Source organism: Cupressus sempervirens, chromosome 4 (genome assembly GCF_028749045.1).
Source record: "Cupressus sempervirens isolate cs-2001-9-10 chromosome 4, ASM2874904v1, whole genome shotgun sequence".
Taxonomy (NCBI): Eukaryota; Viridiplantae; Streptophyta; class Pinopsida; order Cupressales; family Cupressaceae; genus Cupressus; species Cupressus sempervirens.
The window spans coordinates 18,406,261-18,690,577 of NC_143121.1; the positions used below are offsets into that span (position 1 = coordinate 18,406,261).

The following is a 284,317-nucleotide window of genomic DNA, read 5'->3' on the forward strand; positions in this document are numbered from 1 at the left end:
CTTTACAGCTTTCAAATGTAATAATGGAACCTATAAGGTCTCATCAAGAATCAAGCATCGAAATCCTTCAAACATTTGAACACATAAACATTAATCACTTGTTTGATGAACCACCACTAGTAAAGAGAAAAATGACTCTTCCTAAATATCCCAAGAGGATGTTAAGACTTGATCATAGTCACATGTGGCAACAACAAGATGCACCTAAAGGGAATTGCACTCTATGGATGTCAAACATACCTCCTTTGGAGGAAAACCAACAAAGCACACCTTTGCTCCTAACTCTTCCAAATATTATGACATCAAATATTATGGAGTCTCTCATGAGCACACCTTGTGAAACATCAACTACACCAATCCCTATGGATTTCCAAAGGAAAAGTCTCATTGACATTACACCCATTCTTAAAAGGAATACATCTCATTGTCAAATCAATATGATGTCCCAAGGGTAAATCTCTAACACACAACGGTGCCAAAGCAACAATACCAACATGGTGATCAATTCTCAAGGATATAATCAACCCTCATGAAAATATCAACCCATAATGGTACAAGGACTTAATTTTTGTAATGCCCAACCAATTTTAAATCTAGTTAACACACATGTTATGCATCAACAACAATATCAACCAAAAAAACAACAACCTCAAGTGGTGCAAGAATCCAACATCCCTAATGTGCACTCCAACAAAAACCCACTTGACTTACATGCAATATATCAACAAAAAATCCAACAACAATAGGTCTTATTTTCTAAAAAGCAAGAGCAACTCAAACAATAGTTGGAATATCAATGATGCTTTGAGCAACAAATTACATACCAACAACATTTATTACAACAACATGTGCTACAACAACCAATATCAATGATGCTTTGAGCAACAAATTACATACCAACAACATTTATTACAACAACATGTGCTACAACAACCCCAGTAGATACCTCTACAACAACAATAATATACATGGTCTCATATACAACCCATGGAGGTATCCCAACAACAACCACAACAAATGGCACAGCAAAAACATATGGTACATCAATCATAGTCAATACTGGAACAAGTACCATATCAAATACCACGACAAGTACCCAACATGTGTCACAATAAGGACCCTTTTGTCTTTGAGGTACTAACATACCTCCACCACCTAGTGACACATCACCATACTCATCAGACATATAAATATTAGAAATGAGTAGACATAGCTCTCGCTATAGCAAACAATCTACTCATAGGCACAAAAGACTTGAAGGGAAACCTATTGTGCAAAACCCTAATGAATAGCTATTGCAACAATTCAAAAAACCTTCCAAACAAGTTGAGGCATTGGGAGTCCAAAAGAAATTGGCTCTATACATAGAAAGGGACCTACATCCTAATCTATTTGATAAAATTTTGTATATGCCTCCATTCCCAAAACATTTTGAGGCTCCAAGATTTGAAAAATACTAAGGAAATGGCAACCCCATAGATCACATCTGAGAATTTTGTGTCTCTCGTACTAAACTTAGTAATGAGCCCACTTACCTCATGAGATTTTTCCCTCATTCTCTAGGTGGGTCCGCACTTGAATGGTACTCCACACTTCCTAGTACAATCAAATCTTGGTCAGAACTCGTAGACAAGTTCATATCCCACATTTCCTTTAACATAACAAATGAGGTGACACTCTCCAATTTGTGCTCAACTAAACAAAAAGTAGGAGAACCATTTATAGCATTCTTACTATGATGGAGAACCTTAGTCAGCCAATGCTCATTGGACATTCTTAAAGAATAATAAGTTAACTTGTGCATCAAAAATTTAGTCCCAGACTCATTAAAATCAAAAGTTGAAGTACTATTTCTAAACTGATGCAAAAAGGGGCTATTATTGAAGATGCTCTTATCTGTAAGGGAATCCTCAAGATGAACAAGGAAAACACAAACAACAATTCATCTAATGAAAAGGAAAAAAATTTCTCCAAAAACAAGAATGTGACCAATGATGGCATTGTGTATCCACATACAATTAGCATGACACAACCTCAACTAACCTTGAAAGGCATAAACCCTACGAGTTCAAAAACTCCCAACCAAACATCACCTCCACAATAGAAAACTAAGACTTCCATGTAGGATGGACCCCAGAGACATCCTAGAACAAAACATAGGAAATTCACACCATTGGGGATACCTCTTGAAATTTCACTACAACATTTACTTAGTAATAACTTCCTACAGTTACCCCCAATCGAAGATGAGCCATTAACCAAAGCTTCTTGGTGGGATGACAAAAAATTATGTGGTTACCACCACACCAAAGGACATAAGACCTCATCATATTCCCAACTAAAGCATGAAATATAGGACCTCATTGATCATGGTATAATCACATTCAATCCATCACTACTAGCACCCAACTTTGATCACACTATCTTCAAAGATCCTTTGGGAAATCATGACAAAGAGAAACCTTCTAGTTTAAACTCAAACTTACAAGGTAATGTGAATTACACATGCACTAGATATGACACACTATCAACTATTTCAATGAGTTAGATACCCACATATCTACATTCACCTTAAAGGTTGAAGACCCTCGATGCATTGTCACTACACATTGTACCAAGATCACTCTACTTGGAGCCCCATCTAGAACTACTACTTCTACTAGAACTACACCCCCTAGTAGACTTGCTGCTCCTACTTCATCCTATTATAGCCTTGTTGAACAGCTTGGCAAGACCCCTACACAAATATCCATCTTGGACCTACTACCTGCATCTCCCCAACATCAAAAGATCTTTGACCAAGCCCTTAAAGAGTCAGTAGTCCAAGATAACATTGATGTTGCCCAATTCCAATCAATGGTGGGGAACCTATCTACATCACAACATATCACCTTTTCCCCTCAGGATATTCCTAAGACAAATCCAACCACAATGATCCCCTTTATCTTGAAGTCTTTATACATAAAGCCAAGGTCAAATGTGTCTTGATAGATGGAGGAGCAACACTAAATATCTATACACTTAAATTTGTTAAGGGTCTTGGATACTCTGAAGAAGATATAGATCCCTCTTGTATAATCACAATAAATGCCTATGATGATGGTGAATGCTTCTCCAAGGGTGTCATCATCTTACCCATCAGAATTGGTTTAGCTACTGAGAATACACTATTCCATGTCCTAGATATAGAAATGAATTGCAACATGATACTAAGATGCCCTTGGCTTCATGGTGTGAGAGTAGTACCCTCTACATATCATCAATGTCTAAAATTTTCCTACAATGATGTAGAGGTTACCATCCCTGGCAATCCAAACCCTTTCCAATTTTGTGCTAATCTAAGAGATGTTATGACATACCAAGTCCTAGCAAACAATGAAGCACAACCAACAAATTCCTCTAAATATGTGGACTTGGATATACTTCTTAGTAAGGCAAAAGAAAAGTTGAAGATTGAAGAAAATGGGTGTGGAGAGAACTTTATGTATCAAGTATTCCACATTAGGGAGTCGTCACCTTCTCCCCAATCTTATGGATCATCACATCTCTTCTAAGCACAACATTTTGAGATTAGTACACAAAATTCCACTTCTATCAACTTCATTAGTGTAGGTGGCCTAGCTAAAGAACATGTCAATGAGAATACATATGTATGTACTAAGAAAGAAAAAGAAGAACAAGAACCCACTTTGATATCTCCTAGCAAGTATGGACCTTGGTTTACTATCATGGAGAAACAAGGTTTTGATGGCCACAATGTCTTGGATCTCAAAAAAAAGGAATCATTGAACCTATCACTAGAAAAGGATGACTCCCAAGTGTGGGGCTTGGATTCAAACCATTGTGAATAGGTCCTCCTAGTACTATGGTACCTACATGTAAGATTGTGGATGTTTTGAATCCAGCTTCTGAGCATGACCCCAATCATACCACTAAATCAGATACCCATATATCTACCTTCAAAAAAAGTATATTCAACACTAATGATGACATCCCCTTAAGTTGTCCTAAACTATTTGATTGGAACCAATGTGGATCACCAATTTTTAATCAATTCAACAACAATGATGCTCTTGAAATAGACTTCAAAATATATGAAGGCATTAAAATTGATGATCACAATAAAGAAATTTCTCCTAAAGTGAAAAAATTGGCATATTTTGGGGATCCAACTCCACCTTCTAGTTACAAAACAAAAGGAGGGAAAAAAAAAACAAAAATAGGTCTCTTGGTGAAAATAGAAAGGTGCCATTAGACCATGAAAAATCAAAAGCCAAGAAGCTACAAAGGTTATGAGATGAAAAATATAATGCCATAAATATCAATGTTCTAGTATTCCACATGACACAAAGTCTTTTTGAGCACTCCCAATCAACATTTCTGTGGGAATTCATTGGTTTCAATCCTCCCAATCCTTCCTTATATATAGTAGTTTATCCCCCAATCCTACTATCTAATCTATCCAACACCCAAAATCAACCTTCTACCTAACAAACCTTTAAGGAAGTCATCATCAATGATGTCCCACATAATAGATCCTTTGACCTATTTATCCTCAAATACCTTGATTCACAAGATGCAAACATTGTCTTACAATAGTGCATGATGGTATATCTCAAGGCCTTTCCATTGGTTTGATCTTAGCTACAGACTCAAAATGAATCCTACATAGTTATGGTCAATTGTGGGTTTAGATATTGTTAGACAATAGCACCAACAATATATTTCTTCTTAGCATTCATTAGTGACATTTATGATTCCATATAAAATTCCTAAAAAATTATCAAAAAATAGCAAAAAGTGATGAAAAAAAGAAAAGAAAAAGCGAAAAAAGTCATGAAAAAATGGGTGTCTTGCTGAAAACCTAGCAAAAAAGCATCTTGGCATGAAATTTTGAGTCAAGAGAAAAATTTCATCCAAAAGTGAAAACGTAGAAAATAGATGCTTTGGGCAAGTACCATGGTGAAAATCTGGCAAATAGGTTCCATGTGTAATCAGTGGGTTCTCCTCCATCTGTCAGGATTCCATTTGGTTTTTCCCTCTGTTGTCATTCCCTGATCATATCCTTCATATTGTAAGACATCCCTAGTCCCTTATCATGGCTCACAAACTAGTTCATGTCCATTGTTATCTTACCTAAAGTATCACCAATCTATACGTACTCTGTCATTGGCCATTGTACATAGTTTGTGTCTTGTCTAGAGGCATATTACCTACGTAGTGCATGTGTTTGAGCTTGAACTGGGGGCATGTCCCTAAGCACATATTATCCATTAGACTTATTACATATCAAATTGGAGTTAACAATTCTAAATTCCAATACGATCCTGAAAAAATTTTAAAAATTCAAATATGATCCTAAAAAATTCTAAAAATCATAAAAGTCCTAAAAAATTGCTAAAAATTATATGATCATGAAATAATCACTAAAAATCATAAAATGTCCTGAAAAAAATTGCTAAAAAGCATAAATTGTTTTGAAATAAACCCTAAAAAGCATAAAATGTTCTAAAAAAACCAGTCACACAAAAACATTAAATATCCCCAAAAAACCATAAAAAATCACAAAACCCGCCAAAATTTTGTAATAAATTTTGTAAATAGTCATTGTGAATTATAACCTCTTTTTACATGAGCACTTGCATTTTGCATGCTATAACTCAAAGCACAACAATTTGATGACACCTATCTGAGCAACGTGAACCAACAAAAAATCTAACTTGTCACCAAACCTATCAACTGAATCCACAAATTGAACTATCACATCATAAACCTACCAAACACTATCTAAAGACATAAAACACTAAAATGCAAGTAATAATGGACAAGAATAGTTGTTCGCTCATGCTATTTGGTGAGTGATTTATTTTTTCTTTGTTTTTCTTTGATCATGTTCCTATGCCACTTGATGATATAAATTGATCTATGAGAGTGGCCAAGATGGTTCATGATCATCTTTTATTTTCTATCTATTCAAATGTACCTTTGAGATTCTAGGGCATGTATGTATGTCTCAAGAAGGACAATGTCATTTTCTATCTAGATCATGCTTGTTTATGCAAAAGGTTTGCATTAGCTCTCTGACCCTTTATGCCATGATGCATTGCATTCCATTTGCCATATCAGAATAAAGCTTCATTGTAATGCACTTTTTGAAAGAAAAACTCTTCAACTCATTCTAATTGGTCCTCATCTCATCTCCTCGATCTTCTATCATTCATCTCTTCATCCACCACCATGATAATGTATTTAGATACACCAAATCATCTTCATTTTTCATTCCTACATTCTTACATCATCCTACACTATATGTCAACCTTGTGTGGCTTTCCACCTAGTCCAACCTTATTCTGACATTTTTCTAACCATGTTTGAAAAAATTTGACCATATTTGATGATTTCAATCATGTTATGACATCTTCCCATCATTTTGGGCATGCATGTAAAGTTTTAGGTCATTCCAAGTCCAATCAAGCTATTTTTGGCCCCTAGAGCGTTCTAGGCTATAGTATGCACTTTCAAAGTGAAATTGGGCTTCCCAAGTGGACCATGATTGCACTTGGTACTATCATAGTGTACTTGGGCTTACCAAGCATGCACTGGGCACACTTGGGCACATTTTGGGTGCACCTAGGGTAATAGGATGCTTAGAACTACTCCTGAAGCCCCTATGTTGCACTCCAAAGCCCATAACTTTTGTATTTCAACTCCAATTTTCAATCCATCAGTTGCATTGGATTCATATATGCATTGTGAAAAAGATGAGAACATTCTAATTCTAAAATAACTATACATGAAAGAGATGTTAAGATACCTAACAAACATGTACACAGTGACTCTAAAGCTAAAAGACAAAATGTAGAAATAAGAGCTAAGCCAAGATTGTCTAAATATGACAAAATACATCACCCTATTGATAAAATAATTAGAAAAAAAGATGTTAGGCCAATGAAAAGAAATAGATTGAGAATTCAATCATGTTTTTAAGTATGATGGAACCAAAAATAGTGAGATGCATCGAAAGATGATGACTAGTACAAGGCCATGGAACAAGAGATTCAATAAATAGAGAAGAACAAAACATGGAGTCTAGTTCCTAGACCAAAAGACAAGAATGTGATGTTGATATATGATTGAAAAGATCATTTAAATAAGAAAATTTTTGAAGAAGACTTTGTGTTTCAGGTATTACTTTGTCACTAATGTCAAATCTGCTACATGCTAGTAAGATAATTTCTTATATGTTTCAAGCACTATCAGTTAGTTGATTGATGAGGAGGATTTGATCAACAATATGGAACAAAACTACCTAGAGGAAATATTGAGCTTGTAGACGCTCAAAAATGGTTTTTATCTATGGTTTAATCACTTCTTCATAATAATTTTTCCCTATTTCCTCATTCCACAAACTTTGATTTTCTGGCCAACTTGATCATATATCAACCATATCCATCATCATTCGCATCCTCTTTCACATCAATTTCATATCAACTCAATATAATTTCATATCAACTCAAAAACATTTCAAATCAACTTAGAATCACCCTAAATCAGTCCTAATCAACCCAAAACATGTCAAAAATCTAAAATCAATCATCATCTATCCAATCCTAGGCGTTGTTGTGGCCTTTAGCACCTTGGAAACCTATCAATCCATCAAATCTTATCAATATGACCTTATTACTATCATGGCTCTCAGTGCTAGGTCAAACTATCATTCATGTCATCTAATCTTGACATTGTCTAGTCTCTCAGTGTTAGACCATGGCATCATTGAACTATTTTAATATTAGTGACTACATTTGTCAATATTATTATGATCAATCAAATTAATCGATATTGATCCAGTAGCATTTACGATATGGATTAAATGTTACATATCTTTAATTCATGTCATGTGTCCTAGGCATGTTATCAATTTCCATTAATCAATCAATTTTACTATGGCTTTGGCCTATCCATCATCATCTTAGTCAATCTCGATTATCATCACATTTCATCAAAGGATACTATCACAATTATTCAATCAAATTGGCCAATCATTTTACTAAATTTCTCTATAGGATTAAATAACCCATAATTTAATCCTATGTCATTTCACTAATTATTCTTATTAACTAACCTTCTCAATTAATTGATATTTTATTAATTAATCGGTTCATCATCCACAAACCATGGAAATTCTTAATTTCCCAAGTCATATTTTCCTCCATTAGTTCCATTTTCACTAATTTCTATTTTTGTAATAAGAAATTTTAATTCAAATATTCCACAAAATATTGACATCATCATGACACATGGGTGTAACACCTCATGGATTCTACTTTCACACTTGGCTAAGATATTTCATCATCCAATATTCTTATTCTCTTATGCATATCCATATTTGGCTTCCATTGTCATAGATTCATGGGTTTAAGTGAGCTTGAGGTGTCATATGACGCATCATAGATTCTCTTCCACATTTATCCAAGTTTGATTTCCAAGAATCATAGATTCCTACACTTGGCATCTTGTGTCATGTGCATCATGGATTCTCCAAGGAATCTCTTGCCATGTTGCATATCCAAGGTGAAAATTCCAATGCTCTCATACTCGATGCTGATTATAACGTGAGCATTCTTTCTCTCATTGTTGGTCCCTAGTTTTCTCATTTTTTCAACTCTTTCTTTCACATTTAAATCACAACTTCAAGTATTCTCATAGCATCATCATTATCCAAGGCTTTTGCTTCATGATTGTGTACACTATAGGAAATTTGGAGCTACATCATATGGAGAAGAAAGAAGGACATGTGAGCTACAAATGAAAAAGGGAGATTTAACATTGCTTTGCTTTCTTGATTCATTTGGATTTCATGGTAGACTAGAGGGTGTTAACATATTTTTATTGGGTTTGTGATTTACTCATATTATGTTAAACATTAGCCCATTTTCTGGTCCTATAGAGTTATGATTATGTATTGAAGTTCAAGAATGAGTTAAGACAGTGATAACATAATGTATTGATGATCTACTTGAGGTTATAAAATGATTGGCTACACTTAGAAAGTTCAAAAGAATAAGGTTGGACAAAGTTCATTTTTTGAGCTTAATGAAGTTGAAAAAATGTGCTAAGAAAGGTTAGTGCAAGCCAAGCAAAAAGTAAGTTGGTGTCGATTGAAAGTAAATTCTAGTGGATGTTGAGTAAAATAGTAGGTGCCAAGCATGTTAGTAGATGCTGAATGATTTTCAGTTGATGTCGAGCACTAGTAAAATCTAGTTGATTAACAATAGATGTCAAGTAACATAGTATGTGCCAAGCATAAGTAAATTATTAATGCTAAGCTATTGCATTATGAGAAAGACCAAATATTCACCAATTAAAAGCCAACAATTTTATTTCCTTGGAACTTGTAAATTAGGAGGAAGATGAGATTGATGAGCTAGAGGCATAGAATCTTATGTAAATCAATTTGGAGGCAAAGTCAAATGGATTCTAGAAGAAGTTTCTAGAGAAGACAAGATATGTAGTCGATACATTGTATCCTACCTAATCCATGAAAAACCCTAATTTTTTAGATGGAAAATGAGAAAAAAAAAGAGGTCTAGTTTACTATATGTAGGGATATCTTGTCATGAAGCAAAGAGGTTTGAGAGTTTTGAATGCAAAAAAATGAAAAGTAGAAGGAAGAGGGTTTGCTTCATCAAGTGACCTAGGAGAAGAAGTATATAATGGTGAGCTAAGAAAGAAGGCTAAAAGAGAATGAATGCTTGAAGGGTGAACAAGCTGTCAAAGCTACAAAGATTGGAAGTCAAATAGAGTTGAGGACTAAATAGCGATCTATAATCTGCAAGTAATGTTATAAGTTGTATTAGATCAAAGCTCTACTATTACTTTCTAACAATTGTATCAAATTATGATAAATCCTTTAAAGAAAGGTTGACTTAACAGTCATTAAAAAATCATAAACAAGATGGCATTCCAAGTGAATGGCCTAAAGTCCTCTAACAAGGCTTACTTTTAATAGGGTGATTGAAATCCCTTAACCAAGTCACACTTAATAGTGTGTGTTGTAACCTTTAGCAAGGTTGGCCTTTAATAGGGCATAACTTCAAAAGAGTGAAAAAGGAGTAGCATGTTACTGGTCATTTTTCCCAAAATAGTTTTCCACTTTAAATCATTGTTTCAAGTATGTTGATGGATATGCTATGTTTTATGCTCATTATTTCTACATGTTAATTTTATAATAACATATCAGTCTTGGTTAACACATAGTGAATGCATGTATGGTTAAGGATGTTATATGGGTTCACTAAATTTTGAAATTTTTAATTTTTACATCTAGACCTTGAATAAAAAATTCATCCCTCCCACCCCATCCCCCTCCCCTGCCCCCCCCCCCCCCCCCCCAAAATTATTCTAAAAGAATTCCAATAATTGGTATTAGAGCCACAGCTGCTTAAGAGGGTTAGTTTCAAGGTACTAAAAGCATAAAGATCATGATGTCTATAAGAGAGGTACCCAAGCTAAATAGAGATAACTTTAATGCATGGAAAATTTTGATGACCTTACACCTTGGACCACTGAAGATATAAAGAAAAAAGAAAGAGCACAATCAGGTTATTATGTAGATTGCCTTTGCCCTAAGCTATGTTGAGTTTGATGATATCAAAGATCTTAAAAGGTTAAATCATATGTGGGATGCCCTAGACACCATCTATGGAGGAGATAAAAATGTTCCAAGAGCCAAGTTAGAGAGCCTCAGAGGTAAGCTTGATGACATGAAAATTGAAGAAGGTAAAACATTGCTCAAAATGTTGGTAGAATAAAAGAAAATTTAGTGCAATAAAAGGAGCTACTAGTAAAATAGATGATGTTGTGCTATGTAAAGTCTTCAGAAAATTGTTGCCTATGTATCCATTAGAGTGTCTACAATACAAGAGTTAAAATGTATGCTAGGAAATAATCTAACCCTTGATGTTCTCGTAGGAAGACTCACTACTTTTGAGTTATCTAATTTTGACAACTACAAACCAGAGAGTGTTGAATCAGCTTTCAAAGAAAAATTGTTACTGAAGGATTCTAAGGAGGTAAAGCCAAATAGGAAGAAAAGAAAGACAAAGTATGCATCCAATGACAGTAGTATAGAAGAGGAAGACATTAAACAATTGGAAGCATTACTGGCTAAAATATTTCATAGAGGAAAAGGTAAATTAAAAGGCAAGATACCTATCATTTTTTTTAATTGCAATGAAGTTGGCCATATTGTAGCAAGATGTACATAGAAGAAGATCTTTAGAGAAGGCAACAAGCACAAAAATAGAAGAGAAGATGATGAAAGAGAATATAGAGATAAAAGAAATAAGTCATGCTACATTGCTAATGAAAATAACTCTAATGAAAATGATGATGAAGTGGTATATGTTGCAATGACAGATGAATTAGATTAGGATGAGGCTATTGTACTCATGACTAGTATGAACAAGAATGATAAATTGATCATTGATAGTGGATGCTCACATCACATGACTGGAGAAAAAGGTAAGTTCATTACCTTAATCAATTATGTTGAAAATAATGTAAGATTTTGTAATGATGCACCATGTTTAAGAAAAATAAAAAGGGTCTATCAAGCTCATGTACAAGATCTCATGTGACAATGTTTATTATGTTGAAGGACTGAATTATAACTTGTTAAGTGTCTCACAATTGAATGATTTGGGGTGCAAAGTTGATTTTGAAAATAAATCAGCCAAGATACATGATACAAATAGAAACTTGATTGGAAACGGTGATCAAGTTATCTATTCTATTTAGATATAGAAGATGCTACTTGTCTTATTGTAAAATTTGATGATGTATGGCTTTGGAAAAAATGACTATGTCATGTTAACTTTGATAATATGATTAGTATCAGTAACATGAAAAGAGTTGGAGGTTTGAATAAGTTGAAGAAACCAAAAAATATAATGTACAAACAATGTTAGCTAGGCAATATGGAAAAGTCAATATTTAAAAGTAAAGCTTATACCTCTAAGGAAATACTTGAAATTGTTCATACTAACTTGCATGGACCCATTGAAGTGCAAAGCTACAAAGGAGATAGGTATATAATGTTTCTTGTTGATGATTACTCTAGAATGATGATAGTCATGTTTCTAAAACAAAAATTAGATGCTTTCCAAATGTTTAAATGGTACTTGGCAACAATTGAGAAAGAAATAGGTAAGAGCTTGAAATGCTTGGGATCAAACAGAGGAGGTGAATTCACTTCACATGAGTTTGAGATATTCTACAATGATAGAGGAATCAAGAGACAAATATCAACACCTAGGACACCTCCACAAAATGGAATTGCTGAAAGAAGAAATAGATTTGTAATTGACTATGCTAGAACACTCATGATGAAGAAAAATGTTGCTCTAAAATACTAGAGAGAAGCTATAAGTACTATTGTGTACACCCTAAACCATGTGCAAGTAAAGAAAGGTACTCATTCAACACCTTTTGAGCTATGGTATGCTCATCCACATAATGTGAAATATTTTAAGATATTTGGAAGAAAATACTATATTCTTAAAGATGTTAGGAGTGGAAAGTTTGATGCAAAGAGTGAAGAAGGTATATTCCTTGGTTACTTGAAAAGAAGTAAAGCTTACAAGTGTTTAATTACTAACACTAACAAAATTGTGGAAAGTGCTAATGTAAGTTTTGATGAGTTTACAAAAGCACATGAGGCCGAAATTACAAAAGAACTAAAAGATTACAAGATATATGTATACTGTTATTAAAGAATGCCTACTAAAGAAGATGCTACAAATTGTGCAACAAGCCAATGGCAAGTGTCAACAACTACTGAGTCACATCTTATGAATATTGAGTTGCATTCAAATTCTGAGTTGTAGAAAGAAGAAAATGCACAATATGACTCTAAGATTGGAACACATGAAAGAGATGTTGAAACACTTGACAAAGATGCACATAGTGATACTAAAGCTAAGAGATAGAATGCATCACAAGAACTGAACCTAGACTATCCAAATATATCAAAAGACACCATCCTATAGATCAAATCATTGTAGATAAAGATGCAAGGCCAATGACAAGAAATAGGTTGAGAAGTGAATCATGTTTGTTAAGAATGAGGGAACCTAAGACATTGAGAGATGCATTGGAAGAAGATGATTGGTACAAGGCTATGGAAGAGTAAATTCAATAGATGGAAAAGAAAAAGAGGAGCTACTAGTCATATAGATGATGATACTATGTTAAGGAAAGTCTTGAGAATATTAGTGCATGTCTGTGCTATTTGAGTTTCTACAATCCAAGAGTTGAGATGTATTCCAAGAGATGATCTAACCCTTGAAGATCTGGTAGGTAGACTCGCTACTTTTAAGCTATCTAACTTTGACAACCACAAGCTAGATAGTCTTGAATTTTCTTTCAAAGCTAAGTTGTTATTGAAGGATTCTAAGGAGGTAAAGTGATGTAACACCCCAACCTTGCTTCCAAACCCCAAGCTCTCTCTCAGGGCTACCTTAGGTCATTCACTAGACCCACTAGGGCTTCTTCACACCCTATAATTACTAGGACCTTGCTCAAGAGATCATAATCCTTCAGTTGGGGGTACACCAACAAAGTAACATCAAATTTCTTACTAGCCAGCTCCAGTCCGCTATTAACCCTCAAGTCCATCTATAGCTCCAAGGGTACCAGTTCTTCATCTAGGGTTTTTTTAGACTCCTTCTAACATCCATGACCCTAAACAATGCTGATTTCATAGGCGCATTCAATCTACTAGGGAAGATACGCCAAATTGCTCCAAAAAGGCTACTAGGAATTAGCCCTCCTAAATAGCTGGAAACAAGATTTCTTGAAAAACTTCTTAACAACCCTACAAAAAAATTATATTTTTGGATACCCTTTTTAGAGTACTTCAAGATTCTGTAATTTTCTAGCCTCCAAAATTTCCGTACAATGAAAGTACAGTTTTAGGCCAAAAATGAGGATTTCAAGTGCTTTATCGTTGTTGTGATGGAAAACCACCTTAGACACCTTTCCAATACCTATCCTTTGGACTGGAGCAAGGTTAGACCTTCTCATTACTCGTTGTGCAGCCAGATTAAGGTATTTGTACACTCAATCCTCTCCATAACTCATTTTCCAACTGTGATTCCTAGCCAAGAGCTTGGGGTTTGGAAGCAAGGTTGGGGTGTTACATCAGAGTGGTATCAGAGCTAGCGAATGGTCTAGTGACATTGCAGTGGGAAGAAGCATAAATGGTTGCATTAATCCATCAAGCTGCAGGAAGAACGAAGAGAGTTCTTGGGAAGGTCTCAGGCGGAGATCTCGGTATTGTCTCCATGAGGATGAAGCTGGGTAGAAGGTGCAAGAAGCAACCACTGAGCGAGAGTGGGAAGCATCTTCCAAAATCTTCGATGGCTACGATGACCGTATAGTAGTAGTATGAAGAATGGTGGACAGCAATGACAATGCAAGGACGTCATCAGAGTGACGCAACGAAAGCTAAAGAGTGAAAGACCACGAAGAAGAAGCAATCACATTTCCTTGGGACAAGGAAATTTGTTAGTTTGGGAGTTTGATGGGAGACCCCTCCAACATGGCCAATCATGGCAAGAGTTTGCAATAGTGGAAAAAATTCAAATCTGGGAACCATGGGGTACAAATTGTTTATGAAGTAGCAATATTATGTTTTAATGGTTATGTATAGCATTAAGATGTATTTTAAAAGCATTTCCATTAGAATAGGAAAGTGATCTCCATGAGGAGAGAATGTGGGAAACATAGGGCTTAAAAAGTGGAAATATGGTTTTAATAACCAACCTTGTATAACCACCGGCAACTCTTTAAAAAGAAAGAGTGGGAACCGAATGGGACAGTTGGAGTTAAGAGAGGGTAATTACAAAAGAATCGATTCTTGGTGTGCAAGGAAGACTAAAAAGATCGTCTCTCTGGCTTGTAGCCAGGGAGCCATGCATGTAAATTTTTTGAGTTGAATGTTATGTTCTTTTTGAAAACAGTGTTGGATTTTTGTGTCTATTCTCTATCTCCATGTGAGTGTTTTGATATGATAATGACTATTCCTTCATATTTTCCCATAGCCATCAGTTCTAGATGCTGATTGCAGAGGAGAAAGAGACGATTTACTCATGGAGAGGATTCAGTTACAAAAACTGAAATAAAATGCTTGTTTTAATTCAATTGCTAATTTCTTTGTTGTTTTTGATGAATATGGATTTGATTATGGAGAAAGGTGGTGAAGTATATAAATCCATGCGTGTGCAAGCTATGTTAACTTTAAAACTGAGAACCCAATTATTATGAAGACAAAGCAATCAGCTTCTAAGTTGGAGTGCAGCCGAGTGGAAGGAAATTGATTTTCGTTAGTTATGAATGCATTATGTTTGGAAGGTGGTAGCATGCTTATTTCTTTGGAAGTTTTTGGTCTCAGCACGAAATAATATCAGGTATGACTTCATTGTTGCAGTTGATATTAGTGCTCCTACAGTAAGCCGCTCATTATCGCCATTTGATAATGACAAAAGAAAAGGTGGTGGCTTCTTTAAACCAGTAAGTGAAGGAGAGAAGTCGGTTTCTAAAAAAAAATGGGTGTGGTGGAGGAATAAGAAGGTGGAGCATATTATGGGGAGTTTATATAAACATATAGCGGTGAGTTTTGTTATACAATAATGATCTTTGAAGACCCGATTATGGGTGTAATGGATGGATGTGAATATTTTAAGCCCATCATGTTGATGTGGGGTATCTCCGGTTACATTTTGTAGCCATGACCATGGAAATAGAGAGCATCAGTAGGCCTGTTACATCATAAAGCAAAAAAAGAAGAAAAGAAAGATAAAATATGCATCTAGTGATAGTAATACAGATAAGGAAGACATTGAACAATTGGAAGCACTACCAGCAAGGAGACTTCATAGAGGTAAAGGCAAGTTACCAATCATCTCTTTCAATTTCAATAAATTTGGTCATATTAATATAAGATGTACACAAAACAAGAACTACAGAAAAGGAAACAAGTGCAAAAAAAAAAGAGAAGATGATGGAAGAGATTACAAAGACAAAGGCTAGAAACCATGCTACATTACTGATGAAGATGAATTTGATGAAAATGATGATGAAGTGGTATATGTTACAATGAAGGATGAATATGATGAAGATGAGGCAACTGCACTTGTAACTTGTGTGAACAAGAATGATAGATGGATATTTGATAGTAGATGCTCACATTACATAACTAGAGACAAAAGTAAGTTCATTACCTTAACTTGTTATGATGGAAATAGTGTAAGATTTGGTAATGATGCACCATGTTTAATAAAATGAAAAAGGTTCTATCAAACTCACATACAATATTTCATGTGACAATGCCTACTATTTTGAAGGATAAAATTATAACTTGTTATGTGTGTCATAATTGAATAATCTCGGATGTAAGGTTGAATTTGAAAACAAAATTTTCAAGATATGTGACACAAATGGGAAGCTGATTGGAAAAGGTGATCAAACTAGAAGTAATCTATTTTATCTGGGTATAAAGGATGTTACTTGTCTTATTGAAAAACTCGATGATGTATGGCTTTTCTACAAGAGATTGTGTCATGTTAATTTTGATAATTTGGTTAGTATTAGTAACATGAAAAGAGTTAGAGGTTTTCCTAACTTGAAGAAATCTGATAATATAGTATGCAAACAATGTTAGCTACACAAAATATCAAAGTCAAGCTTTAAGAGTAAAGCTTGTCCCTCTAAGGAAACACTTGAAAATGTTCATACTAACTTTTGTGGACCTATTGAAGTGCAAAGCTACAAAGGAGATATGTACATAATGTTGTTTGTTGATGATTACTCTAGGATGATGATAGTCATGTTTTTAAAATAGAAATTTGATGCTTTTCAAATGTTTAAGTGTCACTTCGTAAGAGTTGAAAAATAAATAGGTAAAAGTCTTAAATTCTTGAGATCAAATAGAGGAGGAGAATTCACTTCAAATGAGTTTGAGATGTTCTGTAATGAAAGAGGAATCAAAAGTTAGACATCTAGACCTAGGACTACCCCAAAAAATTGAATTTTTGAAAGAAGAAATAGATCTATAATGGACTATGCAAGAACACTTATGATGGAGAAGAATTTTGCTCTAGAATACTAGAGAGAAGCTATAAGTACTACTATATATACCTTGTACTGTGTGCAAGTAAAAAAGAGCACTCATTCAATACCTTTCAAACTATGGTATGGATATCCACTAATGTGAAATACTTTAAGGTATTTGAAAGTAAGTGTTATATTCTTTAAGATGTTAGGAATAGAAAATTGGATGCAAAACTTGGAGAAGGTATATTCCTTGTATGCTCCACAAGCAAAAAAGCCTATAAGTGTTTAAATACTAACACTAACAAATTTGTGGAAAATGCAAATGTGAACTTTGATGAATTTACAAAAGTACATGAGTCTAAACCTATGAAAGAACAAGAAGAATAAAAATCATTTGTATACTTCTATGAAGGAATTCCTACTAAAGAAAAATCTACAATCAAGTTACAAACCAACAACAAGTCTCAATAACTACTGAGTCACATCCTAAAAATGTTGAGTTGCCTTCCAAAACCAACTTGCATATGGATACTAAGTTGGAGATTAAACAAAATTCACATTTTGATTCTAAAATCAGTATACATTAAAGAGACATTGAGATACCTAAAAGAGATGCACACAGTGACTTTGAAGCTGAAAGACAAAATATAGAAACAAGAGTCGAGCCTAGATTGTTTAAATATTTTAAAAGACATCACCCTACTAATAAAATCATTAGAAACAAATATGTTAGGCAAATGACAAGAAATAAATTGAGAAGTGAATCATGTTTGTTAAGTATGAAGGAGCCAAAAATAGTAAGATGCATTGGAAGATGATGACTGGTACAAAGTCATGGAAGAAAAGATTCAATAGAGAGAGAAGAAAAAAACACGGAGTCTAGTTCCTAGACCAGAAGACAAGAATGTGATGTTGATATATGATTGAAAAGATCATTTGAGTAAGAAAATTGTTGAAGAAGACTATGTGTTTCAATCATTGTTTTGTCACTGATGTAAAACCTGCTACATGTTGGTTAGAAAATTGCTTATATTTTTAAAGCACTATCACTTAGTTGATTGATAAGAATGGTTTGATCAACAAGATGTAACAATTTTACCTAAAGGAAAGGTTGAGTTATGATTATGTATTGAAGTGCAAGAATCGGTCAAGACAATGATAACATAAAGTATTGATGATCTACTTGAGATTACAAAATGATTGGCTACACTTCAAAAGTTTAGAACAATAACGTTGGACAAAGTTCATTTAGCAAGCTTAACTAAGTTGATAGAAGGTGCTAAGAAAAGTTAGTACAAGCCAAGAAAAAAGGTAGTTGTACCCAAGTGAAAGTAAATTCTAGTCGATGTTGAGTAAACTAGTAGGTACCAAGCAAGTTAGTAGCTGGTGAGTGATTTTCAATTGATGTTGAGCACAATTAAAATCTAGTTGATGTCAAGTGATTTCACAATAAATTCTGAATAAGACAATGTGTGCCAAGCATTAGTAAATTGTTAATGCCAAATTGTTGCATTACGAAAAAGATCAAAGATTCACCAATTAAAAGTCAACAAGTTTGTTTTATTGGAACTTGTAAATCAGGGGGAAGATAAGATTGATGAGTTGGAGGCATAGAGTCTTATGTAAATTATTTTGGAGGATAATTCAAATGGATTCTATGAGAAGTTTCTAGAGAAGACATGATATACATTAGATACATTGTATCCTATCCAATCCTTCAAAAACCCTAATTTTTGAGATGGATAATGAGTAGAAAAAGAGTTCTAATTTCCTATATGTAGGGATATTTGGTCATGAAGCAAAGAGGTTAGAGAGTTTTGAATGAAAAAATATGACAAGGTGAAGTAAGAGGGTTTTCTTCATCAAGTGACCTAGGAGAAGAAGTTTGCAATGGTTAACTAAGAAAGAAGGCTAAAAGAGGATGAAAGCTTGAAGCTTGAATAAGCTAACAGAGCTACAAAGATTGAGAGCCAAGAAGAGTTGAAGACTGAATAGTGATCTATAATCTACAAGTAAGGTTTTAATGTGTATCAGATCAAAGCTCTACTATTACTTTCTAACAATTGTATCAGATTAGGGTAAATCCTTTGGAGAAAGGTTCACTTAATAGTCATTGGAAAATCATTAAATAGGGTGTCATTGCAAGTAAATGGCCTAAAGTCCTCTAACAAGGCTCACTTTTAATAGGTGATTGAAATCCCTTAACCAAGTCACATTTAACAATGTGTGTTGTAACCTTTGAGAGGGTTGGCCTTTAATAGGGCATAACTTCAGAAGAGTGAAGAATGAGTAGCATGTTACTAGAGGTTTTTCCCAAATTGGGTTTCCACATTAAATCATTGATTCAAGTGTTTTGTTAGAAATGTTGTGTTTTATGCTTTATACTTCTACATGTTAATATTATAGTAACATATTAGTCTTGGTTAACACACAATGAATGGATGTGTGGTTGAGGATGTTATATGGGTTCATTGAATCGTGAAAAGTTTTATTTTTTACATCTAGACCTTGAATAATAGATTCACTATGCACACCCCCCCCCCCCCCCCAGTTATTGTAAAAGAATTCTAGAAATTGGTATTAGAGCCACAGTTGCTTAAGAGGATTAGTTTCAAGGTACTAAAACTATAAAGATCAAGATGTCTATAAGAGAGGTACCAAGCTAAAAATTTGATGAAGCTACACCTTGAAGGACTTGGACATTATGCACAATATTGCATTTTAGTAGCACATTTTGATTTGACAAGAACCCTAAGTGCTAAAGATCTAAAGAAAAAGAAAAAGAATAATCAGGATATCTTTGAGATTGCCTCTACCCTAAGCTATGCTAAGTTTGATGATCTCAAAGACCTTAAAAGTTCAAAGAAGATGTGAGATGCCCTAGACACCATCTATAGAGGAGAGAAAAATGTTCAAAGAGCCAAGTCAAAGAGCCTTAGAGGTAAGTTTGATGACATGAGAATGGAGGAAGGTGAAAACATTTCTCAATATGTTGCTAGAAGCAAAGAAGTTGTTAGTGTAATAAAATGAGATACTAGTAAAGTAGATGACAATATTGTGCTAAGTAAAGTCTTGACAACATTTTTGCCTATGTATGCCATTAGAATGTCTAGAATCCAAGAGTTAAGATGTATGCCAAGAAATGATCTAACCCTTGAAGGTTTGGTAGGAAGAATCACTACTTTTGAGTTATCTAATTTTGACAACTATAGACTAGAGAAAATTGAATTAGCTTTCAAAGAAAAATTGTTACTAAAGGATTCTTAGGAGATAAAGCCAAAGAAGAAGAAAAGAAAGAGAAAGGATACATCCAATGACATTGGTACAAAAGAGAAAGACATTAAAAAATTGAACTCATTGCTGGCCAGAAGATTTCACAGAGGAAAAGGTAAATTCAAAGGTAAGTTGCCTATCATTTGTTTCAATTGTAATGTAGTTGTCCATATTACAGCAAGATATAAATAGAAGAAGAACTTCAGAGAAGGGAACAAGCACAAAAATAGAAGAGAAGATGATGGAAGACACTATAGAGATAAAGGTAAGAAGTCATGCTACATTGCTAATGAAAATAACTCTGATGAAAATGATGGAGTGGTACATGTCACAATGAAGGATGAATTGGATGAGGATGGGGCTACTACGCTCATGACTTGTATGAACAAGAATGAAAAATTGATCATTAATAGTGGATGCTCACATCACATGACTTGAGGAAAAATTAAGTCCATTACCTTAATCAATTATGATGAAAATAGTGTAAGATTTGGTAATGATGCACCATGTTTAATAAAATTAAAAGGGTATATCAAGCTCATAGACAAGATTTCATGTGACAATGCTTATTATGTTGAAGGATTGAATTATAACTTGTTAGGTGTGTCACAATTGAATAATTTGGTGTTCAAATTTGATTTTGAAAACAAATTAGCCAAGATACATGATACAAATAGAAACCTAATTGGAAAAGGTGATCAAACTAGGAGTAATCTATTCTATTTAAATATAGAAGATGTTACTTGTCTTCTTGCAAAATTGGATGACGAATGACTTTGGCACAAATGACTATGTCATCTTAACTTTGATTTCTTGATTAGTATCAGTAACATAAAAAGAGTTAGAGGTTTTCCTAAGTTGAAGAAACCAGAAAATATAATGTGCAAACAATGTCAGCTAGGCAAGATGACAAAGTCAAGCTTTAAAAGTAAATCTTATATCTCTAAAGAAATACTTGAAATTTTTCATAATAACTTGTTTGGACCCATTGAAGTGAAAAGCTACAAAGGAGATAGGCATATAATGTTGCTTGTTGATGATTACTCTAGAATAATGAAAGTCATATTTCTAAAAAAAAATAGATGTTTTTCAAATGTTTAAATGGTACTTGGAAATAGTTGAGAAAGAAATAGGTAAGAGATTGAAATGCTTGGGATCAGATAGAGGAGGTGAATTAAATTCAGATGAGTTTGAGATATTCTTCAATGATAGAGGAATCAAGAGATATATATTAGCACCTAGGACCCCTCCACAAAATGAAATTGCTGAAAGAAGAAATAGATTAGTAGTTGACTATGCTAGAACTCATGATGGAGAAAAATGTTGGTCTAAAATACTGGAGAGAAGTTATAAGTAGTATTGTGTATACCTTGAACCATGTACAAGTAAAGAAATGTACTCATTCAACACCTTTTGAAATATGATATGGTCATCCCCCTAGTTTGAAATATTTTAAGATATTTAGAAGCAAATGCTATATTCTTAAAAATGTTAGGAGTGGAAAGTTTGATGAAAAGAGCAAAGAAGGTATATTCCTTGGTTACTTTTATGTGAAATCATGGTATTTATGCAAAGGAAATCTTTCAAATTAAGATGGAGTTATGTTGAGCAATTATATGCAAACTTTTATGAAAGTGATCTATGTGAAGTTTGTAAATCTATTTTGTGATCCAAGATTGAACTGAGAAAGAATCTCTATTCCAAAAGTCTGATTACTTGTTTGGGCAGTGAGCTCTTCTTGTAATTGGAAGTGCATGTTTGGGTAGTGGGCTCATCTTCCATCTATTATACTACAAGTCCTAACAGGGTTGGAATCTCCTAATAGGGATTCAAAGTCTCCTAATAGGGACTCTCTATATTGAATTTTCTCATTGACTCCTAACAAGGTCCATCCTCTAAAAGGAAACTTATATATTAGTATATTATCTAGTGGGTATCATCATCACCGAGGTTTTCCCTAGTTAACAAAGTATGGTGTTATGAGTTATCTTTGTGCATGGCTATTGTTACTGTTTAGCATTACTTTATTACTTTTTTATGTATGATTTAAAGTAACAACTAATATTCACTTGGTGACTAAAGTTTATAAATTACTAATTCACCCCTTGAAACCCGCCCCCACCCCCCCCCCTTCCTATCAGTAATTCCAATTTCAATAGAGGCTTAATAGCTTGAGTAAGATCCCTATGGATACATAACAACTAATGAAAAACCTTGAAGAGGCACTTGGACAAATTGATCTCCTTACTAAAGAAAGAGATAAGCTGAAGGACAGATATGAAGACTCCAAAGTATACATTGGACAATTGAAGGACAAGATTGAACATCTCAAATCCAAGTCTAAACCTACTGATTCTGAAACTAGTGATAATGATTATTCAAAGTTGAAGATAAAGTACAAGACATTCAATCATGAATTGAAAATTACAATCTGAAGTTAACTTTGAGGAGGGATCCTAGCAAAGTTGAATTTGATTTGAAAACTGAAAATATAGATCTTAGAACAAGTCTAGAAAAAAAGACATCTAAGTTTGAAACATTGAAAAAATATCATTAAGAACTTAATAAGTACAATACTATTGTGAAAGGTGAGTTAACTCAGTGCAAGCAGCAACTTGAGAAGATTTATTCTATCAAAGAAAATATTGATGTTTCTATGTCAATACAGAGACCTACTTATGATAAGACTAGTCTTGGTTATCTATTTAACATATCTGCAAAAAAACTTGAGATTAGATCAAATATGAAACAAAAAGATAAATCTAATGATAAGATTGAATCTAGTAAATCTTCTAATAAACCTAAATAATTTGGACAAGACAAGGAAGTTGAGATATTGTATGAGGGTACGTGCAAGATCATGGTGTGCCAAAAAATGGTGATCTGAAAAATCTGTAGTTATCAAATTTCTCAAACCATTTTGAAATCTATTCCAACCTTTTTCCCACCCACCCCGATACTAAATGCAAATAATTAATATCTTTATAAGGTCTACTATACCTTTTGATACCAATCCTATATGGTCAACTTTAAAAACATCCTAAATTGTGTTTTTGGCCTATTTTTATGTGATTTTTAGTTCAAACATGTAGCTGATGAATTTTTTGCCGCCAAAATTTGATGAAACGAAAAGGGTTTCTTAAGAATGTTCTTATCTTTCCACAAATGTAAGGTTTTTCAAATTAAGAGTTTATTAAGTAATTATTACTTATTTTCTAATGGACTTATGTATAAAGTGTTGACTGACACACCACTTAAAAAACAACTATAACTTTCAAATGGTACAACATTTTTTAAATCCAAAAGTTGCATCACATTCTATGTTTCTTCCACTATAAGTGAAAAAAATGAAAAATTAAATTTTGCATAGTTTTTAATTAGTTAAGGTGGTCAAACATGAGAGTTTTTTAATTCCAAAAATACTAAAGTCAAAAATTATTTATTTAGAATAAAAATACCAAAAAATTTGTGTCACATCCTAGCATGATTCTACTACTTATATCTAGAATATTATTTTAAAATATTATCATTTGATTTTGATTAAGGTGGACAGACATTCGTCTACTTCTTATTTTTGTTCTAAACATTTTGTAATATTGCATTAAAATGCAAAATCAATCAGTTTTTATTTTTTTGAGATAAGTCCTAGTAGTTTAGAAACTAGATTCAATTTTCTAGATATTCTTTTCTCTCAACTTTTTGATATAAAGTTAATAACAAGTAAAAAATTGCACGTCAAGTTGACATAACCTTGATTTTCTAATTTTTTTATTGTCGCTTATGAGTATAGTTTGGTTGATCATGATCTTGCACATACCCATGAACCAAATCAAGTGGAATCTCCTAAGGAAACTAGATATGAATTTAGAGAAAACTAGTATATTGTTTTGTATGTAACTTGTTATTGATGTCATCTTATGACTAGAAAAGTTAGATGGAGATTGTATACATGTCAATGATTATGTTTATAACCTTGAAAGTTAGCGCAGACTGTATGTTATCCATATTTTACCAATGAAACAAGACAACAACAATAAGCTAAAGGAATTATTTTGTTTACAAAATAATTAGTTGTCCAATTAGGGCCGACATCCTAGATGTTTACTCTAAGTTGAAAAAGTATATTATTTTCTTAGCCAACCTAGCAGCAATTTCTATAAAGTCATGGTATTTATGCAAAGGACATTTTGCAAATTAAGTTGGAGAAGTTATGTTGAGCAATTGTATGTGAACTTTTGTGTAATCGACATATGAAAAGCTTGTGAAGCTATTTTGTGATATGAGATCAAGCTAAGAAAGAATCTCTACTCCAAAAGTTTGATTGCTTGTTTTGGCAATGAGCTCTTCTTATAAATGGAAGTGAATGTTTGGGTAGTGGGTTCATCTTGCATCTATTGTACTACAACTCCTAATATGGTTGGCACAACTCCTAATAGGGTTGGAATCTCCTAATAGGGATTCAAAGTCTCCTAATTGAGACTCTCTATTCTAAATTTTCTCATTTCCTCCTAATAGGACCCATTCTCTAACAAGGAACTTATATATCAGTATATTATCTAGTGGGTATCATCTCCATTGGAGTTTTCACTTGACCAGGGTTTCTCTAGTTAACAAAATATGGTGTTATGAGTTATCTTTGCACATGGTTATTGTTACTATTCAACATTGCTTTATTACTTTGTTACATATGGTTTAAAGTAACCAATAATATCTAGCTGGTGACTAAAGTTTGTAAATTACTCATTCACCCCCCCATCTCTATAATTCCAATTTCTAACAACTACATGTAAGAGTTTTCTTTTAAGAATATTCTCTTAAGCATCTTTTTGATCCATAACAAGACACTCTTGGATGCACGTGGTGGTATTCTTTTTTTTTCTCTTCTTGATAATATATATTATAGTAAAGATTCTTGAAGTTTTTAATCATTTTTCTACCTACCTTGCCTCATATACCTAATAGAGATAATTTGCACAAATTAGAGTTGGACATTATGTCATTCTTTCCACCTTTTCCTATAAGGAAGACTTCCAAAGACTATAGGAATAATTCAAGTCAACTTTCCCTTCCATAACATCACTTTCATACTTATCTCATTGCCACCCACTGGAGATGCTTGCAAATTACTTACCAATGAGGTCATTATATGCTAGTGGCACTGAGCAATGTATTATTAAAAACATGAAATATGACATTTTGAGCATGATTTCTTCATATTTGTAGAAATCAATAACTCAATGGCCCTTTTTCTTGTTCCTTGGAGGTGAAATATTATATCTTTTTGCAAGAACCACATGTCACATGTTTTCATGCCATTCAAAATGACTTTCCTATATCATTTTGTGTGTTGATTATGTTTCAATTACTATATTAATAACTACTTATTTTTATCCTCTAGCATATTATTCATTTTTGTGCAATCCTTTCTTGAGGAATATATATTTATCTATCATTACTTCGATGGGAGTGATACAACACTTGTATCTTTAGAGCCAATTTTTTAAAGTCCTGAATTTTTAATATTTAGGGTATCATTATTGTTTAGCATGGGAGCATTTGATCTTGCACCTATTCTTCATAACATGATACTATATTAGGATGAGCCTATAACTCTCTATCCTACTGTATATTTGTTGTATTGGATGTTACAAAAATGTCATATCAGTTATTAGTTAGAACTTACCAAGCTCACTTGGTTAGCAAGACAATTTTTCTTGTCTACTGAGCATTCTTGGAGATTACTCTTTGAAGACTGTGTCTACCAAGCTCACTTGGGCATTGAAGGAGATTTTGGCAAGAAAGAGTGTTAACCAAGTTCTCATGGTTAATGAAGGAAAGTTGGTTAGAGTTAGTATTAACTGACTTCACTCAATTGCCAAATGATTTTGCAAGTCCGTAGTGTTAACCAAGCATCTGTTGGTTAACATAGGGAATCATTTTAGGACTAGTGTTTACCAACCTAGGTTGGCTATTGAAGGATTTTTTTTATTTGGGATATGAAGTTTAATTATTTCAAGTATTGATTCCAGCTGACTATGGTGATGATTATTGGTCATTGTAATTTGTATTGAGCCGACTTGATAATCTGAATGATATAAATATAAGGTCAAATTGTGATTTATGGTAGTATGTAAGTGTATTGATTGATTGAGAAGGAAAGTGTGTGAGCAAACGTGAAGGATGGTCAAATATCCTTGTGGAGAAGCAAAGTAACATTCAATTAGAAAGGATCTAGTATGAAGCAGAACAGAGATCATAATTAGCAATTCAGTTGCATCAAAATCAGGTCATTTCATTGTTACTTTCTTACCATTGTAGAAGTGATCCAAAATCTCTTAATAGATTTGGTTTAATAGCCAGTTGTAAATCCTCGAATAGGGTGACAGTTCCAATGAATTTTTTTAAAGACCTCTTATAAGGCCACTCCTTACAAAGTGATTAAATCGTCTAAAAAGGTTAAACCTAATAGTTTATTTTGTAACCTTTAACTAGGTTGGCTCCTAATAGGGCTCACTTTAAAAGAGTGAAAAACAATAACTAGTTACATTGGTGGTTTTTTCCATATTGTGTTTTCACATTAAACCTGTTGCCTCTTGTATTCATTTCTTTTCTCTTATGTTTGAAAATCATTACTAATTAAAGTTAGAATAGCTAAAGTAAAACATACTCTACATCTACCATGTTACAATATTTTTAAGTATGTTTACTGAGTGATAGCATTAATTAGTTTTGTCAGACATCTAAAGATCTATGTAAATATTTTTGTGGTAGATGATTCACTCCCCCTCTTAGTTACTCCAATTATATTTCCAAAAATTGGTATCATATCTTTTGGTTCTTGTAGGAAACATTTCAAGGACCTAAGCTAAAGATCAAGATGTATTACAAGAGAATATTTTCAAAGCTTAACAAAGACAACTTTTCAGCATGGTAGGGACTTATGAGACTTCATTTGGCTTCCATTGGTGATTCAAGATGCAAATATCTTGATGAAGAATACACAACTCCTACGAGTACATTATCTATTGGAGATATTTCTAAGAAAAATAACTATAACACATGATGACAGATATTGCATCTACTCTTAGCTATGAATAATTTGATGAGATCAAGGACTACAAAACCACTTTTGAAATATGGAACAAGCTAAAGGGCATCTATGGTGGTGATGACAATGTGAGAAGAGCCAAAGAAGAAAGACTTAGAGGACAATTTGATCAGATGAAAATGAGAGAAGATGAAAATATTGCCAAATATGTGGAAAGAGTCAAAGCCAATGTCAGTACAATCAAAGCTTCTGGAGGAGAAATCAAGGATGAAACTATTATAAGTTTTTAGAACATTACTTCCTATCTATACAATTAGAGTATCTACTATTCAAGAAAGGAGGAGTGAGACAAATCATAAGATAACTTTGGATGCCTTAGTGGGAAGATTGATAGCTTTTGAGCTAGACAACTATGACAATTATGTTCCAGCTTCCAAGAATATTGAATCTGCATTTGAGGCCAAACTTTCACTTAAGGAGAAAGGCAAGAAAATAAAGGACTTTTAGTTAGAAAGTGAAGAAGAATTATAGAAAAATTTTGATAGTGATATTGAAGTTGTTGAATCTTTGCTTGCAAGGAAATATTCTAGAGGCAGAGGAAAATACAAAGGTAAAGTTCCCCTAATCTATTTTTCATGTGAAGAAATTGGTCATATTGCTGCCCGGTGCCCAAACAAAGAAAGAAAGGATGAGAAGAAAAGTCACAAGTCCAATGGTAAGAAGAATTTCAACAATCACAAATCATTCAAGGACAAAGGTAAGAAAACTTGTTTTATGGATAAGGATTCTGATAATAGTGAAGATGAGATAGTTTACATTGATCTAAAAGATGAATCTGATGATGAAGGAGATAAGATGGCACTTATCTCTCATGTGAGAAAAAATGGTACATGGATCATAGATAGTGGATGTTTACATCATATTACTGGAGATAAGACAAATTTTGAACACTTTGAAGACTATGATGGTGGTAGTGTAAGATTTGAAAACAATGAACCTTGTTGCATAAAAGGGAGAGGCTGAATCTCATTAACCAAAGAACTTGTATGTGACAATGCCTATCGTGTTGAAGGACTAATACATAATCTGTTGAGTGTGGCACAATTAATCAACATTGGATTCAATGTAGAATTTGTGCATGGTAAGGCAAGACTGCTGGATGACAAAGGAAAACTGATTGGATCAAACAAACAAACAAACAAAAGGTAACCTATTTTATCTTGATCTAAGTGATTGCTCATGTTTTATTGCTCAAGTTGAAGAAAGTTTTTTATGGCATAGAAGGTTATGTCATGTAAATTTTGATAACATGGTGAAAATAGAAAATTTAGAAAAGTAAGAGGTATTCCTAGTTTGAAGAAACTAGATGTTAGACTATGCAAGAACTGTCAAATTGGAAAAATGGGAAAGACTAGTTTTAAAAGAAAAAACTATCAATCTAAAGATATCTTGGAAATTGTGCATATTGAATTGTGTGGACCTATTGGAATAGAAAGCTAAAATAGAGAAAAAAATCTTTATTCCTTTTTTTGATGACTACTCTAGAATCATGACTGTTATGTATTTAAGAGAGCAGTTAGAAGTATTTGAGAAATTCAAATGGTATTTGGCAAGAGTAGAGAAAGAAATAGGGAAAAGAATGAAATGCTTAAGATCAAACAAAGATGGTGAATGCTTAACAACTTTTGCATTGAAAGAGGAATCAAAAGATAAGTATCATCCCCTAGAACTCCTAAGAAGAATGGAATAGCTAAAAGGAGAAAGAGATCCATCATGGATTGTGCAAGGACTCTAATGATTGAAAAGAACGTTGCTATCAAATACTGGAAGGAAGCTATCAACACTGTAGTTCATACTTTGAACTAAGTACAATTGAAGAAGGACTCATATAAAACTCCCTATGAATTATGGTATGGCCATAAACCCAATGTAGGCTACCTAAAAGTATTTGGAAGTAAATGTTATATCTTTAAAGAATCTAGAAAAGGCAAGTTTGATGTACAATGTGATGAAGGTATATTCTTAGGATATTCTTGCAGAAGTAAGGTATATAGATGTTTAAATTTTTCTACTCATAAAATCATAGAAAGTGCACATGTGAGAATTGATGAGTTTGTAGAAAGGACTAAAGAAGAAAGAAAAAAAGAACCAGAAGATTACCGGAGATTTTTTTACATCAAATCTAATACATTGCCAGACACATCTATTAATAAGGAGAATTCTACTTTTGAGTCTTCCTCAGTCACCGAGTTGCAAGAAGTTTAAACCGAGTCACAAGGACCCAAGAAACATTCTAAAGATACCGAGCCAATGCCTACTAAGTCTAAACAACTAGAGCCAGAAGTTGAAATTCAAAATGAAGATAGTGGAATTCAGTCAAAAGGCAAGAACCTATATTGGCTAAGTATGTCAGAAGGCATCATGCACCTAATTAGATTATTGGAGATAAATCAGAAGGTACTATGACATGAAGTAAGCTAAAAGGCACATGCTTACTTGCTGATTTTGAACCTATAAGTATTAAAGATGTATTTAAAAATGAAAGTTGGATTGAGGCTATGAATGAAAAATTTGAACAAATAGAGAGGAACAAAAACCTGGACTCTTGTTCCTAGGCCCAAAGATAAAAAATGTGATTAGAATAAAATAGGCATTCAGAAATAAGCTAAATGAAGATGGACAAGTATCAAGAAACAAAGCAAGATTGGTGTGTAAAGGATATTCTCAAGAAGAAGGAATTGATTATGATGAAAGTTTTTCTTCTATTGCAAGATTAGAAGGTGTCAGGACCTTACTTGCATACGCAAGACATAAAAGATTTAAGGTATATTAGATGGATGTTAAATCTACATTTCTCAATGGTATTCTTGATCAAGAAGTCTAAAGTGAACAACCAGAAGGTTTTGTTGATCCAAATAAAAGGGACATGGTTTGCAAGTTGCACAAAGCTTTATATGGTCTAAAACAAGCTCCTAGAGCATGGTACAAGAGGTTGCACAACTACCTTATACAGATTGGTTTCTAGAGAACTAATGATAACATCAGTTTGTACATCAATGAAGGTCTAGATTACAAGATTGTATTGGCAGAGATATTTGTGGATGACACTCTATTTATAGGGAATGATGATCTATGCAAAGAATTTTGAGAGAAAATGAACAAAGAGTTTGAAATTTCTATGTTTGGTGAGATTAACTTCTTTGTTGGATTGCAAATATAGCGAAGCAAGAATGATAACTACAACACTCAATCTAAGTATATAAAAGAGATACTCAAGAAATTTGAAATGGAAGATTCTAAACCAGTTGAAACCCCCATCTGTACTAGACTAAAGCTTACCAAAGATGATGATTCTAAAGAGGTAGATCAGACCTTATATAGATCAATGATTGGAAAATTATAGTATATAGTACATACAATGCTTGATATTGCTTTAGCAGTTGGTATAGTGAAAAAATTCTCGGTAAAACCTAGAGAAAATTATATGATGGCAATCAAAAGAATGTTGAGATATTTGAAAGGCACTAAAGACTATGGTTTATGGTATAAACTTGGAGGAAATATGGACCTAAAAGTGTGTACTAATGCTAATTGCATAGGAAATCTTGATGACAAAAAAAGTACAAGTGATGGAGCATTCTTTCTTGGTAAAAGGTTGGTATCTTGGACAAGAAAAAAGAAAAACTACACATCCCAATCCACAACAGAAGTAGAATATGTTGTAGTAGTAGTGAATTGTTACAATATTGTTTGGTTTAAATAGTTGTTGCAAGGTATGGAGGTTGAAATCAAGGAACTAGTTTTCATGTTTTGTGATAATACAAGCACAATCAACAGATTAAAGAATCCAGTGATGCATTCAAAAACCAAGCATATTGCTATAAAATATCATTTTGTTAGAGAGCCAGTGCAAGACAAAGAAATCAAATTGGAATATGTCCATACAAAAGAATAGATTGCAGACATATTTACCAAGCCATTACCTAAGGATACATTCTTGTATATAAGAGGTAAGTAAGGGTCATTCCTCTATCTAAAACTCATTAAATAAATTTTTAGTGATACATCAACAGGAACCTAGTTGAAGATCTATTAGTTGATGCAACATAATCAAGAGAATATTGCATATGAATCAGTACTCAAGGTACATTGATACTCATTTGGTATGTGTTGTCTTTGGCATGCGTTTTCAAAGAGGGAGAGTTTACTGTCATAGCTTTCTAAAATTTGTTTTTAAGGAAGAAGCTATGCAATTCCTTCACAAAGGGAGATTACTACATAAAAGAGAAGATTGTGGTATAAAATCAAAGAGGAAGAAACATTCTGACAGAGAAAGTTTTGTTCTCAAATTTTATTGTGCTATGACATGTTGTGTTTCCATCAATGACAAAGAGGGAGATTGTTGGATGCAATTGTCTAATTGTGTGTTATCCTTGATGTTACACAAATGTCATATCAGTTGTCAGTCAATGCTTACCAAACTCACTTGGTCAGAAAGACATTTTTTCTTGTCTACTAAACATTCCTAGAGATTACTCTATGAAGACTGTGTCTACCAAGCTCACTCAGGTGTTAACACTAGTTCTCATGGTTAATGAAGGAAAGTTGGCCAGTGTTAGTGTTAATCGAGTTCACTTGGTTGACAAAGGATTTTGTAAGTTTGCAATGTTAACCAAGCATATGTTGGTTAACACAAGGAATCATTTCAAGACCAGTGTTTACTGCCTAGGTCGGCTATCAAAGGATTTTGCTGATTTTGGATATTAAGTTTAATTATTTCAAGTATTGATTCCAGCCAACTACGGTGATGATTATTGGTCATTGTAATTTGTATTGAGTTTAATTGACAATCTGAACAATATAAATATAAGGTGAAGTTGTGATTTTCAGTAGTATGCAAGTGTATTGATTGATTGAGAAGGAAAGTGTGTGAGCAAACTTGAAGGATGGTCAAATATACTTGTGGAGCAGCAAAGTAATATTTAATCAGGAAGGATCTAGTATGAAGTAGAACAGATATCTATAATCAACAATTAAGTTGCATCATAATTAGGTCATTTCATTGTTACTTTCCTACCATTGTAGTAGTGATCCAAAATCTCTTAATAGAGTTGGTTTAACTGCTAGTTGTAAATCCTCTAACAGGGTGATAGTTCCATTGAATTTTCTTAAAGACCTCTTACAAGGCCACACCTTACAGAGTGATTAAATCCTCTAACAATATCACACCTAATAGTTTTTTTTGTAACCTTTAACCAGGTTGGCTCCTAACAGGGCTCACTTCAAAAGAGTGAAAAATAGTAACTAGTTACATTGGTGGTTTTTCCCATATTGGGTTTTCATGCTAAATCTGGCGTCTCTTGTATTCATTTATTTTCTCTTATGTTTGCTAATCATTAATAATTGATGTTAGAATAGCTAAAGTTAAACATACTCCACATTTACTGAGTTACAACACTTTTTAGTATGTTTACCGAGTGAGAGCAATAATTAGTTTTGTCAGACATCTAAGGATCTGCGTAAATATTTGTGTGGTAACTGATTCACCCCCCCCCCCCCACCCTCACTTACTCCATCTATATTTCCAACAATATGAAGTTTCCATGGGTGTTGTTTGTGGCCTTAGTGCATTAGTGTACGCATTGAGAATTGTTGAGAAATATGAAGCTAGAAAATTTGATATTCCTAGTAACATATACCAACTCCTTCATGTACACGTAGTTATAATTTCCTACACACTATAGAGACAAGCTTCTAGATCTTCAATGGATGTATTCAAATGGGTTTTGGATATTTTCTGACACATTGTTATTAAAATTTGTATTATATATCTTAATAACAAACATTGTGTATAGTTTGCATGCATTTCCCATATTAATAAGGCTTTAGACTATTGAATAAAATGTCACATCAACAACAAATCCTCTTAAATAGGGATAATGCTTCCATTGTGGTCTTTGGCTATCAATTGTACATCTTTTGTGTTATGTGCATTTTATATGTTTCTATTCACCAGGAAAAAGCAAAAATTATGCAATGACTTTGATTTGAATTATGTGTCATTATTATTAGGAAGTTGAAACATTTTTTAACTCCCAAGAAATTCGATAAAAAGGAAGATCAATATGTGAGAAAGTGAAAAATAGTAGAGGATGGAATAAGAATGTAAGTCTATTGGTTCCTCTAGATTTGACTATTAGAAGTAGGGTTTACTGAAGGCGGGGGGGGTGTGGGGAGTGTGAATCAATAATCTACAAAATTTAGTTTCCAACTAGATATTATTTCTTACTTTAAACCATCCTTAACAAAGCAATAAAGTAATTCTAAACATTAATGGTAACAATACACAAAGGTAACCCATAACACCATATTTTGTTAACTAGAAAACCCTGGCCAAGGGAAAATCTCAGCGCAAATGATGCCCACTAGATACTATATTGATATATAAGTTCCTTGTTAGATGATGGACCTTGTTAGGAGTCAATGAGAAAATTTAGTATAAGGAGTCACTATTAGGAGACTTTGAATCCTTGTTAGGATATTCCAACCCTGTTAGGAGTTGTAGTACAATAAATGCAAGATGCACCCACTACCCAAACATGCACATCCAATTACAAGTAGAGTTCACTGCCCAAATAAGTAATCAAACTCCTAGAATATAAGTACTATATCTTCTTCCTTTACTAATCACTAATCTTTGGCTCAATTCAAATCATAAAATAGCTCAAATAAATTGTGATATAAATATCAAGATTTAACTGTGTGATTTTTGATTTTAAACTCATTGACCCATGTCTCATGAGTGTTGATTCAACATGAACCCATCTCTCATGAGAATAAATGGAATACTTAGCACTCATTGGATCTAGGTGATGCTCCTAGGGGTGAAGCATCGGGACTTCCTGGGAGGTCACCTATCTTGTAGTACTGGGATGGGTGACCTCCCAAGAAGTCCCAGTGCTTCACCCCTGTGAGCATCACCTAGATCCAATGAGTGCTAAGTGTTCCATTTATTCTCATGAGAAATGGGTTCATGCTAAATCACTACTCATGAAACATGGGTCAATGAGTTTGACTCAAAAATCACACAATTAAATCCTGATATTCATATCACAATTTGACTTGCTATGGAAATTATCTCCTACTTATCATCTTAAATAAAACTTTGCATGTATCACTTTCAGAAAACTTTGCATATAATCACAATTACAAGATAGCACTTGCAATCACAATCGCTCACATTCTCATCACAAGATGTCCTTTGCATAAATACTATGCCTTTACACAAATTTTTTCTAGGTTGGCTAAGACCACAATCCACTTTTCCAACATAGAATAAACATCTAGGATGTCAGCCCTAATTGGACAAGTAATTATCTTAAAAATAAAATAATACTTTGCTTCAATTTCGCTGTCCCATTTTTCTTCAAACATGATTATCTCTATTCTATACAGTTTGTACTGACTTTAGAGGTTATACACATTATCACCAACATGTATACTATCTTCATCTATTACTAGTCACAATATGACATCAGGAACAAGTTATAAACAAAACAATACACTGCTATAAACCAAACTCTATACTTAGACAATGTTATGATTAATTATCTTTATTTCTAATGTTTCTATTGATCATGTACATCATGTGTTACCATAAATGAAAATAATCACATATCACTATTAGTCAATTATCAACAATCTCCCCTCTTGGTATTGATAGCAACAAAATAAGGAAAATTGGCTAAGTGTCAAAAACTTAACACAACAAAAATAAATAACACCTTACATTACATCTATTACAATTGTTTAACTTTACATAAGCTCCCCTTACAATATACTTCACAATTTTCTACAACTACTCCCCCTTTGACATCACTGACAAAGGTCAAAAATGTTAGAAATCTGTCTAGAAACAAAAATGTCCAAAAATGTTGTCCTTCCTTATGTTGATATGATCTTCATGCAATCATCAAAGTTTGCCTTCAGATTATCCATACCATTAGTCCATGTTTCCTTGGTAGATTCAATTGAGGTGAGAATTACACGTAAAACATATGATTCAATCTCAACTACATTAAGATCTTAATACAAAAAGTTAGAATATGTGTCCTTGGCCTTGACACATTTGTCCAACTATTTCTCAACAAAAGATAATTTTAGAGTAGTAGATTCTCTAAAATTAGATATCCTCTTCAAAATTTCTTCATTTTGATGTTCAAGTTTTCTAATATCACTATGGATACTAGCCACTTGTATTTCAAAATCATCAACTTTGCAAGATGGATGTTGGATCTAATTGGATAAAGCCTCTAGCTCACTCATCTTTCCTTAGTCAGCTTGTGTGATAAGGTACAATTGATATATAAAGTTTTCACAATCTTGTTGGCATTTTCAAAGTTTCTTGATACAAGTATCAAGATTAACCAAATCACTATTAATGTTTTGATAGATAGTGCTAAACAAGTTAGCATCATGGGAAATCTATGCTTCTGCTTCAGCAATATTTAACAAATTGGTAAACTCTTCATCAAATGATTTCAACACTACTTATGCCCTTTGTTTAGGATGTGATTCAGTGTGTTGTACTACCAAAGTACTATGTAGTTTATGGGTAACTTCCATTGAAGTTTTCTGTAAGTTTTTCACATAAGCTTGGATAGGGATGAGTTCAAATTTTTTTGATCATCATCATTAGTAGCTAAACTGGCAAGAGATAGTGGAGTAGATGAACTAGATGGTTTAGTATCATCCTCCCTTTGTTTCTTAGCTACCTCCTTCATTCTTCTCTCTTCTTCCTCTTTCTTTTCTCTTTCCTCTCTTTCTATTTCTCTCTTCTCTTCCAATCTCTTCTTCTTCCTCTATTTTATTCCTCATTTTGTCTTCTGCAATTATCCTTTTTTCCTCCTCTTCCTTTCTTTCCTTTACTTCCTCAAGCAATTTTTTCTTGTCCTCCTCTATTTTCCTCTTCTCTTCTTCAAGTAGCCTCTTTTCTTCTTCAATCTACCTCAACTTGTCCTCAATATCCTTAGTGTCAAGTTAATTAGGTTCAAAACCACCAAATGGATTAGTATCATCAATGTTAATGGTAACATTGGTGTGATCAATTTGCAAAGTGTCACCACTCACTGACACTTCCAAGGTTTTAGGTGCTAGAGGAGATGTTGCCTTTGACTCTATCAACATCTTACTGATTGCTTCTACAATGTTACTCCTTAGTTTATCTTTTTCACCAAAAATAAATATAAATGGTCTCACTTTATTCCTTAAATATGGTGCAAGGTTATTCAACAATCATTTAATCTCTTCTTCATCATCAGTCTTGCAAATAGTTCTAAGCATAGACTTCCAAAGTTCTAGATCTTCTTCGCTTGTAGGAGTCTTCTTCTGAATAAGTCTTTCATAGATTTTCTAGTTAATTATGCTCTCAAGATCCTCCGATTTTCTGATTTTAGATTGTTTGCTATGATATATCTCAAAGTACATATGCCAATCTGATCTTTCTCAAAACTATTGTACAAATCATAAAACTTGTTCATCTGAAAAAAGTTACCTTCATTAGCAATAGTTTTGTTGATCTTCTCTCTCTTTGGCTTCCAAGGTTGCCAAGCTTTTCCTGTTGATTGCCTTGATGAAGTCACTTTCTCTTCTTGCTTGATCTCTTGTTCTTCTTCTTCTTCTTCACTAGACTCAACAATTTTCAACAATATTTTCTATCTTATGCTTGGTCCAATCATTTGTTGTTTGACCCTCTTTATTTTAGTAGTTATTGTTTCCCAATCTTTTAGATTTTCTTTTAGGTTCACTAGGCTAAACATCTGACATTGCATCATATAGAATGTTGTATTCTAAAGATGTCTCTACAATAGATAATGAAAAAGGTTGAATATTCAGTATTCCTTTCTTTATTATTTGTATTACAACCTTAGACTCACTCTCTATCATTCTGGCTTCTGATAGTGATTTCTTCATAATATTCTATTTTCTTGTGTGATTCCTTCTCCAAGGTTGCTTGATGAGTTGACTATGTGATCTCATCATAAGTACCAAATCTCTACTCTTCTTTGTCTTTATTCAAATCCAAGAATGAATCAATGTAACCAACTACTATATCATCATTTAATTCATAACCCAAAGGATCAAGAAATGTTTCTTGAGGTTCCACTACTTGAATATAGGTATAATCTGTATCAACCAAAATACAAATGTCTTCCTTAAATCTATCCACAATTGTAGGTGCAATTTTGAATCTCTATTTCATTTCATTCTGATATGTTCTCATTATCAGGTTGCCACTATCCAATATCTTATCTACAAGTTGACTTTTGCATACTTCTATAATCTTCTCCATTGTACATCTGTCACTACTCATTATCTCTATGACTGATAAGTAAGGAAATATTTTAATTATATGAAAGATCATGTTATTGATTAATGAATGGAATTTAACCATTGTTTGTCCTTTTGATCTTTTCTAGGTTTTCTAAGAGTTGCATTCTCAGAATTTCACAAAGATTCATGTGTTCCTTATCTATACGTATCTTATAAGATGCATAGATAAATCCTGCTAAAATTTCATCAATCTTTGAACTTGCACAAACAGAATAGGCAATAATTCTACTCAAAAATATTACATCATCTTGCTTGATGGTGCTAATAACCATAGCCTTTCCATTATACACTGCTTCAGTATAGCTCTCAACTTTCTCCTTGACCAATTTCTTACCTATAGGTACATTGCTTTGTTTACTAAGACGAGTTATGTCATGAATAAGTATGGCATAAATGTCAATTACATTATCTCGCATTCATAATTTTCCATCACATATCCTACTCAATATGATCCATGTCTACTCATTTGTGTCCAATTCATGGTAGAAGTGATATTTGAACAAGTATAGTTCCCTTAAATATTCAAATATGGACTTCATAGTCATGTCAAGATTCAAAACTAATTCCATATCTTTGTTCATGAATTCACTACCAATCAACTCAAACTTATTATTTAGATAACTTCCTACATCTTCAAGATATACTATGTTGTTTGAAGTGATAGACAACATTGAGTTAGGGTTGAACCTTCAGTAGGTTTTATGAAAACAATTTTCATCTTAGGTTTATCTTCATTCTCAACATTGTACACTACTGACATATCCATGATCTTATGAATTATAAACTTTTACCAAAAAAAATTGTGGAAAAATGAAAAAATACCTCTTACCGAAAATAGGGTTTACTTCAAAATCACTCTGACAAGTCACTTCGAAGTGCTCTTCACTTCAGATGAATTTGTAATGAAGTGAAAATCAATTTTGTATTCAATTTATTCCATCAAATTGAACTTGCATTAATTGTGTACTTTGCAAACATGAAAAAGCTATCAATTAGATTTTGTAATCAAATAACTGCTCAAGATCATCTATTCGATCTTCAAATTCCACTCAAGGTTTTCCATAGCTAATTTCCATCATGACCAAACTCTATTGAACTTTGCATCACAAAATTCTCTACAAAAATATACTTTTCATTTTCTGTTACAGAATTAGCTTTTTTTTGTAATACCAATAACTCTGAATTCCTTCATAACTTGCTTAGATGAGCTTCAAATTACAAGTGAGCTCAGGCATTATCTAAACTAGACTCGATACACTTTTTCCCAACTTTGCTACCTTTATTCGATCTCTAGATGAAGTTTTCAAATTTTGATGCTATGAACAAGCTTAATTCAACTTAGTTGAATCAAACTCAAAAACTATCTTCAATCTTCCTGTCTCATCATCATCTATCTTTTCCTTTGAGATATCTACTCCTTTTACAAATGCCTTATTTCTTCTTGAAGTTCACTAATATTTTTCCTGTGTTTCTAATTGTCTCCATTGGTTCTGAAGTTCTTTTCATGGTTCCTTTTGGTCATTTCTCATGTTCTTTCCATCATTTCTTCTATTCTTGAAGTTTCTTCCATTGTTCCTTCTATCATTGTTCTATAGTACTTTTTGTGGTTTGAAGTTATTGAATAACTAACATACGTGTACTCTACTTCTAGAATTCTATTGATCATTAGGTGCATGAAAATTCTAAGGAATGTGTCCTAAGTTGTTACACTTATAACACATGATCTATCTTCTATCTTCATAAGATCTTCCTTCACTCAATGTTCTTTCATTAGATCTTCTTCTATCTACAAGGTTAGTATTTCTAGACATTCTACTATTTCTTCTATCATTATCATACTTAGGTTTCCTACAATCAATTGAATTGTGACCCATACCTTGACAATTATGACAATAAAATTCTTTAATATGATTAAATGATGTATTTGTACAATCTCTTTTCATATGACCTATTTCATTACATTAAAATTACTTACCTTTGAATGCATACATGTTCTCCTTAGGAGATTACACTTGCTTTCATTCATCCAAAACTTAAACTTCTTTGTCTTGTATGTCTTCTTTGGATTTATCAAAAGATTGATTGTATTCAATCTTATGATCATAGTTATCTATTTCTTTTGGATCTAATCTAATCTTAGGTTTCTTCAAATACATGTTAATTAGATAACCAAGACCAATCTTATCATAAGTAGGTCACTATATTGATATTGAACCATCATATTTTTCTCTACTAGAATAAAGCTTCTCAAGTTGTTGCTTGCACTGAGTTAATTCACCATTCACAATAGTATTGTACTTATGAAGCTCTTCATGATCTTTTTTCAATGTTTCAAACTCAAATGTTTTCTTTGCCAGACTTGCTGTCAAATCTACATTTTCAGTCTTCAAATCAGATTCAACTTTGTGAGGATCATTTCTCAATGTCAATTATAGATTTGTAATATTCAATTCATGCTTCAAGTTTTTTTACTCTATTTTCAACTTAGTATAATCATCATCATTAGTTCTAGCTTGGATTTGAGATGTTCAGTCTTTTCTTTCAATTGATCAATGCATGCTTTGGAGTCTTTATATTCGTCCTTCAGTTTATCTCTTTCTTGAATAAGGAGATCAATTTGTTCAAGAGCTTCTTCAAGGTTCTTCATCAACTGTTCCATGTCCATAGGGATCTTACTCAAGCTATGAAGCCTCTTCAAAGTAACTATTCTCTAATACCAATTGTTAGAAATAGGGATTACTAGGGGGGGGATAGTAATCTACAAACTTTAGTTGCCAATTGGATATTATTTCTTATTTTAAACAATGCATAACAAAGCAATAAAGTAATGATGAATTGTAATGATAAAAATGCACAAAGGTAATTCATAACACCATATTTTGTTAACTAAGGAAACCCTGGCCAAGGGAAAACCCCGGTGGGGATGATACCCACTAGATACTATATTGATATTTAAGTTACTTGTTAGAGGATAGACCATGTTAGAAGTCAATGAGAAAATTTGGTATAAAGAGTCCCTTTTAGAAGACTTTGAACCCCTTTTAGGAGATTTCAACCCTGTTAGGAGTGTTAGGAGTTGTAGTACAGTAAATGTAGGATGAGTCCACTGCCCACACATGCACATCCAATTACAAGTAGAGCTCACTACCCAAAAAAATAATCAGACCTCTAGAATATAAGTACTATATCTTCTTCCTTGACTGATCACCGATCTTCAGCTTAATCTTAAATCACAAAATAGCTCATATAAAACTTCACATATATCAATTTCACAAAAGTTCACATGTAATCACAATTACAAGATAGTGCTTGCAATCATAATAGCTTACATTCTCATCACAATATGTCCTTTGCATAAATACCATGCCTTTACACAAATTTTTGCTAGGTTGGTTAAGACATGGAAATAAGTGGAAATGGATTCCAACCATGCATGTCATTATTTAAAGATGAATGTATCGATGTCTTTAATGGTTATGTTCCTTGAGATAGATATGTGCAAATATGATGTAAAGTTTTTTGGCAAAATGTTTGGAGTACTAAAGATTAGTATAGTGCCTCTATTCTGTCAATGTTATGACAGTAAATATAGTTGGAAGATGCAGATTTGGTAAAGTTATTGAATGCTCTGCATCAAGGGCAAAGTATTCTCCACCACTGCAATTTCATTCCAGGTGGTTGCGATAAAAATATTAAGATCAGAACCCTCATTTGTACCACAATGATTACTACCTAGTTTATTAATGAGTGCAACATAATTATGAATGGCTTGACAAACATCAAACATTATCCACCCATAAACATTATGATCACATGCAGAAAGGGCATTTACTTTCTTAAGACTATTAGTCGTTCATGCTATAAAAGAAGTTGGGGAAAAGAATGTGGCACAAGTAGCGAAAAGCTACTAGACAATCAATTAAGGTAGCCTATAGGCATATTTCATTGACCCCTCATTATGTTCAGAGATTATAAAGCATTCAATTCTCTGTATTAGTTTTTGTATATAAATGTGTAACATATATATTGTCAATGTTTAGCTATTGAGATGCGTATTTATCTCATATAGGTTGCAAAGATCTCGGGACTTCTAGAAGGCAAAAATGTTTCAAAGTAAAGTACGTAAATGAAAGGAACAAAAAAAAGTTTTATTGTCATCCTCGTTTGCACAAGGCCACCAATACTGTAACATGAAGATTGAATGCAAAATGGTGCAAACGTGTGGAAGGTTGAGAGGAAGAATTTAATTTACAACTTTCCACTATAATTCTAACATTTCTTTTACAATTTTATATGGGATAAACTGAGAGTGCTAAGAGCCCCAGGCTTAGGTTATAAATGGTTGAAAGTCCTATGAAATTTTACACTCACACGTTCTCACGTGATCTCATGGTTCATTATCCTCCTTTCAACCCACAGTAAGAAGGAAATCTTTTGTAGGCACAAGAAGGGTGTGGATACATATGCACTTAGTGCTGGATAGAAGCATTTTAGAAGCTAATTGGTGAAATTTATTTCCATAAGATCCTTACAAAAAGGGTAAGAACATTCATGAAAACATGACTGAAGGACATTTATAATAAACACTATATATACTTTCAAATGTATAGAAAATGTGGTGGAAGTATAGAGATTTCCATCCCTCTATTCAGAGAAGATTTGGAACCCTATCTCCCCCTGCGCTAAAGTGGATGAACCATTAAAGAGTGATTTCGAATCTAATGCCAAAATATAAAAACATAAAGGAGGTAAAATTGCAGAATTATTGCTTTAACACCACTCCCAAGAAGACCAAAATGATGCTCCGATCCAGTCTGCCAAGAAATGAAGGCATTAAAAGAAAAATTATTTTGTTGCTTGGGATCATTGTTTTAAAGTAAGGAAATGTATTTTTCACAATTATTTTCTTTGTCCGTTAATTTCACAATTAAAATAAATTAATCTTTTTAATTTAAGATAATTAAATAACAACTAAAATATTTAAGATAATATAGTAATTTCATTTTTTTAAATATTGTGTTTCTACCAAAAATTAAAAATTAAAATTGGTGATTTGAAAGTTTTGTTTTGTTGTTAAATACATTATGTTGAAGAAAAAAATATATGAAACTAATGAATTATGTTAAATTTTTTAATCTACAAGAAAATATGTTAAAGATTTCAAGGTAAAGTCAAAGAAACATATTTCTAAAATGAAAGTTATAATATTATCATCAATATCCACAAAGAAAAGATAACATTTGAGTGTGAAGAATAGAAGACAACTTGGCACAAGAGTACCATAATTTTCATTATCACATTTCCCCAATATCAAAATTGTCCCAATCTCCCCAGCTCTGTTTCGCCTTTTTGAAATTTCGAATTCTAATTCATGAGTCTCAAATTATTAGTGGTTAATGAAAGACACCAAAATACGTATTTTCAACCAAATCATTAACCATTAACATATAAAAAGGTTAAAGTTTGAGGTCCAACACACGTGTTTCATTTTAAAATCTTAACCTCTGCATAAAAGAAAAGATTAAGATAAATTTTTGAAACATGTATTCATTAACCTTAACCTCTCATCCAAAAAGGTTGAAATTAGAGGCTCAAAACACGTATTTTAAATATGATTATCAGCCTACCTTTTTGCTCATTTGAAAAAGGTTAATTAAACTCCATAAAAGTTGTTCTGAATGTTTGTGCCAAATGCAAGGAAGCAATGGCCGCAGTTGCAATGGTGGGGAATAGATAAAGAAATGTTGAACAACTGCGAGAAACATGATTGACGGGCCAAGGCCCACAAACCCCATTCTCATATCCCACAATGCAAAAATGGAATTTCTAGCTTGCAAAACAAGGTCCAGACATGTTGGTTTTGAAGACATAAAGTGATATCTTCGACATAATTTTTGAAAGGCATGTCTTCTCGTCGAATGTATTTGCAGTATGATCAATCAAAGCCCTCCATCGCAACACCAAATTGACAGCCACGACGCTCATTACCTTTTATCAAGGATTGCGTCTCACACCATCCAATAAAGGCACGTCCTCAAACTATTATCAGCAAATAGTAAAGTTGAGGCTTATAATAACCTTGTCGTGACCTCAGCAAAAGAAAGATGTTCAGAATGGGATGCGCATGATTTGTTTGACCAAATGTGTAATGGAGTGTTGTTGCTTCAGTAGTGGAGAGCCTTATAAAATATGCATTATAATCTACACATTCTAACCGATCAACCACATATGGCATTGATACTGGTATCAGACTGATAACATGTTTTACACCCATTTTTGGTATTCCACGTGTGTTTGGAAACAGCGAGCCATCTCCAAATTAGTCTGATAACAGTCCAACCCACCAAAAGATGACCATTATGGAGCTCAAAAGGACATTAAATGGTGTTAAGGAATTGGTAGTTTGTGCTTATGATGGTTTTGACATCCTAAATTGTGCTTCATGCAACATTCAAAAAGAGGGATAAAAGTTTAGGATTTCATTATGGCATGTGTTGGGTAGTATAGACAAGGCTCGTGAATTGTTTGTCAAAATGGCACCATGATATTTGTGAGTAAGATTTCCTAAACTTTTATTCAAAAGACAAGCATCGGCGAGCCATGTAAATTATATTGGGGGCTTGCGAATTATCCATCATGTGGGGATGAAGAATGTTGTTTTACACAGAAGATATAGCGCTACACTTTCTCCAATGAGCTCTATATTTCTCCCAAGGAACAACCAATATCTCTGAGAGAAGATGATTAGCATCATGTTCTACGCATTGGATATCACTACCACCTATATTGCTACGCAAGGAGTGGTTTATGTATATGCTGGAAGAACACAGTCATCACATTAGAACTAGAGGACATCACACCCATGTGGAATGAAGAAAGTTCAAAGAGGTGTTGCAGTGAAGGGAGTTGTTTCAATGCCTCAATAGAGAGGTCACCACATGAGATTGATTAAAGTGAAGGGTAAAAGCACAAACTTGTGTCGTTCTTTTGTCAAGGAAAAAGCTAACAAAAGTATAACTATTCATCTTCAATGTCATAAAATTGGTATTGTTATTTTCAATTTCAAAATGAAGTAAACTAATGAAATGTGTAAAAATGGCTGAAGTTTAGATTATAATTTTTAATAATTATTTGGAATAAGAATTGATATATTTTTCTATATTTTATAGTGATTTTTTTAGCTGCTAAAAAACACTGAAAAAATAGCGGTCTAGTTCCCACCACAAAACTATATGGAAATAAACTTATTTCCCTTTAATCTTAGACTATGTTATAGATACTATATATAGCTAGAACAATCAAAAATAAAAACCGAGTTTAGACCTATATTTTCTCTTTTATAGTGGATCAAATTTAAGTCATTTGAAATCGATAGTTTTCCTCTCCCACCACATTTTTCAAAATAATTATATTCTGAGCAAGAGAAAAATTATAAATTCTTGAAGGTGACTCTCTCCTCTAGAACATCATATAATTTTTAAATATTTTCTATATGATTTATTATTATTTTCTTTCTTAAAATCAACATCTTTTTTAGTGTTAAAATACTTGCTTGTAGAATTTTTTAATTAAAATATACGATATCTAATTAAACTACTATAAAATCTACATGAGAATATTCTTGACTCTAAGCTCTATAAAATGGTGTTTATATGTTATTAAAATTATATCATAAAAAATAATAAGAGTTATTGAAATGTCATTTTTATGAAATAATTTTATTTCTTTAGCTCTTGGATACAAACTAGTATAAATCATGCATTTATTAGACATTTTCAATTGGAAATGTGCCATACCATATATAAGTTAGCTAGAATAAATTTATCTAGATCATATGTTTGAAAAAAATTGATTTTTAGATAGAAATACACAAATTTAGTCATTCTGATAAGTCAGTCTGAAAGGTGACACAGCTTTGTACTTTTACCCTAAAGTGATAATTATGTGGATTACAAATGATTGCATAATCTACATAGCAAGTGTCTGACTAAATGCTCTGAAAGCATCACTATAACATCTAAGGACTACCAGAATTTTCCTTCATCTACTCTATTTGTGCATGGGATAAGAACATTCAAAGTTGGAAAATACAAAGCTTGTGAATCGTTTGATGGAATGACCCAGATATGTCATTTCATGGGAATCAATGAGCATAGTCACGAAATGAGGATAGATGCACCAAGTTGTGTGAGAATCTCCTTTTCTCATACAAAATGAGATGCATGTGGAAAATATTCTAGAGACAATTACAACATTCAAAAAGATGTAAGAACATTTTATGTCAAAGTGAAATTCATCAACCTTTTCTGAGCTTACTACTGAGCCTCCATATCAAAGGGATGAGACATCTAGCACAAATAATTTTGTTTTAGTAGACACTATGATTGATTAATCATTTAATATCTTTGATCTAAGGTTTGCGTAGGAGCAGAGTGGAATGAGTAAGAATTGGCGTGAGATGTTTGAGCAAGATGTCGCCTTAATTTCTCTATTACGGCAAACATGTGAGAACCAAGTGTATCTTTGGACTCTCTTCCTTGTAAAGGTGCATGAAAAGAAATCATAGTCAAAGGCCCATACCAAGACGAAGACTTTGAAGAAAAGTTGGATGGAATTCTTGTTATAGTGCACAACAAATTTTGATTATCTCCAATTAATCAGATGAGATAGAATATTAGATTACCATGAAAAACATATGCTAGTGGGCTTCAGAAATTGAAATAGATGTGAATGGTTGAATATGAATGTATTCTCGTTGGAATAGTAGGTTTTAATATAGTGTACAAGCTTAACATAGTTGCAGGGAAAAGTTTGCCTTTCTCATAATGGAACCAATCAAACATCTAAGGGCATTCAAGACTTTCAAATAAATTTGTTGATCATAGTAAGGATAATCAAGACATGTGACTCGTTGATCTTAGAAATCTTCTCTTTGAGATCTAATAAAGTGTTGAAGCACATTTAATGTGCATAAAAAAATTAACTAAGCATTTGGAGTGACATAGATATGGTTGTATAAAATTGAATGTTAAAATCAAGAACAAAAGGACATGCTCAATTCGATTCTTCATTTTTTAAAGTTCAAGAGGAGAAGATCAAGTGGCTACCATCAAAGATCAATTATTCACATTCTTTTCAAAATGTTTTAGTTTGAAGTCACATTAGTTAATTTTGTCAAGGTTAATCAACCTCAAATCACATATTTGGGAAGTAGATATTAACCATGAGAGGGTAGTTCTTAACCTCTATCTCTATAAAAGGGATCATTTTGGCTTTGCAAAGGGAATTTTTGTACTTTTGAATAGGATAAGACACTGGTTATATTTTGATGATAAGGTAATATTTGAAAAGTGTGTACAAATTTTATCTTTGTGATCAAGAATTCCTCTTAGGTTCTTAGTGGAAGAAAATAAAGGAAAATGTTATTTAAGTTCTCTTCAATCAAAATCTGAATTGTTAAAAAAGTTGATTCTCTTTGCAACAAGAATTTTCATGGTATTATGCAAATGTTTATCAATCTTTGGATCAACATTGTGCTAGTGGTAATTCTCAAGCATAGATCTTGATTGTTTTTATTAGTAGTTTAAATTAGTCTAGGAAAGATTTGAATTTGTGTGGTGCATTCATTGTCAATGGCTTTCTATTGATATTTTAAATTTTGATTTCTTTCTATTTGAAAAACTTCACAATTATATCATACAAGGGAGTTGCCCCTCTAAACGTAGAGGAAGGTTGCATATCAAGGGCCTATCCAATTGTTGTGAACAATTTGCCACATACACTTCGTTGGGCCGTTTTCAAGTGACAAATCTATTTACCAACATCACTCTAGTTCAAATATCCATACTTTATAGTATGGGTCCCCTCGTGAAAGTGGTTAAGTGATCTATAATGTCAAGGATTTATATTAATATAAAAGACTAGCCAACGGTAGGATATCGAAAACCTTATTGTAGTACTAATCATACAGTCCAATCTTGATAATATGATTTCCTTTGTGAAAGTGCCAAGGACAAATATAAGACCCCCTGATATGATGGTAAAAAAATCCTAAAGCTATATGTATTTCCCTTAGGAAAACATTATAATTAATTTTTTGTCTATACAATTATATGGTACAAATTTAGTTATATATGATATTCATAAAAACATATAATATATTATAATTGAGAAAAAGAGCCCTTCTCTTGTTCGTTTTCCTCTTGTAATATAAAATATATTAAACTCCAATTACAATTATAACTATATAACCTATAGGTATAAAGGTTATAAATGCCTCAAAAATGATATTAAATAAATAATAATTTGTTCAAAATAATAAAAACCCTATCAATTAATATGCTTTATGCACTTACCATTATCATTTTATCCTATAAGTCATCATTGTATCATATAATTGTCAAAAAGTTGATATGCATGCTCTAAGATCAAGAATGAACTATAATATTTATATCAAGATGTAGCTATTTTTATATTTTTAATACATAAAAAATTATAATTTATAATTCTATTATTTAATTTTAAAATTGGGCCTTAAGGAAGTCTTATGTTCAAAGTATAATTCAAAAAAAATTGAGATTGAGATATGGATTAGATACTAGAAAATGTCATGAAATAGTCTAGGAGTAACATATTTATATAATAATTTTTTAATAGGTTCTGGAGATTATTTTGTGTGAAAAAGTGATTTATTGATTATATATGAATTATTGGTAATGTCTTGAAATTTTTCTATAATTTTATTACTAATAGAACCATTAGTGATAATTTGAGGAAGCATCGTGACTAGTGTCGTAACTCACTAACTCCTAGAACAAAAAGTACAAAGTGTCCAAGGAATTTAAGATGTGAATTAAATATTGATAATAGTTATTGGAAACACACCTAAAACCATTATCGATAGATGGTAACTAGCTGCTTAAAATGGTTTGCATGATGGTTTCGCGGCACAAGTCAATTTCTAGTTTCATCCAATCTCAAAGGGGAAACCTATTGATTAATTAAATGTAATGATTAGACAATAATGATATATTTATAAAGGCGGTTATTACATGATATTAATATGATTAATTTATAAATTGTATGTTGACTATAAAATATTTAATTGATAATTACTCTTTTTTGATATCTTGAGATAGAGTTTTCTTTTGAGTGTGTGGAGGGTGTTTTTTTCTTCACGAGATTATAGATAGATTTTGAGGAGTTTGGGTGTAGATTGAGGTGATTTTGAGTTCACTTCTAGTTGAATATTAGTTGAGAAAATATTTGGGGAAGTCAATTGATAATAATATATGATAAGAAAAAACAACATCGCTGTGTAATAAAAATTAATATGATAAAAAATTCATTGATTTCTCATTTAGTCATTTTTTGGGTGACTATTTATTACTGGCCAATTATTTAGTTAGTTATTTGATCATTTATTCAGTTAGGTATCTTTGTCTAAGCTTATAATTTTACCCAATGATCAAAATAGTCATTTATTTAGTCACTTATGCTTATAAATTGGAAAACATTTCTAGAGTTTGATCACTTTTAATCATGTGACTTAAAAAATTTGTCTTGTAAGTAAAATTTCTAGTCACAAAGTCATTTATTTGCCAAATTTCTACTAGTGGATGGCATACTAGGCATCTCATTAGAAAACACATCTACATACTCACGAAGGAGTGGGTGATCATCAAGTATCACCATATGGCTCTCGACCTCCTCCAAATCACTGACAAAAACTATGAACATTTGACATCCCTTCTGCTAGGATTAACCTAAGAAAGAAATAATAGTTAGATGCAAATATAACCAATATCAAAAAATAATAGATCACATAGAAGAGAACATAAGACACCAAAATTTAACATGGTTCACCAAATCCCTGGGCTACTATTGTCACAAAAGTTTGCACTCCTATCCAAATTTTTTACCTAAGGATAACTTAGTGAAACATGGAAACAACCTCCAAGCTATACAACTTGAACTACAAGGTTGAGTCTTCAAAGAAGGCCAACTTCCTTCACTATCAGGGTTCACTTAGCTACTCTTATCTAAAGAAAAAGGGAGAAGGAATACATAGGAAGTAAATCTACCTATTCTAACCTAAGGGGTGATGCACCAAAATAGATTGTTCAAACCAATCTCCACCCACATATGCACACCTGAACCATCATGAACCAAAATATATAGACATCCAGACCTGTTTTAATCTAACAATCACATGCAAATTAGAAAACATAAATAAATGACACAAGGAAGAAGAGAATTCACTTATATATCATTCATAGGCCAAAAGGAGATATAGTAATGCAAGATTGAAAATATCCACAATACACTAATGAGAGGCAAATAGGTCTTGCACAATACATCTGTAAGGAAACTCAGGTGCAGAAACAACTTCATACACTAATCTCTTAAGAGAAGTATGGTGCAAATCCTATTAAAATCTTTTACACTTACAGACTCAATATCATGTAAACAACAATATTTCAGAAAACCAAGCATAAAAAAAATAGATAGAGAAAGAAATACATAACACAAAGATTTTTCGGTGGGGAAAAACCTTTCGGTAAAATAACCCCACCCCTCCAGAACCTGCACAATGTATTATCTTCAACACAAGGTTACAATACACTTGCAATGCAAGTTCAACCATGACAACAGAAGACTCCAGTAGCAACTCACAGTACCAACAATACACTTTTTCACATCCTCACTCTTCATAACCCTAAAAATGCTTATAACATGCACTTCACTTTTAGGGCTACTCCCAAAGATAACCGTATTAGGGTTTTACCATTCTCCGAGAAAATAGGAACCCTAAAAAAAAATTTCACTATTTGGGTAGAGTGTATAGTACTCAAATTTATCAGTTGCCACATATCTTCACCTATCATTGAATCTTCCTAACATAGCTCTTGCATGTCATAGGAATCCATCATAACCATTTTAGCTATGATCTCCTTATACATAATTCAAGATGCCGAGACATCAATATTATTTGCAAGAAATACATTTCACAAAACAAATAATAAGAATAGGAATTATCCAAGGTTGAGACGCCTTATTCCTAACAACATCAATGGCTGGAGGAGATAAGTAAGAATTTCATATAGATTCATAGGCAAAGAGAATTTATAGTGAACTTGTAGAGCAATATCAGAGAAAATCGAGAATAGTCGACCTTAACAAAATTTACAAAAACTACCTTTATAGCTCAAGCATAATAGAGATATTTTCTATCCTAAACCAAACTTAACTACTACCATTTAATATTACAAAGAGCAATCATATAGATATGGAGAAAATTTGATCTTGGCACATATTCAAATACAATGAAATCCAAATTTTTTCCAACATAGAGCCTTGAGAAGATAGAACGATGCCATTAAATCACTTTGACCAAGTATATGGACAAAACTAGAGATGGTGGAGTGTTTTCCTTCGTGTTTCCCTTTGTTTTCTAGGCATGGAATTTATTAGAAGGTGGTTGGAATTGATCATAAAGATAAGATCATGCAAGGAAACATCTCTTCCCTTTGTTTTTGGCTCATGAGCCAGCAAGGTTACCAAGTCAACTAAGTTCTACAATGAGAAAGCACTATGTGGACCAATATCATTTTATATTTCCACCAGCTCACAAGGTCTTCACTCCTTTGACCATATCATTGAAACTAACTACACCCCTAAAACTTAACTACGGTGGTCAACAAAAATTACCAACCCACTTCTAATGTTAACTGTAGTGTTATCTCCTTGCACTTGTAAAGACATGTATCCTTCAACCACTTCCCCACAATGTCTAAAGTTATCACAGTTCCATGATGTGGAAAAGCATTGATCATCGATCTACAAAAGATTGAGGATTGATGAAAATTTGCATTATTACTACGTCTATCCCTTTTACCTTTCGGGTACATAGACCACTCATTATCCACCTTAGTACAACTTGGAATCCAACTAGCACCACTTTTAACCCCTAGAGGGCCACACAGTAGGATGGACCCACTAGTCCATTTGTCACAATGTCACTTGCCGACATTGTTAGAAAGTTTGACAAAGGACAAAATGTGGGAAAATGACTACCAATAAAACCCTTGTTGTATTCCAACTTATACTAGCATACCATTGTGGTCAAAAAGGTGACTTGCAAGAAATGAGACCCATACACCACATGGTAGTGAGGAGCTTGCCCACTTTATGTAAAGGTCATTCACTTTGAATAAGCAGGAAAGCACCAGCCATAGATCTATACAAGATCTGACAGTGTGAAAAAATGTGGGAGCCCTAAAAGAAAACTTAGGAGAATATGAAAATACATAAGGTTTGAATTCAATATATTTCATATTTCCATTAGCATTTCAATATTTAAATATGGAAAGTGACCGTTAGGTGGGCTTTGGCATCAAAATTTAAATATTTGCTAGGGCGGGGGGAGGGGGATTTTAGCTAACAATTATGGCAAATAAGAGGGGATGCAAGCCTGCTATGCATAAGACGAGCAACCTAAAGCATCCATTAGGCAAAGAGTCATCAACAAGAAATGGCATATTATCCCACTTGTAACTTCACAAAAACTTCTTACCAACAATAAAAAAAACTCTAGGGAACTTTGAAAAGCTTAGAAAAATCTCCAAATGAGAAAACTATACTTGTGCACTTATTGGAAAGCAAGAAACTATTCTAATATGTAAAAAAGACCTCTAACATCCTCTAAAAGTAAGGTTTAAGGTGAATCCCATTGATTGAGATTGGGAGAACTTCACCATTAGGCCTGGATAGCTGAAAAGCATTGGCCTCTTTGCAGTTGGTGATAATAAATGGGCCACTCCACATCACATCAAATTTGGAGTGCCTACCTGGCTTAGCTCTATCATCATCCCATTTGAGGACAAGGTCTCCTTCCTTGAAGATTCTAGTTGTAGCCTTCTTGTCAAAGCTTCTTTTGACCTATTTCTGATGTACCTCAAGTGTACGCATTGCTTGCTATCTATTTTCCTCCAATTTTATTATTTTAGCCTGATTGATTTGTCATAGCATCATCCTCAACCCAAAGGGTAGTCTTCAACTTAGCATGCCAACACCTTTGATTGTCTTCAATTATCCTCTTCATTATTCTGATGAGGTTTTTATTAGAGGATTTTGCCAAGCCATTCCCTTTGGTATAATAATTTGAGGAAGTGCTCAAGTATATTCCATATTCTAGAGCCCATGAGCATATATGATTTCCAATAAAAGATAATTTGGCATGACCTAATATGATGGTTGATGGAATGCCAAAACTGGTCATTATTCCATCAAGTAACTCAACCACTAAAGCTCATGTTGCATCTCTTAGAGCTACTACCTATGTCCATCTTGTGAAATAATATATGGCTGCCAAGATCCATTTGTGACCAACACTAGAGGATGGATTTACTAGACCAATAACATCCAAACTTCATTGAGAAAAGTGTTGGTCTACTTGGATGGAATTGAGAGGAAGGGTGACCAATGTTTTCTTTCCTAAGAATAAATCACATTTCTCACATTTCATCACATGTTTGTGGCAATCATTGAAAAGAGTTTTCCAATAATAACCAACCCTCATTATCTTCATTGTTGTAACCCTAACTAAGAAATGACCACTAACATGCCCATCATGGATCTCTTTTAATAGCCGGCCGATCTAATCTATTTTGATACACCTCAATAGGACCCCATTAGAATTCTTCTTGAATAGAATTTAATCCACCAAGACATAAGAGATAGACTACAATCTAATTTATTTTCTCTTAGCTCTTTTTAGGCCATGTGGATATCTTCCCTTTACAAAGAATGTAGTCATATCATCTAACCAATCATTTTGATTTTCATTCTCTACTAGTTGCTCATCCTATAATAAGAGGATACCTTCCTCGGGTATCTCAAAAGAAGAGACCATTTTCTCACACAATCCCCTCCCTCTCACAATTTTGGTGATCTTGACATCAATGTCATATTCAATGACTTTTGTGATCCATCAAGCTCTTTTTTCATTGATATCTTTGTTCAGCGAGAACTCCTTTACACTTGCATGTGGAACCAAGAGTTGAACCTTGTTATAGATAAAAAGATGTCTAAATTTTTTGAGAGCCCTTACAACAACAAGGAATTGTTTCTCTACATAGTTGTATCTTCCTTCATAATCCTTAAGTTCCTCATTAAAGAAAGCAATGATCTGCTCCAAATTTTCATCATTCAGCTATGTTAGAATAGCTAATATACTTGATTCTCCTCCAAGCGAGTAAAGGACGAAGTCTCTATCAAAATTGGGATTGACAAGAGTAGAGCTGATGTAATTGATTTCTTGATTTCTTCAAAACTAGATTTCCCCTCCTTAGTCAAAGTAAACATCATATTCTTCTTCACCATGGTTGTGAGAGGCTTCATCATGGTGGCAAGATCAAGGATGAACCTTCTTATGAAGTTTATCCTACCAAGAAAGCTCTGTAATCCTTTCTTATGACTAGTAAGTAGGAGAGAGACAATTTCTTCTACTCTCTTTGGATCTATTGTTAGCCCATTTCTTGACACAATATGTCCTAGGATTTTTCCTTGCTTAGTGGAAAATACACACTTCTTGGTATTTAGGGACACATCATACTCTCTACATCTTTCAAATACTTGTCTCAAATGATCAAAATGATCTACTACATCTTTTGAGAAGATAGTTATATCATCAAGATAGACTAGTACAAAAATTTCTAGCACACCCTTGAAGGCTATCTCCATTATCTTTTGAAATGTGGAACCTACATTGGTTAGTCCAAATAGAATCTTACAATAAGCATAGGTAACCCATTTGGTAGTGAATGTTTTCTTATATCTATCTAACTCTTGGACTAGCACTTGATTATAGCCTAAAACACCATCTAAGAAAGAAAACCTTTCCAACCCACTAACTTTGGATAGAATTTGTTCCATAGAAGGAAGAGGATGGTGATCTTTAAGATAAGCCTTATTGAGATCCCTAAAATCTACACACAATCTAATTTCTCCATTCTTCTTTCTAGTAGGAACAAGATTTGCTACCCATGAAGAGTGCTTAATAGGAAATATGATATTGGATTCTATAAGTCTAGATAGTTCCTTTCTCATTAAAGGCTCAATATTTGGGTTGAATTCCCTTTTCTTTTGTGTAATAGGCTTAGCATCATGGTTTAAATCTATGGTATGCTGAAATAAAGTTGGGTCAAAACCCTTTAAGTCTTCATATGTCCAAGAAATAACATCATTGAATTCTTGACATAAATTAATGAAAACTTTGTGTTCAACATTAGTGCATACCTTTCCCAAGTTAGGAGTCTTTCTATTAGTAACAATTTTAGGTGTGTAGTAATCCCTCTTTGTGGTCAGGTTTGAACCTTTGCCTTTTTCTTGAGCATTAGAGCTGAAAATACCCTCTAAGGTGACTAGAGGCTTAGGAAATTTGTTGGAGTTTAGTTTTATAATCTAGTCCCCATACTGACTTTGTAGCTTTGACTAATTTCTAGCAGAGAACTCTACTTCATTTTGCAAGAAATTAACAATATGTAAATAAGAATCAAATACTTGCCAATTTGTGTAATTATCTGTGATGGCAGTGCTTACAAAAAAATTTATTTGTTGTTTCTTTTCATCGGTAACATGCTCTGGTATATCATACTAAACACTAATGGTTTCAAGCCTATTAACATGTTTGTTTTTGTTTCTTGGGACACTCTAAATATTGAAAGCTTGAAAACTTTCAAGTAGATCTCAAACTCTATGTTAGTATGATTTGAGAAGGTTATTCTTTATGAAATTATGATTTCTAATTTGATTAACAACCAACTCATTATCCCCAAATACTTTTAACAGTTTGATGCCTCTCCTTTGTGCTTTTTGGAGGCCTTGGATCAGAGATTCATATTCTACCACATTATTAGTACATCTAAATTGGAGCCTATATGGAAAGTAGTATTTCTCCAAATTCTCTAAAACCAACATAAAACCAACACCTGAACCAGTTTTATTTCTTGAGCCAATCAAGAACATACTCTGCAATCCATTTATACCTTCTTCTATTTTCATGAGATTAAGAATAGGAGCATTCTCCTCAAACATGCAATATGTTCCAAGACCTATCTCCACAACATCCTACATTAGGTCAAATTGATGTGCAATAGCCCACTCATCCAAAAGGTACTTGGGCACCTTTGCTAAGGAAGTATCATGTTCATGAGTTATGCATTCTTCATCTTCCTCTCATATTGTACAATTCATGTTTATGGGGATAGAATTATAAGTTTCTATATGGTTAAGGGCTAAAGGTTCTACTCGTAGGGAGGCTTTTGTCTCATATCTTGTTATGAAGAACATATAAGACCAATCTAAGACAATATAACCACCTATCGATGTAGTGAAGTCCCTAGAAAGGAAAATGGAAAAATATGGATCAACCTCAACTACTAATATGTCTAGTGTGATAGTAGGACTAGGGCATGCATGTAATTCCATTTCTACATGTCTTAGGATTCCTACTATCTTAATAGAGCTACCATCCAACTGAAGTACATACTAACCATTGGCTCATACTTAATATCAAGCAGGTTAGCAATAAATTTAGGCATTAAAGAACTACTAGCTCTAGAATCAATCATGTAATTATGAATTAGTTTCTCCCCTATAATCAAAGAGACATAAAAGGTAGGAGGTTTTTTTTTCTTACATTTATCTCTTTCCTTTGTTTCTTGTACAAAGTTTTTACATTGTCCATGCTAGCTGGTTTTCTTTTTACTCTAATAATCTTTAATTCTTGTTGTAGAAATTCTAATTAACACGGTATTGAAAGAACATCCCACATAGTAACATTGATATTGGTTCTTTTCATTTGGTCTACAATGTTGAGAGGGTTATATGCTAACTTGGCTATAACTCTAGTGACCATAAGGTCTAGTATATGAATGGGAGTAGCACCTAACTCTTTAGTCTTCTTGTTGTTCTAACTTTGTAATGAATCAAAAACATTGTGTTGTACATTAGCACTTATTGCATGTGGGGTAGCCTTTGCATCCTGATTCAATGAAGAGGATGGGGCATCCTCTACAACTCTCATTTTTCATCTGGTATTATGAGCTATGGAATCATAGTTATCATAGTTGGTATGATAATTCTCATCTAGCTTATGGTTCATAAAAGAACAAACACCCTACTACTATAGATGAAAAGCATCAGTAGATTGACTAGCACTATATTTTTGTTCTAGGGTATGTGTAGGATCATGGTGTACCAAACTATGGCCTTAAGTAGCAGTGAAAAATCAACAAATTAGGGTTATGTCAACTTGACACATAATTTTAAAGTGGTTATGGAATTTGTATCGAAAAGTTGTAAGAAAATAATCTATAGGAAATTGAATTTAGTTTCTAAACTACTAGGCCTTATTTGGAGAAAAAAATAATTGATTGGTCAAAATTTTGGATTTTAATGTAGTATTACGAAAATTTCAGGGTAAAAATAAAAAGTAGGTGTATGTCTGACCACCTTAATCAAATTCAAATGATAATATTCTTTTAATATAATTATAGATTGAAAAAGTAGACTCATGCCCAGATGTGATGCATATTTTTGGGTATTTTTATTCCAAATAAATAATCAAATATGAATTTTCTACCAAAACCTTTTCAGGAAAAAAAAACTCCCATGTTTGACCACCTTAACTAATAGAAAATTTTATCAAATTTATTTTTTAATTTATTTTTCTTATACTAGGCAAAGCATAGAATGTGACGCAATTTTAAATTTAAAAAATGTTATATTGTTTGAAAGTTATAGCTATTTTTTAATCATTATGTCAATCAGCACTTTTCAATAATCTTCATTGAAAATTAACTAATAAATACTTATCGAACTCAGAATTTGACAGCAATTATATCGAAGGAATCTCAAGAGTGATATTAAAAAACCTTTTTTGTTTCATTCAATTTTGATCAAAATAACATTTTCAGATGGCTACCCAAAGTCTCAGTGTCAATGAAACCCTTCTCAAACAAATTTTTTGGGTTGACCAAATAGGCTTGGTAAATACTAGGCCTAATAGCATGTCTGATTTCAAATTGGATATCCGATTAGGCTCACCAAGTTTAATCTCATATTTGGAGGGAAATTTCAAAAGGGATTTTTTTTTTTACTATTAAATTTGGAGGCAGACAAATTTAAAAGGAAATAAACTTAAGAGAGAAACTTTAGACAGTTCTAGAGGAAAACTTATTTTGTGAAAGTGTGCACATTAATATTATTACTGTTATTATTATTATTACATTATAATAATATGTATGATAATTATTATTAAATATAATATAATTTTAATATATAATATAGTGATATATATGATATATATTATTATTATTAAATATATATAGTAGTATTATATGAAAAAATTATTCTATATAATAATATATATGGTTATTATTATTATTAAATCTATAATCTAGTAACATATATGATTATTATTGTTATAAACTCTAATAATTTATTATTATTATATAAAAATATACAATATAATATAATTATTAAATATAATATTGTCCCTCCGACCCATATGAAGGATTCTAATATGTCCTTAGGGGTCCTAGGATCCCTAGAGACATATGTCATCATATAATGGGTCGAAGGGGGTCAAAGGTCACCCTATGACCCCCTTCGAATCATATGAAAGATTATAATCTGTCCTTAGGGGTCCTAGGACACCTAAGGACATATGTTGCCATGTAATCGGTCAAAGCACCCTTCAACCCATATGAAGGATTCTAATATGTCCCTAGGGGTCCTAGCATCCATATGGACATATGTTGCCATATAATGGGTTGAAGGAAGTCATATGTCAACATATGACCCCCTTCAACCCATATAAAGGATTCTAATATGTCCCTAGGGGTCCTAGGACCTGTAGGGACATATGTCATCATGTAATGTGTCCAAGGGGGTCATAAGTCACCCTATGACCCCCATGAAGGATTCTAATATGTCTCTATGGGTCTTAAGACCCCTAGGGACATATGTCATCATGTAATGGGTCGAAGGGGTCATAGGTCACCTTATGACCCCCTTTGACCCATATGAAGGATTCTAATATGTCCCTAGGGGTCCTAGAACCACTAGGGACATATCTCATCATGGAATGTGTCTTTCGACCCATATGAAGGATTCTAATATGTCCCTAGGGGTCTCAGGACCCCTATCGACATATGTCACCACGTAATGGGTTAAAGGGGGTCATAGGTCTTCAACCTATATGAAGGATTGTAATATGTCCCTACAGGTCCTAGGACCCCTAGGGACATATGTTATAATGTATTGGGTCAAAGGGGGTCATAGGTCACCCTATGACCCCCTTCAACGTATATGAAAGATTCTAATATGTCTTTAGGGGTCCTAGGATCCCTAAGGACATATGTCACCATGTAATGGGTCAAAGGGGGTCATAGGTCAACCTATGACCCCTTTCGACTCATATGAAGGATTTTAATAATATTTTCCTAGGGGTCCTAGGACCCCTAGGGACATATGTCATCATCGAATGTGTCGATTAGAATCCTTTTGTATGGGTCGAAGGGGGTCATAGGTTAACCTATGACCCCCTTAAAAATATTACATAATGATATATGTCCCTAGAAATCCTAGGACCCCTAGGGACATATTAGAATCATTCATATTGGTAGACCTATGACCCCCTTCGACCCATTACATCTAGGACCACTAGGGACATATTAGAATCCTTCAAATGGGTCAAACCATTCCATGTCAACATAAGTCCCTAGGGATCCTACGACCCCTAGGGACATATTAGAATCCTTCATATGGGTTGAAGGGGGGCATAGGTCAACCTATGAAATGTGTCAAAATAGGTCACCCTATGACCCCTTTCGACCCATATGAAATATTCTAATATTTCCATAGGGGTCCTAGGAACCCTAGGGACATATGTCATATATAATTGGTCGAAAGGGGTCATAGGTCAACCTATGACCCCCTTCGACCCATAAGAAAGATTCTAATATGTCCCAAGGGGACCTAGGACCCCTAGGGACATATGTCATCATCTAAGAAGTCAAATGGGGTCATAGGTCACCCTATGACCCCCTTCGACCCATCTAAATGATTCTAATATGTCTCAAGGGGTCCTAGGACACCTAGGGACATATGTTGCCATGTAATAGGTTGACCTATGACCCCATTCAACCCATATGAATGATTCTAATATGTCCATAGGGGTCCTAGGACCCCTAGAAACATATGTCATCATTTAATGGGTCGAAGGGGGTCATCGATCACCCTATGATCCCCTTCGACCCATATGAAGAATTTTAATATGTCCGTACAGGTGCTAGGACCCCTAGGGACATTTGTCATCATTTAATGGGTCGAAGGGGGTTATAGGTAACCATATGACCCCCTCTAACCCATATGAAAGATTCTAATATGTTCATAGGGGTCCTAAGACCCCTAGGGACATATGTCACCATGTAATGGGTCGAAGGGGGTCATAGGTCTTCAACCCATATGAAGAATTGCAATATGTCCCTATGAGTCTTAGGACTCATAGGGACATATGTCATCATGTAATGGGTCGAAGGGGGTCATAGGTCACCTTATGACCCTCTTTGACCTATATGAAGGATTCTAATATGTTCTTAGGGATCATAGGATCCCTAAGAACATATATTGCCATATAATGGGTCGAAGGGGGTCATAGGTCAACCTATGACTGCCTTCAACCCATATGAAGGATTCCAATATGTCCCTAGGGGTCCTAGGACCCCTAGGGACATATGTCATCATTGAATGTGTCGATTAGAATCCTTTGTATGGATCAAAGGGGGTCATAAGTTAACCTATGACCCCCTTCAAACCATTACATGGTGACATATGTCCATAGGGATCCTAAGACCCCTAGAGACATATTAGAATTCTTCATATTGGTCGAATGGGATCATAAGACACCCTATGACCCCCTTTAACCTATTACATCTAGGACAGCTAAGGACATATTAGAATTCTTCATATGGGTTGAACCATTACATGGCAACATAAGTCCCTAGGGATCCTAAGACCCCTCGGGACATATTAGAATCCTCCATATGGGTCGAAGGGGGTCATAGGTCAACCTATGAAATGTGTCAAAATAGGTCACCCTATGACCCCCTTCGACCCATATGACGGATTCTAATATGTCCTTAGGGGTCCTAAGAACCCTAGGGACATATGTCATATATAATGGGTCGAAGGGTGTCATAGGTCAACCTATGACCAATTTTGACCCAATAGAAGGATTCTAATATGTCCCTAGGGTTCCTAGGACCCCTAGGTACATATGTCATCATGTAATGAGTTTGACCTATGACCCCATTTGACTCATCTAAAGGATTCTAATATGTCCCTAGGGCTCCTAGGACCCCTAAGGACATATGTCACCATGTAATGGGTCGACCTATGACCCCCTTCAACCCATATGAATGATTCTAATATGTCCATAGGGGTTCTAGGACCCCTAGGGACATATTTCATCATTTAATGGGTCGAAGGGGGTCATACGTCACCCTATGACCACCTTCGACCCATTTGAAGGATTCTAATATGTCCCTAGGGGCCCCAGGAACCCTAGGGACATTTGTCACCATGTAATGGGTCAAAGGAGGTCATAGATCACCCTATGACCTCCTTCGACCCATATGAATGATTCTAATATGTCCTTAGGGGTCCTAGGACCCCTAGGGACATATGTCATCATGTAATGGGTCAAACGGGGTCATAGGCTTCGACCCATATGAAAGATTCTAATATGCCTCTAGGGGTCTTAGGAGCCCTAGGGACATATGTCACCATTTAATGAGTCAAAGGGAGTCATAGGTCACCATATGACCCTTTTCGACCCATATGAAGGATTCTAATATGTCGCTAACGGTCCTAGAACCCCTAGAGACATATGTCATTATTTAATGGGTCGAAGGGGGTCATAGGGCCCTTCAACCCATATGAATGATTCTAATATGTCCCTAGGGGTCCTAGGACCCCTAGGGACATATGTCGTCATGTAATGGGTTGATGGGGGTCATAGGTCAACCTATGAGCCCTTTCAACCCATATGAACCATTCTAATATGTCCCTAGGGGTCCTAGGACCCCTAGGGACATATGTCACCATTTAATGGGTCGAAGGGGGTCATACATCACCCTATGGCCCCCTTCGACCCATATGAAGGATTCTAATATGTCCCTAAGGGTCCTAGCATGCCTAGGGACATATATCGCCATGTAATGGGTCAAAAGCAATCATAGGTCACCCTATGACCCCCTTTGACCCATACGAATGATTCTAATATGTCATCATGTAATGGGTTGAAGGGGGTCATAGGTCACCCTATGACCCTGTTCGACCCATATGAAGGATTCTAATATGTCCGTAAGGGTCCTAGGACCCCTAGGGACATATGTCGCCATGTAATGGGTCGAAGGGGGTCATAGGTCACTCTATGACCTCCTTTAACCCATATGAACGATTCTAATATGTCCCTAGGGGTCCTAGGACCCTTAGGGACATATGTCGTCATATAATCGTTCGAAGGGGGTCATAGGTCAGCCTATGACCCCCTTCGACCCATATGAAGGATTCTAATATGCCCCTAGGGGTCCTAGGACCCCTAGGGACATATGTCACCATGTAATCGGTCAAAGGGGGTCATAGGTCACCATATGACCCCCTTCAACTCATATGAAAGATTCTAATATGTCCCTAAGGGTCCTAGAACCCCTAGGGACATATGTCATTATTTAATGGGTTGAAAGTAGTCATAGAGCCCTTCGGCCCATATGAACAATTCTAATATGTCCCTTGGAGTCCTAGGACCCCTAGGGACATATGTCATCATGTAATGGGTTGAAGGGGGTCATAGGTCAACTTGTGAGCCCCTTCGACCCATATGAAGCATTCTAATATGTTCCTAAGGGTCCTAAGATCCCTAGGGACATATGTCATCATTTAATGGGTTGAAGGGGGTGATACGTCACCCTATGACCCCTTTCAACCCATATAAAGGATTCTAATTTGTCCCTAGGGGTCCTAGGATGCCTAGGGACATATGTCACCATGTAATGTGTCGAAGGTAGTTATAGGTCACCCTATGACCCCCTTCGACCCATATGAATGATTCTAATATGTCCCTAGGGGACCTAGGACCCCTAGGACATATGTTGTCATGTAATGGGTTGACCTATGACCCCCTTTGACCCATATGAAGCATTCTAATATGTCCCTGCGGGTCTTAAGACCTATAGGGACATATGTCATCATTTAATGGGTCAAAAAAGAGTCATAGGTCACCCTGTGACCCCCTTTGACCCATATAAAAGATTTTAATATGTCCCTAGGGGTCCTAGAACCCCTAGAGACATATGTCATCATGTAATGGTTCAAAGGGTGCCATAGGTCACCCTATGACCCCCTTTGACCCATATGAAGGATTCTACCCCATTCAACCCATATAAAAGATTCTAATATGTCCCTAGGGGACCCCTGGGGATATATTTTGTCATGTAATGGGTCGAAAGCAGTCATAGGTCAACCTATGAGCCCCTTCGACCCATATAGATGATTCTAATATGTCTGTAGGTGTCCTAGGACCCCTACGGACATATTTCATCATTTAATGGGTCGAAGGGGTCATAGGTCACCCTATGACCCCCTTCGACTCATATCAACTTTTTTAATGTCCCTAGGGGTGCTTGACCCCTAGGGACATATGTCCTCATTTAATGGGTCAATGGAGGTCATAGGTCACCCTATGACCCCTTTCGACCTATATGAAAAATTCTAATATTTCATATGTCACCATGTAATGAGTCGAATGGGGTCATAGGTCACCTTATGACCCCCTTCGACCCATATGAAGGATTCTATTATGTCTGTAGGGCTCCTAGGACCCCTAGGGACATATGTTATCATTTAATGGGTCAAAGAGGGTCATAGGTCACCCTATGACCCCGATCAACCCATATGAAAAATTCTAATATCTCCCTAGGGGTCCTAGGACCCTTAGGGATATATGTCGCCATGTAATGGGTCAAAGGGGATCGTAGGTCACCCTATGACCTCTTGCAACCCATATGAAGGATTTTAATATGTCCCTAAGGGTCTTAGGACCTATAGAGACATATGTCACCATGTAATGGGTCAAAGGGGTTCATAGGTCAACCTATGACCCCTTCAACCCATATGAAAAATTTTAATATGTCCCTAAGGGTCCTAGGACCCCTACGGACATCTGTCATCATGGAATGTTTTGAAGGGGGTCATAGGTCACCCTATGACCCCCGTTGACCCATATGAACGATTCTAATATATATATGTCATCATTTAATCGGTCAAAGGGGGTCACAAGTCACTCTATGACCCCCTTCAACCCATATGAACAATTTTAATATGTCCTTAGGGGTCCTAGGACTGCTAGGGACATATGTCAACATGTAATGGGTCGAAGTGGTTGACCTATGACCCCATTCGACCCATATGAAGGATTCTAACATGTCTTTAGGGGTTCTAGGACCCCTAGGGATGTATGTCATCATGTAATGGGTCGAAAGGGGTCATAGGTCAATTTATGAGCCACATATGTCATCATACTATGTGTCGAAGGGGGTCATAGGTCACACTATGACCCCCTTCGATACATATGAATCATTATAATATGTCCCTAGGGGTCTTATGACCCCTAGGGACATATATATTAATATATATTATATTTATAGATTATAATACTAATAACATAATATATTATTATGTATTAATAACATAGGTCATAATAATAATAATAATAATATATTATAGATTATAATAATAATAATATGTATTAATAACATATATATATATATAATATATTGTGTTATTATATTTAATAAAAATATAGTAAAAATAATAATAATATAATATTATAATATATATTATATTTATATATTATAATAAGAATAACATAATATATTATTATATATTAATAGATTATATGTTATATCTTTACGTTATGTTATTATATACATACATACATACATACATACATACATACATACATACATACATACATATATATATATATATATATATATATATATATATATATATATATATATATATATATATATATATATATATATATATATATATATATATATCTTTCCTTAGTAATATAACTCAAATAATTGATAACTCACAAACTATAACCCACATATTCATTTTTTCCTCCAATTTGTTTTTGGGGGCATATCGGATATCCGATATAACTGGCATCATTTTCTAATATATTTCTTGTCCCTATAGACTCGACAACATCACTTTTTGAGGTTTTTTTTCATAGATTTTACAAAAAGTCGCGTTTTGGGGCCTAACCAATCAAGAAAAGTTTGAAAATATAACCTTAGGTGTTAGATATTTTCATCTAAATGGGGAGCAGTAGTCATCGAAAGGCTAAACGCAAAAGGAAGGTATCTAATGAAGACATTGTGACATATAGGGAAAGAGACAAAATGGAACACTGTAGAAAAAGACAAGGTATGTTAAATGTCAGTCAAGTTGATGATGAATTAGTCAAAGGTGAACTCATAGAGTCATATAATGAATATGTGCAGTTAGGGAATGAAAATGTATCTATTGAAAACGATAATGCCGAAATTAAAAATTTAGAGAATCAAAATTTTGAGGACAAAACACTACCATGTCATAATGTAAATTACATAATTGACCATGTCAAACATGATAATGCATAGAACCTAATGCACAAGAACCTTACATATCTCCTAATTATAATCAACACGAAGGTTCTAGAACACCAAAATGGATAATTAAAATTGATGAAACAGTTATTACTAGTTTGGAACGGAAAAAATCAGAAAGAACCATTCGGTTATGGGCTTCAAGACTTTATAAGATTCTTTTTGGCAACAAGACAGTGGTGGAGCAATGTTAGCTTTTCGTGCACTTATTAAAGATAAAAAAATATGAGACCTATTCTTTCCGAATTGAAGATTTGTGTCAATAAAAATTTGGAAAAAAATGCCATTATTGTGAAGAATCTTTTGAGTGCTCTCAATAGCATTGGAAAAAATAGTAGGGAGAAGGATAACAAAGTTTCTCAAAGGGTTATTACAACCTCTTTGGTAAGTCATCATTTGAGAAAGGGTAGATATATGAGACAAACTTGTATTGATTTGAATCCAAATCATACTACTTTGAGAAGAGCACTTAGTCAACAAAAAAAAATTGATGATCCTCTTCAAAATAAAACATGGGCATTTGGTGGGATACTTCCACGTTTTGATAAGAAGCTATCTAATGATGTGAAGGAATAAATTACACAATTTTGACACTCTAGCTCATGAGTATCACCTAATGCTAAAGACATGTTAAAGTTGAGAATTGGCATCAAAGACTACACGCCACATCCTAAACACTCTTTGGAGGTAAGTCAAAATATGTTGTTCAAAAAATTTAGAGAGAGTCATCCAAGTCTTCATATATCACAAAGGGCTTTTGAATCTTTGAAGCCATTTTATTGTGTGCCACTCAAAATTTTAAATACACATTGTTGCAAATATCATGTCGAGTTTTCTATGCATCATGAACTATTATGTGCCATCCATTCTACTTTGCATAGTAAATAAATGTTGGAGGATTGTGGTGCTAGTGGGGATTCCAAAATCATCAAGAGACTTGCTAGATCAACTTTTATGTTGTAGAGTTGATGATTGCTTCTTTGATAAAAATGCTTGCTTAAATGAGAAGTGTTGAGAATTTGGTGTCTTATCCAAGTTTGACACATGTTTCCATGAGGGGTGTGAACAAGATCTTGGAAAGACAATAGTGAAAAATAAGGTATATGAAATGGTGAAATACACATTGAAGAGTGGGGGTGAGAGCTCTAGATGTGAATTGGTTGAAAAAGATATCAGTGTGCCTAGTTTTATTTCAGATTTCAAGGCAAATTTTTTCTACAAGTATGCAAGACATAGTCATAGGTCTCAATGGTTGGAGCAACAATTTAGAATGTGTAACTAGACTTTTCGGATTGGCACTATTATATTAGTTGTTGATTTTGTTGAGAACTACACATTGCAACTTCAAAATGAGACACAATCTGAGTATTACAACTCCATTCAGATTGCTATTTTCATTCACATAACATATAGACATGCCCCTGATAGTACGAAAGATAATCGAAAGATTATTAAAGAGTATCATTTTTATATGAGTGATGATAAATCTCACTCTCATGAGTATTTGCAACATTGTTTCGAGAATTATTGTGATTTCTTACATGAGCATGCAATTTCTATGGATAGACATATCATTTGGTTAGATAACTATACAAGTCAATTCAAGAATGCTTTCATATTTTATTGGTTGTGTAGGATACACATAGAGAGGGGGGTGCCTCATATTTGGAGTTTTTTTAAGTTCGACCATGGAAAAGGGGAACATGATGGAGCAAGGGCATGTGTGAGGAGAGCTCTAGTTAAGGAGCAACTAAAGATTTCAGCAGCAAAGCTTCTTGATGCTCGTAGCACTGTTGATTGGTGACATTTAGCATTATCACAGGGGGGGCTCTTGATTTAGTGGTACATAGGTTCTTTTGGTTGGTTGAGGAAGGGTCCATAGCTAATAGATCATATCGTACTACCATGACAGACTCATCAAAAATGCATTCATTTTTGAGCTCTGATTCTAGTACATGGACCATTTGGATATGACTGCTAGCTTGCTTTTGTTCTATTTTTTTTAGTGTGATTGGGATCAGTGTGAGCCAAATGAGTGGGTGGACACATGGGCTCTACATTATCTTACTCCATTGTCTATCATACCCTCTATCGGAAATGATGACATGGAAATTTCACTTGAGCACAACCATCTATCAAATCTGCTTTATCCAAGACATGTCTTTGCATTGGTTGCACCATAGGGGAATGATAAAAAATCTGATTATTGGTTAGCTTGTTGTATAAGAGGTAAACAAAAACTTGCACAATTTTTCACAGATGACGATGGATTCACATATCCTACTGGTTCAGTAGTTGTCACTGGAACATGGTTGTGGACATACATGCTTAGAAGGAACAAAATTCCTACATTCGAAGACTATCAAAAGCACAAAATAATTCTCATATATTTGCATCTTATTATAAAAAAAAATGTAAAGTTGTTGAAGCATCAAGGAAGACCAAAAGTAAAAGAACTTTTTACTATTACTAATGTTGATCATGAAGCCCTATTGGAGACCCTAAAATAGAGAGAGGACCCTACTGGAACACTTGACTAGGTATATTTACTTCTTATGTTATTTTCTTTGTAATGATTCAATGAACTGATGATTATCTTGTTTAATACAATAAGTTACTAATTATTTTATCATATTGGAATGTAGGTACATCATGAAGAGGTTGGGGGGGTGCAGGGAGGCATGGGGGGGTGGTGTTCGGGAGAATTCCTAAGATTTATGATGTATTATGATGTAAAATGTGAACTTTTTTTCTATATGGTTTTTGTAATAATGAAAAAGATAGGTTAAATTAGTTGCACATTCTAATTTGTATTTTTGTAGGTTCTTTGTAAGGAATTATAAGAGGAAGATATTGAACAAGTTCTTGCAAATCATATTTGCATGTGATACAAGGCTATAAGGACAATTTTGAGAGCATTTATAACTATATGAAAGATAATTACTTGCGGATATCTTATTACAAGTTTGGCTTTTTCCTTATTTGACATAGAGCTGACATTATGATTATTAAAACCATTTTTATCAAACTAATCAAATAAGAAAAATCTAGAAAGTATGAATGAACAATTAGAATACTTGATTTCTTAAAAAACAATTTGGGGAAGGTAGCAATAAGTTTGAATACTCATTCGCAAATGAGGCATTGAAGCAAAAAGTGATTTTATGATGCTAATATTGTGTAAGCCTTTTACTACAAGTCTTATCAATGCATTTCATTATTTTTTATGGTGTGAGGTTTCAATTGTATATTTTACTTATTATTTTATTCTAATAATGTGATCTTGTATATTCTTAAAGTCAAACCCTTGTATATTGTCAACATTTGGGATTGAAGCAACATGTTGCATTTGATCCTCTCCATAATCATCTTCATGTTCAAGTGCATCATGGTTCATAGTGTTTCTCCTTTTTGTTGGTTCATCATGGTTACCATGCATTAATACAACCATGCCAACTCTTCCTCCATTGGTAAAAACTATGGCAACAATGCTTACCAAATTAATTTGTCCCTTGATATTAACTTGCCTCCTATAAGGTCTAGAGATATATCTAATGATCTCCCTATGACCATCCACTTTTGTAATGGATACAAGACCCCATGGTGCAACTATAAGCCTTGGGCATTAATTGGTCCAATAAATTAGATTTTTGGTTATCTCTATGTTTTCTAGGTAGTCTAGGTGTTTATAATAGTAGTAGGGTCCGTAGGAGTTTGTGGAATCTATTTACAAGCAAATTTGCAATAAAAATTGTCTTAGCGCAAAAATTGCAAAAAGTTGCATAGAAACTTTTTCAAATTTCTTGACAACTTTTCAAAATATAACTCCTAATAGAAAAATCCTCATTATGCCCATTTTGAGGGAGGTTTTCATATTTGCATTGAATTGGGTGCATGTGGTTTGGGGTCATACTTGTGGAAGGTAAGTCTAGAAACCTTTTTTAGTGTTTCTTAGGAGCAGTATCCATTCAAGGAAGTAGACCAAGTCTTTTGTTAAATCCTAGTGAAAACCTTGAAGGTTGTGTAGGAGTTGGCTTGATCCTTTCTTCCATTGTGCTATCTTTGCATTATCCATGGTCAAGGAGTCCCCTCCTTTTATTAAGGTAGCTCAAAGTTCATAACAACTATCAACCTGCTAAATGCTCTTGAGAAATAGATCCATCTTAGATTCATGCTTAGAATCATTAGGAAAAATGCATACACTTTGAATTTTTAGTATCAAATTTCTCACACAAAACTTTTACAATACTATAAAAATAATCTTCTAAGCTTTGGTTAGCTACCATCTCCAGATGAGCTATTCATTAATACGGTGATTTAACATCACCAAAACATGTTGAGCTCTTAGGCCCACCCCTTGAAACAAGAGTAAAATTGACAAGAATCCCTTTGCATGTAGTCTCAAGCCTCCCCAAATGAACTAGTCATTATCAAGGAGGTTCAACATCACCCATTAGTGTTGAACCCTTAGGATCACCCTTCCAACTAAGAGGAAAATTGGTTCTTAGTCCAATAACATTAATGAAATACAAGGTTGTTGATCATCCACATACCTACTACATCTAATAAAAAGAATTTTTAAGAATGCATGACATGTTTCCAAATGCATATCCTTAAAAATACACAAAAATGAAATTCTACAATATTAAAGGATGCTAGTCCCTTTGCATACACCATTTAGCATCTCTAGAAGAGCAAGTGATTTTCGTGTGGATTCAATATCACCCAAACATGTTCAACCCTTAGGCACACCCATTTGAATTATTAGGAAAATGGATTGGTTATCCAACAATTATCATGCTAAGAATATTGTTAATCAATAACATACTAACCACATCTCATAAAAAAAAAAATCAAGTAATGCATACATGAGGTATTCACAATCACTAACCATTCTATGCACTTTTTTATCACATCAATACATGGAAAACTAGTGAAAAGCACCTAATCTTTTTATTTTCTTGATTTAATAAGGTCTAGGGATAGATCTGATGATCTCCCTATGACCATCCACATTTGTTATGGACACAAGACCCCATGGTGCAACTATAAGCCGTGGCCATCAATTAGTTCAATAAAGTGGATTTTTGGTAAATTCTATGTATTTTAGGTAATTCTAAATGTTTAGAACATTATTAGGGTCCCTAGGAGTTTTTAGAGTCCATTTGCAAACAAATTTGCAATAAAACTTGTCTTAGCGCAAATATTGCAAAAATTGCAAAAGTTGCTTAGCAACTTTTGCAATTTTCTTGACAACTTTTCAAAATCTAACTCCTAATGGCTAGAACTATTAAAATCATCAGCACCATTAGCTCTAGATGGGTGGGTGAACCCTAGTGACACCCTTGTTCTAGCCACAGAGACCATTCATCATCCGCAGCCACCCCGTACAGAGGAGTCTCCAAGGTGCTCTAATTGTGTTTCGAGGTCGATCTTCCAAGGGTCATAACTTAGAGATCATGAGGGCTATTGATGAAATGTCAAATTCTATAGGCTGGTGATGTTGAGGCCTAAAATAACCTATCTCACTTTTGAGAGATCACATTCTGTTTGGATTCGACACAGCAATCTTACTCGATGATAAAACTTGCAGTGCGCCTTAGTTCATAAGTGCACCATAGCGTAACTTTGAAACCGCTAATCTTGGCATTGAATTGTCAGTGCCATTAGCTCTAGGTGGGTAGGTTAACCCTAGTGACACCCTTTTTCTAGCCACAAATACCATCCATCATCTGCAACCAACCTATACCGAGGAGTCTCCAAGGTGCTCTAAGTGCATTTCAAGGTCAATCTTCCAAGGGTCATAACTTAGAGCTCATGAGGGCTATTGATGAAATATTGAATGCTATAGGATGTTGATGCTAAGACCTAAAATAACCTATCTCATTTTTTAGAGATCACATTCCATTTGGGATCGGCACAGTGATCTTGCTTGATGCCAAAACTCGTAGTGTGCCTCAGTTCATAAGTGCACCAGAGTGTAATTTTGAAACCGCCAATCTTGGCATGAAATCATTAGTGCCATTAGTTCCAAGTGGGCAAGTGAACCCAAGTAACACCCTTGTTCTGTCCATAGAGAACATCCATCATCCACGGCCACCCTATACCGAGGAGTCTCCAAGGTGCTCTAAGTGCATTTCGAGGTCAATCTTTCAAGGGTCATAACTCGGAGCTTGTGAGGGCTATCAATGAACTGTTGAATGCTATAGGATGGTGATACTAAGGCCTAAATTATTGATCTCATTTTTTAGAGATCACATTTCATTTTGATTCAGCACAGTGATCTCACTCGATGCCAAAACTGGTAGTGTACCTCAATTTATAGGTGCACCACAGCGTAACTTTCAAACTGCTAATCTTGGCATCAAATTTTCAATGCCATTAGCTCCAGGTGGGTGGGTGAACCCTATTCACACCATTTTTCTAGCCACAAAGACCATCCATCATCCATGGCCACTCCATACCGAGGAGTCTCTAAGGTGCTCTAAGTGTATTTCCAGGTTGATCTTTCGAGGGTCATAACTCAAAGCTCATGAGGGCTATTGATGAACTATCAAATGCTACAAGATGGTAATGTTGAGGCCTAAAATAATTTATTTTATTTTCTAGAGATCACATTCCATTTGGATTCTGCAAAGTGATCTTGCTCAATGCCAAAACTTGTAGTGTGCCTTAGTTCATAGGTGCACCACGACATAACTTTGAAACCGTTGATCTTGGAATCAAATCATTAGTGTCATTAGCTTCTAGTGGGTGGGAAAACCCTAGTGACACCCTTTTTTCAGCCACAAAGACTATCCATCATTTGTGGCCACTCCATACTAAGGAGTCTCTAAGGTGCTCTAAGTGTATTTTGAGGTCGATCTTTAGAGGGTCATAATTCAGAGCTCCTAAGGGCTATCAATAAACTATTAAATGCTATAGGATGTTGATGCTAATACCTAAAATAACCTATCTCATTTTCAAGTGATCACATTATGTTTGGATTTGGCACAGCGATCTTGCTTGATGCCAAAACTCAGTTCATAGGTGCACCACAGTGTAACCTTGAAATCGCTAATCTTGGCATTGAATCACTAGCATCATTAGCTTTAGGTGGGTGGTTGAACCCCAGTGACACCCTTGTTCTAGCCATGGAGACCATCCATCATCTACGGCCACCCCGTACCAAGGAGTCTCCAAGGTGCTCTAAGTGTATTTCGAGGTCAATCTTTCAAAGGTCATAACTCGAAGCTCGTGAGGGCTATCGATGAATTTTTGAATGATATAATATGGTGATGCTGAGACCTAAAATAACCTATCTCATTTTTGAGAGATCACATTCTATTTGGATTCTACACAATGATCTTGCTCGATGCCAAAACTCTCAGTGTGCCTCAATTCATAGGTGCACTAGAGCATAACTTTAAAATTGCTGATCTTGTCATCAAATCATCAGTGCCATTAGCTCTAAGTGGGTGGATAAACCCTAGCAACACCCTTTTCCAACCTCAGAGACCATCCATTATCTGCAGGCACCCCAGACTAAGGAGCCTCCAAGGTGCTCTAAGTGTGTTTCAAGGTTGATCTTCCGAGGGTCGTAACTCAGAGCTCATGAGGGCTATCAATGAACTATTTAATGCTATAGGATGGTGATGTTGAGACCTAAAATAACTTATCTCATTTTTAAGATATCACATTATGTTTGGATTTAGCACAGCAATCTCGCTCTATGCCAAAACTCTAAATGTGCCTCAGTTCATAGGTGCACCACAGTGTAACTTTGAAACCATTGATCTTGGCATCAAATCGTCAGTGCCATTAGCTCTGAGTGGACAAGTGAACCTTAGTGACACCCTTGTTGTAGCCACAAAGACCATCCATCATCTTCGGCCACCCAATACCAAGGAGTGTCCAAGGTGCTCTAAGTGCATTTCAACGTCGATCTTCTGAGGGTCATAACTCTGAGCTTCTGAGGGCTATTGATGAATTGTTGAATGCTATAGGATGGTGATGTTGAGGCCTAAAATAATAAAAATCTCATGAGCGCTATAGATGAACCATCCAAACAAGTCTCTTAAGTTATTATATTTTGAGGTTATGTTGAAATTGAAAAGTTGTAGTATGAGGATAGTAACAAAGTGAAGTGCTAGTTATCAAAGATTATAAATCTATGAATGGCTTGGTGGTTAAGAATGGAATCCATGGTTGAGGAGTGGAGTCCTTCACTTTTTTGAGATTAGATTTGAAGCTAGGAGTTAGTTTCAAAGTTGAAGGTGGAGTTTAAAATCAAATTTGTGGTTATCTGAACCTTGTGTAGGAGGTTAACAAGTGTGTTTATGTCATGATAGCGCTTCAAATTATACATTGCATCCAAATTTGATAATAAAGGTTGTTAAAATATTATTCAAAAATTATTGCATTTGAATCTAATATAACAAACATAATTAAAATTAATGATCTTCTATAAGTATGAACAATACACATGATCCACTATAAATTGAACAATACTAGATACTAAATTAATATGTATATCATTGTGCACATAAATGAAAAAAATATATATATAAATACATGTATCCATAGACAAAATTTTACAAAAATATATATCAAAGATCATGTATCCATAGACAAAACACTCAAACATATATCAAAATACATAGATCCATACACAAAATGTGGCTGATCATGCCATCAGAATGTGTATAATATCAATGTTTCTATATACAATGTGACATATGCCATCTCAAAATGTCTCATGATGCATCCTATGACAACTATACTATCCTAGGGTGCTAGTGGATGATCAAAATGCAGCCTCTTCACTGCACTAGGTGGATCGGATGCCTCCTACATAAACAAAAAAGGAAAACCCAAAGTTAGACTACTAAATTTATATGATTCTTTGTATCTAGCATTGAATTACTCAAATGCATAATGATCTTTTTTGTAATGAAGATTTATACTATAAAAATTTCATAATAAATACCTCTCTCATCGACCTCCTATGCCGATCAAGAGTCCTCTCGTATGCCCTCGGCAATGCTTGTACCTCACTAATTGTGGGTTGTATATGTTCACATACATTTGTCAGATGAATCTACAATTTAAACTATAGCATTTCAGTTCATAGCATGCTAAATTTATAACATATTTAATAATGAATTCAAACTGCAACTTACTATTGTAGGCTCCTCCTCAAGAGAGAGTGGTTGCATCATCAAATCTACATAACTCTCTCGTTGGACCTCATGTGCACTAGGAGTCTCCTATGAGATACAAAATACTAGTTGTTAATATCATGGAAATAAGTTTTGAATTTATTTATGAAGATAAGGAATATAAAAAATAAATGATAATTATACATACAATGGGGCTCTCAATGCGAATAGAAATCCCTGATTGTCTATGACATGGAATCTGTACAGGCCCACCACCAATGGCCATGCCCTATATACAATAAAGAATGTAATTAAATGAGATTACCACAAACATTTTACAAGAATGCATCGATATTTAATCAAATAGAAAGCACCTAATTACCTTTCCTTTGTCAATGCGTGCTAGCTCATCCCCTACACTTTGTCCCCCCCAAGACAAGTGGTACCTGTAAGATAAAAGAAACATTAGTAACCATATATGCTACAATATCAAATAGAAAAAAAAATGTGAACACAACATAATGTACTATAGATGTCTCAAGGCCAAATGAAATGGTCAAGAGCATGGCATTATCAATCTGTCTAAGCTCCTCCACGGTCATCAACTAAACATGAATGAAAATCACATACATGTAAAAGTTAGTATGGCTTAAAAATTAAAATTACTCTATTATAAAAGTTAACTTTAAATTGCATATGTCATAACAAAAAAATGTATACACGTACTGACACCGAAGGAGTCCATGCCTCTGCATTCCCCTCGTCTCTCACATCAGGGTCTGTAGCCTCTGCTCGTGTGTCTAGTGTATCCTTGTCTAATACAAAATGATACTCAAGAAGATCACCTATGGGATCTAGGAAAATATTCTTGTACATAATGCAAGTGTGAGGCACACAAATGTGTGATGAGCTAGCCAATGATGAACTGGCACCAACATCATCAACACGAAGAGGCAAGACTAACCTAGCCTAAGATATCATTAGGCTACTCAGCCTATGAATGGCTTTGATTGTCTAAGAGCTAGCCTCTACCATAATATCTAGATATTGCACTCGAGGAGGGGGGAGATATTAGTGGGGGGGACAAAGGTGCCAGCTTTCTTCCACTGGGAAGAGGGTCTATCCTGAGGAGCTCCTAGTCCTATGCCCATGTTGGGCTTCATGTTCCAATACTTCACTTTAAGTTTCAACACAAATTCTACATATAATTTTCTAAGGAAATAAAATTGTATGTCTAAATTGCCATGTGTAGGGATACCAAAGACCATCAACCAACGATCCCAAAAGTTTGCACGTATGGTGTCATTTGTGCACTATTTAATTGATAGTTTGGATTTTTTTGGGTCGATTGGTAGACCCATTTATGGTTTCACAAAAAGGGTAGCCAAATCCTCTTTGGTTATATTGAGGGCCACAACCTCATCATAGTCCAAACCATCATCAAGCATCTCATGCATTTCATCATGCCAATGAAGAGCAGCATTTTTTTGGTTTGTAAAGGTTTTAATGTTATCCACTATGGTGTTTAACGTGGATAACATAGGAGCCAATGGAGGTGCATTATTATATGTTCTATGCAAACCTCTCAATTCGGTGAGATTTTCATTTATCAAATCCTCAATTCAAGGAGGGTTTTAACAGGGTAGAGGATCATTTGGCGGATGGTTTTGTGGGGGTACTAGATCGTTTGGTGGGGGATTACAAGGAATATTATTCCCTACCTCAGCATCATCATTTTGATCAATCATTTCTATTGAATTGCAAAACGTAATATATATTAAAAAAAATTAATTATAACCCTTTTTTTCAAAAAACCCTAGATTCAAATTTTTTTTAAAAATCATGCTAAAATCTATCGAATTTAGGTTAAAAATGAGTTTTTAAAAAAAAAACACACCTTAATATCTGATATCCGATTCTATATCGTATATCTAATCGCTGGTGCAAATACTAGCCCCCAAAATATGCAAAATAAGGGCCCGCAGGTCTGTAATTTTTTTTATGTAATAGCACAAGTATCGGATATCTAATATAATATCGAATATCTAATATTCATTACATATATATTATTTATTAATTATGACATATATTATATATTAATTATAATATACTACTTTTTCATTATATATTATATTATAATATATTGCATTTTTATTATTATAATTTATTTTATTTTATACATATAAGATTACATTATATTATATTTTATATTATATTATATTTTATATTATATTATATTATATACTTTTTTTATTATATTATATATATTATATTACATTACTATATATTATAATATAAAATATTATATTATATTATTATAATATAACACATTATTATAATATAATACATTATTATAATATAATATTATTATTATAGTATAATATTATATGATTATAATATAATAATATTAATATATTATAGTATTATTATTATTATTATATTATATAATATATTATACTATTATTATGTAATATTTTTATATTATTATAATATAATAATATTATTATTATATTATAGTATAATAATTATAATTATTATATTATTATGTTAGTTATCAGATATCTGATATGAGATCGGATATCCGATAATGGTCAACCTTACTTTCCAAGTTTGGTACCTAGATAGGTGAAAAAAAGTCAGAGCGAATTTTGAAGCACTTTTAGAGATTTTCAAACTCTATTTTTTTCACATCACCACTTTTTGGCACACCATGATCCTGCACATACCTTCTATTCTTTGATCTTATGTAGTTGCTACTAGGAAAGATTCTACGTTCTGGCACATATAAGAACCATATGAACAATTACAAGAAGGAAAATAGTCTTGATCTTGAACCGGATTGTTCTAAGTGACTAAAGCCCTATTAAGGTTTGTATTTTCATTTGCAACAGAAATAATACCAATAGGCCTATTTTAAATATGTGGGGCATAAACATGATTTTTACTTGGAGGCCTATACGTAGGATTTTGATAATGAGGTTGAGGATGCCTACTGCCCTAAGCTTGTTGTCCCTTTAGAGTCACCAATTCATTGTTCATCTTTTGCACCACTAAGAAGTTGTCTTCTAGCTTCTTTTCTAGATTAGAACTTTGATCTTGTAGCTTTTTGCCTATATTTTGTATCATGGCCTTGATCTTATCTACCTCATTGGAAGATGTAGAAGTTATTGGAGCTACAACAAGAGGTTGACATGTAGATGTAGTTAGGCCATTATAGGTTGATGTGTAGGCATGTCAGGAAATATTGTCATCAGAGGCCTTGGAGCTAGATCCCCACTTTGGATCAACATATTTTCTACCCTTATGGTAAATAAATATGCAGTTAGTAGAGTATGTCCTCCACAGCTCTATAATGTGGTAGCAATTTTATGATTCAAAGCTTTTAGATAATGCCAAAAAGCATTACTAGGGTGAGGATTTTCTATAGTAGGAATTATATCCCATGTCTTCTAAAATCTATAGTTAAAATCAATCATGCACTCATGGGGTGCTCTTTTAATCATCCAAAAGTGATAGATGATCACTCTTATCTTCAAAATGCTTACACAATCTTACTGCTAATCCATCCCAATCTATTATAGAGTTATGAGGAAACCCTCTATACCATTGAAGTAATTTTCCTTTTAAAGATGAAGGTAGAAGCCTAACTACAACATCATTCTCAAATATACCATGAATATTACAAACACTTGCAACCTCTTGAATGTGTTGTAAGGGAGAAATAGAAGTTTCACCTATGAAATTTGGTATACCTTTGAGAGTTGATATTGGTATGTCACGGCTTTGAGCTAGCAATAGGGGACTTCTACAACTAAAAGTAGAAAAAGCATAAGCTCTAGGCTGTGCAATTGAGCAAGTGATCTAAAATAAAATCTAGTTGTCTTCCTTCTAGGATTTGAAAATGAAAGCTCTTGATACTAAAATTTACATCTAGAAGATGCCATTGTTTCAACTATGGGCATGAATCACTACAAATTTGGTCCGAAAACTAGATATGAACAGTGTAGAGTCACCAAGTGCTTTATAGAAATTAGCCTCTTGAAAGCCCAAAATACTAAGAGAAGCATTGTTTCCTCAGCATCAACTTAAATTTTTTTCTCTTTTCACACTAGTAGACTAGAAATATTCTAGAATATTGTCCCACTAGGTGTGCCAAAAACTATTGTCACAAAAGTTTGCACCCTTGTCCAAATTTTTTAATTAAAGACAACCTTGTGAAATATGAAAACAACCTCCAAGTTGTGGGACTTGAACTATGAAGTTGACTCTCCAGAAAAGGCCAACTTCCTTTGCTATCAAGGTGCACCTATCTAATTTTGGAGAGGAAAAGGGAGATGTAATATATAGAAAGAAAATCTACCTATTCCAACCTAAAGTGTGATGCACCAAATAGAGTGTTCAAACCAATCTTTGCCCATACATGCACACTTGAACCATCATGAAACTAAAAGATATAGACAGCTGGACTTGTTTTAATCTAACAATCACATGGAAATTAGAAAACCCAAATAAATAACATAAGGAAGAAGAGAATCCACTTATATATCATTCATAGGCCAAAAGGAGTTACAGTCAAGAAAGATTCCAGATATGCACAGTACACTAATGAGAGGAAAATAGGTCTTGCATAATACATCAATGGCTAGAGGAGATAAGGTAGAATGTCATATAGGTTCAAAGGCAAAGGGAATTTATAGTGAACTTGTAGAGCAATATTAGAGAAAATAGAGAAGAGTCAACCTTTAAAAAATTTACAAAACTTGCCTTTATATCTCTAGAATAATTGAAATGATTTTTGTCCTAAATCAAACTCAACCACTACCATTTAAGATTGAAAAGAACAATCATTAAGATCTAGAGAAAATATAATCTTGGCATAGATTCAAATACAATAAAATCCAACATTTTTCCAAAACAGAGCATTAAGAAGATAGAACAGTGCCATTAAATCACTTTGACCAAGTAGATGGATAAAACTAGAGATGGTGGAGTGTTTTCCTTTGTTTACTAGGCATGGCATTCCTTGGAGAGTGGTTGAATCAATCATGAAGATCAAATTATGTGAGAAAACATCTCTTCCCTTTGTTTTTGGCTCATCAATCAGCAAGGTTAGTAGGTCAATCAAGTTCTACAACTAGAAAGCACCACATAGACCAATATTTTTTTATCTTTCTACCACCTTGCAAGGCCTTCACATGTTTGACCATATCATTTAAGCTAATTGTGCCACCCTCAAACTTAACTATGGTAGTCAACAAAATGAACAACTCATTGCCAATTTTAACTCCAGTGTTATCTCCTCAAGCCTGCAAAGGCAATGTCCTTCGGGCACTTCCCCACAATGTCTAAAGTTCTTGCAATTCCATGATGCAGGAAAGTGCTAATGATCAATCTATGGAAAATCGACGATTGATGAAAATTTGCATTAGTACTGCACCTACCCCTTTTACCTTTTGGGCTCATGGACCACTTAGTATCCACCTTAGCATGACCTAGCATCCAATTGTCACCACTTTTAAACCTTGGAGGCCCACACGGGAGGATAGACCCACTATTCTATTTGTCACAATGTCACTTTCCTGCATGATGGAGTGGAGAAAAGTGACTACCAATAGAACCCTAGTTGTATTCCAACTTATACCAATGTCATATTATCATGGTAAAAAAGATGAGTTGCAAGAAATAGGACCCATACACCACATGGGAGTGAGGCGCTTACCTGCTTTATGTAAAGGTCATTCACTTTGAAGTAGGAAAGCACCCACCATAGATCTATGAAAGATCCAACAATGCAAAAAACTATGGGAGCCCCAACAAAAAACTTAGGAGAATATGAAAATACATAAGCTTTTAACTCAATTTATTTCATATTTCCATTGGCATTTGAATATTTGAATATGGAAAATGACCATTAGGTGGGCTTTCGCATCAAAATTTAGATATTTGGTGGGGGGGCATTGTGGATAATAGCTATCTCAACAAACAAGAAGTGCAATATTATTATCTAGTGATGAAAATTTGCAATTCCTTGCATCTCAACATCACTGCGAGAAGATACAATATCACCATAACATTATGAAATCCCTAACCTTAAGCCTTTTTATACAAGAGTTTTATTGCTTATAAAATTAGGGCTAGAATAAGTCATCCAATAAGAAAAATAGCAATCAATGCTTTTTACAGTATAAGGTCATTTTTGGCTTTAGGACACTATGAGGGCACTACCCCTATATTCCTATAGAAATGATGTGGGGATAGAACTACACCAAATAAACCTCCAAGTCCTATTAGGCTCCACATCACAACAATCTCCCACTTGGAGATCGATCAGACTCTATAACAATAACCTCCCACTTGGAGACTGATCATAGCACAACTAAACCTGTAGCTCCTACTAGAATATCAAACCACCCTAGACTTTGGTGCTCTTTTATTCTTTTCAATTGAGAAGACTAATCAAAACTGAAGAGGAGCTCAAATTCTCCCTTGTTACTACCTTGGTAAACATATCTTTTGGATTATCATCTATATGTATCTTTTCTAGCTTTAATAGTCCATCATCCAAAGCTAACCGAATGAAATGGCACCGCAATTATATGTATTTTGTCTTTGAAGGCATAGCAGAATTCTTCACAAGATGAATGTAGCTTTGACTATCTATAAAAAATAATTATCCTTCTAATGGTTTCCCAATCCTTCAAAAGATAACTAAAGCCATATCATCTCCTTGGCTGCCTTTATAGCAACAACATACTCTACTTCTATAGTGGATAAAACATTGACCTTCTACAACTGAGAAACCCAGATCACTACTACCCCGCCAATAATAAATGCATAACTTGTAGTACTCCACCTAGTATCAATATCCCTTTCCAAATATGAGTCAACATATTCCTTTAAATTAGTAGTAGAGCTCCCAAAATGTAAACAATTATTGGATGTACCTCTCAAATATCTGAGAATCCATTTAATTGCATTCCAATGCTCAAGCCTGGATGACTCATATACCTACTAACAACTCCCACTACATGTTCAATATATGTCCTTTTACATATGATAGCATACATCAAGCTTCCTATAGCTGAAGTATAATTTACCTTGAACATATTATCATCCTCTTCTTGTGTATTTGGACACATCTCCTTAATCAACTTCAAATGACTGGGTAAAGGTGTGATGTTACTTTTAGCATTCTCCATATAGAAATGTTTTAACACCTTTCCAATAGAATCAGCCTAAGATAATGTCAATTTCTTGTTCTTCCTATCTCTACAAATCTTCATACCAAGGATTTGTTTAGCTGCTCCCAAATCCTTCATAGAAAATGCATGTGCTAACTATTCTTTGAACTCATTAATGTGATCCATGTTAGACCCTACAAGCATATCATCAACATATAAACATAAAATAATGTAGTTTTTATCATCCAACCTCTTAAAATAAACACAATGATCTAAGTGACACCTACCATATCCATACTCATGCATAAACCTATCAAATTTTAGATACAATTGCCTAGGTTCTTTCTTCAAGCCATATAAACTTTTCTTCAATCAACATCATAAGTTCTCCTTACTTTTGACCTCAATTCCCTATGGCTATGCCATATACATATCTTCATCAAAATCACCATGAAGATAGGTTGTTTTAACATCCAACTACTCCAAATTGAAATCTGTAGTAGCCACAATACTTTAAAACAGTGTGAATAGAAGTCATTTTAATAACAAGAGAAAATATCTCATCAAAATCAATGCCCTTTTTCCATGCAAATCCTTTGACCACTATCCTTGTTTTAAATCATTTCTTACCTCCATTGTCTTCTTTCAACATGTAAATCCATTTATTCTATAAAGCCCTTTTACCTATAGGCAACTTGCATAAATTTTATGTCTTATTTTTCAGCAAAGAGTCCATTTCATCTTTCATTTCAAACTCCTACAATATCTTTGTATCCACATGCACAACTTCATCACAACATTAAGGTGCACCAGCATCAATAAGTAAAATAGAATACAAGGAAGGAGAAAATCTTTCTAGAGGTCTACTTAGCCTTGTTGATCATCAAACATTCATTGGGGTGTGTGGTATTTGTTGTTGCGGTTCTTGCACATCATGAGGAATTGCTAAAGCATCATCTTTTGGAGTATCATCTAGAACTACATAATCATTTTCTTTTTTCTCATGTTGCTGCAATAGATATTTATACACCACTTTCTCATTGAATATGACATCCCAACTTCTTACAATTTTATGATTTTCAAAATCCCAAAGCCTAAAACCAAATTCATCAATGCCATATCCAACAAATAAACATTTCTTTGACTTAGCTTCCAACTTGGTTCTATTTTCAGAATCTATATGAGGAAATGTTTCACAATCAAAGATTTTGAGAAAAGAATTACTCACCTTCTTACCTATCTATGCTCCCTCTAGAATACCACAACCCAAAGGAGTAGAGACACCTCTATTAATCAAATATAAAGTAGTATTAAAAGCCTCTTCCCACATGTTTAAGGGAAACCCTACATGCAATCTCACACTTCTTTCACACTCCATTGTAGTCCTATTCATGTGTTTAGCCACTCCATTTTACTATGGAGTCTTTGGAACAATTTTTTATCTATGAATACCATTATTAGAGCAATAATCTTCAAACTTATGGCTGCAACACTCACCATCATTATCAGATCTGAGACATTTTAATTTCTTAAAAAATTGAAAATACATCATGTTTCTATCTAAGGAAATAAACCCAAATTTTTCTAGTTGCATCACCAATAAATGTAACAAAATAATGAGAGCCACCAAGGGAGGATACCCAAGCTTGTCCGCATAAATCTGTATACATGAGCGCTAATATTTCACTTCTCTTTTCCTTCCTAGTCTTCACAATACTCACTCTTTTTTATTTTTCATACGCATAACTTTCAAAGAAATCCATGTTAACACATTTTAGACCTAGTAAAACTTTCTTTGAATGAAGTACTTTCATACCTTTCTCATTCATGTTTCCAAGTATATGGTGCCATAGCATTGTATTGAAAACTACAACAACTATTTTTCCTCCTTACTCAACTATAGCAACTGTTCCTAAACATTCATTTTACCCTAAAACAATCAAAGTAGAAGGAATAGTATGACCTATCCAATGATATAAGGTGCCTACTTTCACACATTTTTCTACTACAAGAGAACCTTTTTAAACCTTCCAACTTATATCATTAAAAGTAACTACACAACCCTCATCACCAATTTTTCCTACTAAAATTGAATTCCTACTCAGCCTTGGAACATGTCTTACCTCATGTAGTAGCCAATGATTCCCATTCTACAACTTGATCTTAGCTTTTCCTTTTCCATCAATCTGACAGGGTTCATTATCCCCCAAACAAACAAGCCCAAAATGCCCTTGGAAATAATCAATAAAATAACTTTTATGAGGTGTAGCATGAAGTGAAGCACCCGAATCTAAAACTCATGAATCATCAACATTTTCTAAAGACATAAGAAAAGCATCCTCTTTAGAGTTGTTACACACCACATTTGTCTCCTTTTAACCTTTTATTTTATCTCCTTCATTGTTCTTTCAAGTCCAACAATATTTCCTCTTATGCCCTGGTTTACCATAGTACCAACAATCTCTTGGTCCCCTGGATTAAGACCTCTTCCCCCTTGATGTTCCTCTTGATTTCCCACAATTTCCAAAATCATTTCCTCTCTCTGATGTTGTGTCTCTACTTTTTACATTCAAAGAACTTCTTGATGTAAAACCACCTGAGGTTTTCCTATGATTTTCCTCACTCAAAATAACACTAATCACATCATCAAATTTTAGGGTATTAGATCCATAAACATAATTACTTACAGTCATTACCAAGTCATTCCAATTTTCAACCAAAGAACACAAAATCAAGAGCACCCTAATTTCTCCATCAAAATTAACACCCAAGAAGATAACTAACTACAAACAATATTAAACTCATTTGAATGATCTACAATAGATGAACGATCTGTCATTTTCATATTAAATAAATGCTTCATGAGAAATAACTTGTTTTAAGCAAAGGGCTTTTCATACAGTTTCACAAGGGTTTGCATCAACTCTTCTATTGTCTTCACTTTTGTAATAATAAATGTCACTAATGGTTCCAAGTATCATTGAATTCTTCAAAGTTCCATTCTATCCAAAATCTTCTAGTCCTCATTTGACATAGTTCCCTGTTTCTTGGATTTTCCTTCTAATGACTTCCATAAGTCCTTTTGATTATGATAGTCTCCATTTTCATCTTCCATAACTGAAATTTCTATCCATTAAACTTCTCTACCTTTAGCTTACCCAAATCTACCACCACTCACACTCAACCATGAGACTCACACTCAACCATGAGACCTTCTTGTAGAGGATTGCTAAAAAAAAATTTAAAAATGATGATGCTCTGGCTAAACAAGTAATGACAGTTTGAGCTTAAAAAATGACATTTTTCTTGCTCTAACACCACTTGTTAGGATTAACCTTAGACAAAAATAATAATTACATGTAAATATAACCAATATCAAAAAATTATAGATCGCATAGAAGAGAACATAAGACACCAAGATTTAATGTGGTTCACCCAATCCCTCAGCTTCATCCACCAACAAGAAATCCAATATTATCATTATCTAGTTATTACAATCCATAATCCCTTACAATTAAATACCACTGCAAGACCCTAGGACCCTATAGGGGCACTGCCATATTTTTCGAGCACTTCCCCAAACCCGTATTGAAATGATGTGAGCAAAAAACTACATCAAGTAAACCTCCAAGTCTGGATAGGATCCACATTAAAACACCTTTTGAACACTCTACTTCCACTTATTAGCTAAGATCATCCGAAGAGAGACTGGTCTCTGGACCCCTAAAAGCTCCACTTGCCCACCTATTTCATCGACACAATATACTAACTTATGGTAGAAATCTATATTCCCTTGATGGATGACTAACCACTTCATGCTCAACACAATGTCATACAGTCATAGAGGTAGGATACCAAGATCCATACCCATGTTCAAACTAAAACCACTAATCAAGGATTCTATAGCCACTTTGGTGTTGGAATCATGAATTCTAATAATAAGACTCTGGTAGAGTATTGTAGAAACATGATTAGATCATTATCATGATGATATGTTACATTCATATCTTTGTTTGTCATCGATGTCAACATAACCCTTTTCTATGGTATTTGACAGAAGAATGGCAGTAAAAATCAAGTTGGTATGCACAGATAATTGAGTACTTTTAGTAGTGATGTTAAAGGAATATTATACTATGTGTCTAGTGTACGTAGCTAACCTTGGAAGAATAAGATATTAAGTTAGGAAGAAGTTATGCAAGTTTTTGTGAAGATTGTTCTAAGAAATAGTTTACAGAAGGATGTTTTGGTAAACTTATTATATCTCTTAGTAGATTTATGATTCTAAGAAGCTAAAGTTAAAGATGTGAAGAAGACATGCTGATGATGAGGTCTCTAAGTTTTCTCTTCATAATGTTACATATACAAAAAGTTATTCAAGTTGCAAGGTGAAACATTAATGTTATTGCTAAGTGTAACATGTTCTTAATGTGGTCCTATAATAATTAATTGATAAGGTGTAACAACTAACTCAGGAAATTTTTTTATGGATTCGGTATAAAGGAAGGACATTTTCATTTATCATGTATGAATGAATGTGAATGATTATAAGAAGCAAAAAGAGTAGAATGCAAAGATAAGAAGAGAAAAGAGGAACTAAAGGAAACTCAATTTCCAAGGTTTTAATGTGTGATATGAAGTTTGATACTTGGATCTAAGGTTCATGGCAAGGTCTATAAGGTCTAAGAGTGATTGGTCTCATTGATAGGATAGAGGAAAGGAGTTAAAGTGCAATATATATAATTATTCTACAAGGAATAGTTGAGAGATTAGTTAGACAATGAGTTCAATGGTTTTGCCCCAAACGCTATTTGGATAGTGGGTCCTTCTATCTTCTACAAATCCTAATAGGGTTGGCACAACTCCCAACAGGGCTGGAATCTTCTAACAAGGATTCAAAGTCTCCTAATAGGGACTTATATGTACTAAATGTTGTAATAGACTCCTAACAGGATCCATCCTCTAATAAGGAAAAAAATTATTAGTACATCATCTTATGGGCCTCATTCCCACTAGGGTTTTCTCTCTAACCAAGGGTTTCCCTAGTTAACATATCTAGTGTAATTATCTATGTGCATCTTATTATGGTTGCTTTTTACTTTGGTTGAATGGATAAGATTTTTTAAATTTGGTCAATATTTTAATTATTGGATAACTTATTCACCCCCACTCTAAGTTATCTTGGTAGACCATTACTTCTAACATTTGGTATCAGAGAATTAGGTCCTAGAAGATAAAGTTTAACAACTTTGGGAGATCCATGGAAAACATATTTAGGAAAGATAGTTTGAAGTTTGATGCAACTATGGAAGGAAAAGATGAAGACACATCTATTGTTTATGGGTTCAGGATATTGGATCTTGACAAAATCATTGAAGTCAATCATTATTGAAAGTGATTTGGAATCTTGTACCAAGGAAGAGAGAGATCTTTTCATGTGTGACATGAGAGCTAGAGAAGAAGTACTTTTTGCACTTCCTAAAATTGAATACAATTAGGTAAAATCACTTAATGCTTCTCATTTGATTTGGAAATATTTGAAAAATAGTTTTGAAGGTGATGAACATTCTAAGAAATTGAGGCTACAAAGTTGGATTTATGCATTTCAAGATGATAAAATGATGGAAGGTGAATCTAAAAGAACATATGTATGCAGAATATCAGAAATTACTTGAGGTATCAGATCTCAAGGAGGAACCAAAGAAGATGATGAGGTAATGTGGAAGATATTGAAGAGCTTAACACCACTATTTAAGTTAGTTGTTCAACTAATATAGTTGTTGATATCTTGTACCAAATATTTCAGAAAGGAGACATTTCTTAGGAGACTTAAATTAGTTGAGAATGAGCTCAAACATTCCAAAGAATTAACTAGAACAAAAATAGCTTTCAATGCCTTGAATATTCAACCTAGTTTATTGAGGAGCACAAGTTCTAGAGGAGACTTTTCTAGCATTAGTAGATCTAATGAGAACAAAAATGTTGAAGGAGTAGCCCTTCTGGTAAGAAGAGAAAAAGATCGTAAGAAAATCTTTAAATGTTGGGCTTCCAATGAATTTGGTTATTATGCATCTAAGTGTTCTAAAAGATAGAAAAAGTATAAAGGAAATTTTAAACCTAGAAGAGATAGAGAGTTTATGTATGCAAATGAAGAAGATGATTCTAATGAATAAATAGTAAGTGTTAGTGATGATGAAATAGGATTTGTAGAAATTAAAGAAGAAAGTCTAGAGAAAATAGCTTTGGTATCACAAGTTGAAAATAAATTTGACTTGATAATTGACAGTAGTTGTTCAAATCAAATGACTAGTGATATAAAAAAAAATTTGACTTCAAAAGTCATGATGGAGGCATTGTTAGAGTTGGAAATAACATAGCATTCCATGTTAAAGGTATTTTATCTATAACTATTGATGGTAAAACTAACACTGAGGATGTATATTTTGTTGATGGTTTGAAGAAAAATCTTCTGAGTGTTGGACAACTAGTGGATAAAGGTTATTAGTTATAGTTCATAGAGAAGACATGTATGATCAGAGACAAAGATGGAAAGGTAATTGAAATAGGAACCATATCTAGAGGTAATGTATTTCAATTGAAGCCTACTAAAATGACATGTTTGGTTGTAAAGGTATATGTATGTTGGTTATGGCATAAGAGATTTTGTCATATAAACTTTGTCAGTATTGTAAAGACTCATAGTATATTTTTTATTAGATATTTTCCTAAGATTATAGACCCTACTAACATAATTTGCAAGGAATGTTTTTGGAAAAGCATAAAAAAACTTCTTTTCCCATCAAGAAGTTTACTACTATAGAAAAATTGGAGATTGTACATACATATCATAGTTTCCCTATGAAGACTAAAGGATTCTATGGTGAAAAGTAATTCATGATTGTAGTTAATGACTTTTCTAGAATGAGGTGGGATACATTTATTAAAGAAAAATATGAGGGATTTTGTAAGCTCAAAATATTCAAGAATATAGTTGAGAATGAATTAGGTATGAAGATTATATGTTTAAGATTGGATAGAGGAGGAAAGTTTACTTCAAATGAGTTTAATATCTTTTGTGAAGCTAATGGAATCAAGAGACAGTTATCAGCTCTGAGAACCCTTGAACAGAATGGTATAGTAGAGATAAGAAATAGGTGAGTAACAAAAGCATCAAGAGCTATGTTAGCTAAGAATGATGTATTCAAGATGTTTTGGAGAGAAGATATAAATACAACAATCTACACTATGAATAGAGTGCACGTCAAGAAAGATGCAAACAAGACCCCTTATGACTTATGGTTTGGTCTCTCACCTATAATTAAGTGTTTCAAAAATTTTGGTACTAAGTGTTATATCAAAAGAGATGATGATATTGGTAAGTTTGATGAGCTAGTAGTGATGAAGGTATGTTTCTTGGTTATTCATTGAAAAGAAAGGCTTATAGATGTTATAATATCAGAACTAAGACTATTATGGATAGTGAAAATGTAAGAGTTGATGAGAAATTCAACATATAAAAAAAGTAGTTTATTATGTTGCCCCACTTTTCATCCTACACTAATTTTGCAGAGTGGAAATCAAACTTGTATCATGTTTAGTCCAATTGAGTCAGTTGGTCATTTCTTCCTCAAGTGACATCTCCATCAGGTTTCCATTTTTTCCCTCTCCTCTTCATTACATAACCGAGTGGGCTTCCTTATCATCGTGAGTGTTGTGGGTAGTCTAGATCCTAGCTCAACGGAGATTCTTTGATTATGTTATCTCAAATGAACTTACTTGCAGTTCATTTTTCTTTGGGCATAAAGAAAGTCAAACTTGCAAAAAATCTAGTTTCACCTTCTCCCTGACAGGTTTTCAAACCCTAAAGGTGAAATTCTACAAAGACCTACAAGTACAATTTGTGAGCTAAAAAAAGAAGAGTCGGATTATGTTATGAATAGATCATTCAAGTACTGCAATATTTTTACTGATGGAATCATTCAAAATTCACTAAAATGATCAAAATAAGGTTTGGTGGAAAACTCTAAAGTAGCTTCTCCTCAGTGGACTTCAAACCAAGAAGTCAGTTTTCTAAAAAAATGCATTTGTGAAAAGGTAAAGTAAGTCAACGGGTCCCATTTTTTTAGTTTCAAAGCCTCTTTCATGATTTTTGAAGACTTAAAGTCTAGTGATTTGAAAAGAGAAGGTAAAACAAAGGCAAAAGCAGAAAAATGGAAATTGCCTTCTCTGCGAGTTTTCTACCTTCGAGAGCAATTTTCTGCATCTAATGGAAAATCGCTCCTGCAAGCATGGTTATTTTTCAAATCTATCCTAGGATATTTTGAGAAGATAATGGAAGCAAATTTCTTACATATGTGAAGGTATTTTAAATAGAATTCAGCCAGGTGGGTTTTCTTCCAAGGAGTACCCCGTTCCTATTTCTCTAAAACTAGGTAAAAATGGGAAAGTAAATTTGTAATTAAAGAAAGTTGTCATTGGGCCAACAAAAATAGTAAAAGGATAGGGAAAAATCCATTAGAACTCTCACATTTACTAAGTCAATGGATTTATTGTTAAATTTTCTCATGTGGCATGGATCATGAAAATCAATGGGCAAATTAAGGGTTCATATATAAAGATGAACATAATAGATTTTCAAACTACTACTTTCTCTATTAAACTGTCATACTATTTTGTTGAATAGTGCTTTCAAAAGTTTTCAAAGTTAAAAAATCTACTCTTTGCACTATTTACAATTTTTGAGTTTTAGTTATCTTTGTATCAGACAAGATGGCAACAAGATTTGCTAGTTTTGATGGATAGGGTGGAATCAAATCAGCGTGGTAGAATATCACAAATATTTTGCTCCATTTATTTGACATGCAAGATTTCCAAAGAAGGCTGAGGATGGAGCCAATTAACCCCATAATGCAGAAACTCTGAGGAAGTGGGCTAGTAGAGGCAGCCAAATTTCCAGTAGCAGTACAAGCTCCAGAGCTAATTATTGAATGCATCAATCATTACACTCCAGTTACTAAGAAAATTTTATTGCAAGATCAAATTGTGTTAATCTCAATTGATAGGCAACCAGTAGTGAATTGCCTATGGATTCTAGAATGAGAAGAGTTCTTTGAATTGATGGTAGGGGGATCTATGTCTAAATTCACTCTAAAGAAGATGGTGTGTTGAAAAGAGATCATGAGGTCTTGGTTCTAAAAACCAAGTGGAGCTAAGAGTAAAGTTCCTAAAACCCTTTTCAAAACTGATCTCAAGCCTGAAATCGTAGACATTCTAGTCCTTTTGCATTGACTCAAAGGTGAGGTAGAAGCACTTAATTTTGTAGAACAATACTTCTTCTTGGTACAAATCATTTTATCAAATACATAGTATGTTGACTGGGCATACAAGGTAAGAGAACATCTGTCCAGGGATTTCAGTGTAGCTAAGTTGTACAATTCATTTTATATGTCTTCCTTCCTGATATATATGTTAGCCTCCCTACAATTTTGGTTGAGACTCCCCAGATTAGATAATTTTCCTGATGATGTGAAGAGTTATAAGTTGTATCCATGCTTGTAATTATAGAATAGTTGTGCAGAGTATGTGAAAGTTAATGATGCATTTACAATGAGGATTTGTAGGGAACTCCAAGGATGCCTGGAGAGAAGATTTAGCCCAGAAGAAATGGTGGCCATTAGTCAGTTTGGTAGTTATTTCATTCAATTCTAATCCTTTTCATATTTGCATCTTGCAACTTTTGATGGATTTCCCCTGAAGCTGCCTAGATACTCGAACAACATGATCGTGCTCATTGAGATCATGAGACAAGCAATTTAGGTGAATGTGCTAAGTGCTAGTTTAAGGAAGAAGGGCTATGAATTCCCCATGAGAGTTGGAGCCTACAATTGTGTGTCTTGATCTGATGCTAAGAACATTCTCAAGGCATTCAAAACAAATACAAGTTAGAAGAGTATGAAGTGGTGAGGCCTATGTTTGATCCAAATGGGTATGCTAGAGATGTGCTTCAAATTGGAAACGTAATCAAGCATGTAACTATCATAGAAGATTATTGGGTAGATTGTAGGGATGAGTTGGAGATCCAAGACCATGATTTTGCCATATTCATGATGGATCAAGTGAAAACATGCCGCATTGACTTGAATGTGGAAGGACTAGAAGATGATGGAAAAATATGTACATAATACATATTTGATCAAATTAAGAAATACTTCAATCATTTTTTATCCATATGTCGATATAGAATAATACCTTGATGTTATGATGGCTCAAATCACCAATAGAACTAGAAAATGGGTTGAGTGGACAGCAAAAAGAAGTAGGAGAAAGAGCAAGACTATTCAAGCTTCTCTAGCTGCTACTACTCCCACTTCTTATCAAAGTACCACACCCAGTGTAACAACTATAGCTACTCAAGGACCAGCCCAACCTATAAGAGGAGGTGATCAACCTCCAAAGAGGAAAATTTTAGTAACTCCAACTTGTCAAGGCGGTCCTCTGCCAATTATTGGAGCTCAAGCCATTATTGAAGAAAAGGGGATGGAAGAACCAAAGGATGTTGTTACTGCTCCAGTCTCACCCTCTCATACTACTCCTACTCCTACTCCATCTACCCACATTATTCCATTTCCTTCTCCTCATATCAATCTAATTCCATCCCCCCATCATAGCCTATTCCATCTGCAAGTTCTTCTCTTCTGAAATCGAGTGGATCCCTCATTCAAATAGTAGAAATTGTGGATGAAAAGAGTAGTAGTAGTGAGTCCATTAAATCTGATGAAGCTAAAAAGAAGACTCAAGAAGTGGAGAAAGTCTTGAGTTCATCTAGGCTCCTTTCTCAAGACCAAAGAACCCCTTCTCTATGACAACAATGGCAGTGACTCTAGTGAAGAAGAAAATTTTTAGCATAGAGTCACTTGGGGAAACTTATAAGGTGATTGGTATAGAGTCTTGGTTAGAAGATACCTTAGGAAGGAAGAGGAAAAGAAAAGATGACAGTATACCTATGAAGGACATTGCATCTCAAGCGGTTCACTCTGGGACTGCAATGGTGAAAGCTAAGTAGAACACCCTATTGATACTTGGACAAGATTTAAAAATAGGGCACTTGACCATGGAGATAGAAAATCCAAATAAAGCGGGGAGAATTGAAGATATGTCACCTGATGAATTCACTTTGCATTCAATTGATCTTGGAGAAGCTAGACACGACACAAAAATGGGCTTATGGAGATCAAGTAATGAAGTAATATAAGGAGAATCGGTAAGCCTAAAATTGTCAAAAATTAAGATGAAAGCTGAAATAGAAGAATTGAATAGGTTTATCAGGCAACTAGTTGTTCCATTAGCAACCATCACTGGTGTACCTACTACTCAAATTTCTACCGCAATAGAAGTGTAGGCTTTCACCTCACAGCTCCAGAAAGATAGACATTTCGATCAGATTGGGAAGGAATGGATTGGGAAACTCAATTCAGATGGAGTTGCTCTGATTGATCAAATTGGAAATGTTATCCTTCAATTGGAAACTAAGAAAGATAATATCATATCTAATTGTAACACTTTGGCTGTAGAGAAGGCAAGATTTGATGATTGAGTTTCCCTCCTAAAAATTATCATCCAAATGAAAGGAAAGGAGGTGGTTGAAGCAAAGATTTTTCTAATGCCCTGCCAAGGGATCCAAAGAATTAACCTAAAGTTTCACTAACTTTGGTAGCATTTTTATTTTTATTTTTTTTAAACATGAAAGTAAAACCATTCATAACTTAGTAGCAAAAGCAATAACAATATCCAACTGAAAGTAAACATAACCTACATACATAACAGGTTACATTCTTTAAAGACCCATTAACATTGAATTACATCTAAATCAACTAATACTAATGATTCCATCTAACACTACATCCACATGAAATAATAATGAAAAGTCCAACATTCTTAAATTACATTCCTAATTGCTCAATCATTCACTATACATGTCACAGGGTATGATAGGCTTAAAAGAATACACATGTGTGAAAATAAAGTACATCATCATACTAACTCTAATCCATGATGCAATAACATAAATGAAACCACAAACCATACATGATACATCATCATAACCATAAATCATCAAACATAATTAACTAAGTGCATGGTTCCTCCCAACCATAAATAACATCATTAGCCCATCATGGATCCTAGCCATCCCTCCATGCGTAACATTTGAAATCACCGAAGAGATCATCAGTATTAACATAGTAGGAATGTCACTCCTAAAAACATACTACATCATATGCAGAAAGTAATCTAATCATGCAAAGTAAAGCATAAGATAACATCATCTAACATATGTAAATCATCAATGTAAGGATACATGTCCATCATCATAATCCAAGAATGCATCAGCCATGGTGTCTCAAACAGATCTCAAATGGTAAGAGTGAAAAAGCACTACCACCTGATCGTGTGGAACCTAAATGGCCCACTCCCACTGTGCGAAGGAGATAATCTCAAGTCCCAAGAAGGTTATCAAACCACATAGCATAAATACTCTCTAAGTCCAGGAATCCTAAAAGTATACTAACTCAAGGGTTCCAACACAAATCCGACATCTAATCCCAGAGGCACACAAAGACATGTAGGAAACCTACTCTGTAAGCGAGCAAGTGTCATCACATAAATCATGTAGAAGTTACCCTGGCAGTTAGCTTAGGACTCCAGGGTCCCTACTGATCCTTATGCGACCACTAGTATCCTCTCATACTGACAAGGCATACTATGGAATGCAAGGTCGCAACCAAGTGTTCTCTCTACTCCCATCCTAGTCTGTACTAGCACTCGAGGCATGGGCGAGAACAAAAAAATTATCTTATTAGGTTCATTTAATCCCCATTTAGTGTAAATGTTTTCACTTATTAAAAAAACTTACAATGAGTTACCCTGGCAGCCACTTAGGGCCCCGACCCCCATTGCAAGCCACTTCCCGACACTACAAGTAGATAACCTACCTAAGCTCATGGAATCATAAATCACAAAATCACCACAGTCCTATACAAGCGACTGGAAAAAATACCAAAAGATAATCCATAAAAAGAGCATCAAACCTCTATGAGAAAATGAAAAGCATCCATAGATAATCATGACCACAACAGTTCTCTATTGGCAACTGAAGGTATCACTGATAATCAAAAGTATCCATTGGTTCTCAATAACCAAAATATATCTCAAAATCATATTGATCGAAGACTCCAAAATGGTTGAGTCAAAACATGTCACAACATGACATCATCAAGAAATAAATCAACATTTCAGTCCCATCATGGTGACTAAAAAGTAATCCAAGGATAACTGATCGATGACTCAAAAATGGTTAAGTCAAATGTCTCAGATACATATAACTCAGCTTCACTCAAGAAGACTAAAGAACACTAACAATCAGTAAATACAAACATCTCATAGAGCATACCATCACATTACCATAGTTGGGTTTAGAAAGATCGAGATCAAAAGACATCATCATGACATCACAATCATAACCCCCGAACCTCTGGTAGACGTCCTACAACTTGTCAACACTAGTCAACCCAAAACAAGAAGTATAGAGAAAACACAATGCAAGCACATGTTTTTGGTTTGCTAAAATTACATAGTTAAGTGTCGGGTTTTCTGTTTTTTTTTTGCAAGTATACTTCAAGTATATAAGATTAATCATTTGACCTATAAGTCAACTTGTTTGTTCCCTCGATAACATTATCCTTCCATTATTTAAAATTACATTCTAAGAATAATTGAAGGATAAATATTTACTCATTAAACTAATCTTCATTGTCCCTTAATTAATATTTTTTTCTTTATATTAATTAATCTTAATTAAATCGATTAATAAAGAACATAGGTATGACTCGTTATCATCCTAACAATACTTGATTAAATCTCAACTAAATATTACTAAAATTTAGGTCTCTTAATTTAATCATTATAATAATTAAATCATCACTAATAACCATTAAAATATCTAAAGTCATTATTCAAGTCATTAGAATAAGACTTATCAACTTTGATGTAGATATTTAACAACTTCATTAAAAGAATCATATCAACGACCCAATTAATAACTAGTCGTAATTTATAAGTTAAAGGCCAACCATAATCCAATTCTCTAATATTAATAGTTCAATAATGACTTGTTATTATTTAATAACAAGTTATATTGGAAATCTTATTAATAAATCTATAACGACCACATTCGTCATACTAACATTCCTTAACAAACTCGTATTATCGATAATCATTTCCATCAAAATGATAATAGATCAATTCTCTATAATGTTCTAAAGACAAGTTATTTATTCAACTCATTAGAATATTTAGGTATTTTCCATCCAATGATAATTTATAACAATTCTACAATTTTCATTTAACTAAGTACTAATTTAAAGCCAACTTTAATTAATGAAGATCCATTAACCACTCATATTAATATCCCAAAAATTTATAAAACATCCTCATAATAATCTATCCTATAGATATCCCGTTTAAAAATTGAGTCAATTAAAGTTTAACCCCTACTGAAATTTAAGATCAACCTTTCTATGATCAGCTAAGGGTAAATATTTGAATTACTTAAACATCAACATTATAAAATGAGTTCATTTCCATTAATCGCTCCCCCTTTAATTTTGATCATTAATAAATGACTTATCCATTGAATTCCAATAATCAATTAGCAATAATGATTGCATAATTCAAAACTTTGATTTAAAATATATATTATATTGATTAACCTTAATTAAATATTACTAAGACAAATAAAATCACTTAATCACTATAACTAATGATCCCTCAACTGATTTTATTTCAAATTCATTAAGACTCATTAACATTATAAATGAATTAATTTCCTTCAATTATTAACTAATCTTAATCAAATTAGATTTAATTAAATTAGTTAATAATTTACTATGCATTTATACTATCAATAAAAACTTGATAAATATTATTAAAATATTCTAAAATATCAATATATAACTTTATCAGCAATTATTATTAATAAAATGATAATTTTTAAACCTCATAACAATTAATATAACATTTAATAATTATAAATTATTAATATGTAATATTAATAATTATTAATAATATTTAATATTTAATATTAAAATTTATTAATATTAAATAATGAAAATCGATTTCATATATATATCATAAAATATTTTTTATAACATATAACAAAAAAAAAATAAAACAAAACACATATTATATATTTGTAATGCTTGTGGTACGCAGATCCCTGCAGTCATAGGGCCTATGACGTCAGTGGGCACAAAGTACCCCTGCTGTCGCAGTACCTGCAATAGTAGGTACACTGCAATTGCAGTGGGTACGAGGGCGCAAGTTTCGTCCCCCTCACTTTAAATTACTTTATTATTTTATTTTTTTAAATGTTCTTTTAAATCATTTTTCCCATTTGCGAAATCATATTTTAATAATATTACTTTTCGACTACGATTTAATAAGCATTTTAACAAACAAATATATATATATATATATATATATATATATATATATATATATATGTATATGTATATGTATATGTATATGTATATGTATATGTATATGTATATGTATATGTATATGTATATGTATATGTATATGTATATGTATGTATATATATGTATATGTATATGTATGTATATATATATATATATATGTATATGTATATGTATGTATATGTATATATATGTATATGTATATGTATATGTATATGTATATGTATATGTATATATATATATATATATACACACGTAGAGTATTACAACATTTTTTAATAATAAACATATATATGTATATATACAAGTGTATATATATATGTACGCAGATTTGCATAATTTGAAAAGAGAACATATACATAGTTCTTAAACAAACAGGGCTTTCTAATTCTTAAGAATTTTCTTTTCAAATAATTGTTCTCTAAATTTACCCATTATTCTTTCTAATAGGTTTGACTATAAATTTTGAAACCCTTTTCAAATCTATTTCTCAATTTGATTCCAATTTGAGCCCAAACCCGATTTAGAACTAATTTCTTTCTTAAATTTAAACTAGGGTTTTCTATTGTTTTCTTCTCAACCAGTTAAAATTAACATACAGATCTAGATTTCAAGATTAAATATTCATTCATGGAGTATATTCAGACACATATAACAGACATGATGAAGATAGGAAGAGAAAGAGTGCAAAAAGGAAATATGCAAAAATCACGAGTGCGCCTGGATACTAATGCTAATTCCCTTCTCTTCAGAATCCATAAAGCAAGCTCCTTCCTTCTCCCATGTTCCCAGTCCTCCAACCACGCTCCAAACGCTCTCCCTAAGCTTCTAAGAGTGCCTCCTTATAAAGAACTCTCAAGAAGCACCTAGAATGTCTCTAGAAACAACCAGAAGGTGTTGACAACTAAGCACGATCTTTTTCCAACCTTCTAGATGAGTCATAAGGTTGTAGACACTATGTGCTTAATTTGTGCGCTAACTCTTGTGTTGTTGACAACACATGCATAATTAGAGTGCAAACTCCTATGTTGTCTACATGACAACTCTCGAGAATTCGCAAACTCTTAAGTGAATGAATATTGAAATAATACACATTAATTAATTTAATATTCACTTTACTCTTTTCAATTTAATTTATTAATCTTTAAATCTTATGCACTCACTTTAATAACTCCACTTATTTTATCTTAATATATATTTATATTTAATCACATGCACACATCATGCAACCTATAATCTTTTAATATTTTAATATCTTTTCCACTTTTACATTCATTTTCAAAACTTAATTGCTAAAATATTTATTAACTTAAATAAATATTATCACATTCCAACTTTAAAATTATAACTTTTATCTTCAAATTTAATTATTTTATTTAATTAATTTTCTAATTAATTAAATAAAATAAATATTAAAATACCATACTAATTTTCCATTTAATTAAATCATTAATTAAATCTTTTAATTAGATTTAATTAATAGAAAATACACCAAAGACTCATAAAATAAAATATGAAAACCCATTATAGCAAAACACATACAAAATCAAACCAAAAGGGTTAATATCACGAATTACATCATCTGATGCATTCAAAGGGTACTCAACCCAAATACTTGTCCTAATTTCCAATTAGGACAAATGGCTTAAAGGGTTGGGATTTGGAATTGAGAATTTATCTCCCCTCTCTTACCATTGAGATAATGTGATAGGGTACACTCATCCTGGCAATTCAGGGAAGTTGATACCCGATACCTACAACCTGCATAGAAGCCATGCATGTACATACAATATACATATATATGCTAAGCTAAACAGGCAATGGCAGGAAGTGGTGTATTGTGTAGATCTCCACTAACAGGTGACTACGACTCCCTTCCTTAACCACATCAGATACGCCATACAGAAAGAAAAAAAACATGCACACCATACACATGCAAGTATGGGGTAAGTATCCATAAGAAAGCACATATGATAATAAATCATCTAACTAATCAATAACTAAAAATAATGTAATAATCATGATGCATACATGAAATGTAGAGTCTAAGTAATCTCATCACATATCAGTTGAATCCATAGCACAATATCTGATAGTCTCAAAACAATGTTGCTAACCATCAACATAAAACTAGCCCTAAAAGAGTTCGACAATGATAACAAAAATGCGACCTAGGGGCAGGCACTACAATTTTGAAGAAAGGGACTAAACCTCTATTTGAATGGCTTCAAAGTATGCAATTTAAGCTGGAAAGATTCAAGAAGATGAAGGACTCAAGAAAATAGGGGATAAAGTGAAGAAGACCCAAGACAAAGCATTCAAACTCATGAGAGGACTACACATTGATTTACAAACTAGTGTGAAAGGTAAATCTCTTATTGGAGTAGAAGTAATGAAGAAAAACTTCTTTACATACTTGAGTAATCTCTCTAGAATGGCATCAAACAGTCAAAACAGAGAGGTAGAGTTACAGCCACTTGGTCGATGCGTACACATGGCTATGGAAGAATTGCCAAATTAGTTAAATGTTGTGAAGGAGTTGGCTCAAGAGAATTCAAAGTGGCTCTTAGGATTCACTAATGTACATGTGCCTATTCATGAGGAACTAGTTCCAATTATAGTTGCTACAAAGGCATATAGAGCGAGAGCTGAAAAGGGGAAGAAGTCCAAGTGATTCAAATGATGCCTCCTTTTCACTTTCTTTTGTAAATTTTATCAATTTTCTAAATTTTGTAATATGACAAATTGGCATCTTGCCATTTTTCATTCTCAGAAGATGAACCGATTAGGTTCCTATTGTAATGGTCATCTCTCACACTCTATATGTATGAAATTGAATGATGAATAGAAGGTCAGAAAAATTTTTGGTGTGAAATAATTTTTGTTGCAGAGATAATTGAGGGTATTTTATATTGAATATTTTCTATTCCAGTAGACATTAGTTTAACTTTGTATCTTTCTCTTATTATTCAGATAGGAATAAGGAAGAAACAAAGTTTTACTTCCCCTGTTTGTAGTATGACGATTGAACATGATAAGTATTGTTATTGTTCACTCTAAGAGAAAGCCTAAGTGTTATCAACTTATTAGTTAAAGCAGTAGATTTAAGTTCTCTTAGTTTAGCTCGTAGGAAAAATTTTATGAGTTCATAAGATGTGTGGATACATAAAACCAATTGGATGATCTAAATTTATGTTCACCTGAGTTAGATCTTGTTTAAGTCTTGCTCGATTATACCTCTACTGTTCTCAGGTTAAGAACACACCCCCAATTAGATTGTAGGAATAAACATAATTCATTGAAAATCTATCATAGGGAGCTATACCTATTAATTCAGAGAAAATCTTGTTCATCTACAAATGGCTTTTCAATTGTTGTGACCAGATATTGTTCAAAACTTCAGGATATTCAAGAGTCAAAATCAAAAGAACAAATCTATTTACCAAAATATTACAATTTAGATGATGACATTGTTACTAAACCAAGGAATGATGACAAGAAAAAATCTCATAACCTTCAAGGTAAAAGTACAAAGTTGTGTCACCTTTCAGGCTAACTTATTAGAACGAATCAGTTTAAGTATTTCTATGTAAAAATTATTTTTGTTCAAAGATATGATCTAGATAAATCCATTCTAGCTAAGTTATATATGGTATCATAGCTTTTCAATTGGAAATGTCTATTAAATGTATGTTTTATACTAGTTTGAATCCAATTACTAAATAAATATAATTATTTTAGAAAATCAGTGTTTGAATAACTCTTACTATTTTTTAGATATATTTTTAATAACTTATAAACACCATTTTATAGATCCCAAAGTCAAGAACATTCTCATATCAAGTTTATAGTGTTCTAATTAGATATATTATATTATAATTACAAAATTCTACAAGCACGCATTTTAACATTCAAAAAGATGTCAATTTGAGAAAGAAAAAATAGTAAATCATATATAAAAAATTAAAACTTATATAATGTTCTAGAGGAGAGAGTCCTCTTCTAGAATGTATAATTTTTATTTTGGTTAGAATTTTTTTTTTTTGAGAAATGTGGTGTGAGATGAAAACTATCAATTACAAGTAATTTGAGCTTTGAATAATTATAAAAGTAAAAATATAAGTCTAAAGACAAATTTTATTTTTTAATATTCTACATATATATACTATCTATAATATATTGTAATATCAAAGGGAAAAATTTTTTATTTCCATATAGTTTTGTTGTGGGAACTAGACCCCTAGTTTTTAGCATTTTTCAGCAACTAAAAAAATCTCTATAAAAATTATGAAAATATATCAATTTTAAATCCAAATAATTGTTAAAACTTATAATCCTAAACATGATCAATTTCTACACATTTCATTAGTTTACTTTATTTTCAAATTCTAAACAATAATACTAATTTTATTTCATTTAAGGTGAACAACTATACTTTTGTTAGCCTTTTCCTTTACAAAAGGGTGACACTGGTTTGTGCTTTGACCTAGCTAAGGGTTGAGATAAAAACTCCTACTTCAAGTAGGAATATAAAAAAGTGTTATCCATCTAAGAAGATCATAGGAAGTAGCGATTGAGGTGTTATGACAAGAAGCATAATCAATGAAGAACTATGTTTGATATCTCAAGTTGAACCTAAGAATTTAGATGAAGCATGTAAAGATGACTATTGAAAGAAAATTATGAATGAGGAATTGGATAAGATCATAAAAAATGAGTCATGGGAATTGGTCCCCAAACCAATAGATGAGATTGTGATAGGAACTAAATGGGTATTCAAGAACAAGATGAATGAACAAGCAGAAGTTGTAAGGAACAAGGCAAGATTGGTATGTAAAGGATACTCATAGCAAGAAGGAATAGATTTTGATGAAACCTGTCCTCCCATGGAAATAATAGAAGTAGTAAGGTTATTCATAGCATATGTAGCATATAAGAAGTTTAAAGTATATCAAATGGATGTCAAGTCAACATTTATGAATGGACAACTTGAAGAAGAGGTGTTGGCTCATGATTTAATAGTTTTTAAAATAACCAAGAAACCAAACCAATACATATAAGGTTAGAAAATTCTTATGATGGATACACTTGAAATTAGTCTTGGGCTAACTATAAGGATAATTCCTTCTTTTTATTTAGGCTCTATAAGACCTAGGCAGGTGGATCTTAGATTCTTTACTAGTACCAGTGTGAATGCATATAACTGAATCTCAATAACAGATAAAATCCCTTAATCTTCTATGTTTATACAAGCATTCATGGGTGAAATAGCTAATGACAGAGAACATGAATCTAATAAACCAAGTGAGGGAAAACTCTTTTAGCTCTTAAACATAAAGGGAAAGATATTCAATTAAGATTTGGATCTCAGCATCATCCAGGTATGTAACAATAGAAAACATGCAATCCTTAAGTTGAATAGTTCCTTATGTAAGATTCAAGCATGAACAAGATGAAGAAAAAATCCAAAAAAAGTTAAGAACTCCTACCTTCACAAAATGTAATGGTAAAATGGTAAGTTGAGAAGAGCTTTTCCCTTTTCTTCCTTCAATCTTCAAACTTTCTCTAAAACTAGAGATTGGGTAACAACCCCAAAACTACTCCAAAATGCCTCTAAGTATCATCCCTTAACTCAACTAGAGTTCAAGTGACCTCAAGATGGAGTTTTGAGTCCAACTCAAGTAAGAGACAATCAATTTTTGCAATCAACCAAAAATAGGGTTTTTGAGTGACTCTAAAAGTCAACCAAGGAGGCTAAAGGGGTGGAAAGTACTCCCAACCCATACCCTTATCCCTAGGGTACTTAATATAAAAAATTTAAGCCTCAAAGACTTAATAGGAACAAATAAAAGCTAGGCGAATAATAAGACCAACTAACAAACTTTAAAGAAAGACAATGCAAAGATATCACAAATGAACAAAGGGGTTCAGCTCCATCTTTCCATTAGATTTCCCCACTAAATTTCCTACACACTCATTGCACACATCAGGAGTTCAAGAAACACATGTATATATATATATATATATATATATATATATATATATATATATATATATATATATATATATATATAATTATGCATCAAGAAATTCTTGTAATTTAAAACATCCATTTTTTTCTACAATTCAATTGTTCATCTCATTCTTTTCATTAAAATTGGAAAAATCAAAGTGTTAGTTCTACATTCATTCACTTCATCATCATACATGTTTATAAAGCATTAAATGACGAAATCGAACATCTGAAAGTAAACCATCACACATCAAAATAGCATAATAATGTTTAATGCATCAAATAATGTTCTGACATATTGAGTCATGAGTATCAAAATAATAATGTATCATCGGTGCTAGGATGGGCTGAGGTGAGGTCTCACAAAATTACAGAGAGAGGAGATGAGAATCAGGATGAAACTAAAAGAAATATAACTCTTGCATTAACTTCTTTGAAACCAATACATCATCTACATACTAACACTTAGAAAATACATAAAGAATGATTGTATAATATAAAAATGCTTCAAAAGAAATACAATACTACTATTCACAATAGAGGAATACTGAGGAAAATGGTATCACAACTCTAAAATTGGAGCCAACCTTGTGGCCTCACTAGTCTTAAAAATTGGTACCTGACTGATCTCACAATCCTCATAAAATCTCCAAAGAATTGGAACCCTTACAAAGAGAAAAGAGGGAAAATATATAGAAGAGAAGATATATGCAAGCTTTGGAAGCTGAATTTTACATATGTCCCACTAAAAATGTCTTCAATCTAAAGTTGTTGAATCTGAACTTATTCATCTACTTACAATTAAAAACCATCACTAATGTAGTAAAAATGTCTAATATATCTCCCTAAAGCAATTAGAAAAATATCTAATGGAGAAAATATCAAGTACAAATCAAATCTATTGCAGGCTCAATATTTGATTTAGCTAGTCACATCTCTACCTTTTTCATGAGATCAACTTGTGTTGTTGCCAAAAACATCATTTGCAACCAATGACATTCAAAACCATCAAATCTACCTTTATAACTGATGATCAAATCATATTTGATGGAAATCTAATTATATCTCATTGCAATTTCATCTGCAACAACAAATTTTCACTTTTTAGTGAGAAGCCCCTCAAAATTACATATCTACCTGTAGCTGCTTTTGGTTAAAACCTGCACAAAATTTGACTACAGAAATGGAAAGTTCCCTTCTTCCTTGTTCCAATGGTATATTATAGTACCTATTATGGATGAAATTCATGCCCCTGAGACTGAATTGAAAATCTAGCTCCCAGAATGTGATCAGCATAAAGAATGAAAAATAAAATTATATAGTCAAAACTATATAATATTATTCAATTTATAATCCTTTCAAAATTTGCACATTGAATATCTTTAAACTAATTTTTATATTCATTTTTCCAATCAACCACTGCCACCTTGTGCCAAGTATTGGTATCCAATTTGTAAACAACCTAGGTGGGTCCCACATCTCTGTTGGCTTCCCGTAGTAGCATAAAGCTTTCATTTTTGCTTCCCACTACTATGCTTGTGCACCAATGTGAGCTATTTTTAATCTACTTTATGCCCTTATTCATGTTGGATTGTGCCATCGTAGGCCTCCATTCATCTTTTACATTCTTACACTCACGTACCAGTGAAGCCCTTTAAAACTTTCTTTATTTTTCTGATGCCCATATGGGTTACTTCATTTTCATAGCATTAGGACCCTTTGAAAAATACTCCTAACCATATGCTATACAATTAGGAAGCCTTTACAATCTACCTCCCACTCTTACATTCCACTCCCTTCGTAGTGGCATAAAGCACTCATTTCATTCCCCATTTTACCTTTTATTCTCATACGCTTAAACTAATCTCTTATCCACAAAGAAAGAGATGAAGTACCTCTTCATCCACATGGTATCTTTGCAATTGTAAGAATGTAAGGAAATTTTTTCTTTTCAACAAATCAACAACCCAGATCAGGTCTTAGAAAAAGCATCACCATTAATTTAAGCACATGCAAAAAGAATGACTTAAGTTATCCTCCACACAGGTTGGGCCCATCTAACACATGTGACATGTCACAACAAGATTCATTCTTCTCAGGGCCTAAGTAGAAATTTATTAGGGCCCACACAACACATTCTTCCTTAGTACACCACTTTAAGGTTACTCACAAGCCAAAACAGCGAAGGCACATAGAAGAAATCAAACCTTGCCTCACTCTTATGAGTTTCCCTTGTGTGTAGAACCATAAAACCCATTTAGTATTTTTGTGAGATATCCTTTATGCCATCATGGGCCTTTAGGTTCTCTTACACCATTCAATGAAATGTAAGGGTATGAATCAAACTAATCCATTTGCTTTACTTGCTATGTTGCTACCCTTATATCTCGAGCAACTCTCCATAGAAACAAAGTGACATCCATAGATCCAAGCTTGATCCAAAGGGAAGGAAACTAAATTTTAGTTACATAACTATGGTGGTCCCTCAATCACCAAGTCACATTGGGTAAATAGTGCATAACTTCTCATAGCGACCTAGCGCTGATCATTGATCTAATCTTGATCCAATGATAAAAATCTCTCATCTGACATCTGACTTGAGTGTGGGTCCATGTTGTTGATGATGTGGAATGGTTTTGTAGCTAGAAAATGTATTAATACTTTAATCCTTGTTGTAACTGTATATGAGCAATGTTAGTATGCTAATAGAAACCAAATTTAAATAAAGCTTCTACAAACTAAACAAAATTCATAAACTTCAAGATAGACTAAGATGAGCTCTCAATTGAGAATATGAGCCATTAATGGGCTCTCTCAATGAGAATCTCTCTTGTTGAGTAGCTTTGTCTAAATAGATAGGATGTATGCTCAAGCTTATGCTTCAAAAAGGGCTTCAAATGGAGTTGGAATTTGGGTGTGAGTGTATGGTTTTGATGTAAAATGGCTTCTCAAAATGGCATTATGACTTTACTTCATGGATTGTGTTATTTTGCAAAGGGGAAGGATCCAATTTATAGGCAAGAGGCTTGAGCGATTGAGGGCTAAGATGCAAGGATGGGAAAAAGCTCATGGAGGGCTCAGATTGCATGAGAAGAGAGCACATAGATTGTGCTTCCTTATAGCCAATCAAGGAGTGACACATGTCACATGGTGAGAGGATGGAGGAAAGGGGAAGGATGAGTCAAAAAAGGAGGCTCAAGGGATAAAATCTTCATAAAGACCCTCATAATGACTTGTAAGAGCAATAAAAGGGCTTGTAAGAGTCATTTATGACCTAGTGGACTTCATAAAGTTTTATGGTTGAGATATTTTGAGGGTGATGAGAGAAATTTTGACTTGGACTTGATTAGGAAGGTTTTAAGCTTGTTTAGGCTTGTGCAAATGATTAGAGGATGGACTAGGATGGTTTAGGATTAGCTTAGGGATAGGCAAGTGGATGGCATTTAATGAGGGTGGGTGAAGGAGGAGATATTTGTTAACTTTGGCTTGGGTTAGTAAGTTTTAACCCATGTTTAGGGAATGTGACAAGGTTAGGAGGGGATTAGGATTAGGTTTAAAGACATCTTCTAGAAGAGTCTAGACTTTGGATGAGGATAAAGACTTTCTAGAATAGTCTAGAATTTCCTAGGATGAGGATGAAGACTTTCTAGAAGAGTCTAGAACTTCTTAGGATGAGGATAAATTAGATTTTTAGGAAATAAATAAAGTTTTACTTATTTCAAGGGTTTGGATTGAAGAGATATTTATTAAAACTTTTTTAATAAACATGAGGATTAATATTTAATCTTAATTAAATATTTTGAGTTGGGATTAGGGGTAGGAAATGATGGGATTAGCCTTTAATCAAAATTAAAGAAGGATTAGAAGATTTTGGAAGAGGTTATTGGTCATAAGGAAATTGGCCAAGTTTTGGGCAAAAAATAATTTTTTTATTTATTTTAGGATTTTTGGTCAATTTATTAATTAAATAATTAATAAATAAGGAAATAATGTTTAAATAAGATTTAAACATTTTAGGGAGGGATTCCTTAATTAAATATTTTTAATTAAGATAAAGGGATTTAATGGCATAAAAATTAATTAATTAATGATGATGTCATCAGGGATTTTTTCAAAAAATAAAAATACTTTATTTTTTAAAGGATTTTTAGGTGTCTACATTTTTCCCCTCTTTGATGTGATGCCACAAGTGGCATGGCATCAAAGATAAGAAAATAAGATGCCCAAGGCTAGAGCAGAAGAGGAGAGAATGGACTGTGAGATGCCCCCTCAAGAAGGCAGCGGGGAGAGAAAGCGAGGCTCGGTGGCTTCTTGAAAAATACAAGAATCTGGGATGAGCAAGGAGACTCGGATTGGATTAAGAGAAGAGGTTTAGTTAGCTCAAACTCTTATTATGGGAGAATGATAGAGGGAGAATCAAAGGCACAAGAGGAAGCAAGCTTAAGATCTCAGGGATTGCAGAGGATGAAGGAGCGGAGTGCTATAAAAAAGAATCCAAGATAGGGAGATGGATGAGGGGATTATAAAGCTGATGCAACAGGATTTCAAAGAGTTAGATTGGCGGAAGATGGGTTTTGGAGATCCCTAGGACTAGGATTGTGGATCTCGAAAGATGAGGCTTGGTGGATTGATTTGGATTGGTGGATCCCTAAGACTAGGATTGTGGATCCCTAAAGCTAAGAGTGATGAGTGATTCAAAGAGATACTGATGCATTAGCTAGGGTAGGAGAGACAGATGCTGGATATGGATGGGGGATAATGGAGATGAAGGAAAACCATTGAAGCTTTTTGAGTGGGGGGATACTTCAAAGAGAAGTACCACAATGTAGTTGAGCACTAGATTTTCTATAGGACTATTGGTTAATTGCCAAGGTTACCAAGAACATCAAGGCCTTTTCACCAATCATCCAAAGGACTGACAAACTAACTTAAAACAAACACACAAGGATTGCCCCAGCATCACACATGCATCCTAGAGGAAGCAGCGTGGAAACGACACTGGAGAACCCACAAGCAGAAAAGAAAAACAAATGAAAGACCTGATCAAGACCTTACGCTCTAATTGCCCCATTCGCAGCATACCATGATATGGAAGATCGTGGCAACCTTGAGGAGGGAACAAGGAGATTGCTTGGAAAAGATACTTCAAGACCCAAAAGGGAAGATCCCAAATCAAAAGAAAGTGAAAATCCAAAAGAGAGCCGTTTGCCAACGAGATGGGTAGGAAAAGGTACTAACTGACCAAGATCAGACATGAGAAAAGCTATATCCTACAAGGACCTATCAGAGAGCACCGAAGCTGGTGGATTTGGATGAGTGATGCGTCTGGCAGGCTGAACTAAGAAAGATAGCACTTTGGTGACAGGAAATCTAGCTAAAGGATGCGTTGGAATAGGTAACCAAGATGTGTGATGGGTGCAAGATGTTGATCAAGGATGAACTGACACGAACGCTAGATAGATACAATGGTACTAAGCTAAAGAGGATGTACAAGCTGATGGACCAAGATATGTTACAAATGTACAAGTTTGTTCATATTTTGGTTTTTGTGAGATGGAAATGTTTGTGAAGGATGGGCTGTCTATAATAGGTGATAGGTGTTGGAAATATTCAAGATATAACAGTTTACTGAGAGGAGAGGGGTGAATTAGTAAACATAAAATCTTAAATCAATTCATATTAACCAGTAAAATATTTAATCACCTAATCTTCAGTATGTAGACATTCATAACACATAAGCACAGAGATTTTGGTGACCCAGAAACCTTCCAAAATAGAAAGTAAAACTGGGGTGGGGATGAAACCCACAAATCTTCTTTACTGCAGTAGGAAGTTAGCCGGTTAAGGCATACAATGATCACTTCTGGTGATCTGCCCTGTTAGGAGCATAAAGGATTGTTATATCCACCTTGTTAAAGGATTTGAAACATACTTCATAAGTATGCACTCTGTTAGGAGATTTAGTACAAAGACTGTTAAGTCTACCCTGTTAAAGGATTTATAAAAACTGATTCACCTGTTAGAATGAAATAGTGGATCTGAATACAACTGATTGCTGATAAGATCCGCTATGCTCTGATTGTCCTTGATATGACACATAAAACATTTCTGCTCCAATGCTGACCTTGCTGAAAACCTTCAAAATTCAGCTTACATGTTTTCGCACACATTCTTCACATTCATTTAGAATGATACAATACATTACATATATATACCATCCAAGTTAAAATTACATGCAATGGTCGGCTGAATAAAAGTAGACAAAATTTAACTGAGTCGGCCAAATAGGAAAACAAACTCGGTAGAACAAACTTCTTTGTTTACCGACTGAGCTCGGTTAACACTGAGTCCTATGTTAACCGACCGAACTCAGTTAACACTGCATCCGTCTTTACTCAGTTAATATTGAGTTCTTAATTAACCGATCGAACTCAGTTAATGCTGAGTTCTTAGTTAACCGACTGAACTCGGTTAATACTAAGTTCTATGTTAACCGACCGAACTCGGTTAACACTGAGTTCTTCTTTACTCGGTTAATACTGTGAGAAAAGTGTTGTCACTAATGGCAAATAACTTTATGCCAACAATCTCCCCCTTTGGCATTAGTGACAAAAACAATTATGTGTCAGAAATTGACATACATTTCAAAAAGTTTCCAAAATTGTAGATCTTATTAGATGTATGTCTCCCCCATACAATATGCACAGTATTTACAGATCAATACATATATCTTTGCACGGATAGCTCTGAAGTTCTAAAGTTTTGTCTCCCCCTTTTTGACAATAATGCCAAATAACATATATTTACACTGAGATTTCAAAATGAGAGAGAAATTCTGAATGTACCTTGAGAATAAGAGCCAAAGTCTTATCCCAATTTTCTTGCAAAATTTTGCTGGAGGAGAGTGCAATTTGAATTTCTGCAGAAAGTTCAATCGTATGATCTGCAACTGAGAAATTGTTGTCATGAATCAATGTTTTGGAATGAGCAATATGCTTTTGCATTGAAGTCATGACAGGAAGAATCATATTCTGGATATCTATGAGAGTAGACCTGATTCTTGCTTCCTCTCTCAGCAATTCTGCCTGTTTCTCCGACAAAAATCTTATTTTATGATGATGGGATGAACTTGTACTGAGGTCAGATTGTAGCACTTGGGCACTGACCTTCATATCCTCATCAATTTTATTCAACTTTTCTTTTATATCCTTGGTATACTTAGTAACATCACAGAGTTTTCCAAAAAATGAAGTTACATTATTAAAAGAATTCTCAAAATTATTCAAAATTGTAGACAATTCTACCTGATTTAATGCAATATGCTGAGCAATGTGCTCAAGCACCTTATTGTCAAATTTCTTCTCTGCCTTTTCAATCAACTTTTCTTGGCCGGAGGTATCCTCATTGAATTTGTTTACAGCCTCTTCCAACTGAATCAAAATGTGTTGAGTAGAATCTACTTCAACACCTATAGCCTCTATTATAATATTTTTAGCACTCTCAATGATGCTATATTCCAGATCTCTTTCATGCCGTAGCTGTTTCTGCCTAGCCTTCTGCTCTAATAGCTGACTGAGCATTCTTATTTCATCAACTGATGCTGTATCAAGATCTATTTTAGGAAGGATAATGTCCTTATCCAAATCAATTTCCTCATCCAGTGTCTTGCTGGAAAACATGTATCTTTTTGCTTTTCCAGCAAAGACTTCATCTTGACCCTTGTGAACTGAGACTATAGTTGATGAGGCAGGGTTGGCTGATAAGACTGGAATAGGACTATGTAAAGGAAGACTAAGAGATGTGCAAATGGTATCAAAAATTGATGTTGCTGTACAGGATGGAGTGGAAGAGCTAATAGTTGCCAAAATTTGATTAAGAGAAGTCAAAATTGTAGTATCTATAGGTACACTTATTATACATTCTGCAGTAGAGGTTGATGTGGATGATGAACTTACTGCAGAGACTGATGGAGACTCGATTAATGAAGGTGGCTGCAGCTCGGTTAATGAAGTGATTGGCACTTGCATAGATGGTACACGGAGCTGAGAGGACTTACCAGTAGAAGCTATTTCCATAGTTGATGTAACTGTTTTGGATGGAGAGTGTGGAAGAGATGCAATGACTTCAGCTACAATTTGTACTGGATCTTCTTCCACCTTTGCTTGTTCATCTTCTTTCTCCTCCATTTCTTTTTCAGCTTCTTCTTCCTCTAATTCTTTCTCAGCCTCTTCTTCCACTTCTAACATGATTGAATGAAGATCCCCTGGAATATCTTCAATATCATCATCATCTTCATCATCATCATTGTTGTCAATGTCCTTGATTTCAACAGTATCATCACTGGATTTGTGTAGATGATGGATGTTTTTCCACATGTTTGTTGCATCATTTACCACATGCTCAATGTCTTTGACAAGTATCAAACAGGTGTGGAATCTAATCATCATATTGCCTTCGTGATCTTTCAGTGATGCTTTCACTTCAGCATTAGTGAAACTCGGCAGGAGATTCTTCAGTGTCTGCTCATAGATGTCTTTTACAGTCTTGGTTGCAGCTTCCCATCTGATTTGCAACCTCTCCAATAGTTCTTTGGAGATCTGGGAGGCTATCTGGTCTGGTGAGTATTTCCATTTACCCATCTTGTTCAGTACCAGTTCCTCAATCTGCATCTTTTCTTGTTCTGTTCTGGTTTCAAACTTCAATGCTTTGAAGTTTGTGAAGCTAGTACCTGCTTCTAATTGCTTCAATCTATCCTCAAATGTGAGTGGAGGCTTAACAAGTACAGGTTCTTTCTTTCCTTGTCTTGTTCTCCTGGAGAAGACTGCAGAGGCTTGCCTTTTAGGTTTGGTGATGATCACCTTGCCTTTCTTTTGTTGAGGCTCCTTTTCCTTGTCTGACTCGGTTTCCTCTTCTTCTTCTTCGTCTTCTCCTTTGCCTTCTGTTATCATAAGAGAGCCAACTTCCGTCTTCAGTTGGGCTATCCTTCTCTTTCCTTTGCTAATGGCCTGAGGGATTTTAATTTGGAGCTCAAATCTGGCCTTAGCTTGATCATATGTTCCAAAAATTGGTTGCCTTGGGTCTACTGGTTCATTCACCAGTGCTTCTATGATATCCCTGGCTTCGTCAATTTTTACCTCATAGGGAAGAGGTTTCACCCATGCTACTCGAGGCCTGGCTGCCTGAATGTATACCTTGTTGCAATCTACCATGAAGCATATGTCTTCCTTGTATTCTTCAACCAGTTTGGGTGGAATTCAGAACCTATGATTCATCTTTTCCTTAAATTCTTCAAAATAGTTATCCAAAATACTATCAAAATTTTCACCTAGTTCTGCAATGAACTCGTTTATCTGATAAAGAATTGGTATATCTTTTCTCCATACTACTGATCCCTTTGATGGAAAAGATTTCTTTGAAGGAATTTGAGATTGGGCACCATTAGGGTCCAGTGATTCTGCAATAGCTAGTGCTAATTTGAAGTTCGGCGCCTTCCATTCCTCTCCTCTAACCAGCATTTCTGAGCCTTTCTTAGTCTTAGAGCTTCCACTTCCGGATGCCATTGTTACTTGGTAGGTGTAGAAAAATTCTGAATTGATTCTTTCACTCTTTTGAAAAATTCGCTCGGAAATGTCTTAAGCTCGCTCTGAAATTGCAGAAAATACCTTAGCTCTTTGTTCGCAGTAAAAATTTAGATCAAATTTTGCCCCTTTTGATAACAAATTTGCCATAAATGTTTGGGTACGATGGCAGAAGAAATGACAGGTTGTCATCCACTAGCTCGGTAGATATTATCAACTCGGCAATCGAAAGAAAATATTGAAGTACCGACCTTACTTGGTTAGGTCACGAACCGACCTTGCTCGGTTGACACAACATGGTCAATGAAACTTAGTTGTGACCGACCGAACTTGGCAAAGTCTCTTACCGACTCAACTCGGTAACTGTTACTCGGTTAATGAAGCTTTGTTACATCCAACCAAACTTGGTAAAGTATTGAACCATCCTGGAGTCAGAGTGTATCTACAATACTAATTTGATCCATCTTCTTCCTTTGGAGCTACATAGGATAAATCTTGGAAGATGCAGTTCCAATGTTTCTTATATGAATACTAATTGGAAATGGTAGAGTCACCCACCTCTTGAGTGACACTCCTATCTGACTTATCTTGTTCGGTAGATTTTGGAATCCATTGCTGCTTCATTTGCTTTCGAATGTTATCTGCTTTGATTTTCTTTTCATCTTCAATTCTTTTGATATTCATGCAATTTTTGGCTATATGACCGAGTTTCGTACATGTATAGCACCTTACAGTTGTGTCCTTTTTCCTTAGGTGATGTCTGGCACAATTCATGCCAGTATGTCCATACTCTCCACAATAGTGACATCTGCACCAGGTGTTGTAGTCCCATCCGAATATGGCTTTGACAAGTTGTTCAGCTGGATTGAATGATTTGGATTTGCACTGGAATGCCTTGTGAGCATGCTTTTTGCATTTGTAACAATTGCCTTCAAATTTTGGTTTTTCTTTACACTCATTTGCCTTGTGACCATGCTGATTGCAGTTGAAGCACTTACCATTGAATTTTGCTTTCCCATTGCTCCAGCATTTGTTTGATGTATGACCTATCTTGCCACAATGATTACAAGTGGATATTTTATTTCTTTGTTCACCTTGCTTGGAGGATTCACCAGCTTCCTTGTATCCAAGACCAGCTTTGCTTGTTTGTTTTTGAAGATTCTACTCATTCAATTGATTTACGTCTACCTGAGATTTCATTATCCTTTCATTGATTTGTCTTTCTGATCTCAAGTCATTCTGTAGACTTTCATTGATTTGCTTTTCAATGTTCAAATCATTCCTTATTCTTTCATTTTGTGCTCTGAGAATCCTGATTTCTTCATTTGCATTGGTGAGTTGGTCTATGAGATCTTCATACTGATGAGTTTGATTGTGGATTTCATGACTTCTATCTTCCAGTTCTTCTTGTGCTTTGTTTCTTTGATCCAAAGCTTCACATAGCCTGATTGACTATATTTCTTGTTCTCTCTTAAGCTTTCTTACCTCTTCTTGCAGAGATCCATTCTTTTCTAGAAGTTCTTTGATTGCTTGGTCAGCTTCTTCTGAATTGCTTGATGGTAACAGGTCTTCAATCTTCACTTCAACATACTGATGATCATTCATTTGTTTTGCAAGATCCTTTCTTCTTTTTAGGGATTGAGAAAGATGTTCCTTTGCTTCTTTAAGTTGAACCATGGCCATTTAAAGATCTAACTTTTCATTTTCTATAACTTTCTCCAATCTGAATATCTCCATTGACTTTGATCTTTGCTCAAGCTGTCAAGCTTTGTCCTAAGAACCAAGTTAGCTCTGATACCAATTGTTGGAAATATTCAAGATATAACAGTTTACTAAGAGGGGAGGGGTGAATCAGTAAACATAAAATCTTAAATCAATTCATATTAACCAGTAAAATATTTAATCACCTAATCTTCAGTATGTAGACATTCATAACACATAAGCACAGAGATTTTGGTGACCCAGAAACCTTCCAAAATAGAAAGTAAAACTGGGGTGGGGATGAAACCCACAAATCTTCTTTACTGCAGTAGGAAGTTAGCCAGTTAAGGCATACAATGATCACTTCTGGTGATCTGCCCTGTTAGGAGCATAAAGGATTTTTATATCCACCTTGTTAAAGGATTTGAAACATACTTCATAAGTATGCACTCTGTTAGGAGATTTAGTACAAAGACTGTTAAGTCTACCCTGTTAAAGGATTTATAAAAACTGATTCACCTGTTAGAATGAAACAGTGGATCTGAATACAACTGATTGCTGATAAGATCCGCTATGCTCTGATTGTCCTTGATATGACAGATAAAACATTTCTGCTCCAATGCTGACCTTGCTGAAAACCTTCAAAATTCAGCTTACATGTTTTCGCACACATTCTTCACATTCATTTAGAATGATACAATACATTACATATATATACCATCCAAGTTAAAATTACATGCAATGGTTGGCTTAATAAAAGTAGACAAAATTTAACTGAGTCGGCCAAATAGCAAAACAAACTCGGTAGAACAAACTTCTTTGTTTATCGATTGAGCTCGGTTAACACTGAGTCCTATGTTAACCGACCGAACTCGGTTAACACTGCATCCGTCTTTACTCGATTAATATTGAGTTCTTAATTAACCGACTGAACTCGGTTAATGCTAAGTTCTTAGTTAACCGACTGAACTCGGTTAATACTAAGTTCTATGTTAACCGATCGAACTCGGTTAACACTGAGTTCTTCTTTACTCGGTTAATACTGTGAGAAAAGTGTTGTCACTAATGGCAAATAACTTTATGCCAACAATAGGTGGATAGGTAGATGGTTTGCAAAAAGATTAAGTGAAAATGGGGTTTTCTGTGTGCACGTGATTGTATACAAGCTAGGATACAGGATTATTTATAGGCTGAAATATGGTACAAACCTTGGACAAGATTCGAATAGACAAGGTATGGTACAAGATTTACAAGGTATAATACAAGCTTTGGTACAAGATTTACAAGCTATATAGGAGGTATTTAAAAGCTTCATCAGATTTTGGATATTTGGTTGGAACACCAAGGGAACAAGCAAGTTTGTCTTATGGGATGGTGGGTGAATGGATGAGGGATAGGATAGTGATAGATAATGGATTAGTCTTTAGTACACAAGGTGCCTAAATTACCAAGTTTTCACCAAGGTACCTATCCAAGGTGCTTGAATTGCCAAGTTTTCACCATTGGACGCTTATTTTTCTTTACTATTTTTTTTCTTTTGTATTTTTCAAAAGCTGGGTATACCAAGGATCTTCAAGCATAGAACTTCTTGAGATGAATGATGTTAGCAGGATCATTCAAGAGTTCTCCTTCTGGTGTAGATAGTTGATAAGCTCCAGAGCCAAAGGAAGCAGTGACAACATAAGGACCAAGCCATGTAGGTTCAAACTTGCCTTTCTTTTCTCGATCTACTTGGACTTTCATGTTTTCTTTGAGGACCATGTCACTTGGCTGAAAGTGTCGTGGAAGCACCTTCTTGTTGAAATTCCTTTTGAGATGAGTTTGATAGACTGTGAGATGATCATAAGCTTGTTGTCGCTTCTCATCTAAGAGATCTAGCTGGGTGAGTCGAGCTACTCTATATTCTTCATCTGATATATGCCCTTGCAAAGATATGCACAAGGAGGGAAGTTCAACCTCTATAGGTAGTACCACTTCGGCACCATAGACTAGGGAGTATGGAGTTGTGCCTGTGGATGTACGGAAGGAAGTTCGATAGGCCCATAGGGCTGGATTTATTTGTAGGTACCAATCACGGCCGAAATCATTGACAACTTTCTTTAGAATTTTGAGGAGGGTTTTGTTAGTTGCCTCTGTCTGGCCGTTACCTTGTGGGAAATATGGGCTAGAAAAGTGGTGATGGATGCGGAGGGAAATGCATAATTCTTCCATGTTGAGATTTTCAAATTTACCTCCGTGATCGGTGAAGATGGTGGATGGGATGGCGAAGCGGCAAACAATGTGGTACAAGATGAGCTTGGAGACCCGAACTCCTGTAGCTGAGACTAGGGGGACCGCTTCCACCCATTTAGTGAAATAGTTTGTAGCTGTTATTATCCATTTATGTCCATCAGATGAGAGGGGTGTGATAGTTCCAACTAGATCAAGGCCCCAACAAGCGAAAGGCCAAGGTGGTGCAATAGGCTATAGATCCTGTGCTAGAGCGTGCACAAGATTTGCATGTTGTTGACATGGGAGACACTTTCTGACAAAGTCACAGGAGTCTTCTTCAATGGTAGGCCAATAGTAGCCTTCTCTAAGGATTTGTCGTGCTAGGACAATACCACTTGTGTGGGCACCGCAAAGTCCAGAGTGTACTTCCTTTAACACCATCGCGGCCTCATTTTGGTCTAAACATCGAGAGAGAGTATCGTGATAACCCCGACGATATAGGGTATTGGCTATGATAACATAGCGGGATGATTTTCGGATGAGGTTCTGGCGTTGGGTACGTGTGAGGTGAGGGGATATGATACCATCGTTAAGGTAAGTGTGAATCTCATGGTACCAAGGGAATTGGGGACCAATCAAGATACAAACACGGTTTGAATCCTCATTCACATAGGCGGGTGTGAGGAGCTGCTCCACTAAAAACTCATACTGTGTAGCTGCTTGGGGAATTTCCAAGAGCGAGCCTATAGTAGCCATAGCATCTGCTGCTTTGTTTTGTATTTGAGGCACTTGTGTAAACTGAAGCTTTGTAAAATGTTGGGTTAGCTAATCAACTAGCTCTTTGTAGGGTAATAGCTTTTCATCTTTGGTTTGATATTCATTTAGGGCTTGCTTGATGATGAGTTGAGAATCGCCAAAGATTTGTAGCTCAACAATGTTCCATTCTGCAACTATCTTTAATCCTGCTATGAGGGCCTCATATTCAGCTATATTGTTGGTGCTAGGGAATTGTAGCTTGAAGGCTTTTGGAATGTAATCTCCTTGAGGTGTGACCAACAATATTCCTGCGCCTGATCCATGAGATGTGTATGAGCCATCAAAATAAAGTTTCCATGGGGGTTGTTCTTCAATTAGACAAATATGAACCAAAATTTTGGTTGTTCTTCGAGTGGTGATTGCACACTCATTGTTTGGTCCTTGGATATTGATAACATTGACGGAAGGCTCTTTCTCGGATATAAAACCTATAAGGCTACCATAGTCTATATAGGATGAAGTGTGGTCATTGTTCTTCCCATGCTGTTGGTTTGGCTGACGGTTGTTGGTGTTTTTGTTGTTGGTTTGGATAGGTGCTTTTCCAAGATTTTGGTTGTGGTGTGGAGGAAAAGCATTTTGATAGATCTGTAAGCCTGCATTGGGAGAGGTTTGGGCACCAACAGTGATTTCCTTCCGATCAATGAGGTCCTGCACATAGTCTTTCATTTTCATGCATCTGAGGGTAGTGTGACCTTTTACCCTATGAAATTTGCAGTACTCATTATCTTTGTACCATGCAGCTTTGGATTGGCTTGGGTCAATTTGCTAGGTAGGAGGAAATTTGATGAGGTTTTCCTTGACTAATTTCTCAAAAATGACATCCAATGGCTCACCAAGGGGTGTATAGTTTCTAGGTGTAGGTTGGAATCTAGGCTTTTATCCTGCAGCTACATTGATGGCATTAGCTTGATTGCTAGACCCTTGGAAGTTGGGTCTTGGATTGTGGTTTTGATAGCTTTGGTTATTCTGTTGTTGGTAGTTGATAGCTTGTTGATTGTTTGGTTGATATGGTGGGTTGGACTGGTTGTGAGAAGGACCAACAATATTCACATGTCTGGTGTCAGTGACGCCATCTGTTGCAACGTGCTTGTTTTTGTTCCAATACCTAGACTTGTCATTGGAATGTGATTGATTTCGGTTGGCTTCCTTGTAAATCTTGACCACACCATCTTTAATGAGTCCTTGCTCAAGGATTATTCCTTTCTCTTTGATATCTTTGTAGGTCTGCAAACAGTTCATGGTCATGTGGTGAGCCAAGCTAGGATGGGCATTATCAATAAACATTTTCACCACATGGTGTTCTGGCAAGGTGCAGGATATGCGGGTGGTAAGGATTTTCCATCTTTGCAGGTATTCGGCAAGGCTTTCTCCACCTTTTTGCTTGGTGTGGACAAGATCAACTATTGATAGCTCTGTTTCAACAAGATGGGCATATTGGGCTACAAATGCCTCAGATAATTCAGCAAAGTTTTTAATTGTGCCATAGGGGATTCTATAAAACCATTCAAGAGCTGGTCCAGCCAAGCTTTTGGGAAAAAGGCGCAAGAGGAAGACATCATTGTATGCTACGTCCTGGCAGTGCATGTAAAATTCTTTGATATGTGTGACAGGGTCTCCTTTTCCTCAGAATTTGTCAAATTTGGGTACCTCAAAGTGTTTGGGAAATGGTGTCATGGCAATGGCTCTGTCAAATGGGTAAGGACACACATTCTCGAACTTGAATGTCTTTGGATCATTCCCTTCTTGGATGGCTTTCAGAGCTATCTTCATTTGCTCCCATTCTGAATTGATAGGTGATGGCTGGGGTGCCCCCAATGTAGGAGTGCCTTGAGGTAGCTATGTGTTGGATGGGGCCACTGAATATGGATGGCTATGAGGGATTTGCTGATAGGGATTGTACATTGTTTGGGCAGCTGCATGGTGGATGACAGGTTGCTAAGGGGGAGGTGGTGCATATTGATGCATGTGCTACGAGGCTTGCTGTTGATATGGGATTTGAGGTTGGGATTGAGGAACATAAGCTGGTTGTGGGATAAATGGATTGCTTAGTGGAGGTAAGGTATAAGATGGTTGAGAGGTTTGGGGAAAGGATCGGGGGGCTTGTGGGGTTTGACCAATATATGTGGGTTGTGCCCTCATTTGGGATGGTATCTGCAAATAATTGGTGGTTGGCTGGGGTGGTGGATTACCTCTTAGAAGTGGCATTGAAAAGTAGTTGGTAATTAGAGGTAATGGATTAGTTGGTGGTGGAGGTGGTGGGAATTGAAAGCTTGGGAATGGAACTGATGGGGTTTGATAGCTTTGTGGTTGGATTTGGAAGCTTGGTAGAGTGGTGGCAGGGGCTGGGGTCACTTGGGAGCTTGGTAGAAAATTGGTAGTAGCTTGTGGGATTTGATAGCTTTGTGGAGTGAGGGTAGTAGCTTGTAGATTTGTGGCTAATGGTATTGAGCTCCCGAGACCTAATGGAAATGATGGGATTGTGCTTTGGGCTACAGTGAACAAGCTAGGGGTGATGAAAGGTTGATTACTTAGCCCCATGGGTGGCATCCCTGTTTTATATTGCTGAGGTTGGCCAAAGATGCTAGCACTGATTTGGGAGATGGGTGGATTTGGAAGGCTGGGTTGGGGAGCAGTAGCAGCAATAGTGAAGGGGGTGAACGGTGAGCTATTTTGGGTAAAGGGGGTTTGGAGCAGAGAGGTATGAACCAAGGATGGAGTGGTGGTGGTTGGGTTGGCTTGCGGCATGGAGATTTCAACTTGGGTGGATGATGGTATGTTTGGGTCTGTTGGATCATATGGATTGGCTAGAGACTCTTCTTTTGGCATATATTGACGATAATTTGGATCATAAGAGCCTATGGGTGGAGGTAGCTGCCCAAACAATGGGTGAGATGGATCTAATAATGGAGGGGGTCTTCCAAAGTCAAAGGTTCCTACATTTTCCCTTCAAAAATTAGCCATGATTGTCTCTTTGTTTTTGTCTATAATGGCATTTACCAATACTGCATTTCCTGGTTGGTTCATGAAGGCTTCAATGTTAGTACATGATGGCATAGCTTTATCTGGGCTGAAGGATGGCTGAGTGCTCAAGGGGGGTGAAGCTGTTCGATCCAAATGATAGGGCTCCATTGTTTCTTTCCTCTTGGCTAAGCGAGTGACGGGTGGCATGAAAAATGCTCCTAGGGATGAGATGCAATAATGCTGATGGATGCAAAAGGGGGAAGGCTTCTCTATGCAAATGATTTCCTAGGTTAAGGAAAAGCTATATGACAAAACCTAAGGAGGATTGGGTTGGAGATTCTAACTTCAAAGATATGTTGCCAAAGCACGAAAGGTCTGCTTTCCTATGTGCAAGCTTGGTGGTGATTGTGTCAACTTAAGGATAGACTGATGATCCTTTAGGAAGAACACGAGATTGACCACTTGTGGATCCCAACCTTTAGCTCAAGGTGATGAGGGATAATAAGTGACAAAGCTGGATTACCCTAGACAAAGCTCTGTCAAAGGGATAACCTTGGTGAGATTGATGGATTTGGAAGATTTTAGGAGTGGCAAACTTTTGGCAAAAGTGACAACAATTTTGAAGGCTTGGATGTGAGGTTTTGATTACTGGCTAGATGGTTTGATTCTAAATGAGATGGATGAGCTAATAATGCTTAAGGGGATAACCTAAGATGGCTGGCTTTTCTACAAAGATGACTCTAAAGTGAAGCTTATCCAAGAAGATGTGGAGAAACAAGGGTGTCTAATCATAGAAATCATGCCTAGTTGGTAAGGCATAAGTAGGATTAACTCCTGGATGTTGGCTAAATTTGATGTTGCACTCTAACCAGGCCTCTTGAAGTGCTTCGTCGGTAGCTTTGTCCTCTGCTTTGTGGAGTTTGGCAATTCGTGGGCTTGGTGTTATTTCTTTTCTCTTGGCTGAAAGTTCTTGGTATGCTAGAGATGGTTTGAGTTTAACTTTGTGGAACTTCTATTTGGGTTTGGGTTGCTCTAACATCAATTTTTGAATCTTCTTGGCTTTGAGAGATCTTGGTTGTTTTGCTTCAACTCGTTCAACTTCTGGAATAGGCAATGACTACGCTAAGTATGCCCTAAGCTAGGATTGACCAAGTTTGGCAAACATTCATTCAACAAATAAAAGATCAAGCAATAGATAGAAACAACCAGATAGAAGTTTTTGATTCTCAGAAAGTGATACTTGCGCCAAGGAGTGTGTATGTTTTACAAATGTTTCGATCAGTCACCTCAAACACATTAACATCCTAGATGGTTGTCTACAAGGTTGACAGTTGGTTTAGCTAAGGAGTCCTCGATATACCCAAAGTACGTGAGGCCCAAATCCGTAGATGAGACCAAAAAGATGTTACACAGCCGAGAGGAGCGGTCACCCACTTCTCCTCTTTCACTTCTCAAGGGTATAAAGTTCCTTGAGGCTTAGCCCGAGTGACAAAATCTTGATCCCAAGAGAGGTGTCTTTCGATTCACCTCCCGATTCTTATACTCCGCCAGAACGCTGGAGTTGAGGTCGTCCAAGGGGTGATGAAATCCCCAAGCAGGCCTCCTAAAAAGAAAAAAGGTTTTGGATCCTAATCTTATGCACCCAAGATGGCCTCGAAAGACGACAAGGGGAGAGAAGACTTGGATGACCTTGGGCTAAAAAACACGCTTGTTCTTTTACCAACTGACTCTTATGTGTGCTAATCTAGACTTTGCAAGCACTCATGTTTAAGAGACAATGTTCAATTCCAACTTGAAGCACCAACAAAAGTAAATCGATCGAAGAATGCAAACAATAAGAAGAGTTAGGGTCAACAAAAGAAAACTTGCGCGCCCAGAGGCCCTCCACATCAAGTATCGATTAATTTTCTTTAAGGCATTCAAGATTGAGTGTGAGTTTGTTTTAAGCCCAAAACAAAAGTGTGTGAGATTCGATTTCAAGCGCGCGCCTGGAGGCTCTCCACGTCAGTTGTTGTTCAATTTTAGTGCCCAAACTTGAAGTGTGATAAATTTAATCTAGAGTTTTGATCATTTAAGAATTTTGATAAAGTTAAAGCAAACATTCAAAGACCAAGTGAGTGAGTTAGATTGTGGAACATTTAACACCTTTTTCAAGTAGACCCATCCCCATAAATGGCGTTGAGATTGCAACCAATGGTTAATATTTGATGGGTGATTAGAAAAGAGGTGAGTCCAAAGAACTACTCAAATTGATTTTTGCAAATTTGTATTTTAACTTAACAAGGTTTCTTAAATGTCCAAAAATCAAACTTTACCTAGATTGCATGTGGAAAAGAGATTTGTTTTGTTCAATTTTTGGAAGCTCCAAATGAAGTGTTTGATATTGCAATGGTTAATTGATCCTTAGAATTCAAGATTTGATTTGTTGTTTTAATCATGCATTCAAGGAAAATTTGATTTTAATCCATGGCATTCAAGAGTGATTTTAGCAACATGCATTCAAAGACAAGTGGTTAAACATTCAAGTGTTTTCTTTTGAGCATTCAAGATTGAGATTTTGTGTGTTGTTTTAAGAACTTTGAAGTGCTTTGTTTTAACCTTAGATCATTCAAGATTTTTTTGGACTCAAAAATGAAAATGACTCTTTGGACTTTGGTTTTCATTCAAGATTTTGTGTTCTAGTTTGCATATTTTAAGCCCAAAAAATGATATTCCTAGATTGTTTTGATGCATGAAAAACTTAAGAAACATTCAAGATTTTGGAACAAGACATTTGTTTGGAACAAATAACAAAGCTTTTAGGAAAATTTTTTGGCAACCATTTAGGACTCTTAGTTTTCATGAGATTTTTTATAAGAACTTTAGTGTGCACTTAGTGTTGATTTTGAATCTTTTGAAATGGAAACTTGAAGTTCTTTTTAAATTCCCAAAAATGAAGTGTTCCTAACTTTGCATGAATGCATCTAAAACCTTGATTTTGCAAGGATGCAAATGATTAGATTGGTTTAGTTTCACTTGTTAAAATATTTTTTCTTTTTTGCAAATTTTTAATTTTTCAATAGATTTAAGTATGATTTGGGGGTTCATTTTAAGCACTAAAAAGAAGTGTGTATGATTTTGCTTCCTTAAAAAAAAATGGCCAAGATCTCCCACAAGAAGAAGAAGAAGAAGTAGATGGAATAAGAAGAATATAGACAAGAAGAGGAAGAAGAATTTCAAGTTCTTTGTCCACCTATAAGCTTGAAAAATTTGCAAATACTATGAGATAGACTATGAGTTCCTTTGTCTTCTTCATGCTCATGTGGACCTACAAAACCAATTTATACAATCCTACCAATCACAAAAACAAGAAAAATTAGCCAAAATTAGCAAATGACATACAAAACTTGACTAAAAAAGCTAATGAAGATGACCCATGCGGGGTCCCACCGGGCGTGCCAAAATGTATATGAGCAATGTTAGTATGCTAATAGAAACCAAATTTAAATAAAGCTTCTACAAACTAAACAAAATTCATAAACTTCAAGATAGACTAAGATGAGCTCTCAATTGAGAATATGAGCCATTAATGGGCTCTCTCAATGAGAAGCTCTCTTGTTGAGTAGCTTTGTCTAAATAGATAGGATGTATGCTCAAGCTTATGCTTCAAAAAGGGCTTCAAATGGAGTTGGAATTTGGGTGTGAGTGTATGGTTTTGATGTAAAATGGCTTCTCAAAATGGCATTATGACTTTACTTCATGGATTGTGTTATTTTTCAAAGGGGAAGGATCCAATTTATAGGCAAGAGTCTTGAGGGATTGAGGGCTAAGATGCAAGGATGGGAAAAAGCTCATGGAGGGCTCAGATTGCATGAGAAGAGAGCACATGGATTGTGCTTCCTTATAGCCAATCAAGGAGTGACACATGTAACATGGTGAGAGGATGGAGGAAAGGGGAAGGATGAGTCAACAAAGGAGGCTCAAGGGATAAAATCTTCATAAAGACCCTCATAATGACTTGTAAGAGCAATAAAAGGGCTTGTAAGAGTCATTTATGACCTAGTGGACTTCATAAAGTTTTATGGTTGAGATATTTTGAGGGTGATGAGAGAAATTTTGACTTGGACTTGATTAGGAAGGTTTTAAGCTTGTTTAGGCTTGTGCAAATGATTAGAGGATGGACTAGGATGGTTTAGGATTATCTTAGGGATAGGCAAGTGGATGGCATTTAATGAGGGTGGGTGAAGGAGGAGATATTTGTTAACTTTGGCTTGGGTTAGTAAGTTTTAACCCATGTTTAGGGAATGTGACAAGGTTAGGAGGGGATTAGGATTAGGTTTAAAGACATCTTCTAGAAGAGTCTAGACTTTGGATGAGGATAAAGACTTTCTAGAATAGTCTAGAATTTCCTAGGATGAGGATGAAGACTTTCTAGAAGAGTCTAGAACTTCTTAGGATGAGGATAAATTAGATTTTTAGGAAATAAATAAAGTTTTATTTATTTCAAGGGTTTGGATTGAGGAGATATTTATTAAAACTTTTTTAATAAACATGAGGATTAATATTTAATCTTAATTAAATATTTTGAGTTGGGATTAGGGGTAGGAAATGATGGGATTAGCCTTTAATCGAAATTAAAGAAGGATTAGAAGATTTTGGAAGAGGTTATTGGTCATAAGGAAATTGGCCAAGTTTTGGGCAAAAAATAATTTTTTTATTTATTTTAGGATTTTTGGTCAATTTATTAATTAAATAATTAATAAATAAGGAAATAATGTTTAAATAAGATTTAAACATTTTAGGGAGGGATTCCTTAATTAAATATTTTTAATTAAGATAAAGGGATTTAATGGCATAAAAATTAATTAATTAATTAATTAATTAATGATGATGTCATCAGGGATTTTTTCAAAAAATAAAAATACTTTATTTTTTAAAGGATTTTTAGGTGTCTACAGTAACATCTAGTTTCTAGGCCTCGTTGTGTTCCACCTTTTTAGGTTGTGTGCTATATCACTAACAATGAGGCACAAAGGTTTCCTAGTCATGACATAGTGACCTCTAGTGTTCTCAAATCTTTTGGTGCATGCATGTCTCCAGTAGGATGCCACTGTGTCCAGAAAATTACATGGTTCATTTCTGATGGAACAAATGTTGGGACCCACATTTGAAAAGTTCACGCCACAAAACTAATTCTCATCGAGTCACTATGTCACTACTACTGAGATCCATTACTTTTTTGGTCAAGACATAGCGACCTCATGAAGATAGTTGAAATCTGATGCTAGGGAGGTATCTTGAACATGATGATTGTAATCTATACTACTGATAAAGTAATAAAGGCACGCTTTCCATAATATCCATCTTGGGATTTTCACAGCCATTGTCCTTATCAAAAGACTGCCATCTTCTATATTATTTAGTTGGGTGTCATGTCACGGCTAGTAAAGAACATTGATTTTCCAATTGTGACATAGCAACTCATTAAAAAAACTGTACTCTAGTGATGCCAACAAAAAAATCACCCCACATGTTTTCCTTTCCATTACTGACAATTTTGACATGAAGCATGTGATCTACTTTTCAAAACAATGTAGTTTTTTGATGTTGATCTTTCACTTTATGACACCACCAAGCCATTTCATGATAGTCGCTACGTCATTTTCATTAAAAACCTCACAAATCCCGATAGCAATGATGCAACATCCATGGATCTAACAAAGATCAGACAGTGGGAACAATTTGGAAAAAATGCATTTGGGGGCATGAAAAATTAAAAGGGGTAGGGAATATTCAAGATTTGAAAAGCTTTGCACCCCAATAATTTAAAAGGAACACAAGACTTAGGGTTTGACAAGTTTTTCAAAGGTTATTAAAATTGCAAGGCCAAAAACCAAAAACCCTACCAGGCAAGTAGAGGACTCAATTCTGATTTTTACATCAAGATTGGGAGAATTTTATTTTGCAAAAAATTAGAACAACAAGAGGTATACATAGAACAACCTAAAGGTTGTCCTTTATCAGATGACAAGGGCATAGTATGCAAATTGGAGAAAACATTGTATTCCTTAAAACAAGCCCCAAAAAACTCATATGCAACATTGGAAAACCATTTGACAAAGCTTGGATATAACAAAGGCATGGAAAATAGTAATCTATATTGGAAAGAAATTGATATAGGATTAATGGTTTTGGTAATATTTGTTGATGACATCATATTTGAAGGAAATGATGATGAAAGTGAAAATTTTGTAGAAGAAATGAAGAAGGAATTTGAAATGAGCATGATAGGAGAAATGTTCAATATTTTCTTGGATTATAGATCATGCGGGACAAAGAAGTAATCTTTATTTATCAGATTAAATATTTGAAATATTTACTCAAAAAGTTTTGTTTGGAAACATGTAAACCCATTGGAGAACCTATAGTAACTGGATGCAAGTTATCTACAAAGGATGAGACATCTAGTATTTGGTAGAAGAAGTACATATCTATGATTGGGGGATTGCAATATTTGACTCACGCAAGGCCAGATATAGCAAATATAGTTGGAATTTTTGCAAGATTCTAAGTTGATCCTAGAATAGCACATTATGCAATAGTCAAAAGGATATTTAGATACCTAAAAGGAACACTTGATTTTGGATTGTGGTATGATAGATCTAATGATTTCACTCTATATGCTTATACTAATGCTAATTGGGCAAGTAGTATGGATGGCAGAAGAATACCAATAGTGGAGCCTTCTTTCTTGGAGGAAGATTAGTTTCTTGGCTAAGCAAGAAGAAAGATTGTATCTCACAAAGTACAGTATAAGTAGAATATGTTGCAACAACAAACAATTGTTATCAGTTTGTATGGATGAAGTAGATGGTGAAGGATATAAGGATAGAATTTAGTGAACATGTTGTCATACATTGTACAAACACAAGCATAGTAAATATGTCTAAGAATCTAGTGTTGCATTCTAAGACTAAACATGTTTCTATCAATATCACATGTTGAGAGAGCAAGTTGTAGAAAAGGAAATTAGATTGGAGTATGTAAACAAAAAAAGAGAAAATTGTAGATATTTTTACTAAGCCTCTTCCCAAAGAGACTTTTTAGTGTTTGTGAGGTATGCTAGTGGTTATGCCCCTTCCTGCATCAGAGTAGATGATGCAAGAGTGCATCATTCCTACGTAACAAAGCACTATTGTTTGTCTAGATTCAATAATGATGATGCTTCCTAAATGGTGGAGTATCTATGATGAATAGAGTCATCTAGGACTCTTGTTGGATGTTTTTTTTTAATAGTGTCTTTGGACACTTGAGCTAGTCAAAAACACTTGTTGTAGAGTTTGATGGTTGTTGAAACCTTTGACATTGATGTCAATGCCAAAGAAGTATAGCATGAAAAAAATAGCATGAAATAGATGTATAAATGGAAAAATTGTTTGATGTAAATCACATTTAGGTATATCAATGGGAGAATGATTGATGAAGAGGATTTGAAAAGAAAGGTTAAGAATCTTTTGCAATTGGTATTCTTGGAACTAGATGTTTCTCATCTATTTTTCCATTAATGCCAAAGGGGGAGACTGTTAGAATCATGAATGTTGATGATATTCCTATGGGTGAGTTTTTTAGAAACATGATTAGATCATTATCATGATGATTTGTTACATTCATGAATGTGTTTATCATTGATGTCAACATAGCATTTTTTTGTGGTATCTAACAGAAGAATAGGGGTAAAGATCAAGTTGGTATAGATAGATCATTGAGTATTTTTAGTAGAAAGATTAAAGGGAGGTTATATTATGTGTCTAGTATATGCAGCTAACTCAAAAGCATAAGATATTATGTCTGGAAGAATTTATGCAAGTTTCAATGAAGACTATTCTGAGATAGAGTTTATAGAGGCATTTTCTAGTAAACTTGTTAAATGTCTTAGTAGAGTTGTTATTCTAAGAAGCCAAAGTTAAAGATGTGAAGAAGACATGTTGATGATAAAGTGGCTAAGCTCACTCATCATATTGTTATGTGAATGGAAAGTTATTCAAGTAGCAAGGTGAAAGATTAAGGTTATCGCTAAGTGTAATGTGTTTTTAATGTGGTCCTATAATAATTAATTGAGAAGGTGTAGTTCAACCAACTTAGGAAATTATTTTATGGATTTGGTATAAAGGAAGGACATTTTCATTTATCATGTATGGATGAATGTGAATTATTTTAAGCAACACAAGGAGAAAAATGTGAGGATAAGCAGAGCTAAGTAGAAGTAAAGGAAGCTTCCATGCCGAGGTTTTATTGTGTGATCCAAAGTTTGATACTTGGATCCAAGGTTTATGACCTAGTCTACAAGGTTTGATAGCACTTGATTGATCTAGTTGACAAGATAGAGAAAGAAGTTAAAGTACAATACATACAATTATTATACAAGTAATAGTTGAGAGATTAGTTAGTTATGAGTTTCCTGATCTTTCACCAGAAGTTGTTTGGATAGTTGGTCCTTCTGTCTTCTTCAACTCCTAAAAGGGTTGTACTTTTCTAACAAGGATTCAAATTCTCCTAACAAGGACTCATATGTATTAAATTTTGTAATAGAATCCTAATAGGTTCCATCCTCTAAAAAGGAATATTTACATTAGTACATCATCTTGTGGGCATCATTCCCACTAGGTTTTTTTCTCTGATCAAGGGTTTTGTTTAGTTAACATATCTAGTGTAATTACCTATGTGCATCTTGTTACATTTTTTTTACATTGGTTGAATAGATAAGATTGTTTAAGGTTGATAAATGTTTTAATTATTGAATAATAGAATCAAACACCCCCTCTCAGCTATCTTGGTGGACTATTGCTTCTAACATTTGGATCTAGTGGCTAACTCAACTTGCCACCTATCAACTTAAGATGCTTCCACTAGCCCACGTTACTAAACAAGAGATCATGAAATAAAATAATCTAAAGCACCTAAGTAAAATAATATTGAAGATGAAATACCATATAACATACCTATCCCCTCAAATACCATAATTTGATGCTCAACATGATGGTTATCAACCACCACAAAGACTCGATGGCTTCTTCCTACATTTCCCATAGTAGGCTCTAATCTAGCGGTACCTCTACTAGCTCCTAAAGGAGGAATAAGAGGATTTCTCAATGCTTTATGGCCTGACTAGCCACAAGAATAATAGTCTCCTACAAAGCTAGATACATTTCCACAACCAACTTGAGGAGCACTAGAATAAGGTGCACTTCCCTTGCTAGAGTTCTATTGAGACTTTTGTCCATGGCCTTGATCATCCCCTTTCTTCCTTGAGGCACTAGATTTATGTCCACCCTTATACCACCGATAATGGCTTTGTCACTTTTGGTGCCCTTGGCCCCTTGTGAGGGTATAGATTTGGTTTGGCCATTTTGTGTGGACTAATTAAACTGTGCATCCTTCCCTATGATTTGTGTACTTTGGTTCTGAGAACTAGATTTTTTAATGAACCCCCTAGCTACATTATTCTCAATAATTATTTCCTTCCCCATGGGAAGTGCAAGCTTCCTTGATTAGTGAATATGAATATCTCCAATGATAGAGTCCCTAAGGCCCCTAGCAAAGTGTTGTGTGAGGAGAGCTTCATCATGATAGTAACTTGAACACTACCTCAACCTAATAAACTACTTCTCATACTAATCCACCAACATATTCCCTTTCTTGAGATTATGGAATTCATCAGTATGGACCTTATGGTACTATGGAGAAAGGAATTTCTGTCTCAATCTCTCCTCAAAGATATCCCAAGTGAGATCTACCACATTGATACAAAGCTTCTCGCTCTTCATATTTCATCAAATAGATACATGGTCTCTCAATTGTTTGATAGTACAATAGGAGTTCATGTTTCTTTTATTGGGTAATAAGGAAAACCAATACCCCATATCTAGTAACCAGGTCTCATTCTTGAGCCCTATCCCTTGGCCATCAAATAGTGGCGGTTTAGACCTTTGGAGTTCTCACATCATATCCATCTAGCTAAAGTCATCATCATCCCAACCATGGCCGCTCCATTGGTTCCTTCTACTGCTAGATGGTGTATGAGAACATCAATTCTATTGGTCATGTTCATCTTCTTCCCAATGATCCCACCTATGGGAATCTAAAAAATAAGATACCTCTTCTTAAACCTAGTCACATTAGTTCTCCTCTACATGAGGCCCCAACTGAGCAAGAATCTCTTATAGCCCTGACATCAATATTCTAATTCCACCTTAATTTTTATTACCTTATTCTTCCCCACCAACTTGGCATTCTTCCTTGTAGTGCTCTTCTTCACATTTATTTCATTTGTTGCTACTCCAACCACCAATTCTACATGCAAGAGCCATCACTAAGGAAAAATAAAATAAGTGTCAAAAATGTATGACACAATCATAAGAGTCACCAACATGAAGCACAATGAGATATCAAAAAAAAAATTTAAAAACATAAGATTACAACATACACACTGAGAACAATAACATAGTGGAAACATAACATAGATATCCCAATCTCAAAACATGGGTTTTGATACTAGATGTTATATCCCACATGAAGATCATTGGAACAAGGATAAATAAAAGACAAGATATATTTTTTTAAAAATAATATAAGTATGGATGCACATGTCAATCAAAATACAAGGATCACAAAGATCATGATGAAAGACTTAACCAACCAACCTAATAAACAATGACTCTCCAAACATTTCTACTAACTAACATCTTGAAATGATAGATGAAAACCAAAGATGACAACAGAATAAATAATCTTCAATCTATCAAAGCTTGGAAAAAGATGCAATCCTAAAGGGTACTAGAAACACCAAATTGCATTCTTTGAAAAACAACAAAGGCACCCTTTTTTTTCCATGTGAGAAAACACATCTAATAGTCTTGTGCAAGAAAGTGTGTCAGGATATGCAAGGAACTACATTCTCACATGAAGAAATGGTCGGCCCATCTACCAAAACCACTACACTAATGTTGAGGCTCATGAAAGGAAGCACATCTAGCCATACGAAGAAATGAAAGCCTCCACATGAAACAACAAACTCTCAAATGAGAGAGTACAATCTCATTTAGGGAAACACAACAAAAAGCAAGGAAAACAAATGATGAAAAGATAGGGAAAGCAATTACTCCACACCAAAGAGTACTAGATCCATAAATTGAGGCTTGGACATTCAAACACCATAATAGCAAGATGAAAAGAGAAGTAAGAAGGAATAATAAACTAACCATCTAAAACATAATAGTAAGAGGAAACATATTGAAAATAGCATCATAATGTACCAAAAACAACTACACTATTTTGTGGTTCTTTCCAACTAGAATAGTATCATAAGACCTCGAAGGCCCTAGCCATTTGCCATGTGTAACATTTCAAATTGTAAACTAGGTAATCGAAGTTGTCTTATGAGGATGTCACTACTAAATCATAATAACATCATAAGAACAAGGAATCTAACATGTTGCTCCACTAAAATAAAAAAAATTCAAACTAAATAAATCAAATCATCTAGCCATATGCTAAACATCATAGTATAGGAATCTATCAAATTATCTAACATTATCTAAATATGATATCTGAGCATTCTAATGAAAGCATAAATCACAAGGAAGCTTACTTTGGAATCCTAAATATAGCAAGTGAAACATCAAGTATTAGTCACATTGGAATAATAGACCATCTTTTTGCACCGATCTTTAGCATTGGTATAGTTAGCTACACCTACCAACCATGTGAAACCTATAGGTTCACTCCCACCATGCTAATAGAGATAATGATCCAATCAAAAATATATATAAAAAAAACATCCATGGCTAGCACTCATGCGAGACAATAATGATGACTGAAACCAAGATCATGAGACAATATAAGTATAAAAGATATTGGTCAGACAGTCAATGGGAAACTATGTAGGGACTCACCTGGAGGAGAAAACACTTGGCATTAGAAGCCCAAGCTAGCGTTATGCAAAATCAACTTCCAAATGGAAGGCTCTCATATTGTGTCCTTAGACTAAAACCAAGTTCTCACATAGCATTTTCTTATCTTAAATTTATTACCCAATTAATTTATTTAGTTATCACTTGTTAAGCCTTACTTCTGTCAACCTGGCAAAAGTCACCAAGGTTGTGGTAGAAGCCCCTCCATGAAGCTACCCTAACATAACCATACTCATCTAATGATGAGTGCTCATAGGCATGCATAGTCCTAACCCAACCCCAATGAACATCACTCAACCAAAATACAATGAGAGATTGGGCTCCATAATTCACCCAAAAAGTAGATGCACATGTGCTTGATTGTGGGTACAACAACATCACAAAGATCATAAAACTAGGTTGGCTAAGAACATGAGAAAAATAACACAACCAAACTAAGTTGAGGAGGATGAATGAAGAACACATCATAATGCAACATATAAGTGCAAAAATGGTTTGATTGAAATCCTACAGATGATCCAACTCCCTAACCAACATCATGCCAAGTATACCTGAGAAAACTAGGTGACAACAAATCAAGCTAAAAACCTAAAAATGCAATAACTTCAAAATTAAAACCCATTTGGTCTTAGGGCACAAGAGACACTAAAATCCAATAAAATTCAAGTTTGGACACCATATGCAAAAATGACTAGCATAACGGTGCAAAACTCCAAACCTTCATCCTAAAAATAGAGAAAATATTCATACTCATGTAGTTGGGCAGAACTAACAATCAAAAAAAAAGGTTAACACTATTTCTCAACCTCCTAACACACAACTACCAAAAATAGAAATAGAAATGAAGTTGAAACATAAAAATGGCAGAGCCCTACATGATAGATAAAAGGGCTACAAAAAGAATCAAATAGATAAAATAAATATCCTGTAGAAGCCGCTGAAAGTTGTGACAAACCAAAGTTCCCTAAAGTTGGATCCAATGAGACTAATCTAGGGAAAATTACATGCCCGTAGCTCTCATAATGAATAGAAATGTAATCCTCCAAAAGACGATTTTGGAAAAATCTCTTAAATTTCTAATTTTCAAAAGTGAGAAGTGAGGAATTAATTTCCTCTTTGGATACTTATTCACTTTTTGAGTGAATAATTGATTAGGAAAAATAACCAAGTAACCTAGTTAAACCCCAAAACAATCTAAATGAAAATAGGCCATTTCAAGTTATTGGAATTCATCAATGGTAAAGCTACTAGAAATTAAAATCAATTAAACTATAGCCTAAAAACCCTTAAATTGAAATCATAGAAATCCTTACAACTTTCATGATAATTATGAACCTATAAATGTATAGACATACTCATAGGTCTATTCACATAATGCAAATGAGTCTATATTTAATCAAATAATCAAAAGGTTTAATTTTAAAAAATTAAATAAGATACATTGACCATATAGGAATGACATTGGTAAAATATGAATAACTAAATCGCTAATTCTATGTGCCACTACTAGAGATATAAATCTTGCACACTTAAACACACAATAAAGTGCAATTTAATACAAGGGTATGTGCAGGATCATGGTGTGCCAAAAAGTGGCGATCTAAAAAATCTATAGTTTTGAAATATCTCAAACCATTTCAAAATCTATTCCAACTTTTTTCCAACACACCCTGATACTAAATGAAAAAAATTAATATCTTTATAAGGCCTACTATATTTTTTGATACCAAACCTTATGGTCAACTTTTAAAACATCCTAAAAATGTGCTTTTGGCCTGTTTTAATGTGATTTTTACTTCAAACATATAGCTGACAAATTTTTTTCACCAAAATTTGATGAAATGAAAAGGGTTTTTTAAGAATGTTCTTATCTTTCAATAAATGTAAGGTTTGTCAAATTATGAGTTTAGTAAGTAATTATTACTTATTTTCTAATGGAGTTATGTATAAAGTGCTGACTAACACACTACTTGAAAAATAACTATTACTTTCAAATGGTACAACATTTTTTAAATCCAAAAGATGCATCACATTCTAGGTTTCTTCTACTATAAGGGGAAAAAATGAATAATTGAATTTTATAGAGTTTTGAATTAGTTAAGGTGGTCAGACACAAGAATTTTTTACTCCAAAAATATTAAAGTCAAAAATTAATTAGTTATTATTTATTTAGAATAAAATTACCCAAAAATATGTGTCACATCCAGGCATGATTCTACTACTTATATCTAGAATATTATTTAAAAATATTATCATTTGATTTTGATTAAGGTGGCCAGACATATGTCTACTTCTTATTTTTGTTTTTAAATTTTTGCAATATTACATTAAAATTCAAAATTTTGACCAATCAATTTTTTTTTTTTTGAGGTAAGTCCTAGTATTTTAGAAACTAGATTCAATTTTCTAGAGATTCTTTTCTCTCAACTTTTTGATATAAAGTTAATAACAAGTAGAAAATTGCACGTCAAGTTGGCATAAACCTGATTTTCTAAATTTTTTATTGCCACTTAAGGGCATAGTATGGTTGATCATGATCTTGCACATACCCATAATATCATAGATGAAGAAATAAATTCATTAAATAACCTAATTTAATCATTTATTTAATTATACTGAAACAATCTCTTTACATCACTCATATTCGCATAAAGCATCACAAAGAAAGAATGAAGTAAATAGCCATAACATTAAATCCAACATATTACATAATTAGAGATATATCCAAATATAGGATGAACAAATATCACTATAAAATGTACTATCATTTGAAAATGGAATCATCATGTAAATATGATGAACTTAACAACATAGTAATCTAACATCTATGATATTGGAAATTAAAGTATAACATATGACCATCAAGTCATCTCAAATGTAAAAATAACATGAGCAACAAGTATCTCTTTGATCAAAATACAGCAAGGTATAGATTGCAAAACTGTGAGGCCTACATACTCCTTAGATATCAATTGTTTACTTCACACTAAACAATTCACAATACATCATGTGCACATTCCTAATTCCTTTCATGAATCTTTCTAAATCTCTCTAAAAGATATCTCTCCCCCATACTTAGGAGATGATCTCCTCCATACTTAGGAGATGTTTTCATGTATATTTTCCCCCACTGACATCAATTTTAAAAACCTCAAACACATGCAAAAAACCCAATTATTACATACCAATTGTTATAACTACTTCTTTGACTCTTTAACCAGCTTGATTTTCCAAAGATGTTTTTCAATACCAAATACCAAGAGCCCTTAATGACTTAGTACATACCATATACTCCTTTGTACAGGAAGCATCTATTGGACTAACCACCATCCTTCCCCTTTAGGATTCATGACATGGCTTAGCCACCTTCTGTGTGTTCTATAAATATCGTGGTTGTATTGGGATTAACAGGTCAATCTGTTGGCATAAAGTTATTTGCCATTAGTGACAACACTCATCTCACAGTTCTAACTGAGCATTGAAGACACAGTTCAAACCAAGCACTGGAGACATAGTTCAAATTGAGCGTCGAAGATACAGTCCAAACCGAGTGAAGATACACTTAGTGTTAACTGAGTGAAGATGCACTTAGTGCTAACCGAGTGAAGATGCACTTAGTGTTAATCGAGTGAAGATGCACTTAGTGTTAACTGAGTAAAGATGCACTTAGCATTAACCGAGTGAGGAAGCACTCAGTGATGACTGAGTAAAGAAGGACTCAGTGATAACCAAGCTATGGAGGTTAACAAAGAAATTAGTTTCTACCGAGTGACACTATATCTACCGAGTCACCATTGGTTACCGAGTTCCAGGCAACGTTGTATGACTAGTATGAACCGAGCCCCTACCTCTACCGAGTGCATGACGATGCCGAGTAACATAGTGGATGCCGCATATCAGAAGGTCATCAAGACTGTCTGAAGAACCCGAGTTTATTTCACTATTTGGCCGACTCAATTATATTTTGTTTACTTGTGTTTTGTCGACCTTGCATGAATAATTATTGGAATGGCATATATATATATATATATATATATATATATATATATATATATATATATATATATATATATATATATATATATATATATATATATATATATATATATATATATATATATATATATATATATATATATATATATATATATATATATATATATATATATATATATATAATGTATTATATCATTCAAAAGATAGATAGATTGATACAAGGAAGATATAGAATATTGCACAAAAGAGGGACATAAGATATGATATGCGAATTCATCAGCAGTAAAGAATACTCAGCAAGGTCTACAAGAAGCAGAAATGATTTCATCAATCATAGAAAGTGATCTACAATAAAGAATCCAGTCAAGTTGTAAGCTGATCTGTTGGTTCATCCTAACAGGTGAATCATTCTTGTAAATCCTTTAACAGGGTAGACTTAACCGTCTTTATTCAAATCTCCTAACAGAGTGCATACTTGTAAAGTATGTTTGTAAATCCTCTAACAAGGTGGATCTAGCAATCCTCTGTGCTCCTAACAGGGCAGATCACCAGAAGTGATCATTGTAAGCCTTAAGCAGCCAACTTCATACTACAGTAACGAAGCTTTGTGGGTATCATCCCCACCCCAGTTTTACTTTCTATTTTGGAAGGTTTCTGGGTCACCAAATCTCTGTGCATATATGGTTTAAATGTTAAATAGTTCTTTTATGCAGCAGGCTAGATGAGTAAATGTTGTATATGGTTATTTTGAATTGACTTAAAAGTTTTATGGTTACTGATTCACCCCTCCCCTCTCAGTAACCTATTATATCTTGAATATTTCCAACAATTGGTATCAGAGCTTTTGGTTCTCAGGACAAAGTTTGACAGCTTGAGCAAAGATCTAAGTTATGGAGATATTCAGACTGGAGAAAGTTATTGAAAATGAAAAGTTAGATCTAGAAATGGCCATGGTTCAACTCAAAGAAGCAAAGGAGCATCTTTCTCAATCCCTAAAAAGAAGAAAGGAACTTGCAAGACAAATGAATGGCCATCATTATGTTGAAGAAAAGATTGAAGATTTGTTACCATCAAGTAGTTCAGAAGAAGCTGACAAGGCAATCAAAGAACTTCTAGAAAAGAATGGATCTCTGCAAGAAGAGGTAAGAAAGCTTAAAAGAGAGCAAGAAATACAGTCAATTAGGCTATGTGAAGTTTTGGAACAAAGAAACAAAGCACAAGAAGAATTGGAAGATAATCAATCCCATCAGCATGAAGACCTTATAGACCAACTCTCTAATGCAAATGAAGAAATCAGGATTCTCAGAGTACAAAATGAAAGTCTACAGAATGATTTAAGAACTGAGAGACAAATCAATGGAAGCTTGGAAAATGATCTAATCTCTGAAAGGAAAGTCAATGAAAGAATGATGAAATCTCAAGCAGATATGAATCAATTAAATCAACAAAATGAGGAAAACCTTTATAGATAAAGGTAAAGCTGGTCTTGGTTACAAGGAAGAAGGTGAATCCTCCAAACAAGGTGAACAAAGGAATCAAAAACCCACTTGTAATCACTGTGGCAAGTCAGGTCATACATCAAACAAATGCTGGAGCAATGGAAAAGCAAAATTCAATGGTAAATGCTTCAATTGCAATCAGCATGGTCACAAAGCAAATGAGTGCAAAGAAAAACCAAAATTTGAAAGCAACTGTCACAAATGAAAAAAACATGGTCACAAGGCATTCCAATGTAGATCCAAATCATTCAATCCAATTGAACAACTTGTCAAAGCCATATTTGGATGGGACTATAACACCTAGTGCAGATGTCACTATTGTGGAGAATATGGACATACTGGCATAAATTTTGCAAGACATCACCTAAGGAAGAAGGACACTACTGTAAGGTGCTATACATGTACAGAACTTGGTCATATAGCTAGAAATTGTATGAATATAGAAAGAATTGAAGATGAAAAGAAAATCAAAGTAGACAACATTCGGAAGCAAATGAAGCAACAATGAATTCCTAAATCTACTGAACAAGATAAGTCAAGCAATGGCAATGTCACTCAAGAAATGATCGACTCCATCATTTCCAATTAACATTCATAAAAAAAAGTATGGAACTGCATCCCCCAAGAATCATCCTAAGCAGTTCCAAAGGAAGAAAAATGATTAGATCAGTATTCAGATACGTTATGATCCCAAATCGGTTCAAGACTCTACCGAGTTTGGTCGGGTGAAATAAAGTTTCATTTACCGAGTTATATCAACCGAGCAAGGTTGGTTCATGACCTTACTGAGTTAGGTTGGTACATCAATGTTTTCTTTTGATCACCGAGTTGATAGTATCTACCGAGAAAATGGATGACAACCTGTCATTTCATCTACCATCGTACCAAGCATTTATGATGAATTTTTCATCAAAAAGGGCAAAATTTGATCTCATTCTTCACTACGAACTTTGAGCTAAGTTATCTTCTGTGATTCGAGAGCAAGCTTAAAGCAATTTCGAGCAAATTTTAAAGGGCGGAAGAATCTGTTCAGAATTTCTCTTCACTTCTTGAGTAGCAATGGCATCCGAAAGTAGCAGCTCCAAGGAAAAGAGAGGCTCAGAAATGCTAGTTAAAGGTGTGGAATGGAAGGCGTCGAACTTCAAATTGGCACCAGCAATTGCAGAATCTCTTGACCCTAACGGTGCTCAGTCTCAAATTCCTCCAAAGGTACTTCTTGTAAATGACATTTTCTCTCATTTCAAATGTTCCATTCAAGAACTTGGAAACCTAGAAATTGATAATGCCCTAGGAGAAATGAGCGTAGATGGAAATTTGAAACCCGAGCATAAGCATCTTAAAACAAAAGGGTTAACCCACATTTCACATTTGCCAAGGAATTTTCAAATTAAATGGGTTAGGTATGTACTCAGTCGGGTTCACAACGGGCAATTGTGGTTAGAGCAACCAATGCTTATCACAAAGAAAATGATTAACAAGAATACTGGCCTTTCCATGTTGAGCAAAGCTAAGACTACCAAAACCCTAGGTCGGGAAGAACTGCAAAGGCTAACCCAAGCAGAATGGGATGGTAGAGGACTTAAGCTCAGTATAATAGCTACGCTGAATTAAGATTTGGTATTCATGTCATTGCTCATAAAATTTATAGTTCAAGCCGTCCAAACAATGTACCTTGTGAAGCAGTAGATTTAGCATATAAGGTAGTAAAGAAGAATGTTGAGTTTGATCTGTCTGAATTGCTTTTGTCTCAATTCAATAAAAATATGGAAAGCATAAGGACTTCAAAGAACAACTCCTGAAAATTTGGTTCACTTTTGATCTGTTTATTTTTCTATGTTCAAAAGTCTTTTCCATCAAAAGGATGAGTAGTATGGAGAAAAGAAATTCCCATTCTTTATCAAATAAATGAGTTCATTGTAGAGTTAGGTGAAATTTTTGACAGTGTTTTGGATAATTACTTTGAAGATTTTAAGGAAAGAATGAACAATAGGTTCCGGATTCCACCAAAATTGGTTGAGGAATATAAAGAAGATGTATGCATTATGGTAGATTGTGACAAAGTATACATACAGGCAGTCAGGCCTCGAGTTGCATGGGTGAAACCTCTTCCTTATGAGGTCAATATTGATGAAACCAGAGATATCATAGAAGCACTAGTGAATGAACCAGTAGACCCAAAGCAACCAGTCTTTGGAACTTATGATGAAGCTAAGGCCAGAATTGATCTTTCAATCAAAATCCCTCAGGTCATTAGCTAAGGAAAGAGGAAGATTGCAAAGCTAAAAATAGAACTTGGTCCTCTGATGATTACTGAAGGGAAAGGAGAAGATGATGAAGAAGAAGAGGAAATTGAGTCAAAAAAAGCAGAGGAGCCTCAACAGAAGAAAGGTAAGGTGATTATCACCAAACCTAAAAATCAAGCTACTGCAGTATTCTCCAAGAGAACAAGACAGGGGAAGAAGGAACCTGTACTTGTCAAGCCTCCACTCATATTTGAGGCAAGGTTGAAGAAATTAGAAGAAGGTACTAGCTTCACAAACTTCAAAGCATTGAAGTTTGAGACAAGAACAAAATAGGAGAAAATGCAGATTAAGGAATTGGTATTGAATAAAATGGGAAGATGGAAATACTCTCCGGATGAGATTGCCTCTCAGATCCCTAAAGATCTATTGGAGAGGTTGCAACCAAGATGGGAAATTGCAATCAAAACTATCAAGGATATCTTTGAGAAAACCCTAAAAAATCTCCTGCTGAGTCTCACTACTGCAGAAGTGAAGAAATCACTGAAAGATCATGAAGGTAATATGATGATTAGATTCCACACTTGTTTGATACTAATCAAAGACATTGAGCATGTTGTAAATGATGCAACAAACATGTGGAAAAATATCTATCATCTACATAGATCCAGTGAGGATATTGTTGAAATCAAGGACAATGATAGCAATGATGATGATGATATTGAAGATATTCCAGGGGAACTGCATTCAATGATGATAAATGTGGAGGAAGAAGACAAAGAAGATGAAATGGAGGAATAAGAAAAGGAAGATGAAATAGAGGAAGAAGAAGCTGAACAAGCTAAGGAGGAAGATGATCCTATAAAAATTGTAGCCAAAGTCATTGCATCTCTTCCTCACTCTCCACCTAAAGCAGCTACATCAACTATGGAGATAGCTTCTACTGGTGAGATTGTGTGCACAACAACTTCATCAATTGCCCAATCTTCACCTGTCTCCTCTTAGCTTTGGGCACCATCTATGCAAGTGTCTACCACTTCATCAACCGAGTTGCAACCATCTTCATTGATCGAGTCATCATCAGCTACAACAGTAAGTTCAACAAGCATATCAACTTCTACTACAGAGTGTATAGTAAGTGTACCCACTGGTACTTCAATTTTGACAATTTCATCTACTCCAATTTTTGCATCTGTTAGTTCTCCCATTCCAACCTGTACATCAATCTTGGGAGGAACATCAATTTTTGATATTGTTAGCACTTCTCCCAGTCTTCCTCTAGTCAGTCTTATTCCAGTTTTGTCAGCCAGTCCAGCCTCATCAACTATTGTTTCAATTTCAAAAGGAAAAGGTGAAGTCACTGTATATGAGCAATGTTAGTATGCTAATAGAAACCAAATTTAAATAAAGCTTCTACAAACTCAACAAAATTCATAAACTTCAAGATAGACTAAGATGAGCTCTCAATTGAGAATATGAGCCATTAATGGGCTCTCTCAATAAGAAGCTCTCTTGTTGAATGGCTTTGTCTAAATAGATAGGATGTATGCTCAAGCTTATGCTTCAAAAAGGGCTTCAAATGGAGTTGGAATTTGGGTGTGAGTGTATGGTTTTGATGTAAAATGGCTTCTTAAAATGGCATTATGACTTTACTTCATGGATTGTGTTATTTTGCAAAGTGGAAGGATCCAATTTATAGGCAAGAGGCTTGAGGGATTGAGGGCTAAGATGCAAGGATGGGAAAAAGCTCATGGAGGGCTTAGATTGCATGAGAGGAGAGCACATGGATTGTGCTTCCTTACAACCAATCAAGGAGAGAGGATGGAGGAAAGGGGAAGGATGAGTCAACAAAGGAGGCTCAAGGGATAAAATCTTCATAAAGACCCTCATAATGGCTTGTAAGAGCAATAAAAGGGCTTAGAAGAGTCATTTATGGCCTAGTGGACTTCATAAAGTTTTATGGTTGAGATATTTTGAGGGAGATGAGAGCAATTTCGACTTGGGCTTGATTAGGAGGGGTTTAAGCTTGCTTAGGATTGTGCAAACGATTAGAGGATGGATTAGGATGGTTTAGGATTAGCTTAGGGATAGGCAAGTGGATGGCATTTAATGAAGGTGGGTGAAGGAGGAGATATTTATTAACTTTGGCTTGGGTTAGTAATTCTTAACCCATGTTTAGGGAATGTGACAAGATTAGGAGGGGATAAGGATTAGGTTTAAAGACATCTTCTAGAAGAGTCTAGACTTTGGATGAGGATAAAGACTTTCTAGAATAGTCTAGAATTTCCTAGGATGAGGATGAAGACTTTCTAGAAGAGTCTAGAACTTCTTAGGATGAGGATAAATTAGATTTTTAGGAAATAAATAAATTTTTATTTATTTCAAGGGTTTGGGTTGAGGAGATATTTATTAAAACTTTTTAAATAAACATGAGGATTAATATTTAATCTTAATTAAATATTTTGAGTTGGGATTAGGGGTAGGAAATGATGGGATTAGCCTTTAATTAAAATTAAAGAAGGATTAGAAGATTTTGGAAGAGGTTAGTGGTCTTAAGGAAATTGGCCAAGTTTTGGGCAAAAAATAAATTTATTTATTTATTTTGGGTTTTTTGGTCAATTTATTAATTAAATAATTAATAAATAAAGAAATAATGTTTAAATAAGATTTAAACATTTTTGGGAGGGATTCCTTAATTAAATATTTTTAATTAAGATAAAGGGATTTAATGGCATAAAAAATAATTAATTAATAAATGATGATGTCATCAGGACTTTTTCAGAAAATAAAAATACTTTATTTTCTAAAGGTTTTTAGGTGTCTACAGTCACTGCAGGAAAAGCAAAGAGATACATGTTTTCCAGCAAGGCAGTGGATGAGGAAATAGACTTGGATAAGGACATTGTCATTCCTAAGATAGATCTAGATAATTCATCAGTCGATGAAATGAGATTGATCAGTCAACTATTAGATCAGAAGGCAAGGAAAAAGCAACTGAGGCATGAAAGAGACCAGGAATATAGTATTATTGAAAGTGCTAAGAATATTCTAACAGAGGCTATAGGTGTTGAAGTAGATTCTACTCAACACATTTTGATTCAGTTAGAAGAGGCTGTATATAAATTCAATGAGGATACCTCCGGCCAAGAAAAATTGATTGAAAAGGAAGAGAAGAAATTTGACAATAAGGTGCTTGAGCACATTGCTCAACATATTGCATTAAAACAGGTAGAATTGTCTACAATTTTGAGTGATTTTGAACATTCTTTTAACAATGTAACTTCACTTTTTGGCAAAATTTGTGATGTTACTGAGTATACTAAGGAAATCAAAGAAAAGTTGAATAAAATTGATGAGGATATGAAGGTCAGTGCCCAAATGTTGCAACGTGACCACAGTTCAAGTTCATCCCATCATCTCATAATAAGATTTCTGTCAGAGAAACAGGCAGAATTGTTGAGAGAAGAAGCAAGGATCAGGAGTATTCTGATTGACATCCAAAATATGATCCTTCCTGTCATGGACACAATGCAGAAGCATATTGCCCATTCCAAAACATTGATTCATGACAAAAACTTTTCAATTGCAGATCATATGATTGAACTCTCTGCAGAAGTTCAAATAGCACTCTCCACCAGCAAACTTTTGCAAGAAAATTGGGATAAGACATTGGCTCTTATTCTCAAGGTACATTCTGAGTTTATCTCTCATTTTGGAATCTCTGTGTAAATATATATTGTTCAATTTGGCATTATTGTCAAAAAGGGGGAGATAGCACACTCCAAGAGGTAATTGTGCAAGAAATATGTGTAATGACTTGTAAATACTGTGCATATTGTATGGGGGAGATACATGTAAGAAAGATATGTGTAATAAGACTTGCAAAGATCAATTTTGAAAAATTCAGAACTGTATGTCAATTTTTGCACATAAACTTTGAACCATAATTATTTTTGTCACTAATGCCAAAGGGGGAGATTGTTGGCATAAAGTTATTTTCCATTAGTGACAACACTCATCTCACAGTTCTAACCAAGCACTGAAGACACAGTTCAAACCAAGCACTGGAGACACAGTTCAAACCGAGCGTCGAAGATACAGTCCAAACCAAGTGAAGATACACTTAGTGTTAATCGAGTGAAGATGCAATTAGTGCTAACCGAGTGAAGATGCACTTAGTGTTACTTGAGTGAAGATGCACTTAGTGTTAACTGAGTAAAGATGCACTTAGCATTAACTGAGTGAGGAAGCACTCAGTGATGACCGAGTAAAGAAGGACTCAGTGATAACTGAGCTCTGGAGGTTAACAAAGAAATTAGTTTCTACCGAGTGACACTATATCTACCGAGTCACCATTGGTTACCGAGTTCCAGGCAACGTTGTATGACTAGTATGAACTGAGCCCCTACCTCTACCGAGTGCATGACAATGTTGAGTAACGTAGTGGATGCCGCATATCAGAAGGTCATCAAGACTATCTGAAGAACTCGAGTTTATTTCACTATTTGGCCGACTCAGTTATATTTTTTTTACTTGTGTTTGGCCAACCTTGCATGAATAATTATTGGAATGGCATATATATATATATATATATATGTATTATATCATTCAAAAGACAGATAGATTGATACAAGGAAGATATAGAATATTGCACAAAAGAGGGACATAAGATATGATATGCAAATTCATCAGCAATAAAGAATACTCAGCAAGGTCTACAAGAAGCAGAAATGATTTCATCAATCATAGAAGGTGATCTACAATAAAGAATCCAGTCAAGTTGTAAGTTGATCTGTTGGTTCATCCTAACAAGTGAATCATTCTTGTAAATCCTTTAACAGGGTAGACTTAACCGTCTTTATTCAAATCTCCTAACAAAGTGCATACTTGTAAAGTATGTTTGTAAATCCTCTAACAAGGTGGATCTAGCAATCCTCTGTGCTCCTAACAGGGAAAATCACCAGAAGTGATCATTGTAAGCCTTAACCGGCCAACTTCATACTGTAGTAACGAAGCTTTGTGGGTATCATCCCCACCCCAGTTTTACTTTCTATTTTGGAAGGTTTCTGGGTCACCAAATCTCTGTGCATATATGGTTTAAATGTTTAGTAGTTCTTTTATGCAGCAGGCTAGATGAGTAAATGTTGTATATGGTTATTCTGAATTGACTTAAAAGTTTTATGGTTACTGATTCACCCCTTCCCTCTCAGTAACCTATTATATCTTGAATATTTCCAACACAATCTTTTGGTGCAATGACAACTTTATCTTGTAACAAGTGGTATCAGAGCTTGGTAACAGGTTCAAATCCCCTCAAGTGATGCTGGAGGGGAATTGCTAGACTAACTGCTAGCCTTCCCCTTTAGGGTTCATGACATTGCTTAATTGCCTCCTATGTGTTCTATAAGTCTATTGGTTGCATCAAGCATTAACATCTTGATCTTTTGGTGCAATGACAACTCTAGCTTGTAACAAAATCAACATTCATTCTAGGCTTAGCAATAGTGCTCCATACCACTGTTCTGATTCCCTCTCTACATCATCTACTTAGAAGTAGGAAGGGGCATAATCTCAAGCATACCTTTAAAGTACTCAAATGTATCTATAAGAAATGACTTCATAAAGATATTTGCATTCTAATATTTAGTGGTTACATAGTCCAATCTGATCTACTTTTCTACTACTTTCTCTCTCAACACATGATACTTAATAGATATATGCTTAGTCTCAGAATGCAAAACCAGATTCTTAGACGTACTTATTATACATTTTTTATCACATTAAATGATAACAGGTTCTTTAAACTCAATTCTGATATCCTTCAACATCTTCTTCATCCACATATCTTGATTACAATTATTTGGTGTTGCAACATACTCTAACTTAGCTATACTCAATGAAATATAAATTTTTTTTCTTGCTTAGCCATGAAACCTATCTTCCTCAAAGAAATAATTCTCTACCACTGGTGCTCTTTCTGTCATCCTTATTGTTTACCCAATCTACATTAAAATATACACATAGAGTGAAATCACCCAATCTATCATACCAAATTCCATAATAAGATGTCCTTTCAAATATCTAAATATTCTCTTTACACACTACAAAATGAGATCCCTTAGGATCATCTTGAAATATAGCTACAATTCCAAATACATTTTTTATATCTCATCTCATGTAAATTAGGTACTGAAAACCTCCAATCATGGATCTATACTTCTTTTTCTCTATTGAAGGTGTCTCATCTTTGCTTGATAACTTGGTGCTAGTTATCCTAGGTATACCAACAGGTTTACAACTTTCCAAACCAAACCTTTCAAAAAATATTTCAAGTACATATCTTGTGAAATGAAAATACCATCACAATTTTGTACAATTTACAATCCTATGAAAAAATTCATTTCTCCTATCATGCTCATTTCAAATTCATTCTTCATCTCTTCAAAAAATATATCACTTGCTTCATCATTACCTACAAAAAAGATGTCATCAACAAATATTACAATAATTGGCAAATCATTTTCAATTTCTTTCAAATACAAGTTACTGTCAGACCAATGAAAATGACCTCATTGCATCAAAATCAAACTCCAAATGTACTGTCTTCAATCTATTAAAAATATTGTCATCATAAATTTTGATCAAGTCATTGAGAGCACCTTCATTAATTCTAACATCTGCATAAAAGGGACCATTTTCTACTTTGTAACTCAATAGTGCAAAACATTTTAGTACATTGTGGGAGAGTAGGTTTGGTAATTAGTGAGAGAAACTCCTAGTATGCAGTGAGAGGATGAGTGCATTAGTACATGGAGAGAGGGTAATTCTAGTATGTGAAGAGAGAAAAGAGCATAGGGAGAGAGAAGTTGGAGTACATAGAGAGGGCTAGAGAGAGGTTTTGGTACCTAGTGAGAGAGTAGTATGTAGAGAAAGTGTTTTACATCTCTCTTTTCTAAGTGACATTCCTATTTTCAATGCATAAAAATATTTTTCTATGAGCCACTTCATCATCCTAATAGTACATTTGAATCATATTCAAATGAGATTTCATATTGTTTTATAGATTTTAAAATTAATATTATTCAAACAAATTTGTTGGGAGAACCTTTTCTTGTTCTATAATAAGAGGAGAACTTTTTCCAATTTGTAATATACGAACCAAACATTCGTCAAAAACCCATCTTTCAAGTCCTTCTCGTTTTAAAATTTAAATAATGTGTTGGATTGATCTCATGTTATGACATATCATATATAGTATATACATATACATGTTGTTTCTATTGTTGTTATTTTTTTGGTGTGCAACATATTTTTTTATTTTTTTATAAAGGGTTCAGACTTGTGAGATAGTCAATTAAGGCATGAAGTCTGTGAGCTACTCGATTTTTTGAACCTATTTATGGGTTCACTTGTGCCTAAAAAACTTTTGGACTTAGAGCCAAGGATTGAGTGGCATCCACACCATCAAAATCATGGGGAACATGATCTCAACCTCATTGAATAATAAATTATGAATGTTAATAACGTGCTTATCCTTATTCTACCATTAAAAAAAACAACACAAAGAAGATAAAACTCTCTTTAAAATATGCATGTATTAATAAAATAAACTAAATCAAACTGCAACTAACTTAAGGATTGACAGTAGGCTTAGGAGTGGATTAGAGTTTTTGTAGTGCCTGCCCAAGTTTGCATTTTGCCTTTGTGGTCGAACTCTTTTAGACTAGTTCTATGTTGATTTTATGTTGATGATTCTACTGACATTACTTTGAGATTTTCAGATATTGCTTCAGATACAATTTATTATGTGATGAGATCATTTGGCACTCTATGTTTCATGTATGCATGGTGTTTACTCAGTATTTTCAGATATTGATGATTATTCAGTGATTTAGTGTATGGTGTGTGTGTTTGCTTATGTATGGAATTTCTGATGTGGTTAAGGGAGTTGTAGTCACCTGCTAGTCAGGACCTACACGATGCACCACTTCCTTCCATTGCCTGATTAGCTTAGAATATATTATGTATGTACATGCATGGATTTTATGCAGGTTGCAGGTACCAGGTATCGACTTCCCTGAATTGCCAGGATGAGCGTACCCTATCGCATTATCTCAATGGTAAGAGAAGGGAGATATGTTCTCAAGTCCAAATCCTAAGCCCTTTAAACCAATTGTTCTAATTGAAAATTAGGGCAAGAATCTGTGTCAAGTACCCTCTAAATGTGTTGAATGACGTAAATCGTGATTATAGCCATTTGGTTTGATTTGGTATGTGTGTTGCTATGATGGGTTTTCATATTTTACCCCATAAGTTCTTGGTGTATTTTCTATTAATTAAGTCTAATTAAAAGATTTAATTGAGGATTTAATTTAATAGATAATTAATATGATATTTTAGTATTTGAATTTATTTAATTAATTGGAAAATTAATTAAATAAAAAGAATTAAGTAAAAAAAATTTAATTGAAGGTGAAAGTTATAAGTCTAAATTTGAAATGAGATAATATTTATTTAATTTAATAGTAATATATTTAGAGTTCATTTTTAAATAAATGACTAGATAATATTATTATTTAAGTTAATAAATATTTTATCAAATAAGTTTCAAAAATAAATTTAAAAGTCGAAAAGAAATTGAAAATAAAAGTCAAGTGAGTATTTATAAAGTAATGTGCATTATTTTAATAATTATTCACCTAGGAGTATGTGCACCTCTTGTATGCACGAGTTGTCTCCAACACAGAAGTTAGTGTACCAATTAAGCACATGGTGTCTACAACCTTATCCTTGTCATCACTTATCTAGAAGGTTGGCATAAGGTTTGCGCTTAGTTATCAACGCTTATCTTGTCTCTTGGTTGTTTCTAGAGACATTCTAGATGCTTCCTGATAAATCTTTATCTTCTGATAATCCTAGTCACTTGGGGGTTCGATTGGCTCAGCTCATGGAGGAATTGTGAACGTGGGAGAAGGAAGGCGAATTAGCATCAGTGTCCAGGTAGACATTTGTGATTTTCACATAATCCATTGCACTCTTTCTCTTCCTGTCTTCATCATGCCTGTTATGTGCATCTGAATATTCTATGTGATCAAATCTTCAATCTTGTAATTGGAATGTAGATATGCATGCTAATTCTATCTGCGTGCGAAGAAATCAATAGGGAACTCAATTAGAGAACCCTAGTTTCAATTATGAAAGAAATTAGTTTCAAACTCGGGTTTAGGGATTTGAAGGAATTAATTTGTCAAAGGTTTGAATTCGAAAATGGAATAATCTCTAAATAAGAAACCTACATGGTAGAGATATTCTCTCTATAAAAATATATTTGTGAACATTTTAATATAAATATATTCATGAGAAGGGGGATAGATTGTGTTGAATTGTTTTAAAATGAAATTGATAATAAATGCATATATATATAAATATGTATGGAGGGGTAGTATTAGTTTGTGTACCGATTAATGAAATCATTTTTTTTTTTCAAATATATATATATATATATAGACACAGAACTTTTTAATTGGAAGTCTGTACATATTTTGAGGGGAACGTTTAATTGAAAATGTTTGATATTAAAATTGAAGTAAAATATATTTATTTTGGGGAGGGACCCCACGTGTTTCAACCCCCCAACGTTCCAACCCGGCGGTCATGTCTGCAGGTTCGCAGAGTACCCGTTGGAGCGCGGAGGACCTGCGATCCACGTGACCACACGTCCTGTCATTTATGTGACAGCGACGTGATTATTGCAACCTTGGCTTTATGCCATTTCAAAGTGTGCAATTCGACTTTGATTTAAGGTTATAATACATTTCATTTATTATTATTATTATGATAATAATAATAACAATGTATGATGTTAAATAATATTAACCAAGTTAATAATATAGATACATTGTTAACCACTATTAATGTTACTAATAATTATTATTAATGGTACTATTGTAATAAGAGTTTAACATTAATTGGTTTAACAAGTAGTTGCCTATAGGTTATTTATAGAGAATTGATTGAGGCAGGTTATTGGGTTTAGATGACCCAATCCATATGTAATTAGGTTTTAATTAAGATGTTGTTAATATTATAATTGCAACGTTGAACATGGTTTATTAAGGAAAATTGGTAATGGTTATTAATTAATTAATTAATAATTATGGAATAATTATTAATTATTAATTTAGAATTGTAAGTGAATATGGAATTTAATTGGAGTTAACGATAAGTATCTTTTAACAATGGTGATTATAATTGTCACTTAGAAATTGAATTTTAACGAGATTGAGTTGTACTTATTTAGGCTTCAGATATCATTAATTTGGCAATATGTACTTTATTAATTAATTTAATTAAGATTAATTAATGAGGGAAGACGTTTAATTCAAGTCTTGAAATTATCCTACTATTGGTTTAATAGAATCAAGACAAACTTTGTGAAAATCAAAGAGAACTATTCTAATTAATTAAAAAGAAGGAATTTATGTGACGATTGATAAGTGTTTGAACATTGGGAGATGCTACTTGTAATCAAGGGAGATAATTATTTACTTATTAGAAACATTGGTTCTAGTAGAAAAATGTGAAGGATTTTTATTAAGGCCAACAAAAAGTATTTAAGGGGGATCAATCTATTTAAGTCAGAATTAGATCCATTGAGAGATCAATAGACTTTTAATGTAATGATTTAAGTGATTTAGACTATCTTCTAAGGAGTCTTTTAGGAAAATGTAAATTATTTGAGAATGGATAAGTCTTGTTTTGATAATTTGAATAATGGAAGTCTAAGGGGAGTTGTATTTAACATTTCTGTTAGTAAGTGATGCGAATGATTAATTAAGTAAATAAATATCTTCTGATTATTTTATAAAAGTGTTTTAAAATAATGTCATGACATAAATTTTTAACATAAAATTTTAACGCGAGAACACAACCAACGTTTTTTTTTTTTTTTTTTAGAATACATTAACGTTTTCCTAACTAGATGAATGGTTTCGTGTGCATTGTGAAGGGGGATTATACTCCTATCAAGTGGCGGTTATATTTGATTGTTACTTTGTATGATTAAAAGTGTGAGTTGCATGCTCAGTTTAGAGTTTACAATGAAGCTTCGATAATTACCTAACTGGAGTTGTCGATAAGATTAAAGGATACACTATCCGTATTTAAACTTGGAATTGTTAAGGTTCATTAATGGATTAAAAGGCTCTACTAGGGAAATGAAGTTATGAGCCCTTAGTTTTCTGCACTCAAACCAAGACACTCTGATGGGTAGATGTGATTTATCTTATGTGAATGTGGCGATGATATCATAGAAGATGGCAACAAGAGGATGAGTTATTACTCAGTGTGTCTCCATCAATATTCGGGTTACCATTATTATTATATGTTCTATTATGAGTTTACTACTATTATAGTTATACCTTACCAGTGCCTATACTTTCTTAGTTTGCATCTTTTCACGAACAAGTTACATTATTATTTTCAATTATCAACTACGGAGCTTGGAGTTATTGTGCAATTATTATCTTGATCAGATTAGTGTTCAATCTCGTATCTCTTTATGTTTACATCAAAACATTGTTAATTCATATTTTAAATTAAGTGCCCATCTTGATCATCTTGACTATACTACACTCGACCTAAATAACCACTAATTAATATAAGATAGATCAAAATGATATAATATAATTTTAAATAGTATATACCTAAATAATCTAAACTTTTATATATATATATATATATATACACTCACATAATAAGAGAAATATAAGACATATCCCTAGTTACCCATTCTATCCTTATACTAGAATTAAATGTATTAAATTCAATAACATCTCCCTATAACTATTTAAACAATCAATAACTATATCCTATTTATATATATTAATTCCCACTATAACATGACTTTATTAACTTATGCATCACATTTAAATCATATAATATTAAACTAAGCCCAAATCCACATAACCAATTTCTTTTAAATCACCTTATTAGTCCTATTATGTTGTCACTTCCTACTAAACACCTACGCTAGGGGTTTTGTCCTTCATCATTACATCCCTATAGGCTGTCTTGTCACACTTCCTTATGCAATTTAAGTCTATCCTCTTTTTCAAACGCATGTTTTTGAGTTAGTTTGAATTGGGGCAGATTTTGTTTGATTAAAAAGTGTTTTCAACTTCCATCACATTAACTTGCTGCCCCACATGAGTGCCTAGGAAAGTGAGGAAGTAGGTGGGGAGCAAGTCTATCCTCTTTTTCAAACGCATGTTTTTGAGTTAGTTTGAATTGGGGCAGATTTTGTTTGATTAAAAAGTGTTTTCAACTTCCATCACATTAACTTGCTGCCCCACATGAGTGCCTAGGAAAGTGAGGAAGTAGGTGGGGAGCAAGTCTATCCTCTTTTTCAAACGCATGTTTTTGAGTTAGTTTGAATTGGGGCAGATTTTGTTTGATTAAAAAGTGTTTTCAACTTCCATCACATTAACTTGTTGCCCCACATGAGTGCCTAGGAAAGTGAGGAAGTAGGTGGGGAGCAAGTAGAGGAGTATGTGTGTTCCCCAAGACCTCTCCTCAATAAGCATGCTTTTTCCTTCCATAAAGTACAAGGGTGATGTCGCTGTCCTAGGTGACAAGGCTCTCATTACATAGCAGCAATTTATGACTTTTTCTAAATCCCTTTCTTTTCATGTTCTTAGATGGTATGCCTGGCATTGGAAGCAAGTTGCATTTGTTTATTTTTTTCATTTTATTTATGGATTTTGTTGTTGACTTTGGCCCCTCAACAAAAAGGTGACGCCTTATGTTAGTAATATTATATGTAGGTTTTTTTTTTTTTTTTTTTTAAAAATTTTCTTCTTTATAGAGAGTGATAAGACACTTCGATTTTATAGTTCATTGTATATTATGACTTTATTACTAGCTAGGTATGTCTATTTTTTAGGTTTAGATTGCTTCCTATTCGTTAAAATATTACTCTGAATTAGAAGAACTTGTATTTTTTTTTGAGCCCATACATTTTCCAAAATGCATATGTGCATCTTCAGATTTCATTTAAACATAGAAAAATATTTAGTTCTTATCAGACTTTCATTTAATTGCTAAAATTCATTTAGTTGCTAGGGTTGTTTGGAGGGGATTTATTTTGTTCTAAGCACTACATTTCCATTCTAATAACCAATCTAACCATATAGCATACTATTTTAATGCTGAGTAAATCAAATTTGGAATAGGACTCAAGCCATGTTAAGCTAACTTTTATTGCATCAAGGTTTTCATTCACTATAATATCATTCAATACCATGACTTAAAACTAGCTATCGTTCCTTCTATCAATTGCATACCATATTAACAATTCCACTACTCAACATCAAACTTTTTGATTATTCCTTATGCAATAGAGAAATAAAATATCAAGGTGGCAAGGTTCAGTTTCAGTCCTATTGTAATCTCAAGATATTCAGTTTCTTCTTTCTTCACATTCTTATGAAATATAAATGGGATAACATCAATACAACATAATCTCTCTAACATGATCCATTCGAATTTCTTGCAATACAATATCAAGCATGAATTCTATCAATCTGATCACAACAGGGAAATCATACATGATAATGATACAACAACTTCTCTTCCTAAGGACATAAGAAATGGAAAGAACACTACACTTTACAATACAATTTCCTTTCCACAACTAGTGGGAATTTATCTCTTCTTCTTAACACAATGATAATGCACTTGCTCCTATGCAAGCAATAGACTCCATAATGTCAAACTTCCAAAACTCTCCAAAGGAAGACCTGCACAAGAGAAAGATAAATAGGAACCATGGAGGCTCACCTCCCAACCTAGGCCTCAAGGAGACCATCCCCGCGCTAGGGGAAACAAGGCTCAACCAAGTTTCATCCACACATCAACACACAGCACATAAACTAACACAATCACATATGTTGCAACACATTTACAACCCCAACCAAGGTCTACACAATGATTCTCAATTGGAATCATACACGTTGAGTGAAGGTGGAAACACAAGGAGGTTTACCATTTCATATCATATATGCCATAAAAATCATGCCCTTTCGGGGCTAAATCAACAAAATACAAGGCCCTTTCAGGGCTTCATAATATCATGCCCTTTCGGGGCTTCATAAAAATCTTCCACCACACACACTACCAACACAACATCCTCCACCACACACAACCAACAGCTTTAGCTTCCTACAACCCATACTTCAGTTACTTCCTTCCACACCATTTCTCTCTTTGTTATTTTTTTTTAATCCTCCCCTAAGGCAAAATATGAATATGACAATGGCATACAATGGAGCCCATACTCCAGGGTCCTCAACTATGCAATCCAACTGTTGCTCGTTCACCCTGGACTTCTCTTCCCTTCCCACAAGGGTGAGTGTAAGTCCCACACCCATAAAAACACTCAAGCACAAACAAGAAAACAAAACCAAGTAAAAATAAAACAAGAAATTTTCAAGAGTACATCACATTATCACAACACAAGAATTCCAAGAACAATCCTACCAAAGGCACTCTTACAATTTCCAATGAAGAAGCATGGCATGAAGCACTAACATGATTACAAGATATGGCAATGGAATAAAGACCTCTTCCTTCTTGGCTTTCAAGCTTCTCCTTCCCAATCCTTGGCTGTGTCTAAAATTAGAGAGTGGGTGAATGAATCCCCGAGATTGGCACAACTTCCCTATAAAGACCTTCACTTCCATCCTCACCTACCTCTTTTACTTTTGTGTTTTTCCACCAATGAGGACTTAACCAAGTGGTGTCATGAGGAAAGAAGTTAGGTTACAATATGATTTTCGAATTGGCTTGGAAATGACTCTTTTTGAGGGTCCCCTAGGTCCCCTAGACTCACTTATTATAATATTTAACCCCCCCAACCCATACTATTACCATGTGGGTGACTTGTTTTCACAAAATTAACACTTAAAAATCACTTAGGATCTCTAAAATTCCTATCACTTGTAACTTGCATTACGTCAAAAAGGTGATTCTTCCTAACACTCTCCAAGGTGGTTTAATTGATTTCACAATGAGGATTAGGCTTAGGTTAAGTGACGTCACGCCAAAGAATCCTATTGGACATGTCATTTACACATAGACAATACAAGTGTCAAATGACACACACATGCACATAAAAACTCTTCACACATTATGATGACATGTCACTAATCAACCATGCTCTCTGATTACAACACTCATACACAGTCACAGTACGAAATAAACACAATACAACGAGGTTTTGAATCTTCCAAAGATTCACCTTGGCTTAACCATGTTCACATAAGATTGAACCTTTTTTCCCCCATTAATCACCATGGTTCCACTTTCCTGCACACTCAACTTAAACATTAGTAACCCAATAAGATAATACAAGATCCATACAAACACGTACAACATAAATCCAATATCTCGTACTACTCATTAACGTATACAAGTAAGTGGCATCTAATCATTTATATTCTAAGTACTATCAATAAAACATTGCAATAGCATATTCCATTTAACTTTCATCTAAGTGCATATTCAAAACATTTCATTATCATTCTCATAAAATATTTAAAACATTGAAATATCAAATATGTGTATCCACAGTAATCTTTCTGAGTATAAATCATTTTCAATTAGAGTATCATCACAACTCTTTTTCACCTAACAAAGAAACTCTGAATCATCTTTAGTAAATCGTAAAAACAATATAAAATGGATATGTGCGGACTGGTTAACTAGTAACTTTGATTAAGTTTAACTCCTCAGACTGTTAGAATGTTTTAGTAATTATGTCATAATAATTTAAAACCAAGTTTCAAACATATCTATGTATCTGATTATCATCATAACCTATACTAATAGTTGTTCTTAGTAGGTTGAATGTTATTTTATCTGTCCTAACTGCCTCGTAGATCATCCATAGTGTCTCATGGTCAGATTCTTGTCTTGAACATTTTAAATCTTATTTCCATGTGGTCTTATCTTATCGACCTAATGTTACTGGAGAGAGTATCAAAATCTACATTAGTCTCCTAAAATCATAACTCACATTGTTATTTCATCAGGATCTAGAATAGGGTACTAGTGTGGGCCTTACAAATAATGGGAGGATAATGTCATGTCTTAACCAAGGGGATAAGTGGGTTGACCTATAGGTTAACAAAGAATCTTAGACAATTGAAATAGATTCAGGAAATGAAACTGAAACCCCACATTTATCTCAACTATGTGAATTTAATAAAACCAAAACATGTGCTTGCATCTTGTGTTTTCTCTATGCTATATGTTTTGGGTTTTTGGGTGGTCCTAGAGTGTTGACCAGTTATAGGATGTCTACTAGAGGCTCGGGGGTTATGAGATGTGATGGCATGTTGATGTTATTTGGTCTCGATCTTCCTAAACCCAACCATGGTTATGTGATGGTATGCTCTATGAGATGTTGTATTTGATGTTCTTGATGCTCAGCGGCCTTCTTGTTTGAAGCTGAGATGTATGTGTATAGACACTTAACCATTTTTTTGAGTCATCGATCAGTTATACCTAAATTACTTGCCAGTCACCATGGTGGGACTGAAGTGTTTACCTTTGATCTTAATGATGTCATGTTGTGAGATGTTTTAACTTGACCATTTTGGGAGTCTTCAATTAGTATTGTTTTCAGACACTTTTCGATTGCTTGTTGAGAACCGAAGTGTATGGTGATTTACTTGAGATGCTTTTGGATGTTCGTTGGAAAATAATGGATTTTTTGATTTATTTGAGATGCATTTTGGTTGCTCCTTGAGAACCAATGCATATTATGATTTATTTTGAGATACTTTACGGTTGCTCGTTGAGAACCGATGAGACTTCGTGATTTATCATTGATATGGATATTGCAATTTTCATTGATGCCTTTAGTTACTAATAGAGAACTGTTGTGATCATGATTATCATTTGATGTTGCTCACGGATATTTGATGTTATTATTGTGGATTAACTTTTGGTATTTTCCCAGTCGCTTGTATAAGACTGAGGTGATTTTTGTGATTTTTGTGATTTATGATTCTATGAGCCTAGAGTAGGTTATTTATGTGTAGTGCCAAGAAGTGGGCTTGCAATGGGCACCAGGGCCCTAAGAGGTCACCAAGGAGAACTCATTGTAAGTTGGTTAACAAGTGAAAACATGTCACCTAATTATTGACTCAATGAACCTAAAAAGATAATTATATGTTCTTACCCATGCCTCAAGTGCTAGTATAGACTAGGGTGGGTAGAATGCCTAATCCACAAAAATCAGTAGGGACCCTGAAGTCCTAGCTAACTATCAGGGTAACTTCTACATGACCTTGTGATGACACTTTCCCACTTGCATATTAGGTTTCCTTCATATGTTGTGGTGCCTCTGGGTCTAGATGTCAATTTATGTGTTGGAACCCTTTTGAGTTAGTATACTTTATAGGATTCCTGGACCCTGAGAGTATTTGTGACTTTGTGACTTTGATATCTTGTTTGGGACTTGAGACTATCTCCTTAGCGTGGTGGGAGTGGGCCATTTAGGTCCCACGCAGTCGGGTGATAGTGCTTCCTCACTCTTAGCATTTGAGATCCGTTCGAGACAACGTGGCTAGAGCATTCTTGGTTGACATTTATCTTCACTCTATTCATGATGGATGTGATTTATTGGTATGTATCTTTGCATTGATATTTAGCATGTCATAGACAATGTTATCTACTTTGTATGATCACCTTATGCCTTATTCTTATATGTTAGATATCTCTATGCATATGATGTAGCATGTTAGATTTCTTTATGCATATGTTGTAGTATGGTTAGGAGTCACATCCCTATTACTATAGTATCGATGATCTCTTCGGTGACTTGGGATGTTACATGCGGGGGATGGCTAGGGCCCATGATGGTCTAATGATGCTATTGACGGTTGGGAGGAACTGCGCACTTAGATTAGATGCATTTCATGGTAGATGGTTATCTTTATTGATCATTGTTATATCTTCTATGATGGTTGATTATATCATTATGTTGGATGGATGTATCATGTACGGATAATTAGTTTCATTTATTTTATTATACTTGTATCTTGGATTCGATGTGGATGATATATCTCCATTTTGCAAATGTATATTATGGACTATGGACTTTATATTATTCCCTCATGTGGTTATGGTAATTGTTAGAATTAGTAGTAGTAAGTTAAATGTGACTCAACGTCTTGAAATCCTTAAGGTATGCAACCTGTTAGGTATTACATCTAGATGGTTATATGTTAATTGCTTCCGCTATTAAGATTTGATGTGAATGGTTTTTCTTTTATGTTTTAAAAAAAAAATGTTTGGAAAATTTTGTAAAACTTTAGGTTAATTCTTTTGGATCCCTTGGCGGGGCGTTACAGTTTTGCATGCCATGCAAGAGAATAATTGATTTTTTTAATGCACATTAATAGTTCATTTCTCACAATGCATAATTCTACGATTTACTTTTTGTATTATAAGTAATTCTAATACATTTTGAGAGTAAGAATAGTGATAATAAATGTTTAAATTCTTTTAATAACCAATAATAGTATATGATGAATAAAAACTAGCAACAATTTAAGTTTAGATTTTTATTTATTTATTTTAATTATAACTATAGTTTTATTTTAATAGTGTTAGGATTATAGTTTGTTTATAGTTATGATAAGGATTAAAGATTAATTATAGTTTAGATTTTGATTAACTTTTAATGAAAAATTAGAGTTGGTTAAAGATCATAAGTTAATGTGGAATAAATTTGCAATCAAATAAATCCTTCTAGTTTGGACTATAAAATAATTATCTTCAATTAATATTGTAAAATAAAGGTTATGATAAAATAAGATTCAATGCTCACAAATAATTACATTTGAGATTTTATTGCGAAATAAATTAGTTTTATAAGACTATTAAGGATATACAATTCAATAATTGTTAATTAAAAAGTATTTAATTAACAAGGCATTGGCCTACGATGCAGCGGTTGTTTCTTCTCTTTGTAATAAGAAGATCTTGTGTTTGATTCCCGAAATGGGAGGTTAAATATTGAATTAACATATAACAATGTGAATGATAGCATTTATAAAATATGGCATATATGGAATTAAAGATAAAGTACTTTCCATGAAGTACTACTATTACATTTTTTATTTGAACAAGTATTTTTCTAATTGCACATTAATTTGTTTTTATAAAATTTTCTAACATATTGTTGTTGGTGAATAGATTTTTCTTTTAAATTAAAGAAAAATGATAAAAGATTCTATGTCCAAGTTCATAAGACAAATACAATTTCCCAATAGTTCAAGAATTTTCACATTCATAATTCCTCTCTAAATTTTAGCAAGGTTCAACTTCCTTGTTAGATTTTCAATCAAAACCCCTTTTCAAAAGAAGATTAATTTTAACCCGAAAGTAATAAGGTTTCCCATCTATTCTTGGATAGGGGGGAACAACCTAATTAATAACAATATAATTTAAAAAAATGCATACAAAGGAGAGAATACACAGTTTCTCTGTCGACCATATTCTAGAAAATAAACAAACTTGAAAGATAATCACCATGAGGAAAGAAATATCCAGAATATAAGGAATCATTAAATAATTCAATACTGGCTCAATAATAAATCAATAATGAATAAATTTAAAGCATATATTTTTGAATATTCAACCATTTCCTTTCAAAAGAGCAATACTATTTAGATATGATATTCGAGAAACTTAGAAAATCTACATAAACATAGAGTTTCAAGTAAATCGGTTAGAGCATGATATCTATCAAAAACTACCAATCCTTAGCACTCTTGAGTTTCCAACTTAAATACCAAGCTATCTAAGAATCTCCCTCAAAACCTGATTCTTGGATAGTTAAAAGTAGTTATGAAAACCAACATTAAAATATGGTACGTAGATCTAGAATTTAATTGTTAAAAACCATAACTAAAACGTTTTGTAAGTAAACCAACATTAAAATATGGTACGTAGATCTAGAATTTAATTGTTGAAAACCATAACTAAAAATTTTTGCAAGTAATTTAACAAAAAACATAAAATATCCACTAATTGGTCAAGCGGTTTCCTCCTTCTCCTTTCTTCAGCATCTTCAACATCACCTTGCCCATGCACCAGCTTCCATGTCCTAAATGCATTCATGAATTTAATCATGGAAATTGTGTTTGGATTCTAGATGCTTTGAAGGCAATTTTTTTCATTTCTCTCCTGTGAATGCTTGTTTTGAGTAGAAAAAGAAACTTAATGTCTTTCTTTTTAAACTAGAAAAAATTCCTTTAAATGCATTTTGGAAAGGAGGACATGATCATTAATTGCATAAAGGATGGAAGTAATTTTTGGCATGCCATGAAGGAAAGATGATAGGGTGGAATGGGTACTGGCATAAAATTAGGAGGCAAGTACTTCAATCTTTTCTTTTGCACCCTTAAATCAAAACTCTGGCTTGACTATTAATGACAATTTTACTTGACCATTGATTTCTTGTACTAACTTTTCAAATCATGACATCAACTAAAACTATGTTAATCATGATGAGGCAACCAACTATTCTATGTCTTGTGTGGCACATGTTGGTATGGCATGTCAAGTGGGTCCTCCAAGAGAAGCTACTTTAAGGAACAAAAGAAACATTGAACCTATGAACTAGTTCCTTTAGTACAAAAGGTTCAATGCAGCTTAGCACTCTTTGAACTTGGTACAAAGGGTACAAAAAGTTCAAGGAGTACAAGAAAACTTGTTTATCATATCGAGACACATTCCAAACTACAACAAGATGATTTCTTGAAAAAAAATGAATTCCGTTAAAGATGGATATAAGGGAGAACTTGGTTAGAAATTTAGCTCAAGGGGAAGGTTGGTCAAAAACAAAGTTGAATGGATATAAAAATGTCAATACAACTTTATTTCCAAGTTTGACAATTGAAAGAACCAATGGTTCAAACTAAAAACATGAAAACAAGAGTAAACCAAAAATAATGAGTAATAATGGTGACTCTAGAAAAGATTAACTAACATCGACTTTGTCTAGGGATTGGTTTTTGTTAGAAAGGATTTTAGAATAATTGAGAGGGAGGGGTGAATTAGTTATTCTAGGTCCAAAATTGCCTAATTAAATATTTTCACTAAGTCTAGTGAGCCCATTCAAACTAACCATGCATTCGAGCTTAACATTTTTTCTAGCAAGTTACTATTAAATCAATATGCAGAAATGAAACACATAAGATCAACACATAACACAATGATTTACATGGAAACCCAATTTGGAAAAAACCACCAGTAACATGCTACCTTGTTTCTCACCCTTCTAAAGTGATGCCATGTTAAAGGTCTACCCTGTTAAAGGCTACAACACATTGTTAGATATGACCCTATTAAAGGATTTCAAGCACCATGTTAGGAGTGTGCTTGATTAAAGGACTTTAGAACATCAACTTGGAATGTCACCCTATTAAAGGATTTCCCAATGGCTATTAGGCCAACCTAAGTCCATAGGATTTTTCCTCAACTAATATAATTTCAAGAGAGTAACAATTAAGGGCTTTCAACCTAATACAACTTACAACTTAGCTTGAAAATTTCAGATCACAATCCATCTCACACATTTTCCTGGTCTTCAATCTTCGCAACTCTGATAGCTTGTTCTCCTTTCAAGCTCTGTCTCCTTGAGTCTTCTTGCTCATTGTGCCAATGTAATCTTCCCTTTTTTCTTGTGGTCACTTATTGAAATAGAGTCTCTGTGCTCTATTCTTCCTTTTATTGTGCCTTCTTCTTGACACTTCACACTCCAGTAAAACCACTTTCAAACCACATTCTTTCAATTCTTGACCTGTAACTCCTTATGTAGAAGTTTAGAATGCATTTCCTGCTCTTACTTCCTACTGATAATTAGTTTTGAATTGATTTGATAAGATACAATGTATCTTTCCCTCAATTTTGTTTCTTCTAAAAATTTCATGTGGAATCTATTGGTGTTTAAAACTACTAAACAAAGAAATGCTCAATACCAGAATGATAATACTCACATAATCTAAGGATTAGCCACTCTTTACTCTTTAGGCTCTTCAAAACCAAGGTGGGTATACCTAGGGGGTGATTCAACAGGATATTTTTGTATGAGAATTATATTAGTTTCATTTTGATTTTCATCTCCAATTCCTAACACATACATAATTTATCCAATTCTTGATATTTTCAGACTGACACATATCCCTTATAAGAAGATTTGGTCATAATTCTCCTTGAGTTTACAAATATTTCAAGAAATAGTAGCTACCTAAGAATCAGAATGAGATATAAATGAGTGCTGACCAACATTACAACCTTGAACAAAATGGAATGAAAATGATTTTGAATTTTTAAATGATTTGACATGTAGTGGTAGAATTTACTCTCAACCATTTTTTATTTATATGACTAGTGCCTTATCCATTAGGCAAAAGGTTAACTATTGGCAGGAGATCTAGTTCAAATAACTTCTAAATGAATCTATCAATTGTAATCACCCATTTCCATTTTCATGTAATATCGCTTTCATAAACTCATAAACCCTACTAATTTATATAACTCCTTGAATTAAAAGAAACAATAGAACCAACATACAATCAATCCAGACTGCATTCAATCAATTAAATTTTGTTTAAATACTTCAAAGTAAACAAACTCATAAAATGGAGATAGAAGTTGATGACACAGATATAGTGTAAATACCCTTTTGTACTATCATTTTAGATTACTAATACAACAACCAATAGAAACTCAATGAAAATCCTAGAATATCTTACTGATTCTATCATTTCTATATATCATTAAAGAGTACACAATTGGAAGTAAACTATAACAAACTACATATAATAGGACTGACTATACTTTTTCTTGAAAGTTCAAAAAATATTCAAGTATTCAAACCCTTTCTCTAGCCCTAGAATCTCACTTATATAATGTGAGATGCAACAAGCTTCAAGCATAGAGAATTGATAGGTGTCCTTTTACAAAAAATATTTACAAACAACTATTTGAAAAAGACAAAATTATGTGTAACAAAAAAACTTATACATCACAATATTCTTTTGGTAGGCCCCTTTTCTATTACATCTCTTGGAACAATAAAAACTCTATGATTTGATTCTTTTATCATTTTGATTCCTTGGAGTAGGTGGCTATCAAGCTTGAGAGTGATGTATCCTCTTTAGTTACTTGCAAGCTCACTTTAACTTGGGGGTTTTCCTTGTCTTCATCATTAACTATTAAGGTGGCAGTTACATCTACATCATCTTCTACCCTATCACCTTCTACCATCTATTATGTAGACATCAATTGCTCCTTCCATTCATTGTAAGTAGTGTCATCAGGCCAATCAAAATTTAGGATTTCCCTTTTTACATTTATTAAAGAATTTCCAACTATTTCTATTTCAATGAAGTCTTTTCTGATGGCGCTATAGAATAACTGCACTTTAACCAACTCCTCATTGATTATTGCCCATAATAACTTCCCAATTTCATTTATAACATTATTCATTCTTTGACAAAATATTTCATCCAATTCCTTTTTCCATTCTTCCTTTTCCTTTATTTTATCAATAGTTTTTAGAGCACTAGGAAATAGGTCAAACTTTTCAGCTATATATTTGGAGAAAAAAATTGTCATTCTTTTCTAAAATGAATCCCATTTGTCATCAAAACCCTCCAACTTATTTAACAAATCAAAAATCTTCTATATCTGATGACACGAAAGCTAGATGATAGAATGTACATGATAGTAATATCATTATTTCTTTTAGTCCACTTCTCTATGAGGGATTTTAATCTATCTTCATCTCCTTTTAATTCATCTCTAATTGGTGCAATCCTTGCCAACTGATCAAAAAATGTTGGCCATTAAATTCTATCTATTTAATACATTATATCCTGCCTTATTTTTTCTTCATATTGATTGTTCAAATCTACATGCATTACATATAATTTATTCCTTTCCTTTTCAAATTCCTCTATAGTGTAGAATTCAAGCCTCTCTAGGGTGTCTGGTATCTCAATAATGGGGGTGAATTTGAATGGTTCAATGGGTGGCCGGGGGTATACAATTCTAGGCCTACTAGATTCTCCCACCTTTCTTTTCCCAAGTTGCTTCTCCATTTGAGAGACTTTATTCTCCAGAGATTTTATTTGGCTACCCCTCTCCTCATATTCCTTTAGCACTTCTTCAAATTTGGCATTGAGCTCCAAGAATCTATCTTGTTCTTGTCTAGACACTACATTCCCAAACTTCACCATTTCTAAGGCCATTCCAAAAAAATTCTTGCTACTAACCTCACCAGCCCTACATACTATAAGTGCACCAATATGCTTTGTACTAGAGATTTTCTACATTCTAGTTTTGTCTCTCTTCTTAATTGACCAAATCACTAGGGCTTGGTGGTCATCACTAAATTTAACTCCCCTATGGGCCTGCAGTATTTCTTCCATTTTTGTACTATACATATTTCTCTTTTCTAATTGAATCAAAAAACATAGCATTAGCTATGCCCCACTCTAGAAAAATTAGGACCCCTGACTCTTTGACTAATTGCCTCTCGGCCTTAGGTGTAAACTGGGAAAAATCACTCAAAAACTTGGATTTTACCTCTTCCTTAATAATAGAGTCTGGTTTTCCAAGTGGACCTACTTTTATTTTCTCACATGTTTTCTCAAAATTTTCTATGTTTTTTCTCCATGAAATTTGTGCAAAATCCCTATTTTTAACAAAATTTTCATCATTCATAAACTTCTTAGAAGCTTGAGCAACAATACCTTGATAATTAGCAATTGTAAGGTCCAAGGAGGGTATAGGAGGCTCCTAAGGTACTCCACTCTCCCAGTTTGTAGTAGTAATAGTGGTATCCCCTTCTCCACCAATCTGTCTCAGTTTCTCTCTTAAGGATGCTTCATCATCTATTCAGATTGTGATTTGGCTTGGGGAGTACTCTTCTACATGAGAAGAGGATCCTTGTTCCAACTTTTTCCTCTTTGGGGCACTAGCTATAGATGGGCTCTCTGGCCTTGGTCTTTCATGAGGGGGAACCTACTGTATATGTTGAACCATCACATATCCTACCCTCTTTTGTAATGTATACTAACTAGGAGCAACTACATTTCTACTATTTATTCTTCTTTTTACTTCTGCAACTCTATTTGGATAGGCTTTGGCATATGTATCATTTTTCTCATTCATTGTTTGTATTATTGTAGAAAAATTGTTCATCAACACATGCATTTTGGCTCCTCAATATTTTTTTATCCTTTAAGGGATCATAGAATGAGTCAAAAGCATTGATGAATTCTAAAGCTTTGCTAAAAAATATCCACTTTTCTTTCGTAACCTCCTGCTCCTATAAAGAGAAAATATTCCTGATAATATCCTCAGGAAAATACACCTACTATGTCATATAGGAATCCTTTGTCCTTTCTCTCAAAAGATCATAAAATCCTTTTGGATCAATATATCTTGCATGGGACTCTGCCATGTTGTATCTATTCATAAATAAACTAAGATTTTTCCACCCCTTTCTTACAAAAACAAAACATGAGCCACAGTAACAATTGGGAAAAAGGTGCCTTTCTTAGGCAAATCTCTTTCATCTATAGTCCCAATTTTCCATAACAAATCTGCTATCCCTATCTTCAAAGGTGCATGGAAAGGTAGCACATGAGGCTTCCCTAGAAAACCATATACTCTGATCACTATAGAAACATTGTGTGGGATTGTATCCCCCTAGTTATGAGTAACTAAAATTCCCTTTGCATGTCCTTGGGTCTAACCAATTATAATAGTGATTGTGGAATCGTAGGGCTATCCCCTCTCAAATCCAATCTAAGCCTAGATGCAAAATATTTGTCAAATCTCACAAAACTGGAATTTCTAGCCTCTAAACTCAAATCAATGCTTCATAATTGGATTGGATTATTTTCACCATCCTTTGTTACTTCCAATTCCATACCCTTAGAGAAGAAGGTAACTCCCTTAAATAGACATATATGCATGAGCAATGAATACCAACAAAAGGGTATGTTCACCTTTCCTTGTGATATCTCCACCAAACCATTATAAATTTCTTGTGCAAGGAAAGTGGAAAAATCAAGAATACTGCTCATTCTAAATTGTAATGTTTGAGCCATGATAAGAACAATAGAACCTAGGATGTGTTCCACTTCATTGATCTTAAAAATTTTACAGAGAGAGAAATATAAAGCTTGAGCCCTATGATTGAAATATCTCCTCATTAATGGCTCTAGGGTACTGGGTGTGACCAAGGATAATCTACCAATCCTGGAAAAATTCTCTTGTAGTGGTCTTGTCCTTAGGTACATTCTTTGTGCATCATACCTTACTTGAAGGTCATCCATATCAATGATCTCATGCACTACCCAGTTAGGGTTGAGGTTTAAAAATTCTCTAATCAATTTAGGAGAAACCCTAAAAAGATTTACTCCAACATGATTCTTCACCCATCCATTAATATGATCATACTTCTTAGCCAAATCAGTAAGTAGATCAATGTCAAAGAAAACTATAGGGACTACTAATTTTCCAATGTCGAATTCCCATACATTGCTTAATGGGGTATCTAATTTTCTTTCTAAAAGCCATTTTTTAAACAATTCTAACCCTCCCATAGAAATCTGGGCATCTCTTACCCAATTGGCTCTATCATAAAAACCCTCTACAATAGCTACCCTAGGGTTCTTTGGAATAAGGTCTCTCCTCTTAGTTATTTTATTTATAGATAACAGAAATTGTTCAAGAAAATCATCATGCACAAACCTCTTAAGGTAATTAGTTTGTCTAGAAAATTCCTTTTGTGGAGGCATCTTGAAAACTTTAAGATTTATGCGACACCAATTCCTTAATTTTTAGAAGTTGTAGAGTACTTACCTGTTGGATTATGCTTCTTTGCTATAGAATTTCTATCATAATTTCACTGAATCTCCTTGTAAAATTCTCTGCCCTACCTCTAAAAGTTCTTTGTGCTCTGATAACCTTTTGCAATTTTTGATTTAATAATGGTAAGACTGTGAACTATATCAGGGCATTGAAATCACACGAATGAGCTCTGAGCAATATTAACTTCTATTAGCCATTATTTTCATATTACACTTAGATTTGAATATTATCCATTGATTGCATCAAATTGAATGAGCTTAATTCAAAAAGTAGAAAAGTTTTATGGCTTTAAAAAATCTGGCCATGTGTTGATCAAGTGCTTCCCCACATTGCTTAAGTCTCTTGTATTTTGAAAATGTGGGCAAGCGCCAGCTATTGATCTTCCTCCAAATCAATAGTTAAGAGAAATAAGAAAATCTTTGCGGAAATAGGTACAAAGTGTAATACAACTGGCATTATAAATCTTCCAACCTAGCACACATTAGCCCACTTTAGTTGATGCTAGTCCCACTCTACCACATATCACATTAGTGCTTACCCACATTTCTTGAATTCCTTGCAACTTGAAAATATGGGTAAGTTCCAACCCTTGATCTCCTTAAGATCAATGATCATAGATTATTTTACTACAATAACACCCAGTCAAATACGTTGACCAATAAAAATCTCCATGTGAAGCAATTCATTCTAATAAATTTTGCACAAGATAATTCCTTATTGTCTTCTAAAAAGGTGGGTCATTAATGTCATATTTTCCCTACGTCAAGCTGATGCTTCCTCGCATTATCTGACTAGTGAGCACTTTCAAAATGTAGGTATGTGCCAACCATCGATCTTTGAAAGATCAATGGTGGCATGATTCTAATCTTATTGTCAATCTAAGGTGAAGGTGATGACATCATAAATGACACATGTCACCAAGGTTCTTTCCTACATTATCTATCTATCATGCAACTTCACCAAGTAGGAAAGCGTTATCCATTGATTAAGACAAGATCAACAATCACACAAACTTGTACCCTTATATCGACCAGTTAGCTACCTTGTCTAATAGGATGTCACCCTTTAAATGAATGTGCTCTAACAATTCTAACAATGGCACACATTGCAACATTAATTTTGAGTATTTTGGTGCCTATGACATCATTTCCAACTTGGACTATATGTATCGTATTCCACCAATGAACATGCTCCAACTCAACAAGGCCTTACAACCTGGTGTGACCCAACAATCTTCCCAAAACTTGGTCCCACTATGCCACATGGTGCAAAGGTGCTTGCCCGCATTATTTAAAAGTTGAGTAGTTTCTTAATGTGAGTAAGTGCTAGCCATTCATCTTCAAGAGATCTATGGTCATGAGGATTCAAACATCTTTGATAGAAAAACTTTTTGATTTCCCAACTAGCATTACACATCAGCATCTCTTTACAGCCTGACATAACTTAACACATACCCTTCATAGTTGGTACCACCTTGCTACGTGTCAGATTAGCGCTTGCTTGTATTATTTAAAAGTTGAGAAATTTCATAAAGTGGGTAAGTGCTGACCATGGATCTTACATAGATCAACGATCATGAAATCATGCACCCTTTTAACATCGAGTCAAATGGACTAACCAATGAGACACTTCCTTTTCAATCCAACTCTCATAAGAACTTCCATGGAAGACATGTCATTATTACCCTCTAGAAAAGTCAGGCCCATGATGTCACGTTGTGCCACACATTGCGTTGGTGCTTCCCTACTTTGTATAACTCTCGTGCATTTTCTTAATGCAGGCAAGCACTAGCCTTTGATCCTAACAAGATCAACAGTGCATCAAAACTGAACATAAAGTAATACCTTCATTAAAAGACCAACCAATGACATCATAGGAATTTTATCATGTTCATTAAAGGTACTAATAATTCTGCAAAATGTTCCAATCAACTCTAACAAAACATAAACTTTGCAGTGCACTAAAGTTCCATCATTAGCAAGGGCCACATCGTGCAAAGGCACTTTCCTGCATTAGTTAAAGACCTTGCATTTCAATATTGTGGGGATATGCCATCCGTCGATTTGACTAAGATCAATGGCTGATCAAAAAGGTTTTGTAGTTAATATATTTTTAATAAAATATTCTAAATAATTATGATCAAAAGAAAGGTTATAAAAGGTTTATCAAAAATTAATGAAGTCATCCTTGTGCAAGTAAAACCTTAGGGTAAATGCATCCTGCCTAAAATTGTTTGAAATAGTATTTTCAAAAAATTTCAAAAGCTAGGGTAAAACAAGGTAAGGAATTAGTGTTTTTGGATGAATTTTACCTAGGGTTTTAACCTAATTTCAATATTTCAAAGCACATACTTAGGGTTTTTAACTACTAAATGCACAAAACATGAATGGTGAAAAACTAGGCCAATAGAATCCACCTATATTCACCTAAAAATGGTTAACATATAATTTTGTAACACCAACTCATCATCCTTATCTTCCACCTAGTTCAAAAAATTCAAGGTAACAACTTTATCGACTCAGATCTGGTGAATCTTTGACTTTTCAAATAGGCAGCAGCTCGACATTATTAAAATACTAGTGCTTGACATATATTGTGTTACTCGGCACCTTTTGTGGATTCACTTGGCATCTACTAAATTTTATTGGTGCTTGACACTTACTACATTTTTCTTTCTTGGCACTTGAACTTTGCTCGACACCAACTAATTTCTCAGCACCTGAACGCTTTCACTCAACACACACTAGATTTTTCATTTACTCGGCACTAACTGAAAAATCTACTTGGCATGAACTAACTTTCTTGGCACCCACTAATGAATTTAGTCAAGCTTTGCAGATAGCCTTGTTAGAACTTTTTCTTCTAATGTTTTTAAGTGTGACCAACCTCTGTATCTTTAAGTATGTTAACAATATATCATTTTACCATTGTCTTAACTGATCCTTGTACTTCATTATAACATCATAACTCAACCTTTCCCTTAGGTGCTTTTGTTACATCTTATTGATTAACTCCTCCTTATTAATCAACTACATGATATTACTTGGATCTTATAAGCAATTGTGATTCCAGCAAATAGAAGGTTTGACATCAGTGACAAAACAATGATCAAAAACATTCTTTATCAACGATCTTCCTTCTTCAATATCTTCAAAAATGATCTTTTCAATCATATTCCAGCAATCTCCCTCTTTGGCATTGATGGAAAACCTAACTAATCAACCAACCAAGCTAATCAACCACAATGCTAATATGCCAAAAAGAAAACTTGTTTTCATTTTAATCTCCCTCTTTGCTGGTACATACTAATACCTCTTATTCGTTCCCTCTTAGATCTATCATCTTGATTTCTTTGCTTCTATTTCTCCCTCGTAGTTGTTGTTTCATTACTCCTTCATTTCTAGTTTTTCTCCCTCTATAAATATGATCACGTAGATTTTTTATTTCTCCCTCTAACTAATCAATTTCTATGTCTCCCTTTTTTATTCTTTAGATCGATTTTTTGCAATTTGATCAATTTCATATCTTCCTTTGATCTTCTACAATTGATCAATTTCTTCTATTTCTCCCTCTTTGACAACAATGCCAAAGATATAGCACCTTTGATTATACAGATGTAGACTTTGCATCTTCCAACTTCTCCCTCTATCACCATGCTTGTGACTGATTTGAAATTTCAGCACTTTAGTATCCTCTACATCAACTTATATCATTTCAAAAATCAACTTATTTGATCAATTTTTGCTATTTGATCAATTTCATACCTTCCTTTGATCTTCTACAATTGATCAATTTCTTCTATTTCTCCATCTTTGACAACAATGCCAAAGATATAGCATCTTTGATTATATAGATGTAGACTTTGCATCTTCCAACTTCTCCCTCTATCACCATGCTTGTGACTAATTTGAAATTTCATCACTTTAGTATCCTCTACATCAACTTATATCATTTCAACAATCAACTTATTTGATGTAGGGAAATTTTGCTAGTGGTCAAATAGTCTGGGATAGGGGCTTTACCCCTAGCTTGACTCTAAGATACTCAAATGCATCTTTAGGTAATGGTTTTGTGAAGATATGAGCAATTTTTTCCTTTGAGTTGATATATTCCATCTTCATTTGTTTGTCTTCCACCAGTTCTCTGAAATAGTGATACTTAAGTGCATTGTGCTTAGTTTTTGCATGCATCACAAGATTCTTGGATATTTGATGGAGCTTGTGTTATCACAATAGAGTATCACTAGCTCAGTTATCTCCTCCATTCCTTTCAATAGATGCTTGATCCAAAAAATGTTGGTACAATTTATGGTAGCTACAACATACTCAGCTTCAACTATGGACTGTGAGGTACAACTTTGCTTCTTCCTAGTCCAAGTAACTAGTCTTCTTCCTAGGAAGAGTGCTCCTCCACTGGTGATTTTCCTATCATCAATGTTTCCTACCTAATCTACATTAGTGTAGGCATTCAACTCAAACTTTTCACTCCTCTTGTAGTATAAACCAAAGTCATCAATTCCTTTTAGATACCTCATTATTTTCTTCACTTCCATAAGGTAATTTTCTTTTGAATTTGCAAAAAATATTACTAATATCCCAATAGTTAATGCAATATCATGCCTTCTATGAACAACATACTGCAACATTCCAATCATAGATCCAAACATTGTCATATTTACTTCAGTAGAATCATCATTCTTAGATAACTTATGTCATATTATCATTGGTGTACTAATGGGTTTGGAATCCTCTAATCCAAATGTCTTGAGTATTTCCTTGATATACTTTGATTGGGACACAAATATTCCATGTTTTAATGGATGTTCTTGTAATCCAACAAAGAATTTAATTTCTCCAAACATTGACATTTCAAACTCATGTTTCAACTAGTTATTAAAATCTTTGCATAGTGCATCTTTTACTCCAAATATTATATCATCCACAAAGATTTTTGATATCAAGATATCCTTACCTTTTTCTGACTTGATGTACAAGTTGTTGTTGTCATCAGTTCTTTCAAATCCAATTTCCACCGGATATTTATGAAGTCTCTCATACCAAGCTCTAGGAGCTTGTTTCAAACCATAGAGAGCTTTATGTAGTTTGAAAACCATATCCTTGTTGTTCTCATCAACAAAACCCTCTAGTTGTTCTATGTAGACTTTCTTATACATCCATTTGGTAGACCTTGAAATATTTGTAAGTAGCATATACAAGTAGAGTCCTGACTCCTTCCATTCTTGCAATAGGGGAAAATGTTTTCCCATAATCTAGTCCTTCTTCTTGTGCATAGCCTTTGCAGACTAGTCTATCCTTATTTCTTGTGATCTCACCATTCTCATATAGCTTGTTCCTAAACACCCACTTGGTTCCAATCACATTCTCATCTACTAGTCTTGGAACTAAAGTTCAAGTTTTGTTCTTCTCAATATGCTCAATCTCTTCTTCCATTGCTTTGCACCAATCATCATCTTATAGTGCATCTCCTACTATTTTGGGTTCAATCTTTCTCAGTAGACATGTTTCACTCTTTAGGCTATTCCTCATCATTGGTCTGGCCTCCTTGTCACCAATGATCTATTCTACAAGTGACACCTTCTCGCATACTTTGATAGCCTAGGTTCTATTCTTTCTTTCATGTTTGGTCTTCTAGCATTAGAGTCACGTTGCACATCTATATCAAGTAGCTTTACATCTCTTTCATGTGTACTAATTTTAGAATTAGAATGTGCATTACCCTTGTTTTGCAACTTGACATCTAAATGCAACTTGGCATTCATTGGCTATGACTCGGTTGATACTGAAACTTGTTGTTGATTCCCAATTTGATTGGTAGTTTCTTCTTCAATAGACATTCCTTCTTAAAAACACACAAAGGATTTGTATTCTTCTAATTTCTTGGTCAATGCATTATCTTGAACTTCAACATGCTCATCAAAGCTTACATTTTCACTCTCCATAAATTTTTTAGTGTTAACCTTTAAACATTTATAAGCTTTACTTCTAGTGGAGTATCCAAGGAATATTCCTTCATCACTTTTTGCATCAAACTTGTCATTCCTATATTTTTAAAGAATATAACACTTGCAACCAAACACTTTGAAATATTTAACATTAGGTGAGTGACCATACCATAGTTCAAAAGGTGTTGCATTAGTATCTTTCTTGATTTGAACTCAATTGAGGGTGTAGACTACTATACTTACAACTTCTCTCTAGTACTTTAGTGCAACATTCTTCTCCATCATTAAAGTTTTGGCACAGTCAATCACTGATCTGTTTCATCTTTCTACAATATCATTCTGTGGGGGAGTTCTAGGTGCTAATGTGTGTCTTTTAATTCCTTTATCATTGAAAAACACCTCAAATTCTCTTGATGTGAACTCACCTCCTCTGTCATATCTTAGGCACTTCAAGATTTTTCCTTCTCAACCCTAGCCAAGTACCACTTAAACATTTGGAATGCTTCAAACTTTTTCTTTAAGAACATGACAGTCATCATTCTAGAGTAGTCATCCACAAACAACATTATTTTTGTGTATCCTTTATAGCTCTATACTTCTATTGGACCACGTAAGTTAGTACAGACTAACTCTAGTACTTCTTTGGAAGTATAGAATGTTCTCTTAACCTAGACTTTGTCATCTTCCCTAGCTGACACTATTTACACATTATGTTGTTAGGATTCTTTAGTTTAGGTAGTCCCCTAACTTTTTTCATCTTGCTAATGCTAATAAGATTATCAAAATTGACATGACATAGCCTCTTATTGCATAGCCACACATCATCAAATCTTAGAAAAAAATAGGTAGCATCTTCCATATCTAGGTAAAAACAAGTTACTCCTAGTCTAGTCACCCTTTCCTATCAAATTTCCATCAGTGTCATAGATTTTGGTAGTTTTGTTTCCAAATTCTACTTTGCATCCTACATTGCCTAACTGTGACACACTCAACAGATTATAGTTTAGACCTTCAACATAATATGCATTATCACATGATATTTTCTCTATAAGTTTAATGCTACCTTTTGCTTTAATTAGACATGGAGCATCATTTCCAAATCTAACACTATTGCCATCATATTGAGTAAAGTTGACAAACTTACTTTTGTCCCCAGTAATGTGATGAGAGAATCCACTATCTATGATCCACTTGTCATTCTTGTTTACACATGTTACCAATGATGTTGCCCCATCTTCATCTAATTCATCTTTCATAGCTACATAGACAACTTCATCATCATTCTTATCAAAATCTTTTTCCTCAACAGTGTAGCACTTTTTTCCTTTGTCCTTGTAGTCTCTACTATCATCTTCTCTTCTATTCTTGTACTTGTTTCCTTCTTTTTAGTTCTTTTTCTATGGATACCTTGAAGCAATATGACCTACTTCATTGCAATTAAAACAAATGATATGAAGCTTACCTTTGAATTTACCTCTGCCTCTATGAAATCTTCTAGCCAACAATGCTTCCAACTATTCTACATCCTCCTCATCTATGCTACTATCACTATATGCATGTTTGATCTTTATTTTCTTTTTCTTTGGCTTCACCTGTTTAGTGTCCTTTAACAATAGCTTGGCCTTGAAAGTAGATTCAAGGTTCTTAGGTCTGTAGTTATCGAAATTAGATAACTCAAATGCAGTTAGCCTATCCACTATACCTTCAAGAGTGAGTTTAGTTCTTGGTATACATCTCAACTCTTGGATGGCTAATACTTTAATAGCATAAATAGGGAGCAGGGTTCTTAAAACTTTTCTATTAATAGTTTCATCATCTAGAACACCATTATTACTTCTTATTGCACTTACTACTTCTTTTATCCTAGAGGAATATTGGGCAATGTTCTTATCTTCTTCCATTCTCATTTCATTAAACTTTCCTCTGAGGCTTTCTATTTTTTCTCTTTGGATAATCTATTCTCCTTCATAAATATTTGACAAGGCTTCACACATCTACAAGGCAGATTTACATCCTTTGATGTCATCAAAGTCCACATAGCTAAGAGTAGAGACAATTTCCAATATAGACTGCTTATACTCCTTCTTTTATTTCATGTCTTCTGTAGTAGGGACACTAGCTAGATCAACATGTTCTATTGTGATTGTGGTTTGTGCATGATCACCTATAGATCCAAAGTCTAGCTTCATCAAACTTTACCATGCTACAAAGTTATCTCTATTGAGCTTGGGAACTTCTCTCATAGGCATCTTGATCTTTCCTACTTCTAGTACCTTTAAACCAAACTTAGAAGATGACTCTGATACCAATTGTTAGAAATGCTTTTAGAATCACTAAGAGGGGGGGTGAATTAGTTATTCTAGGACCAAAATTGTCAAACATTTTCACTAAGAATAGTGAGCCCATTCAAACTAACCATGCATCCAACCTTAATATTTTTCCTAGCAATTTGTTGTTAAATAAATATGCAGAAGTGAAATAAATAAGATCAACGCATAACACAGTGATTTATGTAGAAACCTAATTTGGGAAAAACTACCAGTAGCATGCTACCTTGTTTCTCACCCTTCTAAAGTAATGCCCTATTAAAGGCCTGCCCTGTTAAAGGCTACAACACACTATTAGATGTGACCCTGTTAAAGGATTTCAAACACCATGTTAGGAGTGTTCCTCGTTAAAGGAATTTAAAACATTTAACTTGGATTGTCACCCTATTAAAGGGTTTCTCAATGCCTATTAGGCCAACCTAAGTCCATAGGATTTTTCCTCAACTAATACAATTGCTAGATAGTAACAATTAAGAGCTTTTGACCTGATACAACTTACAACTAAACTTGCAAATTTCATATCTCAATTCATCTCACACATTTTTTTTGACCTTCAATCTCTGCAGCTCTGACAGCTTGTCCTCCTTTCAAGCTTTGTCTCCTTGAGTCTTCTTGCTCATTATGCCAATGTAATCTTCCATTTTTTGTGGTCATTTATTCAAATAGAGTCTCTATACTCTATTCTTCCTTATCTGTGCCTTCTTCTTAACACTTTACAATACAACAAAACCAATTATCTAACCACACTCTTTCAATTCTTGACCTGCAACTCTTTATGTAGAATTTTAAAATGCATTTCTCGCTCTTACTTCCCACTCATAATTGGGTTTGAATTGATTTGATAAGATACGATGTATCTTTCCCTCCATTTTTTTTCCTTTAGAAATTTCATGTGGGTTCCACCTATATTTGCTTGAAAATGGTTAACATAGAATTCTATACCACTAGCTCACCATCCTTATCTTCCACCTAGTTCACAAAATTCAAAGTAACAACCTTATCGGCTTAGATCTAGCAAATCTTTGACTTTTCAAATAATGCAATAGCTTGACATTATTGAAATACAAGTGCTCGGCATATACTATGTTACTCGGCACCTTTTGTGGATTCACTCAGCATCTACTAAATTTTACTGATGCTTGGCACCTATTACATCTTCCTTGCTCAGCACTTGAACTTTGCTTGGCACCAATTGATTGCTTGGCACCTAAACACTTTCACTTAGCACACAATAGATTTTGCATTTACTCGGCATTAACTAAAAAATCTACTTGGCATGAACTAACTTCCCTGGCACCCACTAATGAATTTAGTCAAGCTTTGTAGACAACCTTGTTACAACTTTTTCTTCTAATGTTTCTAAGTGTGACCAACCTCTATATCTTTAAGTATGTTAAAAATACATCATTTTACCATTGTCTTAACTGATCCTTGTACTTCATTACAACATCATAACTCAACCTTTCCCTTAGGTACTTTTGTTATATCTTATTGATTAACTCCTCCTAGTTAATCAACTAAGTGATAGTACTTGGATCTTATAAGCAATTGTCATTCCAACAAATAGCAAGTTTGACATCAATGAAACAATAGTGATTGAAAATATTCTTTATCAACAATCTTCCTTCTTCAATATCTTCAACAATGATCTTTTCAAACATATTCCAACAGTTTTTGCATGAAAATATAGAACTTAAATATTTGGTTGGTAGACCTAAGGCATGAAAACAAAACTAGAAACAAAGAAAAATAAAGCAAAAAGTGAAACAAAGCAAGGCCCTAAGCCAAATAAGTACAAAGAAGGATAACTCCTCTAAAATTTGAACAATTTCAAATCCTATCCATTGTAGGTATATGGTAGGATTTCTCCACTTAGATATGAAAATTTCACTATATTAGGGCCAACTGATTGAATTACCTTGAAAGGACCTTTCCATAATGATTCAAATTTGTTGTGACTTCCTTTCTTCTCATTTTTCTTATTCCACAAAAGGACTTCATCAACAAACATGGAATTCCTTAGTCTTGTATTCTGATCAAAGATCTTCTTCACCTTCATTTGATGTTATATTATCTTGTCTACCATTTTATTCCTCTCTTCGTCTAATTTTGTTAGGCACATGATTATTTTCTCCAAAGATGACTAAAAGTAGGCATCCTCTATGATAGTTTGTAATTTTGTAGCTATAAGATTCAACATCAAAGATATTCATTCATTAATTCCATACACCAATTCAAAAGGGGACATACCTATAGACCTATTAGGAGAAGTTTTTTCTACCCATAATGCTTCATACAATTTTTATGCCAATCTTTACCATTATTGCTCACCAATTTCATCATGATGTAGACCAAATTTTTATTGCTCGACTTAGCTTGACCATTACCCTATGGGAAATAATCTCAACCATGTGCCAAGATATTTTTTTTCTCATAATAGAAAAGAGTGATATCTTCAGAAGAAAAATAGGATGCATTGTCAACAACAATTTTGGTGGGTACCCCAAATCTTACCAAAATATAAAATAAAATAAAATCACAAGTTACTTGAGTATTTTCTCTCTTGGTAGGTATAGCTTAAACCCAATTAGTAAAATAATTAGTTGATGTTAAGATGAATATATGCCCTGCACTTGACATTAGATTTATAGATCCAATGAAATCAATACCTCATTGTTTAAAAGGTTCATTAATGACCACTGGCCTAAGGAGTAGTATTTCTAATTGAGGTTTACTAGTAAACAACTTACATTTTTCACACTCCTTGAAATACAAATAAGTGTCTCAAAACATGACAGACCAGTAGAAAAAGTTTCTCAAAATTTTAAAAGTTGTGACAAATGAGGAAAAGTAACACTGCATGTTTCTTCATGAAATGTTTTGAGTAATTGCTTTTGTTGAATTTCATTAACACACCTCAGATATGTTCCATCTATTCCCTTCATATATATAAAACCCTAATCATTTTACATATTTTGCAGCTTTTAGTTTTAAATCCCTTCTTACCCTAGGTGACATTCCTTTAGGGCATTCTCCATATGTCAAATAGTATGCTACTTTGGAAAACTATGAGTCTCTAAGACTTACTAACAAAACTTAGGGAAATTCTTCTTTCTTATTTGTGGAAAAAACATTTTTAGCAATTAGCTTACACAATCCCTTCCCTCTCACTAAGTTTGTCAGTTTATATCAATATCATATTCCTATAGCTTAACTATCCAAGTAGCTCTTTTATTTAGCCATACATCTTGCTGAGTTAAGACACTTTTCACAAAAGCTTCAAGGAATAAAAAACTGAATGGGAATGAAGAATATAATACCTAAATTGTTTAACAACCTTGACCACTGTAAAGGCTTATTTCTCAATGAGTGAATATTTAAATTCATGTTTCTTGATAGGTACACTCATAAATGTAACAAGAAATTTGTTATCTTGATCATTTATCTGGGTTAGGATACCTGACGAAGTATGCTCAGATGCATAACAATATATGATAAAGTCTTTTTTAAAGTTAGGAGTAACCAAGGTAGGAGCCAAAGAAATTGATTTATTAATTTCATAAAATGCTTTCTTACCCTCTACATTCCACTTAAAAATTTCTTTCTCACTCATCATTTTGATTATGTCTTTAGTGAGTTCAGAAAAATTTGGCACGGAAGCTCGAAGGAAGTTAACTTGACCAAAGAAGGACTTGACTCCACTTCTATTCACTGGGAGGTTTAATTGTTGAATTTCCTTTATGCTCTTTAGATCTATCTGAATTCCTTTCTTTGACACAGTGTGGCCTAAAAATTTCCCTTCTTTAACAAAGAAAATTGACTTCTTAGGATTCAAGGATATCCCATTTTCTTTGCATCTTTGGAGAACCATAAACAAATCTCTCAAATGATCTTTCCTTTTTTTAGAACACTGTTAAATCATCTAGATAAATCACAATAATTTTATCTCTTAGATCCTTAAAAGAGGAGTTTATTGCTCGCTGAAATGTGCCACCAGTGTTAATGAGATCAAAAGGTAGCCTATCATAGGTGAATGTACCCCAAGGAGTTATGAGGGTTGTCTTGTGTTGATCGACTGGCTACACTAATTTGGTTATAACTAGAAAAACCATCAAGCATCGACATCATTTCTACTCCTACTTTTTGTAACAAATGTTCCATAATGAGAAGTGTGTAGTTATCCTTGAGCCTAGCTTGATTCAGATTGTGGAAGTCTACATAAATTCTTATTTCTCCATTTTTATTTTGCATAGGGACAATGATGGCCACCCAGGTAGAATGGTGAATTATAGGATATATAACCCATGCTTTGAGCATCTTTTCTACCTCTTGAAAATTGCCTCTAGAACTTTAGAGTTGTAACTCCTCGACTTTTGTCTGAAAGGGATAGCTTCTAGTTTCAAAGGAATAGAATGTTTGTATTCCCCATTCCTAAATTTTTTTAGGTCATCATAACCCAAACAAAAAAAAAACATCTTTAAAATCAATTAACAATAATTTGAGTTGATTCTTTTCTTCCAAAGAACACATTTTCCCAATAGAAATCCACTTTTAATCATTACCATAACCAATGTTAATCTTATCATATTCTTTACTCACCCCAAGGTTTAGATCTTTCTTCGATATAAATCCTTCATTTTTTCATGAAAACATATTTTCAAGGGAAACTAGGCCGCAAGGAATCCTATTCCCTTTTAATTGAACCACTTCTTGTTCTTCAAGGGGAATTGATGGTCCTTCATCCAATATCTTCAAAGATTCCTCAAAATAGGACTCAACAAAACATATAGCACAAGTTAGGAATTGTTCAATCTGCTTATCATTGTCAAAGACTTGCCAATGTTTTACATTATTTGGCACATTTGGGAGATAGAGCATCTCAATTCTATACTATTTTTGGTCAAATTCTAGGTGTGGAAGGAGTAAAGCAGTTGACATAGCAAGGGAGTCCACCTTAGAGTTTTCACTTCCTAGTATTGCTTTGATATTGAATGCATCAAAGGATTTGATATTGTCCTATACTAAATTTTGGTATTGTTTTGAAAACTCATTTTTTATAGTATATAAACCCCTTACTTACTTCACAATTAATTATGCATCTCCTTTCACCACAAGTGATATTATTCCTTTCAATTTTGCTTCATGTAATCATAGAAGAAGGGCCTCATACTCAGAAGTATTTTTAGTATTATGAAAATCCAAATTGAAAGAATGTGTCAAGCTATCTCCTTTAGGAGAGATTGTGACTACACCTACTCTTGATCCAGAACTAGAGTAGCTTCCATCAAATTCCATACTCCATGTTTCATTTTCTTCCAACTATTCTACCTCTTCTTTAGATTGAATAAAGTAGTTACCAAATTGGCACTCTTGCTATAAAATATGACACTTAGAATCATTTGAAGAGAAAACCATTTAATTTTTTTTCTCTTTAGGGGTTAAGAAAACTTTCTTATTCCTAACAAGAATAACTACCTTGGAACCACCCATCTTTATTTCACCACCCATATCTCTGCAAAATGTTCTACTAAGAAATATCCAATTACTTATAGGTATTTACACTAGTAATATAGTTAATTTCAACCTTTCATCTGGATATGCTACAAAAATTGCTTGTGCATCTTTCATCTGGCCTATTAGAGGTACATGCTTACCATCCATATTGTTGGAAATATTATGACAAGCTAAGTTACTAAGAGGGGAGGGGTGAATTAGTAACTTCTAAAACTTTTATCCCAATTAGAAAATAATCCTTTATATGAATTCTAATCTAATTTTCTAAGAAACTAAAAAAACATGAAATGATACATGACACTTTGACAAAAGATTTGGTGACCTAGAAACCTTTGAAATAGAAAGTAAAACAAGGGTGGGGATGATACCCACAAGCTTTAGTATTGTAATATAAAGTTGTCTTGTTAAGGCTTACAATGATCACTTTTGATGATCTGCCCTATTAGGATCAATAAGGACTACTAGGTCCACCTTGCAAAAGGATTTACAAAGATAAAATGAAGCGTGCACTTGGTAAAGAGATTTATATATAAGATTGTTATGTCTACCTTGTTAAAGGATTTGACTGATCCACCTATTAGGATGAAATAGTAGCTGATCTCTTATCTACAACTTAGTTTGTTGAATGAGGTTCCTCTGAGTGTTCAAATCACCTTGCTATGGTACATGAATATTTTTTTCTCCTTATACTATTGTAGGCTTTGTAATTCACTCTTTTTCTCTTCTCTATTGATTAGATTACTTCATTGTTTTATTCATACATACTTTGGATGTGATACAATATGTTACATATATATCAATCCAATTAAACAATTACAAAGTTAGCCACAATACAAGTTTACACAAAATATTACAAAGTTAGCCAAAGTGTAGAGACTCGAGCTCTAAAGACTAACTTGTGAGGTTTCGATACTCGGCATCCACTGTCAATGCTCAAAATTGCCATGCACTTGGTAGATGTAGAAGCTTAGCCCATATAGATAATTTCCAAGTGGTCTTGAACTCAGTTGGCACTGGTGACTCAGAAAATACTATGAAACTTGGCATATAAATAGAATCACTTGATTAACACTACATAGCTCAGTAAACACTATCACCTTGAGCTCGGTATAATCTGAGTCTCTTGGTTAACACTGAGTAGCTTGGCCAACACTAGACTCACATCACATCAACTACAAACTTGAAAAATACTATACAACTTGGTTTATGCTAGTAAACTTGGCATACACTAAAATGGTCAATTTATACTGTTGATCCTTAATTTTGTAGTAACTACATGGTTCAAATTGAAATATATCCATAGGACTCAATAGCAACCAAAATGTTTGGTTAACATTGTTGACTGTACAATATGCTCGATATGAACTCACAATCTAAATAAGTGAATGTCATTGATAACAAACATGATTGGAATGTCAACACATAGAGTATCACTTCCCATAATTTTTAGTGAGAATCAGGCCCAAAGCTTTTGCAACAGAGGAAGGCATTATGTTATCAGATGCACTAGAATCTATAATGTGATTGCTACGCTTCCTTCCATTAAGAAATAAGGAACTATAAAAAGGACTAGGTTATTTCTTTTGGTCATCAGTCTCCAGGATCATAGGATTTTTTAGGCTTGTACCTTACTCTTGGACATCCTCATTAATTGGGACAAGCATCTCGGTAGATTTAGAGGTTTCACCAATGAGTTGTGAATTATTACATGACCCACCTTTAATAAAATCCACTGGTCTATCTAGTTCTTTGGGATTTTTTTTTAAATAATTAATAGTAGATATAGTGACAATGGAAGATTTATAAAAGTGAACTATATCAAAGGAAGTAGAAGAACTAGGATTTACAACACTTTTCTTAGGGAGAGTATTTTCCATTCCTTTGGTGTGATCTTTAATAGGTTGAGATTAATCTTTCATTGTTGTACCTTGAGGATTTGAGTTTATCCAAGGATGAAAATTTGAAACTATTTGTCCTCTGGTCATCATAGAGCATGTAGGGTCATTTGTAGCTAAAAACATCTCTATTTCCATCTATATTAGATTCATATTCTAGGAAGAAAGTATGTGAGGTACTTTCTTTGGGAAAGTCTATTACAACTTCAATAACAACTCCATGTTGACTTGGGTTTCTTTCATTTGTAAATGTCTTAGCCAATCGATACAAGTTTCACCATCATGATCCATGGTGAGATGGAAAGAGCACATCACCTCTATATTGGGGGAAACTTCAATTTGTGGTTCATTTTGTGGACCAAGAAACTAATGAGCACATTTACCTTGTTCTATGGAGAAAATGTTTCATCCACATGGGTTTTGACATTGGTTTGTGTAGGTACTAGTTTTTCCTCACTAATTCTTCCATATAATAAGATCATTAACCAACCTCTAGACCACGAGATCTGTACTTGTGGAAGTTTGAGGATTGGAAGTTTGTACATCTCTTCTCCATTTTCCTACTATTATTAGATCATCTTCTAGTTCAATGGCTAACCTTTGGGTAGCAGCTGGATCGATCAATACATTTTTTCTCATATGAAAAGAAATGTTAGGAGACATTTCCCTATGAAGAATCCCTTTTGATTTTCTGCATTGGGTCTTGAGGTTGTGTGAACCCTTTCTAGAAGCTTATTGTATTTAGCCACAAATTCTCTCATGGGCTCATACATTTCTTTCTTAAGTTGAGACAATTAGATTAGGAGAGAATTCTCATCACTGGGAGTTTTGAAATTTGCTTCAAAGGCATGAGTCATGGTATCCCAATTAGTTATGGAGGCATGGAAGAGATGGTTAAACCTGTTACAGTAAATAATTAATTTATTAATTATTTATTCTATTTACTTATGCTTACTTAGTTTAATGCATTTATTTAATATTTAGTACTTAATAGTTGTAGTGGTTAGTTGTTGACAACACGAGAGTTTGTTCCCTTCTAGCATGTTCCACCTTTTTGTGGATGCTTTGTTGTAAAGCTTATTTTCTACCTCCTTCCAGCTTGTTCTACAAGCTTCCATGAGGCCTTTATAAGCGATCTCTCACTCATTGTAAATTCATTCCATTTTTCACATAGCAATTCTAATTTCCTATTGTGAATCATTCTTGTGTGGTTTTTGCTTCAAGCTCTTTGCTCCCTAGGTTTCTCTTCAGCAAGTTATTTGCACTGCAGGTGATCTTGGCGCATTATCGGAGTCAGATTCTCAACTCCTAAAAAACCAATCTGCAATAGCATCAGTATATGTTTGAACAAAGAGTTGGACTATGACATCTTTAGTAGGGACATCTACAGTTCCACAAGCCACTTTGAAAGGGCTTAGATGATCTTCATCTAGAACTTTGTCATCTCCATTAAATTTAGGTAAAAGATCTTTAGCACCTTTGTGCATAACCCCAAGATTCACTCCAATTTGGAGTGGCCCATTTCATTGACCCTAAAAAATCCATAGCAAGGAGGACAATATTTAGAGGTTGGACATTTAAAATAGTTCATATAATGATATCAGGAATATTAAGAGCTTGTAGAGATAGGGTAGATAGGGTAGGTTGTGATAGTGGTGGGGAAGTAGGTCTACTAACCAACCATAATTTCTTTTTCCTCTTGTGAGTATGATAAGGTTTTAAATCAGTTAATCTAAGAGCTTCAAAGTCATCATCAATAATACATCTATCCCTATCAACTCTTGTGAATCTTTTTTCAACCAGATTTCTTGGTCCCTTTATCCATTTTTAATCTGGTCTTTGGTTCAATCTATTTACTATTCCATCTTCTTGAATCACATGAACTCCTCTCAGTCATTCACCAATCTCTTCTTCCCTTTCAAGAACTTGGCCTACTTAAAAGTATTGTTGATTTCTTGTTCTCTCTCTCCAAGCTACTACATTCAAATTAGAAATGATATTAGCTTGGGTGTTGTTAAATCCAAGGTTGGGTTGCAAGATAGGGAAGATATCATAATGAGGAAGCACCATACTGAAGCATAATATCAAATTATTAAATAGTAAAATACTAGGTCTTCTCCAATCAGCTCCCCAATAGAGTCACCAAAAATATGTTGGTGGACAGATTCTTCTTTTAAATTAAAGAAAAAGGATAAAAGATTCTATGCCCAAGTTCATAACACATATACAATTTACCAACAGTTGAGGAATTTTCACATTCACAATTCCTCTCTAAATTTTAGTAAGGTTTGGCTTCCTTATTATATTTTCAATCAAAACCACTTTTCAAAAGAAGATTGCTTTTAACCCAAAAGTAATAAGGCTTCCCATATATTCTTGGATAGGGGGAACAATCTAAGTAATAATAATATTTATAAAAATGCATACAAAGGAGAGAACACACAGTTTTTCTATTGACCTTATTCTAGGAAATTAAAAAACTTGAAAGATAATCACCACAAGGACAGAAATATCCAACAAATAAGGAATCATTCAATAATTCAATACAAAATCAATAATGAACAAATTCAAAGCATATTTTTTTGAACATTCAACCATTTCCTTTGAAAATAACAATACTATTCAAATATTATACTGGAAAAACTTAGAAAAACTGTATAAACATAAATTATCAAGTAAACTAATCACAGCATGATTTCTATCAAAACTTGCCAACCCTTAGCACTAATGATTTTCAAAATTAAATAAAAAGCTATCTAAGAATTTCCCTAAAAATATGATTCTTGGATAGTTAAAAGTGGCTATGAAAACCAACAATAAAATAGGGTAGATAGACCCAGAGTTTAACTATTAAAAACCATAACTAAAGAGGTTTGCAAGTAATTTAATAGAAAACACAAAATATCCATTGATTGGTCAAGTGGTTCCCCCTCCTCCTCATCTTTAGCATCTTTGGCATCACCTTGCCCATGCACCAGCTTCCACATCCTAAATGCATTCGTGAATTCAATCATGGTGGTCGTGTTTGGATTCTTGATGCTTTGAATGTAATTTTTTCATTTCTCTCCTATGACTACTTGTTTTGAGCAGAAATAGAAACTTAATGTATTTCTTTTCAAACTAGTAAACTTTCCTTTAAATGCATTTTGGAAAGGAGGACATGATCATTAATTGCATAAAGGATGAAATTAATATTAGGCATGTTATGAAGGAAAGATGACAAGGTAGAATGGGTACTAGCATTAAATTAGGAAGCAAGTACTTCAAATGATTACTCCTCTCTACATGTGCCAAATCTTTGCTTTCACACCCTTAAATCAAAACTTTGTCTTGACTATTAATGACAATTTTACTTGACCATTGATTTCCTATACTCGCTTTTTAGATCATGACATCACCTACAATTGAGTTAATCATGATGAAGCAACCAACTATTGTGTCTCGTGCGCCATGTGTGCTTGTAGCATGTCAAGTGGGTCATCCAGGGGAACTACTTTGAGGAATGAAAGAAACATTGAACCCATGAACTAGTTCCTTTGGTACAAAATTTTCCATGCCGCTTAGCACTCTTTGAACTTGGTACAAATGGTACAAAAGGTTTAAGGAGTACAAGAAAAATTGTCTATTATACCAACACACTTTCTGAAAAGTAACAAGATGATGTTTTGAAATGGAATGCTTTTGGTTAAAGCTAGTTGTAATTGAGAACTTGGTCAATAGTTTAGCTCAAGGGGAAGGTTTGTCAAAAATAAAGTTGAATGGATATGAAAATGCAAATACAACTTCATTTTCAAGTTTGACAATTAAGAGAACCAATGGTTCAAACTAAAAACATGAAAACAAGAGTCAGCCAAAAATAACGAGTAAAAATGGTGACTCTAAAAAACATGAACTAATGTTTAGAACAATAATGTTAGAAAATATCACCAAAATGTTTAGAGCAATAGTTTTAAAAACTCTAGTACAATCATCTATAGATTGGACATTGTTAATTGTAATATAGTTGTACCCTCTATTGAATATCTATTGTTCACTAGAAGACAACACTAAGAAATTTATTGATTGAATCTTTGAAAAATGTTTGGAACAATGATGTAACCTCTGACAAGAGTAGATTGCTCTTTGTTATTTATTATAAATATTTATCTTTTTTTGAATATCTCTTGTCCACTATGGGGCAAAAAAAAGGAAATTATAGAATGAATCTTTGGAAAAGTGTTTGAAACAATAATGTTAGAAACTTCAATTCAATCAACAATGTATTTTGTTATTTATAATTTATATTTTATTTCTAATAAATATATTTTGTCAACTAGCTTGATTGCATGTCTAAAAAAAAATTGAAACAATAATATTTGAAACTCTAGTCCAAACAACAGTAGATTGCACATAACAAATTAGACTAAATCAGTCTTACATGATTTTATTCGTTATTATTTATTGCTATATTAATTTATTATGTCTAAAAAAGAGATGCAAAGTGTCGTAGTCCCTACCATATGTGTCATGATTATAGTATTTTAGAGTGTGACAATAAAGGGTTGAGATGGAGGAATAAACTTTTTAATTTGAAGGAATTCAAAATGCATTTGAACAACATTCTTTATATCCTTTGATCTTTTAGAGGTTGAAATTGTTGGATACAATTGATTAATTGTGTTTTGTCTTTGATGTTACACAAATTTGATATCAATTGATAGTTAGTGCATGTCGAGCTCACGTGGTTAGTGAAGACATTTTTCCTAGTCTACCAAGCATTCCTAAGTTTACGCTATATAGAAGGCAATACCTATCTAGCTCACTCAAGCATCAAAGGAAGCTAAGTAGAAAAGAGTGTTAATTGAGCTCACTCTACTAATGAAGGGAAAGTTGAACAAAATTAGTATTAAGTGAGTTCACTCAGTTACTAAAGGAATTTTGTAAGTTCACATTGTTAACCCAGCTTCTGTTGGTTAATATAGGAAATCATTTTAGAATCAATTTCTACTGAGCTGGGTTGACTAACAAAGGATTTTTTTATTTTGGCATGTAAAGCTTAATTATTTTATCTATTGATTCTAGATGAATAAGGTGATGAATATTGGTTATGCTAATTTGTATTTGAGCTAACTTCACAATCTAGAAGGTATAAGAAAAAGGTCAAGTTTTGATTTCAAAGTATGTGATATGCAAGTTGAATGAGTTGAAAGAAATAAGAAGAGAGGAAGCAAACTTGATGGATAAGCAGGTATCCTTGTGGAGTAGAAAAGTGTTATACGATCAGGAAGGATCAAGTATGAACCAGAATAGAGATCTATAATCAAAAATTTAGTTGCATCACAATCAGGTCATTTTATTGTTACTCCCTAGCCATTATAGTAGTGATCTAAAATCTCTTAACAGATTTGGCTTAACAACCATTTGTAAATCCTCTAACAAGATGGCAATTGCATTGAATTATTTCACGACCTCTTACAAGGTCACTCCTAAGAGGGTGATTAAATCCTTTAATAGGGTCACACTTAACAGTGTGTTTTGTAACCTTTAATAGGGTTGGCTCCCAACATGGCTCACTTCAGAAGAGTGAAAAATAGTAACTAGTTACAATTGGTGGTTTTTCCTAAATTGGGGTTTCCAAGTTAAACCCTGGTATCTTATGTATTCATGTTATTTCTTTGATGCTTGCAAGTAAATTATTGATAACATCTTAATATATGCTAAAGTAATACACACTTTGTATTTACTGAGTTATAGCAATTTATGTATGCTTACCGAGTATCAATAGTAATTAGTTTTATTAGTGTTGGTCTTAGATTGGTTTTGAGAATTGAGTGTCAACACACTTAACCAATTTTCAAGTTGAAGTCGAGTACATTATACATGTTGAACCATAGTATGTGCCGAGTTAGAAATCTAATAGATGTCTAGTGAACTTCAAGTTCCAAGAAAGATACATGTGTTGAGTGACTTCAGGTGTTAAGTAAAGTATATATGCAGAGTCACTATAGGTTCCAAGTAGTGAATAGATGTCGAGCAAGATCGAATTACTACGTGTGTTGAGTAAGCTTAAAATACTATATTTGTCTAGCATCAGTAATCAATATGTGCAGACTAACAAATAATTGGCATATGAGTTTGTGCCTTCGCAAACTTAGATGCAAACCATTTTTAGGATGAATCACGAAGGATTTTAAGGATAAGATTGAATCTTTTGCATTACCTATGTAATTAGCATGAAGCTAATAAGAAAAATGGAGAATGCATGCAACCAATAGGAAAAGTGTAAGGATTTGAGCGAGAAAAGAAGTTTGTTGGATTCATACCTAACCCTAAGTCTTCAAAGCTTTTATAAGAAGGTAAAGACCCCATGATTAAGAGAATTTTTTGTTGTTAAGTGGTTGAGAAATTGAAGAGAACAAATTGTAGAACAGTGCATTACCAGGGGTGTCAAGACTTAGAGAATTTATCACCATTGTAGAATTCAGTTAGTAAGAATAGAGCATTAGAGCTTCACATAGATATCAGATCAAGAAAAAGTGAGCAGATAAAGAGCCTAAAATTAGCAATAAAGGATTGTAATCTATCAAGTCAATTCAATATAATACTCTCTAGCAATTGTATTAGAAATGAAAATCATATGTTGATAGGTTAGTTTAATAGTTATATTGTAGAACCTTTAACAAGGTGATAAATCATTTGACAAGTAACACTTCAAGTATGTGTTTGTAAATCCTTTAAATACGTCACTTTTAACAAAGTTTAAAGCCTTTAATAGGCAGGCATCTCATAGGGTAGACCATTGGAAGTGGTTAAACAATATTGTTGTGGTGATAATTTGTGGCTATCATCTCCACCCTAGTTTTACCTTCTCATTTTGGAGGGTTTCTGGGTGACCAAAATCTGGTGTTATGTGTCTTGATGTATGTCTTTACTTTATGTTTATTTTATGTGTTTACATGCATGTAATTAATTTTAATTAAAAATTTTTATGGTTAAAGTGTGTCACTTCTGATTCACCCCCCCCCCCCCCAGAAATAATCTTCCTATTTGTATATTCGAACAATTGGTATCAGAGTTGAGTTCTCACAAGGGGAAGCCTTACAACTTGGAGAACAGATCTAAAGATGGAAGTCTACAAACTTGGAAAGGTCATAGAAAACTAGGCGATTGACATACACCTTGCTCTACACAACTTGGAGGAAGCTGGAGAAGAGTTGAGAAAATCCTTAAAGAGAAGAAGAGAAATTACCATAGCTAAAAATTACACATAGTATAAGAAGATTGACACCAAAAAAGTCTTTTCCAATGGAGATACCCAAGATTTTGATGTAGCAATAGTAGATTTGATGGAGAAGAATAGCACTTAAGGAGAAGAGATTAGATCTCTCAAAATTGAACAAGAGTCATGAGCCATTATGCTTTGTGAAATAGTTGAATAGAAGAAAAGAGCCATTAAGATAAGGCTATGATTAAGTATGACAAGAGAAACCTTGCCAATAGGTTGGAAGAGAAGTCAATAGATCTCACAAGAGTTTCCAACATGCAGCCAGACACTGTTAGCCAAATGATGAATGCTCATCATGAGCTAAATGTCAAGGACATTGAGATCTCCACACTGAAAATGTAAAATAAACAACTACAAAATGAGTTGAGAATATAGAAAGAGATAGTAGAGAGCTTTGACAAATCAAGTGAAGCCATCAAGCATTGTGAACAACTTCTAAACTCACCAAGATCTAGCAATGACACTTTAGGACTAGTTTCTACTAGCACTAAAGAAGGAGACTCATCAAAGAGTGCAGAGGAATGAAGTGAAAAAGGTAAGAACACTAAACCCACATGTCATTTCTATGGTAAAAAGGGACATACCTCTAATGTTTGTAGGGGTAAGAAAGCCAATCACCAAGACAAATTCAAGAAAAAGGGTCACTATCACAAATGCAATAAGCAAGGACACTGAACACAAGATTGCAAGACCAAAATTACAAGGACAAAAATATTTGATGGTCACTACTATAGTTGCAAGAAGTATGGTCATAGAGCTTTTGAGTGTAGATCAAAATCCTATGTGGACACCAAACCAACTAGAAAAGACTAAAAGCCATGGACACCACTACAATTGGGACTACAATACAAGATAGAGTTGTCACTACTGTCAAGAGTATGGGTACATCATTTTAGTGGCAACTACAATAGATGGTTAAGTCAAACCACATGCTTTAGTTGTCTAAAGATAGGACACATCAGCAAGTTTTTCCCAACCAAGTCCAAGGCATCTAACTTTGAGTTCAACAAAGGAAAAGTAAAAGTTGATGTTGAATACATCAAAGGAGAGATGAACAGAACATGGAAAAGAAGAGATGGAGGCAATACATCCAATGGAGGGATCATTTCACCTAAAGGTCAAGTGGTCACACTTCATCCAACTAAGAAAGAGAAGGTGTATGGGACTAATATTCAAATCTTTGTCATACATCAGTTCCAACATAAGCAAATACTACAAAGGAGAAATCACCATAAGTAAAGATGCAAAGTTAAAACTTTAAGTTTTCACAAGTGTTGCCGAGTTGTCCTAAGATGCCAAGTAATTAGTTGTGGCCAAGTTGATAGTGGATTTTGAGCTAATGAAAAATCTTAGTCGATGGTGAGTAAAGGAAACTTTAGTGGATGTCGAGTGTTGAAAATCAATGGAAGTCAAGTAATGTTGAAATACTTAAGAAGCTGAGTGAACAGTTGTCATTGCATTAAGCATTAAATGCTACAAAAATAGGGTATATGATCGCATTTTCACTATTTTTTTCTCATTACGATCAAAGAGCAAAGACAAAGAAGGGAGAAGAGAAATTTCTAAGTAGAGAAACTAGTATTTCATCAAATTTCAACTTTGATTTAGCACAGTTTCATCGATCTAGAGGTATTTATATTAGTGCCAAGTTATGCAATCTCTTTTTTTCTTCAAATTCAAACCCTAGAAACAAGAATGGCATCTATTTCAAGAAAACTATAGGAGAAAAAAATGTTTGAGGTTCAATTAGTGTCAAACCATGTTAAGCAACCAAATTTTCACCCTATCCTAGAAGTTGCATACAAAAAAATTGTTGAAACCAAGGGTTTGACCCATACACTTGAGTTTCCCACAATCTTGAAAACATAATGGATAATACTAGTGTTGATCAAGATTCATGATGGGAGCCTATGGTTAGAAGATGACCCAGTGAAATTTCCAAAAGAATTGTGCATAGAGTTACAGGTAACCCAATGCTAGATTGGTCAAAGACCCTTAGAAGTGACTCCAAAGAGGTAATTGAGAAAAACATTGGAGTAAAATGGAACAAAAGAGGGATGCACATAGAGACCATTCAAGATCCCCTCATTAACTTTGTTGTTAGAGTCATCTCACATAAATTCTATCGATCCAATAGACTTAACAACGTTCCATGCATTGCAATGGATGTGGGCTACAAACTAGTTAAGAAGGATCATACCTATGATTTTGCAAAGCTGTAATTGCAACAAATTAATGAAAATGTAGGAGCAATAAGGAGAAGAAAGGGTGCACAATGAAAATTTGGTGCAATTTTTGTTTGTATTTTTTTCTATGTGCAAAATGAATTTCCATCCTTTGGAAAGGTTAGCTGGAAGTCAAATAGCTCAATGGTCTCCTAAGTGAATGAATACATTGAGCAGATGGGAACCAATTTTGAAGCATTAATGACCAGTTATTTTGAGGACTTCAAAAAGACCATGAAGCAGAGGCTAAGGATTCCTAGTTCTTTATTTGAACAACATGTAAATGATGTATGTTTCCTTGTAGATATAGATCATACTGATATAAAGGCAGCTATTCCAAGGATCAGATGGTTAAGACCTCTTGGCTATGAGATAAACATAGATAAGGCATTTGTAGCAATAATAGCTTTACTTGCAAAAGAAATAGATAAAAGTGCACCACATTTTGGAACCTATGATGTGGTAAGGTCCAAAGTAGATATGGAACTAAAGACTACTTCCACCATCAAAAGAAAGGATAGATTGGTGAAGAAGCTAAAGGAAAAATTAGGAAAAGGGGTAGCAGAAGTTGAGGAAAAGGAAGAGAAGGAAGAGAAAAAAAGAAGAAGAAAGAGAGAAGGAAAAAGAAGAAGAAGAGAAAGAAAAAGAGGAGGAGAAGAAAACACAAGAGGGTGATAAGACAATAGTTGATCAGTAGCATCAGGAATAGAGTGTCGAAGACACACAATTTCCACCACCCAGTCCTCCACATGTCAGTCCTACACCTACAAAATTAGTGACAATAAAGGATGTCCTAACACTTTAGGTTAGAACATAAACCCTGTTACTAGAGAGGATCTCAAAAAGATCCTTCACTAGATAGATATGCAATCACAATTATGTTTGAACCTTGTCATGGTGAGTGTAGAAGAGTTACAAAAAGTGGTAGCTAAGATTGCAAAGAAGAAGGTGAACACACAAGAACCACCTTCACAAAATCCTACAACTACTGGTGAACAACCAAAAGATCAACAAACACAAGATGTAATTTCCATGGTTGATTCATCAATGATAGTTGCCACTATTGTTGAGGAGAAAGACAAGGAAAAGAAAGAATAGATAGATGCATCTAATTCTACAACATAAACTCAAGGTGTACCTCCTCACATCACCATCATTGATCAAGGTAGTAGAGAAGAGGAAAAGGAAGAGGAGAAATCCCCTAAGGAGAAGGAACAAGAGGCAATACAAACATTGGTGAATTTTCCTACAATGGGGACTCCTACAAAATAGATGAGCACTGACATAGTACCATTGAAAACATCAGCATCAGGCTCAAGCTCTACTAAGATGACAAGGGTACTTCATTATGGAGACCTAGAACCTGATGAATAAATAGTCATACCAAGCTATGACTCTAGAACAATGAATTTGGAATAGATTTATGAAGTGCAAGAGGCACTAGATAAGAGAAAGAAGCAAGAAATACTCAGAAATTAGTATAGGCAAAGACAAACACTAGTTGATATCAAAGACATAATTCTTGACGCCTTCAATCTACAAGTTACCTGATGAAACCAAGCCAATTATGGAGCAATTGTCCAACATAGTGGACTAGGTACAAAATGAAGAACTTGACACAAATGTCAAACTATTAGAATGGTCTAAGAAGAAGTTTCAAATGAAGGTGAATGAGAAGATATCCAATGAGATAGCGCTGACCCAAGTTGACCTGGACAGGAAAATTGAAAAGGTCAAGGCAGTACTTGAGAATATTTTTTCATTGTACTCCAAATTGTGTGACTCCTCATATTTCACACATGAAACAAGTCAAAGGATACTGAATCTGGAAGAGAATCTAAAGGTATCTAGCTCCTAGCTACCTAAAGATCTAGCTTAGAGTGAGAAGCATTTTGCAACATTGCTTCACATACAGAGGGAATTAGTTGTATTAACAGCAGAAGAGGCTAACATTAAGGCCAAACTTGTATAGATTTAATCAACTACCACTCCCCACATAGAAGTACTCAACAAGGAATAGGCCTATGCTGAAAATGTCTTGTAGAAAGATCCAAATCTTTCAACACTAGATAGCCTTGTTCACTTTGTAGTAGAGACAACTATCCAACTCAAAGCCCTACAAATTGCATTAGACAATTGGGATGCTACTCTAAAGATAATTTTGGAGGTAAATAAAACATTTTTGGCTAAGTATTCAATTCATTCCTAGGACCATTTGACATAAGTGTCAAAAAGGAGGAGAATAACTTAAGGGGGAGACAACTTAAGGGGAGAATAATAATGGGGGAGACAATATGGAGACAACTTAATGGGAGAATAATAAAAGGGGAAGACAATATATTTTACATCCTTTCATTATTTTTAGAGAATAAATCAAAAAAGGGGAAGATTGTACATACCCCATGGTATGTACAATCAAAGACATATTTCTTGACGCCTTCAGCCTACAAGTACCTAATGAAACCAAGCCAATTATGGAGCAATTGTCCAACACAGTGGAACAGGTACAAAATGAAGACCTTGACACAAATGTCAAACTATTAGAATGGTCTAAGAGGAAGTTTCAAATGAAGGTGAATAAGAAGATATCCAGTAAGATAGCACTGACCCAAGTGGACCTAGTGAGGAAAATTGAAAAGGTCAAGATAGTACTTGAGAACATTTTTTCATTGTACTCCAAATTGTGTCTCCTCATATTTCACATAGGAAAAAAGTCAGAGGATACTGAATTTGGAAGGGAATCTAAAGGTATCTAGCTCCCAGCTACCTAAAGATCTAGCTCAAAGTGAGAAGCATTTTGCAACATTGCTTCACACACAGAGGGAATTAGTTGTATTAATAGTAGAAGAGGTTAACATTAAGGCCAAATTTGTATAGATTTAGTCAGCTATCACTCCCCACATGGAAGTTCACCACAAGGAATAGGCCTATGCTGAAAATGTCTTGCAGAAATATCCAAATCTTTCAACACTAGATGACCTTGTTCACTTTGTAACAGAGACATCTATCTAGCTCAAAGCCCGACGAATTGCATTAGACAATTGGGATGTTGCTCTAAAGATAATTTTGGAGGTAAATAAAATATTTTTGGCTAAGTATTCAATTCATCCCTAGGAGCCTTTGACATAAGTGTTAAAAAGGGGGAGAATAACTTAAGGGGGAGACAACTTAAGGGGAGAATAATAAAGGGGGAGACAATATGGAGACAACTTAAGGGGAGAATAATAAAAGGGGGAGACAACATATTTTACATCATTTCATTCTTTTTAGAGAATAAATAAAAAAGGGAAAGATTGTACATACCCCATGGTAGCCAAAAGGGGGAGACATGATGTAAGGGGGAGACTGAATAAAACTACAAGTCTAGAATAGGAAAAAATAGAACAGGTCAGTAAAGGCACATCAAGACAAGGCAAAGATATATCAGCATGAGACAGATCCAACATATAGTGTATCAAATTTTTGGATAAAGAAGTGGCACATTAGCTTAGGGTGAGTTACAAGATTTTGAGGTATATTGTCTTATACAAAATTTTGAACAAGTTTATAAAGTTTTGTACATGTACTGAACAAGATGTATATTGTACTCATAAGATAAGATATATAATGCTTAGTTAAGTGTTTTTGACACTCATGTAAAAGGGGGAGGTTGTTGGTCTCGAATTAGTTTTGACAATTGAGTGTGATCAAACTTAACCAATTTTCAAGTTGAAGCTAAGTACACTATACATGCCAAGCCATAGTATGTGCCAAGTCAAAAATCCAATAGGTGTCAAGAAAGATACATGTGCCAAGTGACTTCAGGTGACAAGTAAAGTATATGTGCCAAGTCAATATAGGTGTCGAGTAGTGAATAGATGCAGAGTAAGATAGAATTACTATGTGTGCCAAGTAAGCCAGAAATACTATATGTGTCAAGCATTATCAATCAATATGTGCTGAGTAACATAGAATTAGCATATGAGTTTGTGCCTTCACAAACTCAGATGTAAACTATTTTTAGGATGAATCACAAAGAATTTTAAGGATAATATTGAATCTTTTTCATTACCTATGTAATCAATATGTAGCTAGTAAGAAAAATGAAGAATACATGCAATCAGTAGGAAAAGTGTAAGGATTTGAGTGAAAGAAGTTTGTAGGATTCAAACCTAACCCTAAGCCTTCGAAGCTTTTATAAGAAGTTAAAGATCCCAAAATTAAGAGTAGTTGTTGTTGTTGAGTGGTTGATAAATTGAAGAGAGTGAATTAAAAAATAGTACATAAGTAGCGGTGTCAAAACTTAGAGAATTGATCAGCATTGCAGAATTTAGTTGGTAAGAACAGAGCATCAAAGCTTTGCATAGATATCAGATCAGAGAGGATCAAGACAAGGTGAGTAGATCAAGAGCCTAAAATCAAAAATAAAATATTGTAAGCTATCAGGTCAATTCAATATAATACTCTCTACCAATTGTATTAGGATTAAAAATCCTATGTTGATAGGTTAGTTTAATAGCTATATTGTAGAATCTTTAACAATGTGATAAATCCTTTGACAGGCTAACACTTCAAGTCAGTGTTTGTAAATCCTTTAAATAGGTCATTTTTAATAGAGTGTAAAGCCTTTAACAAGGTAGGCCTCTCATGGGGCAGACCATTGGAAGTAGTCAAACAATATTGTTGCAGTGATAATTTGTGGGTATCATCCCCACCTAGTTTTATCTTCTCATTTTGGAGGGTTTCTGGGTGACCAAAATCTGGTGTTATGTGTCTTAATGCATGTCTTTACTTTATGTTTATTTGATGTGTTTACATGGATGCAATTAATTTCAATTAAAAAAAATTATGGTTAAAGTGTGTCACTTTTGATTCACCCCCACCCCCCGCCCCCCCGTAGAAGTAAGCTTCCTATTTGTATATTCCAACAATTAGTCTATATTTTATTTAACATCTAAGGGATATGGGATTTATTTTAGTAGTAACTAATTGAGCCCTCCTCTCGTACTTACTCCTCTTATGTTTACAACAATTGACATCAGAGCTTTTCGTGCTTGTAGAGAAGGTTTCAAGGACCTAAGCTAAAGATCGGGATGTCTTACAAAAGAGAGATTCCAAAGTTGAACAGAGACAACTTTATAGCATAGCAAGGACTTATGAGACTTCATCTGACTACCATTAGCGATTTTGGATGCAAATATCTTGATGAAGAATATAAAACTCCCACTAAAACATTATCAATTGAAGATATTGTTGAGAAGAAGAATCATAACATCATGATGATTGATATTTTATCTGCTCTCAGTTATGTTAAATTTGATAAGGTCAAAGACTATAAAAATGCTTTTTATATGTGGAACAAACTGAAAGAAATCTATGGAGGAGATGAAAATGTAAGAAGAGCCAAAGCAGAAAGCCTTAGAGGACAATTTGATCAAATAAGAATGAGAGAACATGAAAACATTGCAAAATATGTGGGAAAAATTAAGGCCATTGTTAGTGCAATCAAAGCATCTAGAAGAGAAATCAAATAAGAAACTATTGTCAGTAAAATACTTAGAATTTTTCTACTCATATATGCAATTAGAGTGTTTACTATTCAAGAAAAGAGATGTGATCCAAATAAAAAGATAGGCTTGGATGCCCTAGTAGGAAGATTGACAGCTTTTGAACTAGACAACTTTGACAACTATGTTCCTACTTCCAAGAATATTGAGTTTGCATTTGAAGTTAAACTCTCACTCAAAGAAAAGGGCAAGAAAATAAAAGATAATCAATCAAAAAGTGAGGAAGAAATAGAAGAAAGTTCTGATAGTGATCTTGAAATTGTTTAAGCTCTATTTGCAAAGAAATATTTTAGGAGCAGAGGAAAGTACAAAGGTAAAATTTCTTCCTATTTTTCTTGTGAAGAAATTGGTCATATTGCTGCTAGGTGTCCAAACAAAGAAGGCAAGGGAGAGAAGAAAATTCACAAGTACAAAGGTAAGAAGGCATTCAAAAGTTACAAATCCTACAAAGACAAAGATAAGAAAACTTTTTTTATGGCTAAAGATTCTGATAACAGTGAAGATGAAATAGTGTATATTGTTGTAAAAGATGAATCTGATGATGAAGGAGATAAGAAGGCACTTGTCTCTCATATTAGTAAAAATGACACATGGATCGTAGATAGTGGATGTTTACACCATATGACTAGAGATAAAACTAATTTTGAACACTATGATGAAGGTAGTGTAAGGTTTGGAAACAATGAACCTTGTTGCATAAAAGGAAAAGGTCATATCTCATTAACCAATGAACTTGTATGTGACAATGCCTATTGGGTTGATGGGCTAAAACATAATTTACTAAGTGTGGCACATCTGAACAAGATTGGATTCATGTTAGAATTGAATGGCAAGGAAAGACTACTAGATAACCAAGGAAATCTGATTGGATTAGGTAGGCAAACAAAAGCTAACCTATTTTATCTTGATCTCGATGATTATTCATGCTTTATTTCTGAAGTAGAAGAAAGCTGGCTATGACGCAAAAGACTATGTCATGTAAAATTTGATAACATGGTCAAGATAAGAAAACTTAGAAGAGTAAGAGGTCTTCCTAATTTGAAGAAATATGATGTTGGATTATGCAAAAATTGCCAAATTGGTAAAATGGGAAAGACTAGTTTTAAGAGAAAAAACTATCAGTCAGAAGATGTCTTGGAAATTGTGCGTACTGATTTGTGTGGATCCATTGGAATAGAAACTTATAGTGGAGAAAAAAATTCATTCTTTTTATTGATGATTATTCTAGAATGATGAATATTATGTATTTGAAAGAAAAATCAAAATCTTTTGAGAAATTCAAATGGTATCTAGCTAGAGTTGAAAAAGAAACTAGAAAAAGAATTAAAATGCTTAAGATCAAATAGAGCTGGTGAATTCATCTCAAATGAATTCAAGAATTTTTGCAATGAAAGAGGAATCACAAGAAAAGTATCAGCCCCTGGTACTCCTGAGTAGAATGGAATAGTTGAAAGAAGAAATAGATCCATCATGAATTGTGAAAGAACACTAATGATTGAGAAAAATGTTGCTGTCAAATATTGGAAGGAATTTATCAACACTACAGCTCATACTTTGAATCAAGTTCAATTGAAGAAGGACTCAAACAAAACTCCCGATGAACTATGGTATGGCTACAAACCTAATGTAAGTTACATGAAAGTATTTGGTAGCAAATGATACTTGAAAGAATCTAGAAAAGGAAATTTTGGTGTAAAAGGTGATGAAGTTATATTTCTAGGATATTCCTGCAGAAGTAAAACATACAAATGTATGAATTTTTCCACTCACAAAATCATAGAAAGTACACATGTGAGAATTGATGAGTTTTCAAAAAAGACTAAAGAAGAAAGCAAAAAGGAGCCAGAATATTACAAAAGATTTGTCTACTATGTACCTAATACATTGCCAAACACATTTGACAAAAAGGATACTTCATCTCCCAAGCTCTCCAAGTCTCCAAAAGTTGCCAAGTTGTAGGAAGTGCAACCTGAGTCACAGGGACCTAAGTCACATTTAGTGGCTACCGAGTTAGTACATTCTAATTCTGAAGAATTTGAGCCACAAATGGAAGGATCTAAGTCTGAAGTTGAGATTCAAAGTGAAGACAATACAATTTATTCAAAAGTCAAAGAAGTTGTATTGGCTAAATATGTCAGAAGGAATCATGCACCTAATCAGATCATTGGAGACAAATCAGATGGACCAATGACAAGAAGTAAACTAAAAGGTACATGTTTACTTGTTGAATTTGAACCTAGAAGTGTTAAAGATGCACTGCAAAATAAAAGTTGGATTGAGGCTATGAATGAAGAAATAGAATAGATACAAAAGAATAAATCTTGGACTCTTGTACCTAGGCCCAAAGATAAAAATGTGATTGGTACAAAATGGGTACTCAAAAATAAGCTAAATAAAGATGGAAAAGTGTCAATAAATAAAGAAAGATTGGTATGTAAAGGCTATTCTCAAGAAGGTGTTGATTACAGTGAAACTTTTGCCCCTGTTGCAAAATTAGTAGGCATTAGAATTTTATTGGCTTATGCAGCTCATTGAGGATTCAAATTATATTAGATGGATGTTAAATATGTATTCTTGATGAGGAAGTCTACAAATTGAATAGCAGAAGGTTTTGTTGATCCAAACAAAAGGGACATGTTCTACAAATTACACAAAGCCCTATATGGTCTTAAACAAGCTCCTAGACCCTGGTATGAAAGATTACATAACTATTTGATATACTTTTCAAAGAACAAATGAAAATAGTAGTCTGTATATCAAGGAAGGACCAAATAAGAAGATTGTGTTGGCAAAAATATTTGTGGATGATACTCTATTAATAGGAAATGATGACTTAGGCAAAGCATTTTCAGAACAAATGAATAAAGAATTTGAAATGGCCATGTTTGGTGAAATAAAATTCTTTGTTGGATTATAGATATGGCAGAATAGAAATGGTACCAATATCACTCAATCTAAGTATATCTAAGAGATACTCAAGAAATTTGGAATGGAAGATTCAAAACCAATTGGAACCCCCATATGTACTGGACTTAAGCTTACAAATGAAGATGACTCCAAAGAAGTAGATCAGACCTTATACAAATCAATGATTAGAAAATTATAATATGTAGTACATACAAGGCTTGATATTGCCTTAGCAGTTGGGATAGTCACAAGATTCTTAGTTAAACCTAGAGAAAATCACATGATTGCAATATAAAGAATCTTGAGATATCTAAAAGATATTGAATACTATAGATTATGGTACAAACTTGGAGGCAACCTTAACCTAAAATTATTTACTAATGCTAATTGGGCAAGAAATCTTGATGATAGAAAAAACACTATTGGTGGAGCATTCTTTCTTGGTAAAAGGCTGGTATCTTGGACAAGCAAGATGCAAAACTAAACATCTCAATCCACAGCAGAAGAAAAATATGTAGTAGTAGTAGTGAATTGCTCTAACACTGTTTGTTTCAAACAATTGTTGGAAGGAATGAAGGTTGAAATCAAAGAGCCAATAGTCATGTGTTGCGATACCACCAATGCAATCAACATGTCAAAGAATCTAGTGATGCATTCCAAAACAAAGCACATTGTTATAAAATATCACTTTATAAGAGAATTAGTTCAAGACAAAGAAATTAGATTATAATATGTGCATACAAAAGAACAAATTGCAAATATATTTCACAAATCCATTACCTAAGGATACATTTTTGTATCTAAGAGGTAAGCTAGGGGTCATTCCCCTATCTAAAGCTCACTAAATAAAGTTTAGTGATGCATCAACAGGAACTAAGTTGAAGATCAATCAATTGATGTAGTATTGAAAAGGACATATTGCAGATGAATTTGTACTCAAGGTACATTTATACTAATTAGAATTGTCTTTGGCATGTGTTGTCAAAGAGGGAGAAGTTTACTATCACATTCTTCTAAAAATTTGTAGAGGGGGAAGTTAATTAGTTCCTTCACAGAGGGAGAATACTATTGGAGAAGTTTTTTGTATAAAATCAAAGAGGGAGAAACTTTTTGATAGAGGGAGTCTTGTTCTCAAAATTTCATTGTGCTATGACATGTTGTGTTGCCATCAATGCCAAAGAGGGAGATTGTTGGATACAATTGATTAATTCTGTGTTGTCTTTGATGTTACACAATTGTCATATTAGTTGATAGCCAGTGCATGCCAGGCTCACTTGGTCAGTGAAGATAGTTCTCCTAGTCTACCGAGCATTCCTAAGTTTACTCTATATAGAAGGTAGTATGTACCGAGCTTACTCGAGCATCGAAGGAAGTTAAGTAGAAAAGAGTATTAACTGAGCTCACTCAGTTAACGAAGGGAAAGTTGAACTGATTTAGTATTAATCAAGTTCACTTGGTTACCAAAAGAATTTTTTTAAGTTCATAATGTTTATTGAGATCCTATTGGTTAACATAGGAAATCATTTCAGAATCAGTTTCTACCAAGCTAGGTCAACTACCAAATGATTTTCTTATTTTGGCATGTAAAGCTTAAATATTTTATCTATTGATTCTAGCTGATTGAGGTGATGAATATTGGTTATGCTAATTTTTATTTGAGCTGACTTGACAATCTAGAAGGTATAAGTAAAAGGCTAAGTTGTGATTTTAAAGTGTGATATACAAGTTGAATGAGTTGAAAGAGATAAGAAGAGAGGAAGCAAACTTGAAGGATAAGCACGAATCCTTGTGAAGTAGAAAAGTGTTATAAAATCAGAAAGATCAAGTATGAATAAGAACAAAGATCTATAATCAGCAATTCAGCTTCATCACAATCAAGTCATTTTATTGTTACTCTCTAACCATTGTAGCAGTGATCTAAAATTTCTTAACAGAGTTGGTTTAACAACCATTTGTAAATCCTCTAACAAGGTGGAAATTCCATTAATTTGTTTCAAGACCTCTTATAATGCCACTCCTAATAGGGTGATTAAATCCTTTAACAAGGTCACATCTAACATTGTGTTTTTTGACCTTTAACAGGGTTCTCTCCTAACATGGCTCACTTCAGAAGAGTGAAAAATAGTAACTAGTTACAATTGGTGGTTTTTCCCAAATTGGGTTTCCACATTAAATCATGTTTTCTTATGTGTTTATGTTATTTCTTCGATGCTTGCAAGTAAATTACTAATAGCATCTTAAGATCTGCTAAAGTAATACACACTCTACATTTATCGAGTTACAACAATTTTTGTATGCTTACCGAGTATCAGTAGTAATAAGTTTTATTTGTCTGGATTTTATCTGACATCTAAGGGATCTAGGATTTATTTTAGTAGTAACTGATTCACCCCTCCCCTCTTAGTTACTCCTCTTATATTTCCAACAGAAATATGTTTAAACCATATTAAAATTAGTTGTAATTGTACATAGAACTGAAGAACTAAAGGCAGTGGAGAAACATAGACAATTACATTTTGCATTAATGTTTGTGCTTGAATGCAAGTAGATAAATTATAGCTCTTACCAAGTGCAAAATTACTTCTTTGTGTCATTAGAAATTTTAACATCAATGTCTTTACAAAAAGAAGTTACAACGAGCTCTAAATTGGTTAAGAGTAGTAGAAAATAAATGATATTGTATAGCACGGTCAACATAATATAAGGTTTACTTTTCATATTGTAATGAATTTCATTTTAGGAATGCTTTTTGTAGAATAACTAAACAACAAAAATATTGATTTTTTTATTATAAAACAAGAAAAATGGGTCATACTTCTGGTCTACTTTGAAATTCATCACAATCAATTGTGGTTTCTTAAAATAAGCTACTATAATCTATACATATATGAAGAGAAGAAATTTAGAGTCTAATAAATTGGTAAATCTAAACTCTATTGTAGAAAACTCAAATGCGTATAAGAATTTTAGAACAAAAAGGATTCTTTAACTTCAAGAGTTTTGAGACTAGAAAGCATCTTCATAAGCACCCAAGAAATGTTGTTCAATTTCACTAAAAAAATGCATACATTATAAGGCAACACATTTTTTGCATTATTGATTTTTCATGAGAAGTCTTGAGATAATAAATAAAATTTCTACAATATTAGTTTGAATACAATCATGATGTTTATAAAGTTATCATGAATGCCTTGTAATGTGTTGTGAACAAATGGATCATTGAGATATTGTGCAAGGTTAATCAATATGAATCAAAACCCTAACAAAAGCATATGCATGATATAACTAAATTCTACATATAGAAAAGATATCCACAATTTAAATTGCTTATTCTTTATGTCTCGGAGCCTGGAGTAAAATAAAAATTTATTTTATTTTTTTCATGTTTGCAATGTAATAAATTAGAAACCAATTGTTTATCATAAAAGAAAGAATTATATGATTAAAAAAATAGAGAAAATGAAAATTACCAAACTAAATTAAATATTTACAAATATTTAACATTCAATAATTCTTTATTTAAAAAAAAAACCAAGTAATTATCATCTTTATACACTATTTTTATTTATAAAAAATATTTAACCAAAAACTTGACACCCAAAATGGATATACGATATTTTAAATTTTAAATATATAAACAATAAATATAATTGTAGGTAAAATAAATACCATCTTACAATTCTTTGTAACATTATTTAGTTTTTATAAATTAAAAATTTTTGTTACATTATTTAGTTTTTATTATTTTTAATTATTTTAAAAGATAATGCTTTAAGGAAAAAATGAATCTTTATGAGTTAATATATTCTATTACTAATAATTTGACTAATAATAAAGTGTGGTCTGACATATCTTTTATAATAATTATATTAATTGCACAATTAATACAAAAAGTTAGAATTTTAAATTTTCATTGATTTTTGGTTTTAAAAATTAAATTTCTCTATTAGATTCAATAAGATCTCAATTAAATACTATTCTTTGTTTTCAAAAAAAAAAAAAAAAAGTTCTAACTTCATATTAAAAAAATCTCAAATTCTTAAATGATAAAGTAAAGTCTAGTATCACATCATTTTTTATGACATTTTCAATAATATTAATTGCATAATTAATGCTAAAAGTTAGAGCTTTAAATTTTTCATCATTTTTGGGTTTGAAAAATTAATTTTCTACCTTACTATTTTTAGTGAGAGCCAATAAAATTAGAGTTAAATAGCTTTTTTCAAATTCAAAAAATAATAAAAAATGTTCAAACTTTATAAAAAACTTTGAACCTAGAAAAAATTATTCAATCTTATTGGTTAAATTAACATATTTTATAGTTTTTGTATTGCATCTAATGGATGCAATAGTGTTCCTCCTATGGCAGGAACTAATAATAACCAATTTGAATACATTCTAATTCAACTCAATTAAAAAAATTAATAAAATGTTGACACCATCCTATGGGTCCTAGATATAGAAAAGATAATGTACTTTGGTTCATGTGAACTTTTCAAAATAAATATTTTTATATGCTATGGACATATGAAAATATGAATATTATAATTTAATCATAAGCTATATTATATATTATTAGATTGTACAAAACATGACATTTTTTAATTGTAATAAGACAAGTGATGTAGTAAATGTTAATTAGTTTGAACAATTATTACTACATAGATTTATATAAATAATTGTGATTGTGTTTATGTAGTGCTTGCCCCTATTTTGCATTTTTGTTATCATTGTTGAACTCTTTTAGGTTAGTTTTATGATTAGTACTATTGTTTTGAGTTATCAAATATTGTTTTAGATTCAATTTATTATATGATGAGATTACTTGGTACTTTGTAGTACCTGCTCTAGTTCGCATTTTTGTTTTCATTACCAAACTCTTTTAGGCCAGTTTTATGTTTGATTATTAGTACTATTATTTTGGAGATTATCAGATATTGTTTTACATTCAGTTTATTATAAGATGAGATTACTTGGTACTCTATATTTCATGTATGTATGATGATTATTCAATGTTTTCAGTTACTGATGATGAGTAGTTAGATGGATTATTATGTGTTTTCTTATGGATACTTACCCCATACTTGCATGTGTATGGTGTGCATTCTTGTTTTCTTTATGTATGGCATTTCTGATGTGGTTAAGCTCGGAGTTATCCTGGGTGAACGTATAGTTAGTTTCCCAATTTTAGGAGAGAGAACCCTTTATCGTAACTAGAAGGTTCATTTTGATGGACACGAATTTTTGGACATGAATTTTGGACACGAATTTTGGAAGCAAAATTTAGAAGGAGAATTCTAGGAAAGATTTTTTTAGAGAAAGGTTCTTGAAGAGGAGCGAATTCTCTCACAGTTTTCAAGGTTTGTGTATTAGCATTAGGCTCAGGTAGGATCTTGTGCCTTGACTGTTGATTAGTTACGCAATTATCCTTTCCTGTCTTCTTTGTGATTGTTTAAATCAAGTTTCTAGGTTTCATTGTGTGAATCGTTTATGCTTTGGTTTTGAATCTATGATAAGTGAATTGTTATAATATGATTAAAATAAAAATAAATCAATCAAGAAAACCCTCGTTTCTAGATTAAAGAAATACAATTGAATTTGGGAAGGGTTCGAATTTAAAGATGAAATTCTAAATTAAAAATCAAAATTGAATGGTTGATAATAGTACTTCTATCAGAGTATAAATGAAATCAATTTCAAATATATATATATATATATATATATAAATTAAATTGTTTAATAAATAAATAAATTTATTTTTAAATGTTATAAAATAAATAAATTATAATTTAAAGGTTTTAACATAATATAACAAAATTAATAAAGATTTATTTAAAAAGAAAATGTTTATTATTTAATAAAGTTTTATTAAAAATAAAATAATAATATAATTTTATATATATATATATATATATATATATATATATATATATATATATATATATATATATATATATATATATATATATATATATATATAAAATTAAATTGTAATGTGAAGGGAGGAGGGGGGGGGGAATCCCCCACACACCTCGTACTCACCTGCCACATGCGCAATGAGTACTACTGCGGCAGCAGTACTGCTGCGACAGTAGTACCCTGCGATGCCTTTAAAGGCAGTCAGCGATTATAAATCGCTTAGAACATGTGTTTTTTTTTTAAAGAAAAAACTTTTAATTTTATTAAGGTTTGTTTTTATATGAAGTTTTAACTTTTGTTAATTATTAGCTTTGTTAATAGTTTTTAAATATTGATTTATAGTTATTATTTTTTATTAATATTAATTGTTATAAATATGCTTTGTTAATTAATTAATTAATAATTTTTTTAAATATATTTAAATATAGTTAATTTTTCAGTAATGAATTTTATAAATAAACTATATTAAAATTAGTATTTTCACATAAACAATTAATAAGTATTTTCATTAATATTATTTAATCAATAAATAATTAAATAATATTCGAAATGGTTCTTTTTAAGATATGCAGATATTAATTAATATAGTTAAATTTTATTTAACTAAGATTAAATAATAAAGGAATGACCTTAATAAATTGTAAATTATTCTAATTGGAAATCGACAGATATTATTTAATTTGAATAAATTATTACTCGTTGGTTATCTTGGAGAAAATTTACTTAAATCAAATAGGGGTAATTTGTACCAACTATTAGAATAAGAATGGATTAAGTGAAAATGGTGAACTATGAAACTTAATTACTTGAAACGTATGCTAGCTAGAAACTAGGACCTTGCATTTAACTCAGCTATATGCCTTTTGATCAAACCCAACTGAGGGATTATCTTGTTTCTATGTGTTGTCTATGTTTCTTTTGGGGTTTTGGGGTTGTTTTAGTGGTGGCTAGTTTAGGTTGATACTAGAGGCTTGAGGGTATGCAATTGTGATGTCATGATTAATTGTTCTCGATCTTCATAAACCCAACCATGGTAATGTGTGATATGCTCTATGATGGATGTTTTTACTGGTTGTTATTGCTTTCCAATTTCCTTGTGCAAAGCTGAGGTGTTGTATTGAGATACCTAACTTAACCATTTTTTAGTCATTGATCAGTTATATTTGGTTTGCCTTCTAGTCGCTTTGAGAGGACTGAACTGTATGATTGTTCTTGATGATGTCATGTTGTGACATGTTTTGACTTGACCATTTTGGAGTCTTTGATCAGTATTGTGTTCTACTTTGGGATATTTTTTTTGGTTGCTTGTTGGAGAACCATTGGATATTGTGATTTATTTTTGATGCCTTTAGATGCTGATAGAGATCTGTTGTGACCAATTATGATTATTATTTGATGCTTATCAGTTACTCGTGGAGAACTGATGTGATTATTGTGGATTATATTTATGATGATTTCCAGTCGCTTGTATAGGGCTGACGTGATTTTGTGATTTGTGATTTCATGAGCCTAGGGTAGGTTATCTATGTGTAGTGTCAAGAAGTGGCTTGCAATGGAGGACGGGGTCCCTAAAGTGGCTCTTGGGATGACTCATTGTAAGTTGTTGTTTTAATAAGTGATAACATTTACACTAAATGAGAGAGAAATGAACCTAATAAGATAATTGTATGTTCTTTCCCATGCCTTGAGTGCTTGTACAGACTAGGATGGGGTAGAGAGAACACTTGGTTGTGACCTTGCATTCCATAGTATGCCTCGTCAGTATGAGAGGATACTACTGGCCACAGGGATCACTAGGGACTCGAGATTCCCATTAGATGCTCAAGGATTGCTCAGGTAACTTCTACGTGACTTTTGTGATGACACTTTCTCGCTTATATAGTAGATTTCCTATGTGTCCTTGTGGTGCATCTGGGTCTAGATGTCAACCTATGTTTTGGAACCTTTGAGTTAGTATACTTTTAGGATTCCTAGACTTAGAGAGTTTTTTTGATTATGTGATTTGATATCCTATTTGGGACTTGAGACTATCCCCTTAGCGCGGTGGGAGTGGACCATTTAGGTTCCACACAGTCAGGTAGTAGTGCTTTTTCACTCTTACCATTTGAGATCCGTCTGTTGCTACTATGGTTGGAGCTTCTTGGGATGTTTTTTCATCATGTTTAGGTGATGTTATCTACTTTGGAGGATCATCATATACTTTATTCTTGCATGTTAGATTTCTTTATGCGTATGTAGTAGCACGTTAGATTTCTTTATGCATATGATGTAGTGTGTTTAGGAGTGATGTCCTTATTACTATAGTACCAATGATCTCTTCAATGACTTGGGATGTTACGCGTGAGGGATGGCTATAGCCCATGATGGTCTAATGATGCTATTGACGATTGGGAGAAACCACACACTTAGTATAGATGTATTTTATGATGTTATATATTTATGATGGATAGATGTATCATGTATGTTATTAGTTTAATTTACATTATTGTAATTTGTATCATGGATTCAAGGATGATGATGTATTTTTATTTTCTACATATGTATATTATTTTAGCCTTTCATACCCTGTGACATGTACAGTGGATGATTGAGCATTCTGAATTAATTTTCCAAGAGGCATTCTGAACAAATGTATAATATGGACATTGGACTTCTCATTATTCTTTCATGTGGATGTGGTACTTATCAGATTTAGAACTAATTAAATTTAAATGTGACTCAACATCTTGGGATCCTTAAGGAATGTAACCTGTTATGTATGTTCACAGTTGATTGTATGTTATTGCTTCCGCTACTATGTGATTGATGTGAATGATTTATATTTATTGTTTTTAAATTAAAAAAAATTCTTGGCAAACTTAATAAAACATTAAGTTAATTCTTTTGGATCCCTTGGTAGGGCGTTACACTCTATATTTCATGTATGCATGATGATTATTCATTATTTTTAGATATTGATGATGATTAGTTAGAAGGTTTATTATCATATGTGTTTTCTTATGGATACTTACTCCATACTGCATATGTATGGTGTGCATGTTTGTTTTTTTTATGTATGGCATTTCTAATGTGGTTAAGGAAGGGAGTCATAGTCACCTGCTAGTCAGGATCTACATGATGCACCACTTCCTGCCATTGCCTGTTTAGCTTAGTATATATTGTGTATGTACATGCGTGGATTTTATGCAGGTTGCAGGTACTAGGTATCGGCTTCCCTAAATTTCCAAGATGAGCATACCCTATCGCATCATCTCAATGGTAAGAGAGGGGAGATAAATTCTTAAGTCCAAATCCTAAACCCTTAAACCATTTTTCTTAGAAAAGTAGGACAAGTATCTGAGTTGTCTACCTTCTAAATGCGTTGGATGAAGTAATTCATGTTTATAACCCCTTAGTTTGATTTTGTATGAATTTTTCTATGATGGGTTTTTGTATTTTACTTTGGAAGGCTTTGGTGAATTTTCTATTAATTAAGTCTAATTAAAAGATTTAATTAATCATTTAACTAAATGTAATATTAATATGACATTTTAATATTTAATTTTATTTAATTAATTAAAAAATTAATTAAATAAAAAGAATTAATTAAAAAGAATGAAAGATGAAAGTTATAAGTTACCTAGGAGTATGTGCGCCTCTTTTATGCACAGGTTGTCTACAACATGGGAGTTAGGGCACTAATTAAAGACATGGTGTCTACAAACTTCTCATTCTTATCCACTCATCTAGAAGGTTGGATAAGGCTTGTTCTTAGTTGTTAATGCTTATCTTATCTCCTAGTTGTTTTTAGAGATGTTCTAAGTGCTTCCTGAGAGGTACTTATCTACAGGAACTTCTAGTAACTTGGGGTTCATTTTGGTGGAACTACGAATTTTGGAGGAGGGAATTTTCAGAAAAGTGAAGGTTCTGAGACGAGGGATTTTTCTCTACATATTTCTAAGACATAGCGAATTAGCATCAGTGTCCAGGTAGATGCTCATGATTTTCGCATATTTTATTACACTCTTTCTCTTCTTGTCTTTATTGTGTCTGTTGAATGCTTTCTAAACTACATTCCTGTTATGAATATTTAATCTTCTATTATGGGAAAACCCACAAGATCTATATAGCCCTCTTCAGTAGATTAAAGAAATAAGAGGTTAATTGGGAAGGGTTTGAATGAATATAAGGATTCTTCTTAAAAACAAAAAAAAACTAATTGATGGGTTCGTTGTAAATTCTCAATTAGGTTAATGCTGAGATTTGATTAAAAAAAATTAAATGATTAAATGCAATTGATTGATTTAATTCTACCAATTATGAAATTGTTATAAAAATAAATTAATGATGGATTTGTAGTTTTATTTAACAACAAAATAAATTTAAAAAAATTAAAATTAAAAAAAAATATGGGGAGGGGCGAGTTTTATCCACCCCCTACCCCCTTAACCTTATATCAACAGCTTATGCAATCATAGTTGTTGTGTGTAACAGTGCTACGACAGCAGTAGTCAATGACTATTATAGCCTTAGCACGGCTGCGGCAGCAGCCACAGGGCCATAGGACAAAGGCGGCGGCCTTTTTAAACAAATGCCTTTCTTTTTAAAAGATTTTACTTTTAAATTAAATTAATTTAAATTTTTTAATTGTTATATTTTTATTTTTTTTGATTGATAAGAGGCTAAAGCCAAGATTAATTATTATGTATTATTATTCATTATTATTTTATTAAGAATGGGTAGATTCGAACCCAAGACCTCTTCAATAAGAGGCTCACAATTTACCATTGTGTTATAGGCTCTTGCCTTTTTAAATTGTTGTGTTATTAATGATTTTGCAATATTAATTTATATTAATAACATATAATGTTATTAAATCAATTAAATTATTTTTAAAAATTATTAATAAGGTTGCCAATTAATATATATTAGTTTAATGTGGTTTTAGTTAAACGATTATTATTAATGATTTAATTAAGTGACTTAAATTTTAATAATATTTAATTAAGTTTCAATTAAGTTATTATTTAAATTATTTGGGAATTATATATTAATTAATTAATTAAATTAAATGTAATTTAATTAAGATTAATTAATAAGGGAAGTAGGTTAACTTAAGTCTTAAATTTATTAAATTATTATAATATTGATTTTGATAGAATTCTTTGATTATTCTCTTGAAAATCAACGAGCATTATTTTAATGATTTAAATAAACATAATTTATCCTAGGAATAATTTAGAGAATTGATCAAATTGAGTAATTGGACTTTTATTCAAATATGGAAATAGGGTTAAACTATATGGATTAAAATGTACCCCTTTGTATTTGAAAACTCCCACTGAAATGAAAATTGGAACTTTACTATAAATTGACACTGTGTATTCAAGGCTAAACCAAAATATGAAACTTACACTATTGTATGAATACTGTTTGTGTTTATGGAGGTTAAATCTTTGTTTTACTTAAACAAATACTTGAGTTAATTATAAGAAAACGGGGGATATTTCTTATTTGATAACAACTCTGAAATGAAAACTGAAACCTCATATTTGGCTTAACCATGTGATTACAAAAGAAAACTAAAACATGTATTTGTATCTTGTTTCTTTATGCTATCCATGTTTTGGGGTTTTGGGGTTGACTAGATTGTTGACCAATTTTAGGACGTCTACGAGAGGCTTGAGAGTTTTGTGAGTAGGGTATCATGTTGACTCAATCTCGATCATTTTTCTCAACCATGTATGTGATGGTATGCTTATGATGAGTATGTTTATGTTGTTGGTTTTTATGTTTTAGTATCTTTGTGGGATAGCAAGATTTATGCTATGAGATACCTAATTTAACCACGAGTCATTGATTAGTTATATTTGATTTGCTTCCCAGTCACTTTGAGAGGAATGAGGTGTTTTGAATGATTTGTTCTTGATGATGCCATGTTGTGACATGTTTGCCTTGACCACTTTGGAGTCTTCGATTCGATCTACTTTGGGATACTTTTCGGTTGCTCTTTGGGAATCGATGGGTATTTTGATTTACTTTGTTACTTTATGGTTGTTTGTTGAGGACCGATGAATATTGTGATTTATCATGTTGCTTTCCAATTGCTCGTAGAGAACTAATGTGACTATTATAATTATCTTTATGATGCTTTGTAGTTGCTTGTATAGGGCTAAGGTGATCATGTGATTGGTGATTTCATGAGCTTAGGGTAGGTTATCTATATGCAGTGCCAGGAAGTAGCTTGCAATGGGGGCCGAGGCTCTAAGTTGATGCCAGGGTAACTCATTGTAAGCTATTTAATAAATGAAAACATTACACTAAATACTGACTTAAATGAACCTAATAAGAGTTAATTGTATGTTCTTGCCTGTGCCTCGAGTGCTGGTATAGACTAGGATGGAAGTAGAGAGAACACTTGGTTGTGACCTTGCATTTCATAGTATGCCTTGTCAGTATGAGAGGATACTAGTGGCCGGATACGAATCACTAGGGGGTCGAGGTCTATTGAGACACTACTAGGGTAACTCTAGCATGATTCATGCGATGACACTTGCTCACTTACATAGTAGATTTCTACATGTCTTTGTGTGCCTTTGGGTATAGATGTTGGTATATGTTGGAACCTTTGAGCTAGGATACTTTTAGGATTTCTTGGACTTAGAGAGTACTTGTGCTATGTGATTTGATATGTTGTTTGGGACTTAAGACTATCTCCTCAGCGTAGTGGGAGTGGGCCATTTAGGTTCCACGTGGTCTGTTCATAGTGCTTTTTCACTCTTACCATTGAGATCCGTTTGTAGATACCATGGCTAGAGCATTCATTATTGGCATTTACCTTCATTTTGTTCATGGATCACTATGATGGATGTTATATCTTCTATGATGGATGTTATATCTTTTATGATGGATGGATGTATCATGTATGGTGGATGGTTTCATTTACTTTATTGCACTTGTATCATGGATCTGAAGAAGATGATGTATTCTATTTTTACATGTGTATATTCTTTTAAGTCTTTCATACCCTGTGACATGTACAGTGGATGATTGAACATTCTGAATTTAATTTTCCAAGAGGCATTTGGAACAAATGTATATTATTTTAAGGACATTGGACTTTCCATTATTCTTTCATGTAGATGTGGTATTTGATGGACTTAGTATTAATTAAATTTAAATGTGATTCAACGTTGTGGGAGCCTTAAGGAAAGTAATCTGTTATGTATGCTTTTAGATGAATGTATGTTATTGCTTCCGCTACTATGTGTTTGACGTGAATAGTTTATCTTTCATGTTTCAAAAAAAAAAAAATGCTACCAAACTAAGTAAAACTTTAGGTTAATTTTTTTGGATCCCTTGGCAGGGCATTATAGTTTATAAGTGAAAAAAATATTATTTTATTTATTAATTTTTTAATCTATACTTCTTCTTTTTTCAAGTCTTTGTGTAGTTGTTTTCTTTCTTTTTAGAGTTTCTCATTTCAAATCCCTTTGATTCATTATTCCTTGCTCTCTCTTAACAACTTTTTATGTCAAATAATTGAACTTGCATGGTTTATGTAGTTGTTTTCTTTCTTTTTAGAGTTTCTCATTTCAAATCCCTTTGATTCATTATTCCTTGCTCTCTCTTAACAACTTTTTATGTCAAAAAATTGAACTTGCATGGTTTAGGGGCAATATAGATAGCTCAGTATGTGTCATAGTAAGATTTTGAACTGTTAGCGTCATGAAGAATATTAAATTTCTGCATAACAAAGACTAAGAATATTTTGAAGCATATCATCTTATCATTTTTTTCTATTATTTATTAGTAGTATGTCTAAGGAAGTGTTGAGTATCTGTGAGTTTTATCATCAAAATATTTGAGTTTCCACTTCTTCTGCAAAATTGATTTGGCTAAACTATTTAGAATAAATAAAGCCTAATGATTCATTGAGAATAGTAGGACAAAATTAGAATAACTTGGGATTTTGTAGAAATCAACATAGACTAAGTTAATCTTCTCACTATTCTTTAGAGACTCAAAATATGCAATATTTGTTCTCTCTAGATAGAGATATTATTCTCCAATGGATATTTTAAATATTTATGAGGAAAGTATTCCTCAATTTGGTTCTTTTTCATTATTTTGTACATTAGTTTGAAACAAAATTAAATTTATAGTTATTAATGTATGACATTGTATATTTATTTTTTCAATGTGAGTATTTTTTATTATGGAATAAAAATTTATGTAGTTAAATATTTTTGTGCAAATGTGTTGGTTTTTTAAGTAAGCATAGACAAAAGAGCCATGTTTATATTTTGTCATGTAGTAAATAAAAATAAATCAAGTAGTAATTGATAAATTTATAGTAGTTCTTAAAGGAATTTGTTATTGTTCTTAGTTTGTTTATATTACGAGAGAAGTCAAAGTCATGCAAATTAATAGTAACATAGCTCAAAGTATGAACAAAGAGATCAAATTTAAACATAACACATATGTTGAAGGTGCAAACCCCATGAAAAAGAAAAATCATTTGTCTTTACTTGAAGCCTCCCAATTTTTGATAAGACATTTGATTTTTTTACACTTGTGCATGAACATCCTCTATTCCATCTTGTTTCCTTCGGTGAACCCTCTTTTGTATTATTCTCCTTAATGGCTAACACAACACTAATTTTGAAAGTATCAAAAATATTGTGAATAGAGGTGAATGCATAACTAAAGTCATTATTAGTCATAGTCTCAATTATAAAAATTTGCAATATGGTGACTCTTTTTTTAGAGGCCTAGTTGTAGTTGATTAAGGAATCCTTGTTGAGAATCTCTTTCTTTTAGATATTGGGTTTATTTTTATATATTTTTTCACTCAAAAATAAGAAGGTACAAGTAGCATTCACCATTTCATCCATATTTCTTTGAAATCCTTTATATAGTCCTAAACACTACAATTATTGAACTTTATCTACCTCTCCTTGTGTTAGGATAGATGGATTAAGGAGAAGATTGTAGATACATGGATTAGTTGTATTTATTAGAGGTTTTTTATTGATGAAATTATATGCATGTATATCATAGAGGTTTTATTGATTGGAAGCATTGGTGTATGAGGAATCAAGATATGGGTACTTGGATTTATGTTAAAGAATATGTATGGTGATTACATGTGTATTCATAAAAAATAACTTGAGGCATTGTATGATTTATAGTAATAATTTTTAACAATGGTACTAGACTAGTGTGCATGGAACATGTTATTGCTATTTTAGTTGTATCTAATGAGAAGGATGGAATTCATGTCAAAGAGGTTGCATAGTGGTTGAATAAATATTTGTGATGATGTTTGTAAGTTCGATGATGATGGAGATCATTCATTGGTGATTGGTAAAGAATAACATGGTATATATTTATTAATAACTGCCTTTTTGGTTGCACTCTTTTGGGAAGATAAAATCTTAATGTAATGTGAAAAATATTATCTCAATGCGGTCTAATAATACTAAGGGTGGGGGAAGAAAGGGCACCATAGCCATGAGAAGGATCAAACCAAACAAGGTTAGACATACTAGTGAAGTACACGCATGACCTAGAAGACAATCAAGAGACGATATGATGTAAAGTTGGAACCCTTGCCAAGTTCTCTACAAAGGTCATGCACTCAACAACCACCACTCTATACTTTTTGCAAGTGACCAAGGAGGAGAAGGAAGCATGAAAAGAGAGTGAGACCCACTACTCTCTCTACATATTTCTAGCAGATGATTGGCTCAAGACTCTACTAGATAAACCCATCAAAGCAGAGGAGAACAGACCAGCCATGGAGGACCATGATAAGAAGAAGAGGGAGGACCTAGAGAAGAGAGAGGAGAATTAGCCCATGTTCCTTTGTTTCCTTTTGTTTTTGTGAGGTCATGGTTAACTGTGAACTTTCTACCCATTGTATCATTTTTAATATAGTTGATATCAAGCGTATCAATAGCAGTAATTGTATTTTATGTTGTTGGATTACTTTTTGGTATTGTATGTATGTTAAGGATAGTTTAATTTTTATTGATATTAAAAAGTGTCAGGTTTTTTCGTTAATCATTAAAATGATTTTTTATGTCTAAAAAAGGTATTAGTTAGATAGTAGGGGTAACTACAAGCTATTTTATAGTCCTATGTTCTATGGGGTGAGCCCCCCTTTTGTTGGTTACTATCTAATTCATCAAAAACATTCACTATACACTAGAAATCCACTAGATGAAACAATTAGTTATTATGACAAGATATTAATGATTCATGTTACCTTGGGTCATAAATCTGAATACCATGTATTGTAAGATTGTATTCATCTGTTGTTCCAATAGTTTGGATTGATTAGTGAAGAGTAGAGGATATTTTTTAAATTTATTTGATAACTTCAAAAGAAAATAATTTGTTACAGTGTTTAGTTCACACTTGGGATATGTTATTCAAGAGATGTATTTTATGGAATAGATCTCACCTGGTTTGGATAGTGGGTTGGTGGGTTCAATTGTCTTCTTTTCTTCTCTTAATAAGGTTGGAAAGGGTTCTATTATGGTTGGGATCTTCTTACATAGATTCAAAGTCTCATAAAATGGAATCATATGGATTGGTTTTATATAATTGGCTCCTAAAATGATCATATCCTCTTACAAGGAATATTTATATTAGTTCATCATCTTATGGATCCCATCTTAATTGTGGTTTTAACTCTGATCAATGTTTTCTAGCACAAAAAAAATCTTTGGATCACTTTTCATGTTTGATATTTTGGTTGCATTACATATTGTTCATTGGAATTATATTTGATAAGATTAATTTTGATGACGGGCCACACCACCCGTACCAACTCACAACCAAAAATGCAACAATATGGAGATAGAGAGATGTCAAAAATGCTTCATAAAGCATCCATTAATACTTGAAATCCATTAGAAGAGATTACATTTGAAGAGCTTACAACAGAAGAACATCTATTTCTCGAACTTCCTTACAAGAGATTACATACAAAGAGCTTCTACTTGAAGAGCTTCACTTGAAGAGCTTCTATTTCTCCAACTTCCATTAGAAGAGCTTCCATTTCTTGAACTTGATTACAAATGATAATAAGCCTTGCTTAAATTGGCACTTCTAACCCAAGACATTACAAACACAACCAATGTGGGACAAAAGGTAAATACAACTACCTTTAAATAAATATTAAATTCCCACCCAAATACAACTAAGCACCCAACAAATATTAAATACATGATTTAAGGAACTTTCCACAAACTTCTAAATTGCCACCTACACACCTCGATTAATGGAATGACAACTATTTTTATTATTTTCTATTTATGCCACCTATGCACCTCGAAAATAGAAATCTCCTTTTCCTTTCTTTTCTCCTTTTTATTTTTTATGCATCAAATTTAAATATTATTAGGCACACAGCTGATTGACCTACCCTAGTTGTGTTGGTAGATTTTAGTTGCTAACAATTGATATCAGATCTTTTTAATACATCTAGACTATATGTTTTTTTACTCTTCCTTGCAATTGTAATGACTTATGAGAGGAGTTAATTAGAAATTTTCAGTAATATTTTGTAAAATAGTGTTTGTTTGCATATGGATTTTGAATATATTATTTTGAAGATGGTTATATAATGAGAGAACTTTTGATTTTTTAACTAAGAACAACGACACATTTTTAGTTATTTCAAAAGAAGAGGTGCATTATGTTGGAAATGATTGAAAAGATCCTTTGAATAAAGAATGATGGAACTGATAAAGAATGTTTTCAATCATTGTTTTGTCATTGATGTCAAACTTGCTACTTGCAGGAATGACAATTGCTTAAGTGATCCAAATACTATCAATTTGTTGATTAACAAGGAGGAGTTAATCAATAAGATGTAACTAGTGCAACTAGAGAAAATTTGAAGTTATGATGTTGTAATGAAGTATAAGGATCAGTTAAGACATTGATGAAATAGTGCATTGACAACATATTCTAAGAAATAGAAGGTGGACACACTAAGATACATTCAAGATGCAAGGTTTGACAAAGTCAATTGTAAAGCCTATCTAAGAACATATGTGAGTGTCGAGCAAGCTAGTTAGAGCTGAGAAAACTCTCTATTGAAGCTGAGCAAGTTCAAATTCGGTGTGTCGAGCAATCCTTCAGGTGCTGAGTAAAATCTCAAGTGCCAAGCAAAGCAAAAATTCTATAAGTGCCAAGCACCAGTAAAACAACAGTAGAAGCTGAGCAACCCAGTTAGTGTTGAGCATCAATAAACCAATGATGCCGAGTTGCTATATTATGGTTAAGACAAGAGATTCACCAGATCAGTAACGATAAGTTTGTTACATTGAATTTTGTGAATTAGCTAGATGATAAGGATGATGAGTAGATGTCACAAAGTTTCATGCAAATTAGTTGTGAGTGAATATTGATGGATTTATCATAAAGTTTTTGGAAGAAACAATTGAAAACAATATCATTTTCTCCAATCAATTTGAATTAATAAGTGGGAAGATTTGAGCGGGAAATGAAGAACAGAACTTCTTTATAAGGAGCTATAGGTCAGAGACCAAAGTGACATATAGAGAGAGAGGTGGTCATGTGAAGTAGCCAAGAGAAGGCTAGTGTGAAGTGTCAAGAAAAGGACACAGTGGGGAGTAAGAATAGAGTATGAAGACTCTAATTTGATCAAGTGACCATAGAGTGCATTGGCAAATTAAGTGGAAGAACTCAAGGAGACAGATCTTGAAGGGTGGACAAGTTGTCAGCATTGCAAAGAAGGAAATCCAAGCAAAGGAAAGGAACTGAAGAGTGATCTAAAATCTGCAAGTCAAAGTTGCAATCTGTATCAGGTCAAAACCTTTCTAATACTTTCTTACCATTGTATTAGACATTGAAATCCTACATTGCTAGGTTAGCTTAACAGCTAGTTGGAGAAACCTCAGAAAAAGGATAGGAGATCCCCAAGAGAAGGACAAGAGATCCATAGGTGAAGGATAGGAGATCCTTAAAGAGAGAGATAAAAGATTCTTTTGAGAAGGTGAATGAAAATCCCATGGATTTGGGTGGGCCTAACAGCCCTATGTAAATCCTTTAACAGGGTGACATTCCAAGTTGAATGTTCATAAGTCCTCTAACAGGGCACACTCCTAATAGGGTGTAGAAATCCTTTAACAAGGTCACATTTAACAATGTGTTGTAGCCTTTAACAAGGCAGGCCTTTAACTAGAAACTGAAGGACTGGTTACTAGAAACTTGATCAAGGAGATCCTAGCACAACTACCCTTGCAAGATAGAGCTCATCATTCAAAGCATGGAGATAGAGTTAGTTCCATGAGTCCAAGAGGGAGGAACCTAGAGAGCATAAGGCGGTCTAGCCAGTCCATCCAGATGAAGGACCTATTATGGGTCAAGATCAAACCTTTTAATGGAGAAGGTACTAGATATGATGTTGAGAATTGGTTGATTGCACTAGATAGATGTTTTTCCATGCAAGACTTTGACTCCAATGTCAAAGCAAGATATGCCATCACCCATTTAGAGCACTTTGCAGTGATTTGGTGGAATATGGAGGAGAAGAAACTTGGGATAAATATGCAGATTGTTACATGGGAGTTGTTCCTTGAACACTTCCATGAGCGATTTCTATCAGAGCAGTGGCAACTTCAGAGGGCAGATGAGTTTCATGACTTGAGACAGGGTACCAAGACTGTGGTGGAGTATGAGCGTAAGTTCTTTGAGCTTATGTCTTATGCAGGAGTTAGTGATAGTTCACCATTGATGGTCCAACATTTCATTAGAGGACTTAATGTTAACATCATTGGGGGTGTTAAGGTTTTCCAACCTAAAACCCTTAAGGATGCTATATTGCGAGCTACTTTGGTTGAGATAAGTGTGACTTCAGGTCAAGGTGGCCTACCAGGTGTTCAGGCTAGAGGGTCACTTTATTTAGGAGCGTTGAGGGATAACCAGTCTCAAGGGGCTGGAAGTTCTAGAAATTCTCCTAACTTCTCTAAAGGTAATCAGCAGAAGCCGGGAAGGAAGTTCTTCCATGGTAATAGTGGTGGTTCACAGTCAGGGAACTATTGCAACTGGAAGCGTAGTATGCGCAATAGGTTGGATCGAGTTCCTTGAGCTCTCAGTGAGGATGCTAGTGTTGGTAGTTTTGATCAGTCGTGTGCACCTGGAGCTCAGGGAGGCTTTAGTGGAGATTGCTACTTTTGTGGACAATATGGTCATCGAGCGATCAATTGCCCCAATCGTGGACCTTAGTTTTGTGTTGATTCATGTTTCTTGTAATGGGCTTCCAGGAGTAAGCCTAATTCTAGGGGGGGTGGATGTAGTGCCTACCCCTAGTTCGCATTTCTATATCATTGTCAAATTCTTTTAGGCTGATTTTATGCTTTGATTAGTTTTAGAGATACTGGATTTACAATATGATGATATTATTTCATGTCTTGAATTACAAATATATCGATTATAATTGTTTAGTTGATTTCATTTCACATGACGTTAATGATGTTTTGATGATTCCTAGTTAGTAAATGTGGTTTCTTTCATAAAAATGTTAACATGATGCCTTTAATTATGATTATGTTGTATTGATAGAGATGCATTATTATATGTATGAATTTGATGTTAGACTTGTGATTTTTATGATACTTACCCCATACTTGCATGTGTATGGTGTGCGTGTTTATTTTATCTTTCTGTCTGACGTGTTTGATGTGGCTAAGGGAGGGAGTCGTAGTCACCTGCTAGTTGGGATCTACATGATGAACCACTCCCCGCCATTGTCTGTTTAGTTTGGATATATTATATACATGTACATGCTCGTCTTTTATGTAGGATGCAGGTACCGGTCATCGACTTCCCTGAATTGCCAAGATGAGCGTGCCTTATTACAAATACTCAAATGGTGAGAATGGGAAGATAATGATCAGGTCCAATCCTAGCCATAAGCCTAAAACACTTGTCCTGCAAGGAGGACTCGTAACAGACTGTCTACCCTTTTTAAAACCTGTGAGTGTTTTTGTGCGTCTGTTGTTTTGTGAGTCTTTGATGAATTTTCTGTTAATTAAGTCTAATTAAAAGATTAAATTAATAAATTAATTTAATGGAAATTATTATGACATTTTATTATTTAATGATATTTAATTAATTGAGAAATTAATTAAATAAAAAGAACTGAATTTGAAGATAAAAGTTTTAAGAATAAATTTAGAACGTGATAATATTTATTTAATTTAATAATAATATATTTAGAGTTCATTTTTAAATAAATGCTAAATATTATTGTTATTTAAATTAATAAATATTTATCAAATTAAACGTTCAAAAATTAATTAAAAAGTGAAAAGATATTAATTTATGAAAAAGATCTAAGTTCGCATGAATGAGTTTAAAATATAGAAAATTAATTAAAAGATTAAAAAAAACATGTGAACTCGAATAAAGATATTTTAATAATGTGCACATGAAATTTAAAAAGTTGTAAATTTATTAAAGTAAAGTAAAGTGGAAAATTAAATAAAGTAATTTAATAATTCACTTAAAGTACATGAAGGAAAAATAAAAGAATATTTTAATTAAAAAGGAAATTAATTGTGCATGAAAGAATTAATTAAATAAAATAATTATAATTTTAGAGTTGTGGGGACAGAAACCCTAAAAGGTAATTAGATTCTATATTAGAGGGTTTCGGGTCATTATTGCACACACAAGTTTCAGGGAACACACTTTTGGAAGGGGAACAAAGAAATCTTTGGAAGCTTTGAAGGGTTTGGATTAGCAAGGGTTTCACCAGATTGTTTAGCATCAGTACAAGGTAGGGTTTGAAATCCCGTGAATGCATATTCAATTAGAAAATATTTGTTTGCTCTGTGGTTGATTGGGTGGTTGGAATTATGTCTGTCATCTTGTTTGTTTCTTGACTGATTGAAAATTCATCTCATTATTCTATAGAAGAAAAGCTAAAGAGAAAATGAAATTGGTTCTCTAGATTAAAGAACTTATCGTATTTAATTCGGGTGTGTCTTGAAATTTTTAAAAAAAAGATATTAAAAAAAAAAAAAAAAATTTTGATTAGTTGCTCGAATTTTTCCTATCAAATTAACATTGAAAATAATTTTTTTTTAAAAATTAAATTAAATTAAAAATAAATGATAAGTATATTTATAAAGAAAGTTTGCTTTATAAATTTTGTATTTTTATAAATTTTATTAAAATAAAACTATTAAACAAAATATGTTTTTTTTAATATAAAATTAATAAATAAAAATTATTTTAAAATAAAAAAAAATGGAATTGGGAAGTGGGGGCCACGACCTCCCCCAACTCCCCCCTGGCGTACAATCCGCTGGCAGTCCTGTTGACGCAGGTACTGCGCAGGCGAACTGCCGCAGGCCCTGCGTCAGCAGGCCTGCCGCACGGCAGTGAAGCCTATAAAGGCTTGCGCTTGCTTTATAGCAATGCGCCTTTTTTTTGAAATGTATTTTATATCATTTTTTTTAAAGTTTTTATTTATTAAAGTTTTAAATGAAATTAAATTTATATTATTAATTATTAAAATTTTATTATTAAATTAATAATTTTATTTTAATAAAGTTTTATATAATTTAAATTATTATTTATTATTAATAATAACTAAATTAATTATTAAATAATGAAATATGGTTTTAAAAGATTATTAATTAACTTTATTAGATTGGATTTAACTAAGATTTACGAAGGTTATTTTAACGAAGTTGTAAATTTAATTGTTGTCGTTGTAATCAAAGATATTGATTTTAGTAAAATTGTAATGATTCTATTAAAATTAATAATTGTTACTTTTATAACTTAAATAAATAAATGATTATTTTTGGATTATTTTAGGAAAACTGACTTAAAATCATTAAGGGTGGAGTTCGAACTCGGAATAGGTGAATATGTAAGAGATATCTTTAAGACTTATTTACTTGAAATATACGTTGAAACAAAACTGAAAACTCTATCGTTTAACATGTTTTAAATCAAACCCAAACTATGAAACTGTGATGTTGCTTGTATTATTTACGCTTTTGGATTTTGGAGTCGATTAGGTGTTGACCAGTCTAGGACGTACACCAGAGGTTTTATGGAATTTCTTTGATACTATTTTGTGGTTGGATGTCATGATTTGCTTTGTGATTCAAATTGGGATTATACCTTGTGGAACTTTTATGTGTACTTGGATGGGAGATCCATCTTATTTCAGGTTGCCTGTTAAGGAACCGAGTTTGATCATTATGGGTGTTGTGGTATGGGACACAACTGTGTTTTTATGTGCTTAGGAGAGGTTGTCTAGGTACGTGACTTGGGAGTGGCTTGCAATAGGGGTCCGAGACCCAAAGTGGTCAGTGTCAGGGTAACCTAATGCAAGTTATGTAATAAGTGATAATCTAGTAATTAAAATTTATAGGGGGAAACACACTAAAAAAGATAAGTTAGAGATATTTGACCCACCCATGCCTTGAGTGCTTGTATAGACTAAGGATGGGAATGGGACGAGTGCCTCGTCTTCTTGAGAGGGCTTTCTAGTTTCCACATGTGTGACGTTGAGGGTCCGGGGTTCAGAGTAACCAGTCCAGGGTAACTCAACGCTTGAGGGTCCGGCGTCTATTAAGAGATCAATCTAGGGTAACTCAAGCAGCCATGTGATGACACTCCCTAGTATGTAGCCTGAGTCTCCTCTATAGATTTTGTGTATCTCTGGTGATGTACTTATTGTTGGTGGTGTATCTATTGTCGGATGTGTTTATTATGGTTATTTACTTTCATTGATGATGATTAGTGATTCATGGATGATGTACTTTTGACATGTGGCTTTTGACTTGAGGTGATTGTCTTTTGTTGACTTTATCTTATGACCTTGGTATTTGGTTTATACTTGGTTCGTTATGATGTTGGTTATGTGGATTTGGTATTGGATTGAGTGTTCATACTTTTGGATTATTTTATCTTCTTGAGTAGCATGTGTTACCTTTGAGGTAGTTTTGGCTATTAGGGGTACCTTGCCTAGGAATGTTTTATGTTTGATTAGCCGTATGTGGATCGTTCATTATCTTCCCTGCACGGTGGGAGTGGAAGCCTAACTAGGTAACCACGCGGTCGGGAGATAGTGCCTTCTTACCATTTGGGTTCCCCTCACATTGCTAGCTGTTGGATGTTCGTTGCAGAAGATGTACCTTTATCATTCTTATTTCTTATCTTAGAGACTTCTTTTCAGATGATGTATATACGTTATCATGTATCATGATGTATTGTATCTATTCTCACATACCCTGCGACATGTGCAGTGGATGTTATTTATTGGATGTACTTTCATTGTATTAGTTATACTTATGCTTTGCTTATGCGATTATGTATCTGTTATTTTTTTATGATCTTGAGACATTGTACTTGGAACTTAAACTAATTAATTTAAAATTATTAAATGTGACTCAACGTAAAGGAACTCTTGAGGAATTGAAACTATATCTGTAATTGATTATGTGTATTTGATGTGTATGTTCATGTTGCTTCCACATTAACGTTATCTTGATGTTGTTTAAACTTCAAAAAAAAAAAAAATAGTTCAGTAAACATTGTAACATGTTAGGTTTATTTCTCTTGGGTTCCCGAGCGGGGCGTTACAATTTCTTCAACACTCTTGAGCCTATCCAATGGAAGATTGCTAATATCCTGCGATTTCAAATTAAATCTCTCCCTCTGACTTACTTGGGGATCCCTATTGTGGTGGGTAGATAGCCTAGGCTTTTCTGGCAAAGCTTGCTCGATAAACTTTGACAAAAAGTCAATCATTAGACTCATAGGTGGCTCTCTACAGCTAGTAGGGTGATACTCCTTCAATCTGTGATTCAGGCCCTTCCCATATACAAAAGCATGGTTCAAGCTGCCTTGGTGTATTTTCTTAAGCAATTTGATGCTCTTTCTCACCAATTTCTTTGGAGTGACAATTTGAAAAATACCAAATGGAGCCTCATCAATTGGGATATAGTTTGCAAGCCAAAAAAGGAAGGAGGCCTGGGCCTTCGTTCTGTTATCTTGTGTAGTCAAGCTCTTGCTGCCAAGCTCTATTGGCACTGGTGTTCTCGTAAGTCTCAGCTTTGGACCCATATCCTATCACATAAGTATTTACCTAGTGTTGAACCTTCAGATATTTCCAAGTTTTCTCTTGAGGGAAGCGGCTCTATGGTGTAGAATACCCTCAAGATTGGTGCTCACCTAGTGAAGAGAAGTTTATTTTGGATCTATAACAGAGGCATTGAGGCTCTATTTTGGAGTGATTCTTGCAATGGGCATCATCCTCTCTTATCCTCTCATCCACACTTGTAGTCTCTTTGTGATTTCTTCCTTTCTATTGGATGGAATAAGGTGGCTCATTGTAAGGAGGCTTATAACTTAGGCCTTGTTGTGGGTTATAGATGGAAGAATTCTTTTGATTGGCCACTGGGTGGCTCTCTAGGGGATCGGTTGGAACCATCTCAGATATTGGCTTCTAGGGAGTGTAGCTCTTTGCAGGAACCTAATGTTTTGACTTGGGGAGGTACTTCTTCTGGCAAGTATTTTTTTTCTTCAGAGTACATTGTGTTGAAAAAGAAACTTTTTGGTGAGGTGGAGGTCTCTTGGTGGAAGAAAGTTTGGAATAGTTTTTCCTAGCCTAAGTGTAACTTTTTCCTCTAGATTTTGGTTTACAATCATTTTCTTACTTGGGAGAATCTCTGCAAGTGAGGCTTCTAGGGGCCTTCCATCTGTGTTTTTATGCTGCACTAGTGAAGAGATAGTTTCTCACCTTTTTTCTAGTGCCACTTTGCAAAACAGATTTGGCACTTCTGGTGGAGTGTGTGGGGATGCACGTGCTGGCATGTTTCCTCTTTGTCTAAATTCTAGGATCATTTGGGCCATCCCCCTTCCAAGACTTCTTTTCTTCAGGTTGCTTGGACTATTGACCCTTCCCTTATTTTATGGCATGTTTGGCTTGAGAGGAACAAGAGGATCTTTCATGATGTGCAGTTTGAGATTAGGCACCTGTGGGCAAAAATAGTTAATTCTCTTCATGAAACACTCCTCGCTAAATGTGACATTAGTGGAGGTTTGGATCCTAGAGACGCTAGTATTTACTCACTCTTTCCTTTCCTCTTCAGGGTAGCACTCCCTCGGTCCCCCACCACTGCTTTGGGAATAGAGCTAGGCATCACTCTCAGCATGTTAGTTGTGAGGGGCATTGGTCTCCTCCTAAGGTGGACATTCCTAAAATCAACACTGATGGTTCTTCTCGGGGAAATCTTGGTCTGGCTGGTATTGGGGGAGTTGGGCGTGATAGTTCTGGTGATATTCAATTTCTATTTTTTATATACAAAGGTTAGCATACTAATAACTTAATGGAAGCCCTAGCTATCTTGGTTGCAGTGGAACAGTGTTGCCAACGTGGCTGGAAAAGAATTATCTGTGAGACTGACTCGCAGGTGGTTGTGAATTTATTGAATAGTAGGAACTTTGTGCATGTGGATTGACATTTGGCTCTAATAATTCAGCAAATTAGTCAGTTATGCAATTCTCTAGATTTTGTGTTTTTTATGCATATCTGTCGTGAGTGGAACGGGGTGGCTGATTGTCTAGCTAAATGGGCCTCTGAGCATGGGCCGGCTTGGAACATTATTGATCATAGGATGCTTCCCCTTGATTTATCTCAGCTACTAGTTCAACTTGTGTACCAGGATAAAGTTTTGTAGTTCTCTTTGTTTCTTGTGTTGTTCTGCTCTCTTTAATATTCAATAATATTTTTACCCCTCTTTTTTAAAAACAAAAAAAAAGTGTATGGTAATTTTAATTATACTTTTAAAATAAGATTCAAATTCGTTAAATTTGAAACCTTAAAAAACCTAAAAAATTAAATGACATGCTATAATGTTAATTTTTTTAATAATTATTTAGTACATATAATATTTAATATTGACATAATTACATTATTAAATATTTATATATAACAAATTATTTTATTTTATTTTTGGCGGAACATTATATTTATATTATATAACAAATAAATTATAAGGACCATGTAAAATTACTTTTTAATAATCAATTTTAATATAAATTATAATTAGTTTTATAATTAAAAATAAAATTTGTTAATAATTTCTAACTTTTATTTATTTTTTAGTGTTCATTTTATTAATCTTAGAAATAGTAATAGTTTATATATGATGGTTATATGAGATTAATTTTTTATTTGGCTCTTCTAATTTAGCATTATATAATTGATTAAATATTTCCACATCATACAATGTAAGTTCGTGCGTTTACATTGGTGGGTTTTGAAAGGAGATTTGAGTCAAATTGTACAGTATAGAACTATGTTACATGGGTAGCCTAAAAATAAATATCATCTATTTATGCATATTAAAGATACAATTGTTCTTGTAAAGAACATTCAGAGCATGTTGGCCATTTGTGCTTAGTGCTTTTAGATTTTAGCATGGTTTTCCTTTATTCTAAAAAAGTATTGTTTAGAGCTCAACAAGCAAAAAAAATCATTAAAAAATATGAGAATCCATTTTGTTTTTAGTCTGGACAAGGGGTGAACAATTTATAGAATTATTGTTAGATAGATTCAAAATTTACAAAAAATAAATAAATAAATTTTGTATATTCATAATGCTGAAAAATTCTAAAATATTACATTAATTATTAATAAAGACTTAAATATTTAGAAAGTTAAATTAATACATAATTCATTACACAATAAATATTAACATGAAAAATAATAATCAAAATGTATAAAAATGAAAGATTACAATATTAGAAACCAATTACATTTCAAGAACATTTTCATTCTTTTAAACTATCATCAATAGAAATATTAAATCTATTAGTATCACCTTAACTTTAAATCTATCCAAGTATATTTTGAACTTAAACCTTCATAAACTATAAATGATAAATCAATTACTGACAAGGAATGCATAAAGTTTGTAATCTCTTTAACAATTGAAGTTATTTTAAAAATATATTTTTATATTGTAAAAAGTTGAAAGAAGATTCTACTCTTCATTGGACCTATTGCTACACTTTTTTTCCATCATTAATGATTATCTATGAGTTTGACTCCCCAGTGGTGGTGAACTTGCTTTCCTCGCAGGAGCTTGAGGATGTTAGTTGGCAGTTGACCACTATTGTTAATCAAACTCTTCTCTTTTTTACCTTTATCGAGTTCATTAGGTTTACGTACAATCCTCATGAATGGAACAAAGTTGTTGATTGTTTGGCCAAATAGGCTTCTGGTGATGCTCCTGGCCGAAACATTATGGATAGGGGTATCTACCCTTTGAGTTGGTGCAAGAATTTGATGAACTTGTTGGTTAGTATAGAGCTCTTTGTTGAGCTCTCCTTGTTGTAATCTTTTCTGCGTTAATAAATTTTTACCCCTCTATTTATCAAAAAATAAAAATAATAACTCTTTCAATGAAATAAATCTTGGAATGCATCCATACACCAAAGAATTTTTGTCCCTATAAGGTGTAACAGACAGATAAAGCCATATATTCAATGCAAAGTTACAAAGAACATGTGGATATCTGTGGACTCTTTATGACAATTATTAGCATTGTTTTATTTTATTTAGTTTATTCATAGCATAGAATTGCACCATGAACTTCAGTACAGTCTTCTATCACTTTGTGCTAGATCAGTCTCATGCAATTTTCAGAGAAACTCTCTGAAAACTTCTAAAGCCTTCGAATATAGCAAACTTTGAGATGTTTGAATTTGTTAACAAAATGGCAGCTATAGTGATTTATAATTTAGGGGTTTGTAATTTGAGACATTGTCATGGATTTTCTGACATTTTGCTGAAAAGAAAGAAGTAGCAAAGGTGAATTTACAGTCTTTGTTTCTGCAGTATAAAAAACAATGAACAAATTAGCCATTTGCTTTGAAATCATAGGGGAGTGCATTTGAATTTGTAGATTATAGAGTAATGGATTTTGGGGATGGGTTGCCTTAGTTTTTATGTTCAACTTGCCTTGAAATTTGACATCAGAGCTGGTATTTTAATGAAATGTACTCAAGTTTTTAGGTGATGGTTCCACTTCCCTGTATATTGGGGAATGTGGTGTTCCCTTGTTGATGTGGTTCAAACTTGGTGATTCCTACTTTTCTTCATCAATTCCCTCTTTTCTTTATGGGGACAAAATGTATCAAAAAAAAAATTAAATAAATAAACCGATTTTTTCTAGATTCACGAAAACATATCGAATTTTTTTCAAAAATTTTGTTAAGATCAAATGCTAAATTTTAAAAAAAAATTCATTGCGTTTTCGTTTATTTTAAATTTAATCAATGGTCCAGTTTGTAGGCAGGATAACCGGTGTCACTGATCAATGGGCTACTATAATATGTTGCTCTAACCATAGTTGAGGATGATGGGTAAGGCATGAGAGGAACACATAAGTTGTTGGATATTGAGAGAAGTTTAGGCTCTGTGTTATACAAAATTTACACTTTTGGACTCTTCAGATTACAACATTTACACCCTAGGCCTCCATTTGAAATGCTACTGATTCTTTAAATTTATAAATCATGGATTTTCAAGAATATATCTCCTGCATTTAAAATTAAAGTGTCCAAATTTTAATATAGATCAACAAACTTTCTTTGTATGTGTCTGGCTTATGTGGTTATTTGATTTAGTTCTTTGACACTATTATTTAGGTATATACTTGTATTTGTGGCTAAAGTATTTAGCCACTTTAACTCTAATTATTTTGTTTCTTTCCTTTAGTTGTTTTTAATGAAAAAAATATTAACCTAACTCTTGGATATCACTTATAATTGAGCAGAAATTACCTGTCCATCTACAAGCTTCAAATTTCTCTTTAAAAAGCAGAGATAAATAATGTGTCTATAATGATTGCAGGAGTAGAAATTGGAATATAAATGTCACTATTTTTAATAGGTTGTAAGAATAAGGCAATCATAGAAAATAGCTATGCAATATATTCAAGGTCTTCTTTTTACCATTAAGTTAAATTTAACATAGTACATTGTTGCATATTGCATATTTTAGGGTTCCTTAAATATGGGGAAACAAAAAATAAAGAAGTTTGGGTTTGATAAGACACAGATGTCTAACATTGATATATTTAACAAACACTGGGAGATGGATGACTCTTAAAACTGAAAATGGTTAGCTGCATAAAGTTGGGAAAGCAATTTTTTTAAATTTCTTGTAATTTTGGAAAACATAATTATCTATAGTGTCTAATTTATAATAAATGGGAACTGGACTTAACAGCATAACAACAACATTGAGAAATTCTATGTTTCTTTTTTCACATATTTTCAGTGAAACCCATGGATGCTCCCCCTCTAAAACTCAGAAGAAAAAACCTCGGGGACAAGTCCTAAATCATCAAGTCGTGGCCTTCCCTAGTAGTTGGTAGCTTGCAATCCTAGTGCCTCACTGGGCTGCCTTGCAGGTTTGAACCCTCCATCAAAAAAAAACTAAAAAAACTAAAAAAGATAAATACTAAGTCATTATATGACACTTGTTAAACAATTAATTAAAGACGAATAAACATACATTATTCATGTGGCAAAGAGTTCTATAATACTATAAAATATGAGTGTGATTGGGTGATATTTTAACTTTATAAACCACAATCATTAAAGTCGGTACCCACTTTCAAAGAAACGAATCCAGTCCTTAAAATTCCAATTTCAAAAGAATCCTCCACTGCATGGTGGGGGCCAGTTTTTCAAAAAATCCATTAGGAGAAAATTCCACAACTTTGTGGAAGATTGTCGCCTGGTAAACGTGCATTACGCACCATCAACGGTGAAGGTTCACTCCATTCGTCTGGAAATGAACTCACACTGTAGATTTGACGACATCTTAGCCATCAAATAGACATTCCAAGTCAACAAACTTTTGACTGCCCAGAAACCAGTTGGGAATGGCCATATAATGTTTTGCTTTACTCCAAGTTTGAAAGGTATAACCAGCAAGAGATGTCTAAGGAAGATATCATTTTACATCCTGAGAAGGGAGGAACAATACGCTTCCTCTCTTCTCTTTACCCAGCTGGAAATGAGCATTGCTTCAAAGAATATCCAGACCACTTCAGGCCTCAAAATAGATGGATTATCAAAATTTCCATCCTCGTAATAAAAGTTTTCCATTCTGTGGGCAAACCCATGGAATTGATTGGATCTCATATTGAGTTTATCTTGAATCTATTTTCAAACAATGGAGGACTCACAGGAATAATCAGTAGGCTTCTAAGAGGTTCAGATTCACATTTAATCTCTCTCTCTCTCACTAACACTGTTTATTTGAACTGCAATGTTCTTTGGAAAACATTCGATTGTTTAACTAGTTCCCGGTGTTTAAGATATCTCTACTGTATTGGTAATATGGTTTTTGTTTTTGTTTTAATTTTATCATCGTTGTGGTTTCTGATCAAGGACTCATTTGATCAGGAAATGAGGTGATAATGCCCAAAAGGGGTACAGAAAATTTCATTAGTTTCATTGGGCATTTGGATCGCCGTCTGGATTTACACCATACTGCTGAAAGGGTAATCGAATCAGGAAGCAAATTTTGCCAGGATATTAGTGTTATGGCTTCGAAATTAGCATATGAAAATGAGTCTGTTATCAGGAATGTGGTCACCAAACGTTGGAAGGTATTCACAATTTCAAAGTGTTCCGTACTCATTCCCTAGATTTTAATGTTTGTTTCCATTCCATGATTAATTATTTGGGTCTCTTTGCTGATCTTATGGCTGAATTTTTATATGCAGATGCATTTCGTGGAGTTCTTCAACTGCTGGAATGGTAAGAAATTTCTTCATAGGTTCATAAATAAAATTATGTTCTCACCTTCTATAATCTTTTGTCAGAATGATAAAGAAAATTAAAGTAGATTATAAAATGTAATCTAAAATATTGATAAACATTTAATCCAAAACAAGTATTTGTCTATCTATATTATCAAAATCTCTTATCATTAAAAGAAATGTTTTGAATAGAACTAGCAGCATATTTTGGTAACCCACTCTGTACTAATCAGAGTAATTGTGATTTGCTGGTGTATAGAATTCTTGGGAACAATGTCCACCCAAGCCTTCATATTCTGTGATAAAGCAGAAAATGCAAAAATGGTGGTGATTGCATTCAGAGGCACAGAGCCATTCAATGCAAACGATTGGAGCACTGATTTTGACATCTCACTGTACAAAATGGAGCCAATTGGGAGGGTTCATCTTGGGTATCTCGAAGCAATGGGCCTAGCAAATCGCTCCAATGATGATCATGCCCAATTTCATCTAAAACCCAATGAAACCAATGGATGGCCAGAAAATATCCCAACAGACCATGAAAAGCCTCTGGCTTACTATGCCATTAGAGCTACTCTAGAAAAATTGCTAGAACAACACAAGGATGCAAAGTTTATAGTCACAGGGCACAGTCTGGGTGGTGCTCTTGCAGTAATATTTCCTACAATATTACTTCTTCATAACCGGAAAAGGCTCCTAGAAAAGATGTTAGCAGTTAATACATTTGGGCAACCAAGAGTTGGTGATGAAGATATGGGAAACTATTGGAATAAAAACATCAACCAGTCTGAGCCAAGGTATTTCCGAGTGGTATACTGCAATGACATGGTTCCCAGATTGCCCTACGATAATGATGTATTCCTGTTCAAGCATTTTGGAGAATGTATCTACTATAATAGCTTCTACGAACAGAAGGTAAATTTTTCCTAGCTTCACCCAGTTGTATATTTTCTCTGCTTCTCCCAAATTGAAAATTTTGAAAGCTTGGAGAAAAAGAAATTTTGAGTAATTTGGTAATGTGTCGAATAATTGTTGTTCAAGCAATGCCCAAGTGTGGATATTACATTTTTCCTCTTTTTCCCTTTCAAGATTCTATTTGTAGGGCCGCTAATTTCCCCTTCTGTGCCTTTACAGACAATGAAGGAAGAACCCAACAAGAATTTCTCACCCTTATATTGCATTTCCATTTACCTGAATGCAATGTGGGAGCTTATGCAGAGCATGATGATTGGGCATACAAAGGGAAAGGATTTCAGAGAAGAGTGGTTTGGAATGGGGTTAAGATGCATGGGGATTGTATTACCAGGCATCTCAGCTCACAGCCCTGTCAACTATGTAAATGCCATTCGATTGGGCCAGCCTACATCTATTACAGCCGTTGGGTAGTTTCTTGAAGAAATTGCCAATTCATTATTGGCTTGTGATCTTCATGAAATTTGTGGCACTCTCATTAGTTTTCCAGTTGCTTTGTAATCTACATAAAAGAGATAATTAAAATCATGCTGCAGCAAAAGCATTGTAATCTTGGATTTTAGCAAGAATATGGCATCTTACTTTATGTTTATCTTCTTGTCAAAAAGGAATGCTTACTTCAAGAATATTGATTAAGAGAAAAGTTCTAACGATTTCATAAAATGTTTTATTTAATGTTGAAACTACCATATGGTAGGATAAAATTTGTTCAACCTCATTCAAATTAGGTAAGTTTTGCATTCACTCCTATGATCCCAAATTGACGTTCTTTCATATTTCCATTGATAATGTTTAATCAGTAAAATTTGGAGAGCAAATAAAAAGATCCTCGATTAAGAGCTTGCCACACAAGTAAAGCCATGCCAACAACTTTAAGCTAATTCTGTTGGTTTGAACACTGGAATAATCTTGTATTTTTAGTAAAATCAGAAGAAACTATGTCAAACTTAGCACTTTACGTTGTTGGATATAGATAAAGTTCATTTTTAGTTCCTGCCATCCATTAGATGTCATATTAGTTGCTATAACTTTTTAACTAGCCAATGAGAGTCAAGAATTTTTAACACATATGTCTATCAACTATAGTTTGAAATTTTCCATCTATTTAAATGATTTAAACAAAATAATTTATCTCTTCTTTGATTGGCTTAGAGCAAAAATAGTAGGGAGTAAAATTAATTTTCTTCATAGAAAATTAGCATATTTTGCACACTCTACTTTTCATACATTAATTATAGCTTATGTCATCTTTGCATTAATGATAGCTTATGTCATGTTTGCATTAATTACTCATAGAAATCTTCTTTTACCATAGAAAATTATTTTTACAACTACTTTAAACATAAAGTAATTATATCAATGACATGACATGTTGACTATTTTCTTTATATAAGAAATAAAACTTAAATCTTAATATTTTTCAATATAGTTTTTATTTTATTTTTAGTATTTTATATTATTATGTTCAATTTTCTATTTTACTTTTTCAATTATTGATTGTGAACTAGAATACTTATATAAGTATTTAATCACAATAATTTAATATAAATATATGAGATTTTATTTTATTCATACTTATTTATTTATTAAAGTTTATTTAAGAACATTATAAAAACTTGAATTTGGTGCTAATATACTAGGGCACCATCTTATCTCAAGCTAGATTTTCTATCTAATGTCAATAAGCTATTTTACATTGTTCAAACCATAGCAAGTAATTATCAATGTTCCAATGGGAACATTGCTTCTTCTATTTTGTTTAAACTAAAAATTCAAATGGCAGGAACTATGACGCTTGCGTCACTTGTATTAAAATATGATTTCCACGGAATATGGTGGGGTGTTATCAATGGAGTTGGATTGAGGCATGGATTCTCATTATTTTAATAGCACACGAGACATCCATGCTATTTACGCTCAGCCCATTTGAAAAGAAAGAGGACACTAATAAGTAAGGGCCCATTTGGCAACGAGAATACAAACGAAATAGGCATATGTAAATTCTTGAAATTTTGAATTCTTCGTTTGCATCAGAATTGGAATACAAAGTAAACTAGGAATACGTATTCCAATTTTGGCCCAAAAAAGAGGTTTTGCAATTCCACCCAAATAGGTGGAATTGGAATACATATTCCTATTCCAGTTTTATTTATTTTAGAAAACATAAATTTTTGGGTCCACGAATTCCCCATCAAATCCAAGGGTGAACCAAACAGAGAATAGCAATACGTACCCCCATTTTCTATTCCAGAATAGCTATTCATATTCCCATATTCCTATTCCTGCAACCAAACAGGCCCTAAATGTAGGATGTGACTTCTGTCATTTTTATTTTTTTTCTCATTGTCGAATGTAATTAATTATTCTCACACATTTTACCACAAAAGTAATTCATTTTGTTTGTATGCGAATTCTTTCCTTTCTCCCTACCCGCCAGTTAAAAATACATGATTTTCGTCATATGAATATTGTTTGTTTGTGGTACAAATGTGAAATTCATATGACTGCAAATTTCCTTGCCTTGTTATACCTTGATTTATTTTTTAAATTAGCCTTGCTACTTCCTCTTCCAGTATTTTTCTTTTTGAATAAGGGCAAGCTTGTTGATTTCTTCTTTGTTTATTTTTCGGTGTTAAATTGAAAATGAATTTTGGAACCTTGGACCGAGCAAACCTTGATCTCTAGTGGGCTCTTTATCAACTTTTCAATTTCACCAATAGATCAAGAGCCCATTGACATATTAATATTATTTATATGCATAAGAAACCTAGATTTACTACTTTTCATAAATTTAGGTTTTCTCCTTTGACAATCATTTATCCTAATTAGAAATTTTAAAATAAACAAATATTAACTAATAGCAAGTCTACCTTCGACTTGTGTTTATAGCATGGTAAATCTTTTTTACCAACATGAGCATTGGCAAATTTATAGTTTGTTTCAAACATACAATTAAAGCCATGGGGCACTTTTTCATGATTTCTTATCAATCTTTAACTCATATGGACTACTGAGAGTATTATTAGAAGAGCGAGTGGGGCATCACTTCACATAATTATCGCGGACGGTGAGATATTATGGCGTGATAATCTTTCCCAAGATTTCATTCTTAAGGAAAGAATTAAGGAGGACATGACACTTTGTGTTCTTGGTAACATAAACAAATATGATGCATATGACAGGCAAGTATTGTGACCATTTTAAATTAAGGTGATGGAGTCATACCTTATGGAATATTGATGAATGACATGTTTTATGGTTGTTTTTGGCCTTCATTTTTATTGTTTACAATAAATAGAGAAACATCTTGGCTCTGAAGGGTTATTCGTATTTTGTCCAAAGCATGTGCAGAGACATGTGTTGGGAGTCTTAATTGGATAACCAATATACTAAGAGGGGAGGTGAATCATGATCTTTAACACTTAAACCTTTTCAACAATGCTTATAGTATATTCACCACATTTCTCATCACATATCTAATGTATGCATAACTTGTAAAAATCAAACTATTAAAACATGTAGATCTAATCCAACACAAGTATGAAATGTAAACACTTGACACAAATATTTGGTTACCTAGAAACCCTCTAAGGTGAGGGTAAAACTAGGGTGGGGATGACACCCACAAATCTTCACTACTACAGTAATAAAGTTTACTTGTAAGTGTTACAGCGTTTGACCATAATATATGATCTACCCTATGAGAGGTATGCCCTGTTAAAAGCTTTTGAGACTACTAGGTCTCACCTTGTGAAAGGATTTTACACTTACAACAAAGTAAGGACTTGGTTAAGGGATTCAACAAGATCTATTAAGATCACTCTATTAAGAGATTATCCCTGACTCAATCTGTTAAAATTGATTTAGTATACAAACCTAAGTTTTCTCTAAAAGTATATTTTGGATCTTCTCTCTTCAAACTAATTTGATATCTGATCTGATATGACTTTTCTATCCTTCACTGCTTGATTAGGTCACTTCACTTGTTCTACAATAAGTGAACTCTTTGCCTCTTTTGCAATGCTCACACTATCACACTTAATCTTCTTTGTGATCACACTTCATAGCTTATTTGCTCCTTTTCATCTCCATACGGTAAATTAGGTTAAGATCTTCTCTATTTAAAGATTTCTTAAAGAGTTTTCCAAATACTTCTTTATTTCTCTTCTTCATCTGATTGGGTGATCAGTGCTCATACAGATTTGAAATCCATGTCCCAAAATGCATAACAACCTCTACAAGTGTTAAATACCTTGTTCATGTCAGTCTGAAATGGTTTACCTCAAAGTGTGCATCATTCTTGACTTGAATGTGAATTCTACATTACTCGGCACTTACTATCTCTACTACTCAGCATATTCTATATAAATTGTTGTTGCTCAGTTTGTGTTGTGCTTGGCATCTTCTATAAAACTTGGCTTTCATATGTTCTAATTGTTCAGTAACTATTAAGCATGGCTTTTATTAAGAATACTCGACGACCAGAAACATGCTCGACTCCTATAGAGCTTGGTATATACATGTTTATTTATAAGTTCTTTTCATGACTCGGCCTTTATGGAGTAGCTCGGTCGCAGTGATGACCGACTAACTTTGCCTAATATATGACAAAGTATTGTAGAAATGTTGTACTTTTTGTATAAGTCCTCAATATTTTATACATAACCCTGTAGTTCAACTTTCTACTCAATGATGGTTGTTGAGATTTTCTGCACACCCTTATTCTCAAATTTCTTGCCTAAAAAAGCCATCAATTTGTCATTTGCTTCTATATCTCCAATGTTTATTTGGTCAACTATGTGTACAAATTGAGAAATAATTGGGGCTTTCCCATCAAAATTTTGTATATCAAATGCATAAGTAAGAATATCCTCGATGCCATGTAGTACTTGTTTTTGTTGATGCTCTTTCCTCATTTCTGCCTTCTTCTTTCTTGCCAAAATATCTTGCAGTATAATGGTTTATTCAAGAGTTAGATTTGCAAGATCCCACTTAAGAATTTTGATGACTTCATCCAAAATAACTTGAATTTCTAGAGAGTTGTCCTTTATTTCTTTATCTTGACTTGGTGATTAAGTATTGTTTCTCAGCACTGCTTGTGGAGTTGGTGAGGGGGTGTCACCACTTTGTCTTGTATGAATCTTAGTGTTGGAGACAACAATAGTCATACTTGGTTCACCTTTATTTTCATCCTTATTCTTTTCAACATGAGGTTTAGACACACTTTATCCTTCCTGACCTATTATAGGCACATCTACCCTTGTGCCTTCCTTTATTTCTTCAACCTTTTGCTCCTCTTCTTCATGTATGGGTGTTTGTTGCTTGGCGTCTATAGTGTCAAGTGTGATAGCATGTATAGGAGAAATGTTTCCTTGCAGACTCAACATACCTGAGCTTTCTCCATCACTGTGATCATCTTGGATGATCAAAGTCTCTACCTCTTTCTCCACTTCTACCTCTTGTGTAGATAGCCCAAAAAAATATTCCATAGCATTTCAATTTTTTGAACTACAACTTCAATTTTATTTTGCAAAATCATAAAAGTTCTGAATTTAGGAACAAAATGGTTCCTATGTTTCTCTAAAAATACTTTTCTCTACTCTTGTGATAGGTCAGGCATAACCTTGGCTAATATGTCATCTCTAATATCTTTCTCAACTTTTGTTTCCTGCTACCATCTTCTCTCAAATCTGTCATAAAAGTCTATTGCAATCTTATTCTCCAATTCAGAATCAGCCAATTTATGACTTTCCATCATATCCACCATGGCTTATTCTATTTTTTATTAATCTTCATCATTTAATGTGTCATATTTCACATATCCAAAACTAGATAAACCTATTGAACTTAGCACATACCTCATCAATGGTCTTTGTTCTTCTTGTTGTTGGTCCTTTGACTAATCTTCTCCTCTTTTGTTGTTTAATAGGAGTTTGAGATACTTCCTTCTTTTTTCCTTATCTACTTGACTCAATTATCTCCATTGCTCCTTTCTTTATATATTGATCGACACTAGCTATTGCTTTGGTCCTTGGCTTAGTAGGAGGAAAGGGAGATGTCATCACTACACTCTTTGTAACATATTTAGTCTTCTTTCTGGGTGGACTAACAACAACTAGGGCTTTACCCTTAACTCCTTCTTCTTCTTCCTCATCCTCATCATTGTCTTTCTCATCATCTTCTCCAAGGCCCTATGTAATTTTCAAAGGTTATTTTTCCTTTCCTTATGTGTCTAGCTTCTCTTCTAGATCTTCAACCATTTTCTTCCTTTTCTTCTCCTTAGAAGCTATCTTGATATCTGTAGTTATTCTTGCCTTAGCTTCTTCATATTTACCAAAGGTCTCTGCGTCATTATTAATTTCTTCTTTTAATAATGTAGTAATGTTTACATTCATAGTTTCACTATCAATTTCATACTCAAATTTTGTTAACCATGCCTTTCTCGGCTTCACTGCCTATTAAAAAGTGTTGTCTATATCCTCTAGAAAGCATATATCATTATAGTATTTCATCACTAACTCTTCAGGTATTCTCATCCTCCTTTTCATTCTTTGTTTGAATTCTTCAAAATATGTATCAATGGCATTTTCAAAATTTTCTCCTAGTTGAGTTATATACTCACTAATTTGTCTTGTCACTAGTTTGTCTTGCGTCCAAACTATATTGCCAATACCAAGAAAATATTTCTGAACATAAAAGAGAATACATATTATAAGTGATCCAAACTTATATGTAGAATTCTTTGCCTTTTTTATTGATAATAGATTTTTTGCCAATTGGGATGTCTACAGCTCGGCAAGATCATATTTGTGATCTTTCACAATGATTTTCCATGCCTAATCCATTGTCGTACATGGTACACTATTCAATATACTCGATTGATATAATTTGTCAAAGATTGCTCTCACTGCAAAGTTTATTAGTGGATTAGTGATAGGTGAGATGAGCATTCCTCATCCATTTCATTCAACCTATGTATTTGCTTCAATCTACTCATGACTTAGACACCTTGTAGTTTTTTTCTTTTCTAGGGTTGGATACCCTACGACTTTGTAAATTATCTTCTTCGTAATCTTTGTGGTTCCATTATCTAACCATAGCTTCATGTTTTGGATTATGTTGAGTACTGCCTTTATCCACTCTATTTTGAAATTTCTGGGAAAATCTAGGGCATGAGTTAACGCTTTTCTTTTAACTATTTTGAATTCGTCCTTCAAAACTCCCTCATCACACAATCGATCTTATGCCTCTCAAATATCATAGTCACCCACTTCTCCTATCTTGCACATGTAGCAATTTCATACATCATGAATCATGATAACTTTAGGTGGTATCAAGGATAACATACTTGTTGAGTCACCCTTCATTGTGATCTCAGGAATTGTATGAGACTTAGGTGGAGGATAAGTGTTACTCTTCATCAGTTGAATATTGCTTACCTCTTTTCCTTGCCCCTTTCCTGTTGATGATCTGAAATGTCCCTTTTCTGATTTTACATGATATTTCAAGCCTCAAATCAGATCTTTAAAATCAAACAACCAATATTACAAAGATCCACCAATTTCTCAATAAAACCCAAATCGGGTATGACCGAAATAGTGCCAAAAGCTTCACAACTTCACAAATTATTAATCAATCTGAAAATGGACATTTTTACAGAAATTTCAGCAGCATAACAGCCTACAAAATGACATTTCCAGATCTGTATAGCCTTACACAACAGTTCACAAATGTAGGACAAAAACTATGCTCATCGGGCTCCCGAAATTAACACAAAAAATTCTCGAAAACACCACAAAAACACTAATAATCTATCTCAGAAGTTCAATCACATCCCAATACATATATTCAGCTCTATTTTAACATCTTAAAGTCTGAAATATAGCAGCAACCCAAACTGATATGAAATACTCAACTGAAAACACCAAACTCATACAAAAAACACACTCGAAAACCCACAAATCTGCACTGTCAGCACAAAGGCAAACTCTATATGAGCATGCACATGGAATGGCTTCAAACTCCCGTCCTTAGCCTTCCTAGAAACCTACAAACTCTCGTGCTTGGGTCTCCTTGGAAACCTGCAAACTCCCGTTCTTGGGTCTCCCTAGAAACCTGCAAACTCTCGTTCTTGGGTCTCCTTCTCCACAGGTTTGGCAGCCTCTGAAGAATAACAAAGAATGAGCAAAAATCAAGTTCTAGGAATCAGCTCAAAATGCCTCCAAACCCCTTAAAAGAGGGCATAACCGTAACTCACGTCCAAGAGAGGTTAATGAAACATATTTTAATAATAATTTTCATTTATTAGTCCAACGGTTTCCAAAGATTAACCCCCTTTTTCTGAAACTTCACTTTATTGGGCCTGCCTGCCTTATCAAAGATTATTATTTTTTAATTATTTGAAAAGGGGACATGACATGATCATGTTGCCATATTCCTTTACTACGGTTTGAAAAGATTCTTACCTTTTGATTAACTTAGCACCTTCTTGATTCTTCACTCAATCTAACTTCTATTTCAAATTTTCCCTTAATCGCTTCAAGCTCTCTTTCACAAATTGCTCAAATCATTCTATGCTCTTGAATTCTATATGCAAGGTGTGGAAAATGTCTTCATTTTTCACTATATACTTTCTTTCTGCTTGATTTAGGGTCTTCATTAATGTTGTGTACTCAAGTAGGTGAAAACCAACTGTCTCAGTCATTATTGTGCCTTTGAACTAGGTCTTCACTATATAGCTCAATCTCTTCCATCTTGCTTGTTGAGTTTCTAAGGATCGTTGCAAATGTAATAGCACTACTGTCATCAGTCTATATTTTCCAAATGCATTGATCTCTTTGTTTCTGTTTCATGTCTTTACATTTTTGGATACCCATTTGGGTCAAATAAAGGTTCCAACTCTCACAGTTCCACTATCAGTGTGTTTGAAAATCCCAAAAAAATAGGAGCATGCAATTTGGCCATCATTTTGGTGACCTAGAAGGTGTGAATTGGCCAAATGAATGTAATTGTGATTTAGAGCATTCCAGAAAAAGAATCAAGTCAAAAGGCCCCACGGTTTGAAAGTTATTGTAGTTTTTCGGGTTTTGGAGACCCCCTAAGAATGCTTTGAAGTCAGGTTAGGGGCATTAAATGACCTCAAAAAGGGTCGAAAAATGGGGAACAAGTGAAGCTGGTTCATAGGGCTATAGAGCGCTTCGAGAGCTTTCTGAAAATGTAAATGGTTCATCAATCAGAGCTACGGTTCAAAAGTTATGCCTCCTGAAAGTTCGGTTACCGTTTTTGGATTCTTCTAGATTTGCACCGACTTCTAACGCAGCTTTCGAAACCTTCTATTTGGTCGGTGGATGCCTACTAGCACTTTCTAGAATGTACTCCTAGTCCTTAACCCTCCGGGGTCTATTTAAGGAGATTTCTGGCATTGTAAAAGGCAGTTCGGAGTGGAGTTTGAGAGGAGGTACTAAAAGGAGAAATTATCTCCAGATTTATGCTATTGTAAGCCCTTAAGGCATGTTTTGAAGTTTATTTTCTCTGCACTGTTTGTACTAGCTTATTTTCTTAGTTAATATAATTTTCCCTTTCTGCTTGGTTCCATTCTATTCTTGGGTTGTGTCTCCATCAATCCCTTATTATTCATTTCTAATATTCTTTTGTTTTTGGGTTCTCTTTCTAATCTAGTTTTACATATGCAGCCCTGCTCTGATACCATGTTGAGTTTCTAAGGATCGTTGCAAATGTAATAGCATTGTTCTCATTAGTCTATATTTTTCAAATGCATTGATCTCTTTGTATGAGGAATAAATCAAGAAGAGACATGTCCCTTCATGGGACATGAATAGAGGGACATGTCTATTCATTAAGATAATTAATATAATAGCAAACTTAAGTGTGTTTACATAGTCAATGTCGAATGCCAATAAAATTTCTATATTGACCAATCATTGCAATATGGACCAAATACCTTACATGGAAAACTAGTGTATAGGTTGAGCAATGTTGATGTTTTGGTAGCTTTAGTAGGATAAACTTGATCTCACAAGCTTATATCTCAAGTTTATCCTACTAAAGCTACCAAAACATCAACATTGCTCAACCTATACACTAGTTTTCCATGTAAGATATATATATATATATATATATATTACATGGAAAACTAGTGTATAGGTTGAGCAATGTTGATGTTTTGGTAGCTTTAGTAGGATAAACTTGAGATATAAGCTTGTGAGATCAAGTTTATCCTACTAAAGCTACCAAAACATCAACATTGCTCAACCTATACACTAGTTTTCCATGTAAGGTATTTGGTCCATATTGCAATGATTGGTCCATATAGAAATTTTATTGGCATTCGACATTGACTATGTAACCGGTTATTTTGCACTTGCCTTTTCTATTCTATTGCATCTTCTCTTATGCAGATATAAACTTTTAGCACATTTTATGTTAGGAATTGATATAAGATATCATTAAGTATACATTTCCCTACATACCTTTCTGGATCAATTTGAAATTATGTGATTACCTTCTCCATTGGATTGGGTGATCTTAGCTCCATTTATTTTCTTTTTTCCATCCTCTGCCCTCTTTTTCCAAGTTCTATTCATTTCTTTCTTTCTTTTTTTAATGTCCACTTTTCCTTTTCCCTTGGTATTATCATGGTTTAATGCTAGTGCTTTGGTCCTGCAAGTTTTTCTTAGGTGTCCAAACTTGTGACATTTAGAACATACATTGTTAGATGCATAATTTTGCCTTTTGTTATTCCAATAGGGCATTGTTTTCAATCTGCATTCATATGTTCTATGTCCATACTTTTGACAATTGTAACAATAACCTTCAAATCTAGATTTAGTAGACATGTAGTTCAACCTTGATCTACATTCATGTATTTGATGTCCTTATTTCTTGCAGTAACAATAGTAACTAGTAAACATAGGTTTAGGATTTTGCATACCATGTTTGTTTTTGCATGTGTTTGCAGTATGACCAAGTTTACCACAATGATAGCATGTAGGCTTTCCTTTTGTCTTTGCATTCCTCAATTCTCCATTCTTTGATAATTCTCCTTGCTTAGTACAAGAATGCTTATTTTCATGATTAGAGTCAAAAGTGCTTCCAGATGACTTCATCAATTCTTCAAAGTATTTCATAGCTTCCTTTGGCTTGTTCAAGTTTTTCGCAAGTTCTTTCTTAGTGTTCAATTCATTCCTCAATAAATCATTCAATGATATTAGATTTTCTATTTCTATGTCCTTTTTATTTAGCTCCTGATTTGCAAGCATAATTTGATTGATCATGTCTAATTGAGTATTTGTGAGCTTTTACACATTAGATGTCCTTTCTTCAAGTCTTGTGGCAATTTGTCTTTTGTCTTCTTTGGTAGTAGTCTTTTCTTCTTCATCTTTCTTCTTTTGTTTGGTCACTTCACATAGCCTTACTGACTAAATCTCATGTTCCTTTTTACTCCTTTGACTTCTTCATTTAGGATACGGTTCTTTTCCAGTATATCTACAACTGTTGCATCACTTCACTTGAATTTCCAATTCCAAAAAGCCCTTGAGTCTCAACTTCTTCATAATTTAACTCATTTTTTTGAATGACCAACTCCTCTCTCCATTTTAGGGATTTATTTAGTTGTTGTCTTGCTATTTCAAGTTGTTACAGTATGAGCTTGATGTCAATCACCTAATTGTCAATGACATTATCCAATTTGTAAGTCTCCATCTCCAAGATCTAAAACTCCAAGTTGTTTAAACATTTTAAGAGAACCAAAGCTCTGATACCAATTGTTAGAAGTCTTAATTGGATAACCAAGATACTGAGAGGGGGGTGAATCAAGATTGTTAAAACTAAAACCTTTTCAACGATGCTTATAATATACTCGCCACATTTCCCATGACATATATAATGTATGCATAACTTGTAAAAATAAAACTATTAAAACATGTAGATCTAATCCAACACAAGCATGAAATGTAAACACTTGACACAAATATTTGGTTACCCAAAAACCCTCCAAGGTGAAGGCAAAATTGGGGTGGGAATGACACCCAAAAATCTTTACTACTACAGTCATAAAATTTACTTGTTAGGGTTACAATGTTTGACCATAATATATGATCTACCCTATGAGGGTCTTCCCTGTTAAAAGCTTTTGAGACTAGTAGGTCTCACCTTGTCAAAGGATTTTACACTTAGAGAAAAGGACTCGGTTAAGAGATATAACAAGTTTTGTTAAGATCACTTTGTTAAGTGATTATCCCTGACTCAAACTGTTAAAATTGATTCAATACCTGATCATTAGTTTTCTCTAAAATAATATTTTGAATCTTCTCTCTTAAAACTGATTTGACCTCTAATCTGATATGGCTTTTATGTCCTCCACTGCTTGATTAGGTTGCTTTGCTGCTTGTGCAATAAGTGAACAATTTTTCACTTTAGCAATGTTCGTACTATCACACAATCTTCTTTGTGATCACACAAAGAGCTTATTCACTCCTTTTCATTTTTATACAGTAAATTAGGTTAAAATATGCTCTATTTAAAGATTTCTTAAAGAGTTTTTTGGATGCTTCCTTATTTTTCCTTTTCATTTGATTGGGTGAATAGTGCTCGTAAAGATTCAAAAGTCATGTCCAAAAATGCATAAAAACCTTTACAAGTATTAAATACCTTATTCAATTCAGTCTAAAATAATTTACCTCAAAGTTTGCATCATTCCTAAATTGAATGTGAATGATCCATTACTTGACAGTTATTGTCTCTGCTGCTCGACATACAATGTATAAGTTGTTGTTGCTCATGTTGGAAATATAGGAAAAGCTAAGAGGGGAGAGGTGAACCAATTACTACAAAAATAAATCGTAGATCCCTAATATTCTAGCACACAACATAAACTCTATTGAAAATACTAATGCTTGGCAAACATACAGGCATTAGGTTAATACTGATAATCTGATGTAACTCGACAAATGCTTAACATGAAAATCTTAAGATATTATCTGTAATTAACCTTACCTAACTTAGTTGCATACACAAAAGAAATAGTATGAACACAAGTGACACTAATATTTAATGTGGAAACTCAATTTGGGAAAAATCACCAATTGCAACTAGTTACTAACTTTCACTCTTCTGAAGTGAGCCCTGTTAGGAGCCAACTTTGTCAAAGGTTACAAAATACACTGTTAGGTGTGACTCTATTAAAAAATTTAATCACCATGTTAGGAGTGGCCTTGTTAGAGGTCTTTATACACTTCAATAGAAATGTCACCTTGTTAGAGGATTTACAAATAATTGTTAAGACAACTTGATTAAGATATTTAGATTACTACTACAATGGTTAGAGAGTAACAATGAGATGACCTGATTTATAATGCAACTGAATTGCTAATTACAGATCTCAATTTTTGCTTGTATACTTGATCCTTCCTGATTGAATCTATCTTTGCAGCTCCATAAGGATATTTTGCTTATCCTTCTAATTTGCTTCATCTAAGCATCTTATATTCTTTCATTCACTTACACATATTGAATCCTCAACTTGACCTTGTATTTATACCTTATGCATTGTCAACTCAGCTTGATTACATCTTAAAATAATTAATATTCATCTCCTTAGTCAGCTAGAACCAACAAATAAATATATTAAGCTTAATATGCCAAAACAATAAAATCCTTTGTAGGTTGACCCTGCTCGATAGACACTAACTCAAAAATAATTTTCCTATGTTAACCAAGTAAACTAGGTTAACACTGCATCTTACTTACACTTACACTTACTTAAGTTTACTTAGGTTAATGCATTATTTATTTATTTTGCATTATTTTATTTGTGAGACACTTAGGAGTTTGTGCACTCTTGTGAGTTGTCATGATGACATCACAAGGGTTCACACCTCTTTTAAGCACATGTTGTCTACAACACAAAAATTTTCTACACACATATGACACTTTGTCATTCTTATCCATTCATCTAGAATGTTGGATAAGGTGCTTAGTTGTCTTATCTCCTAGTTGTTTCTAGAGACATTGTAGGTGCTTCTTGAGAGGCCTTTATATACAGGCACTCCTAGTGTACTCTAAATCATGGCATATTTAATACATTGTCATTATGATCATACTCTATCTCTCTCTTTCTAGTCTATTGTGTGTTTGTGTTTGAGTTCTTAGTTCCTAGGCGAATTTTGCCCTTAGGCAAATTCTTACATGGTATCAGAGCAACTTAGAGATTTTCTCATCAAATAGTCATTCAAGACCACACTTGCTTCAGCACCTCAACCCAAATCCAGAGTACTGCAAAAATTGGGAGCGTCTAGAGCCAAATCTGATCTCGCCATTGTGTCTGGAATGCTGAACCGGTGAAAATTGATTATAAACTTGGCTATCTTGGCCCAAAGTCGATCGTAAGGCAAAAAAAATTTGCAAATCAAAACCCGGAGGCCCCGATTTGTAGTATGGGTATGGTCATTTTTCGTATATTCAATTGATTTATTTTAGATCTACATTTATTTCTCTATAATTTTGTCAAATTATTGGCCAATTCTTTTTTACCCTTTTGGGCACAAAGCAGAGAAATTTTTTTAGCAGACCCAGGTAGTGACACCCCAGATCTACCATTTGGAGGATATTTTATTGTGTTGTTGCAGGAGGATATTTATTAATTGCACAATAATCAGGCAATTCAATAGTCAAAGGTCATACTGTAGAAAATTTGCATTCACATCGCGGCCTTGCACAACACTTTCTGGACATCCATCCACAAAATTTGGCACCGGCACTCAATTCTCGGCAAATAAAGTACATTACCAAACGGCCCCCTCCACCCTCCACCAGTGGGCTTCCCATTTGCTTGTGTGAGTGGTGTGCTTTGTTTTTAAACAATATACATTCCCACAATGGCAGCAATGTGGGACTATTAAGTCCCTCCACTGGCAAACGGTGAAACATTCCTGCCCCCCACACATAAGAGAATTCAGCCAGCACTGACTTCAACACTCTAGCATCTGTGGATTGTGATTTCTCGCCCGTGATTGTTGTTTCTGGCATACAGTAAGGATTTTTGGCATCGATAGCAGTTAAGACTCTAGTAGTCACATTTTGGCAATGACTATGTACTCCAGTCTTCTGGTGCGATTCGCAATTTCTCGACAACCCTGACCGTTGTTTCAAAATTTTGGCGCTACTTTGAGATTTCGGCCAATGCCTTATCAGCTCCTGTGATTATATTTTGGCACCTGTCATTTGTCTTTTTTGGTATCCACCTCACGCTGCTATGAATCTCAGCGATGGATTTTTTTGAAAAAAACTCTCTCGCTTGCACATTTTAACAATCCGCAGCACATGTCATTTGACAGTGCTGCTTAGTTGGTTCGTCTAGTCAACATATAGCAAGATGAGTAATCTTCTACCACATGTACAGCCCCACATTAATGACTGACACACACATTTAGGATTGCCACGTCACCTATGGAACCTGACTTGAAGTGCCACATAATCTGTATGAATTTTTCCACATGTACGCCCATACAATACGGACACCTAGTCGAATGTTGAGTCATCTGCCATGTCACCCCAGGGCATTTTTTTTGTTGACATCATCAGTATACTATCTTAAAATTGATGACCATTTGACCATCATTTTCAGGTGTTTTACAATTGCAGTGATGACCATTTAACCGTCAAATTTAGACTTGCAATTTTCCCTCCAGACCCCTTCCCAGATTATTTTTCAGTTTGGCAGCCTGACTTCGCAAGCCCATAACTCGGACATCTGGACTTTGATTCAGGTGTAGTTTTTTTGAAATTGGGTAAAAAAATTTGAATTTTCTAGTGGTGGTGTTGTTTTTTGGTTTTGGTGCACAGATTTTGCAGAAATTGCATTTTTTGGTGACTGTACCTGCATAATCCTATGTTTTGCAACTTTAGAAGCTTCGTATGGGCACATCTATTCACTTTTTCTGGTTCTATTTTTTTTTAAAGTGCATATTTTTTCATCTACTTTCCAGATCTAAAGTCAAATTCTAGGTTGTGTGGATAAATTTCTCACTTTTAGAATTAGGCCTTTCTCAGCATTCTAAAGCTTTGGTTCTTTTTAAGAATTGTTGTAAAATTAAGCTACAATGCTTAAGTGATAGATTTCAACCTCATAAGGTAGTTGTAAAAGCAAAATCAAAAAGTCCAATTTGTTCATTTTGACAAGTGGCCCATTGTAAACGCACTACTTATAAAGTGCTAACAACATCTTTTTTTTTTGGGGGGGGGGGGGGGGGGGGGGGTCTTTTGATTGAGTAAAAAGCGGGGGGGGGGTGTATTGTGTTTTTGTCTCTATTTTGTGCTCTTTTCATTTCTGCATCATGGGTTTTAAATGTCCTCCTTTAACTTCACGCAACTATGCTACATGGAAAGATATTGCATGGAGTAGATTAATGGAAAAAGGATATAGTATGTATGTTGATAGTACAATTACCAAACCTACTGATGCTAAAGAACTCATTGATTGGAAAATTCAAGACCAACAGGCTTTAGGAGTAATCAGGAGTTGTGTAGATGGGGATCTTCTCTTTCACATTAAAAATTGTTCAAACTCTAAAGAAGCTTGGGATAAACTTGAACAGTTGTATGGTACAGTGGATGAAGAAAAGGGATTTCAAATTGAAGATGATCTACTTCTCTTGGATCCTAAGAATTATGACATAGTTCAAGATTACATCATTATATTCAATGAGTATAAGGCACTTCTCAAAGATTGTGGAAATCCCATGAAGGATGATAGGTTGATTCATCATATCTTGAAGCGGCTACCTTCTGAGTGCACCAATTTTGTTTCGAGTTTTAACACTCACAGGTTGACCATGGGATCTGCCTACCACAAGCCTTCCTTTGATGCATTTGTAGAAATGTTGATTGTTGAACAATCTCACTTGGTGGATTTTGGACTTCTCAAGTCATCAAAGACCAAAGCCTTGGTGGCTAGTGATGATCACAAATCTAGTCAAGGGGGGAAAAGCAATAACAACAAGAAGCAGTGGAAGCAGAAATCACAATTTGAGACACAACAATCCTCCTCTCAACAAGGGATTTCTTCTTCAAAAAAGAATGGAAGTAATGACAAGAAGGACAAACTCTTTTGTGCATACTATAAAAAGCCAAATCATGACGAGCATAATTGCAAGACAAAAAGAATCGATGAGTTAGAAAATCTACTCAAGAAGAACAAGATTCAAGTGCCAGGTACTTCCAAGGATTCAACTTGTAATGCCCCGCCAAAGGATCCAAAGAATTAACCTAAAGTTTCACTAAGTTTGGTAGCATTTTTTTTTTTTTTGAAACATGAAAGTAAAACCATTCATAACTTAGTAGTGAAAGCAATAACAAACATTCAACTAAAAGTAACATAACATAACATAACATAATAGGTTACATTCTTCAAGGATCCCTTAACCTTGAATCACATCTAATTTATCTATTCATCTAACATCATATCCTCATGAAATAATAATGATACACCCAACATATTTAAACAATATACAAGTGTCCTTTTTGTAATTACATTTCAGATTGCTCAATCATCCACTATACATGTCACAGGGTATGAAGGGCTTAAAGGAATATACATCTGTGTAAATAAACTACATCATCATACTAACTCTAATCCATGATGCAATAACATAAACGAAACCACAAACCATACATGATACATCATCATAACCATAAATCATCAAACATAATTAACTAAGTGCATGGTTCCTCCCAACCGTAAATAGCATCAGTAGACCATCATGGATCCTAGCCATCCCTCTGTGCGTAACATCCCAAATCACCGAAGAGATCATTGGTATTAACATAGTAGGAATGTCACTCCTAGATCATACTACATCATATGCAGAAAGTAATCTAACATGCAAAATAAAGCATAAGATAACATCATCTAACATATGCAAATCATCAATGTGAGGATACATGTCCACCATCATAATCCATGAAGATACATGCCAACAAAGAATGCATCAGCCACGGTGTCTCAGATGGATCTCAAATGATAAGAGTGAAATAGCACTACCACCCGACCGCGTGGAACCTAAAGGGTCCACTCCCACCATGCTGAGGAGATAATCTCAAGTCTCAAACAGGTTATCAAAATCACATAGCATAATTACTCTCTAATTCCAGGAATCCTAAAAGTTTACTAACTTAAAGGTTCCAACCACAAAACGACATCTAATCCCAGAGGCACACAAAGACATGTAGAAAACTTACTATACAAGCGAGAAAGTGTCATCGCACAGATCACGCTAGAGTTACCCTGGCAGTCTCTCAATAGACCCCGGCCCCCTAGTGATCCCTGTGCAGCCACTAGTATCCTCTCATACTAACGAGGCATACTACAAAATGCAAGGTCGCAACCAAGCGTTCTCTCTACTCCCATCCTAGTTTGTACTAGCACTCGAGGCATGGGCGAGAACAAACAATTATCTTATTAAGTTCATTTAATCCCCATTTAGTGTAAATATTTTCACTTATTAAAACAACTTACAATGAGTTACCTTGGCAGCCACTTAGGGCCTTGGCCCCCATTGTAAGCCACTTCCCAACACTACAAGTAGATAACCTACCCTAAGCTCATGGAATCATAAATCACAAATCTATAATCACATAAAATCACCCCAGTCCTGAACAAGCGACTAGAAAAATACCAAAAGAATAATCCATAATAAGAGCATTAAATCTCCATGAGCAACTGTAAAGCATCCATAGATAATCATGACCCCAACAGTTCTCTATTGGCAACTGAAGGTATCACTGATAATCAAAAGTATCCATTGGTTCTCAACAACCAAAATATATCTCAAAATCATACTGATCGAAGACTCCAAAATGATTGAGTCAAAATATGTCACAACATGACATCATCAAGAAATAAATCAACATTTCAGTCCCATCATGGCGACTAAAAAGTAATCCAAGGATAACTGATCGATGACTCAAAAATGGTTAAGTCAAGTGTCTCAGATACATATAACTCAGCTTCACTTAAGAGACTGAAAAGCAATAACAAGCAATAAATAAAAACATCTCATAGAGCATGCCATCACATTACCATGGTTGGGTTTATAAAGATCGAAATCAAAAGACATCATCATGACATCACAATCATAACCCCCGAGCTTCTGGTAGACGTCCTATAATTGGTCAACACTAGTCAACCCAAAAATCCAAAACAAGAAGCATAGAGAAAACACAATGCAAGCACATGTTTTTGGTTTGCTAAAATTACATAATTAAATTGAGTATGGAGGTTTTTGTTTCTGTTTGCAAGTATACTTCAAGTATATAAGATTAATCATTTGACCTACAAGTCAACCCGTTTGTTCCCTCGATAATATTATCCTTCCATTATTTAAAATTACATTCTAAGAATAATTGAAGGATAAATATTTTTCTCATTAAACTAATCTTCATCGTCCCTTAATTAATATTATTCAATTTATTTTGCTAAGATCAATGTTACTAATCGAATAACTCTTCCTTATCATTAATTCAACTTCTCTAAACAAAACCAAAAGATCATATTTTCTTTTTTAAAATTATAAGAAAGCCAGTTATCAATCTTTGAGTAAGAAGATTATAACAACAAAATTAACTAGTCTCACTTTAACGCCATGCTTTATTAATTAATCTTAATTAAATCATATAATTAAATTAATTAATAACGTACACAATCCATGACTCTATAACATTCTAATAGTTCTTATTTAAAAGTCAATTAAACATCACTAAAACTTAAGTCTCTTGATTAAATCATTACTAACAATCATTAAAATATCTATAGTCATAAGTCATTAAAATAAGACTTATCAATTTCGATGTAGATACTTAACAACTTCACTAAAAGAATCGATATTAGCATATCAATTAAAACTCTATTATTAATTAAATTTAATTAACTCTAATTAAATAATTTAATTAATAAATACATATCCATATCAACGACCCAATTAATAACTAGCCATAATTTTGTAACTTAAAAGTCAACCATAATCCAATTCTCTAATATTAATAGTTCAATAATGACTTGTTAATATTTAATAACAAGTTCTATTGAAAATCTTATTAATAAATCTATAATGATCACATTCGTCATTCTTTCAATGAATACTAACATTTCCCTAACAAATTTGTATTATCGACAACAATAATTACATAATTCAAAACCTCGATTTATATTATATTCTAATGATTAACCTTAATTTAATTTAATTTAATTAAGTTAATTATTAAAATTCTATATATATATATATATATATATATATATATATAAAGCTATATTAACATCTCTCCTCTTTTAATAATAATTTACAAATTATTATTAACAATCCTAAATCATTTATCATTCTCAAAAAAAAAAAGTTGATTTAGTATTTCGAGAACCCCAAAATAATAATTTAGATGACTTAAATATTTAAACTCATTCTAATAAATTCTAACTATATCACTTGTTTGAAATTTTATTAACTTGATAAATTACTTTAAATAAAATTTTATTTTATATATATATATATATATAATAGTTAATATCCAATAACTCATCATATTTAAAAATCAAAATACAATATTATACATACATACATGCATACATACATACATACATACATATATATATATATATATATATATATATATATATATATACACATATACATATACATATATATATATATATATATATATATATATATATATATATATATATATATATATATATATATATATATATATATATATATATATATATATATACATATACATATACATATATACATGTATATGTATACATGTATATGTATATGTATATGTATATGTATATGTATATTTATTTATTTATTTATTTATCAATATTTAATAACTTCAAAATCGAATTGCATCATATAATAAAATGATGTATATTGATAACATGAAAGTGTAGTCTCTGTGTTTTTTTTTTTTAAATCATGGTGCAGGCTTTTTTAAGCCACTGCCAACTCATATGAGTGGTTGTGCAGTCCTGCCCTGTCGCAGTACTTGCGATAGCAGGCACGGGCTACCGGCGGTGTTTAAAAAGGGATGAGGTGGGTTAAAATCCCCCTCTCCCATGCTTTAATATATATTATTATTATTTTTAAAACATTTTTCAAACGTTTATCGCATATATGATCCATTTTTTTTTTAAATGTTTTTTAAAAGTTTATCGCATACGCAATCCAGATTATTTTAATATGATTTTTCCACTGCAATTCATTTTTAAATATATTTATATGTATATGTATATGCGCACACACGCACACACACACACACACACACACACAATATTATTAAGTACTACAATATAAACACACACACACACATATATATAATTGTATATGGATATATATGTATGCAGATTTGAAAATATAAACAGGTACATTTCTACAGAGAACATATACACAATTTATAAAGGCTTCCAATTTTAAGAATTTTTCCTATAACACATTTGTTCTCTAAATTTACCCATTAATTCTTCTAATAGGTTTGACTATAAATTTTAAGTTAGAATTTTTCATTGAAATACAAACCCTTGTCTAATCAAATCCTCGATTCTATTACAATTCGAACCCAAACCTGATTTAAAACTAATTTTTTCCCTAATTGGAACTAGGGTTTATCCTACTTGAGCTCTCTATTGATTTCTTCGCACAAGGAGAGAATCAACATGCAAATCTGAATTAAACATTCATCACAAGAATTATCCAAGCAGTCATCTAGCAGACATGATGAAGACAGGAAAAGAAAGAGTGCAAAAAGGGAATATGTGAAAATCATGAGTGCACCTGGATACTGATGCTAATTTTCTTCTCTTCAGAATCTACAGAGCGAGCTCCTTCCTTCTCCCACATTCCCGGGTCCTCCAAACAAGCTCCAAATGCTCTCCCTAAGCTTCTAAGAGTGCTTGAATATAAAGAACTCTCAGGAAGCATCTAGAATGTCTCCAGAAGCAACCAAAAGGTGTTGACAACTAAGCATGAGTCTTTTCCAACCTTCTAGATGAGTCATAAGGTTGTAGACACCATGTGCTTAATTTATGCACTAACTCCTGTGTTGTTGACAACACATGCATAATTAGAGTGCAAACTCATGTGTTGTCTACATGACAACTCATGAGAATATGCATACTCCTATGTGAATGAATATTAAAATAATGCACATTAATTAATTTAATATTCACTCTACTCTTTTCAATTTAATTTATTAATTTTTTATGCACTCACTTTAATAACTCCACTTGTTTTATCTTAATATATTTATATTTTAATCACATGCACACATCATGCAACCTATAATCTTTTAATAATTTTAATATCTTTTCCACTTTTAAATTTATTTTCGAAACTTAATTGATAAATATTTATTAACTTAAATAAATATTATCACATTCCAACTTTGAAATTATAACTTTTATCTCCAAATTAATTCTTTTTATTTAATTAATTTCTCAATTAATTAAATAAAATAAATATTAAAATATCATATTAATTTTCTATTTAATTACATCGTTAATTAAATCTTTTAATTAGACTTAATTAATAGAAAATACACCAAGAACTCATAAAGTAAAATACAAAAAACTCATCATAGCAAAACACATACAAAATCAAACCAAAAGGGTTAATATCATGAATTACGTCATCTGATGCATTCAGAGGGTACTCAACTCAGATACTTGTCCTAATTTCCAATTAGGACAAATGGTTTAAAGGGTTGGGACTTGGACTTGAGAATTTATCTCCCCTCTCTTACCATTGAGATAATGTGATAGGGTAAGCTCATCCTGGCAATTCAGGGAAGTCGATACCCGGTACCTGCAACCTACATAAAAACCATGCATGTACATACTATATATATATATATATATATATATATATATATATATATATATATATATATATATATATATATATATATATATATATATATATATATATATATATATATATATATATATGCTAAGTTAAATAGGAAATGGTAGGAAGTGGTGCATCGTGTAGATCCCGACTAGCAGGTGACTATGACTCCCTTCTTTAACCACATAAAAAATGCCATACAGAAAGAAAACAAGCACGCACACCATACACATGCAAGTATGGGGTAAGTATCCATAAGAAAACACATGTGATAATAAACCATCTAACTAATCAATAACTGAAAAATAATGTAATAATCATCATCCATACATGAAATGTAGAGTCTAAGTAATCTCATCACATATCAACTAATCCATCGCACAATATCTGATAGACTCAAAACAATGTTGTTAACCATCAACATAAAACTAGCCTATTAGAGTTCGACAATGATAACAAAAATGTGACCTAGGGGTAAGCACTACACAACTCGAACCTCTTCAAAGGGTAAAGATCAAGCACTTATGGCAAACACCAGTTCTTCTTCGGAATCGATACTTGACTCAGGTGCCTCTTACCACATGGGTTCTTCAAAAGAAGACTTTTCTTCATTGAAGCAGTCAAAGGTGCCACACATCTTCATGGGAGATGATGCTAAGATGGAAGTTGCAAGGAAAGGACATGTGGAAATGTAAAATGGGGAATTCAAGGATGTTCTCTATGTTCCAAATCTAAGCTCCAATCTCTTATCAGTTTACCAAATCACTCACCTTGGAGATGGTCATAAGGTTGAGTTCCTTCCAGCTTTTGTGATGGTGCGAAGTCTCAAAGATGATTCATTAGTTGCAGTGGAGAAAATCAATGATGACAAGAGGTTATACTCCTTCTCCCACTTTGTGCCTAAGAGTTCTTCTCAAGCCTTGTTGACTCACTCTACTTTACAAATCAACCTATGGCATGAGCGGTTTGGTCATCTTGACTTTCGCTCTCTTTAGCAACTTTGCTCAAAACACATGGTCAAAGGTCTACCTAATATCAGCTTTTCTAAGAGAGAGTGTTCATCTTGTTCAGTGGATATGAATCTCAAGGAGAAGTATGATAAGGGGAAGTCTTCTCGATCTCCAATTGTTCTCTAGCTTGTTCACATGGTATTAGCAGGACCCTTTGCAGTGACTTCAATCAACCAAGGCCGCTACATACTCACATTTGTTGATGACTTTTCAAGGTTCACTTGGGTCTTCTTCCTTCATCATAAGAGTGAATTGGTTCAGAAGCTTCAAGATTTCAAGACTCATGTTGAACACAAGTCAAGGAAAGTCATCAAAGTACTAAGGGTGAACAATGAGAACAGATATGTTGACAGAAGACTTAAGAACTTTTGTAGAATTGAGGGGATTGATCTTCAAAACTCACTAGCATTCAGTCTGCACAAGATAGATGTTGTAGCTATGAGGATTAAGACTCTCAAGACCATGGCAAGTTGAATGATTAAGGCCAAGTCTCTTGGTCCTACATTAGGAGTTGAAGCCATTAGCAATGCTACTCACATACTTAATAGGAAAACCTTTCTTCGAGGAGTTGCAAGGCACCGACACCTAGGCCTTGTACTTTCTCAATTATGAAGACAATGTGAAGGCTTACAGACTGATGGATCTAGAGACTCATGATATTTTTTTGGAGAAGGATGTTCACTTTGAGGAGAGTTCACCCAACTTATCCTCTAATCCTCTCCACACATCATACATAGTGGAAACTAATAGTGACACCAACGATAGTGCTTCAACAGATTTAGACACGTGGGGTCCTGTCGACAGTTGCAGTGAGAGGTCACATCAGTCCAGTCCACATGCTTACATTGCCACAGTGAAAGGTCCATCACATCATGGTACATCTCATCTTCCAGCTCTAGCTTCAGTTGACTTGGGAGACAGACTTGAGGGCTTACATCTTCTCATTGATGAAGTTGATCCTTTTACAATTGTTGTGAGGGCTCACTCTGACCCTCATGTCCATTCTCTACATGATCAATCTTTATAGGTTGGCATGATTGTGGATCCTTATGAACAACAATTAGTGGAGGTCTCTTTGTCAGTTGAGGAGATAGATGGTTCAGTGGAATAGGTTCAACAAACATCCTTGACCAATCTGCATACATTCTTTTCAGCATAGTTGGAAGGGGTGAACATCACATCAATATAGGGATACTTGAGCAGGTTTTAGGGCTAGCACACATCTTCAGGATTGTACCTTTGGCATTGTTTCTCCCTAAGGGGAGGAACACCATTCTGCATTCATGGACCAGCTTCTTCATCGGAGCAGCTTTCACTTGTTGGCATTCTTCTTTTGGGGGGTGGAGCCTATTATGTCTCTCTTCCTTCTCTTATTCTCTTATGTATATATTGGATGTATGTCATCATGGGGGGGTCTTGATTACTCCATCCATCAATGCATCCTTATTTATCTCTCTTTTTGGGGGAGGGTTTTTCCCATGTGGTTTTCCCTCTTTCTCCGCTTTATGAGAGATTGCATTTTCATTATGTACATGGGTACCTAACATGGCCTTGTAGCCAAGACCCATTATGCATCTTCATCCTAGTTTGTAAACTTAAGGGCATTCCCCTAAGTTGCACTTAAGGGGGGGCGGGGGGGTGTTGGTGTAGATAAGTATTTACTTATTACACTTACTTAAGTTTACTTAGGTTAATGCATTATTTATTTATTTTGCATTATTTTATTTAGGAGTTTGTGCACTCTTGTGAGTTGTCATGATGACATCACAGGGGTCTGCACCTTTTTTAAGCACATGTTGTCTACAACATAGGAATCTTCTACACACATGACACTTTGTCATTCTTATCCATTCATCTAGAATGTTGGATAAGGTGCTTAGTTGTCTTATCTCCTGGTTGTTTCTAGAGACATTCTAGGTGCTTCCTGAGAGGCCTTTATATACAGGCACTTCTAGTGTACTCTGAATCATGGCATATTGAATACATTGTCATTCTGATCATACTCTCTCTCTCTTTTTGGTCTATTGTGTGCTTGTGTTTGAGTTCTTAGTTCTTAGGTGAATTTTTCCCTTAGGCAAATTCTTACAAAAACTTTTTTTTAATTAACACTGGTTCCATGCAACTTTTCGTTCATTAACTAAGTGAGCTCGATTAATGCTCAACTTCTAAAAATTTCTCTCTGATGCTTGAGTGAACTTGGTGCTCACTAAATTTTGAACTTGGCAAACTCTAAAATTCTCAACAGATATAGGAAAATTTCTTCATCACTTGAGTGAGCTTGGCATACACTGACTAGAAAAGATATGACATTTTGTGTAACATCAAAGACAATACACAATTAATCAATTGCATTCAACAATCTCCCTCTTTAGCATTGATAGCAACATAACATGTCATAATACAATGAAATTTTAGGGCAAAACATTAGTAAGGAAAGTATCCTTAGTTTCATTTTAATTCTCATCCATGAGAACTACTTCTATAAGTGTGAACTCCCTCTATCTTCAGTTTCTCCCTCTATCAGCAAACTCTATCTTCAACATCGTTTTATGATAAAAAAACTCTACTTCTTTGATATCAAACCAAGTTGTTCTTGTTTGATATCTTTGCAAATTCTCCTTCATCACAGAACTCTCCCTTTATAAAATTTCTATGAATACGATAGCGAACTCTCCCTCTTTGACATCTCATGCCAAAGACAATATTCAGTGAATATTAATGTACCTTATGTACTGATTCATATGCAATATATCCTTTTAATATTACATCAACTGACTGATCTTAAACATGCTATGGTTGATGCATCACTAAAATTCATTTAGTGAGCTTTAGATAGGGAAATAACCCCTAACTTACCTCTTAGATACAAAAATGCATCCTTAGGTAATGGATTAGTGAATATGTTTACAATTTGTTCTTTAGTATTTGCATATTCCAATCTTACCTCTTTAGCTTGCACCAATTCTCTTAGAAAATAATATTTTATAGCAATGTGCTTGATCTTGGTATTCATCATAGGATTCTTTGATATATTACTTGCACTGGTGTTATCATAGAAGATAACCACTGGATCCTTGATCTCCACCTTTATACCTACCAACAATTGTTTGAACCAAACAACATTGGAGCAATTAATTGCTACTGCCACATATTCTACCTCTATTTTAGATTTAGAAATGCAATTCTTCTTCATACTTGTCCAAGACACTAGTCTTTAACCAAGAAAGAACACTTCGTCACTAGTGCTCTTTTTTTCATCAACACTTCCTACCCATTCAGCATCTATGAATGCCTTCAAATCCAAATTATCTTCTTTTTTGTACCATAATCCATAGTCTTTAGTACCCTTCAGATACCTCATGATTCTATTGATTTCCATCATATAGTTTTCTTTAGGATTTGCTAAGAATCTTACCACCATGCCAACTGCTAATGCAATATTAGGCCTTGTATGTTATTGTAGTTTACCAATCATTGATTTGTATGTGGTCTAATCTACCTCCTTGGAATCATAATTTTTGGAAAGATTATGTCCAATAGACATAGGTGTTCCAATTGGTCTTGAATCTTCCATTCCAAACTTCTTTAGTATCTCCTTGATATATTTGGATTGAGTAATGTAGATACTATCTTTCTTCTATTGAATTTGTAATCCAATAAAGAATTTTATCTCTCCAAACATGGACATCTCAAATTCTTTACTCATTTCTTGTGAAATGGCTTTGCACAAGTCATCATTTCTAGTGAATGATGTGTCATCTACAAAATTTTTATCCAATAGAATCTTCTTCTCTAGTCCTTCTTTGATATACAGGCTATTGCTATCATATGTCCTTTGAAAACCAATCTTCATCAAGTAGTTATGAAGTCTTTCATACCAAGCTCTGGGAGCTTGCTTGAGACCATACAATGCTTTGTGCAATTTACAAACCATATCCTTTTTGCTAGGATCTACAAAATCTTCAGTTTATTCTATGTAAACTTACTCCTCAAGAATTCCATTCAAGAATGCAGATTTTGCATCCATTTGATAAGCTTTAAATCCTCTATGTACAACATAAGAAAATAAAGTTCTAACACCTCCTAATCTTGCAATAGGAGAAAAAGTTTCACCATAATCAATACCTTCTTCTTGAGAATAACCTTTGCATACTAACCTTGCTTTATTTCTAAAAACTTCTCCATCTTCATTCAGCTTATTTCTGAAAACCCACTTTGTGTCAATTACATTTTTGTCCTTAGGTCAAGGAAAAAGAGTCCAAGTCTTTTTCCTCTCTATCTATTGATGAAGGGTGCTCCCCTTAATACCATAAACACATAACAAAAACTAAGAAACAACAACAAATGCAAGAACAAAATATGTACTTCTTATTTGCACCGCAAATGCGAAATAACAAAATTCACAAGTACAATATGCTAACCCAAATGGGTGCCTTCATTACAGTAATTTGCAAGACTATGCTAAAAACTACCACCTAGAGCTATTGTAGACAATGTCCAGGCCTTTCTTAAATAGGAAATTTTATGTCCCTTGGGAAGGTTTTCGACATTGAAACTTAATACCTAGGGCCGACAAATCCTAACAATACATATAGAGTCGGCCAAATACATCTTTGACAATTACTTTGGAAATTTTGGGTAGCCCAACTTCAAAAGGCCATAACTCTCAAATCGTTGCTTTGATTGGCTATTATAACCACATTTTAGAAATGCTAGCTCCTGATCTATAGGCTTGAAATGGCACAAGCACCCTTCCATCTAGTTTTTGGACCTCATCCAGGCACTCTAAGGCCTCTAATGGTGAGCCTGAAGATTTTTCTACAAATATTTCCATCGAAAATCCATAATACTTCTTTAATACTTAAGTTGAAGCAATGAGATTTTTATGTTAGGCTTGCAACTCTAAAATGAACCTTCTTGTAGATGAGAACATTCTGATCTTGTATGACAAATTTACTAAAAATAGTAAGCTCCCATAAATAGCAACCCCCCTGTCTACTAGTCCTTATTAAAATAGAAAAAGATTGAAGAGAAATTTTTTTTTTGGGTGATGCAAGATTGCTCTTACACCTAGGATGCTCCTACATCAGACACCTGGGGTAATTTGAGAAGTGACTCTGTCACATCTCAGGTGTTTAGAGAAAAACCAAGATAGTTAACTGCCTCCTTTGCAAGCCATGATGAATCCTCTACTGGCCTCCCTTTCCATTTGACCAGGTATTCTTCATAATTTTTGTTCCTTGTACCTTTACTAACAAATGTCCAGTATCTCCTCAATCTCCTTTGTAGCCAAACTAGCTACTAGAATACTCCAATGCACTTCTACAATTTCATCTCCATCACCTCCTTTATAATACTCTATCAAATGTTAAGTATTAAATATTGGTGAAATATTCAATTCAATAAGTAACTCCACTTCATAAGCAATTCCAAAATCATGCCTTTTCACTATCTTGCACAATCCAAACTTCTTCATCTTTAGCTTATTATATGTACCCACTAGAAAATGCTCCTTTCTCAAATGAACCATGACTTCATCTCTAATATAAAATCTCTTATACCTCCTTTTCACATATGCCTCAGTCTTATATTGTGTATTCATCTTTATAATGTGCTTCCTCACCTCCTCATGGATGTTCTTCAAATGTTTAGCAAATTCTTCTGCTTCAGCACTACTTATCTCTCCTTTATCCTACTGCCTCGATTCGAAAGCATTTCTAAGACTACTCCCATATACAATCTGGAATGGTGATTTACTAGTACTCATGTTGATAGAATCTTTATATGCAAATTCTGCCTATGGTAAAATCATATCTCATCCTTTTGGTTTATCTCCAACCAAGCATCTCAACAAGTTTTCCAAACTACGATTCATAACTTCTATCTATCCATCAGTCTATGGATGATGTGATGAACTGAACTTCAAATCTTTCTTCAACTTTTTCCATAATGTACGCCAAAAATACCCAACAAATTTGGTATCTCAATCTGAAACTATACTCTTGGGCAGACCATGTAGTCTCATCACTTCCTTGAAAAATAATTATGCCACATGAAAAACATCACTAGTCTTCTTGTAAGGAATAAAATATGCCATCTTTGAAAACTTGTCAACCACCACAAAAATAAAATCATGCCCACATTGCATCCTCGGTAATCCAACAACAAAATCCATGCTGACATCCTCCCACAGTTTCTCTCATAAAGGGAATGGCTGATACAACCCCATATTCTGCTTCACTCCTTTCCCCATATGACATATGCCACAACTCTGTACAAACTTCCTCACATTTTGCTACAATTATGGCCAATAATAATTCTCAACAACCAAAGCTATGGTTTTATCTCTACCAAAATGTCCAGCCAATCCTCCACTATGCTTCCCCTTGATGAGATTCTCTCTCATTGAACTTATAGGAATGCACAATTGGCTTCCTTTAACAACATACTATCCTGGATCATGAAATCTAACCACTTTGTCCTATCAAGTGTAATAGGTTCTATACAAGCCTTCCACGCTTAAACAAAATTAGGATCATCTAGATACAAAATACAGAGTTCTTTGAACCCAACCACCTCTATCTACATTATTGTCAGCAAAAGTTGTCTTCTGCTAAGAGCATCTACAACTTTGTTAGACTTCCCACTCATGTGTTTCAAAACAAATGTATAACTCTGTAAAAACCCAACCCACTTCAAATGCCTTTGGTTCAATTTTCCTTGACTATTCAACTATTACAAAGCTTGATGATCAGTATACAAAACAAACTCCTTAGGAAGAAGATAGTGTCTCCACTTCTTCAATGCTTGAACTATAGCATAAAATTCCTAACCATCAAAAAAATATTTTATTTTTGCATCATTCAATTTCTCACTAAAATAAGCAACAGGTCTACCTTCTTGGCTCATAACACCCCCTATTGCAATACCACTAGCATCAAATTCTACTTGAAACACCTTGTTAAAATCAGGAAGTGCTAAAATAGGATGCTTGGTAACTTTCTATTTCAATAGATTAAAACTCTTATCTGCTCCTACAGTCCACTTAAATTCTTTCCTATCCTCTCTCATTGTTTTAGTCAAGGGTCCACAAATACTACTAAAACCTCTTATGAACTTTCTATAAAACCTAGCCAGTTCATAAAAATATCTTACCTTTGTCACACTCCTTGGAGTAGGCCATTCAAGGATAGCCTTTGCTTTCTCTGGGTCCATTTTTAGACCTTCTACTGAGACTACAAATCTTAGGTACATCAACTCCTTCTTTACAAAACTACACTTATTCAAGTTTATCAACAACCTTTCTTCCCTCAACTTATCAAACACCTTGCAAATATGAATCAAATGCTCCTCCAATGTCTTATTAAAGATCAATATATCATCTAGGTAAAAAATGACAAACTTACCCAAATACTCCTTTAGTACCTCATTCATGAGCTACATGAAAGTGCTCAGCACATTGGTTAGCCCAAAAGGCATGACTAACCACTTGTACATTTCTTCTTTGGTCTTGAAAGTAGTCTTCCACTCATCACCTTCTCTAATATGAATCTGGTGGTATCCACTCTTCAGATCTATCTTCGTGAAATGCTCAACCCCACTCAAACAGTCCATAATATCATCCATCCTTGACAATGAAAATATGTACTTGATTGTGATATTGTTGATAGAGCGAGAATTTATGCACATCCTCTTTTCTCTATTCTTCTTTGGAGTTAATACAATTGGTACTACACATGGATTCAAACTCTCTCAAATCAACCCCTTCTGCAACAACCCATGAACTTGTTTGTTAAACTCTTCACTTTTTGTTGGTGTCATTTTATGCACTGCCTTGTTTGGAAAACTAGCTCTTGGAACAAAATCCATCTAGTGACTGATCTTCCTCATTGGGGACAATCCATCAAGTACATTATCTGATATAATATCAGAAAACTCTCTAAACATATATGCAACTTCTGTAAGTACCTCCTCTACTTCTTCTTTACTGTCTTTTGGAATTATAGCAAAACACATATGCTCACACTTTATACCTTTGAGAAACTCTTTTCCATCAACAAAAAATATTCTAGCAGCACTACATACATATTCTTCTTTATCCTTCAATGGCTTCAACTTATGCTTCACTCCATCCTTGGTCAGAGTATAGGTATTTGCTCGCCTATCATGTACAACATGCCTATCAAAATGGTATGACCTACCCAACAACATATGACATATGTCCATAGGTATGATATCACATAGTACCTCATCTTGGTAGCTTACAATCTTGAACTTCACTGAGCACTGCTCATTGACCATGACCTTGTGGTCATCTTGCACCCAAGCAATACAGTATGGACGAGGATGTTTATGTCTCTTCAGCTTCAACTTTGTAACCATTTTTTCTAACACCATATTATTAGTACTTCCACCATCAATGAACACATCACAACACTTATCTTCACATTTTCACCTTGTGCAAAATAATCTCCTTCTTTGATCAAGTTCATTCTCACCACTCAATAGGACTCTTTAATTAAGTAGGACATCTCCTCTTTCAGCATCTTCAGAATGCAATGATCTGGCATCTTCATCAACATGTGTAACTCTGGCTTGGCCTTCTATTCTTCAATATGTCCTTCCTTGGTGATGGGTACATTTAAATGCTCTATGCCCTTCTTCTCCATAGTGAAAACATTTCCCATAGAAGCCTCCTCTACCAGATTGTTGTCCTCTACCTCTTCCTCTCTGATCTTTATTCTTCTAATCATGGAAATGATTGGAATTCTTTTCCCTCTAGTTCTGACTGCTACTTCTAGCCTCATCCTTGTTCTTCTAATCATCATTACGACCTCCATCAGATCATCTACCAGATCTTCCATCGTGACCTCTTCCACTATTCTTGTTATCAAACATCTTTCTTAGTTTCTCCTCAACCCTTGGGAAAAAATGGTATACCTCCTCAGTACTGGCCACTCAAACACTACTCTTCTCATCTTGAATGCTTGGCCATAACCCATTAAGATAGTAGGCAACTTTCTCCTTATCATCTTCTACATGGCTGGGTCTAATAAGAACTTGGTAGAACTCTTCAATATACTCTTGAATAGATTTTTCCGCTTGCTTCAACCCTTGCATTTTCTTCAATAGATCAATCTCATAATCTATGGGAATGAACTGTCACTTTATTTTAGCTACCATTTGATCCCATCTAGTGATTTTGTCCTTTCCTCTTTTATTTTGATCCAACTGAATCTCTTGCCATCAAATCTTTGCATGACCCTTCAATTTGGCCTTCGCAAACTTGATCCTACCCAGATCTTCAATATCTTCATATTCAAAGTACTCTTCCAATTCATTGATCTAGGATCAATTCCTTTGGGTTGAAATTTCCCAAAAATGTGGGTACATCAAACTTAGGTCTTTTTCTAATACTAGAAATGGCCCTAAAAAGCTTCACCTCCTCTAGGTTAAGAACTTCCTCTACTACGTTTGGGTTTGTGTTTCCTTCTTCTCTTTCATCCTCACTTTCATCATCTCCTATGGCAAGATTCATTCCTCTATGAATCTGTTCTTGCATTGCTTGCACTTACCTCTAAAGGGTTCTAATATCCTCAAGTGTAACATTATTAACTCTTCCACCACGCACTCTTTGTGGAGGCATTTTCACACTTCTGTTGAAATCCTAATGTAAACTGCCTCACAATTGATGATCTATCTACATGATGGTCCTCGTGTGAACTACTTTATAGTCGGTGATTTGTCCACACACTCAAGAACTCTAGCTCTGATACCACTTGATGAGGGGCGCTCCCCTTAATACCATAAACATGTAATAGAAACTAAGAAACAATAACAAACATGAGAACAAAATATGGACTTCTTATTTGCACTGAAAATGTAGAATTACAAAATTTACAAGTGCAATATGCTAACCCACATGGGCGCCTTCATTACAGTAATCTCCAAGACTATGCTACGAACTACCACCTAGAGTCATTCTAGACAATGTTTGGGCCTTTCCTAAATAGGCAATTTTATGTCACACAGGAAGGTTCTAAATATTAAAATTGAATACCTAGGGCCAACAGACCCTAACAATACATATAAGGTCAACCAAATAATTCTTTCACAATTATTTTAGAAATTTTGGGTAGCCCAACTTCAGAAGGCTGTAACATTCAAACTGTTGCTTGGATTTGCTATTATAACCACATTTTGGAAATGCCAGCTCTTGATCTATAGGCTTAGAATGGCAGAAGAACCCTTCCATCGAGTTTTCAAACCTCATTTGGGCACTCTAAGGCCTCCAATAGTGAGCCTAAAAAAATTTCTGCAAATGTTTCCATCGAAATTTTATAATAATTTCTTTGATACTTAAGTTGGAGCAATGAAATTTTTATGGTAGGCTTACAACTCTAAAATGAACCTTCCTATAGAAAATGAGAACATTCCAAGTTCATATGACAAACTTACTTAAAATAGTAAGCTCCCATAAATAGTAATAGAAAAGATTGAAAAGAAAAAAAATTGGGTGATGCAAGATTGCTCTTACACCTAGGATGCTCCTGCATCATCTGGTATATCTCTTCATTCATAGATTCAATCCAACTTTTATTCATTAATCTTTCACTGATCTAGGTTTAAATTCAGTAAGCAAACATGTACCTTTCAATTTGTTTCTTGCCATTATACCATCTGATTTGTCTCCAATGATCTGATCAGGTGCATATTGCCTTCTGACATATCTTTCTAATATAGGTACTTTGGATTTAGAACTTGTTCCACTAGCCTCACCATGATCTTCTATGTAAGCTCGGTTTCCACTATTTGTGATTGGAGTCCTTCAGACTTGAAGTATGTTATGGCTACAACTTGGTAGCCTCTGATTGCAACTTGGGTCCTTCAAACTGTGACTCGAGTGCTTTTGGAGATTTTGGGGATTCAAGAGGTGAAGTCTCTTGACTTCCAATCAGATTTGGCAATGTATTTTGAATGGAGTCAATCAAACTCCGTATGTGAAAGTTATGGCCTTTGGAGTAAAGCCTACTTTTAGTTCTTCAAAACCTGATCAGGTTTTGAAAAAGTAAATTTTACTTCTTTAAAACCCAATCAGGTTTTAAATGTGCTTTCTCATTTTCATAACCTAATCGTGTTATTTGAATCCTAGAAACTCGATTAGGTTATGACTTGGTGATAGCATAGGGAAATGACCCAAAGGCTTGGGAGACTATTTTTGCTCCATTTTTTTTTTCCTTTAGACACTTTTTTATCTTCTAAGATGAATTCTTATATTTTCCTTCATTAAGTTTGCTAATGGTAAAATAGGTATCTCTAAAATTATTACCATAATATTACATGTCTTTTTAGCTTTCTAACCATATAATGTTTTTTCGTTTTTGGACAATATTAACAATGTAAACTTTAATTACTTTTACCAATGCCTTGACTTTCCTCATAGACATATGTCTACCATTTTTTTAGTAACTTTTGATATACTTAAGCAAATTCAAAATATATTATTGTTCTACAATTGATTCTATACACTTTAAAAAAAAGTTTTGATTTTCAATTATTTTGATGCAAGTTATGCTCAGCACACAAACATGTACCCAAATTTTAGGATGCAATCATTTAAATAATTCATAACAACATACATACTCATCATAAAATTAGAAAAAAGAAGAAGAGAAAATTCTAGATATGACTCTTAAATATCATCCTACCTATAGCTATGTCTTTTGTGTTGAACACAAAAACAAATATGTTATGTTTACTAAAAAAATTGAGAACAATTTTTTGTGTACACAAGGTTTGACCCACCTAATCTTATCCATTTTTAAAAAACTCTAGTAGTTTAGAAAGTATATTGAAAGCGCTACAATTTATATATTTTACACATATTGTCATTTTGAGTGGATGAACCTCAAATGTCACGTCTAAGGTCAAATTTACCTAATTTTAGGAAAAAGGTGTCCACTTATACCCCCCTTTTTGTACACCATCTTGGTGTACTTACCCTGGTATGAGACATGATTATGGTTTGTGAGTTTTGGGAAGGTAGTCTAGGTGCATGTCTATGGGAGTGGCTTGTAATAGGGGTTGGGGCCCAAAGTGGCTACTAGGACACCTCATTGTAAGTTGTGTAACAAGTGATAACATAATAATTTTAAATATTTAGACACACGTTAAAAAGATAAGTTAGATATTTTGTCTCACCCATGCCTTGAATGCTTTTATAGGCTAAGGATGGGAATGGGATGATACTTGGTAAGAGGTATAACTAGTTTCCCTTGTCTTCATGGGAGGTTGTTCTAGTTTCGCATGTGTCATGTTGCGGTCTAGGGTCCAAAGTGACCAATCTAGGGCAACTCAAGTAGTTTGACCATGTGATGACACTCCCTAGTATGTAGATTGAGTCTCCTTCATGATTTTTTTATGTTTGCATCTAGTAGTGTACATGATGGATATTACTTTTGATGATGTGTTTATTGTGAGTTGTTACTTATTGATTGTATGTCATTTATTGTTGATAGTTGACTTCTATGGATGAGTGTCAGCTATTTATTGGTGGTGTACTTATTGTTGGTGATTTACTTTTATTGATGATGATTATTATGTGTTGATTATTGTTTTTTGACATGTGACTTTTGACTTGGAATCTATATCTTTTGATTATTTATACTTGATTCATTCATGGTATTTGCATGTTGACTTGGTATGTGGTGTTGGTATTGGATTAAGTGTCCTTCCAGTTTTGTTATCTTTTCTTTATTAGTAGTTTATATACCCTTAAGATAGAATGAGCTTTAGGATTCCTTACCTAGGGATGTTTTATGATTTATTAACCATATGTGGCTTGTTCATTATCTTCCTTGCATGGTGGGAGTGGAAGCATAACTAGGCGACCACACGATCAAGGAGGTAGTGTCTTTTTACAATTTGGATCCCTCTAAGACTGTGGATGTTGGATGCTTGTTGGTGCAGCTTTATCCTTTATCATTCTTATTCATATCTTGGAGACTTCTATTCAGTTGATGTATATATGTTAACATGTATCTTGTATTTGAATGTACTTGTATATATTCTTGCATACCTTGTAACATGTACAATGGATGTTATTCATTAGATGTATTGTGTCAGATGTATTTATGATTTTTCTTATGAGATGATGTAGTTGTTGTGCTTTTTTAATATTTGCCTCAAGTAGTGTACATGATGGATATTACTTTTGATGGTGTGTTTATTGTAAGTTGTTACTTATTGATTATATGTCATTTATTGTTGACAGTTGACTTTTATTGATGAGTGTCAACTATTTATTAGTGTTGTACTTATTGTTGGATGTTTCTTATTGTTGGTGATTTACTTTTATTGATGACGGTTGTTATATGTTGATTATTATTCTTTTAACATTTGACTTGAAGTCTATATCTTTCATTGATGTTATCTCTTGATTTTTGACACTTGATTCATTCATGGTATTTGTATGTTGACTTGGTATATGGTGTTGGTATTGGATTAAGTATCCTTTCAATTTTGTTATCTTTTCTTTATTAGTAGTTGCTATACCCTTAAGAAGGAATTAGCTTCAAGATTCCTTGCCTAGGGATGTTTTATGATTTTTTAATCATGTGTGGATTGTTCATTATCTTCCTTGCACGGTGGGAGTGGAAGCCAGACTAGGTGACCATGTGGTCAGGGAGGTAGTGTCTTCTTATCATTTGGGTCCCCCTCATATTTATAAATATTGGATGCTCATTGGTGTAGTTGTATCCTTTAGATCATTCTTATTCATATCTTGGAGACCTCTATTCAGTTGACGTATATATGTTAACATGTATCTTGTATTTGGATGTACTTGTATATATTATTAAATACCTTGTAATATGTATAGTGGTTGTTATTCATTAGATGTATTGTGTTAGATGTATTTATGATTTTGCTTATGAGATGATGTATCTATCATTTTTTTTAATATTTACCTCTAGTAGTGTACATGATGGATATTACTTTTGATGGTGTGTTTATTGTGAGTTATTACTTATTGATTGTATATAATTTATTGTTGATAGTTAACTTTTATTGATGAGTCTCGGCTATTTATTGGTGGTGTACTTATTGTTGGATGTTTCCTATTATTAGTGATTTACTTTTATTGATGACAGTTGTTATATGTTGATTATTTCTCTTTTGACTTGAAGTTTATATCTTTCGTTGATGTTATCTCTTGATTTTTGATACTTGATTCACTCATGGTATTTGTATGTTGACTCGGTATGTGGTGTTGGTATTGGATTAAGTGTCCTTTAAAGTTTTGTTATCTTTTCTTTATTAGTAGTTTCTATACCTCTAAGATAGAATTGGCTTCAGGATTCCTTGCCTAGGGATGTTTTATGATTTATTAGTCATATGTGGATCGTTCATTATCTTCCCTTCATGGTGGGAGTGGAAGTCGGACTAGGTGACCACGTGGTTAGGGAGGTAGCGTCTTCTTACCATTTGGGTCCCCCTCAGATTTGTGGATGTTGGATGCTCGTTGGTGCAGCTGTATCCTTTATCATTCTTATTCATATCTTGGAGACTTCTATTTAGTTAACGTATATATGTTAACATGTATCTTATATTTAGATGTACTTGTATATATTCTTGCATACGTTGTAACATGTATAGTGGATGTTATTCATTAAAGGTATTGTGTCAAATGTATTTATGATTTTTCTTATGAGATGATGTATCTATCATTTCCTTGTGATTGAGACATTGTATTTGAGACTTAATTAATTAGCATAAACTTCTCAACATGACTCAACGTGAAGTAAACCTCGAGGAATGGAAACTATATTTGTAATTGCTTATGTGTACTTGATGTGGATGTGTATATTGCTTTTGCATTGTTATCTCATGTTGTTTAAACTTTTTTAAAAATAGTTCAGTAAACATTATAACATGTCAGGTTTCTTTCTCTTGGGTTCCCGAGCAGGGCATTACATTCCATCTTAGGTATAAACCTTCTGTATAGGTCTCATCCCTCTTGACATCTAACATTTTGATCTTCAAAAGTAAATAAATATTTCTAAAAATTATGGATGGACTTTGATCTGTCCATTCAAGTCACACCCATTTGTACTAAATGAGAGTCAAGCCTATAATCTCAAATAAAAACTTAGATCTCAGAATAAAGAAGTAGTTGATATCATTCTGTCCATCTTTGAGTCGATTGAATTTTTTCGTCACCTTTTCCCCTTAAGCTCTCCTAGTCTAAACTGCTGGTGTAAATAAGTATTCACTATTTACACTTTACTTAAGTTTACTTAGGTTAATGCATTATTTTATTATTATACATTATTTTATTATTTCTTAGGTGAGACATTTAGGATTTTGCATACTCTTATGAGTTGTCATGTTGACAATACTAGAATAAGCAACTCTAATTCAACACATGGTGTCTACAACACTGGAGTTTGCATAATTAACTAAGTTGTCATGTAGACAACATAGCTATTCACACTCCTAATTTAGTACATGATGTCTACAACATTATTTTGCATGTTACACCTTTATAGGCTTATCCTCTCATTGTCGCATTTACTCCTATGCTTAATGTTGGGTGATGCGACGTGCTCCCCTACCCACAGGTGGTTAATTATGTGGTGTTCCATGTTCACTAATAGTCATGGCTTTTGGTGCAACGACAAATGGGCCCTACAATTGGTATCAGAGCCTGGTTTTGGCCTGGTCATGGGTTCAAATCTCCCCGGTGCCTTCCTGACCCATGTAAGTGCTTGGTATGTGCGTCGAGGGGGAGATTGTTGGGTGATGCGACACGCTCCCCTGCCCACAGGTGGTTAATTATGTGGTGTTCCATGTTCACTAACAGTCATGGCTTTTGGTGCAACGACAAATGGACCCTACACTTAATGGAGGATAACCCATATTTGGTGGACATGTGCCTGGTTGTATGAATTATAATGTTGTTGATTCCTATGCATTCTAGAAGCATTCTAGAGGCCTTTATATACAAGCACTCCTAGTGTACTTTCACATTGAATGAATATAATATCATCATTCTAATCATACTCTTTTGGTCTACTATTGTGCTTGTGCTTGTGCTTGTGCTTGAGTTCCTTGGTCTTGGATGATTTTTCCCTAAGGCAAATTCTTACATGGTATCAGAGCTTGGGGACATTCTCTTCACATAGTCATTCGAGACCATTCTTGCTTCAGCACCTCAACCCAAATCTGGAGAATTCGTAGAAATTGGGAGTGTCTAAAGCCAAAATAGACCTCACCATTGCATCTGGAACGTCGATTCAATGAAAATTGGTTATAAATTCGCCTATATTGGGCCAAAGTCAATTTTAAGGCAAAATTTATTTTGTAAACCGGCACCTGAAGGCCTCGATTTGCAAATCCGGTGTGGTCTATTAAATCTATGCAATTATTTTGTTTAGATCTAAATTTAATTTTTCTTTGCAATTATTTGTATTTTTCTTTTTTTTTTGGAAATTTTTGAAATCCCATTGGTTAGCCATCATGTATATACTAGCAACCTTCAAACCCAAGTTTTAGTGCCCACAAAGCTTATTACCCAGCACCAGTGAGGATTTCAAAAGTCGCAAAAGACCTCCTACTGTTCATTGTTTCTTTGGTAGCAATAACAAAAGTCTAGCTCGTGATTTAATATCCCAACACTGCTCTGTAGTAGACATGTGCACAAATAAGCACCCACCATGTGGCACATAACTACTGCGCATCAAATCAAACACGTCAGCATAACAGGTCACCTCCGTACTTCGCTAATTCATCCCTTCTGTATGCACAATTGGTAGACAAGTTAGATTTGTACGATGGCACATCTACCTTTTCCATATAGTGTCGTACGTGCTGACATCATCATCAGTGTATGACACATCAACATAACATCATCAAAGGAGCCAAGTGTCGATGACATCATCATTTCATACATTTAAAATTGACGATCGTATGACCATATTCCCAGGTAATTTTGCACTATTGTGATGGTCGTTTGACTATCAAATTTAACCTCATCTCTTGCTTATCAGACCCCTCTCCAGATTGATTTTTGATTTGATAGTTCGACTTTGGGAGGTCATATCTCAGTCATCTGGGCTCCAAATCAGGTGCATTTTTTTTTGGTTTTGGCTAGAATTTCCTAAAATTTTAAGTGGTGTAGCTCATTTTTAGTTTTGGTGTAAGGATTTGTCAAAAATTATGTATTTTGACAATTGTACCTATCCAATCCTGCATTTTGCAACTTCAATTGTTCTGTACGGGCTCATCTGGACTTGAAAACAAGTTCCATTTTTTTTGAAAGTTTGTTATTTTTTGTCTACATTCCATATCTACAATCAGATTATAAGGTTGTGTGGACAAAGTATCACTTTCAAAATTAGGTCCTTTTCTACATTATAATGCTTTGATATAACTTCAGAATTGTTGTATATTTGAGATACATTGTAATGTTTGAGTTTTGAACTCCATAAGGAGGTTGTGAAAAAAAAAATTAGAAGTCCATTAAGGCTAAAATTGGCAAGTGGCCATTGTAAACACACTACATATAAAGTGCCAAAAGCATCTTTTTTGGGGGGTTTCTTGATTGAGTGAAAAGGGGGGTGTGTTTCTTGGTGTTGTGTTGCTCTTTTCCTACTATTTTCTTTCATTTTCTACATCATGGGAAATTTTAAGTCTCCAAAATTAACACCACATAACTATGCTACATGGTCAATTAAAATGTGGTGTCATTTAATGCATAATGGGGTTTCTCAATATGTAGATGGTACCCTTCCTAAACCAATAGGTTATAAAATATCTAAAAGTGAAATCTTTTCTTGGGAAACAACTGATAGGAAAGCCCTATGTGATATTTGTTTGGGGGTTGAAGACAAGATCGTCTATCAGATCCAGAAGTCTCATACATCCAAGAAAGCTTGGGATATCCTCAAAAACCTATATGGTAAAGTGTTTGAGGAGAATGTTTACAAAATTGAATATGAGCTTGTCTCCTTAAATCCTAAGACATTTGATTCTATACAGGATTTTATCATAAAGGTGAATGAATTAAGAATGAAGCTTGATGATTGTGGGAGTCTTATTAAAGGTATCAGGTTAATCTATCTTATTCATAATAAGTTTCTTCTTATAACACCACAAAGACTACATTAGGGGCTACCTATCAGAAACTCTCTTTTGATCATTATGCTCAACTATTGGATGAAGAAGAATAGAAGTTGAAATCAACGTGGATTCTCAATTTGTCCAAGTCAAAGGCGTTTGTGGCAAATAATGAGGGTTCTCATAATTCAATTGGCCAATCTTCAAATAAATGAAAGGACAAGAAGAAGAAGTGGAAAAATAACACACAAGAGGATGCAGAAAAGACAACACCATCATCAAATAAACAAGGCAAGTCTTTCTCAAATTCAAATAAGAAGGGGGACAATAATAAGGAGAAGAAAAAGTGTACTAATTGCAATAATATGGGTCATGATGAACATGAGTGTTATCATAACAAGATTGATGAGTTAAGGAACATCATAAAGAAACATGATGTTCCATTTCCTAATGCTTATAAGGAGAAAGGATCCTCATCTTCAGATTCAAAGGGCAAAGGGAAAGCAATCATGGCAAATTCAAGTTCTTCGACGGAATGGATTCTTGACTTAAGTGCCTCGTATCATATGGGTTTTTCAAAAGGAAACTTTTCTTCATTGAGGTAGTCCAAGGTATCACACATCTTTGTAGGAGATAATACAAAAATGGAAGTTGAAGGGAAAGGACAAGTGGAGATGGAAAATGGGGAATTCAAAGATGTTATCTATGTTCCTAATCTAAGCTCTAATCTCCTCTCAATTTACCAAATCACTCACCTTGGAGATGGAAATAAAGTTGGGTTCCTTCCAGATAAAGTAACGGTGCACTCTCAAAGATGATTCATTGGTTGTAGTGGGGAAAGTTAATCTTGACACAAGCTTGTATTCTTTCTCCCACTCTGTACCTAAGTCTCCTTCACATGCCTTGTTGACTCAATCTCATCCACAAATCCAATTATGGAATGAGCCATATGACCATCTAGCCTTCTGCTATCTTCAACAACTTTGCTCACAAAACATGGTCAAACATCTACCTACAATCAACTTTTCCAAGGGTGAATGTTCAACATGTTCAGTGGATATACATCTAGAGGAGAAGTTTACTAAAGGGAAGTCTTCAAGAGCACCAGTTGTTCTTCATTTGGTTCACATGGTACTAGCAGGTCCTTTTGCAGTGGCATCAGTTAGCCAGGGTCAATACATACTCACTTTCATTCATGACTTTTCATGCTACGCATGGGTCTACTTTCTTCATCATAAGAATGAAGTGTTGGACAAATTTCTAGCCTTCAAGAGTCATGTTGAAATGCAATCAAGGAAAGCAATCAAAGTTGTAAGGATGGACAATGAAAGTAGATATGTGAACATAAGATTTAAATACTTTTGCAAACTTGAGGGTATTGATCTTCAAAATACTCTAGCATTCAGTCCGCACAAGACAAATGTTGCTGCACTAAGGTTACAAACTCTTAAGTCTGTGGCAAGTTGCATGATACAAGCCAAGTCTCTTGATCCTACACTTGAAGTCGAAGCTATAAGCAGTGCCACTCACATACTTAATAGGTCTCCTCATAATGCCTTAGATGGAAAGACCCCTTCTGAGGCATGGTGCGACACAAAACCAGTTGTGAAACACTTTAGAGTCTTTGGTTGTCTAGCATGAGCAAACATATCTTCCAGGGGATGCAAGGCACCACCACCTAGGCCTTGTACTTTCATCAGATATGAAGATGGTGTTAAGGCATACAAACTTATGGATCCTAAAATACATGAGATTTTCATAGAGAGGAATGTTCACTTTGAGGAAAGTTCACCTAGCTTATTCTCTAATCCTCTCTGCACTTTATACACAGTGGAAACTAATAGTGACACCTATGATAGTGGTTCAATAGACTTAGATATGTGGGATCCTATTGACAGATGCAGGGAGAGGTCACGACATCAGCACATTCCACATGCATATATTGCCACAATGATAGGTCCAACACAATAGGGTACACCTAATCTTCTAGCTCTAGCATAAGAGGATGGCTACATAGAATATATTTCAGATTTGTTTATGGATTCATACATTGTAGATTTGGAAGACATCGTTGATGATATACATCTTCTCTTTGATGGAGAAGATCCTTCTTCAATTGTTGCGAGGGCTCACTCTAACCCTCATGTCCATTCTCTACATGATCGATCTTCACAGGTTGATGTGATTGTGGATCACTATGTACCATAGTTGTAGGAGGTCTCTTTATCATTTGAGGAGATAGTAGATTCTTTGGCATAGGTTCTACATCCATCCTTGCTAGATCCAACATTGTTCTTTTCACTAGCATTGGAAGGGGCGACCATGAGCATCAACATAGGGACAGTTGAGCAGGTTCTAGAGGCATCATTGATCATTGAGAGTCTTTCTACACATAGGGGAAGCATCTCACTTGTACCTTTGCCATTTTTTCTTCCAAAGAGGAGGAACATTATTCAACGGTCATGGATCAACTTCTGCATTTGAGCAACTATCATTGATTGGCACTATGCATTTGGGGGGGGGGACTACCTTGTCTCTCTTCTTCTTCTCTCTTGGGGGGGTGGGGGGGCAACCTTTTCCTCTTTTGGGATTGTGTTCTCATATTTCTCTATTGTATATACTTGATGTATGTCATAATGGGGGGATCTTGATTACTCCATCCATCCATGCATCTTGTTTTTACATCTATTTTTTTGGAGGAGGGTTTTCCCTCATTCTCCGCTTTATGAGATATTGCATTTCATTATGTACATGGGTACCTAACATGGCCTAGTAGCTAAAACTCATCATGCATTTCATCCTAGTGTACTTTCACATTGAATGAATATAATATCGTCATTCTAATCATACTCTTTTGGTCTGCTATTGTGCCTGTGCTCGATTTCCTTAGTCTTGGATGATTTTTCCCTAAGGCAAATTCTTACATAAACTTCATTAAATTGTGTTGAGCTATCTTTGTATTGTTAATTACTTCCTATTTTTTTAAGATAATTTGTAGTTCCTTCTCATTTATGATCTAGTTTTCTTGTAGATATAATTCCGCACTCCACCTTTTTATGCTCCTCTCGCTAAATATTTTTAACTATTTTTACTAGTATGATTTTTATAGTGCTCCCTTTCACCTCTTTTAGTTTGCATGGTCCTTTTGTAATACTCTTAATTGTTCAAATGTTATCCATGCAATATTATTGCTCCAATAATTATGTTTAATTCGAATAACCCTTTAGATTAAATCATTGCATCAAGGACCCTATCATTTAGAAGAATATTCACCTCAATAAAATGTAGTAAGAGAGAGCACCTCTACACTATTTTTGTTTTGTCTATTGTAGAAACATATCTACATAGAATCTATCTAGCCTAAAATACTCTCTTTCTAGATACTTAATCATTGCACCATGTATACCATATTATCCTCCTAAACATTTTTGTCCTTCAAGTGGATCAAAATAATGCCCTCATTTTTTTAGTGCATCTAATAAATAGTACCATTCAATTTTCATCCCTATGATTACTCCTCAAATTCTCATTTTCATGCCCAACCCTATTGGTGTTCCCTATTGTAATCCACAAGATGTTAGGGAGGGCTCCCTCCATCTATTTTCAAAGACCAATTATCTATTTAAAATCATTTAGGGCATAAATTGTATGTATCCCAAATTTTATCTCATGTTTCTCAATTTCCACCCAAATGTATGGTTTTTTTTTTTTTTTTGATCAGTAAGAGGCTGAAGCCAAGATTAATTATTATGTATTATTATTAATTATTATTAATTATTTTATTAAGCATGGATAGATTCAAACCCAAGAACTCTATGATAAGAGGCTTACAATTTGCCAATGTGTTGTGCCTACCCAAATGTATGTATTACAAGGGGAATTTACATTTAAAAAAAAATATCATTAGCCCATTTATTTCTTGTTAGGATGGCTATGTCTTTCATCCCATTTTCATGATTTGTGTGAATAGTAATTGAATATTTTCATAAAAATGTTGGATTATTGTATAATTGAAAGCCAACAACCTTTTCTTTTTGGTTTAGCATAAAATGGAGGTCTTTTTTCTTGTTATAGAGATCCCTAATTTCACATTTCCTATCACAGGGTTCTAGATCCCTTACATTTTGTTTGGTGCATTTAATCATGGAGATAATTCAAGATTTTTAAATCTATAAATTTTCTACAACTTTCTAGGACAATCGAGTAGAACATCTTCCACTTTTCCCCATTTTTTAGAACTATTTGATCTACTAATAATTTTCCTTTTCCTTTCCCTTTTCACAATTTTAAAGCTACTTTTATTAGTACACTCCTTCCCTTTGTATGAGTCACTAAAAAAGGGATTTAAGAAATTCAAGGAAATAACTTTGTTTTTGGGCTTTTCAAAGGGGGTGCATTTTGAATCAATCAAGTCATTCAAGTCAAAGTGGCATTATAAGATAAGGCTTGAGTTTACATCATCTCCATTAGATTCTAATAACATTTCATTATCTCCCTCAAACATTTCCCCTTGATGTTAGGTTCTTTCTTATAGTTAATCTCAATTTCAAATGCTATATCTTAAGGACCTATTGCCTTTATTTCATCCGCAGGGTTAGGGTTTGTGTATTATTTTAAGCTAATATATGTTCTTTTTAAGTTTATTAAGCACAACTCCTAATTATTTTTCTTCTCATTGGTGTTTCTATTTCTTATTGTTGTTTCATTATCCTTTCCTTTGTTTTCACTATTAGCCTTATTGTTATCATCTAGGCTACTCTTTTCAACTATTCCCCTATTATCTATTGGCTTATCTTCATTCTCAGCCTTCTCATTATTGCCTATTTCCACAAAATCCTTGTTACATTTTTTTTTTTTGATATTCCTTTATTGGCGGATCCCATATCCTTCTTAGATGGAGCCTCTTTGTAAGGAGAGGCTCTAACATTAGTTTTTTGTGTGATTTTAAATATATAAGGGCACTTTTTCTTAGTAAGTCAATTGGTTTTGCATAGAATGCAAGAGTTTAGCTTTATGTGAGCTTCAATTTTGCATTTATATAATTTATATTTAATTGTAAATTAAAGGATATCATGATTATTGACTCCTTCATTGAAGAATATAAGAACTCTCACATTTAAATGGGGAATATAAACCCTTCATTCTTCTACTCAGAGGATTCTTCCTATAAGGAAACTTGCAACCAAAAAATATTGTTGTTTCCACATAACCCATGATATATCTTAAACAAATAAACACTTAAAATCTACATGCAAGAGAATAGACAACATACCCCCAAAAATGTGACACAAGGTATATTATGGGAAACCCTCATTAAGGGAAAAACTTAGCCTCCAAAAAACATCCATCACCATGTATTATTTAGCACAAACACCATTGCAATACAACCATGAAAACCTTCAAAGCCATAGCCACAACCAAAAAGTCCATGTGAACAAGCATGAATCCACACATCCCATGTCATGCTTCCAACCTTCACAAATGCTCCCTTGGCTAACCTGTCTCTTGTCTCTTACCTCAACAACTACCCTTGTGCCCTTGTGGTTACTTATCTAGCAGCAAGCTCCCACAAAACCAACAAGCAGTATTACATAAACCATGTGCTACCTAACTCATTGACCCTACATTTAATATTGGGTATTTAATATATTTTTCTCTAGTATTAAATAGTTACATCAAATAATATCACAATGACAATTTGTAAATAATATTCCATGGGAATCTTTACATGTTGCACGTCCATCTAGGTGCTCCTAGGTGCAATATTACATATTAAGATAAAATGTTACAATATAAGAAATATTTTGCAATGTGTGCAACACACATAATCTTAACAATATTCTACTCATTATATACATTACATAGGGTCAATCTATAGCCACATAAATGCACAAGGAAATAATTTCTCCTAGCACATCTACCATCATGGATCAAAGTACACACCATATGTTCCATCTTGATACTCATGATAAAATCAAAGTATCTAGTTTCTCAAGCATGAATGATCCCACCTCTTATTATGTCACTGCCACTAGACATACATAGAAGCCATCCAAAGAGAATTACATCCAACTTGTCACATAAGAATCATAAAATCCTGTACCAACTGAAATACCAACCACAATCACTTGATCCAAATGTAATCACATGTATCTATAGTTGTCAAAATCCATAGTTGAAATAACACCCACAACAAGTGTCAACCCATCCAACTATCCATACCTCCAAAGGCATATATAGTGAATCTCACATCATCAACATATGCAATATATAATCTAAAATCAAAAGCCTTAAGAGCAATACCCGCTACATATACACCAAGAATCGTTCATTGCAAAAGATAATATCAAATATGTAAGCAATCCACTCACAACATCTCATAGAAGTGAATGCATATAGTATCAAGTACATCCACAATATGTGAAATAATAACCTAAAAGAAAAACTCTCATAACAAGTCTCCAACACTCTCCCAAGTTCTCTGCAACCAATAAAGGAAAGAGATAAATGAATAACCACGTCGTCTCTCACATGACATACATGAACACAAACTAGTGATCAGAATATCTGACCAATCACAAATCCAATGTAAGTGAAACCAAACATCCATGAAGATAATCAAGACCAAAGAGAAATCATGCAAATCATAACTTACATCATGTCCTTCTACACACATCTCTAGATGTAAATTGTGCCAAGTAAGATCTCCCTTATAAAACCCCAGCAAGAATCCACAACAAAATCCAAACCACACCACATGACTAATAATGGATGTAATCCTCTAACAAGAAGATCAAACTCATAATCCATTCCTAACCCATGGAATAACCATTTCTAAACCAATGAATATGCCCAATATAAAACTATCTCCCAAACTCAACCAACATAACAACATATGCACAATGAGATAACCAATGATAAACCATCTCTCAAATAATCTTGCATAACTAAATCACGTGCCATAGATCAAGATCCATATCAATGAAAGACAAGCATAAACATAATGAGCTTCAGAGAAATGATGAGCTATACATTTCAAGTAGTAAACCATCGAGTAAACCAAGAGTGGGGAATGATGATGCTCATCGAGATATCCAAGTCTCCAACTAAGACTAATCTTAGAAAAATCTCCTCTCAAGTCAATATCAGGCGAATTCCCCTCAAACTTCCTACCAAAACCATCAACCCTACTGACAAATACATCTCTAAACTAAGAGAAATTAGCATCATTGTTGTCTCTAAGTACCCATAAGCACCTACAACCAATCATTACATGCTAAATTTAATTGCAACATATTAATATCATGAAGTATCCAACAAATGATCGATATATTCAATACCAAGAACTAAACCAAGATCAATGTCAAAGTTCCAACCATGGCCTCAGGAACATAAAAATGACAACATGATCTAAACCATCTCAACCAAAGAGATACCATGCTCCAAATGAACAAACCATAACATGTCAAAACTCTACATGTATATCAAGAGTATACCATGACATAATAATGAGACCATTCTAACACCAGGGATAACATGTCAAAATAAAGCATAAACCACACCTCTACCAAGAACCCCATTAGTCCTTAAGATGGAACCATCTCCACACACCATGAAAAAATATCTCCACACACCATGAAGATAACCACCAACAACAAGTGCACCATGAAAATGTCAAAGACACTTTTGTAGCAATGGGATCCAAGACATCCTTCAACATCTACAAACACTCAATAAGTATATCGATGTCAACAGAGATCACTCGATTGTGGTACCAAGTCACCCATGGCATTAGAAAATTCATCTTCTATTTGAAGATCCTCTAGGTCTAGACACACAACCAAAGTGTCAATGCCAAGTGAAACTAAGATCTCCAAACCAAGAAGATACAAATGAAATCAAGAACCAATCCTACATTGCCACCTTGTCACTGTCACAATCTCCCACTAAACTGTGTATCTAAGCTATCCATGACATCATGATGGAAACACTATCTTTTAACCATGACAATCAACCATGACATTGAACCATCAAAGAACTCAAAGTGCACGTCATGAGCTCCTCAAAAGAAACCAAATAACCATGACCCTCAAATCAAGAAAAAGTACCGCCATAACAAAATGAGGAATCCAAACCAATGAACACCAATTAATTATTTATATATCTAAGCATGTCATGCAAAAATCCATGGCACCATGATCACATCTATGAACTGAGCATCTATGTCTCAAAGTGTCCAACCTATCAGCATAAAACAATCAACCACAATCCCCCACCATAATAGTACCAGGTAACGACATCTCCTGCCTCTCTACATTAAGACAAATTAGAAAATCATGTGACTAAGGGTACATAAAACCCAAATCCAAGCTAAAAATAAGAATATGCATCAATAACAAAAGATCAATGGGTAGAGACAACCCATATCCAAGCCATAAATGTAACTTATAAGTACAGATCACTTACAAAACTACATAACTTGTAGACCCAACAAACTATCATACATATCCAAAT

The 284,317-nt window shown here is 33.8% G+C and overlaps 1 protein-coding gene and 1 pseudogene across 1 annotated transcript; both read left to right on the plus strand.

Moving 5' to 3' along the window:
• The first annotated feature begins 14,261 nt into the window (after positions 1 to 14,261).
• On the plus strand, positions 14,262 to 211,499 carry LOC149559705 (heptahelical transmembrane protein ADIPOR3-like; annotated as a pseudogene).
• Positions 211,500 to 231,932: 20,433 nt separating this feature from the next.
• On the plus strand, positions 231,933 to 234,355 carry LOC149559706 (triacylglycerol lipase OBL1-like). Its single transcript, XM_089824255.1, has 5 exons — positions 231,933 to 232,238; positions 232,433 to 232,638; positions 232,756 to 232,789; positions 233,051 to 233,706; positions 233,926 to 234,355. Exons 1-5 carry the CDS (start codon positions 231,962 to 231,964, stop codon positions 234,175 to 234,177), a joined length of 1,425 nt encoding a protein of 474 aa, XP_089680381.1. The 5' UTR covers positions 231,933 to 231,961; the 3' UTR covers positions 234,178 to 234,355.
• Positions 234,356 to 284,317: the final 49,962 nt, after the last annotated feature.

Excerpts from the sequence above, each read along its gene's own strand:
- LOC149559706 (XM_089824255.1), top strand. The coding sequence starts at position 231,962 with ATGTCTAAGGAAGATATCATTTTACATCCTGAGAAGGGAGGAACAATA. Across the intron at positions 232,239-232,432 it reads AATCAGTAGGCTTCTAAGAG|GAAATGAGGTGATAATGCCC; the intron begins GTTCAGATTCAC and ends TCATTTGATCAG. Across the intron at positions 233,707-233,925 it reads ATAGCTTCTACGAACAGAAG|ACAATGAAGGAAGAACCCAA; the intron begins GTAAATTTTTCC and ends GTGCCTTTACAG.